The sequence below is a fragment of the Phacochoerus africanus genome, chromosome 2 (genome assembly GCF_016906955.1).
Source record: "Phacochoerus africanus isolate WHEZ1 chromosome 2, ROS_Pafr_v1, whole genome shotgun sequence".
Taxonomy (NCBI): domain Eukaryota; kingdom Metazoa; phylum Chordata; class Mammalia; order Artiodactyla; family Suidae; genus Phacochoerus; species Phacochoerus africanus.
In genome coordinates this window covers 207,102,345-207,390,702 of record NC_062545.1, presented here as the reverse complement: position 1 = coordinate 207,390,702, position 288,358 = coordinate 207,102,345, and the positions used below count along the sequence as shown (strand labels likewise).

Below are 288,358 nucleotides of genomic sequence, written 5' to 3'. Positions count from 1 at the left end.
TCCGGATAGATGCCCAAGAGTGGGATTGTGGGGTCATATGGAAGTTCTATGGATAGATTTCTAAGGTCTCTCCAAACTGTTCTCCATAGTGGCTGTACCAGTTTACATTCCCACCAACAGTGCAGGAGGGTTCCCTTTTTTCCACAGCCCCTCTAGCCCTTGTTATTTGTGGATTTATTAATGATGGCCATTCTGCCTGGTGTGAGGTGGTATCTCATGGTAGTTTTGACTTGCATTTCTGTTATAATCAGCGATGTTGAGCATTTTTTCATGTGTTTGTTGGCCATCTGTATATCTTCCTTGGAGAACAGTCTATTCAGGTCTTTTGCCCATTTTTCCATTGATTGATTGGCTTTTTTGCTGTTGAGTTGTATAAGTTGTTTATATATTCTAGAGATTAAGCCCTTGTCGGTTGTATCATTTGAAACTGTTTTCTCCCATTTTGAAAGTTGTCTTTTTGTTTTCTTTTGGGTTTCCTTTGCTGTGCAAAAGCTTTTCAGTTTGATGAGGTCCCATGGGTTTATTTTTGCTCTCATTTCTATTGCTTTGGGAGACTGACCTGAGAAAATATTCATGATGTTGATGTCAGAGAGTGTTTTGCCTATGTTTTCTTCTAGGAGTTTGATGGTGTCCTGTCGTATATTTAAGTCTTTCAGCCATTTTGAGTTTATCTTCGTGCATGGTGTGAGGGTGTGTTCTAGTTTCACTGCTTTGCATGCAGCTGTCCAGGAGAAACCCACAAATTTAGAAGCCCAAGTTGTTCTATGGTTGTTTCTCAGATTTGAACTGTAGAAACGTTGGCAGGTGGAAGCAAGCAGTAAAGAGATTTCAGAACAAAGTAGAACAAAGGTTGGGCTCTTCAAATCTACCACAAAACTGACCTTGGGAAGCTTCCTAAGAAATTAAACTAGAAGTTAAAAGGAACAGTTTTCAAAACATGTTATCTGTACAGTATGTTCATAAAAGGAAACACCAGACTCTGATAAGTGTATTTCTCTCTGGAGAGGACTAGGGGATCTGTACTAGGAGAAATACTTGCTTGTTTCAGTGTATCCTTTTATACTATTTCAGTATGATTCCATGGATATGTATTTTCCTTTCAATTAAAAACAAAAAGTCTTTAAAAACCATCCCTGAAGAAAAGGAAGAGAAAATGGAAATGGAAAATAATATAAAAAGTAATGAAAGTCTAATACTTTTTATCAAAAAAGTCTAAGAGATAGCTAAATCTGCATTAAAAAAAATAGTAACTCAAAATTTTTTTTTCATGGACTGAAAATAAACATGCTACTTGCCAAATTGAAAACAGAAACAAAACCAAAATAAAACTAAAGGGAGAATGGGGAAAGAATTCATGAAATTAAAGAAAAACAATTAAAAAAAGGATATTAAAAAGAAGGCTGATACTTTAATTAATTAACCCTGGGAAACCTAATTAAGGGTAGAAAAAAAAACAAAAACATGCAACATTAGGAATTAGAAAAGATAGGAAGACATTTCAAAAACTGTAAAAGAATATGTAAACTATATGTCAATCTTAAGGAAACGTATGCTTTTCTAACAAAATTTACATAACAAAGTTCACTTAAGAATTGATAGAAAGTTAAATAAACCATTACACATAAGAGAAATTAGAAACACAGCTCAAGGTCTGCCACCCAGAACAGGCTTAAAGAACAGATGGTTCCTGTTATTTTAACTCTTCACAGAGAAAGATGAGGAGGTCCCATAGGTCATATTTAAGAAGCAAGGGCAGGCTAAATAATAAAGAGAACTACAGATCAATATTATTTACTAGTAGGAATATAAATATTCTAAGTGAAAATAGAAATTCTAATTATTCAAATCACAGCACATTTGGCCAAAAAGATTTTTATTCCAAATATAATGATTAGGAAATAGTTGATATAATTCAGTACACCAGCAGAATCAAGTAGGAGAAATTATGGGGTGTCATATGATAATATTTTACAGCTTTTATATAGTAATATGTACTGACAAAAGATAAGAAAAGTACAAACTGAGAAAGCCAGTAGACATAAAAAATACTGAATCTCAAGTGGAAATAAATAATTTTTACCTCTCAAAGTGGAAAATAGAGTTTCAGAGCTGGTGAGAGTATGTGGAAGTGAGCATATTCGTATATTGATGGTGAGAATGTGAATTGCTAAATAGTTGCAAGGTAATTTAATACATCTGCTAAAAATTTGCCAGACATAGCCCTATTGGCAATCATCTCTATAGAGTAAAAGTGCAAATAAGAGGAACAAATATTAACAAATAGATTGTAGAGACAAAAAGCAATAAACAACCCCACTGTCAGTCAGTATACAGATGATTAAGGGAACTGTGGAACATCCTTATCTATGATAAATTATTCAATAAAATGCATAAAATCTACATAGATTTTATCTGGAGTGACCATTTGTATACATTCAATGAGATATACTTCATCTATAGTAAAATTGAAAGTACACAATTCAACATTTTTTAGTATATTCACAAGTTTGTGCAACCATCACCACTGTCCATTTCCAAATATTTTCATCGCTCCAAAAGGAAACCTGTACCCATTGGCAGTCAAAGGTGCTAGAAAACTAACCCTCAGGAACAACACTTAACCAATGACTGCCGAAGTTGGTATGCATTCAAAAGAGTCATTATCCAGTTTCCTCACTCTTCCATGGCAAACTCTAAGGAACTCATTGACACATTTTCCCAGAATTCTTCAGGATTAAGCTCTAATTACTCACGGTGATATCTTGTATGATAAATGCCCCATATTGGCTGGCTTATCTTTCTTCCCTTTTCTCCTCTCCTATTTCCTAGGATTATTTCCCCAGTAAACTCCTTGCATTCAAATCTTTGTCTTGAAGGAGCTTCTGCAAGAACCCAACTAAGAGAGAGTATCAGAAATGGTCTTAGGAAGCAGGTTTTCAGAAGGGGGTTCTGGAATTGTATTGTTCACTGTTTAGATGACAGCAAACACCCCTTTATTAGTGGTAATTAGAGACGATAATCCCCATATGTTGTGGTATCATGATTACTGAGACTCTTACCTGTGGTCAGTTGGGAAAGGATCTGAGTAGGAAAGGATACACTTGTATAAGATGTCCAGTATTTGAAAGATCTGGGGACGGCAATAATTATAAAGACTCTGAAATTGAATGGCTACTGTTAAGTGTTACTGACACACTGAAGGAAGAAAATTCCAGCCTCAAGTCAGTCATTTAACAACTTGATGCATAGTGTAAAAACGAGAAAACTTACCATGCAGTATCCAAAGAGATTTCGATTCCTGCAACCATGGGACACATTGGGACTGAAAACTGTGTCCAGGATCAGTTTTTAACAATTAGTAAATTTACTAAAATAAATAAAACGAGTGCATGTGAGTCTGTGTGTGTGTGTGTTTGTGAATGCACAGCTCTAGCTCTAGCAAGTCTTATTGTGTTTTTCTGATATTCCCAACAATTCTTCCATTCATGGCCATGATCCTGAAATAAAAGGAGTGGGATGCTGAGAAAAAGTCTGGGACATACATGAGAGTAAATGCAACTGAAAAAAAACACTTTTTTTGAGTTGTGAATTTTTTTATGATTTTTATTTTTTCTGCTATACTTGGTTTACAATGTTCTGTCAATTTGCTGCTGTACAGGAAAGTGACCCAGTCACACACACACACACACACACACACACACACACACACACACACACACACACACGGGTGTAGTTTTGATTTGAGTCTTTAATAATCAGTGATATTGAGCATTTTTTTCATGTGCTTGTTGGCCGTCTGTATATCTTCTTTGGAGAAATGTCTATTCAGGTCTTTTGCCCATTTTTTTCAATTGGGTTGTTGTTGTTGTTTTTGGCTGTTGAGTTGTATAAGTTATTTATATATTCTAGAGATTAAGCCCTTGTCCGTTGTATCGTTTGAAACTATTTTCTCCCATTCTGTAGGTTGTCTTTTGGGGGGTTTTTTGGTTTCCTTTGCTGTGCAAAAGCTTTTCAGTTTGATTAGGTCCCATTGGTTTATTTTTGCTCTTACTTCTGTTGCTTTGGGAGACCGACCTGAGACAACATTCATAAGGTTGATGTCACAGAATGTTTTGCCTATGTTCTCTTCCAGGAGTTTGATGGTGTCCTGTCTTATATTTAAGTCTTTCAGCCATTTTGAGTTTATCTTCGTGCATGGTGTGAGGGTGTGTTCTAGTGTCATTGATTTGCATGCAGCTGTCCAGGTTTCCCAGCAATGCTTGCTGAAAAGACTGTCTTGTTCCCTTTTTATATTCTTGCCTCCTTGGTCAAAGATTAGTTGACCATAGGTGTCTGGGTTTATTTCTGGGTTCTCATTCTGTCCCATTGGTCTGTCTGTGTGTTTTGGTACCAGTACCACACTGTCTTGATGCCTGTGGCTTTGCAATATTGCCTGAAGTCTGGGAGAGTTATGCCTCCTGCTTGGTTTTTGTTCCTCAGGATTTCTTTGGCAATACTGGGTCTTTTGTGGTTCCATATAAATTTTTGGATTGTTTGTTCTAGTTCTGTGAAAAATGTCATGAGTAATTTGATAGGGATTGCACTGAATCTGTAGATTGATTTGGGTAGTATGGTCATTTAAAAAATGTTAGTTTTTCCAACCCAGGAGCATGGAATATCTTTCCATTTCTTTGAATCCTCTTTAATTTCCTTGATTAATGTTTTACAGTTCTCAGCATATAAGTCTTTCTTTGTCAGGTTTATTCCTAGGTATTTAATTTTGGGGGTTGTGATTTTAAAAGATGTTGTATTTTTGTGTTCCTTTTCTAACATTTCATTGTTAGTATGCAGAAATGCAACCAATTTCTGAATGTTAATCTAATATCCTGCTCCTTCCTGAATTTGTTGATCAGTTCGGGTAGTTTTTATGTGGAGTCCTTAGGGTTTTCTATATATGGTATCATGTCATCTGCATAAAGTGACAATTTTACCTCTTCCAATTTGGGTGCTTTTTATTTCCTTTGTTTGTCTGATTGCTGTGGCTAGGACTTCCAGTACTATGTTGAATAACAGTGTTGAGAGTGGACATCCTTGTCTTGTTCCAGATTTTAGGGGGAAGGCTTTCAATTTTCTCCACTGAGCATTACATTTGCTGTGGATTTGTCATAAGTGGCTTTTATTATGTTAAGGTATGTTCCCTCTATACCCACTTTGGTAAGAGTTTTTATCATGAATCGATGTTGGACTTTGTCAAATGCTTTTTCTACATCTATGGAAATGATCATGTGGTTTTTGACCTTTTTTTTGTTAATGTGGTGTTGACTGATTTGCATATGTTGAACCATCCTTGTAAATCTGGGATGAATCCCACTTGGTCATGGTGTGTGATCTTTTTTATATGTTATTGGATTTGTTGGCTGAAATTTTGCTGAGAGTTTTTGCATCTATATTCATCAAAGATATTAGCCTATAATTTTCTTTTTGGTTGTATCTTTGGTTTTGCTATTAGGATGTTGGTGGCATCATACAATGTCTTTGGGAGTGTTCCTTCTTCTTCAATCCTTTGGAAAAGTTTAAGAAGGATGGATATAAGTTCCTCTTTGTATGTTTGGTAGAATCGCCTATGAAGCCATCTGGTCCTGGACTTTTATTTGTATGGAGTGTTTTTATTACATATTCAATTTCATTTCTAGTGATCGGTTTGTTCAGTTGATCAGTTTCTCCTTGATTCTGTTGTGGTAGGCTAAAAGTCTCTAGAAACTTGTCCATTTCTTGTAGGTTGTCAAATTTGTTGGCATGTAATTGTTCATAGTATTCTCTTACTTTTTTTTTGTATTTCTGCATATCCATTGAGATTCTCCTTTTTCCTTTATTTTGTTTATTTTTAAATGTATTATTATGGATATATAATTGACATATAACTTTATATAAGTTTAAGGTATACAACATGCTGATGAGATACATTTATATATTGCCATGCGATTACCAATGTAGCATTAACTAACTCTGCTATCACATAACATATTTATCATTCCTTTTTTGGGAGTGAGAATAATTAAGATATGGTCTCTTGGCAACTCTGTAAGTTTATAATACAGTATTATTATCTATATTAACTAGAGTGTGCATTAGATCTCCAGGACCTATTTATCTGCTAGTTCCGAGTTTGCACCCTTAAAAAATATTTTCCCAGTTCCACCAGAACTTCCTTTGAACATCTGGGGACCACCATTTTACTCTCTGTTTTTATGAGTTCAACTTTTTTAGATTCCATATATAAGTAATACCATCCAGGAGTTCCCGTCGTGGCGCAATGGTTAACAAATCCGACTAGGAACCATGAGGTTGTGGGTTCAATCCCTGACCTTGCTCTGTGGGTTAAGGATCCGGCGTTGCCCTGAGCTATGGTGTAGGTTGCAGACGAGGCTCAGATCCCATGCTGCTGTGGCTCTGGCGTAGGCCGGTGGCTACAGCTCCGATTCGACCCCTAGCCTGGGAATCTCCATATGCCGTGGGAACGGCCCTAGAAAAAAGGCAAAAAAAAAGTAATACCATCCAGTATTAATCTTTCTCTGTCTGACTTATCTCACTTAGCATAATGCCCTCAAGTCCCATCCACGTTGTCACAAATGGCAAATTTTCCTCCTTTCTCATAGCTGAATAATATTCCTATATGTTTGTTTGTGTCTGTCTGTCTGTCCGTCCATCTATCTGTTCTTTATCCTTTTTTTGCTGATGGGCATTTGGATTGTTTACATATCTTGGGTATTGTGAATAATGCTGCCATAAACATGGAAGTGCCTATATCTCTTTGAGATCCTGATTTCATCTCCTCTGGATACATACCCAGAAATGAGATTGCTAGATCACTAGGCAGTTCTATTTTTAATTTTTAGAAATCACCATACTGTTTTCCATCCAGAAAGAACTAATTTACTTTTCCACCAATAGTGTACAAGAATTCGCCTTTTCTCTGCATCCTTTCTTTCTTTCTTCCTTCCTTCTTTCCTTCCTTCCTTTCTTTCTTCCTTTCTTTCTCTTCCTTCTTTCCTTCCTTCCTTCCTTCCTTCCTTCCTTCCTTCCTTCCCTCCCTCCCTCCCTCCTTCTCTCTCTCTCTCTCTCTTTCTTTCTTTCTTTTTGCTTTTTAGTGTTGCACTCATGGCATATGGAAGTTCCCAGGCTAGGGAGTGAATCAGAGCTATAGCTGCTGGCCTAAGCCATGGCCACAGCAATGCTGGATCCAAGCTGCATCTACGACCTATACCACAGCTCATGGCAATGCCAGATCCTTAACCCACAGAGCAAGGCCAGGGATCAAACCCATGTCCTCATGGATACTAGTTGGATTCATTTCTGCTGCATTACATCAGGAACTCCTCTCGTTTTCTTGATGATAGCCATTCTAACAGGTATGGTGATATATTTTTGTGTTTTTAATTTGCATTACCCTGACCATTAATGATGTTCAGTTATCTCTTGACCATTAGTCTGTCTTCTTTGGAAAAATGGCTATTTAGTTCTTCTGTCCTTTTTTTTTTTTCTTTGGCTTTTGTCTTTTTAGGGTTGCACTTGTGGCATATGGAGGTTCCCAGGCTAGAGGTCGAATTGGAGCTGTAGCTGCAGGCCTATGCCAGAGCCACAGCAACACCAGATCCGAGCCATGTCTGCAACCTACACCACAGCTCATGGCGATGCTGGATCCTTAACACACTGAGCAAGGCCAGGGATCAAAGCCGCAACCTCATGGTTCCTAGTCAGATTTGTTTCCTCTGCACCACAGTGGGAACTCTCCTCTGTCCATTTTTATAATCAGATTATCTTTTTGTTGTTGAGTTGCTTGAATTCTTTGTATATTTTGGATATTAGTTTATCATCGTTTGCAGATGAGCATCAAAAACAATAAAACACTTTACTAGGAAGTGAATCTATCTTCCTATCAAGCATATGGTTTGGAAATACTTTCTCACGTTTTATAAGTTGCCTTTACATTTTATTCAGTGTTTCTTTTTCTATTCAGAAGCTTTTGAGGTAGTATAGTCTCACTTATTGTTTTCTTTTTTTCTTTTCTTGCTTGCGCTTTTGGTTTCATATATTAAAATGTATATAGCATTGCCCAGACCATTATAAAATAACTTAATTTCTACATCTTTTTCTAGGAATTTTATGTCATCAGGTCTTATGTTTAATTCTTGGATCCATTTCAAGTTCATTTTTGTGAATTCTGTAAGATAGAGATCCAATTTCATTGTTCTGCATGTAGTTATCCAATTTTCCTAAGACTATTCATTGAAGAGACTGTCTTTTCCCCATTAAATGTTCTTGGCTCCTGTGTCAAATATTAGTTAATCATATACACGTGGTTTAATTTCTGAGCTCTCTATTCTGTCCCATTAATTTATGGGTCTATTTTTATGCCAGTACCATACTGTTTCAATTATTATGGTTTTATAAAATAATTTGAAATCAGAAGTATGATAACTCTGACTTTATTCTTTTTTTTTTTTGTATTTTTATGGCTGCATCCATGGCATATTGAGGTTCCCAGGCTAGGGGCTGAGTTGGAGCTCTAGCCAATGCCATTCACCACAGCCATAGCAACACTGGATCCAAGATGCATCTGCAGCCTGCACCGTAGCTCACGGCAACACCAGATCTGTAACCCACTGAGCACAGCCAGGGATCTAACCTGCATCCTCACGGATGCTAGTCAGATTCATTTCCACTGAGCCACAATGGGAACATCACTAGCTTTGTTCTTTCTCAGTATTGCTTTGGCTATTCAAAGTCTTTTGTGATTCCACACAAATTTCAGAATTGTTTTTCTTATTTCTGCGAAAAATGCCATTGGACTTTTATAAGAATTTAATTGAATCTATAGATGGCTTTGAGTAGTATGGCTCCTTTATTGATATCAATTCTTTTTATTCATGTACATAAGATATCTTTTTATTTGTTTATATCTTCAGTTTCTTTCATCAAGTAGTTTTCATTGCACAGATATTTCACTTCCTACTTTAAATTTATTCCTAAGTATTTTTTTGCTTTTGATGCTCTTGTGCCTGGGGTTGTTTATTTTATTTCTTTTTCAGAGGTTTCATTGTTATTGTATAGAAATGCATCTGATTGCTGTATATTTATTTTAAATCTTACAGCTTTACTAAATTTTTTATTTGTTCCAACAGTTTTTAGTGGAGTCTTCAGAATTTTCTATATATAAGATCATGTCAACTGAAAATAATGACAATTTTACTTCATCCTTTCTGATTTGGATGCCCTTTTTTTGCTTCATCTTGTCCATTTGCTCTAACTAGGATTTCCAGTCCTATGTTAAATAAGAGTTATGAGATTGTGCACCTGTGTCTTGTTCCTTATTTTAGATGAAAAGCTTTTAATTTTTAGCCATTGAATATAATGTTAAGTCTAGGTTTGTCATATGTGGCCTTCATTATATTGAGATACGTTTCTTCTAAATGCATTTTCTAGTGTTTAATTATGAACGAATGTTGTGTTTTGTCTAATTCTTTTTATTCATCACTGCAGATGATCATGTGATTTTTATCTTTCATTTTATTAATGTGGTGTATCACATTCATTGATTTGTGTATTTTGAGCCATCCTTACATCCCACTTGGTTGTGGGGTATAATCCTTTTAATGTGCTGTTAAATTCAGTTTATTACTACTTTGTTCAGAATATTTACATTTATATTCATCAGAGATATTGGTCCATAGTTTCTCTTGACTGTAGTGTACTTTTCTAGCTTTGGTATCAGGGTAATGCTGACCACAGTTAAGAATTTTGAAATTTCAGCTTCATCAGAACTTTCTGTGTTGACGAAAGAAGCCCAATCCTCCATTGTGGGAGGCTAGCAGCCCTCCTTCATCTAGAGACTAGGCAAAGATTATACCGAAGACAAATGCCTCTTAAGATGATGTTTGCCTTCCTCAAGGTTTTTGCCCTTCCTCCACCATTGCTTTTAGATCAATAATTATAGTCAAGTTGCAGCATGGTTCAGCCATGGAAGCACTGCCTAACCTTCAGAAGTGAAGAAGTGTTTCACAGAATAGCTACAGAATAGGTAATATCAGCAAGACCTGGGAGAACACTCCTGGATATGGATCTTGAGAGTGCTAATAGAATATAGAGCTAGATATGGAAGATTTTGTTGATATGGGACACTCTCCTGTGACTCATAATTTAACATCCTTCCAGGACACCTGAAACTAGCCTTAATATGCTGCTGAAATGACTCCATGAAGCTTGGAATGGAAAGAGTAGCTTATTACAAAATAGGTGGAGGTACCATAACTACCCTAGCAAGATACTGAGTGAGATGTCAAGTGGTTCAAAGAGTGGGCACACTAGACTATATTTATTATAAAGGACCATAGAACTCACCAGCTGATTGTGCTGCCCAAGAGGATCTAGATGATACTCCTTTCACTAGAAAAATAAGCATTCTCTAGTGAGGGGGGTCACTAAAAACATTAAGAAGCTCAGTGGTATCTGTCTCCTGTGGTTGCTACTATAGAAATGGACTCCCTAGTGACAAGAAGAAGGGAAACTGAAATGTCAGAAGTCAAGTGACAGCATGCAAAACAATGAGAGGCAAGGTGAACATAATTGTCACACTGCAAAGCCTGTGTTCCTAAGGGTGAGATAGATGAATAGGTAACCAACTAGGCTATTTCAACCTTGATCAAAAGATGTCACAGATGGGTAAGGAGAAGATTGGTCAACTATGACAATAAAAAAAATAATAATACTGGAGTTCCCATCGTGGTGCAGAAGAAACAAATCTGATTAGTACCCATGAAGATGTGGGTTTGATCCCTGGCCTCGCTCAGTGGGTTGGTGATCCTGGGTTGCCCTGAGCTGTGGTGTAGGTCACAGACTTGGCTCGGATTCCATGTTGCTGTGGCTGTGCTATAGGCTGCCAGGTGTAGCTCTGATTCAATCCCTAGTCTGGGAACTTCCGTATGCCATGGTTGCAGCCCTTAAAAACAAACAAACAAAAAAAAACCCATAGTACCTTACACTGTTTCCACACTTGAACCTGTACTCCAACCTAGAGTCCACTGATGGAAGATTGCCTTGAGGAAATGTCCTATAATACCTTAGATATACAGAGGTGGTTTTCACTTCTTTCCCCAAAGGGACCTATAGTTGCAGAGTAATTTCACACTGTGAAAATGTGTATACAGTACTTTTTTTTTTTTTGGATACAGCATCTGAACTGACACTGGTACCAGGGACCTCAAACATTAACATGACCCCCGATCAAAGTGGATCATACAGAGATCAGATAAGTGGATCAGATAGATTCTGGTCAAAGTCTGCACCACAGTGGGTTTTAATGGGCCCAGGCATCTACTATACAGTCATATTCCTATTTCCACTGAGGGTATCATCAAAATGGATGTAATTTTCAGCTTGACAGAATCATTAGATTGGTTTCCTGGCCTCTTGTGAAAGAGTCATAATGGTAGAAATGGCCAATGAAAGTCTCTTAAGTTGCCTCCTGCTTGAGCGAAAATAGAAAATCAAAAATAATTCTGGAGTTCCCTTATGGTACAGTAGGTTAAGGATCTGGCATTATCACTGCAGCAGCTCGGGGCACTGCTGTGGCATGGCTTTGATTCCAAGCCCAGGAGCTTCCACATGCCATGGGTATGGCAAGAAAGGCAGGCAGGAAGCCAGGCAGGGAGGGAGGAAGGAAGGAAGGAAGGAAGGAAAGAAAAGAAAGAAAGAAAGAAAAAAGAAAGAAAGAAAGAAAGAGAAAGGAAGGAAGGAAGGAAGAAAGAAAGAAAAAATAATGGTAGAAATTAGGCCAGTATAAAAAACTTCAAGATTCCTCGATGGTGGTCATCCATTATTCCATTCAATTCACCAAACTGGATCTTACAAGTTCATGACAATTGATGGAGTCCCACTCTTCCATTGCAGGAGGATCGTACCCATCCTTTGTCTAGACACTGAGCAAAGACTTTACCTAAGATAAATGCCTCTTAAGATGATGATTGCCTCCCTCAAGATTTTTCCCCTTCCCCCACCATTGCTTTTAGATCTATAATTATAGCCACGTTGCAGCGTGGTTCAGCCATGGAAGCACTGCGCAGCTCTCAGAAGCAAAGGAAATTCATAGGAATTACATTAATCCTATAGATCAAGAGTGGCATAAATGATATGTTTATTGTTTTTGGTTTTCCAACCCATCACAAAGTGTTTCTTTCCAACCATTTAGATCTTTGATTTCTTCCATCAGAATTTTGTGATAATCAGATCCCTTATTTTTGTTTTTGTTTTTGTTTTGTTTTGTTGTTGTTGTGTGGGTTTTTTGGTCTTTTTAGGGCCACACTCGAGGCATATAGAGGTTCCCAGGCTAGGGGTCAGATCAGAACTATAGCTGCTGACCTACCCCAGGGCCACAGCAATGAGGGATCTGAACCATGTCTGTGACATACAGCACAGCTCACAGCAGTGCTGGCTCCTAACTCACTGAGTGAGGTCAGGGATTGAATCCACATCCTCATGGATGCTAGTCAGGTTCACTAACCACTGAGCCATTTTGGGAACTCCATATTTTTTGTTAAATGTGCATCTAGGTATTTCTTTTCTTCAGAGCAACTTAAATGGTATGGTATTTAAAATTTTGGCTTCCATATGTTCATTGCTAGTATATAGGAACAGGACTTATTTTTGTATGTTGGTCCTATGTCCTGCAACCTTAGTGAATCTATTTATTCAATCTGGGAAGTTTTGGGGTGGTTTTTGTCTTTGGGTTTTTTGGTATGTTTCTTTTTCTTTGTTTGTTTGAAGATTACCTGGGATTTTCTACATAGTCATCAACAAATAGAGACAGTTTTTATTTCTTTCTTTCTAGTCCTTTATTTCCCTTTCTTATTGCTGTGGCGAGATTTTTCAGTCCTATGTTGAATAATGCTTGTTAGAGTGGATGGACAGTCTTGCTTTTTTCCTGATCTTAACAGGAAAGTCTTTTACCATTAAGTATGATGTTAGTTGTAAGTTTTTTGGTAAACATTCTCTATCAAGTTAGGGGTAATTCCTCTCTAGTCTTAATTTGTAAAATGCTTTTTTGAAAGAAGGGGCATCATCTGATATTATCATATAACTTTTCTTTTTTAGTTTGTTAATATGGTGAATTACACTGATTAGTTTCCAAATATTCAGACAGCCTTGCATACTTGGAATGAATCCCACTTGGTCATGATGTCAACTCTTTTTATACGTTATTGTAATTAGCGTGCTAATAGTTAGTTGAAGATTTTTGTGCTAAGTCATGAAAGATCTTGGTCTATAAATTTCTTATTTTGTTACTAACGTTATCTAGTTTTAGTGTCACAGTAATATTGGTTTCATAAAATAAGTTTGGAAGTGTTCCCTCTTGTATTTTTTTGGAAAAAAAATTGTAAATTTGGTGTTAATTGTTTAAATATTTGGTAGCTTTATCTAGTGAAAACCTCTGGGCCTGGGGATTCATTTTTCTGATAGCTTTTAAAATTATGAATTCTAAGAGTTCCTTTCATGGCTCAAAGGTAACAAACCTGACTAGTATCAATGAGTATGCAGGTTCAATCCCTGGCCTCACTCAGTGGGTTAGTAAGGATCCAGCATTGCCTTGAGCTGTAGTGTAGATCATAGATTCAGCTCAGATCTAGTGTTGCTGTGGCTGTGGTGTAGGACGGCAACTACAGCTCCAATTAGAACCCTAGCCTGGGAACTTCCATATACTGTGGGTGTGGCCCTAAAAAGACAAAAGCAATTATGAATTCTATTTCTTCAATGGTTAGAGTGTTATTCAGATTATATCCTCTTTTTAGTGGCTGTAGGAACTATATTGATATTCCCTACTTCATCTTTTTAACTTCATTTCTGCTATTGGTTATTTGTGTCTTCTTTTGATTTTTGTGCCTTGCTAGAGGTGTTATCAATTTTCCTGAATTTTTTAAAGAATCGCCATTTTGTTTTTTCCTATTGATTCCTTATTTTCAATTCAATTGATTTCTGCTCTTTTTTAAAATTCTGTTTCTTTCCATTTGCTTTGAACTTATTTTGTTCTTTTTTTCTAGTGTCTCAGGTATACACTTAGTGCTATAAATATTTCCCATAGCACTGGTCTATTACATTCCACATATTTTGACATTGTTTTCTCTTTTCACCCAGTTCTACATAATTTTTAAATCTCCTGTGAGACTTTCAGTCTGACACAGGGATATTTAGAAGCGCATTGTATAATTTGTACACATTTAGAGATTTTTCCTTTTGTGTTTCCATTATTGATTCCTAGCTTGATTCCTTTATGATGACAGAAAATGATTTCAATTTTTAAAAATTTGCTGAAGTTTGTTTTGTGGCTAAGGATGTGGATTGTTTTCTGAATGTTCTATGTGCACTTGAGAAAAAAAATGTGTATCATGTTGTTTGGTGGAGTATTCTATAAAAGTCAGTTGGAACATGTTGGTTGATTGCCTTGTTTAGATTCTTATATCCCTGCTTATTTTTTTTTCTAATAATTCTATTTGTTACTGAGAAGAGGGTGCTGAAGTCCCCAACTCTAACTATGCATTCGTCTATTTCTCTTCTCAGCTCTCTGTTTTTACCTCTTGTGTTTTGAACCTCTGTTGTTTGTTCCATACACATTTAGGATCATTATGTCTTGTGCTGGAGGGATATTTTGTCTTTATGTAATATCCCTCTTTATCTCTAATGTTTTCTTTGCTTGGAAGTTTATCAAATATTAATGTAGCCACTCCTATTATTTTTTGGTTAATATTTGTATCATTTCCTGTCCTTTTCCTTTCAGTCTATCTATGTCATTGACTTTGAAGTCTGTCTCTTGAAATCAGTATATAGTTGATGTGTGTGTGTGTGTGTGTGTGTGTGCACATGCACACGTTCATGTTATCCATTCTGCCAGTATCTTTTTATTAGTGCATTTATATGATTTACATTTAGGGTAGTTATTGATACATCAGTACTTAAGTAGACCATATTACTATTTACTTTCATTTTGTTTCCTTTATTTCTCATTCCTTTGTATCTCCCTTCTATTGCCTCTCTGTGAACTACTTGGATATTTTTTAGTATCATATCTTGGTTTGTTTATGCTTTTTGAAATTATATTTGTACAGTTTTTTGTGGTTTATTTGAATGATTGTGTATGTGTGTGTGTGTGTCTGTGTATGTGACATATAGCAGCATATTTGTATGAATATTTTATACTTTGAAGTGAGAAACCTCACTTCCATCCAGGTTCCTTTACCTTTCTGATTTTTAAATTTCACTGTGTTGAGCATCAGACTGTATTATAATTTCTGCTCTTTGTTTCAATCATCATATATGTTGTAAAAACTCATGAGGAAAGGGAAATTATTGTGTGAACCCATATTTTTGCTTTCTGTTGTTGCTTCTTCATAATGCTCCTTTATTTTATCACTTCCTTTCTGTTTGGAGAACTTTTTAAAGGTAATCTTTAAGAACAAGGAGAAAGAGAGGATTTACCTATTAATAAAGGGGTCAATTCTCCAAGGAGAAATAGCTGTCTTAACAGTATGCACCTAACTACAAAGCATCAAAATTTGTGAAGCCAAAACTGATAGAGCTGCAAGGAAAAAATAGATGAATCCACTATTATAGTTGGAGACATCAACACCCTCCCATTAGAAATAGACCGACCCAAAAGGCAGAAAGGGACATGGTTCAACTCAAAACAGCACAATTAACTGGAAATAACTGACGTATATAAACTACTTCATCTAACAACAGCAGAAAACACAGTTTTCTCAAGATGTGAACAAATGCTCATGTTCGTATGGAACATTCACTTAGATCACATTCAGGGCAATTAAATAGACCTTAAATTTAAACTTAAAAGAATAGAAATTAGGAGTTCCCGTCGTGGCGCAGTGGTTAACGAATCCGACTAGGAACCATGAGGTTGCGGGTTCCGTCCCTGCCCTTGCTTAGTGGGTTAACGATCCGGCGTTGCCGTGAGCTGTGGTGTAGGTTGCAGACGCGGCTTGGATCCCGCGTTGCTGTGGCTCTGGCGTAGGCTGGTGGCTACAGCTCCGATTCAGCCCCTAGCCTGGGAACCTCCATATGCCGCGGGAGAGGCCCAAGAAATAGCAAAAACAACGACAACAACAATAACCAAAAAAAAAAAAAAAAGAAAGAAAGAAATTACACAGTGTCTACTCTCAGATCAGAATGGAATTAAAATAGGAATTAGTAGCAGAAAACCCCAACACTCTTTTTAAAAATATGTCAAAGCAGAAACCTCAAGAAAATTTTAAAAATACTTCTGCTATTAATAGCAATATGGATGGACCTAAAGATTATCATACTAAGTGAAATAAGAACAAAAAAAAGACAAATATCATGTAATATCACTTGTATGTGGAATATAAAAAAAGTGTTATAAATAAACTTATTTATAAAACAAATAGGCTCACAAATATAGAACACAAATTATGGTTACTAAATGGGAATGATGAGGGGGAGAACAGTTAGGAATTTGGCATTAATGGATACATACCACTATATATTAAATAGATAAACCACAAGGACTTACTGTATAGGGAACTATATTCAGTATCCTATAATAACCTATAATTGGAAAAAATCTGAAAAATAATATATATTTGAATAATTTCTGGATCACTTTGCCATACACTTGAAGCTAACACGACATTGTAAATCAACCATAGTTAAATTTTAAAATTTTAAATTAAAAATAAAAAGACTTCGAAGAAAATGAAAATACAACTTATCAAAATTTGTGAAATGCAGCAGTGCTTAGAGGGAAATTAGAGCATTGAATGCATATATTAGAAAAGAAGATGGAATTCCATCATGGTTCAGCGGTTAACTATTGTCATTGAGGATGCATGTTCAATCCCTGGCCTCGCTCAGTGGGTGAAGAATCCAGCATTGCCATGGGCTGTGGTGTAGGTCATAGACTCGACTCAGATCCTGCGTGGCTGTGGCTGTGGCTGTGGCTAGGGGCTATAGCTCTGATTTGACCCCTAGCCTGGCAACCTCCATATACCACAGGCACAGCCCTAAAGAGGTAAAAGACAAAAAAAAAAAAAAAAAAAGAGGAAGAAAGACTTAAAATCAACAATCTAAGTTTCAATTTTAGGAAATTTGGAAGAAACAGCAAAGAAATTCAAAGTAAAAGAAAAGAATAATAAAAATTTGAGCATAAATTAATGAACTTGAAAACAGAAAATTAGTAGAGAAAAATCAATGAAACAAAAAGCTGACTTTTTGAAAAGACTGATAAAATGAATCAGCCCCTAGCCAGGACAACTAAGGTAAAACAAGAGGTCACAAACTACTAATTTCAGAAATAGATTTCATGGACCTTAAAGAGATAATAAGAGTATGAATAGCTCTATGCCAATAAATTTGATAACCTAGATAAAATTGACTAATTTCTTAAAAGATAAAGTTTGCCAAAACTCACATAAGAAGAAATGAACAATCTGAATAAGCTTACATTTATTTTTAAAATTGAATAAAAAAATTAATAACCTTCCAAAACCAAAATCACCAGGCCCATATGGGTTCACTGGTAAATTCTACCAAATATTTAAGAATGAAATTATACCAATTCTTTAAAATCTCTTTCAAAGGGTAGAGGCAAAAGGAATACAGCTCGTTCAATGAAGTTAGCATAACCCCAATACTAAACCAGACTAAAATATGCAAGAAAACTACCAGTATCTCTCACGTTAGATGCAAAAATCCTCAAAAAAGCAAATAGAATCCAACAATATATAAAAAGAACCATACCATAACCAAATGGGATTTATCCCAAGAAGTCAATGCTGGTTCACATTTGAAAATCCATTAAAGCAATCTATTACATTAACATGCTAAAAAAAAGAAAAAAGTAGCATGATTATGTCAATTGATACAGAAGAAGCATTTGACAAAATTGAATACCCATTCATGGTAAAAACTCCTAGTAAATTAGGAATACAGGGGACTTTCTCTACGTAGCAAAGAATATACACCAAAAAGTTATAGCTAACATTATACTTAAGGTTGAGAACCTCCAAGCTTTCTTTCTCTTTTCTTTTTCTTCAGGACCTCACCAGCAGCATATGGAAGTTCCCAGCATATGGAAGTACACCACAGCATTGAGGGACCTGAGCCAAGTCTGTGACCTACACCAGAGCTCACGGCAATGCCAAATCCTGATGCACTGAGCAAGGCCACGGATCAAACCTGCATGCTCATGGATACTAGTCAGATTCATTTCTGCTGTGCCACAATGGGAACTTCCTCCAAGCTTTCTCATTAAGGTTAGGAATAAAGCAAAGATGTCCGTCTCACCACTGTTCTTCAAACTTATATCAGAAATCCTAGCCAATACAATAAGATTAGGAAAAAAAAGCATATTCAGATCAAGAAGGAAGAAATAAAACTCTTTGATTGAAAATGACATGATCATCTGTAGAAAATCCAAAAGAATCAACAAAAAACTGGACTGAATAACTTATTATAGCATTGTTTCAGGATACAAGATTAATACTCAAAGGTCAATTTATTTCCTTTATAACAGCAATAAATTAAAAATAGTTTTGAAATTAAATTTGAAATAAAAAAATACAGTACCATTTACATCCTACTTCCAAAGAAATTCTTAAGTATAAATCTAACAAAATGCATACAAGATACATGAAGAAATCTACAAAACTGCTGAAAGAAATCAAAGGATAAATAAATAGAGAGATACTCTATGTTCATGGATAGAAAGACTCAATATTTTCAAGATGTTAGTTTTACCAAATTGATCTATAGTTTCAACACAATCCCAATTAAAACCCCAGAAATTTATTTTGTGGATATTGATAAACTGACTCTAAAGTTTATATGGAGAGGCAAAACAAACAAACAAGCAAAAACCCAAAATAGCTAATAAAATATTGAAGATGGAGAACAAAGTTAGAGCATTGACACTATCCACTTCAAGTTTAATATAAAGCTACAGTAATCAAGACAGTGTACTTTTGGTGAAAAAACAGACAAATAGATCAATGGAACAGAATAGAAAGCCGAGAAATAGACCCATCTAGATGAAGTCCACTGATCTTTGACAAAGGAGTAAATGTAATACAATGGTGATGAAACAACTGGACATACAAGTGAAAAAAAAAAAAAGAATGTAGACATAGACTTAAAACCTTTCAAAAGTAAACTCAAAATGATTTAAGCATAAAATGCAAAATTACAAAACTCCTAGAAGATAACATAGAAAAAGACCTTTATAACTTGTGGTTGGCAATGACATTTTAGTTGCAACACCGCAGACACAGATTCATGAGAGAAAAGATTGATCACCTGGATTTCATTAAAACTAAAAATTGCTGTGAAAAATGCATTGTGAAAAAAAAATGAGAAGACAAGCCACAGACTGAGGAAAATATTTGCAAAAGCACATATAAAGGACTGTTATCCAATATATACACAGAACTCAAACTCCACAGTAAGAAAACAAACAGTTCAACTGAAACACTGGCCAAAGACCTTAACAGACATCTCACTAAAGAAGATATACAGATGGCAAATAAGCATATGAAAATATGATACACATTATATTTCATCAGGGAAATGTAAATTAAAACAATGAGATACCAATGCATACTTGTTAGAATGACCCAAATCCAGATCATTGACAACACCCAATACTGGTGAGGATTCAGAGCAATAGGAATCTCACACATTGCTTGTGGGAATGCAATATGGTACAGATATTTTGAAAGATAGGTTAGCAGCTTCTTACAAAATTAAACATATTCTTATCATATAGTTCAGTAATTACAACCCTTGGTATTTACTCAAGGCCAATGAAATGTGCACACAAAACCTATACATGAATGTTTATGTATTTGTCCATAATTGCCAAAATCTGGAAGCAATCAAGGTGTCTTTCAGTAAGTGAATGGGTAAATAATTTGTGGTACATCCAGGCAATGAACTCTTTTTTCAACACTAAAAAGAAATCACCTGTTGAGCCATGAAAAGTCATGGAGGAAACATAAATGCATGTTACTAACTGAAAGAAGTCAATCTGAAAAGCCTCCATACCGTACAATTCCCACTGCATTGCATTCTAGAAAAGACAAAACACAGAGATAGTAAAAATGTCATTGGTTGGCAGGGATTACAGGGGAGGAAGGGATGAATAGGTGGAACAGAGGATTTTCAGAGCAGCGAAACTACACTCTGCAATATTATAATGGTGGATACATGTCATTATACATTTCTCTGAACCCAGTATGGAGTGAATCCTGAGGTAAACGATGGACTTTGGCAATTATGATGTGTCATTATTAAGTTCATAATCTGTAACAAATGTACTACTCTGATAGGAGAAGTTGATAATGGGGGAAGCTATGCATGTGTGGGGGCAGGAGTACATGAGAACTCTCTGTAATATCCACTCAATTTTGTTGTGAACCTAAAACTTCTTTGGAAAAAGTTTATCTTAAAAAAATATTCATCTTGAAGTATATTGATTTGGGCACCCAAATGGTAGGTTTCGCCTGCTTTTTTTAAAAGCAAGTTTAATGAGCTCCAAATGTAGCAAATGATTATTCTCATTCCCTTCTGGTAGCAGAGTTATATCTCCACAGGCTTTGGCATGCTCTCCCATTGTGAGCAGGGTGTATTTTCTTGTCACTTGACTCTGGGAGCAGCCATGGTCCCTACTTTTGCTTGTGCAATGTTGGCAGACATGTGCTACTGGGCTTGCTCTCTTGTGTCTCTTCCATCACCATAAATAAGCCTTCTCAGGATAGGAGTGGTCTTCCCATCCAGAACCCTAGAATGAATTCAAATGAAGAAGAGCTGAACCCAAATGTCAGAGATGATCCAAACCCAGTGAGACCCATAACTTGAATCAGCTACCCAGGGAAGCCCAACCTTGATCAACTTGTCATCCAAGCCACAGACTCCTGAGCTAAATCAATGCAGTAAGTTGCATGCCCCTCAGACTTTGTGGTTGTTTGGTCTACAGAATTATTGTGGCCATAGTTAACTGAGTTAACTGAATCCTCTAGACAATATATCTTTATGACCTTCTCCCACTTCTTACTTCATGCTCTCTGTTAGGCATTTGTAGCCATCATTTTAACCTTGAAGATAGAAGTTACATGCTGGGATAAAGGAATAGAAATCTAGAAGGAACTTGGGTCCTATATTACCACAGGTTGACCATATGAGTCCTGGACTGCCACATCCAGAATTTCCCCCAGCTTTATTGAGATATGATTGACATACAACATGAGTAAATTTAAGTTGTACATGTTGATTTGATACACTTACATTTTGCAAAGTTATTGCCACCATAGTATTAGCTAATGCCTCCAACTCATCATCTAATCATCATTTCTTTTTTTGTGGTATGAGCATGTACCATTTGTACTCTCTGAGCAATTTTTAAGAACATAATAGTGTACCATTAGCTATTATCCCCATGCTGTACATTCGATGCCCAGGATTCATTTGCCTTATAATTAGAAGTTTGTAACCTTAAACAACATCTTGCAAATTCTTCTACCTGCCCCTCCCCGCCCTGCTCAAAATTCCTCAGTTGCTTCCTGTCTTATTCAAAATAGCAGCCAAATACTTCTTCAGCTTTCAAGGGCTGTGTGCTCTGGCCCCCAATTACCTCTCGAACTTTGTCTCCTTCCTCTACCTTTTTGCTCTCTCCACTTCCACTTTCACAGTGTCCCCATCAAACACACCCAGCCCGTGGTGTAACCTTAAACAACATCTTGCAATTTCTCTGAAAAGGCTGGCTGCACTGCCCTTTGTGTTCCTGCAAGCTCTTGACCTCTGCATTTGCAGTTCCCTGCCTGGAATTCTCTTTCCTCAGTAGTCACATGATTTTTCCCTTCCTTCAAAGCCTTTATGCAAACTCATCTCCATAAAGAGTCTTCCCCAGACTACCTTACCCACAATACTATATGCCATTCTGTCACTATTAGCTTACTCGGCTTCTCTTTCTTCTTAGTGTGAGCGTCCTATGATCTATTTCTACAGTAGATTGTAAGCCCTAGAAAATTGGTAGAAATTGGTCCTTACCCACAATACTATATGCCATTCTGTCACTATTAGCTTACTCGGCTTCTCTTTCTTCTTAGTGTGAGCGTCCTATGATCTATTTCTACAGTAGATTGTAAGCCCTAGAAAATTGGTAGAAATTGGTCTAGATTTTTTGCTTGTTTTATTGTTATGATTCTAACCCTAGTGCCTAGAACAGAGCCCAGCACATAGTAGGGACTAAATAAAGATGCACCGAGTAAAGGAATATTTCTGTATCAATCACAGGGCCTGGGATGCAGCGGGTACTACAACAAGTGTCACATATGTAATTATGGAACCAAAGGGTATAGATTCTAGTTCTATTGATTCCCCCACCTAAAAACATTGATGCCCTAACCCCTGGGACCTGTGAATGTGACCTTAGTTGCACACAGGGCATTTGAAGATGTAATCAAATTAAGATGAGATCATACTGGATTAGCTTGAGCCAAATTCCAGTGAATATTATTTGCATAAGGAGGGAGAGAGTTGAAGACATGCACATACACATAGAGAGAAGAATATGTGAAGACAGAGACAGAGACTGGAGTTACACTGTCCCAACCCAAGGAACACTGAAGATTGCTGGCTCCCCCAGAAGCTAGGACAGTCACATGGAATTGCTTCTTTCAGGGCCTTCAGAGAGAGCCTGGCTTCACTGATACCTCCATTATAGACCCCCAGCCTCTAGAACTGTGAGAGGATAAATTTCTGTTGTCATCCATTTTTGTGGTCCTTTGTTACAGCAGCTCTAGGAAACTGATAAAAGGATGAGAAGAACTAAGCTTTTCAAGCTAATTAGTTTTTCAAGCTAATTCAAGTTAACAGATCTCACTACATGCTAGCATTATTACTCCTCCTTCCTGTCTCAAATTCAGTATACTTTCCCCTAGACCAGTACTTCTCAGCTTTATTTTCATTATTAACCCCCCCAAGGAGGCTTTAAACTTTTTCTCCAATCACCCCACATATGAAATTTTAACATCATGGTATATCTGGTTATATAATGTGGCCTTTGGAGGGCTACGGACCATGGCAGTATACAAGTTTTTACTCCTCACCCCTCAAAGTACCAGTTTACATCCCCAAGGAAGACTATTGTCCCCATTGACATGCACTCACTAGATTGTCAGGTAGACTAATAATGACAATATATGAAACAGTTTTCTGTAAGCTGAAAAAGAACTGTAGTTATAGTTCATGCACACAGAGTTCAGCTCTCCCTTTAGCCTATGATAGGATTTTCATTCTCTACCAGCTCTGAAGTAAAGTGAAGCCATACACTTTTCTTTAGGCATACTATGGATGTGAACACCGGTGTCACATATCTCCTCCAAGTAGAAACTTGAAGAGTGGATGCATGAGTCTCTGCCCCTCTTCCTCCTGCTTCTGTAATTCTGGAAACCACAGGTACACTAGAGTCTCCAGTAACCAGGATGCCTGGGTCAGGGTGATGGGCAGAGCGTCCCTCATGGCTAACGGCGTACTGTGTATGTGAGTGAAAAACAAACCTGCTGTGAAAAGCCACTGGGATGTGGGGGCTGTTTGTTATTATGGAAAAACCTTCCTCATACTGACAACTACAGTATTGCATGAGGAAAAAGTCAGATGCAGAAAATGAACTCTTCTTTCTTTTTAATTTTCATTTAACCTAGTCCCCACAGGGGAAAACTAATAAATTTTTAAAATATAATTAGAACATAATTTTTTTGAAATTTTTTTATTATCTAACTGGTCTCATTACATATTAAATTTTAAGGCATTTATAAAACAAAGGTTCACTACTCTAGAATGCTAAATTAGGAATTTGTTGCAAAGGTAGGTGGACATGAGGGTAAGTGTGTGGGATGCAGTGAGACCCCACCCAAAGCCCCTCGAGCTCTCTGAAGGCTCAGTGCTTTTCTCTATTTCCCTTGCAAGGCATATGATATGGGATCATGAACTTCATCACCAGTGAAAAATAAAATTATGTGTTTATTGGATTCGTGTGACCTTTTCCTCCAAAAAGCTCAGGGCATCGAACTTTTAGCACATCCATTCGTTAAGTAATTTTAAAATGCAGCGAGGATGAGAAGGTCAGGCAATTACAGGAAGTCTGCTTTCCAACGTCGGTGGGATGCATTAGGTGTCAGTAGAGTTTCTATTTCAGATATTAACAGACAGGACGAAAAGCTACCTTGGAGCTGAGGTGAGGCCAGAGGCATGCCGGGAAATATGCTAAATTACCCTGGGAATTGGGAAGTGCAGCCAGCCTTTTCAAAGAAGCTAGGAGAGGAAGCAGTAAGAACAGAGTTTACAAGAGTAAAAGATCTAGGAGTTTTATCGTTAACGATGCCTAATACAGCATCCTCACTTTGCATTCAGTAGTTCTTTTCCTTTTGTGAATCCAGCCATTCTTAAAAGTTAGAAAGCCCCTTTTCTCCCATTTGCTCCCTTAATTACTATCACTTGCCTCCTTTCCCTGGGCAAACTTTGCAAGACTTTGCAAAGTTTTTCCTTGTCTGATCTTCTATAACAACTGTTAGTACAAATTTTAGTGATGGAAATGGGTTCAGTCCAGAAAACAAGTATTACAGAAGGAAAGGGGTGTAATAAAGGAACCAGGGCTTACGCATATGTTGGGGAGCTGATGAAGAGAGACTCTGGATGCTACAGGGAGAGGATGAAAGAGTTCTTCAAGGATGTCAGCCTTGATAACCGGAGCCGTGAAGGAAGCTGAAAGTAGCAAAAATCCCAAGATGTCATCACCTCTGGCCACCATGACCTCCTGAGAGGATGGCTTAGCTTTCTAAGGCCCGGGCAAGCTTCTCTGCTGGCAAAAATCACATGTGGACCACACAGAAAGAGCATTCTGGGAAACATGGCACCCATCCTTGGAAGTGAAATTTGGTCCTGCTGAGCTGGACTGAGCATCCAGCAGAGTCAATGGCACAAGGCAAGGAGATCTCTGTTTATTGAAAACAGGATTTGCTTATTTTAACTGATAACTGGAGTGCAGACTAGTGGTAGAGTAAAAGCAGGAATTGAGTTTAGTACACTTTTCTTTTGTTAGGAACAAAGTATGAACTGATGCATTTTTAATTTTTCCTACATTTATTTCCATTAGATTTTAAACCTGTGCTTGCAACAAAGGAAAACCCTAATTTTTATGGCCAGGGCAGGCTCTGGCCTTAACGTCGTGGTGACTGAGGCCAGACAGTGGCAATATTTTGAGTGATCTATTGTGTAATAAAGAAATTAATTAAAGCTGCCCTCTTCTTCTGGTTATAAAACATAATTCAGATCAGAAGCATCAAAAATTCCATGGATGGTTATTTGCACTAGAATTGAAAACTGGATTGTAATGCAAGTTTATAAAATGAATACATGGGCTTTCAAATTGTTTATCTGCGAATAATATAGCCAGAGAAGGCACAACATAACTGTCAAAATGGAGCTTTAAAAAAAGAGGAAAGACTGCAAGCTTTGATTAAAGATTCTGCCGTTCCTTGGGGATTTACAAGTTTCCTGAAGACAGACAAAACGTCCCTGTGGTTTAGGAAAAGCCTTAGAGAAGAGAGGGAGGGAGGGCATAGTGGGACTCAAAGAATAGTGGGGAGAGCTGGGGTGACCACAGAGGAGGCTGCAAGGGCGCCAGCAGAACAATCTAAGCTCTGAGTGAGCAGAACAACCCTGTGAGCAGGTTCTGTAACAGAGCAGAACAGGAATGAGATTTAGCTGGTTCTGAAAATGAGAACCAGCAAGAGACTTGCTCAACTGCATAATCCCCCCCTTCGCAATTCAATCTTGAGTCTATCTTTGTGGCTAATACTTGTTTAATTTAATAACCTAATTGTTAGCCATTCTAAACATAGAGAAACCTATTCTTTGAGCAAAAACTGATTAGCATTTTTGTGGCTTATTTTGTCTTTAGGAGCGCCCTTTCCTCCATAGATAACATAGATGGAACTCTACTATCACCAGGTGGCAACTCACAACTTTGCAGGTGAGAGAAGAAACTGTTCCTTTGAAGCATCAAATAACGGTGTAATTAGGACTAGCTTTGACATTGTAAGCCGTAACTTGGAGGAAAAAACTGTATTTCAGGTTTTTGGACCACTTAGATGAGTTCTGAAAAAAATAATTACTAACAGTTTTTTCCCCCCCAAAGCATTGCACTGCAAAATTACAAATGTTGATTCATTATAACACAGCTTTAGCTCTTTTTCTTTTTTTTAGGGCCGCACCTCCAGCATATGGAAGTTTCCAGGCTAGGGTTTGAATCGGAACTGCAGCTGCTGGCCTACACCCTAACACAGCCACACCAGATCCGAGCCACCTCTGCGACCTACACCACAGCTCACAGCAACGCCAGATCATTAACCCTCTGAGTGAGGTCAGAGATCAAAGCCACATTCTCATGGCTACTAGTTGGATTCATAACCCGCTGAGCCACAATGGCAATCCTGTAACACAGTTTTTGAAAGGTCATATTTTCCCTTGGAAATTCTTGTCAACATTGAGAAACTTGACTGTAATGCCATCCATATTCTTTTTATTATATTGGGTCCTAGAATTATGACCTGTTAGCTGAGAGAGTAATTAGCAATCATCTGTTTACAATGAGACACCCTGCCTCCACTCCTCAGTGTAGTATTTTCTCCTATACTTTGCTGTGATATAGTCTCAGTTCCAGGCTCCTGTGACATAGAAGAATGTCTATCTCTTGAGGACATTGTAAGGAAATGATGAGTACAGTGTCTGCCATATAGTAGATGCCATTTGAATGTCAGTTGTCTTCTCTTCATATATGTAGTTTAGGTGCCGGGAATAGGGATGGCTGTCATTGGTTGAGCTGTGGACTTGCATTGTGCTAACTGGTTTAATCCCTAAAACGACCCTGTAAGGAAAAGGAGGCTTAGATACTAATTGCCCAAGATCCCACAGCCAGGATGGGGGTGAGTGGATATTTGGCCTTCTACCAGTATGCCATCCTGGCCTTGATTCTTTTGACCCAATACAAAATCCCATCACATCTAAAGCAGCTTTGGAATCCCTTCTGGAGCTGGACTCCCACAGAGGAATTCTTGTGGTTTTACCACAGCCAATTTTTGAAACTCCAATACAACCCTGCCAAGCCCTAAAGATTAAACTGACTCAGAAAGGGAGCCTTGGTGGGCACACAACCAAGAGTGGGCTTGCCTTTCTTCTAAGGTCCAAGGCTCTTGAGCCCATCTAGCCTTTTTTTGTGACAAATATGAGCATAAATGAAAAATATATTTAATTAATTTTATTCTAAGACTCAAAAACATGAACTCATATCCAACTTGCTCTTGTCCACATTGACTTCCTTTCATCCACATGGCACCTGCTGACAAAATCCTTTGAATTCTTGGCCATTTCTCCCAGTCTTATTAAATTCAAGTGCCCTTGCCCAAGGTCTTAACTCTTTTCCAACAGGTCCTTTCTTCAAAATTGCTGCCCCCTTTCCCGTGGTTCAGCTTCCAAGGTCATGGCGTAGAAGGTATAATTCACCCCTGGACGTGAGGATAAGTTGGAAATCTTTGGAATGCAGATGCCTAGAATCATTTAGCAAGGGCCCAACTTTATCACCCCAAGAACACCTTTATGACCAATTTAGAAAATATCTAGAGAATGCTTCATCTAAAAACTTTATGACTTTTTAACCATAAGATTATTCCTAGAAATGCACGTTTATCGGAGTTCCCATCGTGGCGCAGTGGTTAACGAATCCAACTAGGAAACATGAGGTTGCGGGTTTGGTCCCTGCCTTTGCTCAGTGGGTTATGGATCCAGCGTTGCTGTGAGCTGTGGTGTAGCTTACAGACGCAGCTCGGATCCTGTATTGCTGTGGCTCTGGTGTAGGCCGGCGACAGCAGCTCCAATTTGACCCCAAGCCTGGGAGCCTCCATATGCCACTGGAGCGGCCCTAGAAAAGGCAAAAAGGCAAAAAGGCAAAAAAAAAGTAAAGAAAAAAGAAAAGAAATGCATGTTTATTTCTTTAAAGAGCCTTATTTAGTAAGTGAAAATCAACTTGCATGTAATTCTACATTGATTTTTCACAATGGAAGTACTTGAAGATTATTGTATGGATTGTTTGCTTTCTGTTTTGCTGTTGTTTAGCAATAGAGTGTGATATGTAAATTTTTGGCCTTATAAAATCTTTTTTTTTGGCGTTTGCTTAGTATTGCTGAGACTTCCAGCACTTTTACACTTATATCTCAGGAATTGGAATATCTGGTGTCTTTTCTTTTTACTCTCTTAGGATGGATCCCATAAAGGAGGTTGGACCTGTGACAGAGAATCAATTAAAGCTTGCATTCAGGAGCATTCATTAACTGAACATGTTCCTCCATCACAGAGTTAGTTGACCCCTGTGGATCTGTGGAAATGTCTTTGGTCAAAGAACATTAAGTTTTCACTAGTAAGTTCCTTGCTTTTCCTCTTAAAAGGATTCCTTTACTTGTGTTTCAAGTCTGTGAAGCATTTCCTAAAATGGGAAAATTTTGAAAAGTAATTATTTGTAAACTGACTTTCTGTGTGTGACTCATACCAGTTAACTGTGCCTCAATATTTGTATTAGCCTTCTCCAGAGAAATAGAACCGATAGAATATGTATGTGTATGATTTATATATAATCACTTACATAAAGGTTCATGTGATTTATTATGAGATAAAGGCATTTATTATAGGTAACCAGATCACATGATTATGGAGGCTGAGAGGTCACATGATCTTCAGTCAGCAAGCTGGCCACTTAGTCTGAGAGCTTGAGACCTGGGTGCAGTGATGGTGTGGTGCCAGTGGAAAGCCCAGAGATTCAAGGAGAGCTGATGTTTCCATCCGAGGTCAAAGGCAGGAGACTCATGTCCCAGCTCAAGACAGTCATGCAGGAAGAGTTGGTCCCACTCAGCCTTTTTATTCTATTCAGGTCTCCATTCATTGGATGAGGCCCACTCATATTAGGGAGGAAAATCTGCTTTACTCAGACTACAGACTCAAATGTTAATCCCACTAGAAACATCCTGTCAGACATCACTGAGAATAGTGATGTCGAGTTTGCAAATAAAATTAACTGTCACAATATTCCATTACTGATATCATCTAATCAGATTAAACTTTTATTCTCAGCTTCTATTAAAGCTCTTAAGAACATAGCTATTTGTTATAAATTGTAAAACCCTGCTTTTTGTTGATGATGACTCAGTAGCCCTATCAAAACACACTTGGCCATGTGCGTTAGGCATGCTTTCCTTGAGGTGTGTGTCCTTCACATTTAAAAGAAAGAAAAAAGCAGCCCTTGCCATCTGGGAACTGGCTTGATCTTATCTGCTAGGTCTTGTTGCTAAAGAGCTGGCCTTTAAATTTTCCTATTAAGTGTAAGTAATTTCATAGAATGTTAACATTCGACAAGACCACGCTATAACCATCATGGGACAAGACAAAAACAAAGCCACTTTCTAATCATGTTTGAACATAGACAAAAACATGAGTGTTGTCTGAACCATAAAAATGACCAAAATATCCTCCTACCCTGGCTAATATGAGTAACTGCTGCTTTCTTTACGAATTTGAGATAGAGCCTCACTCTAGACTTCCTTTGCTCTAGGTTAAATTTATGGAGATACTTAGCTGCAAAACATCCCCCATTTTCTGACAGCACTCAGTCCAGAGTAAAGCCTCATTTCTTGACACTTTCCGAGTCCTATAAGTTCTTTCTGACATTTCTTACTAAGTTACCCCCACGGTTGCTCATATTAGCATTTTCCCTCCCTGTAATGAGTCATCATTCAACTTATTCAACCATCGATTCGCCCCTGGTGGTGATGGACTGAACGACATGAACAAAAATGCAGCTTTGCTGAGAGATTCAGCTCAAGCCCTCCCTGCCTTGCACCAGGTCACGCGAATCAGCCATTGCAGGTACATTTGAGACCCTCTTCTCTACCTCTGCCTGCCTGCACTGAATTGAACTCTGCTATTTCATTAAAGCCTTTCAGGGTTAGACTTACTTTGCATTCCTAGGTAGAAATTTCCTTGGAAGTTTTTGTGATTGTCTGATTGGAGTTTTATTGTTCCCAGATGCTATGATTTTCTAACTTTGTCGACACAGGATGGTATGGGCCACCTACATGACTTGAGTATCTGTCCATGTGGGTATCTTGAGTGTTGTTTATATACAGGAGGAAAAGTCTATAAGTACAAGATGAATGTACGTCAGACAATCCACTCCTTGAGCCAAGTCTGAGGGCTGAAGCGTTGGGGTCTCCCAAGACCTGTGTTTTTAGGACAAACTTTCCCTCAGGTCACCAAATCGAAACCTTCTAAGGATTTCTTCCTTGGTCTTTGTGTTCTTGAGCCCATCATTGTTTAGTTGAATCTGCACATTATCAGGAGGCTTTGTTCAGTCCTTGAGTAGGGATTTTCAGCCTTTGGTCATGTTCCAGAGACACAGTTACACAAGCGTTATCTTTATAGACCAGTCCTCAGTTCTCTTGGATTTGTCTCAGCCTACAACAGCACTTCTTCCAGGCTGACGTCTGCCTCTTTCATCATGTTTTCCAACCAGAACGCTAACTTCTACACTGATCTCACCATTGGCAAAGTTTCACCAAGGACAGTCTGGAACTGCAGTGGTTGTTTTGGGCAGATTTTGACATGAACAAGATTGTTCATTTTAGAGGTGACTTTGAGAGAGAGAGAGGAAAAAAAAGGAAACTTCATGAGGAAATTATTCTGCTTGTCTAAAAGAAATCATCTTACTAGACACAGGAGTTATCCTCTTCTTTGCTTCTGTACCTTGAGGATTAATCAATGAAGGCTTTTTTAGACTATGTGACTTGATAATATTATCAAGTGCACAAGTTTTGAAAAAAATCTGTCATTTTCTTTTTATTCTCTTCTCCTTTCTTATAAAGTTTAAAGATCAACTGATCCAGAAAAAAATTATTTTCCAAAAATTTTCCAAAAAACTGATCAAAAAAAGACATTTTTCATGCCCTTCAGGGCCTATACAATGCAGAAGACAGTAAACATTTTCTAAAAGAAAGAAAAAGTTATTAAATTGTGTTTCTTTTTATGGGTACTGGAAAATATCTTTACATAGTAGCCTTAGTTTTTATAGTTATGAGGTAGGAAGGAAAAGTTTAAATTTCAGAATAAAAGCAAAATTTGGAATATGATCAGAGTTTTTAAAACTTAGTTTATAGCATAGACATAATGTTAGCAAAATATTTTGACTTGTTAAAGACCAGGGTTAAATTTCTCATAATTCAAAATTTCCTACAATGTTTTTACGAGTTAAAGAAACTAACATATTTTCTAACGCTTGTTTAAAATTAAAACATATGGAATTCCCAACATGGCTCAGTGGTTAATGAACCTGACTAGTATCCATGAGGACACGGGTTCGATCCCTGGCCTCACTCAGTGGGTTAAGGATCTGGCGTTGCTGTGAGCTGTGGTGTTGGTTGCAGACATGGCTCGGATCCCAGGTTGCTGTGGCTCTGGTGTAGGCTGGAGGCTACAGTTCCCATTAGACCCCTAGCCTGGGAACTCCATATGCTGCTGGAATGGCCCTAAAAAGAAAAAAAGACCAAAAAATAAAAATAAAAACATATATATATAATTTTATTCACTACAATATGCATTATAGAATGATTATATTCCCTATAAAATGATAATAATAAATATCTTTTTAAAAAGTTTAATCTCATGAAAGTTTACAATGCTCCATATCAAAAATATAATACTAGTTAAATTGTAATTTCCAAAGCCTTTGCTAACATTAAGATCATAGGGAAATGATTATTGAATGTCTGAATAATTCTTCAATAAAATTTTTAAAAGATATAAAATACTGATTAGTAAACATAACTTAACCCATATCTCTTAAAATGGCTAGGTTAACAAAATATAAAAATGTCTTTGGGTAATTACATATGTATTTATTTTATATATACATATTTTTATATATAATGATCAAAAGGATATGAAATGAGTGTTAAGTAATTGTTATGAGGGACTTTCTACAGACTTAGTTTGAAAACACTGATGCGTGTTTCTTGTGGTCTTTGCCTAGAGGGTCCTGACAAAACCATGATCCAATCAGACAGTGATGCCTGTTAACATGTTGATGGTGGAAACCTTTGGAGTCGTGTTTTCTGAGAGTAATTCAGGCTTTTTTACTTATTATCACAATTAAAATATTCACATTCCAAATGAGAATGCTTATGCTCTTTTTTAAAAATGTTACAGACTTTACATGGTATTGATTCCCTCAAAAGACTGAGTATTTCTCTAACTGACCTCAAGATGGCAGGCTTGAATAAAAGGTATTTCCATTTCAAAATTCTTTCAAAAGTTTCTTTGAAGTGAAATTATGTGTGTGTGTTTATAAGTGTTTCCTCACACCATAGAGACTTTTAAAAATTTCTGTGTTTCGACTGTCTTAATTTTTTTTCATTGTTTTTTCAAAGGCCATGAAATTTTACATGAGAATTTGGAAACCTCTGAAAACAAAGATACATGGAAAAGGAGGCACCTTTAGGCAAATGAATTGGGACTGGATGAGGGATAGGCATCCCCACTGCCCCATGAAAGGGTTAAATTATTATTGTAATACTTTAATTGCAGGAAGCCTTAAATATTAGTTCTAAGTTACTATCATGCATCTGTAGTAATTATATAATTGAAGTTTGGAGAAGAGTTTATCCACTATACCAAGTTGCCCTTGAAAAAGTAAAGACTGACATAGGAACTGCAACAAGTGGGTTTGTCACACCATAGAATCTAAAATTCTCCCCAAAGAAGTAAAACAGTATTTTGATTTAATTGCCTTCAAAAACTGTTTGATTTCCTTCCCCCTCTTAATTTTTCTAAAAAAGACAATGTAGCATGGTAGTTAATTAAATACGTAGGTTTCAGAGCTAGACAAACTCAATATCAGATATAATTCTGCCTCTCATGGCTGTGTGACTATGGGCCTATTACCTAACTTCTCTGTAAAATGAGGATACTATCACTCATGGGGCTGTTGTAAAGGTCAAGTCAGATCATGAATAAAAGCACTTACATTTCAATAAGTGACAGGCACTATTAGTATTATTTTGAGGGGATAAGGAGAGGGCAAGATGAGGAGCAGCACTTAACATACTATGAACTGTGAGTTACAACTCCAAAAGGATAAATAAAAATATACTGACTTTTTAAAAGTATATGAGTTTCCACAGGTGGTCAAAAGACCCAACTTTTAGCAATGATTTTCCTAAAGATTTGCTGTGAAAAATTTTTTGAAATTGTATTGAAGTATAATTGATTTATAACGTTGTGTAGTTTCTGGTATACAGCAAAGTGTTAAGTTTTTAAAATATATACATATATTTGTTTTAATATTATTTTTTATTATGTTTTATGATAGGATATTGAATATGGTTTCCAGTGCTTTATGGTAGGCTCTTGTTTATCTATTTTATATATAGTTGTTTGCTTCTGCTAATCCCAAACCCCTAATTTATCCCTCCTCCCTCTTTTTTCCTCTTTGGTAACCAAAAGTTTGTTTTCAAAGTCTGTGAGTCCATTTCTATTTTGTAAATAAGTTCATTTGTGTCATATTTTAGATTCCATGTATAAATGAAATCATATGATATTTGTCTGTCTCTTTCTAATTTCATTTAGTGTGGTAATCTCTAGGTCCATCCATGTCGCTGCAAATGGCAATATTTCATTCTTTTTTATGGCTGAGTAATACTCCATTGTTTATTTATACCACATCTTCTTTATTGCTTCATCTGTTATTGACATTTAGGTTGCTTCCAAATCTTGGCTATTACAAATAGTGCTGCTATGAACATAGGGGTGCATGTATCTTTTTGAGTTATAGTTTTGTCCAGATATATGTCCAGAAGTGGAATTGCTGAATCTTAAGGTAATTCTATTTTTTTGTTTTTTGAGGAACCTCCATACTGTTATCCACAGTGGCTATACCAATTTTCATTCCCATTAACACCGTAGGAGGGTTCCCTTTCTCCACACCCTCTCCAGCATTTGTTACTTGTAAACTTTTAAATGATTCCCATTCAGACTTGTATGATGTGATACTTCATTTTAGTTTTAATCTGCATTTTTCTAATAATGGATATGTTGTGAAATTTGAAGCATATTTTCTAATCACTTTATGACTCGACTTCTTCATACATTCTCCCAGCATATCTGTGACCACAAAAGTGGATCAAAGATCATTAGGCATTACTTGGATGTTCTGTTCTGCATAAGAATTCTCAGACCTTCAGAAAATTCTGAATTTGGGGTAGGATGGGGTTATAGGAAACTCCTTGGGTCACCCAATGCTCACCTCCAGGCTTGACTGGTTCTGTTTTGTCTCCCCTTGATATGCAGGATCACTGTTTTGGTTCTGTTTTGTCTTCCCTTGATATGTAGGCTCAAATATTCAGTGAAGGAAGATAGTCAGAATTCATTAAACATCGAACAAACCAAACTATTTTCATCAAAATTAAAGTCAGGGAGTTCCCACTGTGGTGCAGAGGAAACAAATCTGACTAGTAACCATGAGGTTGCAGGTTTGATCATGGCCTCACTCAGTGGGTTAAGGATCTTTCCTTGCTGTGAACTGTGGTGTAGGTCACAGATGTGGCTTAGCTCAGATAGGACTCCTAGTCTAGGAACCTCTATATGCTATGGGTGTGGCCCTAAAAAGCGGGGAGTTGGGGGCAGTGTCAGGAAGGCACCACCAGAGTGCTGTTCTTTACAAATAAAATACTTGTGTCAATAATGGCAATGGACACCGGGGGGCAGGAACACACAGCACATGCAACCTTATCCTTCAAACTTAAATTAATTAAAAACAATTAATTAATTTAAAAAATTTTTTTGTCTTTTTTGTTGTTGTTGCTATTTCTTGGGCCGCTCCCGCGGCATATGGAGGTTCCCAGGCTAGGGGTTGAATCGGAGCTGTAGCCACCGGCCTACGCCAGAGCCACAACAACGCGGGATCCGAGCCGCGTCTGCAACCTACACCACAGCTCACGGCAACGCCGGATCCTTAACCCACTGAGCAAGGGCCGGGACCGAACCCGCAACCTCATGGTTCCTAGTCGGATTCGTTAACCACTGCGCCACGACGGGAACTCCCAATATCTCTCTTTAATTGCCTATCTCAGGGTTCCTAAGTCAGACCATCCTAGTTTAAGAGGCTGGAGGGATGTGTTCCTGCTGCCCCGTGAAGGTGATGGTGGGCAGGGCAGCTGAGTGCTTCCAGGCGGGAGGGATGGCTGCTGCTTCATAACGGTTTCCAGGCTGGGGTCACCTTGAGACAGGTGCACGAAGGCACCATGGAAAGAAAAATAAAGAGACCTGGAGCCGCCTGTGGTTTGGGAACAGATGGAGAGCTGACCAAGCCCAGATCTTGCCTTTCTCTGGGTCTGAACCTGGTGCAAGGTCCACCTCAGCCCCTGTGCAGAGCTGGCTCTGGCAGGACAGACGATGGCATCTCCCCTCTGGCTTTCCTGTCACTGTGAACCCTGTTTTTTTGTTTTGTTTTGTTTTGTTTTTTTACTGTTTCCATATTTTCTCAAGGGCCCCAGCAACTATCAGCACTCAACCGACAGCTCCCGACCTAGCCCTTTTTGACTCTAGGGACCTGGGGAGGAAAGATCACTAAAAATCAACCAGAAATAGGGGAATATCAAGTCCCCAAACCTCTGGGAAGCTACTAGCATGTTTTTATAGATCAAAGGTGATAAAGAAACCCTCAGGTATCTGAGATATTTGAAAAATAAGGATAAATTGCAGGATATTTTCTATCCTGGAAAATAGATATTTTTTATGGGCCTATATACAGTGCATAGTAGGGATCAGGTATCCTTCAAAACTCAGTTAATCTTTATAATGATCTCTTGAAGTAAAGTACCATAATTATACCCATTCTACAGACAGGGAACATGGGGACAGAAATATTACATGACTCAGCCAAGAACATATGATGTACTAAGTATTAAAGCTTAGACCAGAGGCTATACTCTTATTATTTATTTATTTATTTATTTATTTATTTATTTATTTATTTATGTCTTTTTAGGGCCACACCCATGCCGTATGGAGGTTCCCAGGCTAGGGTTTGAATTGGAGCTGTAACCACAGGCCATAACCACAGCCACAGCCATACCAGATATGAGCCTGGTGTGTGAACTATACCACAGCTCATGACAACGCTGGATCCTTAACCCACTGAGCAAGGCCAGGGATCGAACCTGCATCCTCATGGAAGCCAGTCAGATTCGTTTCCCCTGAGCCAGGGTGGGAACTCCCCCAGAGGCTATATACTTAACTGCTATGCTACAATACTCTCAAAATGAGAAGTGCAGCTTCCTTCTAGAATGAAAGAAAACTTTGGATTTCAGTAGTTGGATTTGGAGGTAAGTAATTTGTATGCATACAATTTGTCAGTATAAAAATATGATTTTTTTACAGTGAAATATTTAACTCTTATTTGAAACTTATAATGAGATTTTTGCCTTTAGTTGTTTTATTTCCACTCCCTATTAAACTTTTTAAAAACTTTTATTACCTCTGCTAGAAATCAAGCATCTCGAGGAAGAATCACATCTTTTGTCACTATCTTTTTAGCGTTTGATATATTTAGCATGAGATCTCGTCTAAGAGAGGCTTTTCAAGAAATGCTTAGTAGCTGCTTCTGTATTTTTTAATATTATCTTGCTTTAATTAATATTCATTAGGAGTTCCTGTCATAGCTCAGCAGAAACGAATCCGGCTAGGAACCATGAGGTTGAGGCTTTGATCCCTGGTCTCGCTCAGTGGGTTAAGGATCCTGTGTTGCCATGAGCTGTGGTGTAGGTTGCAGACGCTGCATGGATCTGGTGTTGCTATAGCTCTGGCTAGGCAAGCAGCTATAGCTCCAGCTAGGCCAGCAGCTATAGCTCCAATTGGACCCCTAGCCTAGGAACCTACATATGCTGCGGGTGTAAAAAAAAAAAAAAAAAAAGACAAGAGACTAAAAAAAATTCACTAAAGATGAAAGGTACATCTATCAGAAATATTTGTACAATATATCAAAATGGGGAGATACATTGTATGTTTTCTAAAATGTGGGAAATTCATAAGCTAAAATATATCTAAACACATTTTTCTTTTTTTCTTTTTTTTTGTCTTTTTGCTAAACACTCATTTTTAGAAATCATCGACAGTTTCTTTCTTCTTTTTTTTTTTTTTTTTTTTTTTTAGGGTTGCACCCACAGCATATGGAAGTTCCCAGTCTAGGGGTCGAATCAGAGCTGCACCTGCTGGCCTATGCCACAGCCACAGCAACACAGGATCCAAGCTGTGTCTGTGACCTACACCAACACTGGATCCTTAACCCAGAGTGAGGCCAAGGATTGAACCCTGTGTCCTCATGGGTACTAGTCGGGTTCATTACCACTGACCACAGCGGCAACTCCCATTGACAGTTTCTTAACAAGTTAGTATATATAAGGAAGGGGAGACAAAAGGAACGAAATTATCAAAACAACAAATTCAGGATTCTTAAGGGAAAGGAGCTAATACTATGTGTCAGATAACATGCTGAGGACCTTTATAATTCCCTTACTTTAGCCTTTACTTTACATATGAGGAGACTCAGAGTTACGAAGTCAGGAAACCCGCTTTTCAACTAGTCAGGATTTGAATATATCTGTTTCCAAGCATCACACATTGTATCAATCAGGAATATCTGCTACAGAATTTGTTTTTGGTGGTTTAAAACAGCAGGGGATTATTTTCTCATACAAAAGGCAATGTGGAGGCACCTGGCTGCTGGCATTGGTCCAGTGGTTCCGTAGTATCAGGTGCAGTGCTGCTGTGATTGCCCTAGGCTTTTCCACATGGATGCAAGATTCAAAGGAGAAAGGGGGAAGGGGAAACTAGGCAGAACTTACACCCCACATCCAAAAGCTTTCCTAGGATCTCTATACATGACTTCCATTTATACCCCATTGGTCAGAACACGGCCAGGGAGGAGGAGGGCAAGGGGTTGGACAAGCCAGTGTGCAGTGTCTGTACCAGTGTGTTGGTTTTTTGATGATAGATTCCTGGCCAGCCAGCTATGTAGTCAGGGGAGTTGGATGACTGAGCGGCTGCTCCGAAACCACCTCCGGGGGTGCACGCTGGGTCAGAGCAACTGAGTTGTCACCTGCATCGGGACGACCTGGTTGACCTTGCTCCTGCCAAAACAGCCTTGTCCAGGTGTCACAGAGATGACATGCCAGTAAATGCTGCCACCACACTTTTTCATGTGCTTACAAACAAGTTCCCTGTCTGTAGCACGATGCTGCAGCACTGAGGGCACTGGGTGTTTCACTTTCCTGATTGTTGGGTTTTGGTGGGAATTTGTTGCGAGGGTTGCGGCGGAGGGGGGGATGTGCGGGGGCCCATGGGCTGCGCAGTATATGGAGTTCCCAGGCCAGGGATCAGATCCAAGCTGCAGCTTTGGGAACGCTGAATCCTTAACCCACTGTGCTAGGCCAGGGATCGAACCTCCATCCCATTGCTCCCAAGACTCTGCCAATTTGTTGTGCCACAGCAGGAACTCCTGAATGTTGGTTTTCAAGTAGCCATGCAATGAGATCAGACAGGAATCAGAAGACCTGGGTTCTAGTGCAGCTTTGCCACCCACTGAGAGACCTGGAATAAGTCCCTTAAGCCTTCGTTTTTCCATCTGTGTAGGGTAAGGATAATTTTCTTGCCTATTTGCCAAGATTTCATGATGTCCCAGTAGGCATTCTGAAATCTCTCAGGTCTTATATATTACTAGGGGCAAAGGGGCACCCTGGGTCCAAGGACCGTGACCCTCTTGGACCAGGAGGCTGTAAGACCCCAGAGGGCAGAACTGTGTTACCCTTATCTCTGTCTCCCCAGCACGAGCATAATATTGTGCTTAGGACTCAGTAAATATTCATTCAATGAGTGGTTGGATACCTAAATAAGCAGATGAAGGATTATCCCACAACAGCAAAATTCTGGCCTTTAGCTCTGCCTTCATTCTTGCATGTCTAACTGCCTGCTAGAGGTCGCTGCCCCGATGTCCTGAAGCACCCCCAGATTGATCTTACCAGATGGTATTGTCGCTTCCAGCTTATGCACAGATCTGTGGCCCCTTTGTATTTCTGCTAACAGCCTCTCTCTCCTCCAGCCCCTAGGCGGCAATTCCATATTACTACTTGTCTCTTTATTTCCCCTTTTCTCAATATCCTATCATTTGTAAAGTCTTTGTCTTCTGCTTCTGTGATATTCAGGCATGATATACGGCTCAGCACCATACAATTTTGCAAAGAGAGGCTCCTAACTATGAGACTTGAGCTGCTGCTTTTTTTTTTTTTTTCTTTTTCTTTTTAGGTCTGCTCCCGTGGCATATGGAAGTTCCCAGGCTAGGGGTAGAATCAGAGTTGTAACTGCTGGCCTACACCATAGCCACAGCAACGCTGGATCAGAGCCACGTCTGTGACCTACACCACAGTTCACAGCAATGCCAGATTCTTAATCCACTGAGCAAGTCCAGGGATTGAACCTGCATCCTCATGGACACTAGTCCAGTTCTTAACCTGCTGAGCCACAACAGGAACTCTGAGACTTGATCTCCTTGTTACGAGGCCAGGGAGCCTTATTTCTATTCCTGGGTTTAGTCAGGATCTTGCTCTGAGGCAGAGATTGGACTGGATGGTCTCACATGGTTCCATCCCATTTTAGAGGCCCCTGCCTTTGATATTTTACAATCAAGCATTGCCCGCAGCAGACTTGGGAGTTGATATTTTCTAAACTAAAGAACTAGAGCCTTAGACAGGGATAGCACAGGTTCTAAAGAACAATTAGGCACTCCTGTTGGATTGGAGATTCCATCTCAATTCCACTATCAGTTTGCTGCAGTAGAGTCACTTTGTTATTATTTATATATTTACTTTTGGCCGGGCCTTAGGAAGAGAAAGTTCCATGCCAGGGATCAAACTCATGCCAAAGCAGTGACCTGAGCTACAGTAGTGATAATGCTGGCTCCTTAACCTGCCAGGCCACCAGGGAACTCCTGGAGTCAATTTAAAAACAACATCCTAAGGGAGCTCCCATCATGGCTCAGCAGTAACAAACCCAAATTGGATCCATGAAGATTTAGGTTCGATCCCTGGCCTCAGGGGTTAAGGATCTGACATTGCCATTAGCTCTTGTGTAGGTTGCAGACACGGCTTGGATCCGGTGTTGCTGTGGCTGTGGTTTGGCAACAGCTGTAGCTCCAATTTGACCCCTAGCCTGGGAATTTCCATAGGCCCCACCTGGGGCTCTAAAAAACAGAACAAACAAACAAAATCTTAAGGTATAATTCACATAACTTTCAATTCCCCCACTGAGAATGGACAATTCATTGGCTGTGTGTGTATTCGCCGATTTATGCAACCGTCACTGTAATCCCTTTTCTCTCCCTTTTCCCCTGCCCCCAGCCCTAGGAGACCACTAATCTACTTTCTGCTTCTATGAATTTGTCTATTCTGGACACTTAATATAAACAGGTCATGTAATATGTAAACTTTTGTGATGAGCATCTTTTATTTGGCATAATGTCCATTCATATTACAGCATCTATTAGTAATCCATCCCTTTTTATTGCTAAATAATGCTTCATTGTATAGATACATCATATTTTATTTATCCGTCCACCAGTTGATGGATATCTGGGTTGCTTTTACTTTTTAACCATTATGAATAATGCTGCTGTGAATGTCTATGTACAAGTTTTATGTGGACATATGTTTTCACTTCTCTTGGTTGGTCATCTTAGAGTAGAATTGCTGCATTGTAGGATAAGTCTACATTTAACCTTTTGATGAGCTGCCAGAATGCTTTCCAAAGCAGATGCGCCATTTTGGAATCATTTTGAACTTGGTGGTATTATTAGCATCGTAATAGCAATGGGCATTTAAAGTGAGAGGCCTAAGCTGCTTAAAATTTAGACGTGTCAAAAGACACACAGTATTATTTTTAAATGCTGTGCAACTGTGCATTTATAACTAGGGTTGAATCACTGTCAGAAAATCTTCCCAGAGGCAAGACTGCACTGTGCTATCCAGTTTGTCCATGGTGAAAAGTGAGATACCTGGTTCAATATTTTTACACTTAAAGAATATGGTTTTGAGCCAGCATCTTTCTCTGTGCCCACTGATGCTCTTTGTTAGGAGATCCAGGGATGGCCAGACTCAGTCCTTCTGAATTACTCCAGCCCTGGAGCCAAGGAACAGCACAGTCTTGTGCTCATGGATTATTTCCTTGGTTGGTGGCTGAGGAAGAACATTATGCCAGAGGCAACACTGTGACCTCTCCACAGAATGAGAGAGAGAGAGAAAGAGAGAGAGAGAGGCTGGGAAAGGCCTGTCATTACCTCAAAGTGGGGAAGGAAGAAGGAGGACAAGAAAAATCCATTTTCAGGACTTTAAGATTTTAAATTGTATGTTCCATAAATCTGAATACATAAACTATAAATGCCATACTCTGGGTTTAATTAGGTTGGATTACTTTCACAACTTAAAAAAAATGGAAAGAAAGGAAAGAAAAAGATATCACTATCATTCTGAGCTTAACCTTTATTTAGATTCTATATATCTCACCCCTGGGGATACTGAAATTAGATGAATTTCTTATTTTAGCACTGAGGAGATGAAGCATTTTCTCTAACAGAGCTGAAAGTCTCTTAAAGTAGGACCAGCAGTCACTCCCTGTTTCTTCCAATGAAGACTTGGGATTCAGTGGACACAGCTTTAGGAAGCTAATAATAAGTTTTAACATACAGATTGTTAGAAGTAGAGGTGAGGCAGCTGGGGAAATGGAAATCTAGAGAAATTAAACATGTTGCTTAGTCTCCTGGTCATTGGGGGCCTGGAAGTGTGCCCAGAGCCTTTGACTCTTGGACCAGTGTTCCCGACCAACCACAATGCCTTGGTCTGCTCCTTGACCCTGACTGTGGTGGTGGTAGGGGAGATGGGTGGGTGGGGGGCTGACACTGCAAGGAAGAACCTGCTAGCCAGGGTGTGTACAAGCTCCTGTCCTTCAGTGCTAAAGGGCCACGAGACACTGGGGTGGGGAAGGGGGTCGATGACAGACATTATAGCACAGGGTGATGGAGAAGGCTCTTTCAGGCTCTTGTATTCCACCCTCCAAATTGGGGGGTGCTCCTGGCACAGACAACACCTTTGTGTGAATTAGAAAAACTCACCATTCCTGAGGGCACGTAGAGCTCCATGCAGAAGCTTGAGAGCTGTGCATAGGCTCCATCTCGGCCCCCTTAGGCCTTTGCCTGGTGGCACTTGGGCAGGGCCAAACCAGTGCAACTGGACAGATGATCTCATTTTTTCCTCAAAGAGGCTTATTGTCCTCATCTGCAGAATGCAGACATCACTAATAGGACTTTTCCATTAAGGATCCGTGATGATTGGGTGAGACCCTGTTGATGAATGGACTTCATAAACCAGAAAAGGAGTTCCATTGTGGCTCAGTGGTTAACAATCCCGGTGAGTATTCATGAGGACTCGGGTTCGATCCTTGACCTTACTGGGTGAGTTCAGGATCTGGTGTTGCCGTGAGCTGTGGTGTAGACGCACAGACGCAGCTTGGATCGCTCATTGCTGTGGCTGTGGCATAGGGCAGTGGCTACAGTTCAGATTTGACCCCTGGCCTGGGAACCTCCATGTGCCATGGGTGTGGTCCTAAAAAGACAAAACACAAAAAGCAAACAAACAAACAAAAAAACAGGATAGGCACAAAATAATTATCTTAAAGGCATGTGTGCACATACGCATATGCACACACAGTTGGCTTTTGCCATCTAAAATGTCTAGAATGTTATGTTCTTATAGCCTGGTAAGTGGGCCTTTGTAACCAGCTACCTGCCTCTGGTTCTTAGTATCAGAGAGCTTGTAAGGAGATAGCTCAACACATGATAACAGATAAAGTGTACCCCTAGCCCCATGTTTCTCAGGTCTGGCTGCCTATCAGAATAATCTGGAGAATTGGTAAAGTAAAGATACCCAGGCTTCACCCTCAGAGATTCTGATCAATTTATTTGGTAGCTGTGGAGGTGGATAGAGGTTCCACTCACTCTTTACCCCTAGGAAAATTTCATTAAAATTATGCCCCAGGCCTCTGGATTTGTCTTTAAATATCCTTGGAGTAAAACTTCTATTGTGAAATAAAAGATAAGGAAACTTAATAGGTTATTGAAACTAAACCTCTCAAAAGAAGTGGTTGCAACCAGACTTTCCTTCCCTGTAAAGCTTTGAATTGGCTGAAACTGCACCTGCGCTAGCCCTCTGTTCCTGGCCTCCCTTTCTTTCCCACAATTCTCTGCGCTTCCTCCTCTCGTGCCCTTCCCCCACCCCCACTCCCACCCCCAGCCGCCCAAGGCTGCCTTTTCTCTAGAGTTGGTGTGTGATGTTGCTGGGAGGAAGAGTCAGCAAATATTCTCATTTAATCTCCCACCTTAAAAAAAACAAAACCAAATAATCATGGCAACAAGCGCTCCTTGATCATCTGTTTTGTGGCCTTATTTTTCCTCTTCTCACCTGTTATCAAAAATCTCGAGTGACTTCATACCCCGTTTCCAGTTTTGCACTCTTTATTCACTCTGTAACCTACTTCAATTTGGCTTCTATCCCCTAGTCTCTACCTACTGCATTTTTTAAAGCCATCATTTACTTCTAGGGAGTCTAAAGTGGTCACTTTGAAAAGAGCGATATTTTTCTTTTGAATAAAGTTGAGGAATTCCCCTCGTGGCGCAGCAGAAACGAATCCGACTAGGAACCATGAGGTTGTGGATTCGATCCCTGGCATCTCTCAGTGGGTTAAGGATCCGGAGTCACCCTGAGCTGTGGTGTAGGTCGCAGAGGAGGCGAATCCAGTGTTGCTGTGACTGGCGTAGACCAGCAGCTACAGCTCTGATTGGACCTGGAAACCTGCATATGCTGCGTGGGTGCGGCCCCAAAAAGACAAAAGACCAAAAAAAAAAAAAGTTGGATCGAATGTTTTTGTCACCCCCTTCACCCTCCCACCCCCTACTTCAACCTCCCCCCCTCCCCAATTCATTTGCTGAGACCTAATTCTCAGTGTGTCTGAGTTAGGAGGTGGGGGCCTTCAGCACTGATTATGTCATGAGGGTGGAGGCCTCAGGCTGTGGGGTTAATACCTTCATAAGAGAAGTCCCAGAGAGCAGTCTGGATTCTTCCACCATGTGAGGCATGGTGAGAGGATGCCCTCTGTGAACTAGGAAGTGGGCCCTCAACCAGACAGGAATCTGCCAAGCCTTGATTTTGAACTTCCTTGCCTCCAGAGCTGTGAGAAGTAAATGTGTGTTGTTTAAGTCACCCAGTCTAATTTGTTAAGACAAATTAACATTAGGAATGTACAAAGAGCATGAGCACACAGCTCGACGAAGTTTTAAAAAGTGGTCACATCCATTTAACCATCATTCAAGCCAAGAAGATACTTTCAACACCTCAGAATCCTCGTTATGGCCCTCCCCAGGTCACTAATATGTATTAGCATTGCCTCTAAAATTGTATGAAAATGAGGATATAGAATATGTGCTTTTTTACGTGTAACCTCTTAATCTCAAAATTATGTTTGTGAGACGGGTATTTGAGATTGAGTTATGAATATGCCTCAATTTATTAATTTATGCTCTTCTTGATAAATTGAGTTGTTTTCCATTTCTGGCTATTTTCAGTGATGTTGCTAAGAACATCCTTGCACAGGTTTTTCATGTGTGTATGTGTGCATTTCTGTTTGTTACATACTGAGAAATAGAATTGATGGGGCATAGGCTATGCACAGTAAGACAGCCAGTTTTCAAAAGTTGTAGAACCCTGTCAGCAGTCTGTAAGAGTTCAAATTACTACAGACTCTCGCCAACAATTTTTAAAAACTCTTTCAGATGTTTTCCAGTCTGTGGATTTTAGTGGTGTCTAATTGTATATTCATTTCTTTAACAAATACCAAGGCTGAGCACCTTTTCAAAAGCTTATGTGTCTTTTGGACATCTTCATAGGTGATGTGCTCATTTGAGCTTTTTGCTCATATTTTGAAATTGTGTTTCACATCCTTTTTGTATCTATTTATAAAATGTCTATACTTTCCTAATATGTCCTTTCTTGAATATCTGAACTTCAAATCTTCTTGTACTTTGTGGCTTGCCTTTTCTTACTCCTAATGCCTTCTTTTGGTAAATATGTTATAGCTCTCCATTTATTTGTCTTCTTTAATTTCCCTCAACAATATTTATAGCTTTATTTGGAGGTTTCTCCATAACTTTCATTAGATTTATTTCTATGGTGGTGTTTGGTATTAGTGAATATGGTATCATTTGTCCTTTTAGAATTTCATTGTTGCTGGTGTGTAAAACTACAGTTGATTAACCTTACACATCCGTAGTTCTAAATTCACTTATTAATGCCAATAAATGTTAACTTATCTGAAGATTCTTTTTTATTCTCTAGATACGTAATAATGTTGTATGTAAACAAAATGGTAGTTCTTACTTTTCAACCTTTTATTTTTTAATGGTGCCTTTTGTACTAGCCAGTAGTACCTCCAGTAAAACGTTGAATAAGTGTAGTGACAGCAGAAATTCTTGTCTCATTCTTCATCTCCAGGGAAACACTTTCAATATAACCCCATTAAGTATGACATATGCTCCATATTTGTAGATATAGATTAAGAAGTTGCCTCCTATTCATAGTTTACTAATAATTTCTTATTACTAACAATTTGTTACTGTAAAGGAATTTTAAACTTTTTTCTGTACTCATTGATGTGATGATATGATTTTTCTTTTTTTGGTCTGTTAATATGCTTGATTGATTTTTTTTTTTAAAGTGTTACATCAATCTTGCATTCCTGGAGTAAATCCAACTTAGTTGTCTTGTATTATCTTTTTTTATTTGTAGCTAGATTTTATTTACTAAATTTTGGGGGGAGGGATTTTTTTTTTTTTTTTTGTATCTATGTTCCTCAGAGAGATAGATCTATGATTTCCCTCCCTTAAAATGGTCCTGTTAGCTTTCGATATCTAGGTCATTTCAGCCTCATAATGCTTGTTGGGAAATGTTCCCCCCTTTAAATAAATTTTCAGGAAGAATTTATGGAGGCTTGGAATAATACACCAGTAATGCCATAAGGACCTAAGTTTTCCCAGAGAGAAGGTTTTAACCAAGGATTCAATTTACTTAAGAGATATAGTGCTCTTCAAACCACTAGGCAAGGGTCAGAGTCTTGGAAGTTCACTCTGGTGATACTGGAGAAGGTGGATTGAAGGCAGACAGTACTGGACAGAGGACACCAGTCAGGAAACTGTGACAATAGTCACCTACTGGAGAAGGTGGATTGAAGGCAGACAATACTGGACAGAGGACACCAGTCAGGAAACTAGAGACAATAATCACTAGAACTCTTGACATCAGTTCTAGGCAGTGGCAGAGTTGGAAGGAAGATGATCGGTGAAAATAAATGCTTAGGTTTTTTTCTCTCTCTTTTTTTTTAAGGTTTATTGAAGTATAGTTTATTTACAAAATTGTGATAATTTTTGCTGTACAACAAATCAATTCAGTCATGCATACACACATATCCATTATCTTTCAGATTCTTCTCTCACACATTATCACAGAATATTGGGTAGACTTCTTTGTGCTATACAGAGGGTCCCCATTAGTCACTCATTCCATATACCTTACTGTGTGTGTGCCAATCCCAAACCCCTAGTCCATCCCTCCCACCCCACCCCCCCAATCCTGTCCCCTTTGGTAACTCTAAGTGAAAGAAACAGACTTACAGACCATGTTTAGGTTTTCTTTTTAAAGAAACATTTTTGGAAAAGAGAGTTGTAAGACAAGGACAATCTATTTAAAAGTCTGAATTGACTGTGTATTTTCTTTACTTCTACAAGGAGAACCAGAGAGCCGGCACATTTTTAGTAGCTTCTTGGCCAGCTTGAAAATTATAACTTTGCAGCATCATTTATTCAAGATGCTAATCAAAACACAGGACATCAAAACCTGTCATTTTTCACCATATGGAAAGTGATACCAACATGTAATATGGTGTTCTTATTATTCCTTGACTGAGATATAGATGTGGTTGGGGGGGACCTTCAGCCATGATATATCCTTCACATCTCCCTGTTCCCTTCCCAATTTCCTTTAAATACTGCCTACTCATCCCATCTGGGCCCTGCACGACAGGGTGCAGGAGAGATGGCCATTGGGAGCAAGTGGAACTAGGAGATGTTACCTGCCAGCTCCTTCTCTAATTATCCAGGGGAGGAGGAGAATGAGGAAAGCAGAGTCCAGAAATAAATCTAAGAACAGAGATACCTATTAACCAGAAAGGGCTAATAGATGAATCCTGAGAAAAGATAGCACAGATGGTGAGGAGAATGCAGTGAGTCCTAGTAAGGGTAGGAAAGGATATTTAGATTTGAGCCTGCCAGGAGTTCCTGTTGTGGGTCAGCGGAAAGGAATCTGACTAATATCCACGAGAACCTAGGTTCGATCCCTGGCTTTGCTCAGTGGGTTAAGGATCTGGTGCTGACATGAGCTGAGGTAAAGCTTGCAGACGTGGCTCAGATCTGGTATTACTGTGGCTGTGGCGAGGCTGGTGGCTGCAGCTCCGATTCGACTCCTAGCCTGGGAACCTCCATATGCCTCGGGTGCAGCCCTAAAAAGAAAAAAAAATAATAATAAAGTCTTAGGTTAAGCTTTGAGCCTGCCAGTGCTGTAAACTCTGCAGATTACCTCTGTGTGTGGGCTCTGTCTTATCTCAGGATTACGTAAAGAGCCCCAATGAGCCAGACAGCGGCTCCTCCCCAGCATCTGCCTTTGTCAGGCTGTAATCTGCCCTTGCAGTTCCTCGGCATCTGATGTTATCTTCCCTTCTTCACAGACCATAATCACAGCTTCCCTTCCCCCACCCCCAACTGGTTGACTTCTTATTAAATAAAATGTGTTCTCTCCTCTTAAGGAGTTAAACTTCTGAGAGAGAAAAACATGTGGATACAGATGATGTCAAATCATTCATGTTAAGTAGGGAAGTGCAGACCCACAGGCTCTAAGTTCAAGGGCACATGGTAGCACAGTTGAGATATTTTGAGAAAGGGGTTTCTTTGCTTTGTTTGCCATGTGGACCCACATTCTTACAGCAGCACAGGTACACCTGGGGACTTTTCTTTCACACAAGACTCACGAAGTTAATCTAATGAAGAATGTGTTAACAGGAAGGCCCCGGTATTGACACTGTCCTTAGTAAGCATTCTGTAATTTATGTAAAGCAGACTTTGGGCTTTCAGGACACTTCATCTGCTAAGTGTCAACAAAATACAGCTGAGATTGTGATGTGTCAGCAAGGATGTCAGGGAGGAAGTCAGAAGGTCAAATCTTCAGGAATGTGGCTTGTTCAGCTTACATGGATTTCTGAAAGTGTCAGTGGCTCATTCTGTTTGGCAGCTTGGAGAACCATTCAAGTTCAGAACTAAAAGTATTCAGGCCACAAAAAAGGCGGTAATGACTGGGTACTGACTTATTGATACCTTCTAGAAGTACCAATTCTGATAACTGGACATCTGGAAGCTTCCTGTGCATCTATTTCCTTCTGTAGGCAGCTCTTGGCCAGATTAAAATAAATAAATAAATAAATAAATAAAGCATCTTTCCAGTTTCTCAAATATCACTTTGCCTAAGAATTACCCGGTCCTTGTTAAAGCGACTGTTCTCGAGCCCCACTTGCAGAGACTCCCACTTGCAGAGACTCGCACATGACTTCCAGGGTTTACGCTCAGATAACTACATTCTCACAAGCACAGGGGTTATTCTAGATCAGGTGGTCTATGGACCACGTTTTTAGAAAGATTGCTTTAAAGTCTTCCATGCACTCCAGCTAGCAAATCACTGTGCGAGGTGCCATAATTTAATTGATTTCCAAAGAAAGAGATCTGGAAGTAGGTTTTCTTTCTCCTCCCACATTCAATCTGTCATCTCCTTCTGCCACTATCTTCCAACATTTTCTGTATGTTTGTAACCTCTTCTCAAGCTTCTCACCCCAAATCATCATCTGAGCTCCAGGCATTTCACAGGTAGGCCACTGCTCCAGTTCAGCCAGCCCCCCACCAGAGTGTGAAGTTGAGAGCTGGAGTAATTTGCGCAACAACCTTTCTTTGACCTCATTTTGCCAGATGTGCCAGAGTGATGACCAAAAGCTGAGTCTTCTGAAGAGTTTTTTAAAGTTTGCATTTCTTATCAATATTCTTAAGGGGGGGGGTATTTCTCAGAAACATCCCTATTTCTGGTTATTCTTAAAACATCAGAAGATCTGGCCACTCTGGCCCATTTTCCTAAGGATAACAATGAGCTGGAGTTGAGGAAAGGCTGCCTCCTTGAGCAGAGGTACACATATCGCAGAAGTAAGGAATCTCACACATCAGGGCCTTGCTATGGCAAGCCCCTTGACCTAATATTGCATTCGTTATTTTGTATTTTTTTCTTAAAGGAGCCTCTAACTTTGTGTAAGTTTTAGATTTCACAAAACTTTGATCCATCTCTGTCACTTTGCTCTGTGCATTCCACTGATACCAAAGATTGGTTAGCATTTATCTAATGGATTTTCTTTCTTTCTTTCTTTCTTTTTTTTTTTGGCTTCATCTTTGGCATGTAGAAATTCCCTGGCCAGGGGTGGAAATTGTTCTGCAGTCCTGGATCCTTAACATGCTGCTCCACGTGGGAACCTCTGCCAGCAGATTTTCTTGAAGTAGAAAAATATTTCTGTGAACTCCTGGTTCTATAAAAATGAGAGACAAACAGAGAGGGCCTCATACTTCAGGCAGAAAAGGGCAGAGCCTGTCTTTCCATGGATATTATCTGCCCTGCATCCATGATACTTGATCTCGTGATCCTTGGCTGCATCCAATTCTCCTTCTATGGTTCATGATTCCTGAAATTTCCTCTAGTGGGAACATTTTTGTAATATTCATCAAGCCTGCTTCCTTCTCCATTTCTGCAGAGACACACTTAAATCTCATCAATTGAATCCTCATTTGCAGTGTGGATGCGAAGAATCCCCATGTTGGAGAAAGAAAAATACAAGTGCTGTCGGCCTAGAGAAAGGCACATTTTTGAGTGAAATGTCCTAAGGGGAAAGGACTGCATCTTCTCTGTGCTTTTTACTGCACTTGTTTGCAAATGTCTAAATACTTTCCGAGATTTCAATAAATATTCCCTGACATTGATGGTAAGACAGACACAGAATAGATTCAGGCATGTGTTCTCCAGCTATCTTCCAAGACATAGTTTTTCTATATTGGCCAATTCTTGGAGCAGATTCTTTCATCCCCCAGCATGAAACTCTATGGAAATTCAAACATTCTTGTGGTGACAGTATGCTTAACATTGGGAATTTAGTCATTGCATGTCCTGACTCCAAGATGCTATTTGCTTTACTTCACTATTTCTGGTGTTGTTCATAATGTTGTTTTAAAGCCTCGTTTTTCATGTTTGAGGTTGTTAAGGATTTGGTGATGTTATCTGTGAATATATTTATTACTCAGCAAGAGCCTGCTCTGCTCCCCTGTGGGAGTGGAGGAGAAGCGGCATGAATTATAGATCACTGGGGAGAGAGTCTTTCTGAGCTTACTTTAAGCTGATTTTAACACTCTCCATTTGCCCAGACTGTTGGTGGGTTCTGTTTTTTAGATAATATCTTAGGAAAAGGAAACACCTGTTTGAAGATGTAAAAATGAGCCTAAAACAAACAAAAGGCTATCTGCCTAATTTATTTACTTATTTTTCCTGGTTGGTGGTAAGGTGGAGAATATGACTTGTGATTCAGAGTCTGAGCCATTAACTATTTTTTTCCTGCAAAATGAACGTTTGAGAACCAGTGCCCACCAGGCTGATATGGACATTTTTGGGTCATGACTGTGGAGTTAATTAAGGGATTGATTTTTTTTTTTGATTTATGGATGGCTTTAATTTTTTTCAATTCAATTAACTTTTTTAGTAAAGTACAGTTGATTTACAATGTTGTGCTAATTTCTGCTGTACAACAGAGTTGATTATTTTAATGATATTATTAGTGGTACTAATGTGATTGTTCAGCGTAGTTCCTCATCTTAGGTATATTTTGCCTACATAAATATCAATGTAATTGTTTTCTATTAAAAAATTCTGCAATTGTCAATACTGTCACTAGGTACTATAAACCTACTTCCTGATTCTTCTCCAGAGATGAAGAACCTGATTTCTCTGTTAAGAGAACTGCCTTATCCTAAATAAAACCATTCAATAGATAACTTAAAGTCTTATTCAGCCATATCACCAATGGCATATTGTAATTTTTCCAGCTTTGAATGTACTATCCCTTGCATTATGCAGGATACTGGCTGCTTTTCCTTTGTGAAGTGAACATTTTGATAACTACCGGTGAATTTTAGAACCCTGTTTTATGCAATCACTGAATTACTCAAAAGCAGGCAGGAACATCTGATTCCAGTGATGGTGTATGAAGAAATTGGGTCAACCTTTGCTAAGGCCAACTAGGAGTGTTGAACTAAATATTTTTGTAAATCTGATTCAAGGCATTGAAATGAAAGCAATGAAAGCAATGAAAAATTACCAGGCCATAATCCCAGGAAGAGGGGGAAATCTAAAGAAGTAAACATGATTTTTGGAGCTGCTTTTCCTTAGGGAGCTTTGCAAATTCTAGAAAAGGCAGCTGACAGTCTAAGAGCTGAGCAAAATTTTTAAAGCTTTCAGAGTTGAGGAAAACAAAATTTGAAGGAGAAGGTCTGCCAATGTGATAGTGACAAGTAGATCCATGTTTTGGGTTGACATCCAAAGAGGAATAAGGGCAAATAGGGAGTAACTAGACTGGTTCCTTCAGGAACTGCTGCCCATTTGTAATCATCTCTAGTTCTGAAATTTTATTAAGATGACTCTAGAATGCTTATACCTTCAGATGTATGAAAGAATCAAAGACAAATCCTAAAAAGGGTAGTACAAGAAAGGAAAATTATAGGCCAATTTCCCTTAAAACATAGGTGCAAACATCCTAAGTAAAATATTAACAAATCGAATCCATCAACATAGGAAAAGTATATTGTACATATACAGTATGACCAAGTTGTTTTATTTCCCAGGAATGCAAATTTGTCTAGATATTTGAAAATCATTGTAACTCACTTCAGAATAAAGGGGAAAATTATCTGATTATTTCAATATATGCATCAAAACATTCGTTGGAATTCAACCATGTTCCAAACTAGTAATTGGTGGGAATTTTTAAAATAGCATACAATCTACCTACAAAGAAAAAAAAAGAAGGCAAATACAGTACTTAATGGGGAAATATTGAGAATTTGCCCCTGAGATTGGGAGAAAGAAAAAGGCCTGATCCTACCACTGGTAATCAATATTTTATTGACGGTTCCTCTCAGTGCAGCAAGTCATAAAAAAGAAAACATTAAGCGGGGGAGAAGCAACTGCCCTTCACACACCACATATTTACATTTATAGAAAAATCCTAAAGAATCTTTAGGTAAACTATTATAATTAATGAATTTATTAAGGTTATTGAATAAAAGCTCAGTACACACAAAAAATTGTGTTTTATATACTATCTCAAAAAACTGAAGAATGGACATTTGAATATACTTAGGAATAGAGCTAACAAATGATAAGGAAGAAAGCGGCACAGAGAGATGAAAGTGCGGAAAAGTAAAATACAGTGAAAAAGGTTTCGGCTCTGAGTAGTTGCAGTCTCAGAAAGAATGTGGCAGAATTAATAACTAAAGATACAATGGCTAAGAAATTTACCACTCTGGTGACAAACATCAAGACACAGATCAAGAAGTCCTGCAAACTACAAAGAGGATAAATAAAAGAAATCTACACCTATGCACATCACAGTTAAACTGCTAAAAACAAATGACAAGCAGAAAAATCTTAAAAGCAGCCAGTTGTGGGAGGAAGTAAAGACATATTATCCCCAAATTACAATTGGACTGTGGACTGACTTTGAGAAATAATGGGATCCAGAAGAAAATGGAGACATCTGCAAGAAGTACTGAATGAAAATAACTACCGAACTAAAATTCTATCGTCACCCTCAAAGAAGCCAAGTGAAATGAAGATGTTTTCAGAGGGACAGAATCTTAGGGTTCATCAACATCATACCGTTCCTTAAGAAAACACCAAGGGATATTTTTTAGGCAGAATGAAAATATTCCCAGATGGATGGTGGGAGAAGCAGGAAGAAAGGAAGAGCAGTAGAAAAGGATGTTTATGAATAAATGAATGAATACTGGCTATGTAAAACAATAATAAAAATGTCTTATAAACCTATGTCAGGAGGCACATAAAAGGAATTAAAGTACTCTAGAGTCCTTGCATTGTCCAAGAGGAGGGGGAGAGTACCAATAAACACTGTATTTTTTTTTTTTTTTTGGTCTTTTTAGGGCCACATCCATGGCATATGGGGTTTCCCAGGCTAGGAGTCAAATCGGAGCTGTAGCTGCCGGACTATTCCACAGCCACAGCAATGCAACATCCGAGCCGCATATGCAAACTACACCAAAGCTCATGGCAATGCCGGATCCCCTACCCACTTAGTGAGGCCAGGGATTGAACCTGCATCCTCATGGATACCAGTCAGATTTGTTTCCACTGCGCCACAACTGGAGCTCCAAACATTGTTTTCTAATAAGTCAAGAATGCATGTTGTAATCTCACAGGTAACCATTAAAAAGAATAGCAAAAGGGCTTATGATTTTGAGGCTAATAGTAAGGAAAAATGGAATGACAGACACTGGTTCAAGTTAAGAACATCAAGAATGAGGAAGATAAAGCAGTGGAATGAGTAGAGAACAGAGTAAGATGACAGTTTTAAACCAAATCCATCACAAATTTCATTAAATGTAAATAGACCAAAGAAAATAATTAAAATTAAATTAAAAGAAATTAATGATTTTTATAAGATTTATAAACGATACACCTAAATCATGAGGATGCTGAACGTTTGAAACACAAAGATTAAACAAAAGAAAGCTAATATATGATATCCATCTTTCATCTATAGTAGTATCAGATTAAATATTTTTAATTAAAAAAAGCTTTTGAAATAAAGAACATGATTAATAGAATAAAGGGTTTTACTCACCAGGAATATAAAATGAAGGTAAATTGTATGCAGCTAGGAATATAACCTCAAAGTAAATAAAACAAAGTTGGACAGAAATATCAGAAGAAATAGGAGTTTTCGTCATGGCTGAGTGAAGATGAATCTGATTGGCATCCATGAGGATACAGTTTCCATCCCTGACCTCCCTCATTGGGTTAAGGATCTAGCATTGCGTGAGCTGTGGTGGAGGTCGCAGGCACGACTTGGATCCCTCCTTGCCGTGGCTGTGGTGTAGGCCGGCGGCTACAGCTCCAATTTGACCCTTTGCCTGGGAACCTCCATGTGCCACGAGCACAGCCTTTAAAAAAAAAAAAAAAAAAAAGTAGGTAATTTTAACATGTTCAGTTATTGATAAAAATACAGACAAAAATCAATAAGATCATAAAAGAGTTTTATGGTGTCTTGTCTTAGTTTAAGTCCTTAAGCCATTTTGAGTTTATTTTTGTTCATGGCGTGAGGGTGTGTTTCAGTTTCATTGAGTTACATGTGGCTGCACAACTAGAAGATATTTTAAACATAATAAATTATTATATACTAAAATCTGTGGCATTCAGCTTAAACTGTGCTTAAAGGGAAATATGCAGCTTTACATGAAATGAGGAATGTCTGAAAGTCAATGAACTGACCATTCCTCTCAAGAAGTTTATAAGAGAATATCCAATTAAAGTAAAGGAAGGAAAGAACGAAGATAGGAATACATAATAAAAATTAATGAAATAGAAAGAAAACACGAAATACAGAAAATCAGTAAACCAAAAATTTCTTCTATGGAGAAACTAATAAAACTGATAAACCTCTGCGAAGACAAATTGGGAAAGAGAAGTAAAAGATAACCAATGTCAGGAATAAGGAAATCAACATCATTATAATGATAACTTACAGATATTAAATATATGAGACTATAACAAATAACTTCATGCAAATATATTTTATTTTATTTTATTTTATTTTATTTTATTTATTTATTTTTATAATTTTTTTATTTTCCCACTGTACAGCAAGGGGGTCAGGTTATCCTTACGTGTATACATTACAATTACATTTTTCCCCCAGCCTTTCTTCTGTTGCAACATGAGTATCTAGACAAAGTTCTCAATGCTATTCAGCAGGATCTCCTTGTCAATCTATTCTAAGTTGTGTCTGATAAGCCCAAACTCCCGATCCCTCCCACTCCCTCCCCCTCCCATCAGGCAGCCACAAGTCTCTTCTCCAAGTCCATGATTTTCTTTTCTGAGGAGATGTTCATTTGTGCTGGATATTAGATTCCAGTTATAAGTGATATCATATGGTATTTGTCTTTGTCTTTCTGGCTCATTTCACTCAGTATGAGATTCTCTAGTTCCATCCATGTTGCTGCAAATGGCATTATGTCATTCTTTTTGATGGCTGAGTAGTATTCCATTGTGTATATATACCACCTCTTCCGAATCCAATCGTCTGTCGATAAACATTTGGGTTGTTGCCATGTCTTGGCTATTGTGAATAGTGCTGCAATGAACATGCGGGTGCACGTGTCTCTTTTAAGGAGAGTTTTGTCCGGATAGATGCCCAAGAGTGGGATTGTGGGGTCATATGGAAGTTCTATGGATAGATTTCGAAGGTATCTTCAAACTGTTCTCCATAGTGGCTGTACCAGTTTACATTCCCACCAACAGTGTAGGAGGGTTCCCTTTTCTCCACAGCCCCTCCAGCACTTGTTATTTGTGGATTTATTAATGATGGCCATTCGGACTGGTGTGAGGTGATATCTCATGGTAGTTTTGACTTGCATTTCTCTTATAATCAGCGATGTTGAGCATTTTTTCATGTGTTTGTTGGCCATCTGTATATCTTCTTTGGAGAAATGTCTATTCAGGTCTTTTGCCCATTTTTCCATTGATTGATTGGCTTTTTTGCTGTTGAGTTGTATAAGTTGCTTATATATTCTAGAGATTAAGCCCTTGTCGGTTGCATCATTTGAAACTGTTTTCTCCCATTCTGAAAGTTGTCTTTTTGTTTTCTTTTGGGTTTCCTTTGCTGTGCAAAAGCTTTTCAGTTTGATGAGGTCCCATGGGTTTATTTTTGCTCTCATTTCTATTGCTTTGGGAGACTGACCTGAGAAAATATTCATGATGTTGATGTCAGAGAGTGTTTTGCCTATGTTTTCTTCTAGGAGTTTGATGGTGTCCTGTCGTATATTTAAGCCTTTCAGCCATTTTGAGTTTATTTTTTGTGCATGGTGTGAGGGTGTGTTCTAGTTTCATTGCTTTGCATGCAGCTGTCCAGGTTTCCCAGCAATGCTTGCTGAATAGACTTTCTTCTTCCCATTTTATGTTCTTGCCTCCCTTGTCAAAGATTAATTGACCCTAGGTGTCAGGGTTTATTTCCAGGTTCTCTATTCTGTTCCATTGGTCTGTCTGACTGTTTTGATACCAGTACCACACTGTTTTGATGACTGTGGCTTTGTAGTATTTCTTGAAGTCTGGGAGAGTTATGCCTCCTGCTTGGTTTTTGTTTCTCAGGCTTGCTTTGGCGATTCTGGGTCTTTTGTTGTTCCATGCAAATATATTTTAAATTTTAGGTGAAGTTTACTAATTGCATGGAAAAGAGACTGAATTTGATGCAAAAGAAAGAGAATAGTTTTGTAAATGTTGAAATTGTTGTTTATAATTGAAAACCTCTTATAAGGAAAACTTTGGGCTTTGATGGACTCAGTAGTGAATTCTACCAATCATTTAAGGAATACTACCAATATTACATACATTTTTTAGAGAATATGGCAAAAGAGGACACATCCAACATGAATTATGAGACCAGCATGACCTATCCAAACCTGACGTGGTAAATATGAGAAAGGAAAAATTATAGGCCAATCTCCTTCGTAAACAAAGACAAATAGACTAAGGAATTATAGAAACATTACCCATGACATATGTAGCTGATAAAGATATAATCTTTATCAGGTTATATTATTTTATAATCTAGATATAAAGTATATCTAGAATATATTGAGTCTTGATAACTCAATAAGAAAAAGACAATCCATTATGGGCAATAGATTCAAGTGGGTATTTATTTTACAAATGAAAATATTCAAATGACCCATAAAAATATGAAAAAATGCTCACACCTTCATTTATAATCAGGGAAATACAAATTGAAGTCATGAGACAGACACCACCATGTATCTACCAGAATGGCTAGTCAAAAAGACTGACATTACAAGTTCCAGTGAAGATGTGGAACAAAAATGTCAGACACTGCTAGTGAAAGTGTAAATTAGTACAATCATTTTATTTGGCATTATATAATGAAATTGAGCATGGATTTTCCTGTGACCAAGCAGTTCTATTCCTGGGAAAATACGTACCTGGTATGCTTGCATACATATGGCAAGAATATTACGTGCAAGAATGTTCTCAGCAGCATTACTCCTAACAGTCCCAGCCTGAAAGCAGCCCAAATGTTCACCCACTGGAGAAAAGAAAAATAAGTTCCTGCAGGAGTAGCCTCTAGAACTTGGCCCAGGGAACTTGGGCTGGTAAAAGGACAAGTCTGAAAATGGTTCATCCTCCGGTGTAGACAAGCTTGGCTGGGGAGAGATCACATCAAAATGGAGAAGGTCGATTAATTTATATTAGCAATTGTCTACTCTTCACGAAAGCCTAGCATTAGGAAGTGGCATCTAGTGAAAAAATCCCCTGAAGGACATGATCCCTTCCAACATGAACTACTTCATATTCTATCCTTCATCCTGCAAGACCACCGGAAAGCTTCGTTCTCATTTGCCATCAGTTTAGCTCCTGAAAGAATTTCCTTTTCCAAGTTGCACTAAGTGCTCTTCTTTCTCCAGGAAGAGGAGCCTCTGACCTGGACTTAGGAGAAGTGGACATTGTCTTGGGCGGGAGGAGCAGAGCTGAGAGAAGAGTCCTGAGAGACACACAGGGCCAGGTTTGAATTCCTGCTTCACCTCTCACCAAATTGTAATCATGGGCAGAGTTGCTTGATCTGTCCAAATTGCAGTGTCCTCCTTCATAAAATGCGGGAAAGAATCTATACAGCATCAAGTTACATGAGGATAATGAGGCCATGTCTGTAAAATGTCATGGGCAGAAAGATGCTCAAATGATAGCTATTAGTATTTTATGTTGATGGAGTCCTACTAGCTTTCATTTTGGAATGTGTGATTTGACTTTGACCCAAACCTTGTCCTCCTTCCCCAGTGGCTACATTAAGAACCCCAAGAATCAGTTAAGTTGTTCAAATCAAGCCCCACTGGACCAGAGTAGTTGGGCTCATTCCCAGCTGAGCTGATCAGGGAAGGCATTTTTGTGTCGTCTGAGTACAGGGTGATTTCCATGGACAGCAAGGGGAGGAAGAAGGGAAGAAAGAGGCAAAGGGAATGAACTGAGCCTTGGGATTCTCTTTTGAGAGCTGGACTATGATAGTGGGGACAGAAATTACTGCCAGGTGAATATTCATGGATTTTCTGTACCTTGCTAGCCAGAGGGGATTTTTCTCTGCTGGCTTTTTTCCCCCATCCTCTTTGAAAGGACTTCTGCCTGTGCCAGCAAGTTCCTAGATGGCTATACTGTACTGTCAGGCAACTGCACAGAAACACAAATTGGATTCTGGGAAAGACAAAAGAATAGGGCAGATGGAAAAGAACAATGAAAGGAGACAGCAGGCTGGCTGTTGAGAAAGTTTTATTTGGAGTTGAGAATTGCAGGAAGGCAGGAATGTAGGGGGGGGCAAGCGATGATAATTTCAGAGAACACTGTAAATGGCAGAGGGTAATCAAATAACCACACATGGCACATCCAGGACTGGGAACTAGTTGTGCATCCTTCACCACCATCCATTTTGGAACTTTTCCATTATCCTCAAATGAAACCCCGCTCTTTCTAGCCATCAACCCCAATCGCTCTATCCTCCCCAGCCCAAGGTAAACACTAATCGACTCTCTGTCTCTATAGATTTGCCTATTTAAGATATTTTAGGAGTTCCCGTCGTGGCGCAGTGGTTAACGAATCCGACAAGGAACCATGAGGTTGTGGGTTTGGTCCCTGCCCTTGCTCAGTGGGTTAACAATCCGGCGTTGCCGTGAGCTGTGGTGTAGGTTGCAGTCACAGCTCTGATTCCGCGTTGCTGTGGCTCTGGCGTAGGCCTGTGGCTACAGCTCCGATTCGAACCCTAGCCTGGGAACCTCCATATGCCACGGGGGCGGCCCAAGAAATAGCAAAAAGACAAAAAAATAAAAATTAAAAAAAAATAATATTGGTATCAAAATTCATGTACGAGTTCGTGTGGACATATGGTTTCTTTTCTCTTGGGTATGTAATTCGGAGTGGGAATTCTGGGTCGTGGCAATTCTATGTTTAACTATTTTAGAACTGTCAGACTCTTCCAAAGTGGCTGCATAATTTTTATTCCCACCAGCAACGTATAATACTTTCAATTTCTTCACATCCTCACCAGCACTTAACTTTATCTATTTTTAAAATTATAGCCATCCTAGTGGCAGGGAAGTGTTATTTCCTTACATTTTGATTTGCATTTCTCTGATGGCTAATTACCTGAATCTCTATTTAATTAAGATACTTAAGGCACTTTTTGGATATAAAATTACTGAATTAGGAATATAGGTTGTAAGTGTACATGTAGTGCCAAACCACTCTTCGTTAACTGTACCAATTTTATTCTGCCTGGAAGTATATAGGACACATTTCACAATATCTTCATCAAAATATTATATTTAAAATCTTTGCCAATTTAGTAAACTTGGAATTATTTATTTTAACCCTATTTCTAGTGATAACAGGTTCTTTTCATACACATAATTATTTACATAAATTCAGTGATCTCGTATTCTTTGCACATTTTCCTTTTGGGCCTTGTTTTTTTTTTTTTTTTTTGGAAAGTTCTCCTTAAAATAGCTAATGTTCATCTTGAATAGTTTATGCTTGATAGTAAAAACTTGAGTAAATAATAACCATAAAAGATTTTGAGAAAAATTAATATATTAGAATCCTTGCCATAATTAACCAGAATAACTATTTTGAAATCTTAAAAGAGATTTAGAAAATTTTAAAAGTTCATATTTGGTTGTTTACATGATGCAAAATATTAGACAAAGAAGGCTTTAATTACATAAGATATTAAAAATTAAATAGAAGTCTCAATTAAATAGAGTCAGGAGACCAGAAGGGGGAGCCCTCACACCCTATGACATCAGCAGCGCCCAACAGGGAGAAGACTCCTCTTCCCTCCTGACAACAACCCAGCCAATGAAAAGCCTTTGTTTACTATAGTCCTCCCAACTTCCCTTTCCCCTTTATAAAAGAGTTCTCCTCTCTGTATTTGCTGAAGCCTTGCATGTGGCACACCATAATTGCAGACCCCAGATTGTAATTCTCTGGTATAAATATCCCCCTTCCCCTTTTTTTGGCTAGAGAAATAAGTGGCAGTCTATTTGTTTTAGGGCAATAGACATATCAATGCTTCTTCTTGAATCTAATTGAAAATGTGATGGTAGTATATGATCAGTGAAATGAAGGAAATTATAAGTTTCCTTTGGAGGGTGGTCCATTCATTTAGCCCCTTAGGCATGTGAATGGCATTCATGAAAATAATTGGATTTTTTTTGTATATACTTTCCAGTGTAGATGTCTCAGTGCGCACTTGTATTTAAAAGAATTTCTTGATAAAATGTAGGTCTGAATGCTCTAGCATTTTTTTGACCATCAAAATTCTTAAACAGAAGTTGCTGAAGTGTAATGTTCACCCTCAGGCTAATACTACTTCAGAAGGGAGAACATGAGGGGTGAGTTGGTGGGGACTGAATCACACACTTCATCTCTCCCCTGGTTCTTCAATGCTTAAAGGTCAGAATTACTCATAAGATAAGTGGGTTACAGGGAGTTCCCATCTTGGCTCAGCAGTAAGGAACCTGACTGGGATCCATGAGGACAATGGCCTCACTCAGTGGGTTAAGGATCCTGTGTTGCCATGAGCTGTGGTGTAGGTCTCAGATGTGCCTCGAATCCTGTGTTGCTATGGCTGTGGCATAGGCTGGCAGCTACAGCTCCAATTTGATCTCTAGCCTGGGAACTTCCATGTGCCATGGGTGTGGCCATAAAAAGACAAAAAAATAAAATAAGAAAAAAAGGGGGTTACGAACATCTCCAGGTTTTCTTTAGGGAAATTGTGAGCCCAAAAGGACTATCCAAAACTACAGAGTAATTCTGAATTTATAGACTTCTGAATTTAAGTTCTGTTCTTCCAGGCCGAATGAGTCTCTACAACTACTCAGAGGTTGTTTTTTTGTTTGTTTTGTTTTGTTTTTGTTTTTGTTTTTGTTTTTTTAATGGCTAAAGCCAGAGGACACAGAGTAATGTGGGATGGATGATGGACTTTATCTTCTTTTCATTAGACTATGTTTCTTAATGGCTAGCTATCAATCTAAGAAATAGGAGGAAACTATGTATTATGTTTAAATGTACCAGATATGAAATGGGAAGAAGAGTCCCAGAAAATATCCTTAGTTAGTATATCTGAACATCATTGTTTGGGGATACACACTGTGTGAAGGGAGTAATTTATCCTTCTGTGGCTTTTTCTCTGTCAGTGGCATTAAATAAAGAAAACTGCCAAATGTCCCTGTGTTCCTGGTGTTGGGGAGGTGACTTAATGCTGAGGAGTGTGAAGTGTTCTCAATAGGAGTCCTGAGGTAGGGCCTTATTATGGGGTCAGCTATGTCCCCCAAAGATCTGTGGAAGTCCTAACCCCCTAGTACCTCAGAATGTGACTTTATTTGGAAATAGATTCATCGCAGATGCAGTTAGCTAAATTGAGATGAAGTCATACTGGAATAGAGTGGGCCCTTAATCCAGTAGCTGGGTATGATGCAAGGGACAGATTCCTTCCTTCAGAAGGAATCGGCCCTGGTGAAACCTTGAATGTAGACTTCTAGCCTACAGAAATGTGAGAGAATGTACTACAATTGTTTCAACCCCCCTAGTTTGTAGTAATTTGTTACAGTAGCTCTAGAAAATTTATACAGGCTCTAGGTCTTTCATTAAACTGCTTAATGAGTTTGTATGCATTTCGTTAAACTGCTTAATGAGTTTGTATCCATTTCTTACAGAAGCCAATGGGCTTCTATAAGGGGAAGTTTTTATGTTTAGCTACTGGAGCCTTCCAGCCTTAGGCAAATTCCTATGACTTCTACCCTCTTCTCTCAGCATCACCCCTGCTGTTTGGAGACCAGTGGCCCTTAAACTTGAACTTGCATCAGAATCACCTGGAGGACTTGTTAAATCAGATTGCATGGCTCTACCAGACTTCTTCATCTTGCAGGTCAGGGGTGGGGCTTTGATAACTTGCCAATCTAATAAGGTCCCAAGTGTTGCTGATGCTGTTGGTCTGGAGACCACATTTAAAGTGCTATGGGACTAGATGCTTGGGGAAGACTTATAGGGGAAAAGTAACAAAGTTATCCTCAGAACCCTGAAAGTGTGGGAGCTTTGCAACATGCGCAGATAAACCTTAAATACTATTATCCTAAATGGGCTGTCATCAGTCCCGTCCTTCCCCCATGCTGTAGCAAATGAGTCTTTCAGTATTTTATTGGTTACAGATTCTTGTCCCATCTTTACTCTGAATTTGAACAAATTCTTTCTTGTATATCTGGGTTTGAGCTTGAATGTCTACCTATTGTTCCTTCTTGAGCTTTGCTAAGTGATGAAATTTGAGATCTGATTGAAAGTTAATTTCGGGATCCATGTCTTATCTACCCCAGGAAGCCCTTTCAGCATGATTCCTCCCTTTCTTGAGTTCATAACACATTTTTCATATTCCTTGTTAGGTGCTTAATCTTACATTCACCAATGGAACCAGTTTTCACATGGTGGTTATCAAGTGACCTTCTTGTTCAATGGTGGGCTTCCACATTGTGTGTCACTAGGCTTGGGAAACTAGACCATCCTTCTTCCTCAGAACAATTTAAATTTCTTTTGTCTCCCTAAATTTCCCAAAGCTTCTCTACCCATTCATTCATTCATGAAACACCCTGTGGAGTACCTCCTTTATTCCTTATGGAGTAAGTAGAGTTAGTAATAGGGGAAAGGATGAGATAGGTATAAAAAAATAATCACACAAATACATGCAAAATTACTGCTATGCCCAGTACATCAAAGGATAAGAGTACTTAATTCTAATAATGGTGAGATTTGGTCCTGCTGGAAAGGTCAGGGAAGACTTTTGAACTGATATCTGAAGGACATGCTGGGAGTTAGCCAGCTGTAAAGCAGAAAACAACTCTTCCAGGCAGAGACAACAGTGAAGTGCCTACAAAGGCCTGGTCAGAGGAAGGGGTGCACCAAGGTCTGATCTTTGACCACCAGGGGGTGGAGGAGATAAAGGCCTCAGAGAACATGAGCCAGGCTGGGTGCCCGAGGCTGGAGAAGTGGGGGAGGGGCCAGATGGTGTGAGGCCCTTGATGCCACAGTCTGAACAGATAGGGGCTGTTGAGCATTTCCTTTGACTCCACTGATTACTCTCCAGTCTTGTTGTTCCTGGCTCTATCTCTCCACACCTCCTACCACACTTCTGTCTCAGGGAAGGGACATTCTTCTGGCCTGCCTTTCCCAGCTGACCTTGCCATTGGGCCTTTTTTCCCCCTCCCTCCTGCATCCTCCATTGATTGGGCTCAGAGGGACTTTAAGTCTCCTGTGCGACTCTCATCTGTCTTTTTTCTTTTTTGGCTGCTCTGCAGCATATGGAGTTCCAGGGCAGGGATCAGGTCTGAACCACAGTTGTGACCTATGCTGCAACTCCGCAACAGATCCTTTAACCCACTGCAACAGGCCAGGGATCACACCCACAACCCTAGCTGCTGCTCCAGTCAGGTTCTTAACCCTCTCTGCCATAGAAGGAACTCCTCACCTGTCATTTAAACTGACTCCTCTTTGTTAAACAGCCCAGCTTGCACCACTGTAAGAGGAAAAAAAGAGAGAAAAAAAAGGCTATCCTCACTGTTACTTATGTTCATTGGTCTTAAGCTTGCAGGCTGGGATGGGCTTTCCTGCCGCCTATACTACACCTTCAAAATTAAGGGCATATGAAGAGTTGCTAGCAAAAGTTCTCTCCATTCAATTCAACTGTATTCATAGGACATGAAAATCTTTTCATGATCTTTCTTCTAAAGAATTCCCCACGTGGCAAATTTCCCACGACTGGACGCTGAGAGAAAACCAGTATTCTTTTTTTTTTTTTGTCTTTTTTGCTATTTCTTGGGCCGCTCCCACGGCATATGGAGGTTCCCAGGCTAGGGGCTGAATTGGAGCTGTAGCCACCGGCCTATGCCAGAGCCACAGCAACGCGGGATCCAAGCCATGTCTGCAACCTACACCACAGCTCACGGCAACGCCGGATCTTTAACCCACTGAGCAAGGGCAGGGATAGAACCCGCAACCTCATGGTTCCTAGTCGGATTCGTTAACCACTGCGCCACGACGGGAACTCCAGTATTCTTGAGAGGATGATGTATTCATGTTAAAGTCAATGTTTGAAAGGCTGTTTGAAAATATTGCTTTATATTTTATTTATTTATTTATTTATTTGGTCACTGAAGAAAGCTTTATAGGTGTGGGCCAGAGAAAATACAAGATGTGCACCATTTAGTAAAACCACCAATAATTTTTTAAAAGATCTATTTAAATGCATATGAGTTGTCCATTAAACCATAAGTAGAAGACATTATTTTTTACTATTTATTTATTTATCTTTTAGGGCCGCACCCTAAAAAGGCATATGGAGTTTCCAGGCTAGGGGTTGAATCAGAGCTGCAGCTGCCAACCTATGCCACAGCCACAGCCACTCCAGATCCGAGCCATGTCTGAGATCTACACCACAGCTCATAGCAACACCAGATCCTTAACCCACTGAGTGAGGCCAATGATCGAACTTGCATCCTTATGGATGCCAGTCAGATTCGTTTCCACTGAGCCATGGTTGAAACTCCTCTTTTTTAATATATAACACTGCTGCTGACAGAAAGAATATTAGTAGGTTTTACTCTGAGTTTTTAGTATCGTTGACAGGTTTTTGCTGTACTAAATTATCTCTGTTTTCTCACCTAAACTTTACTGTAATCAAGAGAATGCATCCTTGAGATTACAGGGTGGCATGTTCTAAGGAAGAACTTTTCTCTGCATGTCTAACTGGCTACTAAAATAGCAACAGCACTTGGCCTCTTTAACACCAATGCTTTAACAGGCTGACTAGCCAGAGCTGATGTTCAGGGTTAACAACAAGCCTTCAGAATCCCTAATGATAATATCCAGGAATAGAATAAGTAAGCCAACGGTAATGATGCCCTAATGATCTACACTTAATTAAGGTTGTTCTCTTTCCAGGAGCGGGCACTGCTCTCTGAATCCAGTTGCTTGGCATTTATTTACCAGCATTCAGCTGCCAGTTCCCAGGGGCTTGAGAGGTTCAGGCCCTGGCAACCTGACACCTACTAATCAAATAAACAAAAGATCTGATTTGTAAATCAGAATGTCAATGTCTTACAGGGGGAGTTGGCACTTGCTAGAGGACTATATTCCTTGTCACTCAAGCTGTCCTCCCTCATCTGAGGAGGACGCTAATGCAATGCTCTGCAGGGACTATAGGCATCTAAACTGCTGCATTTGAGTTGCTAGATCCAAACAAGAAATGGAACTGACATTAGAATATTAGTGCAGGGGTTAGAGAGGGTAGGGGATAGACCTCTTGGAGTTCCTTGATTGCAAATAGCAGAAAGCAATACTGGTTGACTGAACAAAGGGAATTTATAGGAAGGTTGTTGGGGACTCTCAAAATTATGGGAATCTGGAGATTCAGACTTGGATAGAGCAAGGGAGCTGCAACAAAGTCCATCGCAGAGTCTGCTCAGGTGGAGAGAAGCAAGCTAGTTCCAGTCTTCCTGAACCTCTGCTGATCTAGCTTTAAAATTTTCATCAGGCTTTTAAAATTGCAATTAGACCAGATCTAGTGAAGTGTTTATATTATCTGCTGAGAGTTGTAAAAGTAAAGGTAAGATCCAACACTCAAAGAGTTAAGCATCGAATGCTGTATACATCAATACGTAAAACCCATGTTAGATCAATTTCACCACAGAGGTGCCCAATCAGGGCAAATGAAGAGAGGATGTGGGGTTAGAAGGGTGGACAAAGACTTCAGAAAGCCACTGGAGGTTGGCACTGGTGATGGAAGGATTTTTCCAGGGAAGTTGGAAGCATTTCAAACTGGGATACAAGTAATAAATACGAACCCAAACTAAGAGCCTAACGTGAGTCACACACTTAGTTAAGTCTCCTCCTCCTCCTATGATTTGGTTTACTAAATGAAGAGGAAGATTTTGCAGGGAGAGGCCCTTGTGCTTTGGAGGGAGATGGGCTGTATAAGAGGGGAGGAAACGTAGGAAGAGAGAGAAAGATGTACACATTCTACTTCCAAGAAACAAGTGTGCTTCTTGCATCTCTTGGTGTATTTGATGGAGAGTGGGTGGTAGATGACAAATCTGGAAGAAAGGTAATGAAGGTGGTCTTTCCTTGATTTCCCCCTTTGAATAAAGGGATCCTTAGTCCTGTCCATTCTGATTGGGGACCAAATGCAACCACTGGCAGTGTCCAAAAGCACAAATTCTTAAGTGCCATCTACTGCAGGACAGCTATCTGAGTCCTGCATGGTCTGTGTCTTAATACAAGGCTGTTGGGTGAAGGCTGCTGAACATCAGACCCAATGTGGTAAAAATACAGCATCAGTGACAGTGATAAACCATTCATTCATTCATTCATTCATTCACTCACTCATTCCAATCTATATTAACACTGACTGCCTGTAATTAAGGATAGAGGCTGGAAAAGAAAAGTAACAATGAGTAAGTCCCTTCCTTTCCTTCCTTCTATTTTCTCTTTTGTCAAACAAGAAGCTTGGAATTAATGCCTTTGTTTTTTGTACTTTGTGAACTTAACATGTAAAGTCTGGAGCAGTTTGCCCTGGTGTGGGCCAGAGGAGTGGTGTCAGGGGTTGAATGGCAAAGGATAAAAGGCACTGCTTTGCCTCCTTGGAAAGAGGGGCTCTCTGAAAAGTGCTGCACAGCTCTATGCAAACTAGAGGTCTGGTATTTGCCAGAAGCTTTGGCATAATGCGAGGAGAAATAGTGCATAAATGATGTGATGGAATTATTTCCTCATTGATGTAGATTAATTGCTCTCTTTGCAGCTTCAACCAAGGCCCTTCCCATCTGTGAACATGTGAAGAATTTCCTGCCCAGTTAGTGAGGTGAGGCTGTGTGGGGTTTCATTTAATTGGAAATTTCCTGAGCAGTTCTAGGTTTACTTACCATTTTACACTGATCTGATCTCAGGAGATGAGAGGAGATGCCTGTTGAATTACAATAACCTTTTATTAGACAAAGTTTTTCCTCATTGACTTTTTATGCCCTTTTCCCCACATTGTGCTTCTGCCTTTCTCCAAAGAGCCTCTGTCACAGCTTCTTTGCAACCACAGAGGGCACTCACATTTGAATTTTTTTCAGTGTCTGGTGCATTTGTCCCTATATAGTCAAGTCACAATAAATGTCCATAAGAAGAATTTTCCGAGTCACTAGCATAGAAACTCTTTGAGGATCAAGGTCTAGTCTATACACATTTAGTATTTCACTTTCTCATCCATCCTTCATCACCTGCCTGCTAGAAGTTAGATCTACAAATCTCTTTCAAAACATCTTAAAGGTCTTTATAGGTATAAACTGTGGCTTCAGTAGAAATACTGGGTTTACACTGAAATCCAAGGGTATATCTGGGAGAGTTAACCATGGTTTCAAAAAGATTTAAAGTCCTTTCTCTCAAGGTAGTTCCTTGAAGGATAGCATTCTGAATTGGGGTTGGGAGTTCTCCTTGTGGCTCAGCAGGTTAAGATCCTGACATAGTCTCTGTGAGGATGCAGTTTCCTGGCCTCACTCAGGCTCAATGGGTTAAGGATCTGGTGTTGTCAAAGATGCAGCTCAGATTCAGTGTTGCTGTAGCTATGGCCTAGGCCAGCAGCTGTGGCTCCAATTGGACCCCTAGCCTGGGAACCTCTATATGCTGCAGATGCTGCCATAAAAAGGAAAAAAAATAAGTTGGGGGATTAAGAACCAGGGAAAGAGATTTGTTTTTGTTAGACTTAGGGTTCAGTTAAGTTCTCAAAGTTCTGAGGAGATGTTTCAGGGCTCCCTTTCATACTGTTCACATTTAGAGACCAGAGGACATGTGTCCCAGGTCCTTCTGATTTGTAGATTAATTGCTCTCTTTGCAGCTTCAACCAAGGCCCATCCAAACTGTGAACACATTCCATTGCTTAGATCAGAGAACAGGTAGGAAAATTAACTATGAATTACTAGTATTACACTAGTAATGGGAAAACATCATAAGAATTGAAAGAATCAGAAAAAAATTTCATTCTTAATATTGCTACTCCAGTCCAGGTGTTTTCAAAGTGTGTTCCTGAGCCTAGAACATTAGTATCACCTGAAAACTTGTTGGAAATACACCTTCTAGGGCCCCACCCAGGCCTGGTGAATCAGAAACTGGGATGTGGTCCAGCAATTTGTGCTTTAACAAGTCCTTTAGGGGATTCTGATACACACTCAAGTTTGAGAATGGCTCTGGCAACACAACTATTTTAGCATTTTATGGCAGTCTTTTTGTGAGTGTGTATGTATGCAGGCCTCGCCAAACTGTCAGAGTATAAAAGCAGCAATTATGCCGCCAACCTGCAATCTTCCCAGGCTAGAGCCCTACTTAGACCTGCAATGAGTCCCAATTCCTTTGGTTTCCTAATATCAAGAATCTGGGATTGATAGGTGCAAACTACTACATTTAGAATGGGTAAGCAATGAGGTCCTACTGTATAGCACAGGGAACTATGTATAATCTCTTAGGATAGACCATGATGGAAAATAATATGAGACAAAGAATATATATATGTGTATGACTGGGTCACTTTGCTCTACAGCAGAAATTGGCATAACATTGTACATTAACTATACTTTAATATAAAAAAGTAAAAAAAAAACCTGAGAATTATCATAGCGGACCTTAAAGATGTGATAAGCTGTGCCCTAGGCACACCATCCTATGGGACCTCAGCAGCTTTGCTTTACTGGTTTGTCCTGAGATCTGATAGATAAGTAACCCCACTTATCTATTGGCAGGACTTTCATCTTCCCCTGTCTGAGGTTCCTCTGAAACACAGATTGTCCTTTACCCAGACATTCCTTTAGAATTCCTGATGGATCACCAGAGGTAACTGTTCACTGTCTCTAGCTGGTAAGGAAAACATAGGGTAAGAGATTAGGGTATGGTCAGTGCATGGAGCCATCCTTCCCTCTGACCCTCAGGCCTGGGAGCTGAGTTGGCCTGATGCTTCCGTGAGGCTGTAGGTGGCAGAGAAGAAATATACTTCCTGAAACTTCAATGAGGCTTTCATAAGAAAGAAACAGGCCACTTCGTGGACATCTAATGACAAAAAATGAAAAACACATGGGCCATGGCAGGAAATGTAAAATCTCCCTTCATCTTCTGAGGAATGGGAAAACATTTTCTCTTTTGTACACTAATCAGGAGAGACTAGTTTGCCACAGTAACAACCCTAGATTCGGGGTATTGAAATTACTCAGGTTTATTTCCCACTCATGCTGAATGAAGTTGCAATCAGCTGGGGGCTTTGCCCTGCTTTGTCTTCACTCTGGATTCTGGGTGACAGACTACAAATACCTAAAATACTGTTTGAGAGGGGAGAGCCTCTCATATGAACAGTTAAATCCTCTGCCAAGAGGTGACAGTCAGTTTCCTTCCTGACTCACTAGTTAAAACTTCTCACAGTGGCCTACTTAATTGATTACAGGGCTGGGGTGGGGGGAGTGCGATTCTACCATGAATCTGGAAGGTACATGAACATCTGTAATAACTACCGCACAGTAGATTTTCTCCTTTTGTCTGCTTCCCTTTTCAGGCTGGGTCAGGAGTCCTTGTGCTCTTAATGCTCTGTGATGCACCACTATCTGCTTGATTCTGGCATTATGAGTACAATTCATGTTATCAAGAAAGACTAGTATTGGTAGACCAGCAGTGTGATGGATAGGATCCTCTTGTATCAGATATTCACCCTGTGCCCAAGCAGCCTGGCTGGAAGGGTCTGTGGTTCCTCCCAGGCAGCAGGAGTAGTGGGGGCAGTGCAAGGTACTCCTAGAACTCCCATTCTGCCATGCTCTTTCCTTATTCATTCGTGGCTGTGTCTCTCATCTGGCTTCTGTCACTCTGGTGACTCCTCCTTATACTTTATGGTCCCCACATGGGGTCAGAATTCAAATTCTTCTCTATATGCTTCTGAGTCTCAGAAAACGGGGAGTAAACTCTAATTACCAGAATACAGAAGCTGTCCAGCACTGCACTGCTACAAATTCATCTAGTTACATCAGTTTTTTTCTAGCCTAGATTCATATACTTTTTTACATATGTAGTATTTATATAGTTTTGCGTCATGCTTTTCACATTATCTAATGCTTATTTTGGATTGAAAATCCTAAATCCACTGGCAAATTAATACCAAGTTCATATTTGGACTTTTTCATATCTGTAAACAGGATTATATGCTATAACTGTAGTAATAAATTCTATTTACTGGACCAGCTTCAAGGTTTAAGCATTTTTTTTTCATGTTTTTAAGTCGTTAAATTGTATCAGATCGAGAAAAAACAAAACAATAACCCAGCATTGGTGGCTTTCCCTAACGTTATCTCGGCTTAAGGGATAGTGAAACCAGGACAGAGAAATGTTTTCTGTGACCAAGCAAGCAAGGAGCAATGACTTATTCATTACCCTAGAGAGAACGCCACTCCTCTTTTCCACGCTGCAATGAGGCCAGGCTCAAAGGGCAGGCGGGGTGGCTTCAGGCAGCGCCCTTGTGGCTACCTGGAAGCCCAACAAGTCACCGGAGTTCTGCCAGTGCCTCGGCTGCCAATCTGCAGCCACCGGTGGGCAGTTCGCGGGAGCGCGAGGACACCCCTGCGGCGGGAAACCAGCTTTGGTCCTTAGGGCAGGTAGCCGGCCGGTGCGGCGGAGCCAAGTGCCAGGGGCTGGCGCGGGCGCCCAGGTAGCGCTTGCCGCAGCACCTGCCGCACCAAGCCCGCGCCCGGGGCGGGGCTTCCCGCGTCTCCTTTAAGAGGCCGCATCACCCGCCCCTGACGTCAGGGTGTCTCTCCGCACGAGCCCTCGTCCCGCGCTGCTCCTCGCCCCCGCGCCCACAGCCTCGGCGGCGGCACGACGAGCGGCGGCCCGGCCAGCGTGCCGCTCAGCTCGGCCTTCCCGCCACTCTCAGCCGCCGCGCGCTGTCCCCACTGCAGCCGGCTGCTCGTCCTCCCAAACCATGTCGGTGGCCGGGCTCAAGAAGCAATTCCACAAAGCCACTCAGGTAAGGCGCGTGACAGGTGCGCCGCGGGGCGGTCCCGGGGAGAGCCGTGAGGGGCGCTCTGGGCGCCAGCTGCTGGTCCGGAGCGTGCGGACCCCGGCCCACGCCGAACCCGCACCGGCCGCGCCTCTCACGGCCCGCCGCTGCGGCCCGGGCATCCCGGGACTGGGAGCCCGCACTTCGTCCCCCATCCCCCGGCTCAGGGCGGCGCTGCAGGCATCCGCGGGTCCTCGGTGTCCCGCCTAGACGCCCCGAGCGCCGCCCCCGCATCTCCCAGCGCGGGCGCAGCAGGGAGGGGGCCTCAGTACACCAGGCGCTCTGGTGGCGGCGCGGCGGTAGATTATGTAAAGTCGCCTCTTCCCTGGTGACCTTGCGGTGTCGGTGCGCCTAGCTATCCCGGGATGTGCAGGCACGAGCGGTGGCCCGCACTGGGGGTGGCTGCAGAGATGTCTGCCGCCTGCGCTCTTCCCCCATGGTGTCTGAATCCCTCCTTCCGCGGCGATCGCAGGCTTCCGAGGAATGGGGCTTCCTTTTGGGAAGCTCATTCATTAACTTTTCCTTGGAGAACTTGGTCTTGAAACTCCTTTGAGGCCAAGGCTTGACCAGCAGCCTGCGCGTTTTTAAACATTTCCCATGGGTTTTGCAACCTTAACATTACCAAATCATTATGTGTTTCAAAGTATTATTTTTAGTGAGCCTTTTACATATTAGATGTGCCCACGTTTATGGGGTTAATAATCTGTGATTACAATAATACTTAATTCAGATGCTAATAATTTGAATCTCATTGGACTCGGTTGAAGAATTTTACATAGAGAAAGTAAGTTAATGCTTATAATGTGACCTATTTCTTATATAATGAGTATAGTTACTATTTTTTTCTTTCTTTCTTTTTTTTTTTTTTTTTTACCATTCGGAAACAATTCCAATTTAAGACATTTTTAGCTAGGGACTTAGTTAATTTCTTGAAATATTTCTCATAATTTGGCCTTAAATATTTTTTTTCATAGATTTGCCATAATTACTGCCAGTTTTTCTCATAATATCTCAGAAGTAGTGAGATTTTTTTCCCCCAGACAACCACAGTAACAGTCCTATTATAAACCTCCTCCAGAAAAGGTGAGGGTTATGTTTTACAGAATTTTGGTTATGTTAGGATGACAGACGCAGTCTGAATTTCATCCACTGTGTGCCCACATGACATCTTTATCACCACAGACTTACCTTTATAGAATCAGTTATATTTGTCAGCTCGGGCAATGGAGAAAAATAAGATTGTTTTGGTAAAAATACTCATTAGTGTATTTTTGCTTTTCACGTTGGATCTGAGACCTCTCTACCAGAAATATTTGTAAATATAAGGGCGATTTTGGTGTAATTTGGAAGGCCTCTAATAACTTTATACTTCAGATTCCTTCAAGTTTACAGAAGCAGCCAGCGTATATGCGACCGGTAAAATTTCAGGCAGGGCTTCTTTGATGTTACTAGCCTTTTTTATTTCTGGTATTCGTCACTAGTATAAAGCACCCTCCAGCAGTGAATTGACCAACACCTTATCCTTTTCTCACTTTGGTTCTGAAGACTTCCTTTGCACAGCATGGTGCCCTGAAAGGCAATTAGGAGCCTTGGCTTTGGAATGGGAAAGGCTAAGGATTGACTCACCTCTGGTGTCCATGACCTTGAGCAAGTTATTTAACTTGTGAATCTGTCCTTTCTAGAATGAGGGTAATAGCCATTTTCTTAGGATTGATGTAAGGATAGGTGAGTTTGTATATAGAAGCTGGAATTCCTAGCTTTGCTACCTTAACAAAAAACAGCTCCATTTTAGCTAAATCCTGAAGTTAAATGCAGCTCTGAAGTTAAGAACAAAAACTTGAATTGTAATATGAAAGAACGTCTTAGAGCCTCAGAGGAGGTCTGCTGTTGATAAGATTAGTATTTATCAGAATCCAGATATAGAATCACTGTCATTTTCCTTTTTTATTTTTTAAATCGAAAGGCCTTTCATTTTTAAAGGTGAATTCACGCACCATCTCTTATCCATAACTTAATGTAGCACAATCTTAGAAAATCCAAGGCAAATGTTATTTTTCCTGTGGATGTGTGGGCATTTTCTAGGGCGTGTAAAGCCAGTGCTAATGTTTGCCTGTATCAGAGATGTTAGGGAAAGTAGCCATTTCCTACTTTTTAAACCACCTCTCCCCTGATACAGTTCATGAACTTGATCTTATCTGCAGAGAATACTTTAGAATTACTTCCTTTTGAGAGTGGATATGCTAAATTAGATAGCCTATGTTTATAAGTGGAAGGGTTTCTCTTCAGGAACATTACTTTTGTGTCTGTGAAACTGAGTGTTTTGCTTATGTTGGTGAGGGGTGATATTTGTATTAATAAAGTGGCATATTTTTAGTGTTTACCCACTGATTTGAAATCTCTGATTAGCTTTGTCAACTGTTCTCTTGGTTTAGAAGTGATTGTTTCTGCCTTGTTGCTGACAGTCATTTTCAACATCTCTGTCCTTTGGAGGTAGAACAGTGCTTTTACCAAATAAATTTTATTAACGGGGAAAGATCTTTTAAGCTTGAGAATATATTAAAATAGCAAAAATTGATCATCTTTTTTACTTGAATATATGTTATTACTTAATTATTCATAAAGATGTAATTTGCCATACAATTAAAATAAATAAGGTACTCTCTTTTTTGTATAAAATAGGGCACATGAGCACATGTTATTCTACTTTAGTGAGTTTTACTCATATTGAGATCTTTTAGAAAGAGTAATGACACTTTTTTTTTTTTTTCATTTGTTTAAACAAGCAGCAGATTAGGTAAAAATAGCTCTCCACTTCCAGTTAACATGTTCTCCTTACAAAGTCTTTTGTTTTTTTAAACTTTATCAAGCTTTTGATAGGGACGCACCTTGCTGTAAAGTGAGAGTTTGTTGGAGTAAAGTTTGCTAGGTCATGGTATTGGTTTGGTAGTGTTGCCACAAAGTGTCACAAAGTGAGTGCCCGAGATGACATAAATTTACTGTCTCTCACTTCTAGAGACAAGGTGTCAGCAGGGCTATGTTTCCTCTGAAGGTACTAGGCAAGACTCTGTCCCAGGCCTCTTAGCTTCTGGTGGTTTGTTGGCAGGCATTGGCCTTTCTTGGCTGGTAGACACACACATCCTCCAAATCACCTTCATGTTCACGTGGTGTTCTCCCCATCCGCCTGCGTCCCAGTTTCCCCTTTTTGTATGGACACCAGGACAATAGGGTGGATTGGGGGCCCATTCCACTTGATGAGTATGATCTCATCTTTAGTAATTACATCTGCATGACTCTGTTTCTAAATAAGATCACATTCTGAGGTTCTAAGGGATAGGATATGGGCATAAGCATTTTGGAGGGGAGCAGGGAACATAATCAGCCCATAGCAGTTCTTATTTTCATAAAAACACTCACCACAGTGTTTTAAATATTGTATTTGATTCAACATGTAAAAGGATAATTCAGTCTATAAGTAATAAGTTTTTATTGCGTAAAATGAGATCTGCTTTCTTCTTTTCAATGAGTTTGGTTAGGATATATATATTAGACTGTATCTTCTGACTGTTTTAAAGGATAAAATGTATTTGGTTAGCCTGTGTTAATTAGGATATTGTCTGGCATGTAATTTATTGTCACACTCAAATCTTTCAACTGGAAACATTTAATTACATTGATATTTTATGTTTCTCTTTTAACTAGTTTCTTCATGCTTTCATCACATTTAAAATGTTGTGTTTGATATAGATGTTTTTCTCTGTATCATGTGTATGCATTTGTTGATTCAGTGAGACTTAAAACTTGTTAAGGCCTTTAATTAAATATATAATTAATCATGACTTTGTCTCAGTGAAGTTTTCAGTTCCTTAATTGCCTGCTCTAAACAGTAAAATCTCTGCTCCCTTTGAAATCTTGAGTATGGCTTATCCCCATCCCTGCACCCTCTGTCAGATGCTGAGCCTGTGGTCTGTTATAGACTGCAGAAGGCCTATTTATTTTCTAAAGTTATGTCACATTTTATATGTGCATTTTTCAGTGGGAGAGTATCCTTAGCCTACCCCCAAATTTCTTAAAGGAATTCTTAATCCCTACCTCTCTCCACCTCCCCAAAGTAAAAGTGCATCAGGAGAAAATGATAAAGTTCTTAAAATAATGATGGCTCCAGCCATGCTTTTACCGGGCTTTAGAAGGTCTGATCATAATGCAGCCTTCTCTGAATGAATTTTAGGGGCAATCAAAATTTAAAAAAAAGAAACAAAAACTTTCCAGAGTTGTCACAGTTGAATGAGATAATGTGTGTGAGAGTGCCATGCTTGTATAATGAGGATAACTTGAACCATGTGAAACAACAACAAAAAGTTGTTAATGAGCTCTAACTTCCTGGTGTACTTAGCAAATGGACCTGTGGGGTGTTTGAACAACTGAGTGTAATTTCCCTTGAGGCCGAGATTCTTCTTGGTTGAAGTTTTTTTGAGTTGACACAGTTATATTTTTGCAAAGGTTTCACCCCCGATCCCCTGTGCCTCCGCAGTCATTCTTTAAGGTTTTCAATTGAGCTTCTATGAATTTTGGTTTCAATCTACTTGAAAAATTTAAGGTACCTCCCAAATTAATCAGAAGTGCCCTTGAAAATGGCAAGGCTTGGTTGGGGAAAATGGTGACTGTTTTGAGAAGAAGTGTCATTGTGGAGGGAGGAGCTTAATATTGTGATGTCTGCAGAGTTTCTGTGCCTTTTGTAGCATCATGGATGCAACTAGAGATGATCTATTAAGTGAAGTAAGTCAGAAGGAGAAAGAAACCATATGATATCACTTATATGTGCAATCTAAAATATGGCACAAATGAACCTATCTACAGAACAAGAACAAACTCACAGGCATAGAGAACAGACTTGTGATTGCCAAGGGGGAGGGGGAGGGTGTGGGTGTTGGGTGGACGGGAGTTTGGGGTTTGTAGATGCAAACTATTACATTTAGAATAAGCAATAAGGTCCTACTGTATAGCACAGGGAACTGTATCCAGTCTCTTGGGATAGACCATGATGGTAAATAATGTGAGGAAAAGAATGTATTTATGTGAATGACTGGGTCAGTTTGCTGTACAGCCGGAATTGGCACAACATTGTAAACCAGCTATACTTTAATTTTTAAAAAGGAGGGGAGGAAGAAGTGGGGGGAGGAAGAAGTCCTGAGCCTTCTTTAAAGGGGGGTAGTTTGAGGAAGTGAGCAACAAGGGCAAGACCCATTGAGGAGTGAATGATGGGAATTGTAAGTGTGAGTTTAAGAACAGCTCCAGGGTGGAAAGTGGTGGTGCTTCCCTGGAGATGAGCAGGCCTCCAGAAATTAAGGCTAGATGGGCAAGATACGGGGGGCTAAGAAGTCAGAGGTGTCCCTTGGCTTTCCTTTTTCCCCTTTCTGTTATTTTTTTTAACCCTTTGTGCCCTTATTCCATGTTCTTTTATGTGATGATCAGTTGGATGTGGCCACAAGAGAGAACACAGAGGTTTGGGAATAAAGTTTATTATACTCACAGGTCCTAGAGAGACAAAGTCACTGCACACTAAGAGGGGGCCACCTAGGAGGAGGGCCAAGAAGGTGGGCTCATCCAAGCAGGTGGGGAGCCAAGAGAAAGCATGAAGACCCATGGCCTTTATTGAAAGTCAGGGTGGACTACACAAGAAAGGGCTCCAGGGAATTTCCTTGGTACATGATAATGTTACCAGGTCAGGGTCATGTGCAGGCAGATAAAGGAACTTGTGGTGATGCCCACCTTATCACAGAGTGTACTTAGTCACCTGGGTGGGGTGCTCACAGCTTGTATGTATGGGGATGTTGGGGGAGCAGGAAACAATATATGACATTTAAAACATTTTATAGTATAATCTTCCTGTCTTTTGTTTGTGTAGATTTTATTTTCCTAATCAATTTAGAACCCAGTGTTTATGAATGTATATGTGATCTCTAATGGATAATACAGACTAAGAAGAAAGCTTTGTAGAGCTGTAACTGTGAAAATGTCATGTTTGTGAGACCCTGTCACAGATTGTCTACAAAATATTTTCAAATGGTACTGAAGTATCAGCCAAGTCTGATGCTTCAGGAAATTACTATTTATGAAGCATTTACATTTAGTACAACTTCTAAATTCTGAATATGATATTCCCATTGCTTTGCTCTAACCTTTCTCCCCCAACCCCGGGTCAAATTGGTTTTTTATTGTTTGTTTGTTTTTGTTTATTTATTTATTTATTGTTTTTTAGGGCCACACCTGTAGCATATGGAGGCTCCCAGGCTAGGGGTTAAATCTGAGCTACAGCTGCCGGCCTACACCACAGCCACAGCACATCAGATCCAAGTGGCCTCTGAGACCTACACCACAGCTCAGAGCAACATCAGATCCTTAACCCACTGAGCGAGGCCAGGGATCAAACCTGTAACCTCATGGTTCCTAGTCAGATTTGTTACCACTGCGCCACAACAGGAACTCCAACCCTGGGTCAAATTGTATATAGTGTGATGGCTCTGGAGAAGCTATCTGTCATTCTTTAAGACCACCCAGATCTTAGGAGATTTGCTCAGATTATTTTCAAGCCTCTTCTGAATTATGATATCTAAAAGAAACAGAATTACTTTTCTTATAAGTCAAACTGAATTTACAATTAGATCTTTTTTGGAGCAGTCTCAGTATCAAGATGTATTTGTTAGGCATCTAGAGATGGTTTGCTGTGCTTTTTAGTGTACAGGAAACATAGTACAGGGTGAACACTCCCACTGGGAAAGGAAAGAATGGGAACCATGACATTTATGGTCCATGACAGTGATGCTCCTTGCTGAGTAAGCATTGTGAAGTCCCCTACTCCTGTAGTAGAGGAAATTCCTTGGTTTTACCCTGTTTCTGCAATCTGGGGAGAACTCTTTTGTTCTTTCTTTTATTTGGCCAAGGGTGACAAGGAGTGTGACCTCTGGGAGCTGCATAGCTTTCTGTTTATTTAAATTTGGGGATCACTTTACAGTCGCAGGCTTTTAACTGCTAATGGCTCGTGGCTGATTTGAGCTATAACGTTTCTTCAGAACCTTAGAAGACTTCTGATCTGTTTTCTTCTTGTTGTTCCATTTGCCAGTTACCACAGTGAAATGTTTGGGGGCTCTACTGAATCCATTTGATCTTTTTTAGATCTCACTTTCAACCAGTAGATTTGGTTTCATTAACCTGAATTTGGCAAGATGCCCTAATGCTTGATTAACCAAGAAGTCTTAATGGATCTTTTTTGCTCAGAGCTCTTTTCATTCTTATTTCCTGTTATTTGCTTCAAGGATCTAGGGTGACTAGGGTTCCTCCATCTTTTACCCATGGTTTTCAAGATTGCCAAAGGAAGAGAGTGTTGGAACAAGCATGGGAGTTTTTCGAGGGCCAGACCTGGAAAAGGACTGAGGCAGGCAGAATGCTAAGACCTTCAGTGATCCTCTCTCTTGGACGGTTCCCTCCTCTTTGTGTGTGGGTCATCCTGTCACTATGAAAAGATGTCCCTCCTGAGATTATCACTTGATATGGCAAAAGGGAGATTAAGCAGTTGGGATTAATCTAATCGCATGAGCCCTTTAAAAGACGAGCATTTTTTTCTGGCTGGTAGCAGAGAGGGGAGGTCAGAGAGAGTGCAAGTGCGACACGGACTGGATATGCTGTTGCCGTTTAATGAAGGGGGATGGTGGTGAGAAGCGTGTATTTAAGCTCTAGGAGAAGAGGCAGCTCTTAGACGGCAGCTGGCAAGGAAACAGGGACCTTCTGAGGTGCATAGCCTTGAAGACCTGGATTCCGTCAACAATATGAATGGAGGAGACTTCTTCCCCAGAGCCTGCAGATAGGAGCCCAGTCTAGCTGACATCTTGAGACCTCTTGAGACTCTGAGCAGAGAACCCAGATGAGCATTGCCCAGACGTAAAACCAGTAGAACTCAGAGCTAATAAATGGCCATTGTTTTAAGCTGCTAAGTTTGTGGTAATTTGTTATGCAACAACAGAAAACAAGGAGCAAATACTTCTGCTTATGTTTGGTTGGCTGGAACTTGTAGCCTGGCCAAACCATGTAACACTTAAGTGCAAGGGAAGAAGGGAAGAGGCTGGGAACTGGTCTGTCAGTGTACTCAGAATGGAGAAGTGCGAGTCGGTACAAAGGTAGACGTCTTTGCCATCCCTTGTGTCTATAACACATTCATTTGCGTGTGTGCTTATGAGTGTGCATGCGTACGTGCACATATACATGCACCATAAACACATAAAATTTGTTTAATTTGCTGAATCACTAAGTTTCAGTATTAATAGTATTAATAGTCCTCTTTTAATATATTGTTTTATTGCAGGTTTTTTTTTCTTCACCCTATATTTAGGTTTTTTTTATTTTTTGGTATTTTTTTCTCTGATGAAAAAGTTTCTTTTAGTAGTCCCTGATCGATTTCAAACAGTGAGGCCATTATTTACTTTCTGAGCATCCTCTTAGCTTGGTAGGCTTGTGTAGTGCAGTGACAGCTTCATGAATCTTAGAATGGAGAGACTGAAGAACATTGAAGGATTTTTTTGAATTGTTAGTCTCCAGCAGCACATCAGGGATCTTTACCAGGAAGAGTAGAGTGGTTGTCAGTTTACCCTTTGTCTGTTTCCATGCTTGTGGAAAGCTGATGCCAACATAGATGCAGTGAAATGCCCTATCTCCTGTGGACACATCAGACAGTTCCATGGTAATTTGAAGGTGATCATTAAGTTGTTGTTGAGTGTGGCAGATGCCTCTGGAACACTTTGTGTTGTTGGTCAGGGATGTGTTAGCTCTACGCAATAATGATTTCTGAATCCAAAGCCCTGAGTGGTTTTCTAGGTGCCGTTGGTGGACAGCTCCAGACATCCTTTGGAAGGATGAGGTCTGGCACTTGAGATGTCCTGTAAGGACCTGGTGTCACTTGAGCAGCTTGGCTGGGCAGAGAATAGTCAGGCACTGTTCTGTGGCTGAGTGATGAAGTCACCTAATATACTGTATCTTGTAGGAACAGAATGGGTACAGCTTTCACTCTTGTCGTTTCCTGCATTTACTGTTCGCTGAAGTGACCCTAGAGTGCTTTTGTATGTTGTGTGAATGCTCTGGTCAGTGACTTGCTGGCTGGGTTTATATTATTAAACTGCTAAAGTGGCTGCTTCTGGGCAGGAGGGACCTGCAAACCCAAACCCTTGGCTGTGGCTGTCCTCCATCATGTTCCCAGACTGAGAGAAGTGTTTTCTGGAGATGTTCTCATCAAGACTCTTACAAACATTTTAATCATGAATATTAGTATCTTGTTAGTTAGAGGTTCTAGTCTTCTTATGCTCAACTTTTCACTTGAGTACTGTCTCCTATTCCAGTTTTTTTTTGGGGGGGGGGCACTGTGTGGCATACGGAAGTTCCCAGGCTAAGGGTTGAATTGGAGCTACGGCTGCCAGCCTAATGCCACAGCCACAGCAATGCATGATCTGAGCCACGTTTGCACCCTACAACCACAGCTCACGGCAACGCCAGATCCTTAACCCACTGATCAAGGCCAGGGATCGAACCCGCATATTCATGGATCCTAGGTGGGATCATTAACTGCTGAGCCACAAAGGGAACTCCTCCTATTCCACTTTTAAATTAAATTTAACAAACTCTTTTTTTTTTTTTTTTTGTCCATTGCATCCACTACTCTCTGTGCATATTTGGTCCCTGTGAAGCTCACAATCCAAAATCTTTAAATTTTTCACTTTTTTGGCCATTAATTTCACCTTGAACCCAATACAAAATTTCCAGAGAGATACTGATAATGCTTATCATCCATTTCTAAATTTTTTGATGTTGACATGGAATACTCCTTTTCTCAGCTCCAACAGAAGAAGGAAACACTTATTTTTGTTTACAAAATTGAAATTGTTCAGAGTATTTTGTGATCAAGATGTACTTTATTTTTTACAAATTTTCAGCTGCTTTCTATGTTTCAAGATGTATACATTTAAATAATTTGATCTGTTTTCACCATAAACCACCTTTTGTGAAAGGATGTGTCCTAAACAGAAAGCTTATCATAGTCTTTGTATCCATGCGTTTACCTAAATATTATTACTATTATTTTACTGTTATGAGGTATTGAGTTAGGCTGCCATCATGTGATATGTATCAGCTGCCCTTTATAACAAATGAGTTATTACTATCTGATGTCACTGTGTATGCTGGTTGCTGCCATGAATGATTCAAGTGAATTTCTGCAGGCTCTGTCAACTTCTGTAGGGTCTCGCCTTATGGTTATGGTGGAATAATTGGACTATTCCCCATATTTGTCGTTCAGTTTTATGTTCATGACTTTGAGGCATCTGCATTCATCTTTATTTATTTTTTTATTTTTTGTCCTTTTGTCTTTTCTAGGGCTGCACCCGCGGCATATGGAGGTTCACAGGCTAGGGGTCCAATCGGAGCTGTAGCTGCTGGCCTATGCCACAGCAACGCCAGATTCGAGCCATGTCTTCGACCTACACCACAGTTCACGGCAACACTGGATCCTTAACCCACTGAGTGAGGCCAGGGATGGAACTCGCAACCTCATGGTTCCTAGTCGGATTCGTTAACCACTGAGCCACGACTGGAACTCCTGCATTCATCTTTAATTTACCAACTTTAAAAATGAATCGTATCACTGATAAATACAGGTATAGGAAATTATCATACCAAAAAAAAAATAAGTCTTATATACTCTTACTTTAGTAAATCTGTGAGCATGAAGTTTATTCTGCCTTTGTTAAAACAGGAGCTTCATAAATGTTAGAAGCCATAAATGTCCTAACAGTGCATACACTGCAGCCTTTTTCCCTAAGTCACAATGATTGTAAGAAGAATAAAGCAAATAGTATCTTTGCTGAGGGAATCAGTGTTACTGAGAACACAAATGTGCACCAACTGTATTGTTCAAAATCTTCCCCCTCCCACAATGTCACTGTATATGTGGATGACCACTTTCTGACCATCAGAGAATTTTCTGCTCATGACTAGATTTGACTGTGTATTGTAAAAGGGAAGGTCGTTTGTTTAGAACAACACCAAGTCATCTGTTCTGTGCCCGCTGTTCAGGCAGAGGCGTGCTTCAGGAGAAGCTCCTGAAACCATTTAGAGAAGGGTGAAAGACTATCCGTCATGGGGATAGTGCAGAACATGATCACTAGGACCCCAGGATTAGAAGCTCAGAGACCTCAGATGGCCCCCTGGTTTTCCCATTCTGAGGACCTTTGAGACCCCAAGACAAGCTACTTAATTTCAAACCTACCCCTCCTTCCCCCAGTTCTGAAGTTCCACAGCCCTGCCGAGGTAAGAGAGACTTGGGCATGAGTGTAGGTTCTGACATTTCATGCCTTTAGTCTCGTTCCCATTTGATTCATATCTAAATGTAGCTCTTATCATCTTTCTAAAAGGCACATCTAATGTTGCTCCTCTGCTTAAAATGCATCAGTGGTCCTTATGGCTCCCAGCACAAAATCCTTGTAAGGAAAGAGTTTGGAGTGTGGTCTGACCCTTTTTTCCTATCTGGTGTCATCTCTCACAGCTCTTGAAAGGTATGCTTATCTCTTACTGCTTCCCTGTGCACTGCACACACTTACCTGCTTTTGGACCTTTGCACCATGCTGGCCTCCTTGTGGAAATTCCCCTTCCCTTTCTTCCATTTTGTACTTGCTTCTCTTTCAGGTCTCAGCTCAATAACTTCTTACATAACCTTCCATGTGCAATGAAACTTGCCTCTAGTGGTCCTCTTAAGACAGGGCTTGGCCCCCTGCACTGCTTGTTGGTTTATTTCCTGATCGGTTCTCCCCAGGGTGGGTATAAAGAAAGGGACTCTTCTGCCCTTCATTGTTTCCCAGTGCCTGTCCCTCAGCAGGCATTCAATAGATATTTGTTGAATAAACACATCCTTCCTATTTCTTTTCTTTTCTTTCTTTTTTCTTTTTTTTGTCTTTTTGCTATTTCTTGGGCCACTCCCGCGGCGTATGGAGTTTCCCAGGCTAGGGGTCGAATCAGAGCTGTAGTTGCCAGCCTGTGCCAGAGCCACAGCAATGCAGGATCCGAGCCGAATCTGCAACCCACACCACAGCTCACGGCAACGCCGGATCATTAACCCACTGAGCAAGGGCAGGGATCGAACCCGCAACCTCATGGTTCCTAGTCGGATTCGTTAACCACTGCGCCACGACGGGAACTCCTCTTTTCTATTTATCTATATTTATGTATGTTTAAAAGGAGTTATCCTATGCATTAATTTTTTTATTTTTTAAAATAGTTGATTTATAGTGTTGTGCCAATTTCTGCTGTATAGCAAAGTAAGTCAGACATAAATATATACATTCTTTTTTTATGTTATTTTCTATCATGATCTATCTCAGAAGATTGGATATAGTTCCCTGTGATATACAGTAGGACCTCATTGCTTATCCATTCTAAATATAATAGTTTGCATCTGCTAACCCCAAACTCCATGTCCATCCCTCTCCCTTTCCTGCCTCTTCCTTGGCAACCACAAATCTGTTCTTTATGCCTGTGAATCTGTTTCTGTTTTGTAGATATGTTCGTTTGTGCAGTATTTTAGGTTCGTTTGTACAGTATTTTAGGTTCATTTGTGCCATAGTTTAGGTTCCACATATAAGCGATATCATGTGGTATTTGTCTTTTTCTTTCTGATGTACTTTACTCTGTATGAGAGTCACTAGTTCCATCCATGTTGCTGCAAATGGCATTATTTTGTTGATGTTAATGGCTGAGTAGTATTCCATTGTGTATATGGACCACATCTTCTTTATTTATTTATTTATTTTGCCTGTACAGCATGGGGACCAAGTTACACTTACATGTATACATTTTTTTCCACCCTTTGTTCTATTGTGATACAAGTATCTAGACATAGTTCTCAATGCTACTCAGCAGGATCTCATTGTAAATCCATTCCAAGAGCAATAGTTTGCATCTGATAACCCCAAGCTCCTGATCCCTCCCACTCACTCCCTCTCCCATCAGGCAGCCACAAGTCTATTCTCGAAGCCCATGATTTTCTTTTCTGTGGAAAGGTTCATTTGTGCCATATATTAGATTCCAGATATAAGTGATATCATAATGGCATTTGTCTTTGTCTTTGACTTATTTCACCCAGTATGAGAGTCTCTAGTTCCATCCATGTTGCTGCAAATGGCATTATGTCATTCTTTTTTATGGCTGAGTATATTCCATTGTGTATATATACCACATCTTCCTAATACAATCCTCTGTCGATGGACATTTAGGTTGTTTCCATGTCTTGGCTGTTGTGAATAGTGCTACAATGAACATGTGGGTGCATGTGTCTTTTTCAAGAAAACTTTTGTCCAGATATATGCCCAACAGTGGGATTGCTGCGTCATATGGTAGTTCTATGTATAGATTTCGAAGGTATCTCCAAACTGTTCTCCATAGTGGATGTACCAACTTACATTCCCACCAGCAGTGCAGGAAGGTTCCCTTTTTTCCACACCCCCTCCAGCACTTGTTATTTGTGGATTTATTAATGATGGCCATTCTGACTGGCGTGAGGTGGTATCTCATGGTAGTTTTGATTTGCATTTCTCTTATAATCAGCGATGTTGAGCATTTTTTCATGTGTTTGTTGGCCATCTGTATATCTTCCTTGGAAAAATGTCTATTCAGGTCTTTTGCCCATTTTTCCATTGTGGTGGTGGCTTTTTTGCTGTTGAGTTTTATAAGTTGCTTGTATATTCTAGAGATAAGCCCTTGTCAGTTGCATCATTTGAAACTATTTTTTCCCATTCCGTAAGTTGTCTTTTTGTTTTCTTTTGGGTTTCCTTTGCTGTGCAAAACTTGTCAGTTTGATTAGGTCCCGTTGGTTTATTTTTGCTCTTATTTCTGATGCCCTGGGAGACTGACCTGAGAAAATATTCATGATGTTGATGTCAGAGAGTGTTTTGGTACCACATCTTCTTAATCCATTCATCTATTGAGGGCATTTAGGTTGTTTCTGTGTCTTGGCTATTGTGAATACCTGTGCATTTACTTTTATATTTATTTCTGCTTCAAATACATCACATATTTTTAAAAGTTATTTTAGAAATTAAAACATGCTCTCATGAAATTGTAAATTTGTAAATTTAAAATAAATTTCCTTAACTGTAAAAATAACTGGCATTCCTAGGCACTATTTTAACTCATTAACTACCCAAAACAACCCCATAAGGGCATTATTACCCTGCTTCACAGATGAAGACACTGAAACACAGAGTAGTTAAATAAGTTGTCCAAGGTTACACAGCTTCAATTGTAGAGTTAGGATTTTTGTCTAGACTGGCTTGTTTCAGATCTGATAATTGCCTGTAGTTCTCAACTAGGATTCCTATTCCAGCCTTAAATGTCAAACTAAGAAAGATCTGAAAGCATTTAGTAATCAGTAAGATGAAGATGAACACATTAATAGGAAAATTAGCAAAGAATATGGAAAGGCAGTACAGCTTTCCCTTGGTATCTGCAGAGGGATGGTTCCAAGACCTTTTACAGAGAGGATAGAGGATGCTCAAAATCTGTGGATACAGAGTTCCCGTCGTGGCGCAGCAGAAACAAATCCAAATAGGAACCGTGAGGTTGCAGGTTCGATCTCTGGCGTTGCTCAGTGGTTAAGGATATGGCGTTGTCTTGAGTTGTGGTGTAGGTCGCAGACATGGCTCGAAACTGGCGTTGGTGTGGCTGGCATAGGCCGGCAGCTACAGCTCCGATTAGACCCCTAGCCTGTGAACCTCCATATGCCATGGGTGCAGCCCTAAAAAGACAAAAGACAAAAAAAAAAATCTGTGGATGCTCAAGGCCTTTATATAAAATGGTGCAGTACAGTCAGCTGTCCATATTTGCAGGTTCAGCATCTCTGGTTACAGAAGGCTGATGGTGTAGGAAAGCACCACAAGTGGCCAGGACACAGATGTAAAAATCATGGAAATAAACAGCGGTATATGACCTTTTTCATTGCTGAACACCAGCATAAGCATTCTCAGTCAGTCAAGGGTGTAAGTAGGTGGGCTCTTGTTTGATGGTGGGAGTGTAGATGTCAGCAGTTTTCTTCTTTGTAATTCTGCTTTTAGGAATCTATTTACAGAAAATAAATGTATAAGCTTGCAAAACTTGTGTACACAGTTGTTCACTTTAGTAGTTATTGTAGTGAAAAAAGTTGGAAAGAACCTAAATGTCAAATGATAGGTGATAGGGAAGTAGATCTTGGTGTGTCTTTATCATGAAGTATCTGTAACCATTTTGTCCACAGAGGAGTGTTTATCATTGTAGGGAAGTCGTCTTGATTGTTGTTAAGTGAAAAAAACAAACAAAACAGATCAGCGAAGGGCTTAATATTGGGAAAAAGAACCTCAGTAGTAGATAAGATACACTGAGATGTTACATGCCAGGCACTGTGCTGTAATGCTGTAAGATTATTTTTAAAATTAACATTTGAAGTGTGGTTTTTCCTGGTCATTGGGGCTTGTGGATGACCACTTTGTGTTTCTACATTCCCTCATCTTTTGCAATTAGATTTTATCTGTTAAATAAATTCCTTCTACTCTGTCATCCGCACTTCTTATTTCCATCCCCACTTCGTCAGGTTAAATTGAAAACAAGGAATAGAAGACTCTTATGTGCCGTCACTGGGATTGGGAACAAACCCAATTTCCAGCTCAGTTCTAAAAGTACTAGTCAGTGTAGGTTTGCTCCATTAGCTAGCATGTTTAGCATTTAGCTTAAGAGCATAACACCTGCCTTACCCTCCAGAGATCCCTGATTTAAACCCTCTGCTGCTCGGGTTTCTTCTGGATGCATGGCTACTTTTCGTGTTTATCTAAGAAGTGTAGTGGCCTTATGAATAAGAATACTGATGAATTTGCAGCCATTTCTTTTGAATATTTTTTCCCCAGATCCCTGGTATTATCCTTAGGAAAGACAGTGTCATGGCTTTGAGTCTGTCATGGCTTTGCATAAAAGGAAAGAGGGCAGCTAAGACATGTATGATGTAGAAGAGTGCCTCTGTAAGATGCTCTGGGTCATTTGGTGCCAACTGTCCAGCCTCATTCTCCTTACATCAGGAGTCTCCTGGGCATCTGTCACTTCTTAGCTTCTCAGGAAAAGGTCTGTGGAAAGTGAATCCCAGCAAAGAGGAATGGAGTGTGGTGGAGACATTCTAAGAAGATAGGAGACATCCCAAGCGATCCTTTTTGAACATGAAAGCAGAATTCTATTAGTAGCCTCTCATGGGCTTCTATTTTGAGGACAGAAAATGCAGAGTTTAGGAGGGCATAAACAGAAAAATAATACCTTCTTCTTTCCATCCCAAGTGAAAAAGAACAGAGTGGAAGACCCATGACCAGGAAACACAGCCTCAGTAATGAGATGGGCAGGCCACGTTGAGCTTTCTCCAAGAAAGGACATGTCTGGCAAGATCAACCAAAGCACTGGGGGTGGCTCTTGGTTGGGTACAAGTGTGCCTTTATGGATGGCTTGGCTTTCTCCGGGGGCTGGCACTCTTTAATGGCTTCAATGAAAAGTGCTTCGAGCTCTCAGACAAATAGGCTGTGAAGTCATTTCTGGATTAAAGCTTGTTTTTCCAGGCTCTGCAGAATTGCTTTAAATTTCTGGAGCCAGTATTAGTTTGTAAGTTGAGAAACAAGGGTTGAAGACTTGGCCTCAAGAAATTTGTTTTCCTGCATAGTTGTCCTGTGTGTACTAAACTAATACTTTTACTTGCTGAAGAACTTCCAATTTTCATCCTCTGGAATGTTTTTAGACTTAAACATTTAATTATATCCCTGTGTATGAGTGATTTTTTTTTGTCTTTTTATTTTTTTTATTTTATGATTTTTGTTTTTTCCATTATAGTTGATTGACAGTGTTCTGTCAATTTCTACTGTACAGCAAAGTGACCCAGTCACACACACACACGTTTTCTTACATTATCCTCCATGTTCCATCGCAAGTGACTAGATATAGTTCCCTGTGCTATACAGCAGAATCTCATTGCTTATCCACTCTTCTTTGTATGTTTTAAATAACAGTCCTCTATCAGATGTTTCTTTTGCAAATATTTTCTCTCATTCTCCCTAGATGCCTAGGATTGCATCATATGGTAGTTTTATATCTAGTTTTCTGAGGAATTGAATAGCCTCAATATAGTGGATATTGAATTAAAACTGTAATTGTTATGTTTTTATTTTTACATTTTATTTTATTTTTTGTCTTTCTAGGGCCACACTTACGCATATGGAGATTTCCAGGCTAGGGGTCGAATCAGAGCTATAGCTGCTGGCCTACGCCACAGGCACAGCCACGCCAGATCCGAGTTGCTTCTGCGACCTACACCATAGCTTATGGCAATGCTGGATCCTTAACCCACTGAGCAAGGCAGGGATTGAACCTGCATCCATGGATAGCAGTCAGATTCATTTCCACTGAGCTTTGACAGGAACTCACGTGTGAGTAATTTTTGAATGAAGGTAGATGTAGTGATAGAAGTTATCTATACATTCCTTACTTTGCCTTTCTTATGCGGTTCTCTGAAGAGTCGGAGAGTTTTTTGGGATGTTTCTTTCATAATTGGGCATTTCCAGTGGAAGGTGAGATGTGAATCTATTTGGTAAGTTTTTTGGAGCAGGTTGTTAAAGTATGTTTTGATAAGCTACTCAGTGAATTATTTTGTCTTTTTTTTGGTTGTTGTCTTTTTAGGGCTACACCCATGGTATATGGAGGTTCCCACGCTAGGGGTCGAATCAGAGCTGTAGCCTCTGGCCTAGATGACAGCCACAGCAATGTGGGATCCGAGCCGTGTCTGCAATCTATACCACAGCTCATGGCAACACCGGATCCTTAACCCGCTGAGTGAGGCAAGGGATCAAATCCTAGTCCTCATGGATGCAAGGTGGGTTTGTTAACTGCTGAGCCACTACAGGAACTCCCTCAGTGAATTATTTTGATTTAAAGACTCTTTATGCAAGATAGATTCTTATTTGTATCAGTACATTGTTCTCCTCTTGCTTCTGCATGGACTGCTGGGCTCCTGAAGTCTTGGTTTGAGAGCCCCATGAACTGGGAAAAGGTGTACATTCTGTTTCTGTCGATTAAATTACTTTGCTTTTTCTTTATAGTTTTGAGGGTGCTTTACCTTTGCTTTATGCTTTATTTAGTAGTGATTCTGACCCCAGCCTGGCATTTCTGCAGGTAATTTATAACCACTTCAGCTAATGCAGTGGTTCCCAAACCTGGTTGTGTGTCACACTTGGTTCCTCCTATGTGGGAGTCTGACCTAGATCTGAGGTCTGTTACTATAAAAAACTCAGAAATCCCCCAAACAACTCCTCAGCTTTAGGAGCGGCTGTCCAAAGAGTCTTTTATTAATAAGCAGAACAAGAGGTCAAGATACCTACCAAGACCAAATCGGTTTGAGAAACATTGCAAACAAATATCATATGATAGCACTTAGATGTGGAATCTCATAAAAACTGATACAGAGGAACTTATAAAACAGAAACAGTCAGATTTTGAAAATAAACTTATGGTTACTAATGGGGCAACATTGGCGGGAGCGATGAATTGGGAGTTGGGGATTGACATGTACACACTGCTATGTGTGGAATGGATAACTAACGAGGACCTACTGTAGAGCACAGGGAAATCTACTCAGTGTTTTGTGATAACCTATATGGGAAAAGAATCTGAAGGGAAAAATATATATGTGTGGCTGATTCACTTTGCTGTGCACCTGCAACTAACACAATATTTTAAGTCAGCTGTACTCCAAAAAAATTAAAAAAAAAAAGTTAAGCATGATTCTGTACTGTGACTTTATAGAGCCTAATAATCATAAAATGTTGAGAATTCTTAAAGCAGTGTTTGATTATCTAGTTTCCCAATAGTAAATCCTCCTGCCTGTTTCCTTCTCGCTTCTTTTATCTTCTTTCTTCCCACCACATTCATTTATCTTTTAAACGATTTAAAAAAAAAACTATTTTTCTGTAGGTTTCTCATATTAAAATAAATAATAGTTTTCCTTCAAAAATTTTTAAAGTTTGGCTTTGATATGTGTTTAAGTGGAAGCATAATCTGTATTTTGAAATAAGCATTTGGTTCTTTTGAATAATCCCTTCTGTCAAATGGAAGTTCTTTCTGCACTGTGTCAGATAATTAGATCATCAAGATTTGACTCTTTAGTAACTCCTCAGATACTTGTTTTTCTAACATGCATCTCAGGATGCTCACATTAACTGTTCCTTCTTTGTTGATGACTGTGGAGTGACAACCTGAACATTTTATAGCATGTATGTACTTATTTTACTATTCTATACCTCTCTAAGGAAAAGGCATGCTGATACTTAACATATGAGAAAATGGAGTCTGAGGACCTTGCCTAAAGTTTGTGAAATGATGGTACTGTGAGAGTCTAGCCCAAACCTCTTGTGCATTATTCTTGTTAGTCAGCAGGCTCTTTTTGCCCAAACCACTACCAGCAGCAATGCCAGATGTGTTCACAGCAGCTGTGAAGGATAAGAAGGGAGAGAATCAATGCAGGAGCTTGACGTTGTCAAGATGCTATGAGAGGCAGCGGCTATAGATGGCTTGTTCCTGCCTAAAAAGCCATTCACAAATACAGAAACTCATCCCTTCCCACATGAGAAAGAACTTAAAAATATGCAGTCATAGGTTTTTCAGGAATGGTAAATTTCAGGAATGAGGAGTAAACATTCAAAAATTTTTATTTTAAAGTTATGGGAAAGAAGCTTTATGACATATTATTTACTTATTTATTTTCCTAAGAGTAATAAAACAAGGTGCTGTTGAGTTACAGATAGGACCGTACAAAGACCTTTAGGTAGTAGGTGTTGCGGTCTTGATTTAATATTGTTTATATATTCAATATATTTTACACATGGGAGCTGCCTTTTTTTTTTTTCCTTTTTCTTTCCTTTTTTTTAGGGCTGCACCTGTGGCATATGGAAGTTCCTAGGCTAGGGATCGAATCAGAGCTGTACCTCCCGGCCTACGCCACAGCCACAATAATGTGGGATCCAAGCCTCATCTGGGACCTATACCACACCTTATGACAATGCCAGATCCTTAATCCACTGAGAGGCCAGGGATCAAACCTGCATACTCATGGTTCCTAGTTGGGTTTATTACTGCTGAGCCACAACGGGAACTCTGGATTTGTCTTTTCATGGTTGATAATTCATGTCCTTGGATGAGTGAAATTGCTTAGAACTGGGACTCCTCTACAGGGAGTAGTCGTTACTCTAGTTTTGACTTTATAGAACTGTCAGTGAGTATAGGTTTGCTCTGTTAGGTGTTTAGCTTAAGAGCAGTAGAACACATGCCTCACCCTCCATAGAGCCCTGGATGAAACTGCTGCTTGGGTTTCTATTGGATGCATGGCTGCTTTTCCTGTTTCTTTAAGAAGTATAGAGGCTTCATGAGTAAGAATGCTGCTAATGACTTATGCTGCCATTTCTTTGGAATGATTTTTATTGTCAAGGAAATTTATTTTAAATTTATACAAATTTTACATTTTTTACTTAATAGATTCCTTATTAAAGTGACTTATTTCTACATTGTACAGTCTCAAATTTATATTGCAGTTACTAAGCACATAGAATTTTCTTTTCTGATGGCAAATCTCTCTCTGTGAAACATAGGCACTTATCGTAATGTCCTTTTTTAAAAAAACATATATATGGCCACACCCACAGCATATGGAAATTTCTGGGCCAGGGATGGAATCCAGGCCACAGCTACAGCAGTGGCAGAACCTTTAACCCACTGAGCCAGGCCGGGATCAAACACCTGCCTCCACAGTAACCTGAGTTGCTTTGGTCTGATTCTTAACCCACTGTGCCACAGCGGGAACTCCATGATGTCCATTTTTGGAATGCTGTGGAGGTCCCTCAGACAGTCCACTGCTTACCTTCCAGCATCCCCCACCACCTCGGTTCAAGCTGTGACCCAGAAGCTCTCCTGCCTCCAGTCAGGCCACATTTTAGCCAGAGAGATTCAAAACCAAATATATCCTTGACACGTCTGTGCTCACAACCTTTCAATGGCTTCTGGTTGCAAAGACAGAAATCCTAAATCATGAGCTACAAGGGCCTGCCTGATCTGACCATCACCTCTCCACCCTGATTAAGTACCAGTTTTCTGCTCACACTTTGCTCTGGATATCCATCTGTCTTACAAATAATAGGCATTGAATCGATTACCTGCCAGGTTCTGTGCTAAGTTCTGAGTGTAGAGAGGCGAATGGAGTACTCACTCCCTGCCCTGATGGGTGGGGTAGAGGGAGACCACGTTTTCTGCAGCCCGTAGGAGGGTTCACAGTGCTCACTCTTACTAGCTGAGACAGTGCCAAGTGAGAAAGTTACCATTATTTGCATGTAAAGGGCAGATGAGGGTTTTACAGGTAAAGCCTTGAGGATAAAGAGTACTTCTTGTGTTTTCCTGAAGTTAGGATCTTGGAATTTCTCCAGCTGGAATAAATAGTTTCTGTTGAACAAGTAAGATTGTATATATGATTTACAGCATTAGCTTATCAAAGACCCTGTCTCTGGCTTTTCAGAAGGGAGTGGTCATGGGGTACCTCTCTGAGGAGGGGAACTTAAACTGAGAAGTGGAGGGTGAGAAGAAACCAGCCCTTTGTGACGGTGCCAGCAGAACACGCAGATGTGGGACTCTGGAGCCAAGCCCTTGTGGCTGGATTGTATGACCACCCTCCCATCACTCTGGGGACATGTCTCTCTTACTCATCCTTTAGTCCTTAATTCAAATGTTACTTCTTGGAAGCCCCTTCTCTGACCTCCTAGATTGGATGAAGTTCCTGTTTAATCTGTTTATTGTGGTTTGCCATTGTGTATTTTGTGGTATTTGATTAAAAGTTATCTCCTTCATTGGTCTCTGAATTCCTGAAGGTAAGGATAAAGTGTCTCTTTGCTTACTTTTGGGGATGATGATGAAGATAAGTAACATATATATATATATATAGTACTTAACCATTTAGCTTAACCCTATTAAAAAAACCCTATAGAGTAGGCTCTATTATACCTATTTTACTGATGAGGAAACTAAGGCACAGAGGGGTTAAGTGTCTTACCTGAAGTAACAAAGCTATTACATGAAATACATCAGACAGAGAAAAACAAATATTGTATTGGTATCACTTACATGTAGATTCTAAAAAACAAAACAAACAAATGAATATATCAAGAAAGAAGCAGACTTACAGATATAGCGAATAAACTAGTGGTTACAAAAGGGGAGAGAGGGAAGGAAGGAGGGCAAGATAGGGGAAGGGGATTAAGAGGTACAAATTCCTACGTAGAAAATAATTACAAGTGTGTATACTACAAAATAGGGAATATAGCCAATATTTTATAATAACTGTAAATGAAATATAATCTTTAAAAGTTGTGAATCACTATGCTGTACACCGGAAACTTATTTAATATTGTACATCAACTGTACCTCAATAAAAATAAAACAAAACGTAAAACAAAGTAACACAGCTATTAATGGTAGAGACAGAATTTGATAGACAGTCCATCCTTTGGAGGCTGGAAGATCAATCACTTAGCATTTTATTTATTCAGTTGTGGAGTGGAGTAGAAGGTCCAGTAATAAGTGGTACAGGTATCCTGTGGTAATTTGATGATACAGGCAGCATTTTAAATCAGTAGCAAAAAGGATGGGTTATTCAGAAAATGATGTTTGGATAGTTATCCATTTGGAAAATTGGATCCTTTTGTCACACCTTATGCTGAAATAGATTTTAGATGGCTAGGGTCTATAAAGGTAAAAGATTATAAAGTAGTAAACGGAAAAAAATAGGATTCTCTTGAGCTGGAGAAAAACTTTCTGAACATGATTGATAAGGTAAAGAGGCTATAGACTAAAGGTGGGTGATTTTGCTTCATAAAAATGAAGTGCTTCTGAGTGGCAAGAGCATCCTAAATATGGTTAAAAGGACTAATGGCATTAAGATATGCAGCATACAACTAAAAATTAAATGGACAAAACCCAGCTTTGGCAAAGGTATGGACTCAAGGGTTACTCTCAAGTCTTGCAGGTTCCTCTTTTCTGAGAGCCAGTTAGGAAGGGTGTCAACATGTAAGTTCCCTTTGATTAAGGCACTTCTTGGAATTTACCACAGATAGGAAAATGGGAAATGTGGGGAAAGACATAGTTCAAAGTTTGTAACTCTGTTAATGGTAGTGAAACATTCGTATGGTCATTCAGTGGAGTTTTACGTGGCTGTGCCTTTGAAAATGATGTAACTATATCTATTCGCATGGATACCTTTCCTTGTTATACTTGAGGCTGGTAGTGGTGGGGGGCAGCTTTCAGCAAGATGTGTGTAGCATGAACTTATATGTAAAATTGTGGGCAGGGCCTGTGTCTGCACATGTAGCTGGGTGGAATTTTGGAACAAGGTTCACAGTGTTAACAGTTCTCTCTAAATGGGGTCTTTTGAAAGTTTTCTTAGTTTTTTCAGGATGTTATTTCTGTCAAAAGGTATAGGCTCATTGTATTTTTCTTAATGAGAAAGCTCTCCAGAAAATGCGAATAAATATTTAAAGTTATGTCTTTTTTCAGTCTGAAGTGTTGTCCAGCTTATGAAATAAAAATTAAGACATTTTGGTATTTTGCAGTTTTTCAAATTCTTATAACACCTGTTTTTGGGTCTTCTAAAAGCTATGACTGCTTTTATCCTTCCTAGCCACCATATTAGGAATGTTTGAAATATTCAGGGTACTGAACATATGGTCAAACACAAAGAAGGTAATGGGGTTCAGAAGCATTTTCATGAAAATTGCATGAATACTGGAGTTTATTCTACAGCACAAAGCCTTCCTGGATGAACTGGATCAATGTAAGCAAAAATGTTCTTAAACTCTCCTGTTTTTAATTAAACGTGCTATGTTCTTTAGCCTTAAAGGACAGAATAAGACAAAGGATGGGGGGAAAAAAAAAAACAAAACAACCCTACCAGCATCAAAGATTGGAGTATAATGTTGAAGGGAGAATTGCAAATAAACTACCCACACATACACCTCCCTCAGAGATAATATTAAACAGCACAGCTGGTTCACATTCTGATCTTCTCTCAGATATTCAGAGAACAGTTTAATAAAGCATTAATTATGTAGCAGCCCTACACACACAGTTGACAGGGATAATCTAGCTGCATAGTTTTGCTAATGATATATCCATAGACTGCTATTTCTAACCTACTGCACGGTATGTATTCTGTAGTGACTAGGGGTAAGCTCATTTCAAAACTACAAGCAGCATTTGATATTTAACATTCTTTCAATGGATATGTACCACTATTTTGGATTTTGTTGGGAAAGGACTTTAAAGAATGGTTTTACAATAATCCACAATGTATAGACCCACTTGGGATTTTAAAAAATAGTCTTTACCCATCGTCTTAGGCAAAGGAACCCTGGAAGGTAGAGCAAAGGGAAAAATGGCATAAATTGTCTACATAGGTGAAAAATGTCATGTGAATGTAAGGTTTAGCATTTAGGATAGGGAGATTGTAATACATTGTTAGAGCTGCAATAGGTAATAGATTTATACAATTTTTTTCTTTTTCATGAGCTCTGTGATAACCACTGTGACCCTGCCCCCCTTAATCAGAGTGTGTCCCTAAGCGTTATCATTGTATATAGGCACTACCCCTGCTTTTCCTTGGATGCCTTCTGTGTTGTCGTTTTTCTTCCACTTTATCACACCATGCAGCAGGCATCTTCATCCCAGTGAGGTCCTGTTGGGTGGGGCTTATTTGTTTGTTTTGTTGGTGAAGCTCATGTCATCTTAAGTGAGATCATATTCTTTAATCTGAACCAACATATTACCAAAGGACATAGCAAAATGGGTGAAAGATGGAAACAATAAACACAGGGCTTAATGTCCAAAGGATATTTTTAGACTTAGAAGCAGCTTGCTGCTTTCCATGAAATGATCCAGTGTAATAAATGGCTCAGGTTTTCTTCTTTGATTGTTTTTCTTTAAAGGATGAAATGCTGGTTTTAACTGTGCGTGTGTGTTTGGTTCTTCAGGTTAATGGAAAGGAGTGTGGTTATTTTGTCTAATGGCCGCATGGAAAATATTTCCTTTTATCTCTTGTAAGATATATATATTTTTTTGGTTAGCAGAAATAAAATCTTTTACCCAAATAAACTTCAGAAAAGGTGAAGTGGTATATGCAAATAAACCATGGCAGTAAATAAGTTTTTAAAAAAAATTTAGAGATAGGGGAGGAAGCCAGTGAGTGGTTAAATGAACACTGGCAATTTTCAGACTCCCTGGAATTCTTAAGGTAGAGTCAAAAGTAGGTGGCTTTTTTTTTTTTTTGGATCATTTGAGTTTATTCAGTGACTGTTGAATCCTCCGTTCAGATTTTGGATGTGGTCTTTGGGGGAAGAGTCTCATTGGGAAATTTTCATCTGTCTGTGGTGGGTTTGATTCTGTCAAATAGTTATAAGTAATTCTAATTCTGGTAGTTACAAAAGAGAACTGGTCAAGCTTAGGAATCATGAATTGTATGTCTAAGCTAGGGAATTTTATAGATCATTTCATGTAAGGAAACCTGAGCCCTCACCATTTTTAGGGCATTACAGAAGCCTTCTGGCTTAACTTGGTGAAACCTAACTCTTCCCTCCCAGACTCTTTCTCACCTTTTGAAAAGCAAATTGGTGTATATAACCAAATATATAAACACTGGAAAATGAAGAACTCTGTTTATTAAGTGGTAGGAAAGGACTGAAGAACAACAATCAGATACCCTTAAATTCTCCCCTGGACTTCAGGGAGAATGCTCTTGGAGTCCCAGTACCCTTCGTCAGGATCAGGATAATTAGACAGAAATGATCTTAATTCATGGGCTATTACTTAAAAGGTTGCTGGGCTCCTGGTCTTTAAAAAAATTGCTTGCAATAACCTTTGAGTTTGTTCTTGGTGTATTATCTAGCAAGCTGGGTCTGCGCTGCCTCCCTCTTGCCCCAGGGCTTGGCATCTTACAGACTATATCATCCCGTGGTATCAACAGGGCATTATTTTCCAGAACCCACCGAGGACACCAGGAAGTGTGGATGCTTGAGTCCCTTATGTAAGAGGGCTTAGTCCAGTTGGCCCTCCAGATTCGTAGGTATCCTTGGATATGGAGGGTAGACTGTACTTCAGCCCACTTGTCTCCCCCACAATGCGGTGTCCGGTGCAGAGACATTTCTTTAGCTGATTTACCTCAAAAACCCGGTCAGTGGTGTCAGTTTCATTGCTGTAATATGAACTCTTTGTGTTTTCCTTAGTTTGTAGTAGGTTGCAGTTGAAGTTAATTTTATGGCTAGGTTATGATGAAGCATGTAGAACTATCTCTGATTTTGTGTCTTTCATCCAGAACGTTTTTTGTGTGACTTTAGCTTTTCTCCTTTCCAGTGTTTGGTAGTGTCTTCTGCTGTAGCGGCCACCAGCTGCTGATTTCTTTCACATTGTTTCCAGGAGATTGGCAGGTCTTAAGACTATCAAAATGGAATTGATCCCTCTTACAGGCAGGGCCTGGTCCTACTGGGACCTAGCAGTGTAAAAATAGCAAATATTGTTAATTTGAGAAAGAAGGATTACCCGCAATGGTAGCATGACAGTTGATTGTCGTATTTTCCTCTTTATTCTTACTTTTTTTTTTTTTTAATTTTGAAAATGATGGAGTGGGGACAGTTTGGAAACACCTATACCAGAATGGAAAAATTTCTTGTAAGAATGAGAAAGGACTTCTATTACTGAATCATTTCTTTTGTTTTTCATGTTTGTACTAACTTCAGGGTGTTAACTACAGTAATTCTAGAAATTGATCTGTTTTCAAGAAAACTCTACCTTAAATCCCTTTCAGAGTGTATTCATATCCTCCTCATTGTAGTACTTTTGGGGAGATTATTTTCCTTTAGGTAGAGGGTGTTTATTTTATTCCTCGGTCATACCAATTTTTTTTAATTTAAATTAATTTTTTTTGCCTTTTTAGGGCTGCACCTGTGGCATATGAAAGTTCCCAGGCTAGGGGTCAAATTGGAGCTGCAGCTGCTGGCCTACATCACAGCCACAGCGACTCCAGATCTGAGCTACATCTGTGGCCTATACCGCAGTTCACAGTAACACCGGATCCTTGGCCCACTGAGTGAGGCCAGGGATTGAACCTGTGTACCCATGGATACTATTTGGGTTCATTACCATTGGGCCATGACAGGAACTTCTATTCCTCAGTCATAGGCAAAGAGCCATATTAGCAACGGGGGGCTGGACCCTGTGATGGAGCAATGCTGTGTCTGCCTCTGATTCTGAGACATGCTACAGATGCCAGAACTTGGGCTTAGAGAGCTTTGCTCAGTTCAGAAAAATGTTTTTATAAGTGATCTCAGGATATATTAAACATTTTTTGAACATTAATTGAAATTATCCTGCTTTAAAACAGCCCAGAGTTAACTTGCACACACATGTTCTTCAGAACACTGGTCACAAGAACCAAAAGGTAGAAGCAACCTAAACGTCCATTGATAAATGAATGGATTAACAAAAGTGGTGTATCTATAGAATGGGATCATATTCACCCTTAAAAAGGAAGGAGTTCCTGTCATGTGCTACACGACAGAAGCCAGTTGCAAGACAAATACCGTCTGATCCCACTTACACCTACAGTAGTCATCATTGAGATAGATAGTAGAATGGTGGTTACCATGGGCTGGAGGGTGGGTGAGAGTGAGGAGTTAGTGTTCAGTGGGCAAAGTTTCAGTTGGGGAAGATGAAAGTTCCAGAGATGGATGGTGGCGATGGCTATACAGCAGTGTGAATGTACTTAATGCCACTGAACTATTAAAGATGATTAGTGTGGTAAATTTTACATTGGGTGTATTTTTTTTTTTTTTTGGCCTTTGTTTAGGGGCCACACCCACAGCATATGGAGGTTCCCAGGCTAGGGGTCGAACCTGAGCTGTAGCGGATGACCTAGGCCTCAGCCACAGCAATGCCAGATCCAAGCAGCATCTGCGAGCTACATCACAGCTTAAGGCAACGCCAGATCCTTAACCCACTGAGCAAGGCCAGGGATCGAACCTGCATCCTCATGTATACTAGCCAGATTTGTTTCCACTGAGCTATGATGGGAACTCCTATTGTGCATATTTTATCACCATTAAAAAAAATCCAGAGTGAATCTCTGATTTGGTTTGGCTTTGGGGTACAGTGGAGCATGGCTTCCTGGTCCTGTGATGAGTGCTGGGGCTGATGTTGTGTGCAAAACTATGGGCTGGAAGGGATCTTAGACCTTCTCAGCTCTGACACTCATTTTACAGGTGAGAAACGTGGCTCTCAAGGGAGGGCATTTACCCCCTTCACTGATGGCTATAGTCCTCCAAGCTTCTAGCTCACCCAGCTTTCTCAGAGGCAGCACAGAGAATATCGAGAGAGGGGCTGTGGAGTCCTAGTGCCTGGACTTTGCTCCTGCTCTGCTCCTTAACTCGGATTCGCACAGACAGTTCAGTTCTCCCATCCTGTTCCCTGTTGAGTGGCCATCAGCAGTATGAACAAGGTTGTTAGAATGGATCCATGTAAACACTCAACACTTTGCATAGCTTTTTTGCATATACTATGTTAGCTTCTTAAAAATTCTGTGATCGTTCATGTTCTTGTTGCTGTTAATAGCTTCGGCAGGGAGGGTTTGGAGATCGAGGTGTTGGGATTGAGGCTCAGCTGTAATCACATCATAGCTCTCTGTCCTGAGCCGAACTGCTTATTTGTCCCTGTGACGCAGAGTGTGTGTGGGTGGATGGAGTGCCTGTCATGCTGTGGCTGTGAGGAAAGGGTGTGAAGAGCCTGAAAGACCTTGATTAATGGTCACAAGCCGGGCCAGTTGAGGGGGTGAAGGGGAGGTCACTGTGGCAGGAGGCCTCACAGCTTTGCCATCATGGTCCCTGAGAGCTAAACTCTCTTGGGCCTGCTTTCTGAGGGGTTTTCTGAGGAAGGGGTCCCTGACTCCTCTGGGTTGGTTGTCCTCAGAAGTTGGCCAGAAGCCTGCAGGTAGGGTTTGGCTTAGTTCAGGGAGGGACACAGGTGTCACTGTTACCTCACAAGTACTTTTGTTTCTGCTCTAGATGCTAAGCATCCCCTCACGACTGATGCATTGTTGGCTCTTGCTAGCTCTTCTACCAGCTTGTGGGGAAGAATTCATCCTAAATTAATATCACTGGGGAAGCTCAATTGTGCTCAAGGAAAATTCATGGAACAAACAAGTATTGAGTACCCATGTACCTAGTGGTGTGGGGACGATGGGGGGTGGTGGTAGAGGGCGGAGGTAGGAGGCTGAGCTATAAAGAGGAATGAAGTGATCTTGCCCTGAAGGGGCTCAGCCCAATACCGTCAGTACACAACTCTCACACCTGAGAACTAGAAAAGAACCAGGCAGCACCTCTGTGAGGAGGGACTGTGGCCAGCCTTACAGTCAAACCTTGTATTATTTAAGTGTGTGTGTATGTCTATATAAATGTGGATGCACAAGTGAAATATATATAGAAAACTTCTTAGCAAAAAATTCATGATGTGACATTTGTAATTGTCCTTGACATTCCTAGCTAAGGAACCTCCTAATTTTGTAGCCAACCATACTAGGTGAGTTCTGAAGGACTTTAAAACTCTGGTGCTAGAATGGGCAGAGGACATGGTTTCCTGTCTGGGTATGTGCCCCTCACCCATAACCGGCCCAGGCCGTAAGTCGTTTAATTATTTCATCTGCTCTGAGATTGTGCCACTGCACCACCTGATCACTTTCACTGATGGCGTATTCTTTCTTCCGGCAGTCTAATTCAGTGGTTCCCAACCCTCACTGCTGGGTTAACATCACTTGGGTGAGCTTTTAAAAAATGCTCAGACCCCAGTGCCCCTGAGACCAGTTAAACTCAGGTGGTATCATCATGGAGCCTGAATTGAGAACCATTAGCTGGGTGCGCTGCTTGAATAGCATACACGTTCCCTTTTGATGATGTGAGCTCTTCTAGCCTGCTTTCTCTAATGGCCCATGGCTATCCCAGTTGGGTTTCTTCTTGTGTGCCATCCTAGAGGTTTTTGATGTAGGACATAAAAAGCTAAAATCAGTTTAAGAAGTTTATGTCACATATAATTGATATTCTCCTAGTGAAGTGAAAAGCTGGTATTTTCCCTAAGTCTGAACTGCCTAACATTTTTTGCTTGACATTTTTCTTTTTCTCCTTTAGGTGAGTAAAAGAGGAATTTAGTGTTGTGTTCTCTGCCCCGCAATGCGAAAGCTACCACAATGGATGGGTAAAACTACGGAATTCAAGATGTATCTTGATTAGCTTCACTTCTTGTCTAGGCAGCTTCTTCTCTGGCCCTGGAAAAGCAATTTAGAGATAGAGCATCAGCCACTGAAAAGGCGGCCACACTGTGATTTCCCATGAGTTCATGTGAAAGATGGAAGCCCCCCACAAACACACAGAGCTTCAGAGGAGCACATTTACCAAGGGATGCCCTTTCTTTTTCCTCTTCTTATAGATCTAGAGGAAGAGGGTTTGTGCCAGGGAAAGTATGGCTTTACTATGGCTTTTTAAAATGACAACACATTTAGCAGAACTATTAAATGGGAGAAATCATAGAAGACTTTTTCCAAAGTATTTTTTACAGATTTACTATTCATAGCCTATATATGTCCACATCATATTATGGGATGTGCAACTGTAATTGTAAAATTTAATTTTATTGAGGTATAGTTGATTTACAATGTTGTGTTAATTTCTACTGTACAGCAAAGTGGATTCAGCCATACATAGACACATATCCATATCCATTCCCATATAGGTTATCACAGAACAATGAGTAGATTTCCCTGTGTTATGTAGCAGGTCATTGTAGATCATCCATTCCATGTGCAGAAATGTGTCTTTTCCATTCCCAAAAGCCCAGTCCCTCCCTCCCCCTCTTCCCCTTCAATGTCTGTGAGTCTGTTTCTGTTTTGTAAATAAGTTCATTTGTATCATTTTTTAAGTTCCACATGTAAGTAATATCATATGGTATTTGTCTTTGTCTGACTTCACGTAGTATGATAATCTCTAGGCCCATCCATGTTGCTGCAAATGGCATTGTTTTGTTCTTTTTTTATTACTGAGTAGTATTCCATTGTATATATGTACCATATCTTCTTTATCTATTCCTCTGGACATTTAGGTTGCTTCCATGTCTTGGCAGTTGTAAATAGTGCTGCAGCGAACATAGAGGTGCATGTATTTTTTTGAATTATGGTTTTCTCCAGATATATGCCCAGGAGTGGGATTTCTGGATCATACAGTGGTCCTATATTTAGTTCTTAAAAGAACTTCTGTACTGTTCTCCATAGGTTGTATCAATTTAGGTCTCCACCGACAGTGTAGGAGAGTTCCCTTTTCTCCACATCATCCCCAGCATTTATTATTCCTAGATGTTTTGTGCAATTGTATTTTTGACCTGCTTCTTCAAAATTTGAATGGCTTAAACTTGCAGCAGGCACCAAGACCTTATCTATTGTGTAGTTTGTTTTAGCCCATAGTAGAATTGCCCCTATTGAAATTACATTAAAATAATTGTGTGAAATGTGGTACCATCAGAAACTGATCATTCACATTCTTGGATTAAATGGAGCTCATCTCATTTCATTATTTATTGAATACTTTTTTTTAATCCCAAATATCTCTGCTCAGTGCTGGATGTATTGACGATGTGAAATGCTTTTTTTACCCTGAGGAAATTCAAGATTTTTTTTCCCCCTCTAGCTTATCTGTTGAAATTAAAAGAGCATTCATGTGTTTGGGGGGCTGACTTGCACTTTTATGTAAACAATTGAGGAAATGTGATGTTAAGAAATGAAATTTTTTTTTTGGATTTGGAAGCAGCCTTTTCTATGGTCAGACCTTATTAGAGAAACCTGTTAAAAGCAATATTGGTAAACACCGTCGGTTCTTTCTCCCGCAGTTTTCATCCACCCAGGTTGGAAGTAACAAGTATTTTTATTTTGACTCATAATTCATCCAGTGAGGTGACAGTTTGTTGATGGATGAAGCACAGTGATATTTTCAGCTGCTTTGATAGTCCCTAGGAAAGCATTGTTAGAAACAGAGCCCTGATGTTTGAGAGTTGCTTATGTTTTTGTGATTCTTTACTGTCTCTTCTTACATAGACATTTTGAGACAGAAAATAAAATTATGCAAGCCTTAAAGTGAAAGAGTTGTCAGCTGGATTTGAGGTTGAAATTAGGTGGGGCAAAACATGAATTATTTTCAGTAACATAACGGTGGAAATACAATTGAAGCAATCCTGTTTAGTCCAAGTGAATGTAAGACACTTCACAGTGCATGCAGGTGGCTGCATTGCTTGTCATTCATAATAATTTCAAGAATAACTTTTTTTTAAAAGTAAATTAGCTATGTTTTGGTGGATGGAGATCAAGGTGATCCATTGACACATAAAGGTGACCTGTTCTTTCACCGTCCTTATCCATTATGGTGAACTGATCTGAGTCTGCCAACTTCTGCATGATGCTGTTGGGACTGTGAGGGATGCAGAGCTAATGAAGGCATGATCTTGCCCTCAGGGGACTTTAGTCCATCAAGTGTTAGTAATCAACATAATTCAGCACTTAACAAACAGTAATTTTGGGTATTGAAAGGTTTAAATACCAAAATACACTCAGGAGTCTGGCATACAGCAAATGGTAGTTTCTTTTCATCTTTTTCACTGATTACTTCATTTATGGAAGTGATAACAGATGAGCTTTCTAATTGGTGCTGTGTGTGAAGCAGAGGGCTCTGATTCTGTTTGCAGTCTGTTCTGGCTGGCAGGCCTGGCTAAAGCATTAAGGGACTAAGATGGGAGTGAAAAGCCTGTTGCTGTTCTCAGGGAATTTATGATTTAGGGTGAGAGACACAGAAAAGCAGATGTTTGACTGTTGAATTGATTTCACTGTTAGATACCTTTGAAATAACTACAGCAACTTTAATGGGGTGAGTGCACTCTGCAGTGGAAGCTGAGAATTTTGGGGAGATCCTTAAACTATGAAAACATATTTTTAGAAACAGGGTGTAAGCATTGTGATGGCTGAATGGTGTCTAGATCTCCCCCACCCACCGTTGGGGTGAAAGCACAAATTTCATACAGTTTTTTTAAGCAAAACTATTCTAGGAACTCTAGTGACTTTTCCAAAAGTTTTTGTTTTTGTTTTAAATAAAAGCTTACATTGTCTTTACTTATAAGCTAGTTTGCTGACTCATAGGAAAATAATAAAAATAGGTCAATGCCCCCTTAAGGTGAGGTCTTTTCCTAGGTTTCAGGAACATTTTTAAAATGACTAATTCATATTTACCGATCTTTCTCTTTAGTATGTTGGCTCCTTCCATTAAAGGTAATACAATTCACACACTACTGTCTAGATGAGGAATATTGTTGATAATGCCAGGGTGTTAAATAAGGTTCTCATTTCTTTTCAGTGAAGGATCTCTTTTTGAATTGGCACTTAACTTTTTCCCCCCTTTTCTCTAGGACTATACTTACTCGTTATGACAAATTTCATTTTGTGAAAGATGTGAATAACTTCTTTAATTAGTTTTTGGTATTTATGGTATAGGCATTGTATTATAACTATAACCTTGCAAAGAGGAAGATATGCTTTATCAGTCTTTTATTTCATAAAATTTAACAATTGTTTTGCTATAAGGAAATACATAGGGCTAGGTAACTCCATCTGACTTTTAAGAATGTCTCGTAGTAAGTGGATGGCTCACTTTTTATGAGTCTTCTAACTTGATTTTGAAGCTGGTCTTAGAGAAATACATCACAATTCTTTATTTGTTGAGTATTTTTGTGATTATGGAAGCAACTCCCAGGATTAATTTTTATAGGGTAAAAATAGGTTCACAATAGACATTTAGAAGTTTCTTTCATACATTTTGATTTCTTTTTTCATTTTTGCTTTGGTTGAAATTGATAATGAAAAACTGAAATACATTCTACAGTGAATAAATTTTCCCTTATCCTCAGGGCAATACAATTTAATAGAAAGGAAAGCTCATTTAGAACTATATTGGCTTCAGTTCCTTCTGCCTACAGCATAATCGGAGATCTTGAATTCTCATGGCACTGCAGTGGCGTGTTTTAGATGCACATGCGTTGAGTATGGGCTGTCAGACCTGAGATTGCTTGACTGGTAAGCGAAGTTCCCGTATTAAGTTCCTGATCTCACACTGACATTCTCGCAGGGGCTGGTGGATCCCAAAGACGTGGGTTGAAGCTTCTACTGCCTCTCAGAATATGTCTGGCTAATTTTGATTCGTGAAGCCTTCCTTCTCTTGGAATTGGCCTTGCTCTTGCTAAACCCTTAGAAGATAGATAAGAGAGGGGGCATTGCCTTGCTCGGCCTCTCTCTTCAGTGCTTACAGGAGGAGGCAATAGGAATTGCTGACCCCCAGAATTTAAACAACTTCTCTGGTCTTTTGGGTCCACCAGGAGAACTAGAATGAGAACTTGCTTAACTCTTTTTCCCATTGTACAATAATCTAATACTTTATGGTTCTTTAAGCTTTTTTGGCAGGCATTTTCTTTTTTTCTTTTTCCACCCTTGTCTGTGGCATATGGAAGTTTCCAGGCTAGGGGTCGAATAGGAGCTGTAGCTACTGGCCTACACCACAGCCACAATAATACCAGATCCGAGCTGCATCTGTGACCTACGCCTCACCTTGTGGCAACACGAGATCCTTAACTCACAGAGCGTGGCCAGGGATCAAACCCGCATCCTCACAGAGACTACATTGGGTCTTTAACCCACTGAGTGACAACAGGAAGTCCTTGCAAGCATTTTCTTATTTTACTTTGGAAACAACTCTGGGAAGTCAGGAGCCAGTGGTACTGGGCCCAGTTGTACATATGAGGAAGTACCCTTATAGGTGAGGATGTCTGATGGAAGGTCTTCAGCAGCAGAGCTGGCCTAGAAGGCAATCCTGTGACCCGTCTGTAAAGAAGTCTAAGTGTTGAGTGGTGGGGTTGCTTCTCCTCTTGTCTGTGTAGCACTATGCATGAGAGGGGCAGGGAGGAAAAGCACTTCCTGGGATACTCATGAGTGTGACTTGTGGCCAGACTTGGGGCAGCACCTCTTGGCAGTGTTTAGTGCTTTAGGATGTTGTGAATCTATAAATGTGATCTGGCATCTGTGGCATGAGAAGGACATAACCTTTTAATGTTGCCACCCCTGGGAGCTGGAAATGCAGAATCTCAGGCTCCACCCCAGACCTGAGGAATCATAACCTGCTCCTTAACAAAGTTCTGCAGTGCTTCTCATGTACCTTAATTGCAAAGCACCAGCTCTAGATAACAGAGGACAAAAGATCCTGTAGTTGAGAATAAAGTGAGGAGAGGGGATTGTGAGTGTGTGTAACTGTGATGATGGATTTCATTTTGTGTATGATGTAACTGTGAGAGTGTTTATCTCATTTAACTTTAAAAAAAAAACAAATTTAGTGAGCTGTAATTCACAGACTGTAATTCACTCATTTGAGGGGCACAATTGAGTGGTTTTTAATATATTTTTAGATTTGTACAACCATGAGTACAACCAGTTGAAAAAGTTTTCATCACCCTAAAAGAAACTCTATGCCCATTCATATGAACTGACCATTCCCCTGACACCCACCTGCTTTCTGAGAAGTCCCTGACAAGGAATGTACTTTTGCCTTTATGGGGGTGGATTTACTTCTTCTGTACATTTCATATATGAAAGAAATCACACAATATGTGGTTCTTCGTGTCTGAATTTTCTCATTTAGTATGATGTTTTCAAGCTATATCCATGTAGTATGTCTCAGTAAATCATTACTTTTTTTCTCTTTTTACTGTCATTTTATTTGTTGTGAGTTTGTTTTGAACAGGAGTGTAGAGATGATGCCTTTTTTCTTAGGCCTTAATGAAGTTGAGCCAGTTTTCATGGTACATTAAGTCAACAAGAGAATATTCTTAGTGCCATTGTTGCTTTCAAATGCCACAAAGCTCTAGGATCTGAGAATGTGACAGTGAAGTACTAGGAGCATTGTTTCATGCTTTCAGTTGAAAAAAAATAAAAATAAAGTGGAGTTCTTGTCATGGTGCAGTGGAAGTGAATCCAACTAGGGACCATGAGGTTGTGGGTTTGATCCCTGGCCTTGCTCAGTGGGTTAAGGATCTGGCGTTGCCATGAGCTGTGGTGCAAGTCTCAGACGTGGTTTGGATCCCGTGTTGCTGTGGCTCTGGTGTAGGCTGGCAGTTGTAGCTCTGATTTGATCCCTAGCCAGGGAACCTCCATATGCCAAAGGAGTGGCCCTATAAAGCAAAAAAAAAAAAAAAAAAAAAAGAAAAAATATTATTTTCCATTTTCTTTCCAAGTGGAGTTTTGATTTCTTAATTTTTGTCTACTTTTTCCATGAAAGCAGTGGTATGCCATCCATGCTCTGCTGAAAACCATGCCTGTCTTTTCAAAATAGCCAGCTGATGTTGGTGAAAATTAAAATGACAAAATATTGTGTTCAGATAAATAACAACAATAGCTATATTTTTGGCAAGAAACCATGGTTGTCCCTCCCCCAAGCAGTCTGTTTCTTGCTGTACTGCATGTTCAGTAATTTTGAGCTCCCTGGAGAAAGAGCATTCTTTCCTTTGTTATCAGAGCTAAGTTCTGAAATTTTTATTTGTCAGATAAAGGACAGATTTGCTTCCCTCTAGATGTTTAAAGACCTTTTAAGAAATCTGTCATGCAGAACACCTTACTGATGGAGGGAGATCTTGCTTGACCCTTGGGCTTTCTGAACGATCCTGTCATAATGCATTGTAATGTGTGGTGACCAGGCAAAGAAGGGTGGCAAGATGTGTTTTATACCTGCACAGAGTCATTGTAGAATTTCACTCCTCCAAGGGTGTTACACAGTCATTTGGTTTTAGCAACATGAGAACATTTCCCTTTCCCTCTTCCCTCCTCTCTAAGCTCATCTTAATGCCACTAAATTACCAGCGCCTTACTGGCTGGCTGCCTGGTAAATCAAATGGCTGGCAACACTGGAGATCCTGTGTGGTCACTTTCTAAAGGATTTTGTACTTCCTTTTTACACTGTCTCCCTCTCCCTTTTTGGTGGGTAGACTCAATTATTTGGCTCTGTTTGAGAAGGCTCTGGGCAAAATGCCATTTATCTTTTCAACTTTTGGCGATTTGCTTTCTTTTTTTTTTAATTTTTAATTTTTTTTAAAAAATTTAAATTTTATTTTTTATTGTTATTTCCCCAATATAACTTTTTTCCCTACTGTACAGCATGGTGACCCAGTTACACATACATGTATACATTCTTTTTTCTCCCATTATGCTCCATCATAAGTGACTAGACATAGTTCTTAACAGATGTCTTTGGCAGGTAAGTTTCTTTCTTTAACCCAACTACTCTTTCTTCAGTGTGCTATATCTGCTTTCTTAACAGGTCTCTTTGGCAGGTAAGTTTCTTTTTTAACCAAACTACTGTTTTTTACAGGGTGCTATGCAGTGCTGCTCCTTCACAGAAAATCACAAGCATTCTATCTTTCCTCAGTGTCCCAACAGAGTTGCTGTTGCATGTATGTGCACTTGGCATGTGTAATGCTGAAAATGTATGGTTTCCAAGAAGAGAAAAAAATATAAAAATAATCCTTACCTCCTTTAGTCTTGGAAATTAACTTAACTGGGTTAGCCATATCCCTCTGCTGGAGGAAATACAAAAGGTTGGACTGAACCCTTATGTCAAGGAAATTGATTTGGCTGGATTTCAGGGAGCAAGCTGAGCTGGCCCACTAAAGATCTGTGTCAGTATCTTTAGTGGCCTTGGAATGGGCACAGGAGTGCTATTTTTTGGTAGTATGTACAACTCTGGGGAAGAGAGCAGGTGACCAACATTGTAACAACCTTGTGTGCTTTGTATTGCTATTACTGTTATTAACACTGTTGCTTTATAAATGGAAAACTAGAGCCCAGAAAGGTAAAGAGTCAAGTTTTCCTGAATCCAAATAACTATAGGCAGCATTTCTGAAACAGGGACAAGCTTCCTTGGCCTCCAGGGACATGCAGAGGTGCCCAGGTCCATCCTAAGAATGCCGTACCTGCTCTGCTCTGATAGTTATCTGTCCTTGTGGCCCCTGCCAACTATCCTAGATACTTTGGCTGTGTGCTGCCTGCTCACAGGTACTCAATGACTAATGGCAACTAATTGTTGACTGTTTCTTTCACAATTTGGTGAATCAAAGGTTGACTTTGTGGTGAGTACCCTCTAATGGGCTGAGGCTATGTTCCTGCCCAAAGTATGTTTTGTAGGAAGTTTTTTTGTGGGACCTTTTAGCAGCTCTCACATAAAACCATGTAATTGACCATATGTATTTTTTTTTCTTTTTCCTTTTTTGGAGGTTCCTTGGCATTTTCAAGTTCCTGGGCAGGAACTGAGTCTGAGCTGCAGCTGCGACATACACTGTAGCTGCTGCAGTGCTGGATCCTTTACCTCACTACATCAGGCCAGGTATCGAACCTGAACCTCTGCAGTGACCAGAGCTACTGCAGTCTTATTCTTAATCCAGTGTGCCACAGTGGGAACTCTACCACTTATATTTTCTATGAATAAATGTGGCGTTTTGAAAAATGTATAGTCTTTCCATCTTTAAAATTTCCCCGTAACACTTTTTATTTCTCCCTATTAACACATGCTCATTGTAAAAAATATAGGATAAAAGTTAAACTAAAAAAAAATTATGAAGAGATCCTCATTGAAATAATTCTTTATATCTTTTCCATAGAAAAATTTTAACACTAATTATGTAATTCAGTCAAATGGTAATATAATTATTTTAATCAGTTAATAATTTGCGCTAGTAGTTTGAAAAATTGTTTTGCAGTGTTTTACTTTCTCTATTGCATGGCAGGTTGTAGTTCTGTGAATAAGAAAGTAAAAATCGGTGCTCAGTGGCAGGACCTAGAAATGTAGTTATGAAAATAGAGATTCTGAGACAGTCAGCACGTTCTGCCTTCTCCAGGCCTCCCTAATTAATGAGGCTTTTGTTCGGTAGCAGAGAGTCATAAACAAATTCAGTGCTAGCAAAGAGGCGTGATGACTTTCTAGGATGCACATGGTGTATCGGTGATCCATTTTTCAGGAAGGTGGCACCTGTGTTTTGTTGCACTGGGGGGAAGACATTATATACAGGTACAACTTCAACTGTGGTTAATTGGTTGTAGTGATACCTTAAAAAAATTGGAATCAACAAAGAGAAATATGCAAAAATGATTTCCATACGCACCAAGCTAATAAAAGAAGCTGTTGTGTTTTTTTGTGGAGGTGGTGGTTTTATTTTTCTTTTGTACAGTGGTGTGGGTTGTGGGGGGCAGGAGGCTGAGGGTCTGGGAGTTGGAGGAGGCCACAAGTGACAGAGCAAAGTGTGTAGCTAGATGATGAATCTTTATGAAATCATGAAGGGAAATAAAATATTGTTCCTGCTTTATCAGAAAGTATTTTCTCCTTTATTTTTTTAAAAACAAGAAGGTATTAGCCTTCAGAATCATATCAGTTACAGGTTGTTTTTTGTTTTGCTTCTTTATTAACAGAACCTGCAGTTTTAGTAACTTGTTTAATTTCTATTTTAAAGAGATGCTAAAATTAGTTTAGTTATTTTTAACTTTATTTTTTTTTTTTATTTTTTTTTTTTTTAGGGCTGCGCCTGTGGCATATTACATTCCCAGGCTAGGGATTGAATTGGAGATGCAGCTGCTGGCCTATGCCACAGCGAGGTGGGATCCTTAACCCACTGAGTGAGGCCAGGGGTTGAACCCGCAGCGTCGTGGAAATCAGATTTGTTTCCGCTGCACCAAAATGGGAACTCTTTAACTTGTATAACGTGAGTAACATTATATACTCACTCCTTTCTATGTGAGTATATAATACAGTCAGCATAGTACAAAACATTAAGCACTGTAGTGTTCTGTTATACTATTATTAGGCTGTGACTTCTGTGCTTCTGGGTGAATACTTTCATTTTGATCTTTTGAATAATGCTGCAATTTGTAAAATTGTTCACATAGGTATGTTTGTATAAAAGGAACTGGAAAGCAATAGCCGAATGATGGTTTTAGGATTGCCCCTGGAGGTTAGGGTTCCATCACTGTTTCCTTGGAACCCTCATCAGGGAAATAGACAGTTTTAGAGCATAAGAGAAAACGAGACTTACTGGCCAGATAAGCTTGGGAAGTGCAGTGTAGTCCTTTTCTCTTGGGGTTTCATCAACTAATTAGAATATTAAAGATATAAACTGATCATGTGGTGCTAACAACTCCCCCCGCCCCAAAAAAGTCAAAGATAATTTTTCAAACCTATTTGAGCATCACAAATATCAGAACGAGTATTAACATCATCAGAATGATTTCTGGGGGAAAAAAAAAAAACGGTTTTGGAAATGTTGACCTGTGAGATTCCTCTCTGTCTCCCCAGTTCCACAGATAGAGAAAACTAGCTCAACATTAGATTTTTCAGCTGACAAATGGCTTGCCTTTGGAGTCCTGTTTCTTGACACCTGTAGCTCGCTCACCTCTCTGGGCATAATGCTTAGTGTGAGAAATGCCTTCTTGGGGAAGCTGTATGGCAGGACCATCTTCTGGTGGTAGGCGTTATCAAAGGTGGGATCATATACTCTGGGGGGAGCCCAGTGTGACCTAAAGCTGTGAGTTGTGATATCATGTTGTACTTGGGGATGAAAGCAAGAAATTCTTTTGGGCTGGGGTTTGGGGAATAGTGGGAGGTGAGGGAAAGTCAGGAGTCTTAGAAAATATGGAGCTGTCTGGTGAAACTTGCCATTTGGAGTCCTGCTGTGGAATGTGGAGAGGATGGGGTCGATTTTCTCTTTTTACTGTTGCTCTGGCTCTCAGGAAGGGATGAATTTACTGCCCCACCCCCAGAGACATTTGGTAAAGTCTGGAGACATTTTTGGTTATCATGACTAAAAGATGCTGCTGGCATCTTGTCATGACCAGGGATGCTGCTAGACATCATACAATTATACAAGACAAAACACCACAAGACATTATCCAGTCACAATAGCAATAGCACTCTATTGATAAACCTGCTTTAGAGGGGTCCTTCCAGGGTTGGGGACTTAGTAAATTGTTGTTATTTATTTTCATTTTTGCCTAAGTATCTTAAGTGCTGTAAATCAGCCATATGCCATTTAGGACTGTTGCTGCTGCCATAATGCTAAGGATTTTATAATACAGATTTAGGACTCTCTATTCACAGTTCTGCAATTGAAACGGCTCTGAAAATGTAAAGTTTCTTGATAATTTATTTGTGACGTGAATGATACCTCACCTGCACTGATGTACTGTCTTGGATTTATTTGTGAATATTTGATTATTTATTTATGAATATTTGATTATTTATTTGATTGTGAATATTAGTTTTTTGATTGTAGGCTGCTGGCCCAGACCTGGCTTTGGGTTTTATATTCAGTGGTCAGTGCACTCTGTGTCATGTTTCTAAATTGTGAAAAATTCTGTGTTTGAAAACACTTTGAGCCCTAAAAGTTTCTGATAAAGGATTATAGATTTATATATTGAATTAAATTTTTGCCTCATTTGGTTTCTTTTTAGGAAATTGAAAATGATTAGCAGATATTTATTGATTTTTTTTAACTTCAAAAATGACATAGGATCATTGTAAATATTTTGATAGGTACAAAAAATAAGTAATACTATCAACCACCTGTGCAGTGCTTACTGTGTGCCAGGCGTGGTTCTCAATTTACATAAATGAACAATTCAGTCTTGAGATTTCTGTTGTTGATGTTACGAGGGAAGAAACTGTGCATAGTAACTTGCCCAGGATCCCATTCCTAGTAAAAAATGGCAGAGCTGAGTTTTTTTGACCTCAGCAGCAAAGAAGGAAATGATCTATATCTGAACAGCTACAGAGGTTAAAAGAATAGTTGAGTGGACCATAATTTATTTAAACAGTCTTCTATTGTTGGTCATTTAGACTATTTTCAGTTGTTCACAATAGAACATCGACATGAACATGTTTATGTTTATTTAAAATTTTTTTTTTGCCTTTTTAGGGCTGCACTTGCAGCATACATGTTTATGTTTAAATATTCACATCTCTGATTATTTCTTCTTCTTTTTTTTTTTGTCTTTTCTAGGGCCGCACCCACGCCATATGGAGGTTCCTGGGCTAGGGGGTCTAATCAGAGCTGTAGCTGCTGGCCTGTGCCAGAGCCACAGCAACGCAGGATCTGAGCTGCGTCTGCAACCTATGCCACAGCTCACGGCATTGCCACATCCTTAACCCACTGAGCGAGGCCAGGGATCGAACCCGCAACCTCATGTTTCCTAGCCGGATTCATTAACCTCTGAGCCACGACGGGAGCTCCTCTCTGATTATTTCTTTAGGGTCTGTTTTTAAAGGAGCCTTAGTCAGAGTGTATAACTTTCTACGAACTCTTCATATGTGCTGAAAAACACACCAGCTCATACTCACACTAGCACTTAATTTTTCTTTTTATTTCTAATTCTGAGATGTAGTATATTGGTGTTTTCTGAAGAGATGGGACAGATGGCTGGATATTTAGAATGGTTTTCAGTTTTGGGGATGCGTGAGTTAAATGTACAAATTTCCCAAGAAAAAACACTCAAGTAGTTGGAACAACTGAATTTTAAAACTTTAAATTTCAAACAAATTAAAATTTACAGCCACTTTCTGTTTGGGTTGATCCATGAAGTTAAATTGAAGCTCCATTTCAAATAATTACAAAGGATTGACAGAAATAGGGATATTTGGAATTAGGGAGTATTTCAGTCAGATTCTTCTTGGTATGTGATCAGTGTATGACTGAGATAGCCATTCACTAAATATTCATGGAGCATTTGCCATTTGCCACATTACACTTTGTTTGGGGGATGCAGTGAGGAAAAAGTAGTAACAATTAGAGCAAATGCTTGTAGTGCTTCTGAAAGATGGGCATACCCAGAAGGCTGTTACCTTCAAAATATGTGAGGGGTATTAGCTGTGTTGTTTGCTGATTTTCCCAGATAGTTTAATGGAAAATTGTTTTGTTAACTACACATTATTTACAATGTGTAGTTTATGAGGTTTTACAGCTTTTGTAGATATCAACAAAGTTTGAGTTGATGGCTTTGATTTCATGTATCAAACATTTCAAACTTGAACTGTGTCATTTAATCCCCTTTAAAAACTCATGTTAATGCTTTATAGGCCACTTTATAACATGGTTGGTTTTACCAACAATCTGTGAAGGGATAGGTAGTTGCCATTTTTTTCTTTAGATAAACTATAGATAATTTTACAGTGAGTGCTTTGTATATAAAACATTACAGTCATTCAGGATTATTTCTTTGGAGGTAGATTGGAGTGAGAATTACCGGATACTGGTACATATTGCAAAACTACTTTCTTGTGGTAATTTGCATCCACCAAATTCATGCAGGACCTACCTCTTGATCAGCCAGTGGGTTGAATCTTGTCCTGGTGATTTTTTTTTTTGTGTGTGACACCATCATTTGCTTTCTATTTTTTATAACATATCCTATAATTGTGATTGTTGGATGACTTTCATATACTATCTTTATTTCAATTTGATCAGTACCTAATCCACATATTCACAAGAATTTTTACAGATCTAATCAGATAAGGATGTGGAGATTATCACCATGGTTCTCTAACTCGGTATAAAGTACTGATGCCAGGATGGTATTTAAAGATGTTGGAGATTGTCTGCCAAAGTCTGGTTGATGAGAGCATAAACACCTGGAACTCAGTAAAAGATGCCTGTTCTTCAGTATGCATTTTGCCTGCTTCTATATGAGAAGTAGAGAGCTAAAGCCATTATGTGAATAATTTAGGACAAAAACAAGTTTTACTGTAAGTTATCTGATTATTTTGGGCAAAATTAGGATAATGTGTTGACTGGAATTACGCCAGTAATGGCCTCAGTTTTGTCATTTGTTTTCCACTTGCTCAGTAAAATCTTTACTCTCCAGCTTTTACTTTCTATGTCTTTTCCACCGCCAATATCCTTATTTTGTGTAATTTTCTTGGAGTTACCAGCACCTGCCTCCAGAGCTATGGGATTTGGCTTCTTTTGATTATTCCCTAATGAAACTTTGAGAAAACTAGAATCCGGCTATTTGTCATTTTGGAATTTTCTGCATTTATAAGCTGACCTCCTTATAACTTTTTAATGAACTTGCATATGAGTTGTTAAGAAAGTTTTTTAGCGGTTACATATTAGCCTGGTTACTTGGCACAGTGAGACATTTTAAAAAAGAAGTTTGTCCACCTGTCTGCTTCTTCCTATATCCCCCTAGACAGTCATCAACTGGGAGAATTATAATATGCAAATAAGCCATCTGCAATGTCCACATGGAAGGATAGCTTCCAGTTCTTAGTCAGAGATCTGTCAGAAGCTGGGTAGTAATTTTATTAGTTTTCTTAAGAGGGCGGGGATCTCTTAGGAAGTAGCTTGATTAAAAATGTTCCCATAATAATAGAGATATTTGAAATTGGGTGCTCAGACCACTTATGAGTTAAGAAGCCCAATCTGGAAATAGGAGATTTTTAACTGTCAGATGTTTATGTTTCATCATAGGTGTTCTCACTTTTATTTTTTTTTATCCTTCTACAGAGATTCCCCCCCCCCCAAAAAAAAAGTGATACCAACTAAAAATATGACACAATATTAATTCAGATTGAACACCTTTGGTATTTGGGTGCAGGCCTAGGCCTGTGTTGTTCCCCAAGAGACTGGGTACCTTGATGCCCTGATGTTCAAAATGGGGAAGGTGAGAGGCACCTGTGGCAGGTAAAGGATAATGGATCCAGAACCTGACCTGTGGGTTCCCTTTTTGACATGAGAACAGAGACTTAAAATTGTGGCATTTGGTGTTGTGGTTTTTGAGAGTGAGGGTTATGCTCGCTGCCATATTGCAGAATGAAATTATACTTGCTCTTTTCTCAGTTCTTCCCTTTCTCTTGAGCTTTTGAGTGCTCATTCTCCTTTAGCTTGTTTTTGTCAGAAAGCATGCAATAGAGCATGGCTCTGTTCCTTCTCCTTTCCCTTCCCTCTGAGTGGCCTCCTTGATGGATAATAAGAGTCAGAAATAAGAGCTTAGTGTCTGGGGGCTGTTGCTTTATCAGGCCCCAAACTATGCCTGAGTGTTTTCCTGATCTAGAAGCCATGCCCTGTCTGAGTGGTGTGTGAGGAGCTTGTAGGAATCTGGGTAGAGAGGCCCAGCAAGTAGAGTGGTTGGAAATATGGAATGAGGTGGTGGTGTGTCCATGGGAGGTTCAAACCTTGGATGGGAGTTCATATAGGCTCTTGTGTAGACTTAGAACAAGGGACCTACCAATGTTAGGAAATGAAGAGTTGCCTGTGAAGGAAATCCAGAAGTAGAATTTCCTGTGAAGTAGGAAATCCAGAAGAGAACGATGTCAGGGAAGCTAAGACATGACAATATTTCAAGGAGAATGTAATCAGAGAATGAGAGCATGTGTGGGTTTTGTTGTTGTTTGTTTGTTTGTTTTTACTTGGAAATAATTTCAAGCTTACAGGGAAAAAAGAATAACTGTCTACTCTTGACCCAGATTTACTTGCTATTAAAATTTAACCTGTTTGCATTATCATTTTCCATATACACACACTCACCCCTGTACACCTCTGCATACCCACACAGTATGTTTTTCTGAACCGTTTTGAGAATATGTTACATACATCATGGCGTTTTACCTCTAAGTACCTAAATATTTATTTATTTCCTAAGAATTGGTATAGTTTCTCATGTAACGATGGTACAATGATCAGCTTCAGGAAATTTAGCATTGATACAGTTTTTTAAAAGTCATATCTGGGAGTTGCCATGGTGGCTCAGTGGTTAACGAATCCGACTAGGAACCATGAGGTTGCGGGTTCGATCCCTGGCCTCGCTCAGTGGGTTAAGGATCTGGCGTTGCCGTGAACTGTGGTGTAGGTTGCAGACACAGCTCGGATCCTGCGTGGCTGTGGCTCTGGTGTAGGCTGGTGGCTACAGCTCCGATTCGACCCCTAGCCTGGGAACCTCCATATGCCGCGGGGGCGGCCCAAGAAATGGCAAAGAGACAAAAAAAAAAAGGTCATATCTAACATTCATATTCTAACTTGGCTAGCTAACTCAATGACATCTTTTATAATATTTTCCCCTCCAATACAGGATCTTGTCTATGGTCAGAAACCTCCTTTTATTTCAATCATTAGCTTTCTTTAATCTGAAACACTTCCCTAGCCTTGTTTTATCTTTTATAACATCGACAGTTTTTAAGAATACATCTCTCAGCACTTAATGAACCTGACTAGGATCCATGAGGATGTGGATTCAATCCCCAGTGAATTTAATTCACTCACTCTCAGTAGGTTAAGGATCCGGTGTTGTCATGAGCTGTGGTATAGGTTGAAGATGCAGCTAGGATCCCAAGTTGCTGTGGCATAGGCTGACAGCTGTAGCTCTGATTTGACCCCTAGCCTAGAAATGTCCATATGCTGTGGGTGCAGCCCTAAAAAGCAAAAAAAAAAAAAAAAAAAAAAAAAAAAAATCCTCCTCCCTAAAAAAATTTAGAGTAGTCCTAAGTTTGAGATGGTTTGGTGTTTCCTCATAAATGGATTCTGGTTATACAATGGCCAAAAAAAGTTGGAATGTTGCATGGGTTATATTGTGTCCTTCTCAGTATATAGCATCTAGAGGCAAATAAAGGCCCGTCATTGGTGATAACTTTGATTACTCTGCTAAGATGGGGTCCATTTTCTTGACTGTATATTATTTGAGTACTAGTTGTATGGGAGGAAAGATAAATCCATGAGGAAATGCTTTAAGATCATGCAGATATCTTGCTTCTCATCAAAATCTATGCAATGTTTAGTATCCATGGCGATTCTTACTTGGATCCAATCTTTTCAATGAGAGGCACAAAATCACGGAATTCCAACTCAGTACCCCTCCCGTATTTACCAATCAGCTTTCTGCATTCTGCTATAAGCGAGAACTCTCCCTTCATTCTTGTCTGTCTAATCTAGCTACCTACCGGTTATTGATATGAACTCATGAATTCTGTTTTCCAATGGTTCATGGGTCACTATTGAACTCCATTATTTGGTACCCAGGCTTGGCCCATGGGAGCCTCTTCAAGCTGGCTCTTGTGTCCATGTGGTATTTCCCCATCCTTTTTTGGAGACTGTTTCTTAATTTTCTGGCATTAAGAGATGTTCCAGGTTCATCTTTTCCCTTTTCCACCCCTGCCTCGAAATCAGCCATTTCTTTGAGGTGCCAAGTTTCTTTTCTTTTCATTACTCAGTTTTATAACATTTATAGTTGTACAATGATCATCACAAAAAAAATTTTATAGCATTTCCATCCCAAACCCCAGCGCATCCCTCCCACCTCCCAACCTGTCACATTAGGAAACTATTAAGTTTTTCAAAGCGTGTGAGTCAGATTCTGTTCTGCAAAGTTCATTGTGTCCTTTTTTTAGATTCTACGTGTAAGTGATAGGATGTTGGTGTCTCACTGTCTGATTAACTTCACTTAGCATGATATTTTCTAGGTCTGTCCATGTTGCCGCAGATGCCTTATTTCATTACTTTTAATGACTGAGTAATATTCCATTGTGTATATGTACCTCATCTGTTTTATTCAATCCTCTGGTGATGGACATTTAAGTTGTTTCCATGTCTTGGCTATTGTATATTGTGCTGTAATGAACATTGGAGTACATGTATCTTTTCGAGTCATGGTTTTCTCTGAATAAATGCTCAGGAGTGGAATTGTTGAATCAAATGGTAGTTCTATTTTTAGTTTTCTGAGGAATCTCCATACTGTTTTCCACAGTGGTTGCACCAAATTACATTCCCACCAATGGTGTAATAGGGTTTCTTTTTCTCCATTCCCTCTCCAGCATTTATTGTTGGTAGACTTTTTGATGATGGCCATTCTGGCTGGTGGAAGGTGGTATCTTGTAGTGGTTTTGATTTGCATTTCTCTAAAAATGAGTGATGTTGAACATCTTTTCATGTGATCTTGGCCATCTGTATGTCTTCTTTGGAAAACTGTCCATTTAGATCTTCTGCCCCATTTGTGATGGGGTTGTTTGTTTTTTTTGGTATTGAGCAGTAGGAGGTGTTTATAAATTTTGGAGATTAATCCCTTGTCAGTCACTTCATTTGCAAATATTTTCTCCCATTCAGTGGGTTGTCCTTTTGTTTTGTTTAGGGTTTCCTTTGCTATACAGAAGCTTTTAAGTCCCATTTTTTTATTTTTGCTTTTATTGTCATTACTCTAGGAGGTCAGATTTATTTTCATAGAGAAAGGATACAGCACTGAAGGTGCATGTTTTCAGTGATTGTCTCCATTGTATGAGGTGCTTGACCTGAGCTTTGGAAATTGCCACCTTCTTGGCTGATGAATTTTGGATCAAGTAGAAATCTGTGGACATGAGGAAGGGCAGCTTTGATTTTCACTTGCTAAATGAAGAGTATATATTCAGAGGACATCTGAAATGAAGCTTGGTCTTGTATTGAATTTGTTTGTAAGCCTTGGCTGGAGTTACTTGGACAGATGGTGTCCCTTTGCCTCCGGCTATACCTTTTCGGAAAGGGTCTGGCTTGCATTTTAATGAATGTGCTGTGGGTATTCTGGTCCTCTCCTGTATGTACATTTTTAATTGTCCCTTTGTCACCAAGCTCTACAGACTCTCCTTTAGTGACGGAATAGTGCGTGTGAATGAGCTGGCAGAGGCGGTAAGGGAGGGTGTTCTGGCTTCCTCGCTGGGAGCAGTCTTGCTCCTACCTTCATGTCTGGGAGTTCCTGTCGTGGCTCAGTGGTTAACGAATCCGCCTAAGAACCATGAGGTTGCGGGTTAAATCCCTGGCCTTGCTCAGTGGATTAAGTATCTGGCATTGCCGTGAGCTGTGGTGTAGGTTGCAGACGCTGCTTGGATCCTACGTTGCTGTGGCTCTGGTGTAGGCGGGTGGCTATGGCTCTGATTCGACCCCTAGCCTGGGAACTTCCATATGCCACAGGGGCGGACCAAGAAATGGCAAAAAAAAAAAAAGTCCATGTCTGTCTGTCATTGCCTAGCTCCTCGTCGGGGAGCCCACCTTGCACTGCTATGTAGCATCAGCAGAATCATCATTGCAGGGTCATGGGAACACACAGTTCTGCTTTTAGCCCACCCCTCCACATTGCTCTCAATTCAGCTGATGGCTTCTGAGTGTTTGGAGATATTTAAAAGGTATTCTCACCTGTCTTTTCATGAGATCTTTTTGACAGTAACCTTGTGTGGCAATCAAGGAGAGATTAATTTTGTTTTACAGGTCAGGAAGCTAGGCAAAGAGAGTAACTTTCCAAAGGGAAACAGCTTCAGTCCAGCTTTTCTGACTCTCACTTCTATATTCTTTCACCTTGGCCATGGAAATCCAAAGGCTGAAGAAGATAAGTGAGCCCCCTGGAAGTGACCTCCGTATGGAAATTGGTAGTCGTAGGATGTGGGGTAGATTTCTTCCTTCCTAATAAGCTTCCTGTATGGGACTTCATATTTCCAGGCTATCATTTTTCAAAATGAAAGTGAGACCACCATCATTCTGTGTCCTCTTGGAGAACCAGACCCAGGAAATATGTCAAAATGCCAGGTTACCCCAAGGCAGTTAAGGGAAACAGTGCAAATCAGTCTCACAGCTCTGTGGGTGATGAAGCAGAGCAGAAAAGCGGTCCTTTTCTTCTTGTCTTTATCTTGGACTTCCTCATCTGGTCCTCCTAATCTGAGCTGAAGGGCCCTCTTGTGGGAGTGGGAAGGGTATCTTCTTGTTTCTCTGGCAGATGGAGCTTGTAGGAGCCTGTTAGTATGCCCTGGCAGGTGTGGTCTGGGATGGGATCTAACCTCTACCTGGTACCATATGTCAGGAGGTTTTCATGCCATGTGAGTATTTCCATATTTCCTCTGGCCTGGGGCCACGTTTGGGAACACTAGCACTGACATTGAGGAAAGACCTTTATGAGGTGCACTTGAGATATCCTGAGGTTAGAGAAACACAGGGCCGTCCCTTCTCAAAGCTTCAGAAGGGAGCTGAGCTCAGGTGTCACTTTGGAAGGGCTATAAATGGGCTGTATTCTCATCTCTCATATTTCTTGCTTCAGTTTTGTTTTCAGGATTTAGTTAAAGGCTCACAAGCTTGGATTTTTCAAACGGCAATAATGATGTTTTTATTGTCTTTTTTTTTTTTTTTAAAGTGTAATAGTGGCAACAAGTGCAGGTACTTCACGACACATACCAGTTACCTTTCACCAGTAAGTTGAAGGCAATCAAGTCAGGAGTTCTTTGAGAGTCTCTGGATCCCCTGAGAAGAAATGCAAACATGTTAAGTTTTTTCCTGCAGATTTTTGCAGTTATATGGCCTTTTCCAGTGCATGGCCCCCAATGTGTCTCTCGCACCTTCCCTTTGAGGTGGCTTTGCCTTTTGTGTCCCTTATTGGCTCCTGAGCCCTTTAATTTTTAGAAGAGTCCAAGGAGAGGAGGCCTTGAAAATGGTCCCTTCTTACTACAGCACTGTGGGTCTTGCCTGCCCTCCTCCCCTGTTCCCCTCCTGGTTCCTTGAGCTGTGCTCTGAGCCAGGATGACTTTCTTTCTCCTTGGCTTGCTGTCAGGTCCTGGACTATATGCTCTGTGCACTTCCCTCATTTATTCTTGCAATTCCCCTGTAAGTGAGGTGGTAAACATTAAATAACACTTTCAAGCTGTTTAAGAGGGGAACTGGGTCTACCAGTCACATTTGCCAATGTTCTTCCAATGTACTTAAGGAACAGAAAGGCCCACTGACACTCTCTGAGCACCCACCAACAAGACCCCCTGTACTCTGTTCCCTCTTGGCCATCCTGCAGCACAGATGGTCCTGGGGGCCTCCTGTAGCCCATCCTCCTGTGAGAGGCAGAGGACCAGCTTGCTCTTGGGGACTAGGGACAGAGCTCTCAGAAGATATTTCCTCCCCAGCCACTTTGCTGGAATCTTCCCTCCTGGCCCAGCTGAGAGCTCTTCTAAAAGCAAAGAGCAGATACTGTGGCCTCCTTGCCTACAGTGATTCTCCTAGAGAAAGAAAGGTAACACAAGTGAAGTGTTAGCAAGCAGACGCCATCCATTAGTACTTCCAAAATTAGAAATAGTAATCATAACTACAAAGTGTTTTTAATGTAGTCACTTTGGCATGAAAACTATAAACCTGAAGCCCAGGGATTTTAATTCTGAGAGTGTAATTTGTATGTAATGCTATGAATATTATCAATTAAAGAAATAAATTGCCTTGACTGTACTCTGATGGCACTCTGAGGAGGTAAATGTATTTGTTTTCCTACCACACCCCTTCATCTGTCTGTGATGACTGTGTAAACAAAGGATAATATCCAGGTAAACATCTTGACACAGAGGCTCCAGATGGCCTTAGCTGAAGAGACACCTGGCATCAGAGTGGCCATGTGGCTCTTTGTACATGAACCGTGAGGACTGTTTTTATTTATTCCTTTTTTATTTTTTTTTCTCACTGTGGAGTGACTCAGTGACACAGTGGTGGTCTGTGAAGTTTGGCTTTAAGCCTTTCCTCTGCTGTATTTTAACCTTTCCACACCTCCCATTTCTTCCTTTTTTCCAGTCATCACAGGGGCTGGTTGTGAAGATGAGCGTACAAGAGATGCCACAACTCTAAATTTTCTTGGGTCAGAAGGGATGCTCCCCGTGTGAGGACGTGTTTCTGTACTATGAAGCACATATAACTGAATAGCAGAGATGAACATATGACTGGGGGAAAGTTGCTTAAACTACCCAGGGTCTTAGTTTCCTCTTTTGAACATGATTACATCATTCAGAATCATGGATGGTTGCCATACACGTGAACCAAAATAGATCAAACACTTGCCATCAGCCTCGGCACAACTGAAGGAGTATGTGACTCATTCCCCTGCTCCCTCACCTTCTTGAGTGCCCCCAACCCAAGTAGAACCTTTCTATTGGCTGGAAGCAGAGTAGGAACATTAATCTATTTCTCAAACACAGTGCCAATCTTAAAAATACACCTCTAGCTCTGGAAGTGGCCAGATAACTTTATGATAGGGATGTGTATATATTAATCTAAGTATGCATACGTCAGGTCTCTCCTAATGCGACAAAGCTTGCCTTGGTGACTTCAAACCTTTTGACTCTGATTTGTAAAGATCTTAAGGTGAGAAAAGATAGAGGAACAAAATATATTTGAAACTAGAAGACTCAGCAGCTTGTTTGAAGAATTTTTTTTTTAAATAGGTAGCTTTAATTTCCAGCAAAAAAAGTTCTGCTTTTGTCTAGCTAAAGGGAGAGTTGCATATTGGGCATGAACTATTAATGGATGAAATCCTGCCAGCTGCCGCTTTATAGATACCCTTCAGTGTGAAAGAGATCTTCGTATAGGTTGCCAGCTAGAATCGATCTTGGATTTGATTCCATCAGAGCAGCTTTAATATTTTTAGAAGTAACACTCACCCAAGCACAGCATACGGTAATATGGAATACCAGCTGTTTATAAAAAGTCTATGTTTTAATTAATTTCTAGAAAATTAAATTGCCTCTTTTCCTTCTGATGCTGTCTGTCTAAACTGTGCGAAACTGCATCAGAGTTCAGGAAGTGGCTTTTTCAGAGAATTTAGAGAGGAATTTAGAATATGGGAAGAGCCTGGTGTTGGGATGCTGGGAGCCAGGGGACCTGGGTTCTAGCACCTGTGCTGCTTTTCATGACATTTGTGAGCTGAGCCTAATCCCAAGGCCATTGTGCTCCTCAGATTGTGCAGTTATTAAAAGGGGATTTCTACAATATCTAAAATCTTATCACATTTTAATTTCCATAAATTATTTTTAGAGCCGCATGATGAAATGAAATACAGTGTTTGTGAGTCTCTCTCCTAAAATTGTGGTATCTTTGAGAACCATGTAGCTTAACTGAAGACTAGTCTGGAGAAAATGAAATTTATGAAACCAAGGTATTGATTTTTGGCAGTCTTGGCACTATATCCTTGCCATGTTAAGTGGATTCTCTTGTTCTGTATTCGAACAGCATTTTTAGCTTGTCTTAAACCTTTTTCTTTCTCATTTATCCAAGTTTACCCTTTTGTGACCAGCCTTTGTAAGCCCCATCTTCTATTTACACCTCAGGTTTCTCAGTTCAGTGAAGTCCTGCAGTCCTGTTCAATGACACTGATTGGGACTTCCGGATGATTCTTTGAATGTTTCTTTCTTTATATATTCTGGCCTCTCATAGACCACTGTTTCAAGTCTAGTTCCCAGGCCACCTGCAGTAGGATTACCTGGAGGTACTTGATACAATTATGGATTTCCTGTTCACACCCATTTCTTACTGGAGCCAAGTCTTTTGGGATAAGACATAAAAAATCTTAGTTTTGTTTTTGTTTTTGATTTTAATTTTTGTGGCCATGCCCATGGCATGTGGAAGTTCCTGGGCCAGGGATTAACTCCACGCCACAGCAGTGACCTGAGCCACAGCATGACAACACTGGATCCTTAACCTCTAGGTCACCAAGGAACTCCCCACATCCTAATTCTTTAGCAAGCCTTCCAGGTGACTCTCAAATTTAAATTGGCTTCAGAATCATTGTCCTTGGGAATTGAGGCCATACCTTTGTTAATATTCTCAGGATCTAACATAATGGAGTTCAGAGGATTCTTTTTTGAGCAAATGAATCAGTGCAGGAACCAGTGAATATGTAGCAGTTAATTTGAAAGCTGTAAAATACCTTTACCAGCCCATTGATATGGAAGGCTCTGAGCTAATTATTGAATGAATGGATGGTGTTGATAATACGGTGATGGAAATAATTTTTTCATTGATAAATTTCTAACATATCGTCTTTGATTTCATAACCCTTTCCCTAAACAATATATCCATGTTAGACTTTTATTGATTATATACTGAATGTTATTGGCTGCTGCTCTGCTTGTGCACAGATATCTTTGACCTTGTGTTCAGAAATACTACTCCCCTGGTGAGAAGCTTGTAGGAGAACATACGCATAGGCTTTGAGGGTTAGGAGGGCTATCAGCTGGACTGATGATAGGGCAGAATGTGGATAGAAAGTGAAAGGAACATGCTGTGGCTCTTTGCTTTTTCTTGTTTTAGAGCGTTGCGGTGGTTATATAACACCACTAAAACTAGAGATCAGGCAAGACCAAAGATTCACTGATTTTTTTTTTTTGGCATAAAATTTTTAAAATTTATTTTTCCTTTCAGATTCTCTTTTTTTAAAGTTAAAGTATAGTTGGTTTACAGTGTTTCTTCAATTTCTGTTGTGCAGCAAAGTGACCCCATCACAAACAAGTCCCTGTACTGTACAAAGAGGCACTGATTAAAGAAACTACTGCCAATTAGCAGTTAATTTGGAAATTGCTTATTTCCTTACCTCATTATATAATAATGATATAGCCCAAGGGGCTTCCAAATCCCATTTGGCAGTGGAGGGTGGGGAGCCGAGGTTGTTTCTGAGGCTCAGCATCTGCCTGTTCTTTATGGTCAAGGCAGGGCTGGACCATTGATCATTTCTTCAGTCATGGTTCCTTTCTCCCATAATGACTGTGGAGGATTAGAACCCTTTAGTTGTGGAGGAACTTGAGTATTCAGCTGATAGGTCCAATCAGAACAATGGCAAGGCAAGGTAAGTAGCAGTAGATTTAACATGCGACCTTTGATAGCGTTCAAAAGTGTCCAGAGCCTGTGAATGCTGTGAGAGCTTCACAGTCTTGTTTTAGGTTGAGTAATGGCATAGAGATGGCAATTCTCTAGAAGGGCGGATGAGAGAAGAACTGATCTCTGGCCTTCTTAATTCTTAGAAATTGTTCTGCTAATGAAACAGACCTAAAAAAGGTGAAATATACAAACGTAACAGTTAATGTACTCAAAACAGACTCTTCACTGTTGTTACATTCCTTCTAAGAAATTTTGGCAGTGTATTTTGCTTTTAGGAAATAAAACACAAAATTTAGTATTTTGTTTTTCAGGGAGCAAAATGGACATGATCCACCTTTATTCCCCTTAGAATTCACAGTAACCCTCTTCACACAAATTGATGCTTGTGTGCATTATTCTTCTGGCCTTCTAATATGAATTTTTTTCCCCTAGTCTTCTGGGTCTCATTTTTCTCAGGTCTAAAATGAGAGTTTTATACTGCAAATTATCTTGGGTGCCTTTTTCAGCTCTAATAGTTAGAATCTGAGTAAGAGACTATTTTTAACAAATGGATAATCAGTTTAAGATCACACTTTCGGTACTTTAGATCTGTTTATATTTGTAATCTTTCCTAACAGTGTTTTTTTTTTTCTACTTCCTTTCCTAACCCCTTCCTTTCCGAGAATTTTGGGAACATATTCTATAGTTTAATTAAATTCCTATAGGAAGACTGTGTTATGTTGAACTTAGATTTTAGATAAACCGTATTTTGAGGTTTCATCAATTCCATGAAAACTGCCGATGGTGCATTTCTCTGCCGTGCCATCCCCTGGACTCTGTTGACTGAATTTTCTCTCAGTTTTTAGTGTGGTGGTGATGACTGTGGCAAGAGGCTCTGCTTGTGTGGACAACTGATGAGAACCAGGGGTCTGTTCACACAAGGCCTCTGGGAACCGTGGCCATGACAGATCTTGGTTGTGCTGTGTATGCCTTGTGTGACATTAGGGAGACCATTGAATGTGTCTTGGCCTTTGTTTGCTCATCAGTGAAATGGAAGGCTTATAGTAGATAGCCATTGAAACAGATGACCTAATTCTGACTTTGAATGCTTCAGATTACCAGAGTGTCTTCTAAGTCGTCAAAGAAATTATGCTAGTTACAGTTCAAGTATAACAAACTTCTGTCACCAAATATCGGTAATGCAAATATGGGCTAGAATAGAGTGGGTAGTTCCACACTGGGTGTGTCAGATGGTATGTGGAGATGTAGGACAAAATGTTAGAATTGAATATTTCTGTATTTTTTTCAAACTTAAAAAATTCTTTTTATGTGTTGAATTAATGTAGGATGCATATTGTTTCTAAATAAAAATAACAGGGACCCACATGCTAGATTTATTTTAATGATTGTGGTTTGTATTCAGAGTTAGAAGACCACTGGAATAGGGTTTTTTTTTTTTTTCCCTAAAGAATGTATTTCATTAGAATATCCCAGTGTCTGATGATTAAGTAATAAGATGTTCTGCCTTTCCTTGGGTGAGATTATGATAAGAAATGATTGTTTGAGTGTGTCCAGTTCAGCAAATCTTGATTGACTGCTGTGTATCTTGGAGTGTGTTGAGAGGGGAGTAGGTTTACAGATGCAGCTCTTGCGTTCATAGCATGTAGTTAAAATTAAAACAGCAGCTTCTATGTCCTGATACCTTCTTTTTCAGGCCTGATGTTCACTCTGGCATGGAATGTATTTGGTGAACCTTGGCCATCCTAACTGTTCCTCCCGCCATCACTCTTGCTATTCTATTCTGGGATTTATTTTAATGTAAGCCTACCAAACAAGACTTGTGGAAGCTTTTTAGATGGAAAATATGAAGACTTAATTAGCTATCCTGGAGAATATGTAGCCCCACCATACTGGGTGTTCACGTTTGCTGGCCTGGGTTACAGTGCTGCTAAGTCAGTGTTTTGAAGACTCTAGGATTAAATGTTTTGAATACTACCCTAGACATAGGATCCTGAGTTCTGTGGGGTTTTAAAACATCCTTTATTTTAACCTACTTTCACTGACCTCCTCAAACAATTGATAATTTTCTATACTTTTTCTGAAAATGGGCTTTTTTTATCCCAGCCGTAGACCTGGAGGAGACATACTGTTGGAAGTGTAGAGAGGTTGGCTTATTGATGGCTTTAGAACTTCCCCTTACGTGTTCATGCGTACATTTTTGAAATCAGCATAAAACATCAATACTTTTAGTTTTGAAATTTATCTGATAGTTTCTTTTGGGGTGCATTAAAATGTTAACTTTCTTGGCAAAAGGCATTTTCTTTTTAGAGTTGAGCATCTCTTTTCAAGGGCTTTTTGTAAAGTTTTTAGTAGAGCTTAAGGGCTTCCTTAACCATGTACAACATTATTTCCTCTGTAAATTTATGGGGAAAAGGATCAATGAAAGGGTTAGGATAACTCTTATTCGTGAAGGTCATTTTCTCTAAAACTGCCCTAACGTGGTCTTTGTATTGAGAAAAAGTTTTAAAAATTGATCAAAACTTAGCATTAGGAATGAAGAATAAAATATTTCAAAGTGGCCTTTCAACCATAAAAACAATCTATCTGTAATAGCAAGGAAAATAATATAAAAATTCACCGTCTCTAGCTCAACTATTTGTAGTTTTGCATGTTTTTTATTTTTTTCTTATAGCTATAAGTTACTTATTTAAACTGGAGCAACTATTTTGTGTTTCTGATTTTTTTTATCTGCCATATATATTATCATTCTTTTAGTTTTCCAATATACTGTACAAATAACACCAAAATGGCTATGTTAATGGACTATCCAATGATGGACTATCCAGTGATTCATGGGAACCATTCTCATATTGTTAGATTCAGACACTTTTTTTTTTTTTTTTGGCCACGCCTGGGGCATCAGACACTTTTTTGATACTGTAGATGATGTTATAGGAAAAGCATTTTTGCTTGGTATTTTCCTTTTGTAATTACTCACTAAAATTAAATTTGTACTTTAAATTTGGGATTTCTGGGTCAAAGTCATTTTCATGGCGCTGAAATAATAGTCTGTTTTACATTTTTTAGAAGAAGTTTTTCTTCTTCCAACTAGCTAGGTCACAAGCGATGAGTAAGGCTTTAGTTTTAGTGCATGGAAGGGTCAAATAACTTGTTTGTGTTCTTAATTCATTCTGAAGATTTTATGCTCTTAGTGTGTGCCTGTTGTTTGAGGTCTGCCTGAAAGGGGTTCTACCAGGGGCTTCTGCTAATTAAATTAATTTACTGGTTTTATTAAACCAGTAGCTGAATGTGGTGTTCTAGTCCTTCATGCTCATTCCTGGAAAAGGTTTCAATAAAATGAGATGATATTAGCCTGATAACAAAAAAAAGTTTGAAGTTCTGCAGAAGAGCTGCCACTGTTAGCCAGCCACCGCTTGCAACTTGCTTCTCTCACCTGTTCCCTCCTCTGAGTCAGCTATTATCGGTCTTTGGCACACTGCCTTTCACTTTCTACCAAGAGTCTTGCCAGTGTGTGCCTTCTGGCGTAGGCTTTGCCTCTTAACTGAGTGTGCCCTAGGGGCTGGAACTGGGCAATCTATAAAGGTCACTTTGATGACCTAGGCATGGGGCAGCGCTAGTAGAATACAACTCTGTGGTAATATAGGTCCTAACTTTGTCTGGCAGGAGTGGACTAGAAATCTCTTGGGGTCTCCCTGTACCCTGTCCATTGATGTACATCTATGGTGTGAGAAGATACTGCTTTTCATTGCTTCTAGTGACATTAAAAAGTCTTTGGGAGACCATGCGAATGGCTGAATAATGGTTTAGAATGTCCTAAATGAAAAGCAAGATAGAAAATGATCCAGATATTGTGCAAGTATCCTATAGTTTTCACGTATTTCAGAATAATATGAGAAAGTATAGTTATAATAGGGTTTGGTGAAATTAAAGGGTCTCTCTCCCTTTCCTTCCTTCTTCCCTCCCTCTCTCTCCCCAGTTTCTCTCTCCCCGCCTCTTCTCTCTCTCCTTCTTTCCACCAACGTGTTCTTTCATATTTTAGCACATTTTCAGCGAAGTTGTGAAATTGTTTTTTCAGTTTCTAAATTCTGTGAAATGAAGTTGAATGAGGAAGATTGGATTTTTCTGGTTAAGCCACTGGGAAATGGAGGTTGAAAATAGCAAGATTTTGCCTATGTCTCCTGGAACTGGAATGAACAACTGCGCCCTTTTGCTGAATGTCTATGTGAGTCTGTTCTAAGATCTCTGGGGAGGAAATGTATCTTCAGCAGGAAAATTTCTTGCTATCTTACTCCCTTTAGGAAGCTAAAGGAAAGTTTTGCTGTATCCAAGTTGTGTCTTCAGTGTCCTTTGGCTGCCCCTCTCTGCACTTTCTTCATCGCTGGGATACGTGTCTTGCATCATCTGTTCTCTGTCCTGGCTCATAAAAACGCTGAGCTCTGTAGTGCACACCTTGTGAGAAGCAGTAGAGCACAACAGTGAAGGTGCTGACCCTGGACCCAGGCTTCTTGAGTTTTAATCCTGATTGGCTTTGTGACTTTAGGCTCCCTGTGACAGTTTCTCATCTGCACAATGGCGACCACTGTAGTACCCGCCCCTCATGGTTACTGTGAAGATTTCTTGGTTATTACTAGTGAAGTCCTGAGCACAGTACCTGAGCACAGCATAGTACTCTATGGTGGTCATCTTGATGATGATATAAAGATAATGGTAAATTGTCTAAGATACCTAAGTTTTTAATCTTAATTTTTTAAATCCTTTTCATTGTGGAAAATCAGGAGGAAAAAAGCTCATAAAGTCACAAGAAGGAAAAAAAACCCATAATTTCACAGTAGGTTTTGTTGTTCTCGTCTTCTTAGATGATGAAATGAAAGGTGGTGGCCATTTGCAGAAGCGAAAATCTCTGTAAGTGGGGTGTTCTCAGCAACCCTGAAATAAAATCCCCCTCTTTCAGAAGTACGTGGCACACTCCTGAGCTCACTGCCACTCAGTAGAGACTTAGCTTCATGTCTTGATTGTGCTATTAATTTTTGCTACTTGTGGGCAAAGCTCTTCAAAGGTTTCTAGGTGTTTTTTTTGTTTTTTTTTTGTTTTTTGTCAAAAGTGAAGGTTAGGCTAGCTTTGTCATTCTGTCTTCTCTTAACCTCAGACTTGGGTGGTCTCCAGTTTCTTCAGCCCTTTATGTCTCCTGTAAGAGTGGAGTTAAAGGGAATTAAGATAATTTCTTTTCATCCAGGAAGTTTATTTTCCCATTGTGCACGTTTTCTAGGCATAGAGTTAATAGCCTTTACGTCAAGTCAAATATTTAACCTATGCAGGAAAACAGTTTAAAGTAGATATTTAACTCCAAATATTGTTTCTCTTTTGTCCACTGAACTGGTGCTAGTTACCTCACCCTTGGCATAGTCATTACAGCTCAAAATCAAGATTAAGGCCTGCTCTCTCTGTTTATTGTGGAGACAGTTTCCTGTACTGCTTTTCCTGGGTGATTTTCTTTGTGGATTTAAATTCATAGTAACTAGTCTAGTGCGTTGAATGCTAGAGCAAAAAAGGAGGTCTTCAGTCATGTGAATGTGTCATTGTTGCTAAATTTCTTTTTCTTTTCTTTTTTGTCTTTTCTGGGGCCATACCCACGGTATATGGAGGTTCCCAGGCTAGGGGTCTAATCAGAGCTGTAGCTGCTGGCCTACACCACGGCCACAGCAACGTGGGATCCAAGCCACGTCTGCGACCTACACCACAGCTCACGGCAATGCCGGATCCTTACCCCACTGAGCAAGGCCAGGGATTGAACCCACCTTATGGTTCCTAGTCAGATTCGTTAACCACTGAGCCACAACAGGAACTGCCTGAATTTCTTTAATTTTGCATTTGGTAGATTACCTGCTCTAACTTGCAGATTGCCTGGAAGGAAAAAGAATTCAAAAGGTAGACTTAATACACATCTTGCAAAAAAGTTGTGTCTTCTGAGAGGAACTGATGTTGTGGGGTGGTGCTTGCAGTAAACTGTGGCATTATGGTTTGGATAGCTTTTGGACATGAGAGCAAATATTTGGTAGTTAATTCAGCTTATGTTATATTTTAGCTCAACAGGACCGTATCACGGGGTTTGCCACATATTTTATTAATGAAGATTAATACTCGAGGAAGCGTTGCTGGTGACTGGAGAATGGTTGGGGTATGGCCTTCAGATTCAGGCCCAAACGGGTCCTTCTCAAATTCCCAGTCTTACCTAAGAGTTGTTTTGGAACTCTGGGAACCTCTTATCTCCTTTGTGGCGCTTGTTCTTCTCTTTACTATCTGTTGATATGTCTATGTTCTTCACTTTGTATGAATTCTTAAAATCAGGAACTGTGTTGTAACATCTCTGAAAGAATGAGTTCATATAAAAGACAACATTCCACGCTGTTCTTTGTAGGGACAAAGAAACAGTGGAAATGACATGCTCTTTGGATACAGATGCGTGGTTTGAGTCCTGTCTCATCCGTTGACTAGCTGGGCATCTTTGGACAGATGTCTTTTTTTTTTTCTTAGCCTCGGCTTTCTCGTCACTTCAGGTGGGAAAATAACCTCAGCAGTTATTGTTAATATATGTATTCAGAGCAGCCTCAGTGCTTGTGTTGAGGGAGCTGGAAAATGTAATGACGTACCCAGCACAGTGTCTGTGGTGCCAGCAGTGCCCAGACAGTAGTTGTTTCTCATGTCATTGCTTGGTTTTCACTCCTTCTTGAGGCTTGCCTTTTGATCTTGACACATTAAAGTGATGTAGGACTGATGTTTTTCAAGATGTCCCAGAAAAGCCCTATTTTCTCAATTCCCAACATATTTTTCAAGTCAGTATAAAAAAAAGTCAGTATGCTGTTGAATATTCCTTTATTTACCCATCCATTATACAGATATTTTATTGAGTGTTTGCTGCATTTTAGGCCCCAGGCTGAGAGTAGAGATAGGAAAATGAGCAAAGCAGATCAGTTCCCTGTCCTAATGGGACCTTTTAGTAAGAAGTAGAGACAAACAAAAAAGTCAACAAGCAAATGAAGTCATAATTAGCTGTAAAAAATGACACATAGAAAAGTAAATGAGATGGAATATAGTTAAGCTAATGGCAAACTCATTTGGGCAAGGTAGTGAGAGAAGGGTCCTTTGAGAAGGTGACATGAGTTGAGACTTGAAATGAGACAGTGCCACCACATCCTTCCTCTTTGTGCTCTGAGGAGACTGTAGAGCCAGGTCTCTTGGCCTTATAGGCTCAGCCTGAACCACCACCCTCCACTGTGGTCACCTTGGCCCTTTACACCAACTTTAGCAGGTAGATGGGCCTCTGTTCAGCTAAGCTTCCACTCTCCTCCACCGTAGAGTGGTCCTACCAGCCACCCCTCCCCATCACCCTATAGGTTAACTCCTCTGGACTGTGGGGTCTGGCTTCTCTCATTTCCCAGGTTCTTTGACTTGAATGGACATCAGAATCACTGGGGTTTCTCAGAACCGCATGGTTGGGTTCCACCTCCAGAGTTTCTGATTCACTTAGGCTTGAAGATTTTCATTTCTAGCAAGTTCCCAGGTAAGGTTGATTCTGCTGGTCTGAGGATCACACTTTGAGAGCCACTAATAGCTTTTTGCTGTCATACAAGTAAGTTTGTATGTCTCATTCCTTTGATCTATCTATAAAGTCAACACAGGGAGAACATACACTTATGTGGTGCTTACTATATTCTGAAGTGCTTTTCACACCTTATGTCATTAATACTTATAGATATCATTTGAGGTAGGTGTTATTATCTTTCTCTCTTACAGATGAGGAAATGAAGCTACAGAGAGGTTAGATGGCTTTCACTTAACCAGGAAATGGTTGAGCTGAGATGAACATAGATGGTCTGGCTTCAGAGTCCATGTTCTTAACCACTAGGTGATAACAGATGTGGTGACAGTATCTACCTCGTAGAGTTTTCTCTGACAATTATAGTAGATAACCTATGTTGTAGGCTGTCCTGTGTGTTTAAAGTCTCCTTCCCTTATTCTTATTCCATATGTAAAAATCAAGTCTAGCTTTCTAGTTATTAAGCCCATCAATGTTAAAACAATGACTAGAAAGTGACTTTTGGCAGGAGAGGCTACTAGTCAAGTGTAGTTTATGTAATAGTTGCTCTATGAAGGTGTGTTGAATGAATGTATGAACTCTGAATTGTGGCAATTAAAGTGAAGCCATTGTCATTTTTTCTTGCCACATTGGCTTAAATTTCTAATCTAAGATTTCTTAAACAGGACACAAAAAACATGAAGTACAAAAGAAAAAAGTGGACTTTATCAAAATTCAGAATTTTACAGCTTTCAAAGAACACGTAGGGATAAAAAGGCAAGCTCTAGTTGAGGAGAAAATATTGGTAAAACGTAAATCTGAAAAAAAGCCTATGTTCAGAATATATGAAGAACTCTTAAAATAGTAAGAAAACAGCCCAATTAAAATTTGGGCCAAAAATTTGAATAAACATGTCTTAAGAGATAACCAATAAACACACGAAAAAATCCTCACCATTACTAGTTGTCAGGGAAATGCATATTAAAACCACAGTGAGATACTAATACATGCCCTTGAGAATGACTTAAGTTAAAAAGACTAACAATACCAAGTGTTGGTGAGGATGTCGAGCAACTGGAACCTTTATATGTTGTTGGTGGGAATCCAAATTAGAAAACTTACGGCAGTATCTTATTAAGTTGAATGTAAATTTGCCATATAACTCAGCAGTCCAACTTTTTGGTTTTTATCAAAGAGAAATGAAAACAAACGTCCAAATAGACTTTTATGTGAATGTTCATAGCAGTGTTATTTATTCATAATAGCCCCAAACTGGACACAACCTGAATGTGGCAAAGCTATATTCTGGAATATTACTCAAGAAGGGACAAAATACTAATATATACAGGTACATGTTGAATTTTAATTAATCTTGAAAAACATGCTAGAGTTACCATTGTGGCTCAGTGGTTAACGAGTCTGACCAGGAACCATGAAGTTGCAGGTTCGATCCTTGGCCTTGCTCAGTGGGTTAAGGATCTGGCATTGCCATGAGCTGTGGTGTAGGTTGCAGACACGGCTTGGATCTGGTGTTGCTGTGGCTCAGGCATAGGCTGGCAGCTATAGCTCCAATTAGACCCCTAGCCTGGGAACCTGCATATGCTGCAGATGCGACCCTAGAAAAGACAAAAAAAAAATCCAAAACATCGTAAGTGAAAGAGATCAAACTCGAGAAAAATACTGTCTGATTACATAGATGTGAAATTTTATAATTGAAGAAACTAGAGACAGAAAGCAAATCCGTGGTTGCCTGAGCTGGAAGTTACCCATGCATTTGACTGCAGATGAGAATCAGAAAACAGTTTAGGGGGATGGAATTGTGATAACCTGAATGAAGGTAGTAGAGGTTATAAGGTTGTGTGTATAATTACAAAATTTACTACACACTGTACAACTAAAATGATTGATTTTTATTGTAATTTACTATTTTAACTGTAATTAATTAGTGAAATTATAAATTGTATCTCAATAATTGAAAACACTTAAAATATGCCATTTTATTTGCTTGTACGAATGAAGCATTCTGCAGTGTTTCTTAATTAAAAGTGGTAATAAAGGGTGATTCTTCTAAGCATTTTCTAGTCTGTTCTTTTACTTGTCATTAGGTGAGTGGGAGAATTTGGAGAGAGGTTACTTTTACCGTTGCTTATTTTGTATTTTTTTAAAAAACAAGTTAATCCAATTTGCTTATCCTTTATTATTTTTTCGCCAAGAGCATTTTTTCCACTTATTATTAAAAAGACCGGACAGGTTTATGGGATATATTTTCTTTGCATGAGAGAGCTTGTATTTCACAATACTAAAGGACACTAATAACATTCGTATTTATTTAAAAGGGCCTCTCTGAACTGGCTTTCTTGTCTGGGAGATAGGCTGAGTACTGTCCCTCTCAGGGCTGCTGCAAACTTGAACCCAGACCCTTTATCAGCTATGGCAGCTGTGCCCAGGGCTTGGCCCTCAGCGGGGCCAGCTGCTTTGCTGTGCTTCCCTGTGCCACTGGGTACAGTTTTCCCAGAGCCAGTGTCTGGGGACGTTTTAAAAGGTTTGTTTGAAATGTTTATTTACTGTGATTTGTTTTATTTATTCATTTACTTACTGTGTCCTTGAAATGAAGGCTATATTATACAAATATTCAGATCAGTTTTGACATCCCATTTAGGCCTAATAGGATGTTTTTTTCTTTCAGTGTGTTGCCAGGTGTAGTGTAATAGTAGCATAGATTTCAACTTTTAAAATTAATTCTAAGGAAGAATATAAATATAGAAAAGTTTGCCTTTAGAGATTGCCTAAATGTACACATGAAGTACTGGCATTGAATTTAGATATAGAATTATTTAACCCTTGTGATCATAAAGAAATTGGAAATTTTTGTTTGGTTTTTACCTAGATGAGTTCATTTAAAAATCGTTATTATTATTAAGTTTTTATAGAGGATGGTCGATGCTGATTCTTTTATTGGTTTTCTAATATTATAGACTTTTTTACTTAAGTTGAATATTATGTTTTTGCCTTCTGATACCGGGTAGTGTTTCCAAGCAGATAGCTTTTCCAGGGCCTCTGAGGTTAGGCTCAGCCACTGTCTCCCCAGTGCCCCTGGAGTCTGTGCTGCTTCTGGTAACAGGTGAGAGCCAAGTTGCATCAATGACATCAATCCATAAACATTTTGAATTCAAATTCTTATTGACGAATGATCTGAAACTAACAGGGCACAAACCACTTCTCTAAATCAACTTATAAAAGAAATTTATTGTAAGAAAAGATGGGACATTTTCTAATCACTAATACATGTTTGTTTTTCCAGGGTGTGGAAACACTATACTATATATTGTGGGAAAGGATGAAAATGAATAATAGCTAACCTCAGCATGAGCTCATTGTGTGCCAGATGCTATGCTAAATGCTTTATGTGGGTGATTTCATTTAGTACTCTGTGGAGGAGCTCTTGATAGCCACCCCCCCCCCGGTAATATTTGAGGAAACTGCTGCTTTAGGAAACTGCAAATGGTGGAACTGGGATGGCAATTCAGACCACAAAGCTAGTGTCCTTAACTCCCACAATTACCATCCAAAGCCTTATTTTCCTCATCTGTAGAATGAGAATAATGAACTAGCCTGTGGTCAAGGTTAAATACAGCCATGCTGAAAAACACTTGGTACCACATAGTAAGTACTTAGCGATAATAGCTATTATGGCTGCCATTGAGAAGAGGTTGTAAAGATTAAAATAAATACAACATATATAAAGTACTTAGAACATAGTGTGGTGTATATGTACTCAAAGGCTCAAAGAGTCATCAAGTTAGACCTTAAAAATCAACAGGGTTTTTATATACAGAGATTAGTGCTTGAGGGCATAATGATGACCAAAATTAGGGAGATGCACGTACAGAGGCTTTGAGTTGGGATTGAGGACTGTTAAGGAGTCAGTTTAGTACATTAAGGTACTGGAAGAGTAGGAAGCTGGAGAGCAAAGGTGGTTTGGGGCCAGATCATTAAAGGTGAATATCAGGCAAAGGAGCTTGGCTTTATCTTTCTTTTGGAAATCCAGTATGCTGATTTAACTTGTTCAAAATTCTACAGTGTTTTTTCTTAGCTTTAGTAAATTAATGATTTAAACATGTGAGGAGGAGACTTCCTTGTATTATTTTATTGTTATCATTACCATGTAATAAATTCATTTTCCGAGATGTGCTGAGCTAGTACCTTGAAAGAATCAAAACTCCTCAGAAAATGAACCATTGGCTTTGTTCAAGTAGCTTTTTAGGGTTCTAAATTATTGTGTTGTCAGATCTCAGATGTTGTCTCAAGTCTTTCTGTTTATCTGATATATTTGAAAGAGTTTTCCGTGATAGTTTGATTATTCAGGTGGAAATGATGAGGTCAACTCCCAGAGAAAGCTGATAGTGTAGGTTACAGTTGAGGACCCCAGAAGCAAAGTCCTGTGGACCATTCATCACTTCAGCAATAGATTTTCTTTTCAAATTACTACAATGAAATCCAGATACGATTTTATTTTATTTTATTTTATTTATGATTTTTATTTTATTTTTTCATTATAGCTGGTTTACAGTGTACAGCAAGGTGACCCAGTCACACATACACATATACATTCCTTTTTCTCACATTATCATGCTCCATCATAAGTGACGAGATAATAGTTCCCAGTGCTATACAGCAGGAACTCATTGCGTATCCATTCCAAAGGCAATAGTTGGCATCAAGGATTTTATTTTATTCTGAGTGTAAACATGTTTCTTGTGTGACACTGTGTGTGTATTAAAGTAAATCTGTCAGGTGGGCTTTTATGCCTTTTTCTCTTAACTCCAGCATTCATTTTGAGGGCGTACGGTATGTGTTTTTACAACTATATTTTGAATTTAACAACTCACTTGACCTCACAGATACTGCATTCTGATTCAGTCAAAAGGTCTGTTTTCTGTATGATTTAAGTGAAAAAATAGTAATGGTATGATAAGGATAAATCTGTGTTACTGAATGTATGCTATTTAACATAAAACTTTTTTCTACTTCAGATAAAAATTAGTTTTCTCTGTGCCTGTTAGCTCCCACAAATGACTTTGCGTCATTAGACTGAGTTCAATGAGGCGACATGGTTTTCTTTTAATAAAAATATGCATAAGGCATCATTTCAGGCATGAAGAAAATAATGTTTTTAGTTGTTTTGAGTAAAAAATGTATAATACTATTTTTCTTAGAGAAATGTAGGTGCTTTTCTTGCTAGCCTAAATTTTGAACACATAAACATTTCAAACCAATTTATTATACATCTGTTATAAGAGAAAGAAATTTGGAGGAAAAAAATCACAGTTAACAGTTTTGACAGATTTGTACCAAAATGGTATTTAATAAATCCAGATGTTCCACCTGGAAAAAAATGTAGAATGACTCATACTTTAACTTAATCTAAAAGAAAAGCCTTCATATTCAGCAGTTTTTATTTAACGTCCTACACATTTCTAATATACTGACAATGACATCTTCCCTGCAGAGAGTAAAGTTGACTTCATACCAGCTCTGATTAGAATTTTAACTAAAAACAACAGTTGAGATGATGTAATTTTCATTCAGATTCTCAACTCAGTTATGGAATAAAATATTGCACATGTGTACTGATAGAAAATAAATAAGATGTGATTACTGCCAGGATTTTACTTAAACTGGAAATAAGTGACATTCTTGTAATTGTTTGAAGTAGAGGAAAGAACATGAACTCTGGTTTGTGTGTTGCACTCATCCCATGGTATCTGGTGGGGATTGGTTCCAGGACCCCAGTGGATACCAAAATCCACTGATGCTCAAGTCCCTTATAGTCAACCCTCACTGTTCCCAAGTTCTGCATCCGTGGATAACAGAGGCCAACTGTTCCCTTATAGACTGGTTGAAATGTATTTGAGGTTATATTCACATGATGTTTCCCATCAACTAACTGAGACATATTTTTATAAAACTTCAGGTACCATTAAAGAATAAAGCAGATCTTGTTACATTATAGCATCTGGTTCTATGTGGATATATAAATATACGAAATTGCTCATGATAATCCCGTTTTAGAGCATCTAGAGCCTTTCCTTTACTGCTTATTCTCTAGAATACGTGATTTCTTTCCACCCCTTCTTAGGTCACCTTGATATCCTAAAGGTAAAGCCATAGAATTTCCCCAAACTTGAAATCTGACACCCTGTCACTGATTCCTTTCTTGTCCCTATTTCTGTGTGCATGATCGAAAGAAATAATAGGTATTCTGTTTTTTGACTCTGCTTCTTCATTCTTTTCCATTAGCTTTTACTGTTCTCAATTACTGTGATATGATTAATTTTAATACCTGGCAGGATAAGCTCCTTCAGCTTTTGCTTTATTTTCTTGCCCCAAATGTCTTAGCTATTAATTTTCTTTTTTTTCCCCTTCATATATGTTTGTGAATTAATTTCTCAAGTTCCCTCCAATTCTTGACGGAATTTTATAAGAAATGCCCGAGGTTGTAAGTGAATTTTAGAGAAACTTGGTATCTTTGAAAATGTTAACTTAGGAGTTCGCGTTGTGGCGCAGTGGAAACGAATCCAACTAGGAACCATGAGGTTTTGGGTTCGATCCCTGGCCTCCCTCAGTGGGTTAAGGATCCGGCATTGCCGTGAGCTGTGGTGTAGGTCACAGACACAGCACGGATCTGGCGTTGCTGTGGCTCTGTTGTACGCAGGTGGCTGCAGCTCTGATTGGGCGACTAGCCTGGAAACCTCCATATGCCATGGGTGCAGCCCTAAAAAAAAAAAAAAAAAAGTTAACTTATCCTGCCCTTGAACATCTGTTTATACAGAGATTTCTGAATGTCCTCTCAAGTTTTATTTAACATTTTCTCCTTGAGAATCTTGTCCAATCTTTGTTAGGTTCATTCCTAGATTCATTTTTTTTTGTTGTTGCTATGTGTTGTTTGTTGTCCTGTTTTCAAATAGATTATTATAGTGAAGAGTAATATCACTGATTTTATCATAGTGGTTTTGTACATCATGATTTTGCAGAATGCTTGCATTAGTTCTCCTCTACCTACCTCTTTGTTTTATTTTTAGTGGTCTGTGGGTGATGATTTATTTTGGCTTTTGTCCCTCAAATATTTCACAAGACATTTTGCTGGGTTAAGAGGGTTGATGATTTTTCCCGTCAACATGTTCATGTTGTCATTTTCGTATTTCCAGTATTTTCTTGTCTTTTAGTAATATTGCTTTTACTTAACCATTTTACATTATTGTTCTCTGTTCCTCACTTATTATTTTAGTAGTTATTTTCCCTCTACCCTTAAACTCCCTGAATTATTATTATTCTGCCCTTAAACTCCCTGAATTTTTCTTTCTTATGGCTTGAGGGAGCGATCTTTGCCATTTGTTTGTCTTTCATTTTGTCACTCTTACCTGAGGCTACTCTAAATAATTAGCCTTTAAAAAATGCCGCTTGTGGAGGTCCCTTGTGGCACAGCAGGTTAGGAACCTGGCATTGTCACTGCTGTGGCATGGGTAGGTTTGATCCCTTACTCCGGAGCTTCCACATGCTGTGGGCACAGACAAAAACAAATAAACAGCCATTTGGTTGTTTCTTAATCAGCTCTATTTTTTTTGTTTTTTTGTTTTCTTCTAGTCATTGATTTCTGCTCATATCTTCCAGCTTTATGCTCTTGGCTTTGTCTTACTTAATGAATGAAGTTATTGGCTCAGAGTTTCCTTCTATTAACTGTTTTAGGCAGAGTCTACAAATTTTGGAATGAGTTCTTCCCTTGTCATTCTGTCTTAAGGATTTTTATTTCTCCTTACTGTTTCTTCTTGAAATCACACAGTATTTTTCATTATTATTTTTACATATGTTGTATTTCAGAAAGGTAGGATATCTTCTAGTTAACCTTTTATTATTTATATCTACCTTAATTATATTGAGGTAAGAATATAATTTGAACTTCTTGATAATGTTTTGAGGAATATCTTGGTAACGTTCTGAGTATTTCATTGTAGTCTATCTAAAGTTCTATGCTTTTTTTTTTTTTTTTTGTCTTTTTGCCATTTCTTGGGCCGTTCCCGCAGCATATGGAGGTCCTCAGGCTAGGGGTTGAGTCGGAACTGTAGCCACTGGCCTGTGCCAGAGCCACAGCAATGCGGGATCCGAGCTTCATCTGCAACCTACACCACAGCTCACGGCAATGCCAGATCCTTAACCCACTGAGCAAGGCCAGGGATTGAACCCACAACCTCATGGTTCCTAGTCGGATTTGTTAACCACTAAGCCACGACGGGAACTCCTATGCATTGTTATTAAAAAGTATATTTACATTTTCTCTTTCATTTCTGAGAGGGGTTTCTTATTATATGTAATATATCATTAATATTTTGTTTAAATATTCTGTCAGTTTCTATGGGGTGCATAATAAAGTAGACAATGAAAATAGTTGATTTATCTACTTCTATTGTTTACTTATATATTTTGCAGTCACATTTTAAGGTATATAATATTTCTATTATTATTGTAGTTCTGTTCTGCTTCATACCTTTTATTAGTAGGCCGATTCTCTCTTTGTCCTTGATGATATTTTGGCTTTAAATTCTATTTTAATAGTAAAATTGCTACATTGGCTGCCTTCCATTTTATATGTATTTTCCATACCTTTTAATGTTGACTTTTTGAGTCATGATTTTTTAAAAAGTCATTCCAAGAGTCTTTTTGGTATTAAGTTTCATCCATTTACTCTATTGTAATTACTGTTCTCTCTGGCTTATTTATGCCACCTTATTTTGTGTTTTCTCTTCATCGTGCTTGCTTTTTTGCTTGCCTCCTTGCTTGCTTTCTTCTGTGGCTTTTTTTTCTACCTTCCAGTAGAAACTCTTTCAACTGGATGTCTTATCTCCCACTCTTACTGTCTACCTCCTGGAAGTTCTTGATGTTTACAGTTTCAGCTATTTTCTCCCATCTGTTCACATTTCTGTATTCTTATGAACTTAGCTGCAGAGTTTCTTGACCTGTTTACTCACATGACGTAAATGGTTGTCTTTCGTTCATAGTGCTTATATTCCCTCAGCTGCCTTAAAATCTTTGGAATCACTTCTAATTCCCCTGGTATCGGTAATGATGTCTGGCTAAGACTAGAAAACTTTGATAGAAACAAAGAGGAAAAGCCTTTCTCTAGGTGAGAGTTTAAGACTTTCTCTGAAACAAGAGTTGTGTAACCTTACAAGTTGTGTAACAATTTGTTTGGCATTAGGTTTTCTGATTAGATAAAAAGAAAAAAGCAAAAGAATTCTCAGGAATTGAGTTCTTTCTTGTATTAACCTCTGTGACAGGCACCATCCCACAGAATTCCGATTTAATTCCAACAGAATGCCTCTGAGGGATAAGTAGCTACCATTCTCATTTTACAGATAGCCCTAGAGAGAATAACTGACTAAAGTGGTAAATAGCAAAGGGAGCAGAGTCTGAAGGAGAGTCACCAGCTTTAGATGCCGTGGGATGACACAGTCATGAACAGAGGAGCAGGAAAAAGTCATAATGCTGGAGATTATGCATCTAGCATGTGATGCTGTGTGGGTGGGCTAAGGAAAGATCAATTTGTTGAAATGATTTGTTGCTCAGCAGAAGTTAACTTTTTCATGGAAGCCAGAAGGGCGAGAGCAGTTCAGTTGGTGGGCAGCTGAATTGGTCTAGTTCCGTAAAAGAAGAGGATGGTTGTTTCCATGGTGAATGTTCATGGGGAGTTTTACAGATGGCTGACAGGGAAGGTGCATGATAGCCATGCTTCAAGAAGGTAGAAAACATAGGAACGCATAACAAAAGAAAGGATTAGAAAGATTTTTTTTTTTTTTTTACCCCGAGGAAAGTAGTTGTATAGTATATTTACATCGCCAGGCTTCTGTCATTATTCATTCTGCATTTTAAGCTTTGACTTTTCCTTGACTCTAATTAGCAACCAGCTGCTAGAAGGTGTCAAGCCAAGAAGAGAGCTGGCAGGCGGTGGGAGGGCAGGAAATCAAGTCAAATGAGAATCCTTTTCCCAGTCAAAAGAAAACCAGGCTGGAAAAGTGAATACTTAGCTAGCTGCTCCCACCTCCCACCCTTTAACCCCTGATGCCCTGCCAAAGAATTAATGTTCCCTTTTCTGTGTCTTTGTTTATACATCGTTCATAATCTGACCTTACTCTGGTGATTGTAACATATTTCTCTGATGGGGTTTCTATGCTGTTTCCCCTGAATAATTGCACTCCAAGAGAGAAGGGGGAGTGTTGTGCTTTTTCTGTGTGTTTGGTTGAGCTTTGTTATGCAAATGAATGGATAAACAGTAATTGAAAATGGAGCAGTAAATATGAATCTTGTCTTTTTTTTGTTAGGCAGTAGAGGATTTGATTTATTTATAGGAGAATTCTGTCCCTCAGCCAGTCTGCCTTTGTAAGGCTAGTCCAAGAGTGTAGATTAGGGCTCAGAGTCAACAGAATTTAATATACTGTTGGCTTAAAAATATGTACAACCTAAAAGTTGAGAGTTGAATTTTATTTGGGGCAAAATGAGGACTATACCCTGGGAGGCAGCGTTTCAGATAGCTCTGAACACTGATTCAAAGCGGTAGGGGGGATGTCAGTATGTGATTTTGGTGAAGGGAGGAGGCACATGCAATCAGCATACATTTTACACATGCTAGTATCGTGAAGGTTGCTGCTAGTCGTGAGGAGTGGACGACTCTATGAAGGATTTTAGTACTTTTCTAGATATGAGGAGATGCAAGAATTGGGTTCATAAACTCTTCTTCTGAAAGCACCTAACTATCTGAAGACCTGTTCTTCCAGTTTTCCCAGAGCAGAGTGCCTCACTCCTGATCTTCACCCTGAGCTCCCCTCAGGGGGTGTTGAGGGTCAGCGGCTGCAGCGCCTCTGATTCAATCCATGTAGAGGCAGATGGCAAGTGCTAATCTCCGTGACAGTACCATGTCCAGGAATCCCATAAGAGAAAATAAGAAAATGTTTAGAGAGAAACATCTATGAAAATAAAGTTGTGGGTAAAAATGAATCGAATCACCACTGACTGTACTAACCAGTAGTTAATGTGACTAAGACAGAGGATGCTGAAGGATAGAACACATTGTTTTGTGACGAAAGTATGACACCTTGTAATTTTAAAAGTGTAATAAGTAGAGAAAATGAGGTAATAGTCAAAAAATGAAAAAAAAAACTGGGTGTGGTAATCTGTGGACATTTTCCATCTAAACTGTTGCTGTTAATGACAAAGACCTGCTGGTCAGGGAAGGTGTGAGAGGAGCTCTGCAGTAAGATTAAATGGGTCCTGGGAGAGACCCTGGTTCAGCGTTGTGCAGATGTTCACACGTCAGATGGTTCTTTGCCTCTCTGTGAAAGGCGCCTTAGCAGAGGGTGGATATGAAGAGAGGAACTGGATCTGCATGCATTTTCCTTTTTCTCTGGAAATGTGCTGGACCCTGATGAAGCTTTGAGCCAGGATCCATGAGTAGAAAAGTTGTAACGAAGAAAAAGGAAACTCACAGTCCAGCAGGTCAGAAGACTGTGATTTATTATAAAATAAGTACCTGGATGATGTTTCTTTGTTTAGTCTTTCTTAACTCACATGGGACTTCCTCTCTCAAACAAGGATGGGAAGAGGACAACAAGGAACACACTGTGGGCTCTTCTCCATCCCTCTTCCCAAGTTCACCCAATGGAAATTGGGTGTTTTACTATAAGCTGACTCTGTCTCCCTAGTCTTGTAGCTCAGGAAGCTGGTGATACAAATTGAGTCCTTTCTAATAAAGCACAGGGTAGCATGACTTAATATTTCACAATATGTTTTATATGCTGGATTGATTGATGTACCTTGTAAATTAAGTCTGAATTGTCAGTTTTTAAAAGTCATCTAAGGAGACATTTGTTTTGCATACATGGCACTTTGATTACCTAAAATATTTTAAAACTGAAATCTTATTTATTTAAGCATATCACTAAAAACTAAGTATTTTGAAGTGGCAATTGAGGCACTTGCTCTTTAGTTTTCACATTGGTTGTCCTGGTTGCAGTCTTAGCTTCTGGGTCTACCTCCTTTGGCTTTCTAGCCTCATGCATGTTTTTTAGTGCACTGAACATGTTTGATTTGTGTGGTCTGCACGTGGTCGTTGCTCAGGTTGCCATAGTTTCCTGAGTGCTGGCCTTCAGTCAGAGCCTCCTCAATCAGCCCCACCCTGTGTCCTAGAAAGCGGAGAGAGGGCTCCAGCCTGCCCTGCACAGAGACCTGCAATTCTTGACTTTGAGGAAAAGTACTGTTAAGGCCTAATCTGCTAACATTTTAAGTTAGGGGTTGGTTCATCCCCTCAGTTCTGTCTCTGTGCCCTGAAATCCTATTTGGAATGAAGAATGGCTGTGTATGGAGAAGCTCTTGCCTCTACCATCATTAGGTGCTGGTATCTGGTGATCTGCTGACACAGTCTATCCTGACACAGTTTTGGCTTCGATGACATATATAAAATATGTTCCTCCTCTGACCTGGACTAAAAATGCTTATATTCCCCATAGAGAACTTTGAAGTGGTTTGGGGTATCTGCAGCTACTCTGTTAGTTATAAGCTCAGCTTAATTTCAGAGGCAGTAAAAACACCAGAGCAATACTTTAAACTTCAGCAGTGGCTTTGAGGTAGGGTTAGTCTTAATTTTATGGGCAAATGGATTGCTCAATACAAAGGGAACTAATTCTAATGATGTTAATTTTACAGTGACATGTTCCTTAATGTGAAATAATGCTTATACCATAACTTAAGGGGAGAAAATGGATTAGAGAAAAATCTGTGACCAAATTCTTGTTTCAGATAAAAATAAAAAATGCCTCAAAGTTTAAAACTTATGTTCTTTGGAAAAACAATTCTTATGTTCCACTCAGAGGCTTTGGTCATGGCTTTTATGGTCATTAACCTAGTTTATTTTTATGGAATGTTGATATCTGCTGGTAACATAGTGCCAACTGATCTCAAAGTGGGTGGGATTTTTCTTTGTCCAAAAATAGAGGTATTTGGTATTTGAAAGAGAAAATTCGAGAAGTTCAAATGGAATGGTAGGTGGAGGAGTTGGAGAAGGAAAGCAGGGAAGAATGCAGAGCTGTTCTCCTCCCTCCTCCACCCCCCAAAACAGCTCAGCAGACACAGGTGGCTGTTTATGAGAAGTATGGTTTCACTCTTTCATGTGAAAGAACTAGACTAGTTTAGAATTATGTCCTTAGATTGCTTTTTCTCGAAATGATTTTTCTTTTTGGTACTTAGGCAACAAACTGGATTTCTTTTATACATAAGTTGTGTGGATGAAGCTGTACACAATATTATCTCATTAATCATTTCTATTGGAGTATTTTAAATTTTAATTATTTTGATGAACAGGTTTGCACTAAAGTTACCTGTGGATAGATATATTAGAGGCAATTTTAATATTATTTAAAACACTATTTTATCAGAGGATTGCCTAACTGATCAATACATCAATTATTGATCATTATGAAATAGCCAGTTTGTTGAAAGTTGAGGTTTTGACTGAAACTGGATCTCGAGAATTTCATAATTTAGAAAAATAATTCCATGTCATTGCTTTGTAGATTGCAAGTAACATAGCTACCCTTGCCTATGGTACATAGGTGAAAATTATCTTTTATATTTACAATATCACAGTACTCAATAATAAAAAAAACATATTGTTAAAGTATGTCCCTGTGATTAGTGTCTTCTAACTTAATTCTGTTCGTGCTCTTGGGCATGTAAAAAAGAAATAACTACTAGTGATAGCTGTTTGTATTCACATATCTTGAGGAATGTGAGCATCTTTTATGTTTATCAAAAAAGGCTTTTCAATTGATGTTCTGTTGTTTGCTTAAACATATATGTGATTGTCTGACAAGCTAAGTAGTACACAATTTAGGTTAGGAAAATAGGATAGAAAAGGAGAAATAATTGATTTAGTTAGTATACTTATGGCGAGGATTGAAAAGCTGATTTCATTTAATGAAAAACAAATCACTCAGTGGTACATAATTGAAGTGTAGACTCAACAGAAGTACTCCCTGGTACTTATAAACATAAAACATTTAAAATGATAAATAACTGTGACTGTTCCTAGGGAATGATCATGAACTAGAGTTCAGTCATCTACCTCAAAGAGGAATGTGATCTAATAAAGTTATGCTCACTGAATTGGTATTTCAGTTCATCTTTTTTTTAGTGCCTACTGGTTGCCAGGCATTTTACAATGAAAAGTAGTATATTGAGAGATGAATAACACCTCATCTTGCCTTCCAGGAGCTTCTTGTTTAATAGGAGAAAAAAAGGGTGAATAGGCCATTTTAATATACTGCAGTAAACACTGTGATAAAGTTATGTACACATTACCAGTTGGACAGTCTGGGGCAGGAAAGCAGAGGGATTTGAGGGAAAGATGGTCCCTGAGGTCCACCTGTGTCACACTGTGTAGAGGTGAAATCTCTGGCAGTGGGTTGTCATAGGGCAAATGTGGGTAAGCTGTTGAGGCTGACTTGGTTTCTGATGTCACTGCCTTACCTACTTGTGCCTTTAGGCAAGTTACTTACCTTGCTAAATTGATTTCTTCATCTATGGATTAGGGACAGAAGTAAAAATACCAACCTTACAAGGCAATTATGAAGACCAGAGAGGTAATGTAAACAGGGAACAAGCAGAATATGCTAATAGTTAACATTCTTGGCACTTAGCTTGTGACTTCAGGGTAATTACTTATCTCTCTATACTTTGTATTTATCATGTGTAAAAGGGAATAATAGTAGTTTCTTTGACGTAGGGTAAGCATAAGGATTAAGTGAATTAAAATAGGTAAAGCCCTTAAGACAGTGCCTAGTACATGGTAAAATTAGTTATTATTTTAATTATTATTCTTGCAATAGAAGAGGTTAACCCTGCCTCTCAGCGATTCTGGTGGAACCTTTTCTGCATTACTCATTTTACAGTGTTCTCAACATAAGGACTTTATGTAGTTATAATGGCTTAATAAAAATTGTATGTTGTTGGATCGCTATTAGCGATGAGTGTCAAGAATTGGAGTGACTTATTAACTGCAGGTAGGAACATGTGGTGCTCCATATTAGCTCACACTTGAGGCTGAATTGTTTGGAAATGAGTCTTTGATATTCAGATCATATACTCTGGCTGCAGAAAGTTGTTTTATTGAACAATGATTAAGATGCTGCCCTTTGAATCATCATTAATAAATTGTTAATTAAAACCTTCACTCTGGAGTATCTGCTACTGTCCCTTCAGCAGGCCACTTATAAGGGAAATGCCATCCTTTTCTTGTGAGGGCTATGTAGTGTTGATGGTTGCTGTCAGCTTTCTCCAGATTCTTTTTCCTTTCCTAGGAAACAGTAAAATCCAGATCTATTTTGTTTAGACAGTTATAGCAAGTAAGTAGCCATCTCTGATACCTATTCTTTTTTTAGTAGCAAATTATAATGCTTCCCCTTTGATGTCTTCTTGTGGTGAAAAGTGTAGCTGATTTATACTATATTACAGTATAGATGATTTCAGTGCTGTGCCAGTTTCTGCTGTACAGCAAAGTGACCCAGTCATACACATTTTTTTTTTGTCTTTTTAGGGCTGCACCCGAGGAATATGCAAATGGAGGTTCTCAGGCTAGAAGTCTAATAGGAGCTGTATCCACTGGAGCTGTATGCCACAGCCACAGCAATGCCAGATCTGAGCCAAGTCTGCCACCTATACCACAGCTGACTGCCTGCTTCTTTTTGTTGTTGTTGTTGTTGTTGTTGTTGTTATTGTTGTTGTTGTTGTTGTTGCTATTTCTTGGGCCGATCCCGCGGCATATGGAGGTTCCCAGGCTAGGGGTTGAATCGGAGCTGTAGCCACCGGCCTACGCCAGAGCCACAGCAACGCGGGATCCGAGCCGCGTCTGCAACCTACACCACAGCTCACAGCAATGCCGGATCGTTAACCCCCTGAGCAAGGGCAGGGACCGAACCCGCAACCTCATGGTTCCTAGTCGGATTCGTTAACCACTGCGCCACGACGGGAACTCCAGCTTCTTAACCCACTGAGTGAGGCCAGGGATTGAACCCATCCTCATGAATGCTAGTCACATTTGTTACCACTGAGCTATGGTGGGAAGTCGACGCATTCTCTTTTTAATATTATTTTCCACCTTGGTCTGTCCCAAGAGATTGGATATAGTTGCCTATGCTATATAGTAGGACCTCATTGCTTATCCATTCTAAATGTACAAGTTTGCATCTACCAACCCCAAACTCCCAGTCCATCCCATTCCTTTGCCTTTCCCCCTTGGCAACCTCAAGTCTGTTCTCCATGACCTCACTTAGTATGATAATCTCTAGGTCCATTCATGTTGCTGCAAATGGCATTATTTCATTCTTTTTTATGTCTGAGTAGTATTCCATTGTATATATGTACCACATCTTCCTAATCTGTTGATGGACATTTAGGTTGTTTCTATGTCTTGGCTGTTGTGAATAAGGCTGCAGTGAACATAAGGGTGTGTGTATCTTTTTGAATTATAGTTTTGTCTGGATACATGCCCAGGAGTAGAATTGCTGGATCATATAGAGTTTTATATTTATAGTTTTCTGAGGAAACTCCATACTGTTTTCCATAGTGGTTGTACCAATTTATATCCCCACCAACAGTGTAGGAGGGTTCCCTTATCTCCACACCCTCTCCAGTGTTTGTTCTTTGGAGACGTATTAATGATGTTCATTCTGACTGGTGTGATGTAGTACCTCGTAGTAGTTTTGATTTGCATTCTTTGCATTTCTGTAATAATTAGTGATGTGGAGCATCTTTTCATGTGCCTATTGGCCATCTGTATGTCTTCTTTGGGGAAATATCTATTTAGATATTCTACTAATTTTTCAGTTAGGTGTTTTTTTGTTGTTGTTGATTCGTACGCATTGTTTCTATATTTTGGAGATTAGGCCCTTGTCAGGTGCATTGTTTGCAACTATTTTCTCCCATTCTGTAGGTTGTCTTTTCAGTTTTTTTGTTTTTGTTTTTTTTTTTTATGGTTTCCTTTCCTGTGTCTTTGGGCATATTTTAATTCCCCTCTCCTTGGGATGTCTAACAAAAAGCTTTATTTCATCTGAATTCCACTGGATCATCATATTGCATATATGAAAGAAAATGGGTTTATAATAACACTAAAAAACAGTATGAAGCAACATTGCTTATTAAATGTCTACTATATATACCAGCCACAGTGCTAGGCATTTTAGTATATAATCTCATCTCTAAATCATTTAAGAACATTGTGAGATAGCCCCCCACAGCAATTTTTTTTTAAACTGGATGTTTATTTAAAGGTGACTTGAAGCTGTATTTGCATAATAAGAACTCTGCAGGAAAGGGAGGGAGCTGTAGGAAATTATGGGGGAGGAATATGACTGAAGTCCTCCAAGCTGTCCCTTGAGGTCAACCCTCTTGTGCTCTCCAGGGACCAGAAAATCGGTCATGAGAAATGAGTCCTTTAGATTAAGCCTTCCCATCTTTGGGAGCCCTGCTTAAAATGCAAATGTAGGAGTTCCCGTCGTGGCGCAGTGGTTAACGAATCTGACTAGGAACCATGAGGTTGCGGGTTCGGTCCCTGCCCTTGCTCAGTGGGTTAACGATCCAGCGTTGCCGTGAGCTGTGGTGTAGGTTGCAGACGCGGCTCGGATCCCGCGTTGCTGTGGCTCTGGCGTAGGCCAGTGGCTGCAGCTCCGATTCGACCCCTAGCCTGGGAACCTCCATATGCCACAGAAGCGGCCCAAAGAAATAGCAAAAAAAAAAAAAAAAAAATGCAAATGTATTTGAGGAGTAATTGATTGAATAAGAAGTCAGTCATGAAATTATCTTTTTCTGAGCGGGAATGGAGCAGAATGAAGTGAGCGCTCAAGTGACTTTTTAAGGGAGATGAAGAAATGGTGATGGAAGTTTTCCTGCTAGTGGTAGTTCCTAAGGAATTAACTGGAGGTAGAATGGGGGACCTAGGGAGAGAAAAATCGGGTGGGGAGGAAGAATGGGAAAGGGAAGAGGGCCTGAGGCCCCTTGCTTATATTTACATTGGGACCCCAAGTTATGAAGGAAGTCCTGCTTGGCTCTGATCCCTCCCTCAGACAGTGCTTCGGTTCCCATTGGTCCTTTGTTGTGTGTTCCAGGAATGACTCTCAGCCCCATGCACAGGCTCAGCAGTGGGTGCTGCAGCTGTAGGGTGGGAGCCAGCAAATCTGTTACCAAGTTGCCTGGTAGGTGCAGGGGACAGGGATAGAGAAGTTGTCCCTGGATGGCAGCCCTTGAAGTAAATGTAGTGTGTATGTGTGCTTTGACCCTACTGTACACCCCCCTGGGCTGGAGAGAGGTTTATGAATGGGTAGAGGTTAAGAAAATACCATAGGAGTTCCTGTCAAGGCTCAGCGGAAACTATTACCTATGAGGACATGGGTTTGATCCCTGGCCTCGCTCAGTGGGTTAAGGATCTGGCATTGCCATGAGCTGTGGTGTAGGTCGCAGGCGAGGCTCAGATCTGGCATTGCTGTGGCTGGGGTGTAGGCCAGTGGCTACAGCTCTGATTTGACCCCTAGCCTGGGAACCTCCATATGCCTCCATATGAGGGGTGAGGCCCTAAAAAAGACCAAAAAAAAAAAAAAACCAAACAAACAAAAAAAAACCCCAAAACCCCAGAAAATACAGTAGTTAATCTTTAGGGTCTAACACTTAGATTCAGGAAGAGAACTCTTAGTTCTTTCAACACAGATTATTGTATTTACATGTCCTCTTGAATCCAAGTTAGAAACTGATGCTAAAACTCAAAAATAAGTTTACTCTTAGGATTTATTGATTATTTCATTAGATATAGTTCAGACTTAAAGGGGTGTCCATCGTTATCACTATGTTACATGATGAAAACATTAGGGCTTCCATTCATGTTTATTTAGATGAACCTCTTTTCAGAATATCTGTTTTTTGTATGTTGACTTACATAATTGGGTGATAATACATGAATAGAAACATTTGGAGTACCGGCTTAAAAAAAAAAGAAAGAAATAGAGGAGAATGTAATCAAGTTTGGCAACCACTGGATTGGAAACTCTGCTTGTTGAGAGGTAACACGGTATTGTGGAAACTGTAGAGTTTGAAGTCAGATATTCTTGAATCAAAATTTTGGCCTTAACACTTAGTGCTTATGACTTTACGTAGGTATGCATCTCAATTTTAATTAAATGTAAAATATGTGTTAGAATACTTTTCCCTAAAGTATGTTGGGATGGTTACGATGAGAAGATTTTTTTTACTGTCTTTCAGCTATTGATTTCTAGTGTGATACCCTTATGGTCAGAGAATATACCCTGTGTAATTTCAGTTCTTTTAAACCAATTGAGATTTGTTTTATGGCCCAGAATATGATGTGTCTTGGTGAATATTCCACGGGTACTTGATAAGGATGTGTACGCCGCTGTTGTTGGAGGGTGTGTTCTATTAATGTCAATCAGATTTTGTTGGTTGGAATGTTGTGCATTCCCCTGTCTCTGCTAATTTTCTATCTAATAGTTCTAGCGTGCTGAGAGTGGAATGTTGTAGTCTCCATAGTGAGGTGATTTTTTTGGTAATGTGCCTGGCCTGTTGCCCCGAGTAGTGAGCATGGTACACCTCAGAGAGGGGAAACATTAACGTGTGCATAATATTAGGTCTTCAAATATTTTGCAAGGCTGCTTACTGGAAAATAGATGTTGCCCTTCTGAGCAAATGCATTGAAACCACAGTGGGAGATAAATGCTCTCATCTTATGGTGTCCCATGAATTCAGTATTGAGTCTGTCACCATTAGCTCCATAGTTTTATAGGAAAACTATCATGCCTTTATCACCCTTCTAGTTGTTGAGCAAGCTTGAACACCAGAACCTCCAACTCCTTCTTTATAAAATGAGTTGGATGGATAGGTTATTCTTCTAGTTTTTAATGACAGTCAGATACAGATTCAATTATTTGGCCCTCTCTTTGGGCACATTAGCTACTAGAAGTAACATGTTTTCACAATTCCCAGTAGCACATGTAAAATTATTTGCTGCCTGTTCTTTGGACAGATCCTTTCTTAAACTTCTTGGGAGGATACATACTAAGGCAGAAGAAAGAGGTTACATGTTAAGTGACAAAAAACAGCCTCAGGCTTTATACCTTAACAAAGCAGCCATTCATTAAAGTTACATTTTGTTTCTCTGTGCCTCATTTTCTGGAGAAAGTTGTCACCATCTTTGAGCTCCTCCCCCCCCCCCGCCCCCCGGGATTAAGAGAAACTAAAGCAGCTAAGCAGCTATTGGTGTCAAAAAAGACAAATGAATGTGATTGCTAAAATATCAGTATTTACTAAGTCAGTGTTTGCTGTACTGCCATAGTAGACCAGGGCCACTATATTGTAGATGGGTCTCTGTTTAAATAGCATATTGCTGGAATTAAAAAATAAATCCAACTGAGAATTGATCCATTAGCTGGTGATTTTTGTATAGAACAGTTACATTGACTGTGATGGCTGTTATATTGAGATATATCTCCTCAGGATTTTACCTCCATTTTTTATTTACTTTTGCTTTTTTTAAAAACTATATACTAATGCTTTTTCTTTTTTGTTGCTTTCCCCCTATTTATTATGCAGATTAAAATTTTCATTATTTTTCCTCCACTGGTTTGAAACATGTCGCAGTTCTGTTAGGCTTACGTTTAAACCTATATGCTCTAATTCATTTTACAAAAAATAAATCTGGCTGTTAGCAATGTTATGAATCAGGGAAGTAGGAATTAATTCTGGTATCCAAAACCATGAGCACTGAACTCTGAAAAAGGATTTGTTGTTATTGTTCTGTGACTATAGCCTGACATTTAATATTTACTTGTTAATTATGTTGTTATTAAAGGTTCTGGGGAATGATAGAGATGTGAAGGCTGATATAAATTTAAGTGAGTTAATTTAATCCATGCCCCAGCAGTGCAGACTTACTGTTACTGCGTCTGTAATTAAAGTGAAGTTGCTGCCAGTGGCTGAACTTGAGTTAGAAAATAAAATACCAGCAAAAAATCAAAAGCAAAAAATAAACCCCCTTGTGAAACTAAAAAAAAAATCTATTAGTATAGCATGAATTAAAGATTCACCATTTCTTTAGTGAAATGAACTTTTATTTTCAGATATGGAAATAGACACTCCACCCACTCTCATCTCTTGACTCTTGTCACCACCTGTGGCAGTTCTAAATGAAAGACTGCCGAGGGAGGAAAAACTCTGAAACAGAAATACTGCTATCATTTAAAAAAATTAGGTCCTTTGGAAATGGTTTTTAGTTTTGGCTTCGCTATAGTCATACACAAAAGCTTTCATTGAGTATACTTGAATGTCGTTGGAGGATGCTAAGGAGCAGCTGTAGGGGATGCTGGTAGGCTTAGATCTCTGGTTAAAACATTGAAATTGTTTTGTCTAATCTTTTTTAAGTAAAAATGAATTTACATGTTATCAAAGTGGGCTTCCTGTTACTCTTTCTCTTACCATATGTAGTATCCAGAAGTCTACTGATGCCAAAAAGAAAAAAAAAAAATCAAATTAAGGCAGTTGTGATGTGGACATTGGATCAGGCTTCTGGAATTTTCAGTTCTTGGCTTGCCTTCCATTATTGACCTTGAGATGCATGCATGACACTCTGTCTTTGCTTTAGTTTATAGCTTTTTAAAAATAAAAATTATAATAATAAATTTGAACTTAAATGATCTTGAGGCGGTCAAGAGCTCTAAAAAAAAGTTTTGCATTTAAATACATTATAACTGGAAATATATTAACAAATTTATAAGAAAAATTTATTTGACAAAGAAAGGGAAAGTGATAATTATTGTATAGAAAATTCAGAAGTGCTTTTTGGAAAGAATAAGGAAGTATTTTCCAACTACTCCCATACATAATCTTTCTTTCATAGCCCTTCTTTCCCTTCAATTCCCTCAACTGTCTGGAGAACAGTGAAATTTCATGGGTAGATTTACTGTTTTCTTTGCTTGAAAAAAATATGTTTATATTTCTTTGCTTTGATTGTATTTTAAAGAAGCTGATACCTTTTGAGTAACTTTTTATTTCGAAATGATGTCAGACTTACAGAGAAGGTAAATGATTAGCTTAAAAAACCTACTATATATACACTTTACCCAAACTCACCAAGGATTAACTATGTGCTTCATTTTTTAAAAGCTTTATTGAAGTATAGTTGATTTATAGTGTTGTGATAACTTCTGCTGTACAACAAAGTGATTCAGTTATACATTTACACATATCTATTCTTTTTCAGAGTCTTTTTCCATATGGGTTATCACAGAATATAGGGTAGAGTCCCTGTGCTATATGGCAGGTCTCCATTGACCATCCATTCCATATACAGTAGTGTGCATATGCCAGGCCCAAACCCCCAGGCCAGCGCCCCACCCTGCCTTTCCCCTTTGGTAACCATAAGTTTGTTTTCAAAGTCCATGAATCTGTTTCTGTTTTGTCTTTCCCTCTTGTGTATATACTAATTTTTTTCTGAACTGTTGGACAGTTAGTTGGAGACTAACCCTTACGTATTTCAATATGTAGTTCCTAAAAACAAGGACATTTTCTTACATTAACCTTCATATAGCAATAAAAATGAATGCATTTAGTACAGTCCACAGTGTGATTTAAAATTAATCAACTGACCCAATAATGACTTCTGTAACATTTTCCCCATACACTGGATGCATTATATGGATAGTATTTAAGTTTCATGTCTCATTAGATTCTTTTAATTTGATTGCATTTCTCAACCTTATTTGTCATTTCATGACCTTGGTATTTTTGAAGTGTACAAGCAAATTATTTTTAGATTATACTTTTAACTTATGTTTGTCTGACATTTCTTCGTATTTTATGCAGATATTTGTTTATTCATTTACTTATTCATTTATATTTTTATGAATGCAGATGATTCTTATTTAGTGGTTTATAAACTGTTTTACTACCAGTATTAATTCTGATGCTCAAATTCTCCCAAATGTGGTCAATGGGAGCTCCTTCACATTTAGACATATCCTCATCATAATTTGAATGATTTACTTACTTTTGGGCACAACATGATGTTACAACTCATTTTGTATTTGCTCTGCTTCAGTCCTGGAATCAGCCAATCCACAAAGGAACTCCTAGTTCATTTTAAGGGAGAACAGTATTTAGATCTTGGTGTGAGCTATGCTCCTTGCTGCCGGGTTGTAACTTTTAGGCCCTCAAGAAGGTCAGATCTAGAAAGAAAAAAAGTTAGGTGCAGACACATTACACATGATTGTGTGTATACATATATACATAATATATGCGTATATCTGTCTGTCCATCCGTCCATCGAAAATCAAGAATCCTTACTGATACCAAGACTTTCAGGCCAGTATCACAGAACATTTCTCTCATTGCCCCTTTCCATGTTTGTAACTCATTCACCACCTGTGGAAAAGCTGGCTTCCATTATTCTCAATATACCTACTTACTAGCTCAATCTTTAAAATTTTTTTAGAATTTCTAACCTGTACTGCTATGAAAAGGAAACCTAATTACTCAAGTTTGGTATTTGTTATGGTTCTTTTTGTCCTTAGTCTGAGGGTATGTAGTGAAGGTACTGCATTCAAAAGTTACTTGGGCTAATTTTTTTTCCTTTCTTCACTGTAATCATGTTCCTCATTTGAAACCTAGTTGGGTCATGTGTGTCTGTTGTATTCCACCTAAGGATCCCTCTATTTATGCATGTTGATTTTATTTATTTGAAAATTCAAATATTACTATGGCTTTGAAATTGAACGATGTACCCAAGGATGTCTGGAGTCCAATTTTGTCCACCTGTTCACATCCTAGTTTGTAGTGCCTATAAGAAATGCGGTAAACTAGTGTGATTAGTTTCTGCTTTATCTTTCTTTTATTTATTTTGCAAAAATAGGTATCTATATGTATATTTCCTTTTCCCATCCTTTCATACACACAAGATGACATATGATGTATATTTATGGCCTTTGCCTTTGTCACTTAGCAGTATTTTTCTGGATATTATTACCTATCAGTTCATAGGGACCATCCTCATCTTTTACAGAAGCTTAGTATCCTGACTGGATAGCACATTGTTTATTTGGTTAATTTTCTAAACGTTCACATGTGGGTTGTTTCTAGTGTTTGCAGTCAAAAATAGTGCTGTGTTGGGTAACTTTATATATTTTCATAACGTCGGAGGTATATATTTAGGATAGATACCTGGAATTGAGATTGCTATGTTAAAAGCTAAAACCATAAGTAACTTTGCTAGATGTTGCCAAATACCCCACCGTAACTGCTGTACGTTTTCAGTCCTATCATTAAGTTATGAGAGAAACAGTTGTATTATGTCAGTGACATGATTTTGTCAAATTTATCCTTTTTTTTTTTTTCCTCCTTTTTAGGGCCACACCCATGGCACATGAAGATCTCAGGCTAGGGGTCTAATCAGAGCTACAGCTGCTGGCCTACACCATAGCCACAGCAACGGGGGATCCAAGCTGTGTCACACAGCCACAGCAACACGGGATCCGAGCTGGTGTCTGCGACCTACACCATAGCTCACCTCAATGCTGGATCCCTGACCCACTGAGCGAGGCCAGGGATTGAACCCACATCCTTATGGATACTAGTTGGATTCATTTCCTCTTTGCCACAATGGGAACTCCTAAATTTATCCTGCTTTTTTAATAGTAAGTGGGCCATCAAGTAGAATGTTCTCTGTTTTCCCAATGTCACCTCTATTTTTGGTCCAGTTTAGCTTGGAAAATAAAGTGCTAAAATCAGCTTTTATTCCTCATTTATCTATGCAAAACAGTAGGACTTCACTGTGGCTCAGTGGTTCTCAAACTTGAGCAGGGATCGGAATCACCTGGAGTACTTGTTAAACCACAGATTGTGGCCCCACTCCCAGAAATTCTGATTCAGTAGGTCTCAGTGGGGTCAGATTATTTCCCTAATGCCAGGTGATGCTGCCGCTGCTGCTCTAGGGACCACATTTTGGGAACCACTAGTCCATGTTAATGGGACAGTTTATGGAGTATCTCAAGGAAACTGTAGGATCTTATGATTGACACTGTATATGAGTAATTGTATAGGATAGATAGCACTATGTCAGTACTACTGAAAAGACAAGATATTTTATAGACTTTTAAATCTCAGTGCTGAAAGGCAATAGGATAGTCTACCTTTAGCATGGTTTATTGGATCATTCATTAATCAGATTTCTTGGCTTTCAACCATATTTGCTGGAAAGTGCAAGGGCTTCTGTGTTACATATTGAAGAATTTTATTTAAGGAAAGTTAAATGTATTTTCCAAGATCCTACATTAAAAACAATAAAAGCCCTTGACTTCCAGACCTTTTGAATAACCATAGTGGTTCTGTGCCTCTTCTGTGCATAATTGACTTTTATTGTAGGAGCTGAAAGTTAAAGCTGAAATTTAATTTCACGAACTTACTAATGGCCTTCATAACTGATAATGACATCTTGATAACCTTGAGGTAACATGGCTGTTGGTTGAAACACTGTTTCTTTGGGTATTTATATTGCCTCATAATTGTATTACCTCATCCAAGATTGTAACCATAACTTGACTCAAATGAAACTACATCAGTCAATCAATCCTGTTTAAATCAGAGTAGAATAGACTGGGGTACTCTGGTTAATTTCAGAGTGTAGTATGTCACAAGAGACCTAGTAGGAAACTGACCTCTGAAACCTGATGTTTTGTTTTGCCCTAAATATACTCTGGCATGTGAAATATGGTTATTTAAAGATACATAAAATGCAGATACTGAATTTTCTTATTTTGTTGTGAAGGTGATACCTGAAAAATTCTCATTTGGTGATAGTTAAAACTGGGAGCAGAGAAGGAATTTGAACAATCTTGGTTTCCAAGCAACTGAACACAGAACATCAGATCCATGTACCACTTGCTTAATGTTAAGATGCCTGAAGTGTAAATAATTGAACAGAGATGAAAACAGCCATCATAGTTGGTTAAATTCTAAACTCCTTGACCTGAGTCATGGTCAGGTTAGTGAATAGAATGGGTACTTCTCCAAGAATCAGAGGCCATGTACAATTTCTGGCATACGCATGGATCTTGAAAATTTGACAGACTTAGATAAGCATTTACTTTTCAGGCTTTGGTATAGTGAATGTGGGAATCCTGAGCTATAACCTACCAGGAGGTGAATGAGCTGCAACAGAGCCTTGGCCTCTCTCCTTTCGCTTCCCCTATACAGGGCCTAAGGAGGGATTGCTGATATAAAAAATGCAAGGAGTAGTGTGCCGTAAGTTCATCAAACCCTGTAATAACTTTCACTTCTAATTCTCCCTCTGATATCACTCTTAAATATATTTTGAGTTTTTTAAGTCTAGTTTTACAACTTAAACTTGTCCTTTCATTTAAAATCATGTCCCGTGGTTTTACAGGTTAATGCTTTTTACTGTGGTACTACATAGAGGGTAGCTGAGTTAAAAATGAATTCTTAATAACATAGACTTGACATCCTAAGGATAAAAATCAGATTGTTACAAGAAAACTATTACACACATAGAATTATACTGAAAATCATGTTCCCTCTAGACAATATTGGTATTTCTCTATTCTTGTGATACAGAAATTCTAAAATAAAGATTGATTTGTGGCCCAGAAACCATTATTATCGTTATTATGGTTAGCATATTTTGTAATTATTAAACTAGAGAGAAATAATGACAGGTATCTTAAGACTTTATGAGGAAGGAATCATAAAAAGTACTTTTTTTTTTTTTTCTTATTACGGCTGTACCTGTGGGATATGGCAGTTCTCAGGCCAGGGGTCGAATTGGAGCTGCTGACCTGTACCACAGCCACAGCAGCACTGGATCTGAGCCACATCTGTGACCTACACCACAGCTTGTGGCAATGCCAGATCCATAACCCACTGAATGAGGCCAGGGATTGAACCTGCATCCTCATGGATACTAGTCAGATTCTTAACCCATTGAGCCACAATGGGAACTCAAAGGTTATTTTTTATCAAGATCTATAATCTAGAAAGTAATTTTTATATTTGAAGACTTTGGCAATTAGATGGGAATAAAGGAAGGTTCCTGCCTGTAGCTAGTTCTGTTATGTAACAAAATTCCTCTAAGAGATGGCTGATAAATATTTTTGAAATTCTATAGTAGTTAAAGGATCACTACTGCATTTCAAGTACAAATGTTTTCAAAAAGAATTATTTACGCATATATGCTAAATTGATTTTAAGATGCATGATTCTGTAGGAGCAACATTTTTACCTACAAATTGCTAACTCTGTAGTATTTCTAATTGTCTGCAGATTTAAAATATGTATTGAAGGAGGTGAGTTACGTATGTGCCTTGCAGTGCAGTAATTCAAAAATAGGAATCTTTGGCTGAAAAAGTTTTTAAGTGAAATGTTAGGAGGTAATTTTTTGTGTTAATATTAGAGTTACAACGTTTTGAAATGTATTAGATTTTCCTGAAGTAAAATCTGTTGCTTCAAAAAAAAAAAGGGAAAAAAGGATAGGGACACAGATTGTATTGCACAGTTCATTGTTGGAGTAACAGCTTTTCTAGTGTATGTGAGTTATTAACCTTCTGCTCTGTGTGCTCACCAAAATCCACTGTTCCAGTGTTAGTCTACCTGAAAAATTCAAATACCTCTAAACTTGTTTTGAACTTGTTGTGCTAATGAGATGTGTATCTGCCCAATATAAAGTGGCACCGGGTTTATCCAGTTCTGTCCATTGAGTACAGTTTTGTAGGGAGACTCAACAGCACAGCATGGCAGCATTTTTGGTTCTGTTTTACAACCAGTGGAATTGTCTTTTGGATTGTGGTTTTTCTGTTGTGTACAGTATTTCATATAGCTTGCTTTGACCAGCAGTTTAAAAATACAGTTTGAGGTGGAAACTGGGTGAAAGAATAATTGGATACTAGAGGCGAAGGAATGTTTTTTTTTCCAACAAGTGAAACAGAGTACTTATAACCAGAAGACAAAGGAAAATAAGATCCAGTGTTAAAGTATAGCAGAGATCACGAGCATATTTAGTGCCCAGATCTGATTTCTAATACTGTTCTCCAATAAGAGGAATCAGGACGGTTTGGAGAAACAGCTGATTTCTAGAACTGGGGCAAGAATCACACAGGATGAGCCTGGAGTGTTTTGCTGTACCAGAGAGTAAGGATGTTTTCATATAAAACAAACAAACAAGTAATTTGATGGGATTATGTCAGAGGAACACAGGAACTAATGCAGAGATCTCCCAGTGCCTGAGGGTAGAATAAATCGAGTAATAACAAAAAAGTAGTATTAGATCATAACACAAATGAAATAAATATTAATGATTCCATACTAATATAAGTAAATGATTCAATGCTTTAATAAACAGGGGAGAAGAAACAAATGCAGAGAAGAATTCCACATAATTTGTGTACTCTGCCCTAAAGGAGGGGGTGTGTAATCCCCCACTTTGTAAGTGTGGGCTGCTCACAGAGCTTCCTTCCAAAGGCCACATTATAGTAAAGGATTGTGTGGAGAAGAGTAACTCTGCAGTGGGGAAGCCTGACAAACCTTGTCTGAGCCAAGTGATCAAGGTTCTCATTAATAGTAACATATCACATTGGTGGTAGGTACCCTTGATAATATGTGATAAAATCTTGGTACACCCACAAACACAGTCTAATCATGAGAAAAAAAGACTCATTCCAGTAGTGGGGCATTCTATAATATTCGATAGCATTCTATAATATGCATGACTAGCAATCCTTAAAACCGTCAGGGACACCACAACCAAAGAAAAATCTGAGAAACTGTCATAGCCACAGAGAGCCTTAGAGGATGTGAAAACTAATGTTGACTATGTGATGTCCTGGATAGGATTCTGTGTTACTAGTTTTAAAAAGGAAGGAAGTCTGGATAAACTATGTACTCTAGTTAACAATAGTGTTAGTTCATTAATTGTAACAAATGTGCCATGCTAATGTAAGGTGCTAATAACAGGAGACAAATAGAAGGCATCTGGCCTCTTCTTTAGACTGTCCTGACCACAGCCTGATCTGGCCTTCCCTTTTCAGTTCCAGGTCTTAGCACTGCCCTCTTTAGCCCTCCACCTGCATTGGCCTTGTTGGTCTTTTTCGAACACATCAAGTTTCTTCCTGCCATAGAGCCTTTGAATCCTGGGTGCCCTCTCATCTTGCCCAGTAACTTTCATTGGCCGTTTCCTCTGCCTGAAATTTGTTATACTTTTTATCACATTCTGGTCTTTTTGGTGAATACCATCTCACTGGAAAGCTCTTTCCTGACCATCCTACTTAAAGTTTTGTCTTCTGCAGTCTGTAACTACAAAATTTGTGTTCTTTTTCTTTTTCTTCACGGTACTCAGTGTTTCCTGAAATTTATTTATTTTTAAACTTTTCTATCCACCCCACTAAAACTTAGGTCACATGAAGTCAGGGACTTAGTTATATTTACCCCACATCTATATAGCAGCTAGACAAGCCCTTGGTACACGGTAGGTAGGCACCTAGTAAATATTAGGTGAATGAAAGAATTCTCTAATTCTTATCTTTCCTTTTTGGTTAATGCTTACACCACATTCTCCATGCCTCTCATAACAGTCATGCTCTGGTGTGCATTACAGTTTTGTATGTGTGAGACATTGTTTCCCTTCTAGATTGCTGTACTGCAGCAGTTGTGTATTTCTAATTTATCTCCTTATCCCCATGATATCTAGCTTGGGGCCTGGCAGGAAATTACTATTCAATAGCTATTTATGGGATAAATATTTGTGTCTGCTTTGCATCTGTCTTAGAACTGCCTTCAGCAAAGCCCAGTGGGATGCTGCAGGCACTGCATAAAAGTTGGATGCATCTGCTTTGCCTTAGGGACTTGACATCTTACATCCCTGCTGTTATTCCGAATTTCTCCATGCTTCAGCTCCATGGATTTTTGACCTGTTTGACTTTGATCTTGTGCCCTTTAGAGTTGGAGACATCACTATAATATTTTACCAAGGCCCTGGTGTAGAAATCCTGGAGGATGCCCTCTCATCTTGCCCAGTAACTGAGGTTATGAGGCACCTGGCTGCTGTGGCCAGTTAAAGCCCTAAACAGGTGTCAGGGCATCTGTCTGGGGAGGAAAGTCAACATTGTGAATGTTTCCTGTGTTGCATAAGGCAGTCTGCCTGATGGGAGATTGACTCCCTCCCTATTGCTTTCCCAGCCCCTCACATTTATTAAGAATGACAGGCAAAATACCACATTCTGGGGCACCTAGGTTAACAAAATACAAAGACTTTGAAGAACTTAAAATACAAATTAATGATCTTCATATAGCTGATTCATTACATCTGTGGAAAGCCAGGTCATTTGTTTGTAAAACTTAAGCCAGGACCCCTATCCACCTAGTGGAGCTTCCATGAGTGAATTGTAGGCATAGTGATTAGCTAGATGCAAACAGAGTTCTACATTGTAGCCTCCCAAAACTTGCTCCCAAAGCAGTGGCAAATATTACACTTTTAAATAAGCTCCTCCTATGAAGAAAGGGGCATGTTTTGCACAGTGGAGACTTTTGCAGTAGTTCATAACCAGAGTCTTAGCATACTAGTTACAGTCACTGATGGACCTGTCCCTTGTAGGTACCACATGCTGGATTTCCACCATTTACATTTGTAATATTTGCATTTTTCTTTTCACCTTACATTGCCAAGAAATGTGTGTGTGTGTGTGTATTTTTTTTTTTTAGGTTTCCAAGGGAATAGTGACTAAATGACTAAGATTTCTATGCATTTATCTTCTCTACTTCAGAAAACATTTCCCTAAGGAGTCTCATTCCAGAGTTTGAATAATCTTAAATATTATGTTTTTCATAACTTTAGGATCTAGGGGTTACAGAGAACAGTTTGTTAGGTGATCTTGGAATAAGAAAGTCTCTATAGTTAAAGCCATGCCTGTGTTTTAAGACTTTTTTATAACTGTCAGGTGTCATGGTTGATTCAGAGTAGGTTTTGCAGTCTTGAAAACCTGGTGAACTTGAACATAGCCGCTCTATTTTTTTTTTTTTTTTTTTTTTTTTTTGCTTTTTAGGGCTGCACCTGTGGCATATGGAAGTTCCCAGGCTAGTGCTCAAATCGGAGCTACAGCTGCCAGCCTATTCCACAGCCACAGCAATGCCAGATCCTGCATCTGTGACTTACATCACAGCTCATGGCAATGTTGGGTCCTTAACCCACTGAGCAAGGCCAGAGATTGAACCCACATCCTTGCGGATCCTAGTTGGGTTTGTTACCACTGAGCCACGATGGGAACTCCCAATAATTGCATTTTTTTAAAGCAGAGAATTATGACTGTGTCAGGGCCTTAGATTCTCTTCAGTTAATTCCTTTCCTGAATTATTTCATTGTTGGAATACTTATTACCAGTTTATAGTCTCATTTCTTAATTGCTCATGGACTAAATTCTTTATACAAAGAATTTATTTACCAGTCTTGAATCTTTCTTTTGAGACCTAAATTGTCCTTTTACTTCCTTTCTAACCCTAAGCCCACTAGTGATAGACCTTGTCAGTCAGAAAACTATATCATCATTATCAGTAAAAAATGTTCAGGACATTTTACTTACTTCTTGGACAGATGATAATACAATTAGTGATACAGCTAGTGAGTCCTTAGTGCGTTTCTTAGTAACTTTGATTTTTCAGGGTGGTTTACAAATGATCCCCTTTTACAGTTGGTTTCCGTCAGTTTATAACATTTTAAACCTGAATTTGTTTGCATATTATTCCCACATATAGAGCCGAAAGTACTTTGGTTATTGAACATATGAAACATGGCTGAATTTGTTTAAACCTACACATAAACTGAGTTGCTTTCTTCCTAAATTGCAGTTCTTGCTTTCAGACAAAAATTGATGGGATTTGTTGTTACAGAAGATTCACACTAACATAGTTGGTATTTTATTAAGAAAACAGACTTGTGCTATTCTAGTAACTTTGTGGATTGTAGATTTTTTTCATTTTGTTGTTCTTCTCTCTCTGTCTTTTACAGCTGTACTAGCGGCATATGGAAGTTCCCAGGAGGGGTTGAATCGGAGCTACAGTTTCTGGCCTACGCCAGAGCCACAGCAACACAGTATCTGAGCCATGTCTGCAACCTACACCATGGTTCCTGGCAATGCTGGATCCTTAACCCACTGAGCAAGGCCAGGGATAGAAGGTGAGTCCTCATGGATCCTAGTCAGATTCATTTCCCCTGAGCCTTGACAGGAATGCCCAAGATAATTTTCATTCTTGAATGTTATTTAGACTTTTTTTTTCCCTGAACACCATTTGTCATCTTGTCAGTATTAAAATTAATGATTTTTAATGTTTTTGACAGTTACTATAAAGTACTACATACCACATATATATTGCCTTATGTTCTTTGAGGGTATGTACTGAAGAGTTGTTTATTTCAGTCATTAGAAGAAATGCCAATTAGGAAATACCTATCAAAATTACAAATGCAATCATTTTCTCAGAATTTACATTTTCTCAGTTACATTTTTTCAGTTACATTTTTGAAATGGCAAAGTATTGGAAAGAGACCATATAAGTGTATATTAATAGGGAATAGATGATAGTGGTGCATCAATAATGAAATACTGTGCAGGTGTTAAAAAAAAGGAGAGGGGTGAAGTAAGTCAGAAAGAGAAAGACAAATACCATATGATATCACTTATATCTGGAATCTAATATATGGCACAAATGAACCTTTCCACAGAAGAAAATCATGGACTTGGAGAACAAACTTGTGGTTACCAAGGGGAGGGGGAGGAAGTGGGATGAATGGAATGCTTGGGGTCAATAGAAGCAGACTATTGCCTTTGGAATGGATTAGCAATCAGATAGTGCTGTATAGCACTGGGAACTATGTCTGGTCACTTATGATGGAGCCTGATAATGTGAGAAAAAAGAATGTGTACATGTATGTGTAACTAGGTCATCATGCTGTACAGTAGAAAATTGACAGAACACTGTAAACCAGCTATAATGGAAAAAAAAATCATTGTATTAAAAATAAATTAATTAATTAAAAAAAAAGGAGAGGGGCTTGCTGTGTGTTGATAAGGAAGAAAGCAAGGGGGAATACTCCTAGTATGATAGCTTTTATGTAAGAGGGCTAGTGGTTCTGTTGCAGTGTTCTGGGTAAGAATCATGAGATTGGAGATTGATGAAATGAAGCCAACATTCAAATCACGAATCACTAGGTTTATTCCACACAATTACCACACAACACAATTTAGTCAAAGTAGTAAAAATAGAAAAGAGGATAACAAATGACTCCTAGAAGACCGGAAAGGAGGCATCTCAGTGTGAGTGGCAATCCCTGGTCCAGCAGTGGTTCTCTTGACAAGTGTGAGTAGGAGGTCGCCTTCTGTTCCCACTGAGCTGCTGGCAGTGTCCCTGGAACAGCTCCCAGCAGCATGGAGCCTCCAAGTCCCCTGGCTCAGTATTCTCACTTTAAGGAGACCAAGGTGTAAATGGTGACACTCCTCAGGGTCTTGTCTCTATTGTTTGCTCTTTCTGTTCCAGTGATGTTTTCCCATAGACATTACCAAATTCCTTATCTAAGGTCTCACTCTTAATTTATCACATTAACATACTCACAGTCCTGTATCGGTCTCAAAACAACTAATACATAAAAGTCATTGCTGTACTCAAGGTTATCTAGAATATCTCCAGTGTTACCATCTGGGAGTTTTATGGTTTTGCATTTTATATTTAGGTTTGCGATTCGTTTGAGGTGATTTCTGTGAAGGGTATAAGATCTGTGTTGAAAATCTTTTTTTCTTTCTTTCTTTTTTTTTTTTTTGCATGTAGTTGTCTAGTTGTTCCCTCACCATTTGTTGAAAAAACTGTTTTTACTGCATTTGCTTATCTTTGTTCCTTTATCAAAGATTAGATGACTGACTCTGTTTATGTGGGTCTACTTCTGGGCCCTCTGTTTCATTCCATTGATCTTGTTTTTTCTTTTACAAGTATAGCACTGTGCTGTTTACCTTTATAGTAAGTTTTGACTTTGGGGAGTGTGCATCTCTTTGTTCCTCTCCTTCAGTCCTGGGCTAGCTGTTCTGGGGATTTTGCCTCTTCATTTAAACTTTAGAACCAGTTTGTTGATAGCCACAAAATAACTTCCTGGGGTTTTGATTGGGATTGCATTGAATCTGTCAATCAAGTTGTGGAGAATTAACATTTCGACAATATTGAGTCTTCTTTATTTAGGATTATCTCTTCATTTATTTAGTCCTTCATGATTTCTTTTTATCAGATTTTTGTAGTTTTCTTATAAAGATCTTCCACATATTTTGTAATAATTATACCCAAGTATTTCTTCTTTGAGGGGGCTAAAGTAAGTGGCATTGTGTATTTAATTTCAAAAATCCAGTTGTTCATGGCTGGTAAATTGGAAAGTAGTTGATTTTTGTGTAATAACCTTGCATCCTATAACCTTGATATACTAATTAGTTGCAGAAGTCTCTTTGCTGAGTCTTCTACAAAGACAATCATGTTGTCTGCAACAGAAACGGTTTTATTTTTCTCCTTCCTGATCTATATACCTTTTATTTCCTTATTTTGGTCCTTTTGGTCTTAGGTAGGACTTCCTGTATATTGTTGAAAAGGAGTAGTGAGTGGGGCATCCTTCTTTGTACTTGATTTTAGTGGAAGAGCTTCTAGTTCCTCAGCTTTAGTATGGTGTTAACTGTAGTTTTCTTTCCTTTTTTTTTGTGGATGTATTTTATCCAGTCGAAGAAGCCCCCCTCCATTCCTAGTATGCTGAGAGTTTTCAGTGGGTGTTGCATTTTATCACGTGTTTTATGTGCATCCATTGATATGAACATGTGCTTTTTCTTCTTTGGTCTATTCATGCGATGTATTACATTAATTGATTTTTGAATGTTGAACTAGCCTCGTATACCTAAGATAAATCACGCTTGGTTGTGGTGTGTGTATATGTGTATGACTGAGCCATTTTGCTGTATTGCAGAAATTGGCACAACATTGTAAATCAACTATACTTTAATAAAAAATTTAAAAAGTTTTGAAAAAAGTCTTGGCCGCATTGGACCTTACTTATTGATAATGAGTTTTGTAAATTTGCTGGATGTCTCTATAAGTAAAGAAAAGGTGATGTTTCTCCTTTGGATTGAGGTCCCCCTTTTGAGATTTTTTGTTGTTGTTGCTGTTGTTTTGCTTTTTAGGGCTGCTCCCATGGTGTATGGAGGTTCCCAGGCTAGCGGTTGAATCAGAGCTGTAGCTGCTGGCCTATGCCACAGCCACAGCAATGCAAGATCTGCACCGCATCTGTGACCTACACCACTGCTCACCGAAACACCAGATCCTTAACCCGCTGAGTGAGGCCAGGAATTGAACCCGAAACTTCATGGTTCCTAGTTGGATTTGTTTCTGCTGCGCCATGATGGAAACTCCCTCTTTTTGAGATTTTTGATTACTTGCAATCTTTTATCTTTTGACAAGCCCCTGAGGTCTATTTATTGGGACAGAAATCCAAACAGTAAGAAACCTATTGAATACTCTTTTGGATAAATGAAAAAAAAAAAAAAAAGAGATGAACTTAAATGCATATATTTTTACTTTTGGAGTTGCCCTTGTCTCTTTGTAAAATGTGGATAGAGATAATATTTTTATTTTGTTTTGTATAGTGTCAGTGGTATAAAGGCTCCTCAAAGAAACCAAATGAAAGACTGCTTTTCCTTCAACCATTTTGGATAAGAGCCTTTCCAGACACATGTGAAAGAATAGCAGAATTGCCATGTTAAAATTTATAATTTTCTAGTATTGTTCTGCAAGAATTAAGTTGAAGTGGCTAAGGACTTGATGCATTCCCTGCTGGATGAAACAAGCATGGAAAAGTCATTGATGTGAGAAGGATCTCATTGGGCTCTTAGGACAGACACTGAACATCATCATCATTATATTTGGAATAATATGAAATACTTATATCTTGGTTTGGATTTTCATGGTAACAATTTCTGTCGAAAGAAGAGTTTATTATAGAATGTAGAATGGGAATTTAGGATGCTTATTAATCATCTGAATTTATGTGAAGTATATGTTTGCTTTCATTTAACTACTTTCTTCTGTACCTACTGTTTCTCAAGATTTTCATTGGTAATTTCTCTCTTTATTTAGTCAAAAACCTTCATATTATTCAGTAAGGAAAAATCCAGCTAAAGAAGTTGGAGACAGGAGCAGATCTTGGAATATTCTAAGAGTCTGATAGTGACTGCCCACTTTTTATGCTAATAAGAAAACATTAGTTCTTTTCTTTCTGGGGGATTTCTCAAATGTTTTATTCTAAAAGCAACTGTTGGAATTCCCATTGTAGCTTAGTGGTAACGAACCCAACTAGTATACATGAGGATGTAGGTTTGATCCCTGGCCTTGCTCAGTGGATTAAGGAGCCAGTGTTGCCCTGAGCTGTGGTATTGGTCGAAGACGTGGCTCAAATCCTGTGTTGCTGTTGCATAGGCCAGCAGCTGTAGGTCCAGTTCGACCCCTAGCCTGGAAACTTCCATGTTGTGCACCTGTGGCCCTAAAAAGCAAAAATAAATAAGTAAGTAAATAAATAAATAAATGTAACTGTTGCTTTTATATACCATAATGCTGGATTTTCTATATATTAGGCATGATGTGACTGTCATTTAGCCTTCAGAATTCAGTTTATAAAATGTCACTTTTTTTTTTCTTTCTGTCGACTGAGATAGTATGGCAGAAGACAGGAGAGGAAAAAAAATATTTGAATGTTATAAGTGTGTGACAGGTGAAAATGAAAATATCCATCTCTAGGCGTAGTGAGCATAGTCTTTTCAGATTTCTATATGCTGGTAATATGAGAATGAGGATTTCCCTAAGGACTTGCTCTAAGGTAGTAAAGTAATTGGATTAAAGGCCAAACTTCATATTCAGAGAAACCACTAAAATGTTTGCAAATAGGGGTTATGGATTGGACTCTTTTTTTTTTTTTTTTTGAGAAAAAGGAGTAAGGGAGGCAGCACCTCGTACCTCATGAGATTTTTCATAGCAATCATGATGCTGAATTTTGAGGTAATCCAATAAAGTTATAGAATGCTATCAAATAAATAAGAAAGAAAGAAATAGAAAAACAGCCAGAGATTGTACAAGGGAAGGAAGCAAAAACTGCTTGGGAGAGTACAGAGAAAGAAAATAAAGAGAAAACAGGTAATAAGAAATGTCATCTTATTCTCTCCCCTGGCTGTTTTCTGGAGCTTTATTCAGTGGGTGAAAGCTCTAGAATATTCAGTAGTATCTCTTAGCCCAACATTTTATCAACATCTTTCCATTTTCTCATAATGAAATGCAATCCCTCTGCCTTCTTAGGGTGATAGGCATATGATGAAGAATGGGAGCAGAATTAAGGGAACCCCCATGAGTTTGTTTTGCTGCTTGATACACAGTAGATTAGATGCCTGAGGTGTCAATAAATACTGGAGGTTTTTATTTCCAAGAGGTTAGAAACTTTACATACCTCCTCTCCTCTGCACACATAAAGAGTAATTGGATTATTTTCACTGAGTCAGTAAGGTTTTTAGTAAAGGTTTAGTAAGGTTTCACTCAATATCAGTGAAAGAAATGCAATTGTTTGGGTCTCAGTACACTCCTGCAGATGGAAACTTTCTGTAACCACGAGGTAGCTGCACTCCCTGTGTGCTTGCCTGGAGCTTTTGACCTTTTCTGCAAAAAGCCCTTTCTGTACTGATGCTCCCGGTGGTGGTGGGTCAAATGGCAGTTACATAATCACAGTCCCTCTTCCAGTCAGGTTGGCTTTTATTCAGAGAGCTGGGAGGGGATTTCTCCTCTGCAAGAATAAGCAAAGGAAAAGCTGTTCTGATTTTTTTTTAAATGGAAACATTATGAAAAACAAAGTATCTCAATGGCTGTGAAATTGGAGGATGGTATTTTATCTGAAGAAATTGGTGGAGAATATCAGAGTTGTTTCTTAGATCTGACCTATGTAAGTGATAGGGACATTTTTGTATTGATGGTGCATTTTTAAAAGGCATCTTGACATACTGGGGTTTTGGGGTTGGGGGGGGTGACACTAGACCAGAAGGAGGCACACCCACTGGTTCCAGTCTCCGTCGTGTTGTGGTCCCAGTTGTTTAGCAGGCTGGTCTGAATCGCATGACTTCTTCCCTTTCATGAAGCTCTGTGTAATCCCAAGGCCCTCTCAGTTCCGAAGCTTGCTGTCCTAATTAGGGCAGCTTGAGGACTCAAGAGGCCTTTGTTAGTGAAATTAGAAGACATTTTTTTTTCCAAAGAGGACATCTTTTAAAGCTATATTTGTAAGTCAAAGAAGGATTTTTGAGTTGCTGTTACATTTGTATTTTATGATGATTTCAGATTTATGTTTGTGCCCTGAAGCTAATTCTGAAAAAAACAATTTTTTAAACAGAGGGAAAAAGAAAGAATAGTTGCATGTATTATAGCAGAAAAAAGATCACTTGACTCTCAGGCATGTGGGTTCTCATCTGCTTTTTTTTTTTTTTTCTTTTTCTTATCCCCTGTATCTTTTGTATGGATACTAAAATTGACCTCTACATATCTTGGTATCTCGGTGATCCTCTTATCCTACTTTACTTTCTTGGACTTGTGCTCATTTTAGGGTGGTTTTAAGAGGCAGAATATACAGAAGCCTCAGTGTCTCTTACAGATGCAATAGTTGATTAAAAAATGTATATGTATATACATATGCACATATGTGCAAGGCATGGACTTTTGGGGGGATAGAATAAGTCCAGGTGGAATTTTGATACTGTCACAGGCTAACAGCTTCTTCTCAGGGATCCTTGATCCCACACAGGTACCAGAGTCCATGTGAATTGTGGGAGCTGGGATGTAGACAGTGAGGGGTGAGCAGAAACACTGCCAGCTGTGCACAGACAGTCCATTCATTCTCTCCCATGTTCATAGCTGGCTTTCCATGTTCAACTTAGACTAATCATCAGATGAATTTCTGTGTAAACTCCAATCAGAGTAGTGGCCAGTCCCAGCTTTTGTGTTCATAATATAACCTGAGGAATTCAAAGCAACATTGTCAGTCATCTGGCATACACATTTCCTGTATTAGCAACTTCATTAGAAATCCCCTGCTGCATAATTTCTTTCAATGACTTCATCAGGGAATCACCATCATTGCTTCCCAAGTAGCTTTTTTGAGCTTGGAATGAATCAAGGAGGCTTTAAATATCCCATAGTTTTGTCGATAGAGCTAAATGCTAGGAGTTGTAACCCACGTCTCCTCACTATATGGCCTGAGTTGCTTCTCTGCATTTTTCTTGTCTTCTCATTGCTTGTTCTCATAATGTTGCCTGAAAAGAAGAGCTAATACCAGATTAGCACTGACTCTTCGGGGTCTGGAAATGGGCTGTTAGAGTCCAGAAAGCATGTTAATATCTGCATTCTTTCTCTCTGTGCTTACATTTTATTCACCCTAATCTCCTCCCTTATCTGATGTGTAGGGTTCTGTCATCAGCCTTAAATGCATTTGATCAGGTGCTCCCATAGAGGATCCTGGATGAACTTAAAGATGAATATTATGTACTTTAATTGACTTCTGGATAGGAAGCCTTGGAGAACCAGCAGGAAGTTCTTGAAAAATTTTTGTTTATATTTTAACGTCTTTGTGATAATATTTATATTGGAATGGTTCTGATAAACTAAGTAAATAGGACATAGTATCAAGTGGTAAAATTACATCAGCCAAAGTTGGTCAGTGTTAAAATAACTGAGAAAGAAAAAAAGGAAAGAAGAGGTTAAACTTGTTGGATAAAATGCTGTTGGGCAGGTCATTTAAGGAACTCTCTGGCAGTTTCCAGATATGTAGAGGGGTTGGATCAAATTGTACTTTAAGCTCCTGTTCTGTATAGGTCACAAGTACAGTGGAAGATGTTTCTGACCTTGATGAGAAGGTAGATGTCTCATCAATTTTTTGCTTTCAGTTTTTGTTCTTTTCCTAAAGGTATAGTAAGTGCAAATTGTAAAGAAAAGAAAATAGAGAAAGGCATGTGGGGAAAAAGCCAAAATTCCCTAAAATATTTCCACCTATATAACCGTGATTGATTCACTGTCAGTCATTTGGTGGAGATATTATTAGACTGCTGTGCAATCAGCACAAACGGTTTCAAGGTGAAAGAAACAAGTGGTCACATCTTATATTTTTCCAAACTAAATTGAAACCATCTGAAATTTATACTTGCCAGATTGGCAGGGATTTCAGTATTACTCTCCAGGGATATTTTCTCCTGTCTTCCCCACCTCAAGTTCCCACAGTCCAAAGAGGAAATTCAAACAGGAAGAACCTTAGTCTGTCTCCTACTGCCACCCCTGCCCTTTACCCTGCTGACCATGCTCAACACTGGCACCATTTTGTTATCCAGAGGTGTTTGCCTACTTTACTGTGTTGTGTCCTGAACTCCCATTGAAGACCGTGTGGGTCTTTGAACAAGGGCAACTCCACTGATTCAGTGTCCCATTCATTTATCATGGTCCATTGCTTGTTTAGCTAATCATCTAATGGTGAACATTTAGGTCATTGTCAGTATTTGTTAAAATTATGTCATGAGGAATGCCCTATTGAGTTGTTTCTCTAGACTTAATACCCAGGGATCATGTTGCTGGATTAAAAATGATTAAAAAAAATACCTGTTAAATTTTGACCCATACCACAAATTTGCATTCTAGAATAGATGCATCAATTTACTCTCCCAGTAAGAATGTATGTGTGAGGGCCCTGCCTTGTCACACTTCCTGGTGTTCTTGTGAAAGAAGAAAATAGTTCTGGCTACCACAATCTCCAAAGGAGAACATATGGCCACATACATAGGCAAAATTATATTTAGAGAACTTTAGCTCCTCTGTGTTCTCAGGGTCCATCTGTTGGAAATGTATTGTTTTTCTTTCATTTATTATTTTATTAGTTTGTCTTGAATTGATGGTGTCAGTCCACTTGGATTCAGAGGATGGGCTGTTTATCTCATATTCTTCCATCATATTTAAAGATGGGGCCAGATTTCTGTCAGCCTTCTGGGTATGTATGCCTTTTCTTACTGTGTTCCCCCCACCCAAACATACATTTGACTTACCCAGTAGAATTAATTTAAGTTCAGGAACTCCAATTAAAATTTCCTAAAGCAATATCCTAAAACCCAGCTGTGAGCTGAAAACTCGACAGAACTGTTAAATTGTTAGAGCTTTCTCCCTTGACTTTCTTTTTTTGTGGTTTCCTGATGGTTAGGTTAGATGAGTCAGTACTAATTTCTGAGCCTGTCTTTGTTGTTTTTCTGAAGATTACCAATTATTGTCTACCTTTTGTTCTTTAGCCACATTCACTTGCCATTCTGATTTTTTCATCTTTTCCCTTTGTTTTATTACCTTCTCCTTTGGAAATTTTTCTATATTCTGTGCTTTTGATTCAAAAAATCTCCTAAATCTTAGAAAGGCCCATGTTAAAATTTTGTCAGCAGTAGGCCCATATGGTTTCTTAGATGCTCCACAGACTAAAGAAAACACTTACTCTGATATTTTGAACCAAACTCTGAGGATTTAAACATATGGTATAAAGATGCTAGGCAAATGGTTTTTAATATTAGAACCATGTCCAGCAGAGTGGCAGATGAACTCATCTCGAAGGCTTGCTTTAAAGATGGATGGAGCTTTCAGCTGTGTCCCATTGTGCTAATGTGGAGTGCGCCTGCCCTGGGGGCAAGTCTTTTCCTACTGGGCCTTCATTCCTCATGGGGAAAATGAGCTGTAACCTTCCCTCAGTTCATAACCCCTCTCTTTGAAGTGGGTCCACAGAAGCAGAGAGGGAGGCAGTGAAAATAGAGTCTCCAATCCAGCAAGGAAGATTCCTTCTGAGGTCTGAAGGAACACAATCTGTATGCAGAAGAAATCTACAAACAGAGTCTTCTGAGAAGAATAAGACAGAATAGAAGAGCCGAAAAATGCTCTTGCTTTAAAACCTATAAATCCTGAGAAAAATATAATAGTCATAAGTTTTAATGAATATTAGGGATAACTGGAAAGTAAAGGAACTATCAGGGACCAAATATGGAGCAGGAACTGAAGACCTGAGCTGTCCTGGGAACTGTCTGGGTGGGGAAGGGAGAGACCATAGGAGGTAGGGAGTGAGGGTGGGGCTTGAGTTTTATCTTCTCTTTGAGAAGTTGGAAGTGAGTCCACCCTCCCATAATCTTAGGACACTCAAATTTTTAAATTTGGATATATGTAGCCTGATAATACAAAGAAAAATATTCAAGTGTTGAAAAAAATGTAAACACTTAAAAACAAAATATTACCTAACCTATGACAGAATTGAGACCTAAACCAATTTATATCCTATGGCTGCTGCAACAATTAACTGCAAACTAGGTGTCTTAAAGCAATGTACATTTTTCCTCTCACAGTCCTGGAGATTAGCTATCCAAAATCAAGATGTTGGTGGTGCCTAACATCTGTCTAAAGGCGCTAGGGGAGAATCTGTTCCATCTTTTTCCTAGCTTCTCATTCTACTGGCATTCCTTTATGTTCCCTGTCTTATAGACACACTGAACCTCCGTCCCTGTCAACAGAAGGCATTTTCCCTGTGTGTCTGTTTCCTTGTCTCTTACCTTTTTATAAGAACTTCAGTGATATTGGATTGCGGCTCCACTGTAATATGTAACCTCATTTTAATTTGATTACATCGTCTATGAACTAGCAAGTCAAGGCAGACCAAAATATTTCAAAAGGGCAGGATTTTGAACCTACTATGAGACAAAATTAAATTAAGGGTAGAATGTCAGAAATAGAGTAAAGAGGAGTTCCCGTCGTGGCGCAGTGGTTAACGAATCCGACTAGGAACCATGAGGTTGCGGGTTCCGTCCCTGCCCTTGCTCAGTGGGTTAAGGATCCGGCATTGCCGTGAGCTGTGGTGTAGGTTGCAGACACGGCTCGGATCCTGCGTTGCTGTGGCTCTGGCATAGGCCGGTGGCTGCAGCTCCGATTCAACCCCTAACCTGGGAACCTCCATATGCCGCGGGAGCGGCCCAAGAAATAGCAACAACAACAACAACAACAACAACAACAAAAGACAAAAAAAAAAGAAATAGAGTAAAGAATGACTTACTTTTTTACAGAAGAATGATACCTAGTAAAAGTATAAGGTATGATAGATAATCACACAAAAAAGAGAAAGGTAAAACACAAGTTTTTGCTAATACAAGTAGCCAGGTGTCTTTCATGCTGTAATCAAAGATGTTCCTAGATTTATCCTCTGCCACCGTTTGCACAATAAAATGCAAAAGGTCATTAAAAAAAAGAAAGTCACATTTGTAACTCCCAATGGGAGGGGGGAATGATTCTGGTAAGGACCACTAAATAGTGTTAGAATCATTAATATATTTGTATGGGACTAGGTTGTCACCCCCCAAAATTCTTCCTAATTGAAAAGGTAGAAATTTAACTTTATTATGGAGAAACCTGGAGAGGTGACCCCTTTAACCAAGTGATCAAACTGAGCATTGATAATAGTGGGACAGCCTGATGTGTTTGCCTCCTGATATGGTGTAAAATGAAGCACATATCATCAGCTAGGAAGCAGTGTTCAGAAAAATAATACCTGAATCTAAGCCTTCATACCTAATTTTGAGATTTCAAAAAATGCAGAGACAGAGGAACAAGTTAAATGACACCATCAGAAAACAATTAGGTGAATCTGAAGTGTGTAACATTCTCCAAAACAGTTGGCCCGGTCTGTTGAAAAAAATCAGTGTCGTGGAGGAAAGCAAAAGAAGGGCTGAAGGAAACATTTCAGAATTAAAGGACTAGAAAGATGTCAAAAACTATATGTCATGCATGAGCCATGATTGATATTCTGGAAAAATGAGTTTAAAAGATGTTTTGAGGATATCTAAGCAAATCACATATGGATGAGGTATGGATGATATTAGGGAATTGTTTTTTTTAAGTGCTGTATTCTTGTGTGGTTATTTGAGACAAGGTACTTATTCTTAGGAGATGCTTAGTAAAATATTTGGGGATGAAGTATTAAGAAGTTGGAATTTGCTTTTACATAGTTAAGTGATATATATATGTATATATGTTTATAATATGTATACATGTAAAGAAAATATGCAAAATTGTTAAAATATATTTATGGATGATCCTTGTAGTGTTATTTTCAGTTTTTTTAAATAACGCAATGGTGGAGAAATCAAGTTGGTCTTATTCAAGATCTTATTCCAGCTTGATGATGGCTTAATATTAGGGAGGCTGCTAATACATTTTGCCAGGTTAGGTATAAGAAAACATATATATTTATTTCTAGAAGTGATAAAGGCATTTGATACAACTCAGTACCGTACCAGTAATTCTTAATAGGAATAGATTAATACTTTTTTTAGGGGGGTGTCTTTTTTTAGGGCCACACCCAAGGCATGTGGAGGTTCCCAGGCTAGGGGTTGCATTGGATCTACAGCTGCCGGCCTATACCACAGCCACAGCAATGCCAGATGCAAGCTGCCTCTGTGAACTACACCACAGCTCACTGCAACACCAGAACCTTAACCCATTGAGCGAGGCCAGGAATTGAACATGCATCCTCATGGAAACTAGTCAGATTCATCTCTACTGAGCAGTGATGGAAACGATTAATGCTTTCTTAATCTCTCTCAGTCTTACAAACCATCATCTGCCAAAATATTAAAATATTCCCATTAGAGTCAGAAATAGCACTGTTGCTTAACTTTATTCTGGAGATAGTTTTTTTTCTTTTTCTTTTTTTTTTTGTCTTTTGTCCTTTTAGGCTGCAGCTGCGGCATATGGAGGTTCCCAGGCTAGGGGTCCGTTTGGAGGTGTTGCTGCGGGCCTACTCCAGAGCCGCAGCAACACCAGATCTGAGCTGTGTCTGCTGCGACCTACACCACAGCTCATCGCAACGCTGTAACCCTCAACCTCATGATTCCTAGTTGGATTCGTTTCTGCTGCGCCATGACGTGAACTCCTGGAGATACGTTGTTTTTGACACATTTCAGCAAGAGAAAAAGGAGTCAGAGTATAGAAATTGGTAGAGAGAATAAAATCATCATTATTATTGGATGATATGATTACATATGATATACATAGAAAACTTAACAGGATTAAATAGAAAAACATGACCTATATGGAAAAAAAATAGTGGTTTATATGTATATACATATAGGAACTAATACAACATTGTAAGTCAACCATACTCCAATAAACTTACTTAAAAAACAAATAGAAAAAATGAAAAACAATAAGCACAGTCATTTTAACATACAGAAATATTAACATATTTACATACAAACAACTACTGGTTAGAAAATATAGTGAAAGAAAATACTCCATTTGCAGTTGCATCAAAAAATGATAAAGTGATTAAGAATAAATTTTTTATCTTAAAGTTAAAAAAAATAAAGTTCTTCCTTAGAAGAAGGAATAAGAAAAAGAAAAACATACCATGTTCTTTTTTGGATGAGGAGTCTCAGCATCATAAAAGTATTAGTTTTACCTAAATTACACTATTAATGTAATGTGACACTTGTAAAAAATGCTATTGTAAAATTATCATAAATTTTATGGAGAAATAATCAAGTGTAGCTTTAGAAAATATCAAGAAGGATCATAAGGTAGAACCATCCCTGACAGATACTAAAACACATTTAAAATTCTTTAGTATTCAAAACAGTGGATTACTGGTTCGTGAAGAAACAGATCTGTAGACTAGAATAATGACCCAGTGCATATGGGGATTTAATATAAGATACAGGTAGCATTTCAAATCAGTGAATACAGGATAAATATTTCAATAAATGTTATTGGGACAAATGGGTAGTCCTCTTGGTATACAGGTTGGATTCATAGCTCATATCTTATACCAGGACACATAACTAGTAGAATAAAAATTTAAATGCTTATAAATAAAACCATAAAAAGTACTAGAAGCCATGGAGGAATTTAAACAATAATCTTGGCTTGGTGAAAGCCTTTCTAATTATGACTCCAAACCCAGAAGCTATAAAAGAAAGAACCAACATATCTACCTAAAAAGAAATCATGGTTCCTGGCAAAAACTCCATAGCAGGGTCATAGAAAAATCTATTTTCTTTTTTCTTTTTTTTTTAGTTGTTATTTCCCCAATACAATTTTTTTTCCTACTGTACAGCATGGCGACCCAATTACACATACGTGTACACATTATATTTTCTCACATTAACATGCTCCATCATAAGTAACCAGACGTAGTTCCCAGTGCTACATAGCCGGATCACATCGCTAATCCATTATAAAGGCAATAGTTTGCATCTGTTAACCCCAAGCTCCCAATCCCTCCCACTCCCCCTCCCCCTTGGCAACCACAGGTCTGTTCTCCAAGTCCAGGTTCTTTTCTGTGGAAAGGTTCGTTTGTGCTGTATATTAGATTCCAGACATAAGTGATATCATATGGTATTTATCTTTCTCTTTCTGACTTCACTCAGTATGAGAGTCTCTAGTTCCATCCATGCTGCTGCAAAGGGCATTATTTCATTCTTTTTTATGGCTGAGTAGTATTCCAATGTGTATATATACCACACCTTCCTAATCTAATGGTCTGTTAGTGGACATTTGGATTGTTTCCATGTCTTGGCTAAATTTAAACACTTGGAAGAGTAAGGAAAAAAACATAATCAACTCTTATGCACCCACCCCTAATTTTAACCATTATCAACTCATGTCTAATCTTTTTTTTTGTCTTTTGTCTAATCTTATTTATTTTGAAACTAATTTTTGATGTCATATAACTTTGCCCTCAAAATATGTATGTATGTATGTGTGTTTCTGTGTATATAAAAGACCTTTCTAAAAACACAGTGAAATACCATATTACAACAAAAAATTAATGATTCTTTAGTATCTGTGATTATGTTTGAGTAGGAAAATGAATTTTCTTATAGTAATAATCACATAAATACATATCCACATGTGTGTATGTATGTATATATGTGTATATGTATATATATGACATATTCTTTGATCTTGAAAATATTAAAAAATAACATGAGAGGGAATATGCTGCAGAAATTCCTATTAAACTAAATTTAGACACTTCCCTCTTGCAATGTGTTCCACATGTTCTTGAATCTGTTAATGCCTTGCAGTCAGATGGTTATGTCAACTGATTATCCTTTTGTTAATCCTGGATCTTGCTCTGACCTGAATGAAGCTAGTTGCTTTATCCTGCCCTTAGAAATCTCTTAGGACTGTGACAGATGACAACACATCAGTCTCCTAAATCCTTCAAGGTGTGTACGCACTAGACATAGGCAGGAACCTCCATTTCTTGAAAGAGGCCTCAACCCAGATGAGATGCGGAGGCAGTCTGGATGCCTCCAGAATTTCTGACCCAAATGAAAATCAGCTACATTCTATGAGTAGGGAAGCATTTTAAGGACTTTGTGTCTCAGAAAAATAAACAATAAAAGTATTATTTTTTTAAACAACTAGACTAAGGGAGTCTCTTTTCATGAGGATATTTAAGGTGCCGTGAGCCCACCTAACTGGGAGATTGATTGAAGTTGAATCTTGATAATCAGAATAATACATTTGACTTTTAAAATGAGTGTGACTGTTTGGAATAACATGTGCCAGTTTCGTCCAATTTGTAAATAGACTTTGGATTTTAATTAAAACATAGAATTGTACTATTTGAGAATTTATCCTTTTTTTTCCCCCTAAGTAGCTAAGGGACTCTCTTAGGGTCACTCAGGAGGGCCTGGATTCCAGGTTTCCCAGTCCCCATGGCTGTCCCCTTTCTGCAGGATTATGCTTCTTTTCACACCTTTAAATTAGTTACTTTCATTTCCTTAGAGTGCCTGCTGAAGTTTTCGGTAGGGCACAATAGACGTGAATGTATTATTATGGTCTCTTAGTTTAAACTTTTCCTCCATATCACCTGTGATGCTAGCACCGTTTAATGAACTTACTAGGCTCTAAATTGCTGTCAGATGCATCAGGAGCAGTTGCTATTCCTAAAGAAACCCATAGCTCCCTTTATTTTTCTCTTTTCTTAACCCTGATAAACTTTTGTGGTCATTTATCTCTGTCAAAAAAAAATGAATAAATTCAGTGTGTTGAGTCTTTCCTGTGTTCAGTTACATTACCCACATGGTTTGTCTTCATTCTTATTTCTTTTGTGTGCATGGAAATGTTTTATTTATGAAGGAAGATCTGCATCTCCTCCCCACCCCCACTCAGCTTCAGATGTCTCATAGGTGAGCAAGTTACTGGGCTCTTCCTCATTTGTCCCTCCCTTCTGATGTCCAAGGCTAATCTATACTCTTAAGATGAATAATGCCATTTAAAAAATAGCATTCTGCTTCCCATACAGGCAAGACTTAATTAAGAGCCAGAAAAGCTGCTGTAGGGTTTTGCCTCAAAAAGATCAGCAATGTGTTTGCTAAGAGACATGTAGCCTCTCAGGGTAAAAAGGGACTTACACGCAATATCTTTGTACAACCACTTGACATGTAAGGACCCTGCACTGCTGAACCACTGGGGGTTTGACCAGAGACCAGAAACTTAGGAGGACAGCTAGAATGACAGAAGGAGCCTTGGTGTATGATCAGACCATCCAGAATGGCTATTCCCTTGCTCTCTGTGTGTCCCCTGTTGAACCAGTGCCTTCCTCACCTGGACCCTGCTCACATGACTGATCTTCCTATATACATACCCCCCACCCCAGCCAGTGGTTGCTCTAGCACTAGATCAGAACCTCTCCACCGTGATAGCTTAGCTTATCAGAGAGGTGATGAGAGGCATGCCCCTGTGCTAGTTTCCTTGTTAACAGATGAGCCAGCCTACCTTCACTTCCCCCTATAACTGGTAAACCCCCCCCCCACCACCACCCGACCCCAGGAGTGAAGGCTACTGCCATGTCCTGCTCCACTGACAGCTACACATGATGGGATGTTGTTCTAGGACCTCGCTTCAGACATGTAAGATTTCCCACCCATTAAACCATTAATGTCTCTGTTGCTGACTGCTGGCTCTTTCTTCGGTTTCAAGGATTGGCAAGTACAGGGCTTGCAGGCCTGCAGGGTACAGCCCAACACTTGGCTTTTTGTAGATCTGTATCCTGAGTGCAACCTGTGCTCTGTTACCTTGGGCAAGATCCTCACCTTTTTGATCCTTGATGTCTTTATTGTAATCTCATTAGACTGTTGTGAGAATTCAGTGAGATTGCAATAACTATTATTCTCAATTAGTCCATCACCAGTACTTTGAAGCTGAGCTGAAGACATTTTCGAGTTCTCATCTCTTGGTTCCAAGTCTACCTCTTGGGGCTTTGCAAAAATGCTTGTAATTGCAGTACGTGTCCTCTAGGGGCATTTAGTTTCAGATCTCCATTCTCTCTAGGGCTGTTTATTGTCCTTTGTGTATTTGAAAGCTGTGTAATTAATGGGCAGATGCAGGCAGAACATTGGTTAGCTGGTGGCACCATATAGCATTCTCTGTGATCTACTTGTACCTCGCTACATTATTTTGAGTTTATGCTCCATAGTCTCATTTGTGAACTTAGTGTGTTTATAAACAGAAGCTCAACTTAAATTTAAATGTTTCATTTTAGTCATCCATTGATGTGTAAAATTACTCACTTTTTGGAGAATATATACATATGTTTCAACCATAAAGTGAGAGTTATCATTAGTACCAAACATTTACTTTATAGGTGTTAGAGCTTACCCCTAAATTCTTATCTTTAAGATAGAAAGCACAGCCTATACATAAGTCTGTTTCACTTGCTATTGATAATCAAAATCTTGTCCCAACACAAATAGGTATTAAAGCAACCCCGCAGACATACATGATGTCACACATACTCATCACATGTACTTACTCTGTACATTCCCCTGCCCCTCATACAGGGTGAGACCTAGAGAGGCAGATTTTCACATTTATCCTTTCAGAAGCATGTGGATTTTATGCATCCTGCCCATTATAATAAATAGAGTGTTCAGAGAGAATTCAGCAGATCTTTCTGTCTGGGCACCTCCATTTGAGTGTTCTGTGACTCAGCGCTGCCCTCAGCACCTCTGAAGTGGGTCTGGGATGGTCTGTCCCTGAAATCTGGACTCTTCTTGTTATCTTATCTTCTTTCCTCCTCTCGTAGTCATCTTCACTTTTTCCAGGTGCTGTGCCTGCTTCTCAACATTATTATTATCACCTCCAGGCCTTAACTTCTTCCTTTATGGTTTTTCTTTTTTCTTTTTTTTTTTTGTCTTTTTGCCATTTCTAGGGCCGCTCCTGCGGCATGTGGAGGTTCCCAGGCTAGGGGTCGAATCGGAGCTGTAACCTCCGGCCTACGCGGTATCCGAGCCGTGTCTGCAACCTACACCACAGCTCACGGCAACGCCGGATCGTTAACCCACTGAGCAAGGGCAGGGACCGAACCCACAGCCTCATGGTTCCTAGTTGGATTCGTTAACCACTGTGCCACAACGGGAACTCCCCTTTATGGTTTTTCTACAATTTCCCTTATACTTTAGTTTTTTCCTCATAATAAGTGATGCTGCATTTTGCTTCGGCTTAACCGCTTGTCACATTTCATACACTTTTATTTTTTATTTTTTGGATGGAGTCTTGGCCCTGTTTCAGGTCAGCTGTTTCTTTGTAGAGAAATTTTACCTTGAGGAATTGAGGAGCCCTGAAGTAGAACAGTTCCAGTTTGGAACTGATGAGCTTTTAAACATGTAAAATTTGAGGGTAGATGTGTTAGATCTTGGCTTTCTTAGAAACTCTTCAAATATACAGTCAGCAAATACATATGATTATGTTACATTGCACTCATAAATTCAGTGTTCCCTAACCACAAGCACCGTGGTCCCGTCTCTCTAGTGGCTTGAACAGACCACTTTAGTTACTCTCATGTAGCTCAGATCGTAAATGCCCCTTGTTGTGCTTCCACTTTGCTATGTGAAGGACGTCCACTTCTGAGCTCAGTTTTAAAAGTGCTATTTAAAGTCTGTCTGCATGGCCCCATTTAAGAAATTAGGCTATGCAAATCCAACCTGATTACAAGATTCAGGTCTAAGTAAATTCGAAGTGCATTTGAGGTTCTTGGCTGTCATAGGTCTTAGATTTTACTGGAATTGAAAAACTGAATTTTTGATTTTTAAAGTTTTATGCAAGAAGTCTGCTTCTGATACCAGTGGATCTTCTTTAATTCTGAGTCCTAACTGACCAGGCTGTAATTTTTCTCCATATTCAGAAGTTGATTCTGTAGCCTTGATATACTTTTATCAGATTACTTCCTGTGTCATGATTCTTACTCCTGTCAAAACACTTGTTCCTAATGTAGATAAAGTGTTCAGCCCAGGGATTCTGCTAATCTATAATGTTCCTAATTGAGCAGGTTGAAGTGTTTCCCAAGCCTTGCTCATTTATAGTCCACGGAGAATGTGCTTGGCCTGGAAGAAGAAGCTTGTTTTGTTTACTTGAGTCTTAGTTGTGAGAGTGAGCACTCCTTTACAGTGACCTGGCATAGGCCAAGGGCACCACTCCCCTTTTAGACCCGGCTTATCAATAGAAAGCCCAGTAGTGTGGTCTGTGACTTTTTCTCCTATTGCAATATAGTATGGAAAGCCAGAAGCATAAATTATTGGAAAATCTGACATTTTTCTTCAATGGAAAGATTGATGGATTTTTTTTTTCTTAAATCAAGCAGTCATCTAGTGTGCATGGTTGGAAACTGTAGTTTATCTAAGTTTGAATTGCTGCTTCAGAAAAACCATTATCCCTAATCTTTTATCAGGTTTAGCTGCATGCTGAAGTACTCTTCTGATATCTTCTTCTTAGATGGTGAAACCATTTTTGCTCTGTGTTTGAGTGTAAAACAGAAGCTTGTTAAACCTCTAATCAAGAAGTCATACCAGATTCCTACTCTCAGAGGCAAGAACATATTTCCAGTGTGGTGTGTGTATAAAATCAAAGGCCCAATCCATACACAGATGCATGATAACGCCTCTGTAGAGAGGAGCATGCTAAATACTAGTCTGTTTCTGGTACTACAACTATCCTTTGAGTGAATTGTGTGACATTGGTCTCTTTTCCTTTGCTGTGCTCATTAGCAGGGCTCCCAGACTGCATCATAAGGAACTTAAGAATGAAAATGGAAAGTAAGATATGAATAACTGCACGTTACATGTAAAGAAAAGAGGTTTTCTCATTATATATATATATATATATATATATATATATATGTCTACTTCGTGTATATTACACACACACGTACATTTAACTTATATTCTGTCTCCTCTGTTACGTTGTGTATTTCACAATAGGGCAATATTTTTATCCTCTGGGCAGCAGAGCTGTCATTAATTCAAATATGTATCAAATTTCTACTATGTTCTAGGCACTATGGAAGTGTATTGAAGATAAAGATGAATAACAATATGAATCTTGATATGAAGTAGCTTAGAGCCTCCTGTGGGATATAAAACCATTAATTATAGATTTGGGGGAAGTGCTAATAGCTACTATATGTACAAGGTGCTTTGGAACCTTGGAAGAAGGAGCAAAGTCCTTGGGATAGGAGGACTCAGGGTAACATGGAATTGTCTGGGAAGGACCCCCTATGTTGAGAAATCTCAGTTTCACCCTAAAGTCAATTAGGGAACCATTAATGAATTTTAAGCCTTGGACTGCCACGGCCAGATTTGCCTTCTAGGAAGTTCACTCTGTGGACTACAATTTAAGAATGAGGGTATAAAGTTCCTCCTCAAAAAATTCAACATGGAATTACCATGTGATCCATCAAGTCCTCTTCTGAGTAAATGCTCCAAAGAATTGAAAGTTGAGTACACCATATTCACAGCAGTATAATTCACAGTAGCCAAAGGATAGAAACAATCCCGAGGTCCATGGCAAATAGATGGATGGATGAACAAAATGTGGCATATGGATATGATAGAATATTATTCAGCCTTAAAAAGGAAGGAAATTCTGACAATGCTACAACGTGGATGCACCTTGAAGATGTTATGCTAAGTGAAATAAACCAATCGTCATCTGTGAATGTGATAGTAGCACCTGTTTCATAAAACATCTGGATGGTCCTGCATAATTAGTGAATTAATTTGTCTAAACTGTGGTATATGGAATGATTGGCCAAAGGGCACCTGCTGTATAGCACAAAGAACTTTACCTAATATTTTGTGATAAGCTATGCAGGAAAAGAATCTGAAAGAGAATGAATGTGTGTACATGTATAACTGAATCACTTTGTTGTATAGAAGAAATTATGACAACATTGTAAATCAACTACACTTCAGTAAAACTTTAAAAAAAGGAAAAATGCTTCAAAGGATGCCCACCTGCTGCATAACTCCTCATATTAGCTTCTGCTGCTGCTTTTGCTGCTACTATTATTACTCCTATTACCTATCAGAGTGGCCAAAATTAAAAAGCTTGCCATAGTAAGTGTTGGTAAGTATTTAGAGCAACAAAATCTCTCATAAACTGTCACTGGGATGTAGAATGGAACAACAACTTTGTAAAATGGTTTGTGAGTTCCCTAAAAACCTAAGTGTAAAACTAGTATAAGATCCAGCCATGACACTCCTTGACTTACCCAAGAGAAAAGGAAGCACTTGTCCATATAAAAATGTGTATATGAATATTCAAAGAGTCTTTATTTGTAATACCACAAAACTGGAAACAATCCAAATACCCATCAACAGGTGTACATGACAAACAAACCTGTATATCCATACAATGGAATACTATTTGGCAATATAAAGAAGTGAGCTATTTATATGTATGTAAATATGGATGAATCCCAAAATAATTATGTTGATTGAAGTGCATTAAAAATAGAGTACATACTGTATAATTGTATTTATATAAAATTGTAGAAAATGCAAATTAATCTAGAGTAAGAGAAAGAATATCAGTGTTTGCCTGGGAAGACAGGTGTAACAGAGAATGACTATGGAGGGGCCTGAGAAAAATTTGGGTACTTACTTTCTGGAATTCATGAATAGTTTCATGAACATATGTGTTAAACCTTTGCATGTGTTAAACCTTTGCAAACTATACTTCAAATAGGTACAGTCATTGTATGTCAACTGTATCTCAATAAAGCTGTTAAAAATAAGACATCCCATCAGAGTCAGAGAAGCAAGATTAATATGCTATATCCTATCCTACTATTGTGAGTAGGGTTTTTAATTTTAGCCACTTCGATAGGTATACATTGGTATTTTATTGTGGTTTTAATTTGTGTGTATATTGACTAATAATGCTGAGCATGTTTTAATGTTTATTTGCCATTCCTGCATTTTCTTTGATGATACGTAATATCACATCTTTTGCCCATTTATTGGGTTATTTTCTTACTGAGTTCTGGAATTGTTTATATACTGTGGATATAAGTTCTTCATCAAATAGATGCTCGGTAGATATTTGGTTCCAGTGTATAGCTTGACTTTTCATTTTCCTAACACTGTCTTTGGAGGAGCAAAAGATTTTAATTTTGATGAAGGTCTATTTCATAATTTTTTTCTTTTAAAATTCATGATTTTGATGTTATATATATATTTTTAAATATTTTTTTATTTTTTATTTTTTTATTTTTTGTCTTTTTGCCTTTTCTAGGACCACTCCTGGGGCATATGGAGGGTCCCAGGCTAGGGGTCTAACTGGAGCTGTAGCCACCAGCCTACGCCAGAGCCACAGCAACGCAGGATCCGAGCCGCGTCTGCAACCTACACCACAGCTCACGGCAACGCCGGATCCTTAACCCACTGAGCAAGGCCAGGGATCGAACCTGCAACCTCATGGTTCCTAGTCAGATTCGTTAACCACTGAGCCACATCGGGAACTCCTGATGTTATATCTAAAAAATATTTGCCTAATCCAATATTACAAAGCTTTTGTCCTGTGCTTACTTTTAGAAGTTTTATTGTTTTAGGTGTTAGAGTTAAATTTATGAATAGTTGGAGTTAATTTTTTTTGTACATGGTGGAAGATGAGGATTGAAGTGTTTTGTTTTGTTTTGTTTGTGGACATGGATATAAAATTGTTATAGTACCATTGGTTGAAAATTATTCTTTCTTCACTGAATTGTCTCTCCATCTCTGTTTAAAGAAAACAACCAGTCCTGTATATCTGGGTTAATTCCTGGACTCTGCTCTGTTATACTGATTTGTCTGTTTGATGTCAGTGCAACAATGTCTTGATTATTGTAACTTTATAATAAATCTTGAAATTAGAAGTGTTACTCCTTCAATTTTTTTCTTTTTTTCTAAGTGTTTTGGCTTTTTATTTTCTTCATATATCTGTTTGGATTTTAGAATCTGTTTGTCACTGTCTCCACATACCCAAAAGACTGTTAGAATTTTGCTTGAGATTGTGTTCAATCTGTGGATAAGAATGGAGAAAGAGATCTGAAAAATACAGAGTCCTCTGACCCATGAACAAGGTATATCTCTCCATTTATTTAGATCTTTTAAAATCTTCTTTCAGCAGCAGTGTTATACTTTCCACTGCACAAATCTTGCTTCATTTTTTCACATTTATTTCCCAATATGCTATGTTTTTGATGCCTTTATTTAAAATAGTATTTTCATTTCAATTTCTGATCGTTCGTTATTAAATAGAAATACAATTGATTTTTATATATCCTAAAACACTGATAAACTCACTTAGTAGTTCTAGTAGCCTTTTTGGTAGATTACATTGCATTTTCTGCAGAGAGAATGGTGCCAATTGTTTTCTTCTTTGAGTTTTCTTATTTCTCTTTCTGGTTTTATTACATAATAATAAATACTTTCAGTGGCTAAAAGCTTTGTTACAGTGTTGAATAGAAATATTAAGAATAAATATCCTTTTGAACATTCTTACTTTGTTCCTGATCATGGCAGGAAAAACATTTTTTTTTTTTTAACTTTACCGTTAAGTGTGATACTGCTTGTAGACGTCCATTTTAATTTGCGGACATTCTTTCCTACTCTTAAATTGCTGAGAGTTTTTGGATGTTAAATTTTGTCAAATGATTTTTCTGCATCTATTCAGATGATTATATGATCTTGCTTCTTCAGTTCCTTATATGGTGATTGATTATTTTTTGTTTTTTATTGAAGTATAGTTGATTTACAGTGTTATATTAGTTTTTAGTGTATAGGAAAATGATTCAGTTATATACATACACATATGTATATATAAATACATATATATATGCGTGTGTGTATATATACACACACATACACACATATACATGTACTTTTTCGTTGTGGTTTATTACAGGATATTGAATATGTTTCCCCGTGCTATACAGTAGGACTTTGTTATTTATTTTATATATAGTAGTATTTACTAATCCCAAGCTCCTAATTTATCCCTTCTTCCCTTTCTCATTTGGTAACCACAAGTTTGCTTTCTGTCCATGAGTCTTTTTCTGTTTCATTCATTTATATTATATTTTAGATGTCATATACATGTGACATCACATGGTATCTGTCTGTCTGATGCACTTCATGTTGTCTGATAATCTCTTAGTCCATCCATGTTGCTGCAGATGGCATTATTTCATTCTTTCTTATGGGTGAGTAATACTCCTGTGTGTGTGTGTGTGTGTGTGAGTCTGTGTGTGTATGTTTGTATGTATATGTATGTGTGATGTGTATATACACACATGCACTACATCTTCTTTATATATCTTCTGATGACCATTTAGGTTGCTTCCATGTCTTGCGTGTTGTAAATAGTGTTGCTGTGAATATTGAGGTCCATGTATCTTTTTGAATTATAATATTATTTAGATATATGCCCAGGAATGGGATTGCTGATTCACGTTACAACTCTATTTTTAGTTTTTTAAGGAATCTCTGTACTGTTTTCCACAGTGGCTGTGTTAATTTACATTCCCTCCAACAGTGTGAGAGGGTTCCCCTTTCTCCACACCCTCTCCAGCATTTATTTGTAGACCTTTTCTTAATATTCATTCTTACCAGTGTGAGGTAGCATCTCTTTGTAGTTTTGATTTGCATTTCTCTAATAATTAGTGACATTGAGCATCTTTTCATGTGCCTATTGGCCATATATATGTTTTCTTTGAAGAAATGTCTCTTTGGGTCTTCTGCCCATTTTTTGATTAGGTTGTTTGGCTTTTTGTTACTGAGTTATATGAGCTGTTTTGTGTATTTGTGGGGATTAAGCATTTGTCTGTCAAATCATTTGCAAATACTTTCTTCCATTTGTAGGTTGTCTTTTCATTTTGTTGATGATTTCCTTTACTGTGCAAAAGCTTGATTAGGTCCTGTTTGCTTATTTTTGCTTTTATTTCTGTTGCCTTGGGAGACTGACCTAAGAAAACTTGCTGTGATTCATGTCAGAAAATGTTTTGACTATGTTGTCCTCTAGGAGTTTAATAGTATCCTGCCTTATATTTAATTCTTTAAACAATTTTAAGTTTATTTTTGTGTTTGATGCGAGGGAACGTTCTAACTTCCTTAACATGTAGCTGTCCACCTTTCCCAGCATCACTTGCTGAAGAGACTGTCTTTTCTTCATTTTGTATTCTTGCCTCCTTTGTCTAAGATTAATTGACTGTTGTTATGTGGATTTATTCCTGGTCTCTATTCTGTTCCATTGATCCACATGTGTGTTTTAGCACCAATACCAGGTGATTTTGATTACTATAGCTTTGCAGTATTGTCTGAAGTCTGAGAGGATTATGCCTCCTGCTTTGTTCTTTTTCCTCAGGATTGCTTTGGTTGATGGATTCTTTTGAAAGTTAATCTACTTTTTTAAAGTTATTTTGGATGATTCCTTTTATTAATTACTCAATTTTATTAAATTTATAGTCGTACAGTGATCATAACATCCCTGTTTTATAGCATACCCTGTGTTCCCGGGATAAACTTAATAGTCCTTTAAATATTGTAAAATCTGTAGTGATGCCACCTCTCCTGTTCCTAATATTGTTAATTTGTGTTTTTATTTTTTCCTGATAAACCTGCCTAGATATGTATCAATTTTACTGATTGTCTCAAAGAAACTGCTTTTTTTATTGATTTTTCTCTCTTATTTTCCCGCTTTTTATTTCATTGATATTTGTTTTGAACTTATATATATATGTATGTATGTAGGTATAGACACATACACTGTGTGTTTGTGTGTGTGTGGGGGGGGTATGTATCATATATTTAACCATGTAACATTTTGTGTACTCTTCATTTTTCATGGTGATCTAGATTTCCATCTGGTAACATTTTTCTTTTCCCTGAAAAACTTCCTTTAATGTTTCTTCTAGTATGGTTTCTTATAGTATAGTTTCTTCTTTAATGTTTCTTCTAAATTATTTCAGTTTTTGTATGTATGAATGTTTTTATGTTGCCTTTGCTTTGAAAGGTCTTTTCATTGAATATAGTATTTTTGGATGGCAGTTTTTTCTTTTAATACTTTAAAGTTGTTTCCCCATAATTTTTTGTTTTGTCTTATTTATGCTATCAACTAGAATTTTTATTCCCTTAGTCCTCTGTATTTAGCATGTCTTTTTTTCCTTAGGCTTAGATGAAAAGGAAAGTTGTTTCTATGGCATATTTTAAATTTAGCAATTTCCTGCAATATTTCCCGTTAATACCATGCAGAATATTCTTCGTCTCAGATATTGTACATTTTGTCTCTTGGTCATTTGATTTGCATATCCTATCTGTCTATCTACCTACCTACCTTTCTTCTGTATCTGCTTAGCTTTTTGAACATACACAATGCAATTAAAACTATTTCAATGCTCTTGCCAACTAATTGTATAATTTGTGTCAGTTCTGAGTTAGATTTAATTAATTGGGTTTTCTCATTTTGGATTTCTGTTTCTTTATCGTTCATATTTTTTGGTGAGATTTTGTGAATTTTAACTTACTGGATGTCTTTATATTACTGTAAAACTTCTTGAGCTCAGTTCTGAGGCACAGTTAAATTAACTTGGAAATAGTTCTGATCTTTTGAGTCTGTCTTTTAGGATTTCCTGGGGAGGATGGGTTTTTTTTTTAAATTTTTTTATTGTTATTTCCCCAATATAATTTTTTTTTCTACTGTACGACATGGTAACCCAGTTACACATACACATGTACATTCTTTTTTCTCCCATTATCATGCACCGTCATAAGTGACTAGACATAATTCTCAGCGCTACATAGCAGGATCTCATTGGTAATCCATTCCAAAGACAATGGTTTGCATCTTTTAACCCAAAGCTCCCAATTCATCCCACTCCCTCCCCCCTCCCCCTTGGCAACCACAAGTCTATTCTCCAAATCCATAATTTTCTTTTGAGTTCTTAATTCATGCTCCTGAGGCAAGAACTCTCTGAGTTCTCTACTCGATGCTGGGTCAGGTATGGTTTCCCATTGTTTCTGATGGGAATAGGCACTGTTCCTGGCTCCATGTGAGGATGGTTCTTTCAGCAGTCTTGGTTAGTTTCCTTGCATGCTTGTGCTGATCAGTCCTCTGCAATAGTCAAGGGGACCCTCTGCAGATCTCTGCTGGTTCTCTCTCTGTGCATCTATGCAGCTCTCTTCACTCCAGGACTCTGCCCTACAAATTTAGCCTCCCTGCTCTCCTCAGACTGGGGTCTCTGAGACTGTGTTTTCCCTCCTTGCATTGTGGCCTGGAAAATCCCTCAAAGCAGGAAGTTGGGACAGTTTTAGGGCTCATCTCACTTGTTTCCTGCCAATCGGGAATCACTGTCTTTCATTTCCTGATGCCAGGTCTTAAAAGCTGTTGTTTCTTAAACACATGCCCACATAAACACACACCTATGCACACAAGCATGTGTACGTATCATATGGTTGGTTGGTTGGTTTCAAATGGGAAGATAAATCAGTCCTTCTTACTTCATTTTGCACTGGAGCTGAAGTCTGATAGACACTTTCTGAATCATCAGAACTTGTTAGCTAAATGTTTTTCAGTGGCATCCATTGTGGTCCAATTGGAATGGCAATATGAGCCTGAGAACCTCATGCTTCCCAGCAGTGACCACATGTGTAAGTTTTCTCAGTGGTTAGACTCATGGAGTCTCCCAGTTGGATGGAATGCTGCAGGTTATGTGCTTGATCCTCCAAGTGATGCATAAAACCCTTTCTGTAAGTCTCTCCTATACTTCTATGTTGGGCAACTCTCTTTTCTTAAGAATACCTTTCCTATTTTGATGGTTAGAAACTTCTTACTGATATGAGCCGAAATCTGTTTCTCACTAATTTCCATCTAGATTTGTTTAGTAAAGTTATGCAAAATTTGTCAAATCCTTTTTCCACACAACAGCCGCCTCATGTTGGATGGCTTATTGCCTGCTGTCTTCCCAGCTCATCTCTCCAGGATAAATATCTCCATTTCTCTGAGTTGAAGTTGTCTCATCTTGAAAATGTCATATTTGAAAAAAGACTTTCTCTATCTTTAAATGTCCTCTTTAATGAATGAAGCAACATACTAGATGCTAAGGATACAGAAGAGAATATACTGTCTCTGCCTCCCAGAAACTGACTGGGGAAGAGAAATCAGACCGTGCAGAGAGAGGCAAAAATGCCTCCTAATAGAAGTGTGTGTAGTGTGCTGAGCCCTTGATAGCATTTTAGAGAAGATCAAATTAGTTAAGATATCTGAAGTATAGAGTCTACACTCTGAAAGACTCTACATGTGTTTGGTATTAGTAGTAGTGGTCAAAGATGTACCAAAAGCTGATCTTTCCCCATTATTTTTTCCCAAAGCCTGTTATGCCTCTGACCTTTTCAGTGTGAAGGTTCTGTTTGAAACCTCTGGGTTCCACATAATTAATGAGTATGGATATGTGATGGCTCCCACAGGGGGTAGACACATGCTAATAACTTTATTTTTTCTCCTGCCATTGCAGGATATTTGGATTCAGGGCTTGCAGAAGACAGTTGTACTCAGTGAACTTTTATGTGAATACAGATCTCATAAGCTAAGGACACTGTAAATCTCTACTGATGCTTTGCTGTTGAACACTTTAAAACTCCAGGTGGTGATGGTAATACTTCAACTTTTGCCATATGGAGACACAGAAAACAACTTTGAGAAGAAAGCAGTGGCAGAATTCAGATATCATGATTTTGTATCATGGGGCCACTCTTTGCCTCCCCCACAGGGTGTTAGAACTTCTCATCGTGATTTTTCAACATCTCATTACTTTGCCAGCAATATATTAAATGGAAGTAAGAACTATGTATTGATGTGACATGATGCTGAGGTCATGGTTTGCCACAATATGACAGCATTTCTTAAATTTGAGGAGTGTGTTAAAAATGCAGATTCCCAGACCCCACCTCCAAATATTCTGATTTAACTATTTGGTGGGTGTTGGGGAGGGGAAGAGCTGCAGCAGTGTACTTGAAATCAGTTTCTGGAAATTCTGGATTCTGCTTGGAGAAACATTGTTAGGGAAGTGAGCCTGTGATATAAGGACAGTAAAGCTTGTTCTGCCTCTGCCTCTGTACTTGTTCTTCCATCATTGTCTCCACCAGCTTTGGAGGATCTAGTTTTTATCTGGAATTTATATCATGAAGAGTCAAAAAATGAGTTACTTCATTTCTGTTCTCTAAGGATCTTCAGAATAGTCTTTTTTAAAAATCTGGATAAAGTTTGTAATTTATTATCTGTTTTTTAACAATTTTTATTTTTTCCATTATAGCTTATCTACAGTGTTCTGTGAATTTTCTACTGCACAGCAAGGTGACCCAGTTACACAAACATGTATACATTCTTTTTTCTCATATTATCATGCTCCCATCATAAGTGACTAGACATAGTTCCCAGTGCTATGCAGCAGGACTTCAGTATAGTCTTAAAGATGCCCGTAGACCCTGGTTTAGTAGCTACATGACTTCCAGTGGGTTACTTTGAAGCTTACTGAATGTAATCTAGATAATACATTCTGCCTCTTCTTCAGGATTGTTGGGAAAACCAGTTGAAAATCAGATGACTTCCCACAGTCTTAGGAAATGTTATTTTACCCTGCCCACATTAAATGTGCTTTCCAAAGTGGCTAATCTAAATAAGATTCTAGACGCTAGAGTTAAAATATTATATATGTGAGTTAATTACTTCTAGATGGTATGAACTATTTCCAATCAGTGTTTTTATGACCTGTCAGACTTAGGGCAAATTACAAATACTAATAAGGAACAAGCATTTACCTGGAATATAAGGTTAAACTGTTGGGTTCAGATACATGTTGTTCCCAGAATATCTGAAAATTTTAATGCCCTTGCGCTTATTAATATTTAAAGTATAATACTATGTAAAGAATCCTAAAAAGAATTCTTTATTTCTTATTTCACCAGCATACAATAAACTATGAACCATATATCTTTTTAATGAGTTTTAATAAGAATTTCTTTTTATTTCTGTTACTTACTTGCAAAAACCTCCATATTTTTTAATATATTTAGTATCCTGTTTCTAAAGTTGTTGATGTCTGAAACAAACCAAGTTATCATAGACAAGGTAGATATGAATTTGTAGTTTATCAGTAGAAGGAAAAATGTTTTGGTTTGCTCTGCTTGGCTCTGAAATTATTTTTAGCATCTCTTCTCACAAAAAAAATTTTCTTGTGCGAGGACAGCATAGCAGAGACGATGTCTTGAAAATGAACTAACTGCATGATCTCCTGTCTCTTCAGAGTGGGGAGAGAACCCAAGAAACAAGAAATTACCTTTTTAGCATTCTTTTGATACTTGAGGTAAAATGAGATATGAGGAAATGTGAGAAATAGACAAAGGAGTTAATATTTAGTTTTCTAAATTAAGCTTAAAGAAGAAAGAACTTGAGTAAAGATATAAAGCTATCTAAACTGGTAGTTCTTTTTTTTTTGTCTTTTTGTCTTTTTAGGTTCACACTGGCAGCATATGGAGGTTCCCAGGCAAGGGGTCACATAGGAGCTGCAGCTGCCAGCCTATCCCACAGCCACAGCAATGCAGGATCTGAGCCGTGTCTGTGACCTATACCACAGCTCATGGCGATGCCAGATCCTTAACCCACTGAGCAAGGCCAAGGATTGAACCTGCATCCTCATGGATACTGGTCAGATTTGTTAGTGCTGAGCTACGTCGGGAACCCCTACACTGGTAGTTCTTAATCTATGAGTCATAGTGTCCATTTGTAGCATGACCCTTCATAGATGATCCATCAAAATGTGATCAATAATTGCTGCATTGTCTTCTAGAAGAAACATTTTGGTGAGATTGAGTGGCAGTGTGTTACTGAGCAGGGTCTAGCTGTGGCAAATAGGAAATGGGAAGTTTCATTGCAGATCACACTGGTAACAAAACCAGATCTGTGTCTCAGGCCACATTGGCTCTGCCTTTCTGAATCCTTTAGCTCTTCTCTTTCGTGCTATCTTGCATTCTGCACCTCCCTTCCACTAGCTGAGGCTGTCACTTTGGTTAGACTGTGTGACTTTTGGTTTTGGCCCCTTGAGGCCAACCTCTTATTTGACTTAGGAAATTAGCATTAAAATAGCCACATACACTGGTTTCCATGAAACTAGACAATTTCCTCGTTTCTTTTAGGGTTCAAAAGTAATACATATTCATTCTGAAAAATATAAACAAAAGAAAATTTTAATGTGTTATTTTCTACTTCTCAAAACTTGAGATTGTTTTAATATTTTGAGAACTTAATCTTCTCTTCCAATCTTTTTCTGTACGTATATTTGTAAGAATTAGTATCATACGGTTATAAGCCTGCCTTGTTTTCACTTTACAACATAGTAATGAATATCTTTTCTGTCATTTTAAATGGTTGCTGTGTGTTCCATTAAATAAAGGCATAATGTTTTACTTAACCAGTCTGTAATTTTTTTTCCTTAGTTGTTAGGAAAGTTTCTCTTATATTTCCCAGTACCGCTCTAATTCAAGTAAAGAAAAAAAGTGTATTTTCATGTGGGATTACACATGTGTGCACTTATATACATGTTCTTCACCGTGTATTTGTGGCTTTGACTACTAGTAGGAAAATTGGGACAATGAACTAGGGGCTTTACAGAGAACCTACCTGGTACTGATATCAGTAGTAATGCTGGGACCTTCTGCCTGTGTGATCATAGATCATGAACTGTGTGGGCTGAGCGAGGTAGAACCAGGAACCCATCTCTCTGCCTGTCTGCATGACTAATAAAGGTTAGCACTATGATTACAATTTTAACTAACACTTAAAGCACTCATTGAGTGCTTCACACCTGGAAACTTAATCTTTACCACCATCCTATGGAGGGCATGCCCCCTCAAATACAGCCTTAAAGAGGATATTTCATATTACAAAAATGTAGTTCATACTTAACTGGGAAAAAGAACAAATTTTATCTTCTTTAAAAGTCTACAGTATGAAAATTGTAGGCCTCTTGAGGGGTTCCCATCATGGCTCAGTGGTAAGAACCCATCTAGTATCCATGAGGACGCCTGGGAACTTCCATATGCAGCAGGTGTGGGCCTAAAAAGACAAAAAAAAAAATCTCTTGAAGAGGGATGGTGAGCAGCACTGCAGAAGTTAGTGACTTATCTGCACTGATGCATCTTTCATGTACTAATTGTTGCTGCAGTGAGCCCATCAAGGGAAGAAAGCAGTAGAGGCAGCAACTAAAAAAGCACTGGAAAATATAAATACTTTAATAATACTTATTTTAAAATGCTCTAATTAAGATGGAACAGGAATTCTGACCCTTTCAAAAGGGGGGAAAAAGTAAAGTACAAATGAAGGGATGGTCTGCAAGGAGTTCTTAGTCAGTGAATCTCTTACCTCTGGTCAAATGAAATGTAACCCCAAGATGCATGTAGAATATTTGTAATTATAGCCAAGGATTCATACTCTCCCAGTTTCCACATCCACTTGTAATCTTTTTTCAGATGAGAAATCTGAGAGTATTGAGAAGGTGAAACCTTTGCCTAAGATGATCCAACTAGGAAGTGGAAGGATAAAACTCAGAAAGTGTGGCTTTTCAGGCTTCCTTTATCTATTTAAGTTAATCTCAGACCTGTTCTGTACCTGCCATGACAAGGCAGATGTGATTATGAAAATCTTCTATTCGGTGAGGTTTTTTAGTCTCCACTTTTAACAAATGACAGTTTTTCCTGTATGCAGTACCAACTTGGAGGTTCTCTTAGATGTGTAGCTCTTATTCTCCCTAAGCCAAACTAGAGCTTGTGGAATATGGTTAATATCCATTATTCAAGAGAGAACATTTTCTCCATGTCATCATGAGCATTCATTTCCTGTTGAAAATACATCTGTTTTGTTTTCTACTTGTACTTTAACTCTTTGGCTTTGGAGTGTGCCTTAAAATGTTGGCTTCCAAAAGTTCGTCCTGTTACCAAATGACTCATCAGAGTTCACACACCTCTGGGTTACTTCCCTTCGGTTATGTGGCAGCTGCCACTACCACTTATTTTCTTTGTAAATTAGCCATTTCTCTTCTGTCCATAATTTATGTCCAAATCTGATGATAACAACTAAGCTTCCAGTAGCAAGCGGTAGGTGTAGGTGTATCCTGGGCACTCTGGATCTAATTACTGAGTTCTTGAGTGAGCTCATTATCTCAGCTTCATGGTACTCCTTGTCCTTTTTTTCCTTAGAGGTGTCTTTATCCATCCAAATCACCAGTACCTGATTAGTAAATTTGCTTCATTTGTAAAAGATCAACAATATTCTACAGTAAAAGTGTGTTTAAAATACACAGAACACACAGGAACACACACACACACACACACACACACACACACACACCAGTGTTTTCTGACAGCCAGAGTGAGCTTACTGCTGTGGTATAAATAAATGGTCTTTGTGGATTTCATTTGCATTATTTCTATACCACAATTTTCATAAGGTACCTTCGAAGTCCCACCTTAAACATTTCTTATCTTCTTGTGTAGATTAATAATCAGTGTCCCAGGAGCCTTCTAGCATTTCTACTGACTCTGCTTACTTTTTTTTTTTTTACAAACATTGAAATCTTATATTTTTAATTTTAATCTTATATTTTTAATTTTTAATAAATCATATTTTTACAAACACTGAAATATTACATTTTTAAATAGCAATGAGTAAATTCTCTGGTTGTCTCATATAATTAATCTCAGCTAACTTTTGCCTCTAATATCACCCACAGGGTGCATGTTTATAAGCAGTTAATAATTAATGAATTTTTTCTGAATATTAACAAATGAATATATATCTTTAATATATCATCTTAAATACAGAATGCCTCACCGGCAAGTCTGGTTGACAGATGTATCTCAGCAGTCTGTGAGACGAAAAGGATTTTAACTTCTCATAAACTTTCAAAACATGTAGATGAGAGGTTTTTAAAAGTTTGACTTTCATGATAAGGTAGGTTTTAGGTAAGCTCTTTTTAACACCTGAGATCAGTGTTTTCTTCTTGTTTTCTCTCGGCATTACTCTAGTGAGATAATTCTTCTCCATTCCTCCTCTGTTTTCCTAAGGATTCCTGCTACCTATGAAGACCCTTCTCAAATGTATTTTTTTGAGATTCTCTCTCCCACAATCAACATTTCTATGTCTTTTCCTGATTTTTTTCAGTGCTCTGGCCTCCACTGTTTTTGATGAGAAGTCAGGTGTTAATTTTATTGTAGTTCCACATTGAAACAAATTGTTTTTCTCTTGTGGTGATTTCAACAGTTTATCTTTGTCTTTGGCTTTCAACATTTTGGTGAGTCTGGCTGTGGCTCTCTTTAAATTCATCCTACTTGGAGTTCATGGAGCTTCTTAGAAGTATAGACATGTGCATTTTGTGTTGTTTTTAAATAAAATTTGGAGTTTTCAGCCATTATTTCTTTGAATATATTTTTGTTCTGTTTTCTCTCCTTTCCTTCTGGTACTTTCAATGTGCACATATTCTGTAGCTAATGGTGTCCCATCTTTCCTGAAGTTCTTTTTATTTTTTTCTCTTTTTTTCTTTCTGTTCTTTAGATTACATAGTTTCTATTTATCTGTTAACAAGTGTCCTTATGCCAATTCAAATCTACTGTACCACTGTTGTGAATTCTTCATTTCAGTTACTGTACTTTTAAATCTCAAAGTTTCCGTGTGGTTCTTTTTTTTTTTTTTTTTGCAATTTTTCTCTTTTTATTGATATTCTTTATTTGTTAAGACATTGTCATCATACCTTCCTTCACTTCTGTAAACATGGTTTCCTTTGCTCTTTGAACATATTTATGATGGCTGCTTTCAAGTGTTATTCTGGGCACCTGTAAGTTTTTATTGCCTTTTTTTTTTTCCTGTGTGTGGTTATACTTTTCTGGGTTTTGTCTTTTTTTTTTTTTTGAAAAGTGCACATTTTAGGTAAAATATTTAGCACCTCTGAATACTTTTATCCAGGGTCTAGTAGTTCAGATGTCTCCTCTCCATTCTCTACTGGGAGCATGCAGCACTGGTTAGGCACAAAGTTCTCCAGACCTTGAGGGATGCATATGATTTTATTTTTAAGCCTACCTTCCTGACTTCTCCTAGTTTTAGGGTGGCTTGTTGTTTAGCCAGTGTTAGGTCAAAGATTGTGACTAAGCTTTTGGGTCAGTAAGGCTTCCATATTTTGCTGATGGATTGCTGTATGACATGGATTTTTTTTTTTCATGTCTTCCCTATGTCCCACTCTGGTTACTCCTGGATGTAACCAGGAGAGAGTGTAGCTTAAAGTATGCTTTCAGGCTTTAGGACCCTCAGGGTTGAGTGTGATTCCAGGAGCACTCTTTTTGGATGTCTCTTAGACTCTGTTAGGCTTACAGCTAGTCTGTCATTGAATTTTATGCTACTTGTATCATGAGCTACTAGCCCCTGTGCAATTATTTGCTTGCTGCTACAGTCTACATTGTTTTTGACAATGTCCTTAGGCATGAATTTCTCTTTACTATGTCCAAAATAAAACCAGTCTATTCAGGCAGTATGGTAGAGCTCTCTGTCAGTAGGGCCTGCCTGTTTTCCTGGGTGGGACCACTGTGCCATTACATCAGAGCTTTGGATGGGGACAGTAGCCCACTTGTCCCTAAGTGACAACCCCTCTCCCTAAGTAGACATTGTGTGGTGTCTTAGCTTGTTCCTCTCAGGGTGGAATCTGCCTGATGAGTGAGCTAGGATGGCTCACATGATGATTGGAGCCCCAGTGTTTTCTCAGCCTGTTTCTCCTGGGGCAGAGTCCTACCCTGCAAGTGGAAAGGGAATGGGGAAAGGATGTAGTCCTCTCTGCAGCACTTGCCCAGATTTGTGCTTCTTCAGTGCAGGGATAGAGGTGGAAGAAGAAGCATTGGCAGCCACACTTGCTCCTCTCGGGTGAAACCCTAGACCAGGAGCTGGGAAGAGGGGAAACCCTGTTCTTCACTGTGTATACTCATACTAGAGTTTCCATCACCTCTTCTTTTCTGATTTTTCAAGGCTTTGCTCCAGGCTAAGTGACATTTAGTTCATCTGGAAGTTAATCCATTGTAGCTAAATGTGCTTCTTCCTAGGTTGTGGTTTCTTACATCTTTCTATTCCTGTTGCTAGTACCTCAAATGCCACTTTGTAGTAACTACTCAGTAAACGTCTGTGAAAGAATGAGTGGATGAATACCATATTTTTCAAGTGATGTGTTTATTTTTACTTGGGGTGATATATACAGGATGGCTTTTGGCTGCTTGGGAGCTCTGCTTGGTCTGGAAATAGGTCTCCCCTCTGCTGACCCAACCCAGTCACAGTCAGCCAGAGTTTTTAAAAATAAAAGGAGTATGAAGAACTACCATATGACACGTGAGTAAGAAAAGGCAACCCAATAACAGAATCAATGTCAATAGCAACCACAATAACAACCAAAAAATAGGCACTTGGTAGGCACAGACAGTCCATGGAGTAGGTATCCCAGAAGATCATTTAGTGTGAAAGGATGTTCACCTTCTCTAGTAAGCAGGAACATGGAAATTAATACAATGTTGTAAATTCATAACCATCAGATTTGCAAAAATTAAGTCTGACAAAAGTAAATACTGAGGAAGATATGGAGAAATTGGAATTTTGGTACACTGCAAGTGGGGCTGTAAATTAGTATAACTACTCAAGAGAGTAATGTAGGAGAAACTAAAGAAGCTGAAGATTTCAGTATCCTTATGACACAGCAGTTTTACTTTAAGGCATACATCCTAGAGAAAACTCTTTCTCATGCAACAGGAGACACTCAGAGATGTTTGTTGCTATACTGTTTATAGTAGTGAATAATGTAAAACAACCCAAGTATACATCACTAAAAAAAAAAATGGATAAACAAATTTTGTTATAGTCTTACAGTGGGATGCTTTACAGCAAATTAAAATGAATGTATACATGTATGTGTAACTGGGTCACCTTGCTGTACAGTAGAAAATTGACAGAACACTGTAAACCAGCTATAATAGAAAAAATAAAAATCATTATAAAAAATTTTAAAAAATGAATGGTCTGCCTCTATGTAGACTCTAGCAACATGTGTGAGTTTGGCATGTAATAAGTTATGGAATGGTATGTGCAGGTTGATGCCATTTATATATGTTAAAAAACAGTAAGTCTTTATATTGTTTAGCATCTTATAGCACAAATATCAGCAAACTGTGGTCTGTAGGCCAAATGTGATGCTGGTCTGTGTTAGAACAACCAACAAGCTAAGAATGATGTTTACATTTTCAAGGTATTCTAGAAAACAAACAGACAAAATAAAAGCAAGCAAGCTATGGCTTTTCTCCATTAACAGGTCAGATAGACACTCTAAGGGAAGCTTTGAACTCTGAAAGAAAATTTACTGTATAAAAGGGAGAGCGCTTTAATTAAAAAAAAAAAAAGAATACGAGACAATGAATGTATCGGATTGTCTTGGTCCATTTAGGCTGCTATAACAAAATACCACAAACTGGGTAACTTATAAATAACCCACATTTATTTCTCACAGTTACGGAGGCAGGCAGTCCAAAATTTGGAGTCTGGGGAGGATCTTCCTCCTAGTTCATAGATGACCATCTTCTCACTGTGTCCCCTATGGCAGAAGGGGCTCTCTGGGGGTTCTTTTATAAGGGCACTAATTAGTAGGCAGGGCCTTCCATGAAGATCTAATCATGGAAGGCCCTGCCTAATAATACCATCATATATGATGTAATCATGGAAGACCCTGCCTACTAATACTATCACATTGGGGATTAAGATTTCAACATAGGGGAGTTCCTGTTGTAGGTCAGTGGGTTCAGAACCTGACTAGTATCCTGAAGATGTGGGATTGATCCCTGGCCTCACTCAGTGGATTAAGAATCTAGCAGTGCTACAAGTTGCAGCATAGTTTGAAGATATGGCTCGGATCTGGCATTGTTGTGGCTGTGGCATAGGCAGGCAGCTGCAGTTCTGATTTAACCCCCAGCCTGGGAACTTTCATATGCTGCAGGTGCTTCCCTAAAAAGACAAAAAGACCAAAAAAAAAAAAAAAAAAGATGTGAACATAAGAATTCGGAAGGAAGAAAACATACAGTCTATATAGCACTGACCATCTAGTCCTGACCTAGGTCTACTTGCCACTTCACTAAACAAGTCTGCTGCCCCCTACTTAACTAGAGTCACAGCCTCTCAGCCCACCTCCAGCCTTTAACTAGAGTCACAGCTCTACCACCCCACCTCCAGCCTTTCTGTCCTGGAGTTTCTCCTGTGTTTTGGAATAGCTTTTCCTGAATATTGCCTGGCCTATCTGGAGGCAGCTTTTCACCAGTGGAAATATGAATCAGATGATTGCACAGCTTCCCACCCATCCAAGGAACAATACCGAGATGTATTCTACACAGTTCCTCATAGGCACGCAGTCTTCTTGGCCTTGCCTTTCCCCATCTCACTCTTCCTGCTCTCTCATTATGGTTGCTAGAACCGCTATCCAAATAAACTGCTCCCCTTTCTTCCATGACCCAGGCTCTGCTTTGGGAAGCTTCAAAACTAAGGCAGATATGTGGTCCTGTTCCATAAGAGAAGAAAACTACCATTAGAAGGAGAGTGACATTGTGGGATGGGGGGTGCAGCAGGGGGATGCAGAAAAGGAGCCTTAATTATATTTTTACATGTTAGTTATTTATAAGTTTCTATAATAAATAGGGCAAAAGGTTAGCTTTTTAAAAACAGAGTCATGTACAGATGTTTTTACATTTTGGAGTTTGAAGTAATAAACTTTGTTTCTTTGTGAAAATAGTCTTCCTCTTTCAGTTTTTCTTCAGGAACCTGTTTCTTGTGGTGCTTAAAATCCAACTTCTACCTTGGCATATTCATCATACCTTTTTGAGTGAAATTTATTCATTAGATAAATGAAAGAAAGACATCTATATTTAAGTAGTAGAGAATATACATCAGAGTAATTAAATTGAAAGAGACTTTCCCTTCATTTTTCCCCCAGTACTTCATAGGATAACTTTTTCCTCCAATAATAGTGATATGGAAAACTTCTGCTAAGCTCTAGATGACAGGTGGAACATGGTTGAAGTCAGGAAGTATTATATAAGAGTAGATGGTAATTCACTCCAGAGAAACACAATTTGCAGGAAATTATCAAATAACTCATTAGGAACATGTCTTTTAGTTTCCAGAAAATTAAGTCCTCCTGTGGGTTTCCATGCACTGTGTAGTGAAGTGAACTGAAACCAAAGGACAACAATAAGAACACAGTTGTGTTCTCTAAGCCTCCTTAGAGAGCAAGATGTTTGTATTAGCAAATTTGGGACTTGATGCAGGCAAGACTTCTTTCAAAGAGAAGCCATATGTTCTTTGGTACATGCCAGAATTGTGACAGTCACGATTCTGTGGTCTGGAAAATGAAAGAAAAATGTTGTGTAGCCCTCACAGCAGGGATGAAACCTCTTCTTAGAGCAGCATCCTTTTGAGATGCCCAGCTCTCCTTTGGCTGAGTGGCTTTGTGCCAAGTATATCTAGCATGAGGTTTTAAAATCATCAATCCTTTCCTTTTACCCTTATTTCTCTTAAGATGAAGGCCTTCATTTGTTCCAAAAGGGCGTGCAGGGTTTGGCTCCTGCCAGCAGCTCCAACTTTGTTTTGGGCACTTTTTCCTTCCTTCTCTAATCTTCATTCACACTGGGCTCCTGAGGGAGCCATGCTTATCCAGTGTACCCCAGGGCCTTTGCACATCTCCTTCATGGTTTCTTCAGTGCTTGGCATATAAAAAGCATTCAGTAAATATTTTCCAGATGAATGAATGATAGATATTATAAAGTAGGCAGATTCTAGGTGGTGAAAGAGGAAATGTTGTGGTGGGCAACAGGCTATAAAAAGGCACCACTTTTGACGGTCTTGTCTAATCGCCAATGTTTTAAATGTGTATTGAGTAGGCCAACTCTTGCTTTCACCTTACTGTCTTATTTTTTCCATATTGTTATCAACAGTCATCCTGCCATATTATGGCAATAATAATAATGATGATGCTGTTTAAGGTACTGCTGGTCAAGAATGTGTCCAGAGATGCTTTGCCTTTATCCACTTTCTAACCTTCAGATTTCAGAATACCACTAGAGGAGTATTTTGAAGGAAAGAAGAACAGATAAATCCAGTGATTGTTCAGGGGAATGACATCAAATAGAATTGAAATAGGAATAAAATAAGCAGACCAAATTAATGCATAGTTTGGTGTACTGTTCCACTGCCTTCTTATTAGCTCATATGTTACAGGCAAACCACATGCCAGGACAGTGCTGGGCACAGGGGAACAGAGATGAACAAGACCAAGATCTCTGCCCTTCTAGGAACTCTAAAATTTTGAAGAGGCATTCAAGTAGATGATGTTAGTACAAAATACAAGCTAACAGGTGCTGAATAGAGTTAGACCCAGTGTTACTGAACCAAACTTGGGTCTGTTCGCCAGATGTGCGGCAAAGACAATTTATTACCAGGTTGTGGTGAAGGAAATACAGCGTTTCTTGCAGGGCCAAGCAAGGAGAATGGGTAGCTCATACTTAAAAGAATGTTCTTAGAGAAGGGTTTTTAAAGACAAAGTGAGGGAGAGGGCCTAGGTTATATGATCAGCTTGTGTACAGTTCTCTGATCAGAGGGTGGGTAACCATGTGGGGTCACAGGAGTCAGCATTATCAGTCCTAAGGCTCCAGCCAGTCTGGGGGCTGTGATAATTATGGACATCATGTAGTTAACTTCTTCCACCAGGTAGAGGTTTTAGTTTCTGCAAAATAATCCAAGATTATAGCTCAGGGTATTTGAGGAAGGACTAAGAGTTCTTGACTTTGTTTTATGGCTAACCGATTATTTATTATTATTATTATTATTATTAGCCATGCCCAGATCATGTGGAAGTTCCCAGGCCACAGAAGTAACAATACTAAATCCTTAACCTGCTATGCCACCAGGGAGCTCTATAACTTAATATTATTTTGTCTTGATTGACTGTTTTGTATCTGCATTTTCTCATTTTTCTGATTAAATTTGTTCTTTGGAACTTGGGGAAGGCCCAGGAGGCAAAAGGTTTCTACAAACAAGAATCAGGTAGAGGACACAAGCTTGAGTCTGTCCCTGGGATGGGCCTGCAGGATCTTGCTCAGTTTCAGCAGGGGCTGTGCAAGCACAGAGGAATTTGGACATCTTTACAGGGGACGGTACAATTAACCTGGTGATGATTTGATTTAGCAGGCATATAGGCCAAGGAAGGAAGTTATAGATTTATTAGCGAAAGACAGTAAAACCTAATTGAAAGTAATTCTTGTTAGTTACCAAGAAAATGTTTAGCAATGATTTTTTTTTTTTTAGCAGTGGAAACAGTTGTGAAAAGCAAGTTAAATTTTTTAAAGAATTTTTCACACTTTAAAATATCCACTGGTGCTTCAGATGGGTATATATTGATTATAGCTAACCCAAGTAGACCCTCTCTTGGAAAACAGGATTTTAATTGAGTGTGGGAATCAGGGGACCTGGGGTTTCAGTCCTTTCTCTCGTATGACCTGGCTGTCTGACCATAACACATCTGTTCATCTAGCCCCACATCCTCAGTGGATCCCATCCCACTCTTCAGCCTTCCCTCCAGCACACACAGGTACCTATGGGATGGTGTATTCCCATCCAAACACAAGTTTACTCCTGCAGTGCTTCTCTTCTGATGGGTGACCTGACTGCCTCTTATCTACAACCCTCACCCTAAATTGGAGCTGGACTCCTTCATTTTTGCCAGAAGATCCCCAAACAAAAAACTGTAGTTCATAGGGTCATGAAACCATTCACTTTCCTCTCACATTCTCCTCAGTTACTAGCCAGTTTAACCTCAACTGGCTAATAACTCCCTGAACCGTTATACCACAGATCTCCACGAGCTGATTTGATAAGAAAACTTAAAGAGATCACTTTTGAAAAATGCATTCTCACTATGGCATTGCATTCAGAAATTATCTAGTAATGAGTGCTTACAGGCACATTTTGCCTTTTAAAGGTCCTCATGTGGAATGATGTCATATATATATTAAGGACCCTCAAACTTTTATTTGGCCTGTATTTGGTAAGTGTTTGTATCTTCCTTCTACTGTAAGTTAGTCCTGGATCGAAGTATTTTGGAAGCCTCCATCTTACAGTCGCCATGTCCATGATGTCCCCATATTACTCTTAGGTAACAGGGTCATGTGGTGGTGCTTATAGAGTAATGGCCCTAGTCCTTTGCACTGATGAAGTGCTTTGCAGTTGACAAAGCACGTGCTCGGTTACCTTATCTAATCCTCACAACTGCCCTGCGAGGTGGCTTTGAATTATCCACATGTCAGAAAACTTGAGAGGTAAAATGATTTACCCAGGATTATCAACCTAGAAAATAACGCAAAATGTCCATCAGCTTATGGATGGATAAATAAAGTGTGGCAGGGTCATGCAGTGAACAATTATTCAGCCATAAAAGGAAAGAGGCACATACCACAACATGGATGAACCTGGGAAATATTATGCTAACTAAAAGAAGCCAGAAACGAAAGACCACAAAATTCTATGATCCCATTTACATGAAATGTCCAAAATAGGTAAATCCATAGAGGGAGAAAGTAGATTAGTGGCTACAAGGGGGTGGGGCATTGGCCTGAGTAGGGGGAAGGGGCTGAGGAGTGACTGCTGATTGGTGCAAGGTTTCTTTTTCGGTGTGATAAAATTGTTAAAAATCTGATTATTGTGATGATCACACAACCCTGCAAATATACTAAAAGTCACTGAATTGTATATTTTACTTATTTTATTTTTAATTTTTAATTTATTTTTATTATTTTTATTTTTTATTGTTATCTCCCCCAACACCTTTTTTTTTCCCCCACTGTACAGCATGGGGACCCAGTTACACATGCATGTATACATAATCTTTGCTCCCATTGTCGAGCTGCGTTGTAAGTATCTAGATGTAGTTCTCAGTGCTTCACAGCAGAATCTCATTGTAAATCCGTTCCGAGAGCAATAGTTTGCTTCTGTTGACCCCAAGCTCCCAATCCCTCCCACTTCCTCCCCCTCCCCCTGGGACAAACACAAGTCTATTCTCCAAGTCCGTGATTTTCTTTTTTGTGGAAAGGTTTGTGCTGTATATTATATACCAGATATGAGTGATATCATATGGTATTTGTCTTTCTCTTTCTGACTTACTTCACTCATAGTGAGAGTCTCTAGTTCCATACATGCTGCTGCAAATGGCATTATTTCATTCTTTTTTATGGCTGAGTAGTATTCCATTGTGTATATATACCACGTCTTCCTAATCTAATTGACTGTCGATGGACATTTGGGTTGTTCCCATGTCTTGGCTATTGTGAATAGAGCTGCAATGAACATGCAGGTGCATGTGTCTTTTTAAGGAAAGTTTTGCCTGGATATATGCCCAAGAGTGGGATTGCTGGATCATATGGTAGTTCTATGAATAGATTTCTAAGGTACCTACATACTGTTCTCCATAGCGGCTGTACCAGCTTGCATTCCCACCAACAGTGCAGAAGGGTTCCCTTTTCTCCACACCCGCTGCGGCACTTGTTATTTGTGGACTTATTAATGATGGCCATTCTGACTGGTGTCTCATGGTAGTTTTGATTTGCAGTTCTCTGATAATCAGTGATGTTGAGCATTTTTTCATGTGTTTATTGGCCATCTGTACATCTTCCTTGGAAAAATGTCTATTCAGGTCCTTTGCCCATTTTTCCATTGGGATGTTGGCTTTTTTGCTGTTGAGTTGTATAAGTTGCTTATATATTCTAGAGATTAAGCCCTTGTCAGTTGCATCATTTGCAACTATTTTCTCCCATTCTGTGAGTTGTCTTGTTGTTTTCTTTTGGGTTTCCTTTGCTGTGCGAAAGCTTTTCAGTTTGATGAGGTCCTATGGGTTTATTTTTGCTCTAATTTCTATTGCTTTGGGAGACTGACCTGAGAAAATATTCATGATGTTGATGTCAGAGAGTGTTTTGCCTATCATTTGCATCCATTTTCTCCCATTCTGTAAGTTTTCTTTCTTTTTTTTTGTTTTCTTTTTGGTTTCCTTTGCTGTGCAAAACTTGTCAGTTTGATTAGGTCCCATTGGTGTATTTTTGCTTTTCTTTCTGTTGCTTTGGGAGACTGACCTAAGAAAACATTTGTAAGGTGGATGTCAGAGAATGCTTTGCCTGTGTTCTCTTCCAGGAATTTGATGGTGTCTTGTCTTATATTTAAGTCTTTCAGCCATTTTGAGCTTATTTTTGTGCATGGTGTGAGGGTGTGTTTGAGTTTCATTGATTTCCATGCATTGTTCAGGTTTCCCAGCAATGCTTGCGAACAGACTTTCTTTTTCCTGTTTTAAGTTCTTGCCTCCTTTGTCAAAGGTTAATTGATCATAGGTGTCTGGGTTTATTTCTGGGTTCTCTTTTCTGTTCCATTGGTCTGTCTATCTGTTTTGGTACCAGTACCACACTGTCTTGATGACTGTGGCTTTGTAATATTGCTTGAAGTCTGGGAGAGTTATACCTCCTGCTTGGTTTTTGTTCCTCAGGGTTGCTTTGGCAATTCTGGGTCTTTTATGGTCCCATATAAATTTTTGGATGGTTTGTTCTAGTTCTGTGAAAAATGTCATGGGTAATTTGATAGGGATTGCACTGACTCTGTAGATTGGTTTTGGTAGTATGGCCATTTTTACAATATTAATTTTTCCAATCCAGGAGCATGGAATATTTTTCCATTTCTTTACATCTTTAATTTCTTTGATTAATGTTTTATACTTCTCAGGGTATAAGTCCTTTACTTCCTTCGACAGGAGTATTCCCAGACATTTGATTTTCTCTGGTGCAATTTTAAACGGTATTGTATTTCTGTATTCCTTTTCTAATATTTCATTATTAGTATATAGAAATGCAACTGATTTCTGAATGTTAATCTTATATCCTGCTACTTTTCTGAATTTGTTGATCAGTTCAAGTAGTTATTGTGTGGCGTCCTTACGGTTTTCTGTGTATAATATCATGTCATCTGCACACAGTGACAGTTTTATATTTTCTCTTCCTCTTTGGATGCCTTTTATTTCTTTTGTTTATCTGATTGCTGTGGCTAGGACTTCCAATACTATGTTGAATAGCAGTGGTGAGAGCAGGCATCCCTGTCTTGTTCCAGATTTTAGTGGGAAGGCTTTCAGCTTTTCTCCAATGAGTATTATATTTGCTGTGGGTTTGTCATAAATGGCTTTGATTATGTTAAGGAATGTTCCCTCTATACCCACTTTTGTGAGAGTTTTTATCATGAATGGATGTTGGACTTTGTCAAATGTTTTTTTATGCATCTATTGATATGATGCAAACCTCTGGCTAGACTCACTAAGAAGAGGAGAGAAAGTACCCAAATAAACAAAATTAGAAATGAAAAAGGAGAAATCACAATGGATACTGCAGCAATACAAAAAAACATGAGAGAATACTCTGAACAATTAGATGCCAACAAATTTGACAATCTGGAAGAAATGGACAACTTTCTAGAGACTTATAGCCTGCCAAAACTGAATCAGGAAGAAATAGACCAACTGAACAGACTAATCACTAGAAATGAAATTGAATACATCATAAAAACACTCCCTACAAATAAAATCTGGTCCAGGACCAGATGGCTTCACAAGCGAATTCTACCAAACATTCAAAGGGGAACTTATACCCTTTCTCCTTAAACTTTTTCAAAAGGTTGAAGAAGAAGGAACACTCCCAAAGACATTCTATAATGCCACCATCTCCCTAATTCCAAAACCAGACAAAGATACCACCAAAAAAGAAAACTATCACCCCATGTCTTTGATGAATACAGACGCAAAAATTCTCAACAAAATTTTAGCCAACTGAATCCAACAACATATCAAAAAGATCATACACCATGACCAGGTGGGATTCATACCAGGTTCACAAGGATGGTTCAACATACGCAAATCAGTGTCGTACACCACATTAACAAAAGAAAAGTCAAAAACCATATGAATTGTATATTTTAAATGAGTGAACTTTGTGGCATGTAAATTGTATCTCACTGAAGTTGTTGAATTTTTAATTCATTTTTCTTTCCTCTAAACCTTGGAGCTTAAGGAAAGTAACTTCCAAACAACTACCACCAGGTCCCTGACTTGATATATATTTGGCTTCACTTTTCTCTGTCATGAAAAGAGGTGCCTAGCTTCTTCTTAACAGTCTGTTACTTCTAAATATTCCTCCATCTCTTCCTGTTATGTCTAAATTGAACAAATAAGAGGACAGCCACTCAGAGTCCCTGTGTCTAGTACCTACTAATCACTAGCTGCCATGAGCACATTAATAAGCCTGAGAAACATTCAGAAAACAATAGTCTTTCCTGTGTTCTTCCCATAGTTTATTTTTTGGCATATTTTCATTAGAGCTTTAAGCAGTCAACTCATCCAAGAGTAAGTCTCCCACATATTTGAAATGCACTGAGCAGAAACTTGAAAGGAAGCCGTTAGTGCCAGTTTGGAATGCTGGATAGTATTTAGAGCCTGTCCCCAACTTGATGTACAACCTTAGAAATGCTAACCCTATAGAAATGCCAAATATTTCCCATATATATATTTGTGTTTATATAAGTATTTTGTGTGTGTGTGTGTGTGTGTGTGTGTGTGTGTGAGAAATGTATCTGTTGGTACAAAATTGACTGAGGCAGTAGGAAAAGGGACAATAAAGTAAGTAGCTTCTTTCCCACCTTGAAAGCATATCAGGAAGGAAGGAGCCAGATTAGCCCTGAGGTACAGGATGTAGTGACATGACTGAATACTCTAGCTATATTGTGCTCTAGCTGTTAGAGTAGCCTTGCCCGTTACATATGCCCTGCAGCACTAATACTAGAAGTGGTGGGTAAAAAGCAAACCAGGAATTTGTGTAGTTGGGAGGGAGGAGAGCCCTCTCTACTTCTTCTCTCACTTTAGCCAGAGTCTGGAAGATGTGAGTCTCCAGACCCCGCTGCAGTGTGGGCAGCTGACCTTGAAGCTTGGGGTGGAACAGGGATGCAGCTGTCAGTGCTCAGCCTTCTCAGGCGGTGATGGGATGCTTAGCATTCAGGAAATTCTGCCCAGGTTGTAAATGAAATCTACATCTGTAGCTGCCTTGTCACCAAAGTGCTTTTAACATTTTTAGTTCAAACGATAGAATTTCTGTAGATACGAGTTATCAAACTTGATATCTCATACAGGGATCCATTGTTCTGAGTTTTGTGTTCTTATTCTTTGTTCCCAGTTTAATTCCTCTCAGTGGGTCAGAGATTTACTGTGTAAGATGATGGGTCTGGTACCTCTTCATTGAATGCCAAGTGGTTGTCTATTCACTGTCATGCCTGTGTCTAGGTTTCCTCTTTATTGTTATTTAAGGTGAAGCTTATGATTTATTTTTGCAGTGTAGAGCACAATGCTAGCTTCCTTTGGCTTAGGAAGAGAAGAACGTTTACCTCAGGATAGAGCTTGGCTGCCACACATGATGACATAAAATGCTATATAGAGAGCTGAATGTATTGATGTGTGAAATACTTGTAGGAAGTCTCAAGTGTCTTCAGATACCCATTTGACTTTCACTTTGTCCCTTTTTGCTTTCTGCAAAACTGAAGTGTCTGCCTTGAATGGATGGATGAAGGCAGTCTAAGCACTAGTGATAGAAATGGAGCATATTTTGAGCTGCCTGCCCCACAGCTGGGACCCAGCAACTGTCAGTTAAGTGTTTTTCTTGGGCATCTCCCGCTAAAGATTATTTGTTGTCTTTTTTTTAAATTTTATTTTAAAAGGGGATTAGCATCAGAACAACCCTAATCTGAGAATATGGGGGTGCAAAATTTTCATAGCATTTTCTCTTTAAACATTTTGCATGGTATTTTCTCTCTTCCTTCCTTTCCTTATTGTTATCTACTTCGGTAAACTATAAATAGCACTCCAGCAGACAGAAATTGCATCAGTTAGGGTTCTTCAGAGAAACAAAACCAGTAGGATATGGAGGCAGAATTTTTCCTTCCTCAAAGGAACCTCAGTTTTGTTCTTACCACCTTTTAAGTCGATTGGATAAAACTCACGACATTTTCAAGGATGATCTCCTTTGCTTAAATTCAACTGATAGTTGAATTAACTACATCTACAAAATGAATATCTTCGTAGCAACACTGAGATTAGTGTTTGATTGAATAACTGGTTACTACACCCTAGCTGAATTGACTCATCAAATTACCTATAATAAAAACAGACATCAAATTGACAAAACTATAATTCAGAAAATACATGCACCCTGATGTTCATTGCAGCACTATTCAAAACTTCCAAGACATGGAAACAACCTAAACGTCCATCAACAGATGAATGGATTAAGATGTGGTGCATATATGGAGTGGAATACTCCTCAGCCATAAAAAGAATGAAATAATGTTGTATTTGCAGTTAGAGATGCAATTAGAGATTCACATACTAAGTGAGGTAAGTCTGAAAGAGAAAGGCAAATATGGTATAATATCACTTATATATGGAACCCAAAATGTGGCACAAATGAACCTCTCTACAAAACAGAAACAGACTCTTGGACATAGAGAGCAGACTTGTTGTTGCCAAGGGGCTGGGAGGAAATGGGATGGACCGGGAGTTTGGGGTTGGTAGATGCAAACTATTACATCTACAATGGATAAGCAATGAGGTCCTACTGTATAGCATAGGAAACTATATCCAATCTCTTGGGATAGAACATGATGGAAGATAGTATGAGAAAAATAATGATATATATAATATAATATATATTGGGTCACTTTGCTGTACAGCAGAAATTGGCACAATACTGTAAATCAGCTATACTTTCATAAAAAATAAAATATTAAAAAAATAAATTCAAGAGTTCCCCTGGTTATATACCCTCCCTGTGCCCCATTTTGTGGATGAGGAAACAGAGGCCCAGAGAAGTTGTGATTTCAGTTTACAAAAGAGAAAAGGGCTTTCCAGCATTTTGTCTTGAGTGAAAGCCTAGGGCTTCTTTCTCTTGCCTCATTAGCTGAGTCATCAGGCATTAGATTCTAAGCCATTCTTTAACCAGGACTGAAATCCCAAATGAACCCTCCCCCCCTTTTTTTTCTCTTTGTGAGTTCTAGTTTTTTCTCAAGGAATTTTATGACTGAACTTTAAATAGAATGTAAAAAAATACTACATGACATATTTCTAGCCCCAAGTCTGAGTCTATTTTTAGCAGACACTGTCTTTTTATATTTTGTTACATTTTGGTGGCCTATTGCAGTGGACTCTGAAAGTGTATACATTTTTTTCCCTCTTGTCAGAGATGGGAAACTTTATGGAAATATTATCCCCTGTTGTTAACCCTCCACTAAATAACCTCTTACTAGTGATGGGGCGCTGGATTATTTGTGGGAGTGGAAAAATAGATAAGTGCTTGTTGAGTTTTATTTTACGTATTTTACATACTTAATTTTTTTTAATGTTTTATTTTTTTTTGGTCTTTTTGCTGTTTTCTTGGGCCGCTCCCACAGCACATGGAGGTTCCCAGGCTAGGGGTGGAATCGGAGCTGTAGCCACCAGCCTACGCCAGAGCCACAGCACCGTGGGATCCGACCCGCGTCTGTGACCTACACCCCACAGCTCACGGCAACGCCGGATCCCCAACCCACTGAGCAAGGCCAGGGACCGAACCTACAACCCCAAGGTTCCTCGGATTCGTCAACCACTGAGCCACGATGGGAACTCCAAATTTTTTTTCTAGAAGACAGATAGGATTACTTGTGAATGAAATTATAGTTGATGGTATAAATGATCTTTCCAGGGAGGAACTGAAACTTTGCATGATCCCTCTGTAATAAATCGTCCCACCTCTCCTCGGGGGGTGTATGTGAGTCCTGAGCCACATAATCCATGGGAAGTTCTCACTATGGGCAAATGGGGCTTAGAAAATTATTACTTTTAACCCCAGAAAACCACACTAAGCTTGGAAACTTAGAACATCATGCAAGTCAACATTAGCATTTTCTCTATAGCATTTGACAAGGAATAAGAGGGACTGAAAGCTGGGAGAAGGGCTTCCTTCACCTAAACTCATTTTAAAGGTTTGGCTTCAGATATTCAAAGAAAATCAGTCTTCATCCTGGTGAATTCTTGTGTGTGTGTGTGCCAGGGGTAGGTAGGTGGGTGGGAATCAGTAGTTTTTATATTATGTAAGAGGAACCTTTAATTTTTCTTCACTATATAAGTTCTACTTATATAGAGTTAGTGTAGTTAGCTCAATTAACTCAATTTAGACAGATGAAAAATGCCTTTACTCATTTTCTAAAAAAAATATGAAGTTTCTGGGTGGGAAAATAAATATAATTTTTTTTTTTTGAAATTCACTTTCAAAACATCTTGGCATTTAGGCATTCCAATTTAATGACAGCTGAGAAACTCTAGTGTGAAACCTATATCCCATAAAGTGAATCCACCCTGTCTTTCATACATGGGAATACGACCATCTGGAAAAACAAGATCTATTTGTATTCAGCCAGATACCAAGAAAATACTGCTGTAATTTTGACCTTTCTGTTTCCTTCTAGATATTGAGTATGCCATCCAGTATTATCATTTTACCCTTTAGTGCCTTGCTAATGAATAATAATTAAACAACTTTCTTAAAGAGACAGAATATGGGATGCTTTTATTTAATAGCATACGTGATATATTTCTACAAATGTTGGGAACACAGTATTTTTATTTATTTATTTATTTATTTATTTATTGCCTGTTGACAGAAAAAAAAGATAGGATACTTTACAGGGGATATAAGATGTTTAGAAAGGAGATACAGAACCAGTTAAGGGTCCTCCTTTAATTTATTTTGGTCTTAGAATAATTCATTGAGGTACTTTTTTTTCAATTGACAGTTGTCTGCTCTGCAAGCACTATGTTAGGTACTGCAGTCTCAGAGGTTTTCAAGCAAAGAAATATGTAATGTGATTCCCATCTTTTGCATCTTACAATTCAGATGAGTGAAAGTTCTCAGCAATTTGCCTTATCAACTGTCTAGTTCCAAGGAGTCCAGCAGAGAATGTGTTTCATTATGAATGCAAAGGAGATCTAGTAACTTCCAGCTAGAGTGGGCAATCAGGATGAAGATAGAGAAGGTGAAATCTGGGTGGGCATCTTGGATAATTGGTAGGATTTGAAAATGAGAAGAGAGAAGTGGGTCCAGGTATAAGGCAGAAGGAATTAACACAGCGTATTTGGAGGATGGTAAGGAAACCTAGCTTTGTATAATGAATGATGAGACAAAGCTGAACAAAAATGAGGACATTAGGTGGAAAATAACTTTGCAAGTCTGATGATATGATTTTCAAGGACACCTTTAGAAAAGGCATTTGTAGATACAGTAGTTGGATCTTTAGTGTTTGATTGAAATGCAGTGCAGGGAAAAATCAGAGCTGCAGCTAGAGGATGGAATGTCTTTTGCCTAGAGGTGACAGTTAATGTGGGGGAGGATGAGTCATTGTTGGAAAATGTGCAGCATCCTTTGGGTTGGGAACAGTGGTCATTTATTTAAGCCATCTCCTGCTGCTTGTTCCCTTGACATTTTTTTTAATTTGGCATATAAAAAAAGTCCATCATGAGACACACTACTGCAGACTAAGAATTAAGGATTTTAATTTAAAATATGACTTGATTATATTCTTTTCTTTTCTTTTTTAAAATTGTGCCTTTTGAAAAACCATCCCTGAGTGAGGTAACCAGCCTTGTTTGCATTACTTAATGTCTCTGTTCAGCCGTCTTAACATTAATATTTACAAAATTATATTGTACTTCAGTGCACAAATCTTCACTGAATTCTTGTTGTGAGGAATACAATAAAGAATAAGATAGAGGAAGGTGAGATTTCTGGGTTAAGTTAGACGAGACTATGTGGAGAGTGTAATAGAAAGTAAAATTAGAAGCATTTGCTATCAGTGCTGTGCTTCATGGGTACAATCAGGGATTTTGAACAGAGAGATTGTTTTTAGATGGAACAGGCAGGCATATTGACTCATTTATACTGTTTTAACTTTTGCTGATGTTTATTTAAATAAATTTCTCAGAAAGCAGGCATATTAACTAAAGTACAGTAAACAACATCAGAAAACAGTCATACTATGAAATCTTGGTTTTAGGAACCACCTCACTGTAAAATAGTAGGGCAAACTATTCTTAAATAAATGGTACTAGTTAAGGAAGATAAATCTTCTTGTTGGCCAGATGATCTCAGAAAGCCTGTCTTCCTCACCTCGACTCATACACAAAAACAATAGCAGTTTTAGTAATGTTATTTAAAGAACGGAAGGAGAAAATGTTTGCCAAATTCCTAAGGAAAGAGAAGGTTGTTATTTAGCACATTGTTTAATTCAGTGCCTTGATAGATCCTTTGTGACTTGAAAAAAATAGCCTAGTATTTAAAATGTGGACATCATTTTAAATAGTCTTTTTTCTGATGAGTATAATTAGATAAGAAAATTTTATATCAACCAAATAATCAGACCATGACCAGTATCTAACTATTAGCCTCATTCAGTGTATTTGATGAACTGTTTCTCTCAGAGCAGTTCACACATCAGCTTTTGTGGAGAATAGAAAGATTCATGTTTTGTCTTTCTCCCTGCCTTCCCCTCCCTCTCCCTCTTCCTCCCATCCCCACCTCAAGTACTTAAGCCAAATAGTTAAAGCCAATGGAATTATAACCTGGTCTCTATGTGAGCTACCAGGACTAGTTCTAAATTACTAATGGCCACTGTGATCCTATTTGGTATCCCATTTGATACAGTGAGCCAGCAACTGTGATAGTAGCTTGTCGATGGATGCAAAAGGCAGGGGAATTAAAGTTACTTAGTTGAGCAATATGAGATTGAAAATATAATATAAACCCTTGTGCTTTTGATGAAGGTCATATTTTATTCCTTAGAGATGGTCAAAATGTAAATAACCCAAGGTTACCAGGATTCTCTGTTACTGTAAATAGAGACATTTCTCAGCTACTTGATTTTTGTGACACTTTTGCAAATGAAAATTAAATATCTCATTTATGGGTCATGGAAAGGGTATATGTAGATTGTCTTTGACCAAAATTGGTCTTTGGTATATAGTGAGCTCCCTGACATCAAAGACATTCTGTAGCCTATGTTTTTATTGTGTATGAGTTCAACAAAATTAGTTTTCCTGCCCAAATTGTACAAAAAAACCACATACTTCAAGAAGAAACAAGAAGGGCTTAAATATGCTGTAACTGCCATCACTTAGCAAAGTAAAGGGAGGGGAATCAGTGTAAAAATTATAGTAAAAAGTTGTTTGATGCTAGGGAAAAGTTGATATTACTTACCTTTATGTTCCCTTCCATGCCTGATTTTCTGTAACTCAAACCTGAACATGTAGGTTAAATTACTGGTACTTGGAATCCCACTTGGAGGTTCCAAACTGAATTCTAGGGCCTTCAGACCCCCATTTCTGGCTTGGTAAACATCTTTAAGAAAGCAGACAAAAGAAGCCGATTGTTGGGCCAGATCACAGCTGTGACAGGCTTTAGTTTAGGTGATTGTGATGCTAGACAAAGCCTAGATCTGTGCAGACTGTTGCAGTAATTGGAGCCAGAATCACTCAGCATATGGCTTAAGTGAGAGAGAGGGCTGAAGTCAAGGACCACCGAGGATTAAACCAGTGAATCGAACTCTGGCTGTCTTACAATTTGAATATAAAGGAACTTCTGACAGTAAAGGCCAGCACCACGGACAGCTCTTCAGTGCTGTGGTGCAAACACAAAGCTACCTAGGGTTCAGCTTGGGAAAATTGCCTTCCAGGTCCTGGTTCTTCCGCTTCCTAACTAAAGATTCCTACCATGGACAGACAGTTTAATTTCTCTGACTCTCAGTTTTATAATCCAGCAAAAGAATAATATGCTCCATGTTCTTGTACACATACTAGATGATAAATTGCAAGCGAAAGTATGTATTGTTTGTACAAATTAAAGATGTGAATACTGTTTTTATTAATGTTTCATTTTTAATCATTGAACTTTTTCTACCTAATATTGTATTATGTTAATGAAAATTGCTAGATTCTTCTCAAGTGTAAAACAACAATTAAAGAAATTGATGGAAAAGACCAGGGTACTTAAGCAGATATACAATTTATTGGTAAGAGAGGGAATTAAGATATATTGCATGTCTCATAGGTTCAGACATGGGTTCTTATATTCATTATGCCATTTAATTTGAATAACAATTCTGTGTGCTAGCAAAGAGCAGAGCAGTCAGTCCATGCCATGCCCTTCCATCACAGTGTATTCCTTCTGTTACTGCTGATGGGGTGAAATGATTGACATCTAAGCCAAAGTGGTGATAGAATTCAGACGTTTGGCTTTCCCAACAGTGATCTCTTTTAAAGGTTTTCCTTATGGAAGAAAGCGGGAGTGAAAGAGAGAAAAAAGGGTAAGGAATATATCTCAGCCCCCAACAAGGGGTTATGAGAGTTTCCATGTCCAGAATGTGGATCCATGTATCTCGGGTCCCTTTTAGAGGAGGTGAGACAAGCTCACTGGGATGACCCAGATTCTTACTGAGGTTTCTGCAGGTCTGACCATGGTGGGGAAGCTCTATAAAGACCCTCAACCCAGTGGCTATTAAAGGAAAGGAAAAATTACACTTCAATATCTGGATGTGATAACTTTATTTGACATGTCTTAGTGAAAGCATGTAACTACCTTTACAATTATTTTAAGAGGAATGAAATTCTGCTGTCATTAGTATTTAGTATTCCTGTCTTTGATGAAGTCAAAATATTTTTCTTGTGATCGTTTCATAAATTTTATTAGACTTGAGTCTTTATTTCAGAACAGAATTTGATATATAATTTCTCTATGAACATGAATTCTACATGTGGAAATTGAACATTTGCATATGTAAATCAATGAATATGAAATGTATGATAACAGGAATTGATTGGGTAGCAAAGAAATACTCTCAACATCTTTCCACATAGTTTATCTTATGTATATAAGGATGTAGGCAGCTACAGGGAGTTTTAGAAGACTACTGTTTTAATCTTTTTATCTGAAGCTCAGTTGGGTTGATTTTTTTCATACCAGTTTGATAGATGCTTGTGATTATCTGTTCAATAGCCCATTGAGGAATAGGTTGAAGATGTAGCACTTTTCTACTTAGGTAGCATTTTACATCCATTATCAGAGGGAAGTGATTATTGTATGATGCTCTTGTCCCTCCGAACTTTCAAAAGGGAAACATTAGTGATTTGATAGCTGTATGATAATTTATGTAATAGAAAAAAGAGCCCTAGGGTTGAAATGAGAATATAGAAGTTTCAGTTCTTGGTTTGTTCCCTTCCAGGTGCATGGTTTTCAATAAGTTGTTGTTACCCTCTAAGCCATAGCCTCCTCTTAGGAAAATGAGACAGCCCACCTATGCCAGAGAATAGCTGTGAGATTGTATGAGATGATGTTTTGTCAAAATGCTTAAAACCTGTGACACATTTTTAGAAGAAAATGTATAATAATTCCCTTTTTTTGGCTTTTCTTTGCAGAAAGTGAGTGAGAAGGTTGGAGGAGCTGAAGGAACCAAGCTAGATGATGACTTCAGAGAGATGGAGAGGGTGAGTCTTCATCACTTGGAATTCCCTTGACCTGCAGTTTCCTAGCATGTTGCATGAAGAAGAGAGAAGGAAAAGGGAAACTGTTCTTCAACAGCACCTAAGAAGACATTATGTTTTTCTTAAAAGTATTCTCCTTTTCATGTATATTTTAAAACAGAATCTGTACAGTATCTCTTTATTCTTACTCTCCTGTGAACAAAGCCTCCATGAAGGTAAAATGTCAAAACAGATTTTAGCATCACTTTTCCAAATAGAGACAATTTGGAGCTGATGTTTGAATTGGGGTGAAGTGGGAAGAAAAGAGGAGAAGGTGGGGAATTATGTTCCACATGTTTTGAGGAAAGTTTGAGTCACTTTCTGGCTTTTGAGAACTTTCCTGACAGGATTGTGCCAGCCAGAGGCAGCAGGTGTAGTGGCGAGAATGCAGTTGTAAGCCTGTCTGACCTTGGCCCAGCTCCACTTCTGCTCCTTGTTGCAGAAGGCTGTATATTGCTCTGAGCCTTTGTAGTTTCATATTTGTAAAAGGAGAAAACTCTTTCTTTAGAGAATTTTATTTAGGATTAAAAATAATATAAATCATTTAGCATTCACCCTTAAAAGATAGCAGGTTTGCAACAAGTAAGAGAGGAAGTGGTGAATGAAATATGCCTTTTCATTTTTCTCATGACAGATGCCGTATTTGTATTTTCTCTTGTGCTGTTCTTTCACTTTGAGACTAAGTCTTAGACCTTGTACAGAGTTCTTGAGGTGAACCTTACTGATAGGTTAGGTACCTGCTGGAGAGCAGATTTAATATGAGAGCCCAGAGTCCCAGTGAGAAGTCTGGGAAGCCAGCCTGAAGCACTGGATGCCCGGCAGCCACTTTTCCCTTACTGGACTGCAGTCTCCATTGGTCCTTATTTCTCATCTCTGGGAAGTTCTAAATACCACTTGATCTTCAAGCAAGCTGCTAGCCACTGATCTTCACTTTCTTCTGGAAATAGTATTCTACCCGTCCTTTTATAGCATCTGAGTCTGCAGCCCCTGACACATCTCCTCAGACACCTGGGCTTTGACTACTCTATTCCCCATAATAATGGAGCTCCACACCCCTCATTGTGAGCAGCCCCATAGGCCTGTTAGTTGGCCCCAGTCTCTCTCTACACCCAGTCTTCCTTTGTTTCTCCTATCTTTTGATGTCTCCCTCCCACCACTGCCCCAGAGGGAATATGTAGTATGCCACTGCCGCTGCCTGTTCGTTGATGACACACTAGGCACATATTTAGGAATTTAGAACTAAGGAATCAGAATTGAGTCCTGCTTTCAGCCTCTGCCAGGACACAAGATAATAAAGCTAGGTAGCTCACAGCCTAAGCAGAGACTGATTTTCTGTTTCTTTTTTTCTTTTTTCTTTTTTTTTTTCTTTTTAAGGCCACACCTGTAGCACATGGAAGCATATTTGACCCCCAGGCTAGGCCACAGACACAGCAACACCAGATCTGAGCTGCATTTGCGACCTGTACCACAGCTCACAGCAATGCCGGATCCTTAACCCACTGAGTGAGGCCAGGGATCAAGCCCATATCCTCAGGGATACTATGTCAAATTCTTAACCTGCTGAGCCACAAAGGAACTCCAACTTTCTGTTTCTTAAATGAGTCTAAAAAGAATAAGAAATTTGGAGAACAGAATAGAGTTTATAACTGAACAGCTAATTAAGCTTTTTGAATCCGTGCCAACCTTGCAAAACAATTGTGAAATAAAAGAAAATCTTACAAAGTATTTTACTTCAGGCAAAGACCCATAGACATCCCTCTGAGTCTGAAGGTAAGGTTCATTTCCCCTATTTGCTAGAAAATAATGAGTTTCTGAAACTTTTATTCCAAAATCTAGATACTCCTGTACTAAAATTTTGCTGATTGAAGCTCACACCTGTGGTTTTGTATTTGAGTTTATACCTGAGTATATCGAGAGATTTAGATTTCAGTGCAGTGTGGAAATTGTTTTATTCCATTTTAGTCCACACATCTTTGGTCTTATCTGTGGCTCCATGGCAAGTTGTGTACTCTCTCCTCAGTAAAGGTAGAGATTTCTGTGATAGTTAGAAAACATGTGCTTTATAAAAATTTAGAATCTCCAATCTTTTCTCTGTTAATATGTTTCTTACTCACGAAAATAGTTCAGCTCAGTGTTTCCAAGCCTGCAGAGGAATTACCTTTCCATGGTTGGTTTTCTGATCATCAGGCATTTAGAGTAGAGAGACCTTTGTTCAGCTCTGTTCTCAGAGGTGCAATTAGGCAATAAAATGAGATAAATTAGAGGTTTGCATCTAGCAGCTCTGCTGGGAGAGAGAAGTGGGTATTCCTAGAGACTGTTTCCCCAGTCAGCCACACCATCCACTCTCCTGCTGAGATGCAGTAAAATTACCCTGTGTGTCTCTTAGCCCTTGTAGCCTTCCCCTCCCAGAGCTGATTGGGTGGAACCCTGCGGCTGTGTTGTCTCTGCAGGAACCCTGCCCACAATCATTTCTATCCTCTTAAGTGCCTTGCATAGAATTGTTTTTGTGTTGATTTTAAATGGTAACTGTTGCTTACAAGCTTTATCAAACACAGACTACATTTCTTACTATAATACAGACATGTGGATTTTTTCTTAGAACAGCTGCAGATTTTTTTTTTTTTTTGGTCAAGGGAAAGTTCCAGAATTTGAGGGACTTTTGGTTTATTCACAAATTTCCATCAGTTGCCACAGTGATTGTGTGTGTGTGTGCGCACGCATGTGCACATGTAGTTATGTTCATTAGTTCACATGGAATATCTGTAAATCCCTTTGTGTGGCAGGCATCATGCTGAGCACCAGGAATACAAAGAGCTTCCATTTTTGAAGGGAGGAATTGGTGCATAATTCAGTGTCTTGTAGGACATGGTGCTTGGTGTCTTGGGAAGGATTTTCATGGAGGACCTAACTTAGGCTAGGTAGATCGGTGGATGCTTCCTAGAGTAGGGGGCACCTGAGCTATAGCCTGAAACTTTCTCTTGTTTCTGTGTTCATGAGTAATCCATACCAAGGGGTAGAGTGTCTCTTCTTGCAGTTTTAAAAGTATCATGGGAAATCTCTGCTGTTAAAACAAGGAGTCTTCTGGTTGAAAACATGGCTGTAGACCGCTTTAATGAAAGTGGAAATTTTTCAGCAGAGGCAGCCTCAAGATTCAAGACAAGCATATGTTGAGAGTGGGAAGAATGCTGTTCTGCATGAGAGTGAGAAAGAGTGGATTTTTTGTAGATCCAGCTGTGGGGGATGCTCTATAAGAGAATGTCCATGGTCAGTATCTCCATACACTCATTGGGTGAAGAGAGGCTAGATCCTCCTATTTAATGCCAGTGGTAGACTAGAATTAAGGAGTAGAAGCTCTGGGGAAATAGATGCAGGTTCAATATAAGAAAGAATTTTTGCTGTCAGAACTTTTTAAATAAAAAAGAGCCTTGGGAATTAGTGACTTCTCCATCCCTGCCCATGTTTAAAAAGGGGCTAAACCCATGGTTCCCACATTCTGGGTGAAGCACATTCGTCAGTTGTCATCTCCTTTGAGTTGTGTGGTAAGTAGTTTGTTACGAATAGTGCCATTTTAAATAACGTCAGTCTTATTAGATTCAAGTGGTCTATCTTAAATGGCAGAGAGAGTAGTCAAGTGCCAGCCAGCATGCTCAGAGTCACACACACCCTGAGTGCACCTGTGGGCACCTGCCCTAGGTTCTCACACGAATGGCTTCTTCGTGGGTGTGGTGGTAAAAGAGAAGATGGGGATTACTAAACAGAGACACTCACTAGCTGCTGTAGAATTGTAGGATGGGTGAGAGCCCCAATGAAGATGACCTTTAAAGACATCGTCCTGCTTATCCTGAGATTTAGTGAAGGCACACTTTTTCTTACTTATTAGTGTATTTCCAAGCTAATATTCATTAAAAGCAATGTACAAGAAGATTAGAAAAAACATTACCTTGGAGCAATCTCAGCCTGAGGTGTTTATATTTGTTTTCAACACTCTGGTTATTAGTCAAGCTTTCCAAATACATGAGGTAGGTGCTATAAAGCAAAGAAGTTTGGAAATAGGCAACATTCATTCTTCTGACTCAGTGGGGAGCTATTAAAACATCTCCTTATTGGGCCAGCGCAAGTTTACTACCAGACAGACTTTCCCAAGGATGCTGGTTTTATCATCTTCATGACTTGTTTAGTTAGGTGTTCTCATGACTTTAAGTGGATGAGCTTACATTCTTTTTTTTTTTTTCTTTCTCTTTTTACAGCTGTACCCACGGCACATGGAAGTTCATTTTTTAGGATAAATATAACTACTTTTTTTTTTCTTTTTAGGGCCATACCTGGGCATGTGGAAGTTCCCAGGCTAGGGGTTGAATTGGAGCTGCAGCTGCTGGCTTATGCCACAGCCACAGCAATACCAGATCTAAGCTGCATCTGTGACCTACACCATAGCTTGGGCAATGCCAGTCCTCAACCTACTGAGCGAGGCCAGGAATTGAACCTGCATCCTGGTGAATACTAGTCAGGTTCTTAATCCAATGAGCCACAATGGGAAGTCCATGAACATGCATTCTTATCCTTAATAGGTACGTTTTCTTAACTTCAGTGATAGAAAAATCAAGAATTTGAAAGATTTTAGTGTTTTGTATGACATTTTAACTTTCCTTTTGCTGGCCCCATGAAAGTTACCCCATGTTTAAGTGGGTGCTTCATTCTTCTATTTAGTATTAATCACTCAGCCCCCAAACTGTCTGTGCTCCATTTTAAGGTGTCTGTTTTTCCTTAAACTCTGGTACTGTGTCCCTGTGACAGCATCTGGTATAATGCAGTGTCTGATGGTATGAAGTCATATCTCTCAGTCCCTTTGTTAGTCCATAAGGAATGCTGAATTGTTCACTTGTGCTGCCACCTGTTTTTAGGAAACACTGTCTCCCATGGGGAAGGTAATAGTCAGATGTCTCAAAACAATAGCCCCATTCTAGTCAGTATGTCGCCTTTCATTTCTCCTGTATCTTGTCTCTAAAGACAGAGCAAGCTGGTGAAATGATCAGCTTCCATAGATTCAGCGTGGCATGCCTCTGGTTAATAAAAGCTGGGTGCAGGGAGCAGCAGACTTTTTCTGGTAACTATATCAGCCTTTGTGAGCCTGTGGTGTCTGTGGTCTTTGAAGTAGCTCCTCACCTCTGCTGTTGAAGAGCAGAAATAACCATGATGGTGCTTAAATGAAGGAGTGTGACTGTGTTCCAATAAAACTTACCCAAGGGCACTGACATTTGAATTTCATATAGTTATTATGTGCAACAAAATAGTCTTCTTTTGAATTTTTCAACCATTTAAAAATCTAACAGCAGGTAAGTGGCTCAGATTGGCCCACTGGCCATAGTTTGCCAACCCTTGTATTAGGTTGGAAAAGAAAAATATTGTAGTGAGTGAGGAGGGTTGAGAGAGCTGTTTCTCTCCCTATCCACAGTTGTAAAATACAAGATTGGATGGTGGAGGAAGACCCTTTCTTTTTGTATTGAGAGTTGCTAACATCTTGATATTGAGAAAATTGAAGTGAAAAGATCAGAGGAATATGTGACTATGCTTTTATTTTCAGAAAAAAAATACTTATTTCGCACAGAGAAGTTTTTATTTCCGGAAAATATGTCTGTATTTGTATAATTTCACTTCCCGTAAAATTGCCCCCATCCAGACAAGGCTCATTAAAGAAATGGAGGCTCAGGAGGTCACAAGAATGGAAGTTTTCATTTAGGACACATCAAAACTTACTTTCAAGCAATAGGAAAATTTGGACATTGAGAAAATCATGAGCTACATGCCATAAGTTCAGAGGTCAACTGTGCCATTCTCACATGGGAATAAGTTCGTGCCAGTTATAATAAATGATTTAAGTGGAAATCTTCTTTATGATCATTATATCAGGCCTTTTAATAAGAGACTATGTGCTTGGATATTGACAGTTGTATGTATAAATAGCTTTCCTGTCAAGTGCCTAACAAGACGTGTTCAGGGTTCTCACAAAGTAATGGTCTCATCCTGTCCATGGCGGGCACAGTATAAATTCATTTGGCAGAAAGAGTGAGGACAGAGGTGGAGAGAAGTTGGAAGGTGGTCAGCCTCCTACTGTGTGATGGTCATTGGGCAATTCAGTTCCTCCATTTCTTTCTTAGAAACCCTCTTATCCATGGACTTTAGAACTATATTTCTTTCCAAAATAGCCACACGGGTTGTGTGACTTTAGGGAATTTATTTCCCTTCCCTAGGTCCAGATTTCCATATTTAAAAAATTAAGGCTTTGGTCTATATGCTGTAATGGTCTCCCTCTCTTATGTTCATTGACTCTGTCAAATATAAAATCAGGAGCAAGAGTCTAATAAATGAATTTGCTAGTAGCTCTTCTCTATTTGGTGTATGTCCTCATGATGTGTTACACAAATAATTGTATTGGATAAAGTTGTTTTCTTAGGTGGATTTCAAGTGAAGGTTAGTTTATTCTATGATCAAAAGAGTTTAGCTAGAAATTTCTCTAGAATGATATCTTGATTAGGTATAAAGTAAAAGTATTGGAGGACTCGGCCTTAGTGGGCACAGCAGCTGGGGTTGTGTGGGCTCTTTCCTGGGAGACTTTGGTCAAACCATAGGGGACAGTGAGGTGGTTTTTATTCCTGCTCTCCTTCTAAGATGGAATCCTGTTTTAGGGACCAAAGAAAACTCTTTAATGTTGTTGTCTCCAGTATCTGTGTGCCTCCTCTGAGACCACTGGCTTTTAGTCAAGCCAGTAGCTGCTCTTTATAGAGCCTGAGTACTTGGGTTTCTATGACAGAGCCCAGAGGGGAAGGGGGGTTCAATAAATGAGAAGCACTTTTCATGCCTTCCCAAGGTCCATTCCAGATATGCACTACAGGCACCTCCATAGAGAAGATTGTGTAACTGAGGGCATGTGGTCAAACAAGTTGGTGTGTGAGAGCCTCCTTTTTGAAGAGGCTCAGGGTAGAATAGTTCTTGTGAATGAAGTTTCTATAGACTTTGAGGACTTTCAAAACAAAACCAGAAGCTGGCTAGAAGGTGAGTTCCTCCTGGTCCTGTGTGGTTGGCCTCTGCCAGGTCTCCAGCCCCACCAGGAGATGGTATAAAGAGCCTTGCAGCTCTCACTGGGTATCTCTCTTCAGGTTGGGAAATGTCCATGTTGCCTTTTTATGCTATCCAGACGTATGTGGTAGTGATTTGTAATTAACAACCCATATGCCAGAGCCAGAATTGGACACGTTTCTTAAACTCTCTGTGTCTGTTTCATAGGGTTTCTGAGAATTTAATGTATTAAGTTGTTTACAGCCCCTGGAACAATTTCTGACAAATAGAAACCACTTTATAATGATGGTGGTCATGATTATTATTGAGGACAGAGATGAGGAAAAGGTAGAGTTTGGTTGGCTTCCTAACATCAGATGACATTAGAATATTAAGTCATCACTCGACAGTTCCCCTGGCCCTCTCTCTTAGAAACTTTCACCTTTGGGACTACTTTTCTTCCCACACAGGACACTTGGATGCATTTGACATCGAATGTCTTAAACCCTTAAGTCATGTACTCAGCAGACATGTTTTCTTCCTAACAAGCATGTAACCTAGACTCTCAGCGTGTTTGCTCTGCACACAACCTTTGATTTCATTTCCATGACACTGAGTACATAGCGGTTGGTTGGCATGCTGGTAATATTTACCGGATCTCTCGATGACCACCCAAGTCCTGCGCTGTACCACCCTGGGGACCACTATTTACTTCAAAACTAAATACTATTTAGCCACGTACTCAAATCTAAGACATATTGAAAACTCAAGTTAACCAAAAGGACATGACACAGGGTTCATATGTGGGCAGGTATCTCTTAAAATAGGAATGCTTTTTAAGGTAATTTTATACAATGATGACCTCATAAGAAAAAAAAAATGTTTTCTTCTGTGCTCACTGTAGTAGCAAATTCCCCACTCATATAGTAATCTGACTTCCATGGAAGGAGAAATTATTAAGTATTGAAAGGCAAAGCTGAAAGAGAAAATCTTTTGGTTATGGTTTGGTTTCTGATCATGAAAGAGGAAGAGGCTTACCCATCCATGAAAGGAGGATAGGAGGGTGCATTAAGTTTCATTAGTCGCTTACCCTGTGGAGTGAATGAATGGATCACATGAGAAAAGGAGCCCATGAGGGAACATAAACATAGAGAGGACCTCACTGCATGGCCTCTCCATGTGGGGTGAAGGGTGCAACAGAGAGAGGCCATGGTAACCTACTGAGTGCAGGTACTGACCATACAGAATTTTACAAGGAGAGACTTTAGGAACAAAAGTTCAAGGAGTGATTAGAAGTGTTTTCTCAAAATTTTTATGTACTTAGGATGTTCTCAGAAGTTAAATAAAAAATTTCCCACTTCCACTTCAATAAACAGAGTTGATGTTCATTTATCTTCAGGGCAGTGAAACCTGGCCCATGCCTGGCCCACTGTAGACAGTGAGTTAATGCTTCTGGGGCAAAGTGTGATTCATATCCCCACCTTATTTTTTTTAAATTATGTTTATTTTATGCTGAAATTATTCCTGGGCCATATGTTTTTGCTTCATCAGTTTCCTCTGGGACATCTTTTTCTTCTGTGCAGCCTCTTCTTTTGGAGAACAGTTTGCTCTTTTTCCACAGGGATGATGTCTGTGGCAGGGAGAGCTCGTGTAGGGGTTGAGCTCCATCAGTCCAGGGCCCATCTTGAGGGTTTTGTTCCCCTGGATGCTCCCAATACCAGAGACTTTACATTGAAACCCTTAAGTTTAGCTTTGCTCCCTGCATTTCTAAGCATGTGCAGCAAAAATTTACTCCTTTGGGGGTCGTGGATCCTATATCCAGCCCTACTCATTGGCCTGGGCACACCAACCAGTTCTAGCCTTGTCCTGATAGAATGGTGTGCTTGTATGACTGGGTCACTTTGCTGTACAGCAGAAATGGACAGAACATGGAAATCAACTATACTTTAATAACAAATTTGTTTTTAAAAATTCTAAAAAAGAATGGCATGCTCGTTTCTATAAAGTGACATCTTTCGGAGACTTGGTGGCTTTTCAGATGTGCATACCCTCCATGGCCTGGCCAGTTTCATGGTTGTTCTTAAAGTGAACCTGAAGATTTGAACTTCTTGATTTGCATGATTTGGCAGGGTTTTCTGAGGAAAATGAACCATTTTAATAGACAACCTCGGGCCACTTACAGGGAGAGGAAGCTATCTCCACCTCATTTACCAGAAGATAAAGGAGTGTATTTTGAAGCACATTTTTAGTAATTACCAGATTCCTCTTTGGATGAATAGACTTTTCAAGTCTTGTGGGAACACAGCTGAAGGCAAAGCCAGTGTTACTTCTGACAGCTCTGTGAGCCCCTTGCCATCCACCGCAGGACTGGTCCTTGCTCTGTTGTACCACCAGTGGGTTATATATATACTTAGACAAACCCCCTGTGTCTAAAGCTAATAATTTGCATCATTTAGAATATTTATCTTCTCATTTCAGAAAGTGGATGTCACCAGCAGGGCTGTCATGGAAATAATGACTAAGACAATTGAGTACCTTCAACCCAATCCAGGTAAGGGCTCATTTTGTATGTTTGGCATATCCCTCCAGATACCTTTGAGTTTCTCCTAGGTAGACATGCTAACTTTGGTGGATTTCTGCTTGCTCAGTCCCCTGTTTTGGAGGTTCAGTGACTTCTGGTGGAGCACTTTTGGGGAGGGACGACTTTTTAAGGCTCATGTTGAAGTATCTGGAAGCTTCTGTGGTGCTTTTTCTAACTGTGGTATATTTAACAAACAGAACTGTGTGGACAGTGTGGGTGGCACGTGATGTCAGGGTAGCTGCAGGCTGTTATTAACTGAAATTTGTTTGAAATGGGCTGTAAGAAAGTTGGAATAATTTTAAGATTAAAATATAATAATTCACCAAAGGTGTGAACAAGTAGGAGGTGGAACAGTTTTTGTGAAATACAGAGAGTTTATGTCTTTTCAGACTCACTGAAGTCTTTGGAGGGTTGTCCTTTGTTCTGATTTTTCTCCAAGCACATCACAAATCAGCATTTGTTCTTGCTACCCTGCCACATTCCTAAAAGAAGAGAGTTATAATAGAGATCATGGAGCTGTACCTTGAAAAGAGAACCAGGCAGAAGTGGGCTGATCTCTGTAGGCACAGAGTGAAACAGAGCAAAGAAAGCGATAATATAGACCGCCTCACCACCCTTTCTGTACTGTAGCAGTTCCTAACTGCAGAATATAGAAACTTGAAGTAAGGCTGGGTGTATGTAGGTGAAATGTGTAGCTGTTGGGAAAACCACCTACTCGTGAGACTAGCTTCTTAGAGAGTTTAAGCACTGTGTCAGCCCCATTGTGTTTGGATACTGAGCATAAGTGGGAGAGAGATAAGAAAGAGAAATGCAAGAAATATATGCAATAAGAGGAAGGGGACAAATACGAAAAGTAGTGAGCAGCTCTCTACCGCATCCTACTGGATGTAGCTTTCCCTCAGCTTTTGGTGATCTGGGACAGCATTGCTGCTGTTTTGAAGATAATTAACTGTGGAAATAACAGTCTCAGTCTTTTCCCTTTCTTAAACTATGTCAGAAATGGGATTATGTGAGGAAGGAAAATATTGAAGTAAATAATAAGCCATAGGAAGCAGGTATTTGACAGGGAACCAAATCATTGGCAGATTAGGCAAAGAATAGCAAATGTCAAGTCTCTATTATTTATCTGGAGCCTTCTTCGTGACCTCTATATTCCATAGAGATACAAGGGTCTCTTAGACTTCCACCTGTTCGTTACTGTTTAAACAGCTGTGATAGGTCAGTTCTGGAAGAGAACTGTTCGCCCTGTCTCACCACAAGAAGTCATTGTTTAGGGCAGGATGTTTTAGTCTTTATCTTTGTGTAGAACTTTAAAGCACTCTCTGATTTCCTGGGATATACACGTGAATTGTGCTAGTAACTCACTTGTAGGGCTAAGATAAATACAGGGAAGGGTAAGGAAAATATTAATCTCTAATGCGTTTTCAGTATGTTGCTATTTATATACACTCTTCTCTAAAAATAGTCATGTTTTTTTCTGATTATAAACATAAAACACAGTTGACCAATTCATAGAATAGAAAAGAGACTATAAATCTGTAAACACAAGTTCTTGGTGGAGACCCATCTTTGTTCCTCAGTATAATGGAATTGAGTTGTAGGTGGGTAGAGCGTGTTGAATAGGACGTTGACTAGGCAAAGAGAGCCATCTGAAGACAAAGGACAAGCTTAGAGTGATGCTGCCATAAGCCAAGGAATGCCAGGAGCCACCAGAGCTGGAAGAGGCAAGGAAGGATTCTCCCAGAGAGCCTCTGAAAGGAACCACCCCTGCTGACACCTTGATTTCGAGCTTCTTGAACTGAGAGAGTAAATTTCTGTTGTTTTAAGCCACACAGTTTTGGAAGTCTGTTACAACAGGTCTAGAAAACTAATACTGGGGCTGGGAAATTTCTTTGCAGGAAAAAACAAGGGCCAGAGAATTTCAGAAACATTTCCAAAGTTACACACCAAGGAAGGAATGAAGCCAGGACTGGAACCCAGGTCTGACTGCCTCCTAAGCCCAGGAACTTTTCCCTGCACAGTCCTGCCTCTGAGAAGAATGGCTTCTTCATTTAGGTGTAAAGGGCCCTTCACTTTCAGAGTAGACACAACAGAAATGCAGAAAGGAACAAATTGTGGAGCTGAGATTTATTTTTATTTTAACAAGGTCATGGGAGGAGGTAATTGGAGGAGATTTGAAATTTTAGAAATGATGCATTTTTAGCGGAATGCTGAATGTGCTTATTTGCTGTCAATATACTGGTTTTATGGCTATTTAAAAATTGAATGGACAGGAGTTCCCATCGTGGCTCAGTGGTTAACGAATCCAACTAGGAACCATGAGGTTGCGGGTTCAATCCCTGGCCTTGCTCAGTGGGTTAAGGATCTGGCGTTGCCGTGAGCTGTGGCTCTGGAGTAGGCCGGCAGCTGCAACTCCGATTAGACCCCTAGCCTGGGAGCCTCCATATGCTGCGGTTGTGGCCTTAGAAAAGGCAAAAAGACAACAAACAAAAAACCAAAATTTGAATGGACATCTACCACCAAGGAGGACAATTAAGGTCATCACCAAGCAATTGCAAGTTGGTTTGAGAAAAGCAATTATATATGGGCAAACCACACATATATACAAGTAAGTGTCATCCCAAAGGGTCTAGAATGAAATCAAATTTTGTATACTCATTCTACAGAGTTTGGACAATCTGTGTTTAATTGGTTTATAATAAATATGACTTATTTCCTCCATGAATGCCTTGCCCTGAGAGAAGATATTGGCTTGAGTTCCTGAAAGGTCCAGTGCACTTGTTCAGAACCAAGTGTCCTTAAAAAGGGGATGCAGAAATATAGCCAACATCCAGAGGCTCCTGGTCCTTGGCACAGAAGAGCAGAATATTTCCGTACTCATGCTTCTGATAAATACTTTGACCACTCAGCCTCTCAGTAACCCAGAAGCTGGCTCAACCAGTATGGTTGCTTCACTGGCTACTGGTCCTACATAAACAAGATCTGGCTGGGGTTAGAAGGGAAGCTAATGCATCATAACAAATTTATATGGATAGGCCAGTAGATCCACGGAAATAAACACCTAGAGGGTACTTTGAAAGTATTTTGTATTATATTAAAAATGCATGCTCTAGAATGTATTCTGGCTCTCAAACCTTGTGGTTATGGAGCATCTACATCTTGCATATTCTCGAAACTCAGTTCCTGTTGAAATGACCCAAGAGAGTTTGATTACTTCTCCTGTATCTATAGATAGGCTGTGTAAGGCCCCACATCTGCTGTTGTGCACCTCCAGATCTAATCATATCATCATCCTGCACAAAACCCTTCAATGGCTTTGCACTGCATTGAGGGTTACGTTTTAAAGTTTTAGCAAGACTGAAAGGGCCCACCTGCATGTCAGCCTGCCCATTCCCCTCCAGCTTACCAGGCAAAGAGTTCCCTCAGGTCCAGCATAGAGGTCGTTGAGGAACCTTCCTGAACCCCTGCCTACATTAGATTCCTCTGTCAGCGACCTGTCATAATCCCTGCTCCTTTTCTCTGGTGGCACATGCCACACTGACCATAATTGTGTGGTGCGTGTGCTTTTGTTTGCCATCTCCTGTTAGAACACCCACATCCCCAGCCTCCAGTTTCAGGTAGCCTGTGACAAGTGGATATTTGAACAAATGAATTATGAAGCACAGATGACAGTCAGTGGGTAATGTGTTTTAGAAAGGAGAGAAGGAAAAACTCTTCCTTTCACCTAAGCCATTAGTTCTACCCATGTAACCCATGTTTATTAAGTGCATTTGCTTTTGTGCAAAGACCTGTGTAATTCTAGGTGCACTTGGGGTAGATACAGAACCAAGATTGGACCCCTGCCCTATGGGTCTTCATAGTCTAACAGCACAAGGTAGGTACACTCAGGGGAGAGCTGCCCAGAGACCATCCCAGCTAATTCCTCTGGAAACTCCAGCTCCCTGATAAGGTAAGGAAGAATGAATGGGACCACAGGTCTACCCATGTGGCCTGTGAAGCAGGGCTTTGGAGAACATAGAACAGAGAGCTTAAAAAGCTTTCAGCTTGGACTGTGAAATTATTCTGACAGGAACAGCATACACCAGTACACATTTCCAACTTGTTTAGATAAGAAATAATTTGAAAGGGAAAAGCCCTGTGTACTTCTCCTGATTGTGAGCCTTTGTTCTCATAGTTTCTAAGAGCAAAGACAATCAGAGAAGACAGCAAAAAGTTTTCTTATATGAATATGCTGATGACTTGGGGGTCGAGGGGCATACTAAATCAGCAATGTCCAGTAGAAGTAAGATGCGAGCCACAAACGTAATTTTGTATTTTCTAGTAGCTGGATGTCGAAAGGTAAAAAGAAAGGTAAAATTGATTTTAATAAGATTTTATTTAATCCAGTATATTCAAAATTTTAGCCATTATTAAAAATCATTGAAAATTTTTATGTTTTTTTCCCCTTTCTTTCTTCCTTTCTTTTTTAGTGCCACACCCATGACATATGGAAGTACAGGCTAGGGATCCAATCAGAGCTGTAGCCACTGGCCTACACCACAGGCACAGTAATGCCAGATCTGAGCTGCATGGGCAACCTACATAAACCACAGCTCACGGCAATGCTGGATCCTTAACCTGCTAAGTGAGGCCAGGGATCGAACTCGCAACCTCATAGTTACTAGTCAAATTCCTTTCCACTGTACCACAACTGGAACTTCCTGTTTTTTTCTTATATTAAGTTTTGAAATTTGGTGTGTGTTTTATGCATACATACAGTACATACTGATGCAGACTAGCCACATTTCAAATGCTCAGTGGTAGCCCATGTGGCCAGTGATTCCCATAGTGAACAGCACCAGTCTAGATAGTTTGCCATTCAAGCTATTTCATACATTTTGATATGTGTTTGATGTTTAGCTTCTTGGTTTACGTATAGTGATAGTTGATTTTTTCAAAGGAGAAATGGACTCGATTTTAGATCAGGATTATCTTTAAGTTTTTTTTTTTTTAATTCATTTGTTCAACATTCTGCCAGTCTGTTCCATGGTACCACAATGGACATACTACCCTGAAATGAAACAGGAGGGATGGTGAGACTGGCTGTGTTTCCTTCCCAGCCTTAGCACAGTGGTGATGACACAGACTATTTTAGTTTGCACTGAGAAGTTATTCTGACCCAGATGTCATCATCTTGTACAAATTTCTAAAATGTGTAGACAGGAAAGCACTTTGAACATGAAAAGCGCTGTGCACCATTGAGGTTTGGTTCTTTAGAGAAATGCTCTTCCCTCAAATGCCTTACATGGTCTAGGGTTCTCCAGTATGCATGAGAGTGGGGAATTAAGGCAGGGTCATTAAATGTCTATGCAGAATCTCTTAATAATAAGTTCAAATCTCATTTGTAGAATGTTGTCTGTAGAAATAAAAGCTCTTATTAATTTGAAAATACCTCATTTATCCGTGGAAATCTATTACTTCAAAATTATTTTATTTCTTTGCTATGGGCTGCCCTCTTAATCATCTCCTTCCAAAGATGCATAAATAGAGTGATTATAAAATATTTGATGGTAATAGAGCTGAAGTATTGTTTGGCATTTGTGTCTTCAGATCCTGGCTCCAAAAAACCATGGATGTACCCCCTTTCGTGGAGGGCAGGACCTGAGTCGTGTTCATCTCCTCATCTTTCAGGGCTCGTAGCATTGTGCCTGATGCAGCATTTGCCCTCGACATGTCTACTGATTAACTGCACACAGAAGTATATTCACCCTTAAAGAGTAAGGGGCATGTACTGAGTCTGGTAGTCTAGACTTTGTAGCAAAGAGATTTTGCTTTTCTGAATCCTGATATGGAAAAAAGAGTGAAAATACATAAGGACAGATGACAGAAGATGACTTGGCGCTGGCTCTTCCTGGAATGTCCCCTGCCCCTCGTGTGACCCCTGCCTTCTTACGTCCTTCCTGCTTCAGCTCTGTCACCTCCTTGAAAAGGCATTCCCTGAACCCCATTGGTCCCCTCCACTGTCCTCAGGACACCTTCCCTCAGGTCCCCTCCACAAATCTTGTCAGTGGTTCCCCACTTAGAATAACATTGAAAGCCCTCATGGTGGGTTACAGGGTCCAATGATATGGCCTCATTCCCTACATTCCTATGGCTCTCCACCTCACTCCCTGTGCACCAGCATCTCCAGCCTTCCCACTGCTCCTCACATGCACAGCACCTTGTTCCTGGGGCTCTGCCAGGCCTTCTGCCCAAACCACTTGTCTCCAGGTCTTCCCAGAATCTTCACTCGAGTCTCTGCTTGAATGTTCCCTTATTTGTGTGGCTTTTTTAACCATCTTGTTTAAAACATCACCCTTCATCACCCTCTGAGCTGTTTCCCTGTTTTGCTTTTCTTCATGGCACTAGTTACTACTTAAACTTGTATTCTATCTTTACTTAGTGTGGCTTGTTGCTGCCACTAAAATGCGAGTGGCCTGTGTATAGCGTTGTTGTATATACATTACAGTCCAAGGGCCTGTTCTTATCTTTTATGGCACTGATCAAAATATTTACTTTTATAAGTTGTTTCTATTTGTTCACTATCCTGCCTGCCTTCATTCTTACTTTTCTTTCTCACGTTCTCCATGTAGCAGCCAGTTCATTCCATTACACCTGTCAGTCATGTCTGTCATTCCTCTGTTATTACCCTGCAGTAGCTCACATTGAACTAAGAAGCAGCTTCCTGGCTACAGAGCCTTGCATGATCTGGCTCTTGTTCTGCCTCTGAGCCTGTGTTGACATCTGTCCACTCTTGCTAACGTCTTGCTCATCCTCAGGCATGCTCAGCTTGTTCCTGCCTCAGGGCCTTTGCACAGGAAGTTTCCCTGCCTAGAACACTCTTCCCTTGGCTCCTGTTGGGGCTCTTCTTTCTTGTCACTCCAGCTCCCTATGCGGTCCTTCCCTGTCACTCTATCTGAAATAGCGTTTCACTACCACTCTCATATCCCCTTCTGTTATTCTATCACAATGTGAAATTATCTTCTATTTTAACTTTTTTTTTTTGGTCATCTCGCCATCACCCACATCTGGAATATAATCTGTACAAGAATAGGGACTTTGTCCTGTTTACTATCTCTAATAGACAAACCGTGCCCCCATTATTTATTGAATGAGTGCATCATAAACTCATCAAAGACAAGGAATATGTATGTTTTACATGTGTGTGAGTGTGTTTGTCTCTGTGTAGTTCCTAGCACAGTGGTGCTACTTAGGTGTTTAATTTACTTAAATGAATCAAATCATGCTAATAATATTTAAGCTCCATCTAGAGAAGTGGCTAAACTTTTCAGACAGAACTATGGTCTACAGTCCTGACAGGCCAGACTCAGAGCTGTTACTCTGTCTACATAATAGCTACTTGGTGTCATATACAGTTAATACATTTCACAGTTGCTTTGGAGAAAGGGTAGGCATGCATAATCTCATGCCTAAGATCATTGGGCTAAAGCTATTGACAAAACTTTCATATTTATATAGGTAATAGTTGTTTCTATTTTCAGATTAGAAAACTGAAGCTTCAAGAGAGATTAAATCATTTGCCCAGGAGTTCTCTTGTGGCACCGTGGGGTAAGGATCTAGTGTTTTCACTGCAGTGGCTCAGGTCCCAGGTGTAGCACCAGTTTGATCCCCAGCCTCAAACTTCCACATGCCACAGGTGCAGTCCAAAAAAAAAAAAAAAGTAATTTGCCCAAAGTCATGCAGCAAAAAACCAGAATTCGTATTCATATATGACCATCTCTTCAGTCCATTTAGTCTTTGTCATATGCTGCAAAGTATGAAGGTGTATTCAGTTTTTTTAAAAAAAATTATTGGAATATTGTTAATTTACAGTGTTTTGTCTCAGGTATAGAGCAAAATGATTCAGTAAAGCGATTCAGTTATACATATACAGAGTTCTTTTTCTCATTCTTTTCCCATATAGGTTATTCCAGAATATTGAGTAGAGTTCCCTGTGTGTACAGTAGGTCTTTGTTTGTTACCTGTTTTATATATAATAGTGTGTATATGTTAATCCCAAACTCTTCTCCCTCACCCCTACATTTCCCTTTGGCAATCATAAATTCGATTTTCTGACCTGTGAGTCTTTCCGTTTTATAAATAAGTTTATTTGCATCATTTTTTATTAGATTCCACATCTGAATGATATCATATGATATTCGTCCTTCTCTGTCTTACTTCATCTTAGTATGATCATCTCTGTGTGTCCATCCATGTTGCTGCAAATGGCATTAGTTCATTCTTGATGACTGAGTAAATACTCCATTGTATTTATATATCACATCTTTATCCAGTCCTTTGTTGATGGACAGTTAGGTTGCTTCTTTGTCTTGGCTGTTGTAAATAGTGCTTCAGTGAACACTGGGGTGCATGTATCTTTTTGAATTATGGATTTCTCCAGATATATACCCAAGAGTGGGATTGCTGGATCGTATGGCAGTTGTATTTTATTTAGTTTTTTAAGGAACCTCCTTACTGTTCTCTATAGGGTGTGGTTGTACTAATTTATATTCCCACCAACAATGTAGGAGGGTTCCCTTTTCTCCACACTCTCTCCAGCATTTATTTGTAGACTTTTTGATGATGGCCATTCTGACCAATATGAGGTCATTATAGGTTTGATTTGCAGTTTTCTGAACCTCATCATACTTATTGTATTGTATGTATTGTATCTAAACCTCATTGCATTTCTCTGGACCTCATTGATCAAACTCTATTGTCAGTTTGATTTGCATTTCTCTAATATTTGGTGATGTTGAGCACTTTTTCATGTGCTTTTTGACTGTCAAGACACATTCAGTCTTGGAGTTCCTGTGTGGCTCAGTGGGTTAAGTATCCAGTATTGTTACTGCAATGGCTTGGGTTGCTGTTGTGGCACAGGTTCGAGCCCTGGCCTGGGAACTTCTGTGTGCTGTGGGTGCAGCCAAAAACAAAAACAAACAAAAAAAAAAGAAAACCTACAAACATTCAGTCTTGGTATGTGTGTAGAATACACTCTAGAGTGACCCCTAATGATTCACACCCTGTATAATCCCTTCCCTTTGAGTGTACGTGGGATCTATGACTTGTTTCTAACCAATGGAACATGGCAAAGGTAATAAGACCCCCCCACTCACCACTCCTTTGATTAGGTTATGTTATATGGCAAACTCGATGGGCTGTTACTCCCATGACCATGTGATATTATATAATGCTTTCTTAGCAGTCTAAATGAGAGAAAGTCTCGTGTTGTCCTGCGAGAAGCAGACTTCCATGCTGTGACTGTCTTAGGAGAGAATTGAATGTCAGGGAGCCAGGGGTGGCCTCTGGGACCTGTGGGTGGCTACTAGCCAACAGTCAGTAAGAAGCCAGGACCGTCATTTATAACCACTGCAAAGAAGTGAAATTTTGTCAGTAATGCAGTGGAGTTGGGAGGCAGACTCTCCCTCACTTAAGATTCCTGATAACAAGGCAGCCTGGCTGACACCTTGAATTGAATGTAACCTTGTGAGAACCTGAGCAGAAGACTAAGTTGAAGTTGTGCCTGTACTTCTAACCTGTAGAGACTGTGTGATAATAAATGCGTGGTTTGAAGCTACCAAGTTTGTGGAACTTTGTTATACAGCAAAGAAAGTTAAGAGCCCAGCCGGAGTTTCTATTTCAAGAATATCACTGTCTCCCGGGGCCATCAGGCCATTTGCCCTTATTGCTTTGGGCTCCTTTACACAGAAGCAGGAGGTAGGTTGGGAAAACCTGTCATGTCTTTTCAGCTTGGGAGGAAGTCTTTTGAATCCTTCAGGAAGTGCTAGTATAGGTCCACTCTATACCTAGATTGAAGATCTCTTTGGAACATGAGACAGTGAAAAGCACTTGGCAGAATTCCTGACACTTTGTAAGGGCTCAGGAAATGTCACTCACCTTCCTTTCCCAGTAGCCTGCAACCCTATCTGAGGGTATCTCAGGTGCTTACCCAGGAATTCCTCCACAGGTAAGGCCTCCACTGCAAGACCCTTCCCAGAATTATATCATAGTTCTTTCTGCTCCAAAAACCTGATGAGGTAAGAGTTCCCATCTTGGCACAGCAGTTAACGAATCCGACTAGGAACCATGAGGTTGCGGGTTCGATCCCTGGCTTCGCTCAGTGGGCTAAGGACCCAGTGTTGCCATGAACTGTAGTGTAGGCAACAGATGTGGCTCGGATCCCATGTTGCTGTGGCTGTGGTGTAGGCTGGCAGAAACAGCTCCTATTGGGCCCCTAGCCTGGGAACCTCCATATGCTGCGGATGTGGCCCTAAAAAGCAAAACAAAAAAAACCCCAAAAACCTGACAAGGTAGAGGCTCATGATGTTAGTACACAGAGGACTGTGTACTTTTCAAATGGCAGGAAGCATTCTCTGCTCTGCAATATAATTACCTGCTTTCCCAGGGCTCACCGTGAGACCTGTGTTGGCACCTTATGACACTCTGTGCGGGGGTGGGAGATGCTCACTCTCCAATCTCACGGGCTCTTAGGGCTGCTGACTGTGTACCATAGCTCAGTGTCTTAAAATACCTCCCTTTGCTTCCCACTCAACAGGGGCATAAGAGAGCTCTGCTGCCTTGGAGAAAAGGGTTCTATAAATACCATTATTTGGGTTGAGAGTAGCTTGACACCATGCTCGAACTACATATTTGTGTAAGTCAGCAGGCATATCTTTCCTCAGTACCTTCTAATTTTTAACTTCAGAAGGAACTGCCTAGGTTTGAGGATATTCGCTTAAGTCCTAATTGCCATGTAAATCTTTCGCACCCTTTAATTATCGTTGGTGTACAAGGCGAGGGAACACATTCTCACAGTGCAGGGAACATTTGAAGAGTCATGTCGGATTTGTGGACCTTCTGAGATTTCATCTGAAAAGATAAGGCCATTATATATAATCATCATAGATTGCCAACATGAAATACATTCCAAAATGTTATTTATTACATACCTTTTGTTGCAAGTATTAAGCCCCAAATCTAACTTAGTGTGCTTTGGGGATTTATCGTCATATTGCAATTGTAATCTCTGTACAAGACTTTATAAATTTAGTTAATGTAATTCAGACTTCATTTTTTGTTCCAACTAAAAATGTCATTGGCCTTGGAAGATAATGAAGAGGTAAATAGATTTTTAGCTCTCAGTGGCCATTTCAATGAAATGGCCTTCAACTACAGCTTTTTCCAGCCAAAAGGGAAAGGAAAGAAAAGAACATTGATTTAGTGCCTGCTTTGATTACATGTATCACCTCATTTCACTATCACAATTCTGTCACTAAGTATTAGTATCTCTTATTTATAGCCGTGCAAAGTAAGGTTATGGTAAACCTTCTCTTCTCAGCAGAGCTGCAGTTTGAACCCTGTCCTTTAATTCCCTGTCCTTTGTTTCCATGATAGCATATGCCCTTGCTTTAATTTATAGGAAATGATAATAGATTATATCATTAGGGAATGCAATTCTAATTTTTTACCTTCAAAAAGAGGCTAAATATCACATCTGAATATCACTTTGGCCCTCTCCATTTTAACAATGCTTGTTCACAATATTTGTTGTATTTAGAAATTAATTATCCCTAATGAAATTTAATAGCTTTCTGCAAGAATCGAAAGTAAATTACCTTCTTGTTCTCCTTCAAATTATCTATCTGATCTTTCAAAAGTTCTTGTTTTTCTAAAGACCCGTACACAGAAACTAGTTCATTAAGGAAATAGTCTAAGACCTATTGGTTTTAGTCTCAGTGATGGTTTTGCAAAGGATGAGTTTCTTTAGTTTTGAAAACTTACATTAAGGTTTTGTCTGTACTAGAATAGATATCATCTACTCATTTGCAAGCAACCTAGTTCACTTATCCTGGTGAATTCTAGTGCATGTATGAGAGATTTTTAGATTTGAAAGGCATTCAGAAATCAGATAAGCCAGCCTTCTTAGGTACAAAGTGAGGCAGCAGAGGTGCAGAGGGTTGGGCAGCTCACCCAAGGTCACACAGATGGAGAGACCTCCAGTCTCCTAATTCATGGCACAGCCTGAAGCCTGCTTTCCGAGTGTGTCACACCTCCTTGCCTCTGCATTTTCAAATACCTAACGAGTGTAAATATAGCTCGAGTTCTATATTTCGCTGCTGACATGTCTTAATGTGACCTGTTTTAACGAAGAAGTCATAAGGCAGCCAGAGCCAGAGTGGTGTTCTGGGAGGAAGTCGGGCTTTTGAGCCCCAACTAGGGTTCAAATTTTGCTCAGCTTCTGTTGCTGCATGTCCTTGGGCAATCCCATCATTTCTTCCTGTTTCATTGACCTTATCTCTGAGATAGAGAAATCAGAGCTGTCTCTCATGTTTTAGGGAAGATGAAAGATATGATATAGGTGAATTACACATAGTAGAGACTTCTGAAATGAGAGTTATGGGATGAAGTGTCATCCTGACCTTCAGTTATTCAGAGATATTTCAGGGCTCTTACTCAGTTTTCAGTCCAAATGGCAGCATTTATCAAGACCAGTACAAATCATGTAGTATTTGTGTATTAAAGCTCTTTGTTCTTTGGGCAACTAAATTTGTTTTCTGTAAGATAGGTAGAGATGACAAAGGAATTAAATCTCTGAAAGCAGTGGAAGGCTTCTGGAAAATTTATTTCATGTCTTTGGTCTTCTCTGATGGATGTTATGTCCATGAGGTTTCACCACTCAGTCAGAACCCAGAGATGTGACTTGGAAGCAGTCACAGCTTCTGCCTGAGTATATCAGTTTCCTTCCTTGACATAAGCCTAGGGCAGGGGTGGCTTTTCTTCTTCGCTGTGTGACAGATAGATACCCTGTCAGTATGTTTTCTTATTTGGAATTTTCCAGTTGAAGAGGAAGGAAGCCACACATGAGAGTATAATTCAGCAGTTTAAAGCAGGTTGTACTATTTTTTTTTTTTTAATTTGCAAATGGTCTCTCCTCAAACACTCCCATCATGATCATTCAGGGTGGGGCAGACTCAGCACCCTGCCTTTTCTGCAGGGAACACTGATTTTCACCACCCTTTCCCTTTACCCCCCAGCCTGTGCTCAGATGTGTGCTGGGCCTCTCATTCCAGCTCCCTGTTCCACAGCAACATCTGGTTTCCAGAGTGCAGAAATCCCCTTTGCTACAAACCTTGATGTTGAATTCTGGTTAATCAAACTTAAAAACAAAAACAAACAAAAAAAACGACATCAAGACTGTGTTTATTTCCTTAGGAAAAAAAAGAGCACTCCATCTTCTACTCTTACTGTCTTTGGAACCAACCCCCCCCCCCTTAGAAAACATCACTTTTGCCTGGTCCTGAGAAGCTTGGGACCCACTTGTCTTGACATTTCCTGAAACCTTTGCAGAAAAGCAGTCCCAAGGGCTGTCCTACAAATGTCTTTCCAGATATCAGCACCCACTCATATGAGAGGGTTGCGTCATGTTTGAGATGTAAAAGGAAAAAATACTATTTTTTTCTCTACACCCTGCCCACAGAACGATTCTGATACTAGATGTGTCACGTTTTCCCCCACATCGACCAGTGCTCTGACTTGGTCTGGGTGTCATACAGATCCATTCAGTTCTGACACTAGCTATACATCAGATAATTTAAGGGCTCAGTCCCACAAGACTGTTGCCCCAGTTTCAGATGCCACCCCAAATCTTAGCCTCTGGTGCTTTGGACCCCTATCTTAAGTGTGCTAATTTGCTAGAACATTTCACAGAACTCAGAAAAACACTTACTTAATGCTTACTGGTTTATTATAAAGGATACAACTCAAGAACAGCCAAATGGAAGAGATGCATAGGGCAAGCAAGGCATGGGGGAGGGGCCTCCCTAAGTGTGAGAGAATTAATTTCTGTTGTTGGCATCACCTAGCTCATGATAATTTTATTACAACAGCCCTTGGAAACTAATACAGACATAATAAAATACTTATTTCCAATTGCTCCAAGTTCCCTGCAACACTCACTTTGGGGGTCTTCATAGGCTCAGCCAAACAGTTTGTCCCACACAGCTCAATAAGGCTTCCCTGGGCATAGCATTCACCTAGGAGAATATCAAGGTAGGAAGCAGAGCAGGCCAGTAGGGCAATGTTACGCATTTTTTTCAGTAGGAGTTAACTCAAGAGTTTATACAGCATATAGATATAAATTATATATCCATATCTGTATATGGATACACATGTGTAAATGTACATATAATTTTTTTTAATGGCTACATCTGCAGCATGTGAAAGCTCCCAGGCCAGGGATCAAATTGGAGCAGCAGCTGAGGGTTGCTCCACAGCCAGAGCAATACCAGATCCTAGCCTCATCTATGACCTGTGCCACAGCTTGCAGCAACACTCGATCCTTAACCCACTGGGCAAGGCCAGGGATCAAACCCGCATCCTCACAAAGACAATGTCAGGTCCTTAATCCCATGAGCCACAACAGAAACTCCTAGAGGTTATTTTCTGGCTCCTCAAGAGACAGCTCAGGTTTCAGAGAATAACACACCAGGTTGTGGGGGAGAAGGGGTTTAGAAGTTCCATGTCCCAAGTAGGAATCAGTATCACTAATATTACTTGTAAGGACCCAGGTGCCAATAAGGGATCTGCCCTTTTATGGGATTCACTGCACTTAGGAAAGCCCCTTCCCAGCAGGTGTTGGCTATTCATTCATAATCCTCTCAGCTCAGATATTATGTATCAACCAGGAGGCATTTTTATCATAAGCAGTGTTACCTGTTGATATTCCACCTTTATCAAGTTTCTAGGGGAAACAGAGCTAGAAAGTTAACCCATAGTCATATACATGCATAGAGAAGGATTTAAACATTTTATTTATAGTCATTTGTCCAGAAAAGTAAACCTAGACTAGGCTTTTATTTCTATTAGGTCAGTACTATAGCTTCTTTAGGTTTAATCCACAGACATGGGTGGTGGGAGAGGGAGGAGGTAGGTGGGAATGTAGAATTCTCTGAATGTCCTCTTGTGCCCTCCTTCCCTCTTACCAACTCTGTTCCTTTAACCTAAATGAGTGTGTCCTGTCCTTACTCTTAGTTATACTAGAGGCACCATTCAATATTGATATCCAGTCCTACCAACTCTGAGAGCCTTCTTTTTGTCTATGATAATCTGGGGATAGTGTATTTGTTTATTTAATATATTCTTGGTTAACCTACTTTCCATACAACAAAGAATTTATCATGTTTCTTATACCTCCATTTCATTCAGTATTTCTTTGCATGCCAAGAACAGTGCCAGGTATTTTACGAAGAGCATCTCTGATTCTTGCAGTAACTCAGCAAGGCAGCTTTGATTTCCTCCATTCTGTAAAAGAGGAAACTTTTTTTTCAATTATCTGTCATATTTATTCTAATGCTGTATTCTAAGCCCTAGGCGCACATCGGTAAATGAAGCAGACCAAGACCCTGCCCTCATGAAGCCTACAGTCTAGTGGGAAGAGGTTGATAGAGAATAAATATGCATTGTCAATGAAGTGGTGGTCAGTGCAATGAAGAAAAATCGAGAGTAAGGGAGACAGAGAGTGAGCAGGTCTAGGATGGTAGTGTGTTTGGTGTGCTCAGGAACCAGCAAAGAGCACAGATAGATGGAGGAGGTCGTGGGAACTGGAGCACAATGGACCTTGTCACCATCCTGAATGACAAGCACATAGGACCTTGTTCCCTATTGCAAGGGGCATGGATACATTAAAGGGTTTTGAAAAGTGTGACATGAAAAGGACATTGGAAGGACTCATAGAGAACTGATTAGAGGGGGAAAGAGTGAAAGAAGGAGCCCAGTGGAAACCTGCTGTAATAATCCAGACTAGAGATGATGGGAGCTTGGACTGGGGAGAGAAGTAGTCTGATTTGGGGATATGTTTTAAAAACAGAGCTGACAGAATTTCCTGACAGAGTGGATGTGGGGTACAGCACAAAGAGAGGCGTCAGGGTTGCCTGTCAGGTTTTTGGCCTGAGCAAATAGAAGAATGAGTGAAGCCTTATCCTTTAATACTGGGACTCTTGTAGGAGGAGCAGGAATGGGATGATGGTGGGAAATAAGAAATTTAGCTTGAACATGTTAGTTTGAGATGCCTGAACATCCTAGTGGAGTCCAGGAGGTACCACAATGCATGAGTCTGTAACACAGTGGAATGGTCTGAGGGAGAGATAAATTTGAGACTCTTCCTTTTACTGACTCAAGATTTAAATGATTCTCCAGAACCAATAAGAGGTGGGACTCCACGGAGTTCCCACCATGGCTCAGTGGTTAGGAACCCAACTAGCATTCATGAGGACATGGGTTCGATCACTGGCCTCACTCATTGGGTTAAGGATCTGCCGTTGCTGTAGGCTGTGGTGTAGGTTGCAAATGCAGCTCGGATCCCACATTGCTGTGGCTCTGGTGTAAGCCAGCGTGTACAGCTCTGATTGGACCCCCTGGCCTGGGAACCTCTGTGTGCCGCAGATGTGGCCCTAAAAGACAAAAGAACAAAAAATAAGAATAAAGAGGTGGAACAGCAGTGTCCACTCTTGCTTGTCCATACCTCCAGAGTACCCTCAGCGATATGTTCTGCAGTCTAACCCTCTGGATTTTCTAAATCAGATCTGTATCTTAAAAAAGTTCTCTAAGTAATTCTGATATACACCAGGTGGACAGTCACTGGTAAAGGCCTTTATACAAGGATTTAAAAAAAAATTTTTTTTCTTTATGGAGACTTGGGGAGGGGGCGGTTCACTTGCCACTTTTAGTCCCACAGGAAATTTGATGGAGTGGGAAACGGAATGGATTTGGGGGTCGCTCAGACCTGAACTGAAGTTCTGTCTTTGCCTCGTAGTAATTTGTGAGAACATCTCCATGAGCCTCCACATCCTCACCTTGTGGATGCAACTCGACCCTCTCTCCACAAGGATTCAGTGAGACACATGGAGTTGTTGTGAAGATGAAGTTTAAATTGTTATGATGGTAACACTTATTAAAGCTAATTCCCACCTACCAAACACAAAACCAGAAGAAAACGAAACCTTGTACAATTTTGTTTTATTTTGATTGTGGGGGGAGACTTTCTTCTCTGTCTTCCTTTTATCTAATGGCCTAGCCTTTAAGAGTCCAGATATTTCCTTCTGTTATGGCTGAGTAATATTCCATTTTGTAAATATAAGTATACCCTCCAAAATTTGCATGATCTCACTTATATGTAGAATCTAAAGAAATCAGACTCATAGGGAGCTCCTGTCATGGCGCAGTGGTTAACAAATCTGACTAGGAACCATGAGGTTGTGGGTTCAACCCTTGCCCTTGCTCAGTGGGTTAAGGATCTGGCATTGCCGTGAGCTGTGGCGTAGGTCGAAGACGAGGCTTGGATCCCGCGTTGCTGTGGCTCTGGTGTAGGCCAGTGGCTACAGCTCTGGTTAGACCCCTAGCCTGGGAACCTCCATATGCCGCAGGAGTGGCTCAAGAAAAGGCAAAAAAAGACGGAAAAAAAAAGAAAAAAAATAAAGATATCAAACTCATAGAGACAGATTGGATTGGTGGTTGCCACAGGTGGGGGTTGGGTGCCTGAAATGGGTGTAGGTGGTCACAGGGTATCTGACAAGCTTCCAAGTGTAAGATAAATAATTTCTGATGATGTAATGTACAGCTGGGTGGTTACAGTTAATAATACTCTATTATATAAATTCTGTACTTCAGTACTGTATTGAAAGTTGCTAAAAGTAGATCTTCGAAGTTCTCATCAGAAGAAAAAAATTGTAACTATGAGGTGATGCATGTAGTAACTAAACTTACTGTAGTGATCATTCACAATATATACATAGTCAAATCATTATGCTGTACACCTTAAAATTGTTCAATGTTATAGGCCAGTTGTATCTCAGAAAAGCTTAGGAAAGAAAAAGAAATGAGTCCAGATATATATATATATATATATATGTGTGTGTATATATATATATGTGTGTATATATATATGTGTGTATATATATATATTTTTTTTTTGCTTTTTAGGGCTGAACCCATGGCATGCAGGGGTTCCCAGGCTAGGGGTCAAATTGGAGCTGTAGCTGCTGGCCTATGCCACAGCCACAGCAACGCAGGATCTGAGGTGTGTCTGTAACCTACATCACAGCTCACAGCAACACTGGATCCTTACCCCACTGAGCAAGGCCAGGGATCGAACCTGCGTCCTCATGGATGCTAGTCAGATTCATTAACCACTGAGCCATGATGGGAACTCCAAGTCCAGGTATTAAGAGATGAGCTTCCCTCTTTGGGGCTCAAGACCTATGGGTTTAGTGTGTTTAGGACTTGGTATTTGCTGAAATGGAAATACCTCTGTACTTCTTCTCCCAAATCTCTTCCTCCTGGGTTCTTTATGACAGATTTTTATCATAACCTACTCAGATATTCAGTCTAGAGATTGGAATGCAGTGGTTTTCAACCTTGGTGCACATGAGAATCACCTAAGGAACTTTAAAAACTGCCCAACCGCAGGCCAGACCAGTTACTCAGAAATCTAGGAGTGGGACACAGCTGTCAGGTTTTATTTTCCTGAGCTTTGTATTGATCTCTAATATATGAAGATGACAGTGCTCTAATCATAAGTGTATAACAATAAATTATTACAAATGGATATTCTCATGTAAAGATTCAAGAAATGCACATTTCTGGCCTCTCAGAAGCCCCCTTCCAGACATAAGCTGTCCTGGCTTTAATGCCGTATAGTTCTGTCTATTTTAGACTTTTATTTAAATAGAATCATAGATCATGTTCTCTTTAGGTTTGGCTCCTTTTGCTCAACTTTATATTAGTTATTATTGTGTGCAGGTGCAGTTCTCATTGCTGTATAGTATTCCATTGTGAGGATACAGCATCATTTATTTTCTCACTGATGCATGTTGGGTGTTTCTATTTTATGGCTATTTTGAATAGCCTGTTTTTGTATATGTCTCTTATGCACAGACACTTCTAAAATGGATTTATGCCTAGAAGTGGAATTGCTGGGATGCGAGTATGAAGTCTTTTCAGATTTTGTAGATAGATATTGCCAAACTGTTTTATAAAATGTTCTACCAATTCTTACTCCCACCAGGATTATTTGAAAGGTCAGGCTGTTCCACATCCTCTGAACACTTGATATTTTCTGTCCCTCCCCCACTTTAACCATTTGTGGGTGTGTTCCAATGTGGTTTTATTTGCATTGCCAACATAATGAAGTCGTGCCTCTTTCAGATGCTCATTAGATATTTGGATATCTTCTTTTCTGAACTGTCTGTTTGAGTCTCTTGCCTATTAAAAAATGGGTTATCTTTTTCTTAGTGGTTTATAGGAGTTTTTCTTAATATTCTGAATACAAGACCCATTTGGGGTATATGTTTTGTGAATATCTTAACTCACTTCATTGGTTGCCTTTTAACTCTAATGATTGCTTTTGAAAGAAATAAGTACTTAATTTCAACATAGTCCAATGTGAAAATACTTTTCTTTATAAAAGTGCTTTTTGTGCCCTATTTTAAGAAATCTCGGCATACTCTGCAGGTCATGAATGTGTTCTCCTATTTCATTTTTTAAATGTTGTGCTGTTTTCTTCAGTAGTTCTACAATTCTCTTGGAATCAATTTTAGGTATAGTGTGAGATGGAGCCAAGAGTCAGTGTTTTTTCCTGTGGAATCTCATTGACCCAGTACCACCTATGAAGGAATCAATAGTTTTAAAACCTCCCCAGGTGATTTGAATAGACACCTAGCCTTTGCCAGAATACCACCCTAGATACCCCTCTTCTTTTTCCTAACATTTAATCAGTCACCTGGTCCTGTTAGTGCCACACACTACAGGCCTCTCAAATTCATCTCTTCTTTTCCCCTCTATTTCCTTAGGGAGGAGCAGTGTTTCTCACAATTGGTCTCCCTGTCGCCAGGGGCTTCCCATTTGGAGAAGACCCCTTCTCACTTCTCGTTTTCCATGCATTGATGATAGGAATCTTTTTTCCTAAATCTAACTCTGAGTTAATTTGAATTAAAGCCCTTATGAAGGTCTGGATCTTAAATAACTCTCTGTCAGAAACCTTTGATGGGGAGTTCCTGTCGTGGATCAGTGGAAACAAATCTGACGAGGATCCGTAAGGATGCAGGTTCAATCCCTGGCCTTGCTCAGTGGGTTAAGGATCTGGTGTTGCCGTGAGCTGTGGTGTAGGTTGCAGACGTGGCTTGGATCTGGTGTGGCTGTGGCTGAGGCATAGGCCTGCAGCTACAGCTCCAATTCGACTCCTAGCCTGGGAACTTCCATATGCTGCAAATGTGGCCCTAAAAAAACAAAAAAAAAAAGGAAAGAAAAAGAAAAAAGAAAAGAAACCTTTGATGGAGACTAATTGTCTACAAAGTAAAATCTAAAGTCCTTTCTAAAAATTAAAAAAAAATTAAAGTATAGTTGATTTACAATGTTGTGTCAGTTTCTGCTGTCAAGTGACTCAGTCACGTATTTTTCTCATATCATCTCCCATCATGTTCTATACCAAGAAATTGGACATAGTTCCCTGTGCTATATACATTGCCCACCCACTCTAAATGTAATAATTTCCATCTACTAACCCTAAACTCCCAGTCCACCCCACTCCTTCCCTGTCCCCCTTGGCAAGGACAAGTCTGTTCTCCATGTCTGTGAGTGTGCATTTCCGGGCCCTTTGCAACCTGGTTCCAACTCTGCGGCCTCTTCACCTAGTTCTCTGTTTCCTGGCACCTAAGCCACAGCCACTTTGAGGATTCTAAATGCCTCAGGCATTTTAACATGCCCTTGCTAGATGCCTAGATGCCTCGAATGGCCATTCTCATCTTTCTGCCTTTGCAGCTCACTCTTCAAGAAACCCAGCTCAAGTGTCATCTCTTTCATGAGCCTTCCTGGCCTTAACTCTTCTAGGCAGAATTCATTCTCTGATAAGAACATATTACAGCCCTACTCACAATATGACATGTGTCTGCTTGGGATCCCAGGGAGTGGAGCTCTCTCTGACTCTCCAACTGGACTAAGCTCATTGAGGACAGAGGCTGGGCCTTGCTTCTCTCACATTCTTCCTGACACAGTCCCTCTCAGGCAGTCTGGGCCTAATAAATACTTGTTTTGTTCATTTAACCACTGGGGGGGGGAAAAAAAAAAAACTTTAGAAAGCTGACTTTTGTTAATACCAGTTCACTCAGGGAGTGTTAAGTTCAGATTTTGCTGTATTGGGGGATAAATAATTGTTTACAGTGTCACCTATGTATTGATTTGATCTTTTTTATCCCCTTAGTTAGAGTTAATAATTTAACATAGGAGCCCTCTTTTGTGGGAGAAATGAGAACCTATATCTTGATTCTGGAAGATTGTGTGATCATTCTTATAATTTCCCCACAAAGCAGTTTTTCATGGTGTCATTGAGAGATGACTTGCTTCCAAAGCTCCAGCATTAATAAGAGTGAATGCAAAGTGGGGTCTCACCCTCCTGCATTTGAAAGAATGGAGTCCGGAGAAAGGAAAAGGCCCAGAAGCCTCAGAAATCTTAAAATCGAATGTATGAGAGGGAAACACCCGCCAGATTGTCATCAGCATGACCTGTCCTCCCAAATCTTCTTGTCAGACCGCAGAGCTAGTGTGTAATTAGATCTTATCAGCGACCTCTCACGCAGAGAGAGAAGATTGTTGTTGTGCTTTGGAGCAGGGAAGTCTTTTCTAAGAAAGTGATGTACACAGAAAATCATATAGAAATTAGAACTTTTAAATGAAATCATTACACCTGCAGTTAGTAAGTACCTGCTATATGCTTGGCCCTGAGCCAGAATTCAGTAGGCGGTAGTTTCTCAACTTGTAGCAGGAAACAGACACGCAGAAAATGGACAAATAAAGTTATCATTAGATAGAATCAGTGTATGTGCAGGGCATGGTAAAGACAGGCAGTGAGGGAAGTGGTCACGTACACATGGAGGCAGTAGAGGTAAAGGGTCATTGGGAAATATTCTAAAAAAAGTGTGTCTGGTGTTGTGTTGGGCAGGTAGTTGGCAGGGAGTCGGGGGAGGTCTTTCCAAGAAAAGGGGCAGTTCTAGCAACTTCAGGAAACTGCTGGAAGTTTGCTGTGGCTCAAGGCCGGGGAATGCCTCCTTTGAGACGTCTTTTTCCTAAGAAAAATCGCCTTAAGTAGGAGAACTTGGAAGAGTTTTTAGGAGGTATCCAAATGTTTCCTTTTTCTCAACTGTTTATTAATGAAAAACCCAAGACTTAGATAAGTTATACAGAAATACACAGGAAACGTGCTGGCATGTCTGAACCTCATAGAAACAGCCAACATTTATTGAAAGTTTATCATGTGCCACCATTGTGACATATATTATATCTTCTATTCCTCACATTATCCTAACTCAGGGAGGGAGAGGTACCATTTTACAGATGAGAAAACTGAGGCCCAAATCACCCAGCAAGACAAAGAGGTAGGATTTGAACTCAAGCAATCTGACTCCAAGTCTCCCATCTTGATCCCACCATGTTGAACTGGCTGTCCTTTCTGGTGTCGTTTGCATAATAAGCAGCTACGTCCCACCTACAGTTATTTTCTTTTATGTCTACCCTGAAAGCAGACTAGCAGAATTGAAATATTTATAGCCACTTTTATTGGCTTACTCTCAGGGCCCTATCAAGGAAGAGCATACATTTTTGTCAGTTTAGATGTTAGACCATCAGCCACTGTATCAGTCATTGTGGGTACTAAGGACTAAGACATTTATTAAAGGAATTTGAGCTTTCACAGTTGTAGGAAGATCTGGGTAAATAAAGGCCAATAAAGGAGAGTAAAGGATTAGAGAAAGTTCACTGACCAGCTTTGACCCAGATAAACAAACTTAGATAAGAATCTGGAAGGTAGGCAGGTCTAGCAGGTGGAGCCACACTGCCAAGGGCAGCTGGCAGGGAAGACTATGGCAGACTGTTGGCTCTTCAGGGTTACTATACCTCTGTGAATTTGCAGCAAAAGCTCTGAGCCTGGGGTCACTCTTGGTCAGCAGAATTAGCATTCGAGAAGAAGAGCCAGCAGCAAGTATGAAATCAAGGACAAACTGGAACTGGTTTTCACCTCAGCCTTAAGAGTGTATGGCTGCTGCTTCACTGTTGCCTCCCAAATCTTGTACAGCCTCACTTTGGACCAATTCTAGCATGGAAGCATGCAAGGAAGGGATTGTGGGAAATGTAGTTTAACAGTGGAACACACCAGCACACACTGCTGGAAAGAGAACACGGAGGGGCAGAAAGGTGTGCTTTCTTCTGTTTCCAGTGCCTGTGGGGTGTGTCTGTGCTAGTTTACTCTTTTGGCAGTTATCACCGAGTTAACAACTTTCAGAATGAAATGATTTTCAGGGATACAGAGCTATCAAGATTTGGAGTCTGGATTTTTATTCATGGTTGTATGACCCAGACCTAATTTGTATATATATGTAAGTATGTATGTATGTATATGTGTTTGTTTTCTCTGTGCTATTTTATTTTTAATTTTTAAAGTTTTATTGAAGTATAGTTGATTTATAGTGTTGTGATAATTCTGCTGAACAAAAAAAGTGATTCAGTTATACATGTACACACATCCATTCTCTTTCTGATTCTGTTCCCACATAGATTATCACAAAATATTGGGTAGAGTTCTCTGTGCTACAGAGCAGGTCATTGACCAGTCATTGACCTCAGTGTGCATATGCCAGTCCCAACCCCCAGTCTCTCCCCCCGACACACCCATCTGTCCTCTTTGGTAACTGTAAGTCTATTTCAATGTATTATGCTGTTTTCCATGACAGACAGGACCTAATAGTTTGTCTTCCTGTTTGTTCATTTGGATTAAGAAATAAAAATGTTCAAAAACTAAGATTTAGCAGAAGTACTGGGTTCTCACCATTCCCAGCTAGTTACCACACTAGTGACTTAAGAGAGATTGAGCAGTGACTCATGTGGACAGCACTTTCAGGTCTGAGGAAAATAACTCCATCTGGCAGCAGGAGGAGAGCATCTGCTTTACTCTCAGCAGAGCCCTGACATCTCTTGGGCTGTGCCCAGAATTAGAGAGCTCAGCAAGGGATGTTACAGATTATGCTTTAGAGTTGGGAGCCAATTTGGACTGAGCTTTGTCCATCCCTGTTTCTCTTCCCTAAAAGATAGTTTAGATTTTTGAGGCCAAGAAAGAAACTGCCCCCCGCCTCCTATTTTCAGCAGGGGTTAAAACAGTGGAAGCCCTTCTGGGAAGTAATTCATTCACCTTTTTCTGGTTATCCTACTTTCATTTCTGATTCAGTTCACCTAGTACATTTTCTTCCAGAAATGATCTAGACGTGGACTCATCAAGACCTTGCTTTTGTTGGTTTTTTTCCTGATGGCATTTCACCTGTTAATCCTTACTAATTTTTCCCACCCCAGACAATTGTCTTGACAACACGAAACATATTTTTCTGCAAGACATGTGGGTAAAAAGACCCTCAGAGTTGGAGTAATGCGTGGTTCAGCCACTAAATTAGGTCTCCTGATGGAAAAAGAAGTGGGAAACCTGTTAAATTTAGTGTTTTTTTTCATAATGGAAGTAATATATGTTCATATTACATAAATAGTTTTTTAAGCTTTCTACCAAAAACATCAGTCCCCCTGGAATTGCATCCCTTTCCCCCATTTCTTTTTCCCAGAAACAACACTTTCCAAACCTGTTTGGCTGTTTACTTATGATCTTGAAACAACATGCTTATGTTTCTTCTTCTGTTTGATTTTCCAGCTCTAGGTTTTCAGTTTGATTTCCAGTTTAGAAGATGAGAATTGTTTGCTCTTTTCTTATTTTCCCATTCTTTCGCATTTGTTCCTTTTCTCATTTTACCAGTATGTTTATAGCATAATTTTTGTTAGGTCTGTGTTTAGTGTTTACATCCCATGCCCTTGTAAACCTGTACAAACCTGAGACATGCAGAAAAATATTATTCTATTTCCTTTCTTGTATTTTTTCAAAAATTTTTCCTGGTTTTAATTTTCATTTTCTTAGCTTTTTTGGTACCTTGCACTAATTCTTCCCAAACCCTCTGCCACAAATATGAATTTCCGATCAACATATAGAGATGTGCCAGATGTCAGCCAACTTTGAGCTACATAACTGATGCTGCATTCTAGATTGATTGCTATCTGAGTTTGGGATTCCCCAGAAGCAAATGATAAGGCAAGCTTGTAGGCACAAGTAGTTGATTTAGAAGATGATTTCAGGAAATGCCATTGGGGGATTAAGCTGATGCAGGGTGCATTGTAAAGCAAGGTACAGCAGTGGACAACTATAACCTGATTCCACTAGGGATTATGGAGCCCCTGTAGCTCCTTGTGGCTCATGGCTCTCTGAGCTGTGTGTACCTCGTTACGTGTCGCTGCAGTTGCATTCAATGCCTGATGCACAAAGGCTATCTTGAGATCTCCCTTTGTCACATTCACCTCTTTGTTGCAATAGAGTTGGGTGGATGGCGCTTATTAACCATAGTGGTCTTTTTCTAGACCCCATACCTGTTCATTTTCTTGATAGACACTTTCATTTTGGTAGAATTCCTCTTCCATTACCTTGGAAAGAACAATAAACTGAAATCTTCCTTGTGTATTTGAAAATGTCGTATATTACCTTTATAATGCATTAATAATTTGAATGTAGGATTGTAGATTACTTTCTCCAAAAAAATTGGAATCATTGCTTCATTGCTTTCTGAGGAAATTTCTCATGTTTTTCATGGTTATCTCATGTTCAGTGACCTTCTAATACCTGATACTTTGTATGTATCAGGGGCTCCATAATCCCTAGTGGAATCAGGTTATAGTTGTCCACTGCTGTACCTTGCTTTACAATGCACCCTGCATCAGCCTAATCCCCCAATGGCATTTTTTTTCCCTTCCGAAATGGTTTAGAACTGTCTCTTTGTGCCCAGTGTTAGGAAATTTCATATTAATAGTCCTCAGTATGGACTCTTTTATCCATTGTGCTAGCCATTCAATTGACCCTTTCAACCTAGAAATACACATTTGTTAGTTCAAAAATTTTCTTGAGCTTTTAAAAAGAATTTTTTCACTTTTGTTTCTGTGTTCATTCTTTTTGGAGCTTCAGCTGTTATTCAGCTGCTAGACCACATGGATTGATCTGATTTTATGCCTTCTTTCTGATTTTTTATCTCTTTGGGTTTTTTGTTCTACCCTTTGTGGGGGGTTGCCTCAACTTCTTCATCTCTGCTTCTCTTGGTTTTTAAAATTTTACATTTTGTTGAAATCATACTTAAAGTTAAAATTATGTGTTACTTTCTAAAAATTCTTTTTATTTCACGGATAAAGTGTCTTAGACACCTAGAAATAGTAATGATAGCTACTTTCCCTTCTCTGAATTTCCTTGTTTGTTATGATTCTCTCATGTTAGATGTTCTTGGCTAATGCTTTCCACCTAGGCATAGACAAGTAAAGCTGAGTCAGGTGGCTGGGGCTTATTAACTGTAATGGCTTCATTTTAGGGTAACAGCCTAAAGTGGTTGCATTGGGTGCTTCCAGCTTTGAGTATCTGTAGGTCTCTTGGGTTGGTTGTATTTCCCAGAGAACAACCTTCTAGTTCCCTGCCCATAGGGTAGGAACCTCACTGACATTTCTCTACGGGATAAGTAGGGGATGTGCTCTGGCAAGCATCACAGTACACAGTGAGGTCTGCCCCTAAGGCCCTTTTTGCAGCATAGGTCTGGTATCCTCTTTTCAAAAGAACTTGGCTAGATTGCTACACCTCTTATTCCTCAACAAAAGAAATGGGTTTTCTAGTTCTCATCCTCTGTTATGTTTCAAAAGGTTCTCAGTCGCATGAGCCAAAGGGTGTGAGCAGAGTCTGGTTATGACACCCGCTACCATGAGAGTCTACTAGTTTCCATGAGAGTCTGTGTATTCATGTATTCTGTCCATCTGTGGACATGGGTTAAGTGTCTACTGCATGTACAGAGTTAATGCTAATCCTGTCTGGGAGGTACCTGGAGCAGCACACCAGCATCCTGCTCTCCTGGGCCGGGGAGAATTGCTATTAGGAAGCTGTTTCTGCAGTAAACCCAGTGGGGCCCACTTGAATTAGAAGAGTGAGGGTGGGAAAGTGAAGATGGAGGCTTAGGTAGATAGTAACAACTTGAAAGACTAAAACTGTGGGGAAAAAAATGTAAAAGGTAATGTGAATGAGAGGAGTTAGGTCTCCTTAGAAGAGAAGAGGGTCCCTGGGGGCATATGCTGCTGGGTGAAGCCCTCTAGGCTGAGACTCTATTACAGGAAGGAGTGCCAGGGATTTAAATTTGTGATTTTCCAGGCTTCCTCTTGGTTTCTTAAAGTACTGCTTTTAAAAATGGTTTAAAGACAATTATGTTAACACTTGAAAATGGTTAATTCAGAGGTCTCTTAGTTTTTTTCCAGGATCACAGAAGTTTTACTAATCCAGGAGTCTTAAAAATACTTAGTGATTGTGAATAAATTGAAAAGCCAGTCTCTTCAAATATGTGAATCAATAGGTATTTTAGATGGTTTGAAGAAATAGCTAAACTCATAGAATATGATTTTCTTCTCCTTTCTTGGGAAAATGTAGAACATATTCCAGATGTTCTTAAGTAATTAGCAGAAGAATAAAGCTCTTCATAATTGAACATTCAAAGTGATGAGTTTGAAAATCAGCCACAGTATATTAAACTATTACCAGAAGACAACTCTTAACAGAACTAAAATATAAGCACAAATCAGTAACCAGCTTTTGTAAAAGGAGTGCATCTTTTGTGTAAAATAGTCAGAACATGATTTGAAGGGATTAACCACCCTGTGTGGGTTCTTTACTCTGTTTCTTTGATGTTCATTTATCTTCTTTCCCTCTGTTCATTTGGTACCTGTTATTGCCTAGTGTCTGCTTATCTCAATTTTATTTGTGCTTTTGTTACTCCTTCTTATTGCTCTCCTAGTACCTTGTGTGTATTGGCTACTATTACATTTATAATATTTGTTACCACTGTCTGTTTATGTATCTGATGCCTCACTATACTGTAAGCACCTTGGCAGGACTATGTCTTTCCTGGATCTCAAGTATGGCTTACTGTAGAAAAGTCTTTGAATATATGTATGTGTTATCATTACCACTCAAAATGTGGCATCATGTGACATTTTCTTTTTCTTTTTAGGGCCACACCAGCGGCATATGGTAGTTCCCAGGCTAGGGGTTGAAGCAGAGCTGCAGCTGCTGGCCTACACTACAGCCACAGCAACACCTGATTGAGCCAAGTCTGCAGCCTTGCAGCCGCTTGCAGCAACATTGGATCCTTAACCCACTGAACGAGGCCAGTGATGGAGTGACGCCACTGAGTGAGGCCGGTGACAGAGACAACATCAGGTCCTTAACCCGCTGAGCCACAATGAACTCCCTTGTGACATTTTCAGTTTTTCAAATTTAATATGTGTGGTGCACTTTTCTGTGAGAAACATGGTGAACAAAACATGAATTTTATATTTTTTTGAGGTACCACCAGGCCTCTTGTATTGCTGCTAGCCTAGCTGCTACTCCTTATGTGATTCTAAGCTTAAAGAAGTTTCTCTCCTGAAGCCTTCTTTGCAATGCCCACTCCCACAGACGAGGGTGATGCTATACTTTTGTAACTTGCTGTAATCCCCCCACATGACACTTAGTATATACACTTTACTCTCATTGCTTTTAAAATAAATGCTATGCTCAGTTCACTATAAACTTTGTAAAGACAGAGACCATAGCTGTCTTGTTCATTATGATACCCTTGGGGCAGGCTTGGGAGGGGATCCTCTTATGGTAATTCTCCTCATCTCCAGATTTAACCTTTGAAACCCAAAGTTTAAGTAAAAGCCTATTCGAAACAAATGTTCAAGATGAAATGTCATCCACCCCCAAATGCTTGAAAGTATGTGCTTTTGCTGTGATTCCCTCAGGGTTTCCATGCAGATGGAATCCTGAGCACAACCCTAGGTTAAGAACAGCCCCAACTCTGATAACGAATGTGAGAAACCTTAGTGTCCTAGCATTGAGTAAGTCATTGGCTTCAACAGTGTGCTAATAAAACTGTTTCTTCCGTGAAAACTGGATTTGCCTTCTAGGCATCTTTTATAAAAATAAAAGGAGGGGAAAAATGGAAATGCTGTCTTTGTGACACAAAACTAATTTTTAGAAGCAGTTATATGTGAGAGAAGTAATTAAGTCTTTTTAATGAACACAATATTTCTGTTCTTCATGGGTCTGTTTACTGTCAGAATCTTAGTTGAGAAGTGATTTGGAAAATAGTTCTATTTTATACGTGGTGTAAGTGAAACATGGCATAAGGCCCACACTGCAAGAATGAACTAATTTCCTACTTTAGCTTGTAGGCTCCAAGAACTATACTGTAAAAGTAGAATTCTAAAACTTAGAGATCGCATAATCCCGTAGTTTTTAAGGATTTCTGCGAGCCACCCACGTCCACAGACAGACAGTGCAGGGCCACAGCAATGAAGAGAGTATCAGAGAGGGCACAGGAGGATGAGCAAGAACACACAAGGATAGCATCTTCACCCGGAAAAGCTTTGCTTTTTCTAATAAATTCCTCATGAGATTTTGAGAGAAAAGGAAAGTTTAATAATTAAAACACAGCAGAAAGAAAAAAAATATCTGTATTGTCTGTATTTATCTGTGGACCAACCTGCACATCTTCTAGATGAAGGCATTGGTGAGGGTGTAGTTTGCAGTTGCTGAGCTGGTTTAGAGACTAGTTAAGGTCTGATTCTCCATCTAGCTCTGCTGCTCCTATGTCACATCACCTATTTTGACAGTCTCTCATCTCTTTGCCTCCAGCTTCCAGAGCCAAACTCAGCATGATCAACACCATGTCAAAAATCCGTGGCCAAGAAAAAGGGCCAGGCTATCCCCAGGCAGAAGCACTGCTGGCCGAGGCCATGCTCAAGTTCGGAAGAGAGCTTGGAGATGACTGCAACTTCGGTAACGAGTGCTGGCTCACGTTTTAATTTTTCGTTTGTACGTGGGGTTTTTAGTGCCACGAAAAAAAATTCTGTAGGAAATAATTCAAGCCATTTTATATTTTGATTCTCAGTTTGAGGTTGTGTACACAAGGGCCCCAAATATGTTTTCAGAGTCGTTTCATCATTTTTAGTGGGATTTGTCATCAGGATTTTTATTTATTTCCTTTTTCCCCTGATGAGATCCCATCATTACAGTAGCTGGTTGATGTATCTGGATGCCTGGACGCTGACCCTTGCATGCGTCTGGGAGTAACTGAGTTGGTCAGAGCAAACAGTCACATCAGCATGATTCAACATCCCACCCCAGGAGCTTCCTCTTAGATCTCTGCTCTTCTGTACGTGGTACCTAATTTTAGTACCCCAGGTGAATTTCCTCACCCTTCTCTCCTCTGACCCTCAGTTACCATACTCACCATCTTATGTTTCCACTCCTTCCTGATGTGAGATCTCAGCAAGTGACTGGCCTTTTTGACTGAGGCCTGTTTTTGCCTCCTGGTATTTGCTTTTGCTGACTGCATTGGCATTAAACGGATCTCCTGCAAGGGAGGGTTGGGAGCTTCCAAATTGCTTTTAAAGGAAAAGCAAATTTTTCTGTTCCTTATAATAAGGAGAGCACTGCCACCCTTTGGGGACACTGAGTCTCTTGTACTCAGTGAACATTTACAAAGTGTCTCAGGTGGAAAATACGCTGATCTCTGGAGGGCGTTATATGCTGTGTCTCCTGCATTGGCTCTCTTCAGAGACGGGCAGTGATCCCTGGGTTTTCGTCCATGATGGGCCCTCTGATTGCAAGTGCCTTTCCCCTTTGTTCTTTAACATGCAAGCCCATCATTTTCCCCTTCCAGGCCCCGCGCTTGGTGAGGTGGGGGAGGCCATGCGGGAACTCTCGGAGGTGAAAGACTCTTTGGACATGGAAGTGAAGCAGAACTTCATTGACCCCCTTCAGAATCTTCATGACAAGGATCTGAGGGAAATTCAGGTATCAGCAACTCATTCTTTGGGAAATGGGCAGTTTGAATTGTACAGATGCTGGTGCCATTTTCCTTTAGAAAACATCTTTTAGGCTTAGCTTGCATGTTGTTAGTCGTGAGCATGTGAATTGCAAAATAGTCCAGCACAATTTCTGGCTTGAGAGAAGCCAGAAATGCAGTACGTTTTGTCTACCCATTGTGACTGAGCCACTCATGAGTATTACATTGACTTCTCCATGTTCAGTTTTCAGGTTTTTTCAAGCTTTTTTCTCCTGAGGGATAATATCTTGTACCTGATAATATACAATTTTATTAATAATTCTATGATTTTCTAGGGTGATTTCACCCTCTAAAATACTAGCTGTACCATTGTTACCTTAAAAACATAGTTATTCAAGCATTGAGAACTTTGTCTAGATACTCATGTTGCAACAGAAGAAAGGCTGGGGAAAAATGTAATTGTAATGTATACATGTAAGGATAACCTGACCCCCTTGCTGTACAGTGGGAAAAAAATAATAATAAATAATTAAAAAAATAGTTATTCAATTACCCTATAAACATTTTTTGTATTTTTATAATGGTCTTTACCCAACTATCCTCTTTTTTAAAATATGTAGCCAACAGTTGAGCTATTCCAAATAAATAAGTTCACCTCACTTTAGCCCTAACTGGGTGTGTAATGTTTGCTCATTCATTCCTTTAACAAATATTTGTTGAGCTTGTCTGAAATTTGTTTTTCTTGACTATAACATGAGGGTAACATAGCTTGGAATCTCCCCAGTCTCCTTATTCGAGCTTAAATCTCCTTTAAGCCCTACCACCTGCTCAAGGTCACACATTTAGTATGAGGTCAACTCACTCTAAATCTAACATGTAACTCTGACTCCAATGCTCTGCCCTGCAGCTGACTGCAAGTTCAGATGTGTTTTTGTTTGTTTGTTTATTTGTTTGTTTTTAAATCTCCCTTCCAAAAGAACAGACATTTCATTTGGGCCAGGGATGGATTGGAGGCAGACTGTGTAATGGGAAGGAAAGCTGAGGATATTCTACTTCTCATTTCTTCACCACTCCCAGCTCTGTTCATTCCCTTCCCTTTCACCACGCAAGATTATGGGAAATCTAGCATTTTCTGCCACCCATTAGTAGTGGAACACTGCAGCTCATAGGAAAAAAAAAATACCTTGTAGCTTTGGGAAACTTCTTTCCCACTTGGTCACTAGAGGTGTTGGGCAAGGCTAGGCAGCCACACACCTGAGACTTGTACACCTGGGATGAGGCAGAGAGATTGGAGTGCAGTGTGGGGTGTTAGGTCCCTGCTCAGGTCTCCTCCAGGTTAAGTCCGTGACTAATTGTCATCATTTGCTAGATGGAAGACTTATATTAATCTATGATTCCCTGAAAGCTGCACCAGTCAATTGGGTTAAGTGTTAAGACATAGATTTCTAGACCCTAGCCCTACATAATCTAATTCAGGTAATCAAGCAGTCTCTTGGAGTAGACCATGATGGAAGATAATAAGAAAGGGAATATGTGTGTGTGTGTGTGTGTGTGTATACACATACATACATACATATACATGGCTGGGTCACGTTGCTACGTGTTGGAAATTGGCACAACATTGTAAATCAGCTATACTTAAAAAAAAGAAAAGAAAAAATCTGTGTTTTTTTCTTCTTTCTTTCCACGCCTGTGGCATATGGAAGTTCCCAGACTAGGGGTAGAATCAGAGCTGCAGCTGCCAGCCTACACCACAGCCACAGCGACTCAGGATCCGAGTCACATCTGCAGCCTACACTGAGCCACATCTTTAACCCACTGAGCCAGGCCAGGTTTTAAACCCACATCCTCATGGACACTAGTCAGGTTCTTAACATGCTGAGCCATAATGGGACCCACAAATCCATGTTTTTAATAAGCATCTTAGATAAATCTAACAGGCTAGATTACCTCAAAGATAAATCCTTTCCAGCATTAATGTTCTATGATATAAGAAATAAGACTATCATTCTTTCTCACCTCATTTCAAACTGTTTTTTCCTTTGCTTTCCTATGAGATACCACTTCTCTTGAAGAAGGAGACTTTCAAGACCCACTTGCCTACGCTTTCCAAATGTGTAGGGTGTGTGCACCCGTTCCCAGCTTCCATAATGGGATGGAGAGGCATATATTCCACCTTGGCTTTGGCCCAGCCAGGCAGAAAATAAAGGACACTCTATTTCCCACAATTTCTTCCTTGCTTCTAATTATTGTTAAAGATGTTTCTCCACATTTAGTCTTTGGAAGCATTTGCCCCACTGATGCATGTTTCTTTATTTTTCTTGTGACGTAATTTTTAGAGCTTAGCCTGTCTTATTTTGGAGGCATGATGGGAAAGTGAGGCATGAATAGGCCCTTTCCATACATCCTTTCAAAGCATATTCCCGCCCTTGATTTCTTCAGCATCATCTAAAGAAGTTGGAGGGTCGACGCCTAGATTTTGATTATAAGAAAAAACGACAAGGCAAGATTCCCGATGAAGAGCTACGTCAAGCGCTGGAGAAATTTGATGAGTCTAAAGAAATTGCTGAGTCCAGCATGTTCAATCTATTAGAGATGGATGTGAGTGACTCTCCTGTGGTTTTTAATTTAATCTTGCCAGTGAGGCACATGGTTAATGTGGTAAAGGGTTATGTAATTAGGAATGTTAATAATTGATTTCACTGTTGAGAACCTCAATAGATGGTTATTTCTTAAAAATTATTTGAAATTATAAAGTAGACCAAGAAATGGTAAAACTATCTGTATTCCTATAGTTTGATTTAATTAGATTTTTGTGTGCTAGTGATCTTAAAATATTATAAATCGAGGTGACATAAAAGCATGTTTCTGATGACCTACTTGTAAGTCCAATAGCTTAAAAAAATACTCTGTTGAAATGTAAGGCAGATTGACTTCAGACAATATAAGAATATCAATCAGGTAAAATACTTTTCAGAAGTGAGTGTCCAGTATATGTTAAGATGTTCTGTATTTTGAAGTAAAGTTGACATTTTCTTTCCACAGATAATTTCTATTGAGATTGAAGATTTTAGCATAGATACTACATTTGGGATATAGATGAGATAGTTGAAAAGTTGCCTTCCCATTTCCAGAGCACCAAATTATAGTTCATGGCTTCAGAAGTTACATTCTGACCACTCATGGCATAAGACCTGTTACTCAGCTTTCCTGTCCTTGTTCCTCCCCACTTCCGGCCCCATCATTTGCTACCCAGCTTCTCCTATATGTACTTACCACTCCCCTGACTAGTGGCAGGGGAGGCATGTTGAACATATGCAGACTTGCCCGCCACCCAGAGACAGTGTTGGTTTGTGTTTATGAAAAGCAGATTGTCTAGCTAACTACAGAAGAGGAAAACCGTGGGTGTGAGCATGACCTGAATCACGTCTTCCCTGCATCCAGGGCCCCACCCCAAAACTCATGGGACAGCAGGGCCTCGTTGATTTGGAGGCCATAACTCAGCCAGATCACAACACAAGATGCAAAATGAAGAGTAACCGAGAAAGTGTAGAATGTCGGAGCTGGAATGAACCCAAGATGTCACTTGACCCAACCCTTTTACATTACAAGTGAGGCTCAAAACAAAAGATTTTCCATCATGCTACACTGCCTCCCATAGTGCTTCGTGTGAGAAATCAATGTTCACATTTTTATTAACAGCACTAATATTGACTTGGCATGAAAAGTATAGGGAGCAAAGAATGTCCTAGTCAATGTACCTTTTGTCCTATAGGAATTCAATAACATAAGCCAAATCCTAATCAGAAGGTTGTAGCCAAACCTGATACTGTTTGACAAGACTTATGTGAGCTTCAGGAGGATTCTGTCTAATGTTTCTTCTCATAGAGTTTCCAAGTGTAGGTTTGCTGTATTATCCTCAGTCAATTTGGAACGTGCAAAACTATCAGTCAGCTTAACTTACCACACAGTTATGGGCATTGTCAGGCACAGAGCTGTATGCAGGGGCAGCTCTGTCAGATGTACTGAGTAGTAGCAGTTGGTTAAAGATAGCAAACTGGTAACTAAGGCATGATTCCCCTGTTGATTGCAGATTGAACAGGTGAGCCAGCTCTCTGCACTTGTCCAAGCCCAGCTGGAGTACCATAAGCAGGCCGTCCAGATCCTGCAGCAGGTCACCGTTAGACTGGAAGAAAGGTATCATCCAGATTCCTGCCTTTTACATTTCCATTTTCTTGCTATAAAATGATGTGTAAAGAAATGGAAATATTAGAATACATTTGAAGAAAAACTTCCACCACAATTCCTGCTGGTCCTATACAGACACCTTGTGAACCATTCATTTTGATTTTATATTGTCTTGGGCTTTGTTTTACTTTGTTCTGTTGAATCTCATTTTGTGTTTATGAGAGGTCGATACTTAGGTTTTATTTTGGTTGCCACAGATGGGACCCAGGACACTACTAATGATAATGGATGTGATTTGCTCAGCAGCTATTCTGTGTGGGTACCAAAGGCATATCATCCTCAGTCACATACAGCCCTGGAACCGTGTCTCTTTAGCCTTACCTAACCGATGAGCAGACTGAGGCTTAGGATCACACAGTGGGGCAGCAGGGCTTCACATTTAAGCATAACCTATTGGAAAGCCTGTGTTATTTTGCACCTTATGTTTCTTTGAATGGTGGTGACAAGGTCCACCAGAGGCAGCTGCTTTCCTAGGCCTGTTCTGCATTCTCATATGTGCCCCATAGCCAGGCTGGGGTAGTTTTCTTTCGGAATGGGGCTCCCTAGTGCTGTGGAGAGTGTGTATGGTGCCTGTTGCTATATAGTATGGGTTACTTTATTTAAGCTGAACGTGTATGCCTCAGAGGCTGGCCTCACCAGCTTTTATTCTCAGCTGTGGCCAGATTTGACTCTCACAGCTGTTGATATGGCCGTAAATGTGCAAGGCAGCCTCCACTTATGATGCTGTATGAGGAGCAACTTCCTGACCTGTTTCTATCTGGCCAGCCTCCTCTTCTTGGTATCTTCCTTGACTAGTGCTTTGATTGTGCACCTCCCCACAGTGCACACTTGTGGAAATATGTGTGTGACATGCCAAAGCCTCTAAAAAGGCTTCAAACATGCCCTTCAAAGTACTAAAGAAATTTTATATGTCTTTGTGACAGTCGTTAAGCATGGAGGCCACTTTTCTTGTTTTCCCCTAAAATGTTTAGAGTCACTGTTACTCTTCAATCATCATACCCTAAACTCTCCCCACCCTTGCAGGTCTGCCCTACACTTTGCTTAATGACCACCTAAAAGGGTGGGAAGTACTCAGGGGTGAGCAGAATACTTTGCCTGCCTGTACCTTTCCACCTTTCTTCCTTCTTCCTTGGCTTCTTTCCTTTCCCTCTGTGCTGTTCTCAGAACACACAGTATTTCCTCCTCTCCTCCTCCGACACCTTCTCAAGCTCTGCATGGAATAACTTTCTTCTGGAAACAACTGTTTATCTAGAAATGACTCCTGATGATCTTTCACTTCTGTCCTTAAGCCTTCTCCAACCTCCCCTGGGACAGGTAGCTCCTCCCCATCTCACTGCCAGCTCCATCCCTGTGTTCCTGCAGCATTTGGTACAAATCTCCATGGCAGCACTTATTACAATTCATGGTAATCAGTTGTTTGTGTTCTGTCTCCACTCCAGACCATAAGCTGTTTGAGGGTAAGAATTGTGTCTTACTCACCTTTTGTGTTCCTGGTGCCTAGCACAGTGCAAACTTGCAGAGTGAGCTCAGAATTAATGAGGGAGAACCTGAGAGGAAGGATGAAAGCAATGAGGGTATAACTGCAGAGAGTGTGACCCCAGCGCCCAAGTGGAGACAGACACAGATAAGAAAACTGAGGGTCCTTTTCAGATTTCACCTGCTCCACAGTGGTAGATTGGTGGCTAGTCAAAGCATTTGCTGGATTTAATTGCTTTTCTTTTTGCTTCTTAATTGACTACACATCCCACCTCCTACCTCCTACCTTTTCCTTTCTTTCTTTCTTTCTTTCTTTCTTTCTTTCTTTCTTTCTTTCTTTCTTTCTTTCTTTCTGTCTGTCTGTCTGTCTGTCTGTCTTTCTGTCTTTCTGTCTGTCTGTCTGTCTTTCTGTCTGTCTGTCTTTCTGTCTGTCTTTCTGTCTGTCTTTCTGTCTGTCTTTCTGTCTGTCTGTCTGTCTGTCTGTCTTTCTTTCTGTCTGTCTGTCTGTCTGTCTGTCTTTCTGTCTTTGTAAAGGCCACACCTGCGGCATATGGAGGTTTGCAGGTTAGGGGTTGAATCAAACTACAGCTGCCAGCCACACTTACAGACACAGCCACACCAGATCTGAGACATGTGCGTGACCTACAGCACAGCTCACAGCAACGCCAGATCCTTAACCCACTAAGTGGGGCTAGGGATTGACGCTTCATCCTCATGTCAGATTCGTTTCCAACAAGCCACGATGGGAACTCCCCATCTTTTCTCTTTAATGCAGAATAAGACAAGCTTCATCTCAGCCTCGAAGGGAGTATCAGCCCAAACCTCGAATGAGCCTGGAGTTTCCAACTGGGGACAGCACTCAGCCCAATGGGGGCCTCTCCCACACAGGCACCCCCAAACCTGCAGGTAAGTATCGGATCCCTGGTACATGGCCTTGGCCACGCCCCGTGGACACTCTTCCAGAAATTCTAGGAGCAATCCCATCTGGCTACATAAGAATTATGCAGGAATATATTTCTTACAGGATGGTTTTGTCAGGTAGAAACTCTCTTAAAGGAGTTCCTTCTTGTCTCATTCATTCTCTTTCCCTCCTTTACTCTCTCTCTCCTCTGTAAAGCCTTCTTTGTACGTCTCTTTTACCCTCAGTCTCCATCAGCACACACTTACCTGCTTTAACACATTTGATACTGACCCTCTTTTGTGGTCTTTAAATCACTGTAATATGTCAGTTGAGTTGTAAGGATGTCATCTTCTTTCCTGTCTGTCCCTTTCTGTGATTCCAGCATGCGTGGGGGTGAATGCCCCAAGGCAGTGCATGCCCTTGTACACTCACACATACCCCACAGATGGCAGCTCCAGAAACCTGCTGAGTTGGGTTTCTTGAGGCCCAGGAACATGAGGGTGAATATATTTGCAGATGAATATATTTTGAATCCCACTATCTGCTGGATTTCCTTCCCCTCCCCACCCTCCACCAGTTCATTGTGCTATGGTAACAGGTAGGTGCATTAAAAGCTGAAAACTATTTTCTTTCAGGGATATAGATGTATAACTGATTATATTATTCTTTTACTTGGTCCCACTGCTTTCTACCCCCTGCATACAGAACAGATAAAAGCCTGTGCTTGAGGTATATTCATCCTTAAGAATCTGCTTGGTCGAAGAGTGGGAACTGTCTTATCCTGGATATGGATGTTAAGGATGGGAAGCTCTCTCCTGTTTCCCTGTATCCCCAGTGCTGGATGTTCTACAGAAGGAAATGTTTTATGAGATGCTCTCAGGAGACCATGAAAGCAAAAAGGGAGGGTGTGATGACCATTGGCTCTGCTCCTCGGGCTTACCTCTGCTGCTCAGAGCCCTCGTGTGGGGCTTTTGCTGGTTATAAGGACTAGGCACATAATGTAACTAGGCACATAATGTAACCCGGCTTCTCCCTGCTCAGAAAGCAAACACATATCTCATTTTTCTTTTGGAGACTTGTTAATTTGCTTTCTCTAAGTTAAAAAAAATCATTATCAGAGTTCCCGTCGTGGCGCAGTGGTTAATGAATCCGACTAGGAACCAGGAGGTTGCGGGTTCGGTCCCTGCCCTTGCTCAGTGGGTTAAAGGATCCGGCGTTGCCGTGAGTTGTGGTGTAGGTCGCAGATGTGGCTCGGATCCCGTGTTGCTGTGGCTCTGGTGTAGGCCGGTGGCTATGGCTCTGATTAGACCCCTAGCCTGGGAACCTCCATATGCCGTGGGAACGGCCCTAGAAAAGACAAAAAGACCAAAAAAAAAAAAAAAATCATTGTCCCCTTTCAGAGCCATCCAGGTGGCATGGAGCTGTTTCCACTTGCCTGAGTTTATACACATGTGTGTATGCCTGCTATGGTAATACTTTTGCTCATTTAACAGTTTTCTCTCTCTCTCTCTTTTTTTTTTTTGTCTATTTTTTAGGGCCACACCCATGGCATCTGGAGGTTCCCAGGCTAGGGGTTGAATTGGAGCTGTAGCTGCCAGCCTACGCTACAGCCACAGCAATGCAGGATATGAGCCACATCCGAGACCTACGCCACAGCTCATGGCAATGCTGGATCTTTAACTCACTGAGTGAGGCCAGGGATCAAACCCACGTCCTCATGAAAACTAGTTGGATTCGTTAACTCTGAGCCACAATGGGAACTCCAACACAGTTCTCTTTTAAGATAGGATTCCCTCCTTCATTATTTAATTCAATGTAGAATCTATTATTTTTTATATTCCATAGCTCTGATACATACCTCTTATTTATATAGGTAATGTGATGTGGAGGTGGAAATTGTATCATTTTTTATGTAATCCCATTTAATAGCCACGGTAGTACTGTGAAGTAAGTTCTTTTAGTTCCAATTTTAGAAAAACTGAGAGTGAAGTGCCATGTGCAAGGGTCACGGAGAGTAGCATCTCGAACCCAGTGTTTTATATTGTCTTGTTTTCATCACATTACTGTGGCTCTCCAGAGGCTGGGGGTCTTTATTTTTTAAAAGTAAGAAATGCACTGTTATTCTGAAGTCCCAAAGCCCTGTCCATATACTTTACTGTTTCACATGTGCAGAGATTTTAAAGAGGTTAGCATGAAAAGAATTCTGTCCATTCTCCATTATGAATCTAAAGTCCATGAAGACTCCTTAAGTCATTGGGTCTCCTATTGCTGAGCACTGTAGGATGATCAACCTTGTTGAAATGTGTTGTATCTACCTATCATGAGAATAGATGTGGCCATGTTTTCATACTGGAAATAGAAACAGGAATTCAACAACTTCCAGAGATGTAAGAAAGCTTCTGAAGATGGGGAGAGGGCAAGGTGCCATGCCGCAGATACTGAGGACCAGTGGCAAGAGGAAGCTTCAGCAGGAAGAGGAGTGAGGGAGGAACCCAGGGGGACAGTAGGCTGGGCAGGCACAGCATGCAGCAGATATGTGAGTTAAATTCCCCTGTCTCTCTGTGTTCTCTCCTGCTCTGTTCCCCAGGTGCCCCAATGGATCAGCCCTGCTGCCGAGCTCTGTATGACTTTGAACCTGAAAATGAAGGGGAGTTGGGTTTTAAAGAGGGTGATATTATCACACTCACCAACCAGATTGATGAGAACTGGTATGAGGGGATGCTCCACGGCCAGTCAGGCTTCTTCCCCATCAATTATGTGGAGATTCTGGTTGCTCTGCCCCATTAGGATGTTATGGTGGCTGGCTCACCTCTTCTTGACCCAGATAGTTAAGTTTAACCACTGCTTTGGTAATGCTGCTTACAACACATCCCAAGTGCAGGCCGCAGTGGTCCAAGTCATCCAGCCCCACTGAGTATCTTTGGTTGACTTGCGTGAGCCCAGGAAAGTCATGGTGATGGATGGTGTCTTCTTCGCCTGGTGGGCATGGCATGTGCTTTTTAATTACCATCTGAGACCAGCCAGTAGTCACAGAACTGCTGTTTACACAGGTCTCAGGAGGCTGTGGCTTCTGAGACTATGACCATGCGCCACATCCCAGAAAAACCATCCCACCGAAGATACCGTCTATCACCCGGGGCCATCTCAAGGTCTCAGGTTCTTTATTTCAATAGAAGAGAAAGTTCTTGTTTTCACCTTGATTGACCCCTCCCAAACATGTGAGTCATGGAATTGTTGAAGAAAGCCTCCCTCACCAGCGAAGTGTCTTCTGGTTTGAATGAGCCACTCCCTTGTTGCTGTCAACAGAGAAGTGTTGGGTGTGGGTTCAAAGCCTTCTCTGAAAACAGTCACCTTTGTTCCCCCTGCTTATGCCTATTGCTGAGGTACATCCAGTTTTCTTCCCTCCCCGCTATTAAGACCAGAGTGGGATTCCCATTTTATGTCCAACTAAGACCATTAGCAGCCAGCATTCTGTGGGTGGGGCTAAGGAGGAGATTCTCTATCATGAGGACTTGGGAAGAGATCTGGTTTCCAAGCTTAAATTTCTTGCTGAATAGAAACCATGTATGTATATAGGGCATTTCTGATGGTACATGAAAAGGGGAGAAAATATCCTCACTTCAGTTTATTTATGAATTCCATGTTTCATGAATCCATTTGGCACAGAGACACGAGGAGAAACCATTTTCCCACTATGTTATAGACCGAGAAAAGTAACTGTCATCACTTTCCACTTTCACCTTGTGTTCTTTGAACATCATTTGTGCATATTCTGCCCTCAATGAGGACCAAATAAAGATGATTTTTGTGCTTAGCAGTTTAAGATGTGTGGCTGCATATGCAAAACTCTTTCCCAGTTCAGCCATGACTTTTATTTCTCTCCCTTCTCGCTCATATTCATTTTGTGTGTACAGTGCTGTGCATAAGCTTATGAGTGGTTTTTTGGTTTTGTTTTTGTATCAGTCATTAAAGCCCTGTTAAGTATCCAGAGTTCTATTTATCTAGCTGTACAGATTCTCTCAGAGGTTTAATGTGCTGCTTCGGATGTGCTACCCGCGGTAGTGGATCATGTGGAGTGAAAGGCAAAAGTGGATCATGTGGAGTGAAAGGCAAATCTTATTGCTTCGTGTATAAACTCTTACCACGGGAAGCATCGCTGTTTCCAATAAATACTGCTGAAGACAGAACCAAAGGCTCTGGTCCTTTATTTTGTGTCACTTCTCTGGGCCCCACAGTGGGTGGACGAGTCTTCATTGCCTTCCCATAAAGCCACCCAGACCTGTTTCCAACTTCAGCCCTGTTTCTCCGTCATCGGGAAAGTGCCATTGTCAAGAAGCAAGTTAGCCTGGGCACTGGTGACTTCTTAGTAGCCCCAGGAAGGGGGAGATTTAAGAGAGAGGATAAGAAAGTGGGGAGATGGGATTCCTGTTGTGACGTAGCAGGTTAAGAACCCGACATGGTCTCTGTGAGATCTCAATTCGATCCCTGGCCTTGATCAGTGGGTTAAGGATCCAGCGTTGCCACAAGCTGCAACATAGATGGCAGATGCAGCTTGGGCTCAGATCCGGTGTGGTTGTGGTTGTGGCATAGGCTGCATCTGCACCTCCGATTCAACCTGTAGCCCAGAACATTCTGTATACCTCAGGTGTGGCTGTAATAAGAAGAAAAAAAAAAGAAGTGGGAAGAGGAGGTCTTCTAGAAGTTAAATGAGATCACATCATGGTGATATCAACAGAAGAGTATAATGTTTAGAGGAGCAAATAAAATACATAATTTCAACCTGTCTTTTGCTTTCTTAACATGCTTTAAGAGAGAGGACCAGTCATGGAAATACAGATTGACCAAAAGCCAGCATTCTTTTCCCTTGTTATGTATTGGGGGGAGGGAGAAGGGGTGGGAGAATAGGGGAGCAGTGCATACAAAGTATGTATTTCTTGAGCTCCTGAGAAAATAAACATGCTCTTTATGTACTGGGTGCCCTTTGTATTCTTCTGGGCTCAGCCCATTGGTCCAAATGTTCTAATCCAAAGCAAATAGTTTTAATATAATGTTCTAAGTTCTATATGGGACTGCTCTAACAAGAAAATATTTTTGCTAGCTATGAGTTAGAGTATTACAGATCAAGTCTTCAATGTTAAAAAGAAATTCCCAGTGACATTATTGTGAATGGAGAAAGAAAATCCAGAAGAGCCACAGATAGGCTAGTGGACCTAGTAAGTGAATATAATAGAATTATTGGATATAATCAATACCCCCTGAAATTTTATATACCAGTAACAGTCAATTAGAAAAAAAGAACCTAAAAATACATATCATTTATAAAGGCATCAAAAATTCAAACCCATAGATATATATCTAGTAAGAATTATAGAAGATCTCTACATGGGAAATTAGGAAACATGTTTGAGAAAAAATAAGACCTTAATAGAGATATTTATGTTTGTGGGTTGGAAAACTCAGCATTGTCTGTTATTTCTGCCCAAATTGACCTAGGATTTAGTGCAGTTTCAAAATCTCAGGAAGTTTTTTCTGTGTGTTGGAAAACTGAAAAGCATGTAATGAAAGTTATACAAAGGGATTTTATTTTTTTTTTAAAGAAGAACAATAAAGTTGGAGGATTTTTATAGTTATGAAACAAAGTTATGGTAATTAAGACAGTGTGGTATTGATGAGATGATAGGAAAAAGGGTGATCCATACAGAAGAGCCAGTCAAGAAAGAGACGTATATGTTTTCAACCATGTTTGAACCAGTAAAGCTTTTCATTGTCTCTAAAGTTATTTCTCCAGATGTTATTGTATCTGTGTAATATCAGTTCTGTAACCCCAAAGGGAAACCAATAGCAAGATCCAGCACCAAATAATCTCATGAATCAATGTCAAATGAAACTAAATGACTGCAGCTTCTATGAAGAATTTAATTTTCATTCAAGACAGTCTGAGTCTTGGAGGCCATTAATAATACACTTAGCAAATTCAAAACTGTTGAAATTTATTATCCTTTTTACAAAACTTTAAATATTGAAAAGTGCAGGCAACTTAGTGGATCACCATTGGAGAAGTCAAATCTACCTCCAAATGCTTGTTTATTCTGAGTCTAATCACAGAATGAACTGCCCGATGTGGAAACAGAAGCAGAACTAAACTAAACCGAACCAATAAGGTGATTTGTGAGGCAGTCATCTCATTTTATTTTTTCTAATAGGTCTGATACATCTGAAAGAGAAGAATTGGGGGAAAATAATTATTTTTCCTTAGTTTTTTCTTTGCTAAAAAATAAGTAGACAGTTAAGAATGATGTGACCAAGACTAGAAATTTTTCCATATACTGTTGAAAGTATATAACATTTATCCTAGAATGTGCCATCTCCTAGTCTGCATCTGCCTAGCAGTGGTTTAAGAAATCAGGATTATTTCAAGACTTTATTTCCAAAACAGCTTCTAGTGTTCCATGTGGGCACTGTTAAAACTCATTATTTCAAGACCCTCTTGTTTAACCAGATTAAGAACTGCATCGCTAATGATCTGAGAAATGCAAATCAAAACTGCAGTGAAGTATTACCTCACGGAATGGCTATCAGCAAAAAGTCTACAAATGATAAATGCTGCAGAAGGTGTGGAGAAAAGGGAACCCTCCTACACTGTGGTGGGAATGGAAATTGGTGCAGCCACTGTGGAGAACAGTGAGGAGTTTCCTTAAAAAAACTAAAAATAGGGAGTTCCTGTCATGGCTCAGTGGTTAGCAAATCCGACTAGGAACCGTAGGGTTGCAGGTTCCATCCCTGGCCTTACTCAGTGGGTTAACGATCCAGAGTTGCCGTGAGCTGTGGTGTAGATCACAGACATGGCTTGGATCCTGAGTTGCTGTGGTGTAGGCTGGCAGCTACAGCTCTGATTTGACCCCTAGCATGGGAACTTGCATATGCCAAGGGAGCAGCCCTAGAAAAGACCAAAAAAAAAAAAAAGAAACACCAAAACAAAACTAAGAATGGAGCTACCACGTGATCATGCAATCCCACTCCTGGGCATCTATCTGGAAAGGGCAAAAACTCTAAAAGAATTGCTTTGCAGACTGCCAGAGGGGGTGATGATGTTGCCAGGAAGGGCTTAGCGCTGAAGAAAATGGCATCCTGAAACTTCCATTTGCAACTCTGAGTAATTGGTGAAGACTTACCTGGCTAGTTGGAAAGGTGGCCGCACCAGCAATTTCTAGGCTAAGCTGCTGAGGACTTGTTCTGAGTCCCCATATTAAAGTTGCTGTCAAGGAAAGGAACAAAGCTATTTTTGAAAGGCCCCAGTGAAGGCTAACCACTTAAAGTTCAGGCTGTTGAATGTCACTCACGTCTTACATGTGCCTAAGTGATGGTGGCCCTGTTTGGGTCAGGAAGAGCCATGATTCTTGACAGAAGTGGAGCAGGCTTTCAACTTTGGAGGCAAAAGAACAGAGAACAGCATCTCAACATCATTTTCTCGAGAAGGAATCCTGGACTTTTTTTGTGCTACCCTATGAGATTATTCACCCATATGTACCAAGGCCAAGATTTTGGGAAGTCTCTTCAGGTAAGAAATAACCAAGTTGTTCACATTAGAGAGGTGGAGAACAAAATTTGAATATCAGGAAAATGCGGAGCTCTTTGGAGCCCTCTCTGTAATCTAGAATTCTTAGTCCTCCCCAACCCCACAGCAAATGTGGTCTCAGAAACAAGGGTTTCCTATCTATTTCCGGGTGTCATCTGAAAAAGCTTGCGGCATTCATGAATTTGGGAATTTTCCTGGCAGGCATAATGTAGATTTCTTCACCTGGCAGAGTCTGTCCTGATTATATAGGCTTTTAGGAGACTTCAAGCAATAAACATAGATGTGTATTTACAGCTGTGTTTGAATTTCTCTGTCATTCTTTTCACACCAGGGAATCAAACACATTCATTGCTTTTATCAGATGATGCTTGTAATTGAAGGGACAAAAATGTGAACCACCATTGTTTATTACCCTCTATCAAGCGCTTCGCTAAGCTCAATATATGTGGTTTTGACTGAAGACTAGGGTGTTAAACCCTAACTCTTTGGAGTTAAACACTGGAAGAAGGAGAGCTTTGTGAATGGGTTGATGGTTACCCACTGTAGTGTCACATGTTTACTGGTACTGAAAGCTTTTTTTAAAAAAGAAAAAAAAAAAGGATTTACCAACGTTATGAAATATCTTAGTAGCAAGACAAAGACATTGTGAGCTTCTTGATGGTGAAATAGAGACTATAAGGTCTTAGAAAAACCTGACTTTATAGACTATCAGACATAGGAGATGGAGAAAGTAAGGAGAAGTTTTCAAAGCAATATCTTCACCCTTTATTTCCCTGCTACTGTTTCAGTTTCCTTAAAATCTTTCCATGTGTGACTGCTAACAGAAGCCTCATATTTCTTTATTTTTCTAAACCCAGTTAAGTATTGCTGCCATCCTGCTCCCATCAGAATTGGCAGGCAGTGCTCTCGTGGTTCTGTCCATGGGGAAGGGCCTCTGGTCCTCAGCCCAGGTGGGTCTGCTGGTGCTCCAGCCCTCTTTGCACAAGCATGGTACTAGGTCTTTTCTGAGCATCCCCAGACACAGAGCCATCCCCGTTGAAATGTTATGTCTTCATTTAAGTCACTCACTGCGGGATAACAAGATGCATTATTTCCTACTCTGCCACCTATCCCAGATGCAGTGACTTGGGAAAAGGCTAGAGAAGCTGGAGTTTTGAAAAGCTCCGCCAGTGTTCTTACTTGTATCTCTTACCAAAACAACTGCCTCCATCAGGACTCATGAAGATGAAGAAACAGGGAGGCCCCTATAGAGGCTTTTCAAGTTGCCTGATGGTGAGAGTCACCTAGAGAAACTTGCACAAATTTTCGTGTTCTCTTTCCAGCTGCTCAGAATCAGAATTGCCCATTGAAAGGCCTGGAAAGATGTATTTCCCAGGAGAATGGTTTAGGAAACAATCCACTACTCTTACAGAATCCCCCAGAGCTTGTTAAAACAGATCCCTGGGATGTGCCTCGAGAAATTCTGATTCAGTAGATCTCGGGCAGGGCCCAAGAATATGCATTTCCAGTAAATTCCATAGTGGTGTGTTTTCTGATCCCCGGACCACACTTGGAGCAGTACCGTTTATGAGATACACTTCTTAGGAAGAACCAGCTGCTTCCTAATATTTAGATGCTGACTTTGGTGTTACAACAAGTCATAGATGAATTAATCAGTTATTGTCCCCCACTAAATTGTTCTCTGTGCTTGCACACTGAACAGAACCTTCTGTGGAGAATGATGGCTTGGGGAAGTCCAGGCTTTCGGTTGCAGACCTGAGAAATCCCAAGTCAGTTGTGTGACAGCAGCTGTTTAAGCCCTGGAGAGTGTGTCAGTGTTTTTAGCAAGCTTCCCAGGCGATTCTCAGCTTTAGGCAAGCTTGGGAACCACTAATCTGTATAATAATATTTTAATTACTAGACAGCTATTTGCTGACTTTTTCTTCTGTTTTTGCTTTGATTTTTTAAAAGAGCTTTGTGTTGACCAGCTGATTAACATTTGACACCCATGTTTCCACCTCACTCAGAGAGATCCTGCAAATCCAGAGTCTGTTTTTCCCATGTGTGTTGATGGCAGGAAAGACATCTCAGGCCTGAGTCTGGGCTGACATGGAGTTCCTGGACACTCCTTCATGCCCTCACTGCTCACTGCCTGTCTCGGGAGGGGCCTGGAACAGGGCATGACCACAGTGGGACTCAAGTGCCTCTGATGGGGTTATTGTCAGCTTCCTTGCTTTTCTTACTTGGATCAGTGGGTCTCACCTCCTTGCCTGTCTGGAGCAGGAAGAGGCGCATGCTCAGAGGCAGGTCCTGATACCTGGGATTCAGATGCTGTTTTCTCTAACGGGGCCCAGTACCTGCAATGTGACAGGCATCCTGTCTGTCCCTATAGCTTATGCATGAAGTCATCAAGCCACATGGAGAAGCCCTGGTACAGACTTGGGAATCCTTAGGTTTTGTGAGTACCCGTGGTAGAGGGTCCCTTCCTACACGTGGGTTGGCAACTGAGAAGGGGAAAGGAGGCATCAGCTTCCTCTCACACATAGTGCCTGTGCTCTCCATCAAGAGAGAAGGTTAAAAGTATTGCAGAGTGCACAGGTGAAACCCTGACAGGAGTGATGACACAGACTCTCTCTTGCTTTGGAGAAAAGCAACATCATGTAGTATCTTAGAAATGTCAGACGATGTCTTAGAAACATCATAGCATCTGAATTTATTATGTAGAATACAGATGGGAGGAGGGGGGCAGAGAACAGGGAGGAAACTGGTTCACGAGTCTGAGGAAACCTGGAGTGACTGACTTAAGCCCAAACACCAAAATGTTGATGCCATCTGATTATTATATATTGTCTTTTATGTCCTTTTTTTTCCCTTTTTTATTCCCCCCAAAATAATTTTATTTCTCTTTTCTCCCCCAGTTTCATGGGACCTAGATTGCCCTCTGCTGGCCAAAAAATTTCTTTTTAATCAGTTAAAAGTCTGATAAAATTTCCTGATTGTTTTACAATCATTGTGTGTATACAAGCCTTAAAATATGTCTCTTTCCAGTGACATAATTCTTAAGTTATTGCTCTTTTAATCAACAGGTCAGTTTTTAAAGAATATCTGGGTATCAGATCAATACTCAGTGAGATAATAGGTAATGTTCAGGAAGAAAACTGAGTTCCTGCTCTTGTAATAAAAAGCACAATTATGGATCACCAGACCTAAGTATCCAATTAAGGCACAAGTGTTTGGCACTTTACAATGGCTGCGTGTTTGAAGTATAGGAATTAAACTGCAATCACCTTCCAGGTTTCTGAAGCTAAGCTGAAAAAAAAGTTGTAGGTTTCACCTTGAGCAACAGCCTTCAAGAAATACCATCTCTAGGAGTTCCCTTGTGGTCACAGCAGCAGCTCAGGTCACTGCCATGGCGTGTGTTCAATCCCTGGCCTGGGAACTTCTAGCACAGCCAAAAACTTTAAAAAAAAAATAAAAAAAAATAAATGCCATCTGCAGAGACAATAACAACAGTTACAAAGTCTAAACAATATACTTGGAGTAATTTTTAAAGCAGATTTACTGACAGGCAATTTATGTAACAAAATTTACCTTTCTGAGATGTACAGTTTAATGATTTTGAGTAAATTTATAGAATTGTGCACCACCCCTGAAATCTAGTCCTATCCCAAAAGATTGTTTGCACCCCTTTGGGGTCAATCTCTGCTTCTACCCTGCCATCTAGGTAACCTCTAATCTGTGATCAGTGCTGTTTTAAAGTATAAAAATGGAGACTTTAAAGAAATTTTTTTAATGATTTTTATTTTTTCTGTTATACTTGGCTTACAGTGTTCTGTCAGTTTTCTACTGCAAAGAGACCCAGTCACACATAAATATATACATTCTTTTTCTCACATTATCTTCCATCCGGCTCCATCATAAGTGACTAGATATAATTCTCAGAGCAGGATCTCATTGCTTATCCATTGCAAAGGCAGTAGTTTGCATCTATTAACCCCAGATTCCCAGTGCATCCCGCTCCCTCCCCTTCCCTCTTGGCAATCACAAGGCTGTTCTCCAAGTCCATGAGTTTCTTTTCTGTGGAAAAATTCATTTGTGCTGTCTATTAGATTCCAGATATAAGTGATATCATATGATCTTTATCTTTCTCTTTCTGACTTATTTTACTTAGTATGAGAGTCTCTAGTTCCATCCTAGCTGCTGCAAATGGCATTATTTTTTTCTTTTTTATGGGTGAGTAGTATTGCATTGTGTATATATACCACATCTTCTTAATGTGATCATCTGTCGATGGACATCTAGGTTGTTTCCATGTCTTGGCTATTGGGAATAGTGCTGCAATGAACATATGGGTGCCTGTATTCTGAATAGACATTTCTCCAAAAAAGATATACAGATGGCCAACAAACACGTGAAAAAATGCTCAACATTACTGATTATTAGAGAAATGTGAATCAAAACTACTATGAGGTACCACCTCACACCAGTGAGAATGGCTATCATTAATAAGTCCACATATAACAATTGCTGGAGAGGGTATGGAGAAAAGAGAACCCTCCTACACTGTTGGTGGGAAGGTAAATTGGTACAACCACTATGAAAAACAGTATGGAGGTACCTCAGAAAACTAAATATAGAACTACCATATGACCCAGCAATCCCACTCTTGGGCATATAATTGGACAAAACCTTCCTTGAAAAAGAGACATTTTAGTTAAGTGGGAAAGATAATGGTTTCATTGATAAATAGTTCTGGTATTGATGGCCATCCATCTGGAAAAATGTCCCATCTACCTTGTTCACCTCCTTGAACCTTGTCACCTCTTTCCTAACACCATGCAGAGTAGCTCCAGTGCCTCACCTACCTAACTATAGGCCAACTACGTAGCAAAGCTTGTAGGAGCTGTTCCAGCCACACACTAGGCAAGCTCCAGGTCTTGGGTGCGTGCCCTCCCGAGTCAGTAAATTCTCCCCCTGCTGGCCAATATGTTCTGCACACTTATCCCAATTTCAGCAGACTGGAGCTCCCCTCCACCACATCTTCCCCTAGTTGCTGCCAGTCCCTGGAAGCTTCTTCTCCCTTCCCTGAGGAGACTATTTGGCTAGAGCAGGGACTGCATTTCTGAGCTCTGGGTGCACTGAACTCTGATGCTGTTTGTTAGCCTGGAAGCAGTGAGAAGCAGCAGACTTGGTGAAGTCTGCAGGGACTCCTGGGAGGGGAGGCTGCTCCCCTCTGGCAAAGTGGAGGGAGGGTTGGCCTCCCAGCCCTTTCAGATGGGATGATTTAGGGGACGTGAGAAGTCAGGGTTCTGAGCCTCGTCCACGCAGACGGCTCCTTTCCAGTCCTCTGGGTCCTGTTCTTCCTGGCTTTGACAGAAGGCAACTGTCCAGAATGTATAATCAGTTTTCTTTGTAACTTTGCCTCCCTGGCAGACTTTGAGCTTGATCTCCAATACAGTCTGCCCTACAGATGCAGGAGATTAGGGTTTCTTAAACACTTCCCTCAAGGCCCTCTGTTTTTTCACAGTTTATTGTTGGTTGACCTGTGGCTATTTTTTTTTTCCCTAAGATATTCAGTTACCAAAGCCTTGAACTCCACTGTCATCACAATTACCATTTCCCTGTGCTGTTCAAGTGCCTTTCACCTTCCACCAATAACTAATCCTATTACCCCACAAGTAGGAGTTCATTGTGATGCTTTGTCCTTCAAATGGCTACCTTGAATGGGGTCCCCACCATCTGACCAGTGAGTAGGCAATCTGCTGCCAAATCCTACTCTGAGAGTTTGTTTTCTAGAGCCATTTCTGGAGCTAAAAATTTTCTTTGCCTGACATCCCACTATGCAGAGACTGAAACAAAGGCTTGCATGTGGGTGAATTTGGAGGGAAATGTGATTCCAGGAAGCAGGAAATTGGGACAGGGAAACAACCAAAGGCCAAACAAAGGTACATTTTGAGGTATTTTACTGCCTTGCCATTAGTGCTTGATCCCACTGGAATCTACCAAGGAGAAATGTTCACTTGAAATCATAGAAGGGATGAGCATTGATATGTTGGCTCCTATTCCCTACTCTTCTAGGTGTCCCATGGCTAAATACTAAAGTGGGTTCCCAAGAAATGAAAGGTAAACAGTCTTATCCTGAGGCAAGGCTCTTTCTCCCTGCATCTGTGCAGAGCCAGTCATAACTTCCGTGAAAGTGGATGCTGCAGCTTTGGCTGGAGTAAGAACTAGGGCCAAGAGGGTTTTGAAGTACATGCTATACCAACTCTCCACCCCATGAAGCTTCTGCTCAACCCATTTCTGCTCTTCTCTCCTCAGACCTCAGAATCAGACGCTCAGATCTTGCAACTTTTATTATATTCAAGGGATATTTATCTGTCACATTGGGATAAGCACTTTACATGGAGGGAGTGTATACTTGCTGACATCTTTTGAGCCCTTGAAGCAGCCTATTAAACATCTCCCCCTTGCACAGCTTCTTCCTGAATTGCTTCTCACCTGATTTGGTTGTTTTTAACAACCTTGGATTTTTTTTAATGATTTTTATTTTTTTTCCATTATAGTTGATTTACAGTGTTCTGTTAATTTTCTACTGAACAGCAAGTTCACCCAGTCACACATACATATATACATTCTTTTTCTCACACTATCATGCTCCATCATAAGTATCTAAATATAGTTCCCAGTGCTATACAGCAGGATCTCATTGCTCATCCGTTCCAAAGGCAATAGTTTGTGTCTATTAACCCCAGATTCCCAGTCCCTCCCACTCCCTCCCGGATGTTTTTTGAGGCTGAGGATTATCTATCCCTCCCTCCTAATTTTGCTTAAAATGTCATTACTCATACAGCTATTGCTTCCATTAATTTTTTTTGGTATGGCATCTCATCCTGGGAAATGCCTGTCTTGTGCTGCCATGTTTATACCAGAATTCCTACTTTGATTCTTTTAATCATGCAGAGATGGAAATATCATGTCCCTGAGGGAGAGACAGGTTAGAAGGTTTCACTCCCTCCTGTGCTACTACCCATGCAAGGCCAAACTCTTATTTAAATACTAATCTTGTTGATTTTAGCCCCTGTTAAAGGCGGAATGTTTCACTTGTCTTCACAGTCCTGACTCGGAGTTGGCATGGCTCCTGTGGTGATAATCAGCTGGGCTTTGTCACACACCCAGCCAAGCCTCTGTGGTGGCCACCAGGTGGGTGTCCCCTGGGGGAGTGTTCCCTGGAGGAGGGGAGAGTCTATGTTATGACCTATTTTATTATTTTTCCCTCAGGGTAGAAGATATAGGCCCATGGTGCTATCTTACCTCATTTGTGGCAAATAACTCTTTCTGCTTTTCCAGAAACAGAAAAATCAAGCAAGCATGATTTCTAACCAAAGAGGGACCTTTAAACTTGTTTTTTTCTTCATTGCTACCTATGAGTGGCCTGTTTCCTAGGAGAGGACTCAAATGCTTCAAGTGTCTCCTTCAAAAATCCATAAACGATAGTCTGCCCATCCCTTCTGGCTCACAGGAGGAGGGATTTTCCAAGAGTTTGCCATGGCTCCTGACATATATTATCTATTGTAATCCACACAACAAACCCAAAAGAAAGGCACTGTCAGCCAGTTTCACATAGGAAGGACCTGAAACTCAGAATTCCAACTCAAGTCTTTCTGACTCCAAAGCCCATACTCTCCTGGTACCAAAGTGAACAGTTTTTCATATAACTTGTATTTTGTGGATGAGGAACAAAAGTCCTCAAATTCAAAGCAAATGAACCACCCCCCCATTTACGAGTTATGTTATGCTGGGTAGACTATTTAAAAATCTTTGTGCCTCAGTTTCTTTGTAAAAGGGGGATGTAATAAGACCTTCATTGTTGGTAGGTGGTTGGGGATTAAATGAGTTAATATAAGTGGAGTGTTTAAAAGAGTGACACAAAGTGGGCATATGCCATGTGGCTTAATAAAACAAGACCAAACCAAGGATCTGGGACTGAAATCAATTCTTCTGACTCCTGTCCCAGTCTTCCTCTATGAAATATTTTTTCTTTTTAGGGCTGTACCTCAGGCATATGGAGATTCCCAGGCTAGGAGTCTAAAGGGAATTACAGCTGCCAGCCTACGCCACAGCCACAGCAATATGGGATTTGAGCCACGTCTATGAACTTCACCACAGCTCACTGCACTGCTGGATCCTTAACCCACTGAGCAAGGGATCAAACTCTCAACCTCATGGTTCCCAGTTGCATTCGTTTCAGCTGCACCGTGATGGGAACTCCAGCATTTCTGAAATGGAAACTAAAGTCAATGGGAAAGTGAGTTGTATTTTTCAAATGCCTTATATATCTCTTTCTAGCAAACATTTATAACATTAAATAGAGAGTATGTCTTTGGTTATTTGGAGACTACTTCAGTGTAGAGTAATGCAAATCCATTCATGGACAATTTATTGTCAATGCCAAGGAGAGAGCAGAAGCTCATAAAGTTGGAACCAATGCATCTTTAAAGAATGGAGGTAGCAAATGGGAGAGACCAGGTAGATGGAGGCTGAGCAAGCCGGACAAGCCCTACTTGTTCTCTACATTATAGTGATGAAAGTGTTCGTTGCAAGTGACAGTAGCCTAATGCGCCATAAAACAAAAGTGAAGAAAATAATAAACTTGTACATGAAATTGGTAAATTCAAGGATGGCACTCACTTCAGGTAAGTGTATCTCTAGGGGCTCAAGTAATGTCATTGGAACTCATGGCCCCATCTTTTATCCCCCCTCATCTCTTCTTGTTTCTTGTTTCCTAATATTTGTTGGCTTCATTCTGCCCTGCCACAGAGAAGTCTTTGTACATCATGGAGAAAAGATTCTGACATTTCTGTGTCTTCATCCTTATAGGAAGAGGAACACTTTCCTTCCAGTTTTAAAATAGAACAATTTCATGGAAGAACCCCAGCTGGCCCTGGATCTATGTCCATCCTTGGACCAGTCACTATGGTCCAGTCACTATAGCTAGTTGGACAGGGCCTTGTGGAGCAGGAGAGGCAAGACTTTAGGTTGAAGAAAAAACAGCTCTCCAATTAAAAGGGGAATGCCAGAAAAATAAAAACCAATCAATGTTCCCTGCCCTTTATATATAATTGCAGTCTCTCTCAACTGTTCTCTTCTCCTTTACCCTCCAGTCTAGTTCCCAACTGGTTTCCGGCTCTTGGTTTAATATACCTTTCATAATCTCACCCTTAGATTTAGTGTTTACATCTTATCCTCCAACTCCTGACTCTTGTCTGTACCTTAAGGATTGCAGTTAAGATGGGTTCTCCCAGAGTTCCCATAATGGCTCAGTGGTTAGTGAATCCGACTAGGAACCATGAGGTTGTGGGTTCGATCCCTGGCCTCACTCAGTGGGTTACGGATCCAGCATTGCCATGAGCTGTGGTGTAGGTCGCAGACGCGGCTCGGTTCCTGCATTGCTGTGGCTGTAACGTAGGCCGGCAGCTATAGCTCTGTTTAGACCCCTAGCCTGGGAACCTCCATATGCCATGGGAGTGGCCCTAAAAAGATGGGTTCTCCCTATTCTCTCTGCTTTGGACAACTACCTTAAGTGAGAGTTCCTTCTTTAGGAAATGCTATGATGCCCAGATTCTAGCACCAGTTTCATCTTCCTAACCCCATTGAGCTTCCCAGAATCAGAGAATTTGTGGAACATGAGGGTGTCTAACTAAGAGTTCATGTGTCTAATAGTAAGTAGTAAGCCTTCAGTTTATATAACTCACTGAGTGGTGGGAATTTCAAAAACACTGACTCCTGAGGGTTAAAAATGTATCAGAATAAGGGAGTTCCCATCATGGCTCAGCAGAAACAGGTCTGACGAGTATCCATGAGGACACAGGTTCAATCCCTGGCCTCACTCAGTTAAGGATCTGGCATTGCTGTGGCTGTGGCATAGGCCAGTGGTTACAGTTCTGATTCGACCCCTAGCTTGGGAACCTCCATATGCCATGGGTGCAGCCCTAAAAAGACAAAAAAAAAAGTATCAGAATAAGAACATTACTATAGCTCAGGACCATTTCTATGGGTCCTGGGGAAACTGAAACGTTGAGATGAAAAGGGGGCAGGTTCACTCTAGTGTCAATAAGAAACACAAGGACATTAATATAGGTTCCCTTTTGGGGCCATGTAGGGGTGTTGATATGTCTCTTAAGACTCGAACTGAAGACTTCTCTCTTTTTTTATCATTGCCATTTGTTTAAGGCACAAGACCATTCATTTTGTAGTGTGTCCTCTGTGTTTCTAGAAATTTGGTATTTGGATCTAAGGAAGTGACTTCGATCAAATTCAAACTTGAGTTTTTAGCAAGATTACCTCTTAGGTAGTGTGTTCTTTCATCAAGGAGGCATTTAATCTTTGATCATTTATCTTTTTGTGGCTTTGGCAATCACTGATAATCATTCCTTAGGTACATTTAGAGGAATTGCAGAGTAATGATATTCTAATTCTGTCATTCCTTCTTCATTTATTTGCTAGACTATTTCTATAAAGAGAAACTTCCTTTTAACTACTACTTTTTTTCCCCCTAGTGGTATACTGTATACAGGAAAGGCAGGATAAATTCTTGATTTTTTTTCTATTTTCAAAATAGTTAATTCATTAACATCTCCAGCAGCGACCAGTAGTTTTTTGTAGGTATCATTATGAACTCAATGTTTCAATATATTGAATATATCCTTATTAAGAGTCCACTTGCTCCTATGTTGGCCGGTGTGAATCCTTTTAAGTTGGCTTTGTACTCCTTTTAATATAGCCCTAGGTATCTCTGCTAGCTTCCTTGCTTTCCAGTGAAGTGAGATATATGGGCTTATCTGG

General features: G+C 39.4%; 1 protein-coding gene across 1 annotated transcript; it reads left to right on the top strand.

Moving 5' to 3' along the window:
• Positions 1-71,296: 71,296 nt before the first annotated feature.
• Positions 71,297-274,148, top strand: SH3GL2 (SH3 domain containing GRB2 like 2, endophilin A1). Its single transcript, XM_047767603.1, has 9 exons — positions 71,297-71,841; positions 222,603-222,671; positions 232,239-232,311; positions 262,181-262,324; positions 263,211-263,344; positions 265,779-265,937; positions 267,430-267,533; positions 269,836-269,966; positions 272,549-274,148. Exons 1-9 carry the CDS (start codon positions 71,797-71,799, stop codon positions 272,746-272,748), a joined length of 1,059 nt encoding a protein of 352 aa, XP_047623559.1. The 5' UTR covers positions 71,297-71,796; the 3' UTR covers positions 272,749-274,148.
• Positions 274,149-288,358: the final 14,210 nt, after the last annotated feature.

Bases quoted from the DNA above. Each gene is read 5' to 3' on its own strand.
- SH3GL2 (XM_047767603.1), top strand. From the start codon at position 71,797: ATGTCGGTGGCCGGGCTCAAGAAGCAATTCCACAAAGCCACTCAG. The intron at 222,672-232,238 runs GTGAGTCTTCAT...TTCTCATTTCAG, and splicing joins ACTTCAGAGAGATGGAGAGG to AAAGTGGATGTCACCAGCAG. The intron at 262,325-263,210 runs GTAACGAGTGCT...TTCCCCTTCCAG, and splicing joins TGGAGATGACTGCAACTTCG to GCCCCGCGCTTGGTGAGGTG.